The sequence below is a fragment of the Tamandua tetradactyla genome, chromosome 21 (genome assembly GCF_023851605.1).
Source record: "Tamandua tetradactyla isolate mTamTet1 chromosome 21, mTamTet1.pri, whole genome shotgun sequence".
NCBI lineage: Eukaryota > Metazoa > Chordata > Mammalia > Pilosa > Myrmecophagidae > Tamandua > Tamandua tetradactyla.
The window spans coordinates 18,044,134-18,249,916 of record NC_135347.1 but is presented as its reverse complement, the minus strand read 5'-3'; the positions used below and the strand labels follow the sequence as shown (position 1 = coordinate 18,249,916).

The 205,783-nt window shown below is 37.6% G+C and overlaps 1 long non-coding RNA gene and 1 pseudogene across 1 annotated transcript; both read left to right on the top strand.

Annotated features, from left to right (window-relative positions):
* Positions 1 to 12,492: 12,492 nt before the first annotated feature.
* LOC143665405 (uncharacterized) lies at positions 12,493 to 17,954 on the top strand. The gene is made up of 3 exons (XR_013166939.1): positions 12,493 to 12,571; positions 16,124 to 16,160; positions 17,786 to 17,954. It is a non-coding gene; the product is annotated as an uncharacterized LOC143665405 (long non-coding RNA).
* A 13,138-nt stretch (positions 17,955 to 31,092) lies between these two features.
* On the top strand, positions 31,093 to 140,310 carry LOC143665162 (actin-related protein 2/3 complex subunit 2 pseudogene; annotated as a pseudogene).
* The last annotated feature ends 65,473 nt before the right edge of the window (positions 140,311 to 205,783 follow it).

The following is a 205,783-nucleotide window of genomic DNA, read 5'->3' as shown; positions in this document are numbered from 1 at the left end:
TTGTGACCCAGCAAATGGTCTATCTTTGAGAGTGAGCACCTGAGAAAAAGGTATATCCTGCTGTTGTGGAGTGTAATATTCTGTAAATGTCTGTCCAGTCTAGTTTGTTTACTGTATTATTCAATTCCTATATTTCCTTATTGACCCTTCGTCTAGATGTTCTATACATCAATGGGAGCAGTCAGTTGAAGTCTCCAACTATTATGGTAGAGGTATCTACTTCTCCCTTCAGCATTTTCAGTGTTTGCCTCAGGTATTTTGGAGCACTCTGGCTCAGTGTGTGAATATTTATGATTGTTATGTCTTCTTGATGAATTGTTCCTTTCATTAATACATAGTGTCCTTCTTTGTCTCTTTGAATTGTTTTACATTTGAAGTCTAATTTGTCAGATATTAGTATAGCTACTTCTGCTCTTTTCTAGTTGTTATTTTCATGAAATATCTTTTCCCAACGTTTCACTTTCAACATATTTTAGTCCTTGGATCTAAAATGAGTCTCCTGTAGACAGCATATAGATAGGTCCTGTTTTTCAATCCATTCTTCCAGCCTGTATATTTTGATTGGGGGGTTTAATTGATTACCATTTCATGTTATTACTGTAAAACAAGCACTTTCTTCTACCATTTCACCTTTGGGATTTTGTATATCATAACTATTTTTTTTTCTCTTTTTACATTTACTGGTAGTTTTCATTTCTACACTTTTCTCCACACCTCTCTCTCCTGCCTTTTCCTATTTGCCTGTAGTAGTCCCTTTGGTATTTCTTGCAGAGCTGGTCTCCTGGTCATAAATTCTCTCAGTGATTGTCTGAAAATGTTTTAATCTCTCCCTCATTTTTGTAGGACAATTTTGCTGGATATACAATTCTTGGTTGGCAGTTTTTCTCTTTTAGAATCTTAAATATATCATACCACTGCCTTCTTCTCTCCATGTCTTCTGCTGAGAAATCCACACATAGTCTTATAGGGCTTCCTTTGTATGTGATGGATTGCTTTTCTCTTGCTGATTTCAAAATTCTCTTTTTCTCTTTTACATCTGACAGTCTGATTAGTAAGTGTCTTTGAGTATGTCTTTTTGGATCTATTCTGCTTGAGGTATGCTGCATTTCTTGGATTTGTAATTTTACATCTTTCACAAGAGATGGGAAATTTTCAGTGATAATTTCCTCCATGAGTCTTTCTCCTCCTTTTCCCTTCTCTTCTCCTTCTGGGACACCCAGAACATGTATATTCATGTGCTTCATGTTGTCATTCAATTCCCTGAGACCCTGTTTTAATTTTCCCTTCTTTTCCTTATATTTTCTTCTGTGTATTGGATTTCAGATGTCCTGGCCTCTAATTCATTAATCCTTTCTTCTGCTTCTACAGCTGTATCATTGTAGGTTTCCATTGGTTTTTTTTTTTCTTCTCTTCTACTGTACCTTTCATTCCCATAAGTTCTATGATTTGTTTTTTTTCAGACTTTTGATTTCTTCTTTTTTTTTTTGTCTAATGCTTTCTTTATATCCTCCCTCAACTCATTGATTTGATTTTTGATGAGATTTTCCATGTGCGTTCGAACATCCTGAATTAGTTGCTTCAACTCTTATATCTCATTTGAATTGTTGGTTTGTTCCTTTGACTGGGCCATATCTTCTATTTTACTAGTATGACTCATTATTTTTTGCTGGCATTTAGGTATTTGATTTACTTAATTAGTTTATTCTGGAGGTTGTTTTCCTTCTTTTACCTAGGATTTTCTTGCTGGATGGCTTTGTTCTCTATCTGTTCTTTGACATTCAGTGCAATTTATTCTAGACTTGTAGCATAGGTTCTGCTTAATGATAAGAATTAGAATTTTTTTTTGCCCTGCCTATATATATGGAGCATTTTGTTTTTTGTTTTTGTGGATGCTGTCCTCAGATATTATAGACCTCAGTCAGATTTTCTCAGATTGGACTGGCCTCCTCTCAGGAGTAATTTTCCCTAAAGGGGAGACCCAGCAGGTTGAAAGACTTTCCTATGAAGCCTCTAGACTCTGTGCTTTTTCTATCCTGCCCAGTACATTTTTCTTGTCTGCTGTGGCTTCTCACCTGAGGAAAGTGATGAGGTGTCTAACTCCAGCAGACTTTCCTTGCGGGGAGCTTAACTTCAGCAGACTCTTCCTGCTGGGGGTGAAGTTGAGACAGAGTTGAGATTGTAGATTGGCATTAATTCCTTCAATTTTCCAGTCCCTGGGGCCTGAATTCCTTGAGGGAGGGGTTCCACTTGAGTTGGGCCCCACCCTTTTCTGGAGGAAGGTATAGCCTTTAGGAAATTAATTCCTTTCTCCTGACTAGTTATTTTGTCTCTCAGACAAGCTTAATTTCACCCTTGCCTGGGGCAGTGCTGGAACCTGAGAAGTTTTGCAGTTCTATCTAAAGAGCTCTTAAGTAGTGGAAACAAAGAAAAAAAATCATTTTCAGAGTAGAACCCGGCTCCTCTGGTTTGTCAATCAAGAGTTTAAGTTAGTATATTGCTCTATGTGTCTCCAGGCTCTGTGTGCCCCTCTTTTCTTTTAGAGTCCAGCTCTTTTCAAGTATTTTGTGCTATCCAACTAAAAAAGACTCTGGTTTTTGTTTTGTTTTCCACCAGCCCTTCCCCCTCTCTATTGGGGCAAAACCTCCTAGAACCTTTAGCTCTTATTCCAGGTTTATTTGAGCTGTGGGCCTATTTTCAGTAGTCAGAATTTTAAAATTCTGCTATCAGGGCTTGGTTGAGCTAAGCCCTTCCTGCTAGTAAAGCATGTTTCCTCTCCTCTCTTGGAACAAGCCTTCTGTGCTCATTGTGGAGGGGTCCAACCTCTGTGGCTTGGGGGGGTCTTACAGTTCTGTGTTGGGTCTCAGCTGGTTCAGCTTGTCCAGACTGGTGTATGCTGAGTGTCTGGTCACTGATGTGGCCCCATCAGTTGTTCTGTACTGTTCCTAGCGATTTAGTGGCTGCTCTGGAGGATGAACTAAATTCCACACCTCACTAAGACACCATCTTGCCTCCAAACTCCTGGTGACCTTCTGCAAAACTTCCTTCCCTCAATCTGCTTCCACAGGCACCTGCTTATCTCCTTTTTGCTATCGTGGGTTATTTTTTAGAATTCTATGTAAGTGGAATCAGTCTTTTCTCCCTCCCATCTTTCACTTAACATGATTTTGAGATTCATCCATGCTGTTACAGATATCAATAGTTCTTTTCTTTTTTTTTGCTGACTAATATTTTCTTATATGGCTAAAACATAAAAGGCTTATTCATTTACATTTTGATGGACATAAAGTTTATAACTAGTTTGGGGCTATTAAAATAAAGATGTATCAACATTTGTGTACAAGTTTTTGTGTGAGCCTATGTTTTTATTTCCCTTGAATAAATACCTAAGATAAGAAGTGCCTGGTCAGAAAGTAGATAAATGTTTACATCTGACACCACTTAATTACCAGTAAATGAGAATTTCAGTTGCTCCATAGCCTCGCCAGAACTTAATATAGTCAGATTTTAAATTTTTACCCATTCTAATGGGTGTTTAATGGTATCTCATTGCAATTTTAATTTGCATTTAATTAATGACTAATGATGTTAAGTATCTTTTCATATGTCTATTGGCCATTCAAAGCCCCCCCTTTTTTAAGTGTCTGTTCAAATCTTTTGACACAGTTTTTAAACTAAGTTGTTTCCTTATTTTTAAATTGTTAATATTTTTTAGATATTTAGAAGCAAGTTCTATGCCTGATATGTGTATTGCAAACATTTTCTTCCAGCCGTTTCCTTTTCATCTTTTGAAGAGCAAGTCTTTTTTTTTAAATTTCAATTAAGTCTAATTTATCTTTTGTTTTCATTTATTTGGAGGTCCATGTAAGACACTCTTGCCACCCAAAGTTCACAAAGATTGTCGCCTAACAATTATACAGTTTTAGGTTTTACATTTAGGTCTGTGATAAATTTTAAGTTACTTTTTTGCATGTATCTAATAAAAAGCTGATTCACTATTTCTTATACAGATATCTAGTTATCTAGCAAAATTGGTTAAATAGACATTTGTCTCCCTCAAATTGCCTTGGCATTTTTGTCAAATATCAGTTGACATATATGTATAGATTTATTTCTGGATACTTTTTGTTGATCTATATGTCCATACTTTCACCAAACAAAACTATCTTCATTATTATAGCTTGATAATGAGTCTTTAAATGTTCTAGGTAAGTACTCCAATTTTCCTTTCCTTCATAAAACTGCTTTGGATATTCTGGTCCTCTACACTTTCATGTGAACCTAAGAATCAGTTTGTCAGTTTCTACAAAAATAAGTTACTGGAATTTTGACTTAGATTATGTTGAAGTAAATTATGTTTTACTTAGGTAAAAGTGCCAATCGAGTTTTCCGATTCATGAATATGATATGTCTTTCCATTTATTTAGGTCTTCTTTTATTTCTATCAATGATGTTTTTAGTTTTCACTGTAAAGTTCTATTGTCAAGTTATTCCTAGGAATTTTGTATTTTTTGGTGCTAATATAAATGGGATTTTCCAATTGTTTGTTGCTGTCATGTAAAAATACCATTGATTTTTTGTATATTAAATTCATACCTTAAAAGAAAAATTCTTATCCTGAGACCTAATGGCATTAATTTATTTGTTTTAATAACATTCTTTATTTTTCCTGAGATTTTCTATATAGATAGCCATGTTGTCTGCTGATAGGGATAGTTTCACATATTCCTTTGTAATCTTTATACATTTCATGTCTTTTACTTGCCCTCATTCTTTGGCTAGGACATCCAGAACTATGTTGTTAGAAATGGTGCAAGTGGGCATCCTTGCATCATATTTGATCTCGAGAGAAAACAATTCAGTCTTTCACAATTTAGGTAATATGTTAGCTGTAGTTTTTTTTCACAGATGTCCTTTATTCATTTGAGGAAGTTCTCTACTATAGTTTGCTGAGCATTTTTATATTTATTAATGGTTGTGGAATTTTGCCAGAAACCAAACATCCATTGATATGATCACACGGCTTTTTCCTTCATTCTGCTGATAAACCACCTAAAGAATACCTTGATTTTGTGTCTTCATTTGTGCACATACCTGTCTACCTTTAGATGGAGACTCTATCTTATTCATCTTTATCACTAAACTTGGCAAATAGTTCATTCAACTACAATACATGTTTGTTGAATGAACAAATAAATTAATAATGAATATAGACATTTCAAGCATGCATGGCCTTATATTTCTGTTTCATAGTGATAAAATATTCCTGTACAAGTAATGATGAATTGCATGACAAACATAAGTAGCATATTCAATACGCAAAGGTGAGGGCCTTTGCTATTTATATGACCCCATGAAGACTAAGAAATTAGAGAATACTTTTAATTATTCAGAACAGAATAAAAGGTCCAGGAAATGTGGAAGGGGTAATAATAATAATAATGCTAGCTGCTATAAAATATACTTCCCAAATCTTACTTAATAACACAACTTTATTTCTCATATAATGTTCTGTTGATATATATGTAGGGGAGTAAGGGGAAGGTGGTAGAGGACAAAAAAGGGAGCTTTGCTCTGTAGAGTAATTTGAGGATTCAACTAATATGAGGTGTATTATCTTCAACATGTGACTAAGTCAGAAAATATAGACAGCAGATGGGTTGGGAAGAGGTTGTGAAGGACGTCATTGATGATTTTTAAGATTACAGCCATAAGTGGTATGTTTAAATTTTGTCCATATTCCATTAGCCAGAACTCTGCATGTGACTCTGCATAGATGCAAGGGAGCCTGGGGATATTGTCTTAGGTGGGTAATTTTTTCCCCGGACAACTACAGGAAAGAAGAAAGGCATGAATCTTTGGTGGACAGTTCACTATATTTGCCTTGGAAGTGAAAAGAAAGTTACATTTATTTAGCACCCATTTAATGTCAGATACTCAGCTATGTATGCTGTGCTATCTTTGATCCATTACAATGCAGCATTTATCAAACTATGTCCAGCAGAGCTATGGTGTCCTGCACTATTATGATTGTATTAGTTAAGATTCTCTAGAGAAACAGAATCAACAGGAAGTATTCATAAATATAAAATTCATAAAAGTGTCTCACTTAACCATGGGAACATAGAGTCCAAAATCTGCAGGGCAGGCTGTGAAGATGACGATTCTGATGGAGGGTCTGGAAGAACACCACAGGAGAGGCTCACCAGCCAAAGCAGGAAGAGGACCATTCTCCTCTGAATCCTCCTTAAAAGGCTTTCAGTAATTAAATTAAGCATCACTCATTAAAGAAGACACTCCCCTTGGCTGATTACAAATGGAATCATCTGTGGATGCAGCCAATATGATCATGATTTAATTCTATGAAATGTCTTCATAGCACCAGACAGGCCAACACTTGCCCAACCAAACAGGTACCACCACCTGGCCAAGTTGACACATGAACCTGACCATGACAATGATCTTGAGAGAAAGGTCTTCATTGCTAAACAAGCTGAGGAAATTTGAGTTTAAACATATTTAAACAAGTTTATTTCATGCAGGTCTTCTCAGTAACTTTCACATGTTAATGTGCAATTTGACTCACTGAGAATGCTCAGAATGTGAAGCATTTGTAAGACCTATTTCTCTGCACTATAGGTATTGATTTGAGAAATATTAGGGAAATCATTACTCAATGACAGCATTTAAAATAAAAAGTATATTCTGTGGTTTGCAAGCATCAATTATTCCACTTATTTTTTACAAAGAAAATACAAAATGATACTATCCAGGAACTAAGTTACTTTCTGCAAAGTCTGGCTGAGTGTGTCTGGGAAAGGAGGAAATTGTTCCAGCTGAGGAGAGGCTTGTACTCCCAGGGATCCTATGTTGCCATCATCAGGGTGTAGGCAAGAAGTTAAGAATTAACAAGTGACTGTTGAATCATTATATAGAAATTTTTTTTCTTACTTTCTAGTATATTAGAATAGAAGGAAATACCTGAAATTACTGAACTGTAACTCAGCGGCCTCGATATTTGATAATGATTGTATAACTATATAACCTTTATCTTGTGATTGTAAAAACCTTGTGACTGGCCCCAACTGTACTCCTTTATCCTGTTTTTTCCAACGTTAGGGTCTTATGATCACAAAAGATAGCCCCAGTGTTTATTAATGAACGAACTTGAGTCAGTCCAGATCTAACCCACCCCAATTCCTAAACGACCTTACTAGATGAAGCTGGAGCTAACCAAAATTGGCCCACTTGATATGTGCAGTAGCTTCAACTTTAACCTATAAGTGACCTATATCTCATTATAAAACTAAAAATCACACCCATCATTATATTAAGGCTGCCATTTTCTTACATACATTCTGTGGCTAAGCATGTAATCAATCTGTACTTGCTTAATAATTAGATTATCTCTAACTTCATCTTGAACCATTGCACTCATTATCCTAAAACTTACCCACCTTCAATACTATAACTCTACCAGAGTTACCGCAATTTAGGAAGAAAGATTCTTAGGTTTACAGGCCATCTAATCTCCTGTTTCTTCATGATTGGAAATAACCTCTTCTCTTTTTTGAAAGCCTGGTGTCATAGGATGACTATTAAACACACTGGGCAGAGAACCCCATGTTTGATGGGTTTGATGGGTATCAAGGGTGGGAATTATAGAATATCTTGCCTGAGGGAACATCAATGATGTGTGTAAGCTTCAGATTAGAATATACATCTTGTCTTGTCTGGAAAGAAAGAAGAGGAAGTGTTCAAGGCAGGAATCCATTACTGGGACCCGTATTTTATTTATTCTTTTAGTACAGCTCTTTTGTACCATAAGGTGTCCCCTATGATTGTCTTCATTAATGAAAAGCATGGCTTTGTTAAGCATGGAGATGCTATGCTCAGGCATGACATATTTCTGTTTGAGTAACTAATGATTACTCTCTGATTTTGGAAGCTACTGCTGACAAAAATATATGCATGCAATGGTGACTCCAGGAGTCATATATGTATGAATGGCTTAGGGGGGACAAGTTAGTGGAAGGAAGAAGTAAGGAAACATGAAGATGTATTTGCATAACAGTTTTGATAATATTAGGGAAGACATCAATTATCCATAGCAATGAATGGATGTGGGTGAAAGGGAATGAGAGGGGCAACCCTAGGTCAGGAGCAAGGTCTAAAGCATTCCTAGGATTTCCTGAGCCCCATAGACCATGTGTGCAAATTACAGAGAGAAGGAAATGGTAGAGAGGGAAGACAGATGCAGAGCAAAAGCTAGATAAAAAAGATGAAAATATATCATTACATTTTCATCAAATTGTTGAGAAACAGGAAAATACCTTAAAGACCATGTTTTAGTTTGTAAGCTGCTGGAATGCAATACACCAGAAATAGAAGAGCTTTTTAAAAAGGAATTTAATAAATTGCAAGTTTACAGTTCTAAGCCTATGAAAATGTCCAAACTAAGGCATCCAGGGTACCTTAATTCAAGGAAGGCTGTGATGGGTTTGCATCACTTCTGTCATTTGGGAAGTCACGTGGTCGCATATTCTGGTCCCTTGCTCCAGGGCTCCATTGCTATCAGACTCTGTTCCTATGGGGTTCCTCACTTTTCTTTTCCAGAGCCAGCTTTCATCTTTTGCCTTCCCTTGACTCTTTCCAGGTTCTGGTTTGCTTAACATCTCATGGTGATGTCTGCTGGGCTCCAAGCATCTCCAAACATCTACGTCTCTGTTCTCCAAGTGTCAGCATCTGTGTCAGCTCTGCTCTGAAGTTTCTGTCAGCTCTGTCATTTCTAAGGTTTTTTCAATCTGTTTCCCCTTTTAAAGAAGCTAGTAAACCAATCAAGACCCACCTGGAATGAGTGGAGTCACATCATCTAATCAAAAGTTCACATCCCACACTTCGGTGGAGATAATCTAATAAAAATTTTCCAAACTACAGTGTTGAATCAGTATTAAAAGAAACAGCTGCTCCCACAAAATTGGGTCAGGATTAAAACGTGGCATTTTGGGGGGACATAATACATTCAAAGTGGCATAGACCACTTAACCCAACATTCCCCCAAAGATCCCCTGGGTTTCACAGATGTTCATTCAACTTCTGATCATTAGTTTCTAATTATAGGATGCTCGTGCAGTTCCCAAAGCAACTTATTTCATTTTCAAACAATTCTGCTTAGTTTCATTTATTGGTTCTAGTTTTGTCCCACCCTTATAGAGAAGTCTTCAATACGACTTTCTTAAATATTTGAAGATGGTCAACATGGACCCACAAGGCCTTTTCTAACTAATGTTGTTGAATCTGAAGATAGTACTTTCAGGAACCTACGATCTCTGGAGATTTGGGGATGTTAAGTTCCCTAGGAAAAAATGTATCAGAATAACGTGTAATGGATCAAGGTATATTGAGGCAACAGTGCTACTAGACTTACTGTCTAGTAATCTAAATAAGTAAGTATTTCTCTATTTTGCATTCTCAACCCTGGTGGACATCCTCATTGTGCTTCCTCCCAAGTTCTAACAGGCAGTATTCTCTGCTCAAGGCCCCCACAATCATTCCTTTTCTGTCACTGGCACATCTCCATGATTTTAGTAGGAAAATATTCTCAAGTCACATACACATCAGCTCCAATGTGCAAGAATTATAAGAGAGAGAATTATTGTTTAAAATCAAAGCTCACACTGGGTGAATCTCCCTTCTGAAGCTAGTTGTGCTATTCCTTTCAGTGGGAAAATAAATCACTTTATTGCTTCTTTGTCCCCAGACGTAAGTGAGGTGGGAGAAAAGCTGTAATAGATGCATCTTCAGAAATGCAAAATAAAGCCTAGAGTGGAGTTGGGATAAGAGCTGGAGAAAGTGAATTGTCATAAATAAGAAAATAGGAGATTAATAACTTACTTTTATTAATATTTGTTAATTTTATTATGGAGAGGGAGGGAACACATATCAAGAAAAGATATAGGAATGGAACGAAAAGCATGAAAAAGATGGGAAAGAAATTAGATATGTAGTTAAAGTAGTAATTTCTAAATGTCCTTTGATCCTACATGCTAATCAGTAAAATATTTTTGAGCATGGACTTCAAATATATATGCATTTCTTTAAATATTGTATAAATGTACTACTATTGATACAATATTGGTAAAGCTTAATTTCTTAATTTTTAGGTGGAAAATAATGTAATGAGAAGTCCTAATATTGTCTTCTTGAATACAGTGGATCACTATGGGTCTCCCAATGTGCACTTCTCCCACTTTTGGAGGCTGAATGGGCCCAGATAGCCAAAATATTTATGGTCGGAAATGTCTATGATAAGTTGTTTGCATCCTGGTATAGGAAATCTCTGTGTGTTCTCCAAAGCTTCAGTGAAATCTGTTCCACACATAAATATTTTGGATGAAGTGTCGGTGTGTGTGTGTTGTGTGGGCCTTTGTAGTATGCCCATGTGTATGTGGGTTTTATCATGTGTGGCCACCAAAGAAAGGGGTTGTGCTCTCTCTTTGCTGACGCAATGTAGAATAGGGACAATATGCATTGGACAGTGAGTGTCCATAAAAATCAAATTTCAAGCAGGAGCTTGAAGTAAGAAATCACTGGAAAGTACATAAGTCAGTCTTCCACAGACTCAAAATTCCTGGAAAGACTGAGAAGGCCAGGCATTCACTTTACGTGGAATGGCATTTGAATTAATCTCATTTGAATCCCAAAGAACAGGACGGCATAGATGATATCTGGGTGATGTCATGTATTTCAAAATTGTACATATCCAACCGATACCTTTTTTCCTGTATGTAAATATCAGAAAAATGTATCAAACATGTTGAGGAAAAAATTGATTTTGTTTTCTCACAATGTCAAATTTAACAAGTTATGTGGAAGTTTTCACTTTAACATCCATTGTCTGTGACAGGTGTGATTCCACATAGATTGAGACAGAGTGGAGGTTCAAATCTTTCTTTAAGGCGCAATCTGCTACTTCTCCAATAGAAAAGAAAAAAATCATTAGTTAACTAGGTGTTGCGTATACATTTTGGTGTGACAGATTTATCTTTGACAAACTCTTGATCCGAGTTTTTTAAGCCTGAGTTTTATATGAAAAGCCTGTGAGCTCCAGGCAGAGATATGCCACAGTTCACTGATAATCATTCTTTTAATAAATAGTCTATAGATCTTCTACCATGGACTGAGCCCATAGAGACCTCCATCCTTGCTCACATGATGCTTAGAATGTGGTTGTAGCTTCTCTGTCATTTTAAGAAGAATTCTGTCATTGACCTTCCTTAATGGCAAGAGACCATTCTTGAGATAAACCACGAGTTCACCATGAAATTACTAAGAAATAAATAGGCATATATTTATAAGATTTTAGGGCTATAATTGGCTTCCTATTAAAGACAAAAAGCTCAGAAGCCATAAAGGACAAGACTGATGGATCTAACACTTACAAATAAAATAAATTTATGTACAGGGGAAATATATAAGCAAAATTTAAAGGCAATAGCACACTTGGTATAAGATTTGCAATATATGTTACATATTGTGCTTTTTCTAGAAAGGGTTCATAAGTAATAAAATGAAGAGCATATAAATAGAAAAATGAACAAAGGACATAGTTAATCCATAAAATGACAACTACATATAACCAATGTGCATGAAAAGTTTTCAATTTTACTTGTAAAGAAACACAAACAGATTTTTACTGAATTGGCAAAGACAAAAATATGATAAAATCCAGTGATATCATGAAGGTTGGAAAAATAAGAACTCCCATAACCTGCTGGCAAATGTGGAAAATTTAATTAAACTTTCTGCAGGAACTTAAAATATTTTGTATTAATTTTGGTCCTGCAATTCCTCTTCTCAAGATTTATCTCAGGAAAATAATCTGAAGAAATATATACACAGATATCTGTTCATGAATGTTCATCCTAGCAGTTTTTAAAATTATAAGAAGCTTGAAACATTAAATGTACAATATACAAAAGTAATTAAATTTTGGTAAATTCAATTTTTGTATTAGTTTGTTAATGCTGCCAGAATGCAATATACCAGAAATGTGCTACTTTTTCAAACGGAATTTATTATGTTACAGGTTCAGAGTTCTAAGGCTATAAAAATGTCCAAACTAAGTCATCCATGGAAAGATACCTTGATTCAAGAAAGGCTGATGGGTCCAAAACACCTCTCTCAGCTGGGAAGGCACATGGCTGGCTTCTGCTGGTCCCTTGGCTTTTGGTTTCAAGCAGCTTCCCTGGGGATGTTTTCTTTCTGCATCTCCAAATGTCTGGTTCTCCTGTTGGCTCTGTCAACTCTGAACTGTCTCCGAAATCTTTCCCCTTTTAAAGGACTCCAGTAAACTAATCAAGACACACCTTAAATGGGTGGAGTCACAGCTCCATCTAATTAAAAGGTTGCACCTACAATTGAGTGGATTTTATCTCCATGGAAACAACCTAAACAAAGGTCTCTCACACTAAACAATAGGTCTAGCCCCACAAGATTGGATCAGGATTAAAGAAGTCATTAAAACAAGGATCTAGTTCTTCACTGTCGTGGGAAGTTGTTCAGGGCTTATTAAGTAGGTATAGAAGACTATTAAATAGTTTATAGCATGATCTCACTTCAGCTTAAACATTTAGTATGTTGTTTATTCATTCCTTTAGGTATTATGCTGCTATTTCTGATTAAGCCAAATCACTAAAGAGCTGCTTAACTGGGCCATGTTTTGAATCTCCTGCTCTGTTGAACTTGTTTGCTCTCTGACTCTGCTTGCAGATTTTTTTTTTGCTTGCAGATTTTTAAAATGGGGATAAAATAGTTCCAACTTTGTAGGGTTGTTGTAAGGATTAAATGAGAAAAGTTCTTGGAAAAATGCATAGAATGATACAAACACTATATAATTATAAGCTTATTATCATGCTAATATTATCACATAGCTAATTTTTTTTTAGATCTGAGTGTTATGAAGCTGCTTGTAGGGGAACAAAAATATTATTTTCTGATAGACAACAAAAAATTCACATCTAATTAAAAACTTAGAACTCATTCTATGGCCAAATTTCTATAATAATATGCACTTATACTAACCCATACCCTGACAGTCTTGCTTTCTTAGTCAAGTTGTTGATTTTTTAATTAGTATTGTTTTATTTAGAGACTGACAGGCTGTCTTAAATATCCTTTCTAGAATGAGGTAGACCATAGTTAAATAGTCACCAACCTAACTTTAAGATGATTTTGGAACAAGTTTACTAGATATATTGTAGATCTATCTATCTATCTATCTATCTATCTATCTATCTATCTATCTATCTATATGTAGATAGATAGATACATAGATGGTACCAGCAACTTAAAATTAAAGCCAAAAAAAAAAAAAGGCTATTTATCATGTAGCTTAAACTTAGGCAAATAATAAAAAAAAAGTTCCCAATTTCCCAGAAAAGGGTATGTTCTTAGTTAGCTAGATAACAACTGAGGGATTCTCTTCTTATAGGGACTATATGGACAGTGGGCAAGATGACATTGCTTTCCCCAGACTCTGCTTATAAGAATATTTGCCACACTGAAAAGGAAAATGGCTGGTTGTTGCAGAACCTGTAGATATTTTGGCCATCTTTCAGGATCTGAATATAAGAGAAAGAAAAGAGAAGACAGAACAGACAAAGGAGGGGAAATGAGAAAAATAGGAAGAGATTGGTTGAATGAAATGAACAAACAGAATTAATTTCTGTGGGTCATTCAACCATGACTTAGCTTTTTACATGTCATTTGTAATGTGGTTGACAATTGGTTAAAATGATGCAATAATGCCACATATTAAAACCACATTAGGAAGTGAAAATTCCTTTCCTGTGGCATTTCTTATTAGTTTGTGGTTCTTTGTTATTTCGAATATTCTGGCTCTTCAAAGTTGAACATTCCAAGTGCAAAGAATTCACATAGACCTCTGGAAGAGGGGGGATCACTTGTACTGATTAAACCTTATAACCAGACATGCCTAATGACAGATCACTCCATACCACTCAGTTAAGTGGGTGCTATGAAGTCAAATAAAATATGGGCTTTTCCTAACTAGATTACCTTTTTTTTCACCTTGGAGAAGTATTAGGTTTTACTAAGCTTCTTTGCTCCTTAGAACAGTGCTTTGAATACAGTGAATGCTATGGAAAATTGATGGGTAAATGCCTATAGTAAAAAATTTCTGAAGTCAAACAAAATGCAATCCAAAGCAATCATTTTAATAAATGAAAGGAGATTAATAAGTGGCTGTAATAAGCGTTTCCCTGAGAACTAAATATAAAAGTGTAATATAAAAAGTTCCATGTCTTAAGGCCATTTAAGACCTGGAAGTTGTCTTTAATTGAAGTTGCGTTTTAATGGCTTAAAACTGAGGCATTGATTTTTCTTATGTTGTGCCTCTATTTTGTTCTCTTTTTATCTTTTCACTCTGAATGAATAGATGAGGAAGCACAGATGGATCATTACTACATAATACTCAAAAATAAATAAAATGACGATGTCAGTGACCAAGAAGCAGATTGTCCTAGCTGTATTCTTGAGACTGCTGATTCCTCTAGGAAAGTACAAGATGATTTTGCTGACTCTGCTTTAAAAGAAAGCTCCACACAGCAGAATGTAGTGGAAACTTGGCCTTTATTTGGCAAATTAAAGCTGTATAGAATATCAATCTGAATTATTCTGAACCAAATCCTTTGACATCAATGTTTTCTGCATTTGTTTGAAACAGCCTTTTAATTTTGGCGTCACATTCACTGTATAGTCTATGATTTTTTAAAAAGCATTTAATTTGTCCAAACTATAAAGGAGGTAAATTTTCTTTTACACAACTTATATTTGAATTGAAAATTGATCTTTGTATCCCTGAAATTTAGCCACTTGTATTTGTATAAATAATTATTAAGGCATTAAAATGTACTTTGAGAGTATATTGTTCTGGTAAAATTTACCTAATTCTTCCAAGCCAATTAATTGGGCAGATATAATATACAGGGCAGATGTAATCTACATTTAAAAGTCAATAGAAAACATACAATATAGAGAGTAAATAAGCATTTATTAATATTCAAGCATAGCTAAGCAAATGTCTTAGTAGATATGTATATACTTTGATTATCCTCATTTTGTAGATAGAAAGACTGAGACAAAACTGGGTCTTTTGGAAAGCTTGAATTCTTAACCATTGTATTAGTTTCCTATTACTGCCAATACAAATTACTACAAATTAGTGGCTTAAAACAACACAAATTTATTCTCTTACAGTTTGGGAGGTTAGAAGTCCAGAAGAGTTTTCTCATTGGGCTAAAGGGTCAGCAGCTTTGCATTCCTTCTAGAGGTTCTAGGGGAGAATCTGTTTCCTTGTGTTTTACAGCTTGTAGAGGCTGCCTGCATTTCCTGGCTTGTGGCCCCTTCTCCCATCTTCAAAGCCATCAGGATAGTATCTTCAAATCTTTCTCTCTCTCTCTTTCTCTCACGCGCACGTGTGCACACACACACACACCTGCTTCCGTCTTTCCATTTTCACATCTCCTTTTCTGATTCTTCTGCTTCCTTCTTCCAAGGACCCTTGTGATTGCCTTCAGCCCACCTAGATAATCTAGTATAATCTTCCCATTTTAAACTCATGGACTTAATCACATCTGCAGACTTTCTTTTGCCGTGTAAGGTTACATATTCACAGGTTCTGAAGATTAGGTCACGGATATCTTTTAGGGGTAATTATTTTACCTAACACAAACACATATTAACTGATATCTCAAAGTCACTGAGTTAAGAAAGCAGAACCAAAAGTAATCTCAGGTCTTGTGTTCCTTCACACAGTTCTTATTTTGTACCATATCGTAAAACAGCATTTACAAAGACAGTCATGGCAAAGGGCAAATATTATGAAAGAAGTGCCTCTCGAAGCCTATAATGGTGTCTAGCTCAGTAAAACTTTGGCAAATGAGTGAATACCTGTCAACAGATGACTCACTTAACTTATTCAAACATTAGTAATATAATGACCACTTATTAATTGTCTAATATTTTGATAAGATCTGTAGTTCATATAAGGATTTATTTTATACAAAAATTTCTGTGCTCTAAAAAGCTTAAAATTTTGTTGCAGAGACCTCACATGAAACCATTTCACAACTTTCAAACAAGTAAGTAAGAGCTAAATTGTACTTGGGAATTTTTCATCCCTGCTTTAAAATTTAGTCATAGAAAGAAAATTTGAAGAATGGATCCTATCCTGCTAAGAAGAATGGTGGTGTTTGGGGAGTGACATAGTGTGCAGTAAAGAAGCAAGAAAATGCAATCGCAGTGTCCAAAAAATAAAAGGAAGAAAATGCATTGTGGCAAATCCACATAGAATGTGTGACCGGTTAGAGAAGAAAATTGAAATTCATCAATTCACCCATTCAACAAATGTTTATTTATTGTGAACCTAATATGTTCACTCTGCAAGTGCTAGAGATAAAAGGCTATAAAGCTCATAGCTTATAATTATACTGTGGCACTTTATTTTCTTGCTGTTCCATTTTTGCTTACAGCCCAAAATTATGATGGAGGAATACCACCCTGGTTATTATCCTTTAAATAAGTCAAAATTTTAGGATAATTCTTACATACGCTAGAATTTAGAGAAAGGAAGACTGAGCAGGAGCACAGACCTTACAGGTACCATGCTGTGCATACCAATCCTTGAATTTATGGAGTCCCTCACTTAAATATACACTTTCTGATACTAAATATAAAGTTGATAATCTTGTTGGAGCTCTTAGTCTCTGCAGCTAAACTAGGAAAGCAAGCAGGGCAGAACTGATGTGCTTCTGAGTCTCAGATGTTAAATGAGTCTGAAATTGTGCCAGTTTTATTCAAATGAAATGAGTCCACTAAATAAGATAATTGAAATGAGAGCTGGTAGCAGCCTACACAAGTCAGAATAGCCACCCAACTGCAAAGGACCTGATGAGAATGGGATTTATATCCGCTTTTGAAAAATTAGTTTTCTTAGTAAAAGGAATGTAATAGCATGAGGTAGATTTTAGACAACTCAATAGAGCCCATTTAGGGTGGAAGGGAAGTAGAAATTAGCTAAGAGGAGAACAAAAATGAGGAGAAAATACAGTACGGAGTAAAAACTGATAAGAAAAACTATGTCTGCAAATAGCAGAGAAATCATTTATTTTGGAGCTGTAACACATCACTATTATTTGAGACTTTATCCAGTTTTCTCCTTAATTTTAATGATCTAACTTGGATACTTTGACCTGAAGATTATAATTGGGCTGGTGATGTGAAGATGATATATTTTTTCTTTTGTCAGAGTTGGATTTGGGAAGACAGGTCAAACTTAATTTAATGAATATCATCAAAGAAAACTTCTGTTCATATAAGATCATATAGAAATGAGAAATTAAATCATTTCAGCCCCAAATTTTCTAGAAATTGAGTTTGAAATTTCTGGAAAGGAATTATGTAATACCATAACTTTGTCAATAGAGCACAGTTTATATTTTTTAACATTCCCTTGGAAATTTGGTATTATCATTATTAAATCACATGTGGAATTATCTCATTGAAGAAGAGCTTTTGCCTTAAGACAGTTGATTGCAGACAATTATTCCTTATTTTGAGGGTAGTGGGGTGGGGTGCATGGTCCAGGAATCGAACCTGGGTCTTCTGCATGGAAGGCTGTGGCATCCTACCACTAAACCACCCGTGTACCTTATCAGAATGCTATTCCTTTTAAACCTTTCTTTTTTGTTTTATTTTTCTGTTACAGCCTTGCTGCTTCTTCTGCCAATGTTCTAATGTGTTGCTGAATTTCATGTACAAATATTTGTGGGAAAGTCTGAGATTGGCTTTGTATTCCCAATAAAGATAAAACGCTTGTGCTTAGTATCAGATATTTCTGATTTTGAAGTTCCCAGAAGTCGTAGTCACTTACTTCTGGGTTCACAAGCTCTGAAAACAATAAGGGGTGATGTTAATTACTTGGGAAATTAGTTGTAACTAATACATTTCCAAGCCCTAGTCAATGGTCCACTTCCCTGGAGTAAAGATATACATAATGAAAACCAGTGAAAGAATTTTCTCATTTCCTTAGAAATTGCAGTAATGGAATTTTATTTTTACTTTAATATAATTTGAAAAGTAATAAGCATGCAGAAAGATTATTGGCATTTTTATTGCTTGTTTATTAGAGTTCAGGGTCAGTGATTCAAGCAATATTTGCTGTAAGTTAGCAGTTGTTAATCAGGGTTCATGTTAGCATAACTGGCAGGGCCAGCTTTGTGGATGTGCAGCTTGATGCCCCAAGAACACAGAATTCTGGACGCTCCATGATCGATGGGACTTCATTAAGATACAAAGTGAGTATGACTGTGTATGTGGGGATGCTGACAGCCTGGAAAGTCTACACTTTTTGTTCAAAACTTGCTTTGAATGCAGAAAGAAGGTAATAGTGTTCTAAGAAACAAGTGACCAAAGAATCCTATCATGTCTTTTCTTACCTGTATTCATCACCATTTACATTGATCTAACTTGGATACTTTGACCTGAAGATTATAATTGGACCTGAAGATTATAAAAGGAAGATTATAATTCCTTATGATGACACAGAAGGAAAGAGGGAGAGAAATGAGCCTCCTCATGTCTTCTGTTTTCAGTCATTCCTTATTCATGAGTAAGCACAAGGTAGAGAGTGCTGGTAGAATGTGTGCACATCAAAGAGTGAAATAAAAACAGTTGAGTAGATTTGGCACAGCATTTCCATTGTTCTGGTGAAAACAAAATACGTATGCATAGATGAGCCATGAAATACAAATTACACAATTTCAGTAATTTCACATATAAGTTAAATACCCTTAGGTTTGCATTTAAAACTAGCATTGCACAATATGAAGATGAACAATAAAATTCATGCTAATAATTTACACTTTTAATTTTTCTTTGTAATCCTTTAAATAGCAAGTAGGAAATTCCATGACAAATTGAAAGTGAGGGAAACCTTTAAATTTTCATACTATTAATAGTAATTTTTTTCCCTTCTTTTTAAACAAAGGGTTTTGTATTTTCATTTTGCTCTGGATCTTGCAAATTGCATCATCTCTTCTGATCACCAGTGGAGCTTGGATAAATCAGATTCCCAGATTTTAGATTTTAGAGGTATGGAATCACACTCTCTAAGCAGAGGGCCCAGGCAAATATGCTTATTAAAATTAAAACTTAAAACAAAGGATTCTGATGCTTATGTACCTCTGATTAAGAACTACTACTGTAAGCAATTAAGAGAAGGCATCATTGCTGTCTGGAGTGGTCAGGAAAGGCTTAATGAAGAAGATTTTGAATAGAACTTTGGAAAAACAAGATGTTAATTGAGAGTAAATTGAAATGAGATGGTATTAAGGCAAAGCACAATGAACAAAAAAACCTGAAGGATGCGTCAAATCCACACTATTTGGATGGGCAATTTATCTTGGGCAATGAAGTAGGCGAATGACTAAGCAGGTGACCCTCAAACTGTGAAGGACTTTAGAGTGCAGTCTATTCTTGAAAACATTGGAGATCACAGAACTTTTTGAAAAACTGATGCCTTATGGGGGAGACATAATTGAACTGAGAGATGGGAGGCAGGAAATATAGTGAGCATGTTACAGTAGAGCTCCAGGCAAGAGATGGCAAAGGCCTAGACTAGCAAAGTATTTTTTTAATTCAATTAAACAAATGCAAAAATTAATAAATTAATGGAATGAAAAATGTCAGCTAAGATGAACTTTACCATGCTACCTGAATGTTAGCTGAGCAAACTGACCATTTCAGGCACACATAGGAGGACAAAGGTTATTAAATATATCTCACATTTTTTGAAAATTAGAATTTTACATTTCAGATTTACTAAAAGCATATAAAAATCATTTCATAATGTTCTTCCCTAAAAATGCAAAAACACCTGCAAAGTATTTAACAGAGTTCCATGGACTATGGGCTCCCTAGATGATTCTTTTTTTTTTTTTATTAATTAACGGAAAAAAAAAGAAATTAACCCAACATTTAGAAATCATACCATTCTACATATGCAATCAGTAATTCTTAACATCATCACATAGATGCATGATCATCGTTTCTTAGTGCATTTGCGTCGGTTTAGAAGAACTAGCAACACAACCGAAAAAGATATAGAATGTTAATATAGAGAAAAAAAATAAAAGTAATAATAGTAAGAACAAAACAAAACAAAACAAAACAAAACAAAAACCTATAGCTCGGATGCAGCTTCATTCAGTGTTTTAACATGATTACTTTACAATTAGGTATTATTGTGCTGTCCATTTTTGAGTTTTTGTATCTAGTCCCGTTGCACAGTCTGTATCCCATCAGCTCCAGTTACCCATTATCTTACCCTGTTTCTAACTCCTGCTGAACTCTGTTACCAATGACATATTCCAAGTTTATTCTCGAATGTCGATTCACATCATTGGGACCATACAGTATTTGTCTTTTAGTTTTTGGCTAGACTCACTGAGCATAATGTTCTCTAGGTCCATCCATGTTATTACATGCTTCATAATTTTATCCTGTCTTAAAACTGCATAATATTCCATCGTATGTATATACCACAGTTTGTTTAGCCACTCGTCTGTTGATGGACATTTTGGCTGTTTCCATCTCTTTGCAATTGTAAATAATGCTGCTATAAACATTGGTGTGCAAATGTCCGTTTGAATTTTTGCCCTTAATTCCTTTGAGTAGATTCCCAGCAATGGTATTGCTGGATCGTATGGCAATTCTATATTCAGCTTTTTGAGGAACCGCCAAACTGCCTTCCACAGTGGTTGCACCATTTGACATTCCCACCAACAGTGGATAAGTGTGCCTCTTTCACCGCATCCTCTCCAGAACTTGTCATTTTCTGTTTTGTTGATAATGGCCATTCTGGTGGGTGTGAGATGATATCTCATTGTGGTTTTGATTTGCATTTCTCTAATGGCCAGGGACATTGAGCATCTCTTCATGTGCCTTTTGGCCATTTGTATTTCCTCCTCTGAGAGGTGTCTATTCAAGTCTTTTTCCCATTTTGTAATTGGGTTGTCTGTCTTTTTGTTGTTGAGTTGAACAATCTCTTTATAAATTCTGGATACTAGACCTTTATCTGATATGTCATTTCCAAATATTGTCTCCCATTCTGTAGGTTGTCTTTCTACTTTCTTGATGAAGTTGTTTGATGCACAAAAGTGTTTAATTTTGAGGAGTTCCCATTTATTTATTTCCTTCTTCAGTGCTCTTGCTTTAGGTTTAAGGTCCATAAAACTGCCTCCAATTGTAAGATTCATAAGATATCTCCCTACATTTTCCTCTAACTGTTTTATGGTCTTAGACCTAATGTTTAGATCTTTGATCCATTTTGAGTTAACTTTTGTGTAGGGTGTGAGATATGGGTCTTCTTTCATTCTTTTGCATATGGATATCCAGTTCTCTAGGCACCATTTATTGAAGAGACTGTTCTGTCCCAGGTGAGTTGGCTTGACTGCCTTATCAAAGATCAAATGTCCATAGATGAGAGGGTCTATATCTGAGCACTCTATTCGATTCCATTGGTCGATATATCTATCTTTATGCCAATACCATGCTGTTTTGACCACTGTGGCTTCATAATATGCCTTAAAGTCAGGCAGTGCAAGACCTCCAGCTTCGTTTTATTCCCTCAAGATGTTTTTAGCAATTCGGGGCACCCTGCCCTTCCAGATAAATTTGCTTATTGGTTTTTCTATTTCTGAAAAATAAGTTGTTGGGATTTTGATTGGTATTGCATTGAATCTGTAAATCAATTTAGGTAGGATTGACATCTTAACTATATTTAGTCTTCCAATCCATGAGCACGGTATGCCCTTCCATCTATTTAGGTCTTCTGTGATTTCTTTTAGCAGTTTTTTGTAGCTTTCTTTACATAGGTTTTTTGTCTCTTTAGTTAAATTTATTCCTAGGTATTTTATTCTTTTAGTTGCAATTGTAAATGGGATTCGTTTCTTGATTTTCCCCTCCACTTGTTCATTGCTAGTGTATAGAAATGCTACAGATTTTTGAATGTTGATCTTGTAACCTGCTACTTTGCTGTACTCATTTATTAGCTCTAGTAGTTTTGTTGTGGATTTTTCCGGGTTTTCGACATATAGTATCATATCGTCTGCAAACAGTGATAGTTTTACTTCCTCCTTTCCAATTTTGATGTCTTGTATTTCTTTTTCTTGTCTAATTGCTCTGGCTAGAACCTCCAACACAATGTTGAATAATAGTGGTGATAGTGGACATCCTTGTCTTGTTCCTGATCTTAGGGGGAAAGTTTTCAATTTTTTCCCATTGAGGATGATATTAGCTGTGGGTTTTCCATATATTCCCTCTATCATTTTAAGGAAGTTCCCTTGTATTCCTATCCTTTGAAGTGTTTTCAACAGGAAAGGATGTTGAATCTTGTCGAATGCCTTCTCTGCATCAATTGAGATGATCATGTGATTTTTCTGCTTTGATTTGTTGATATGGTGTATTACATTAATTGATTTTCTTATGTTGAACCATCCTTGCATACCTGGGATGAATCCTACTTGGTCATGATGTATAATTCTTTTAATGTGTTGTTGGATACTATTTGCTAGAATTTTATTGAGGATTTTTGCATCTATATTCATTAGAGAGATTGGCCTGTAGTTTTCTTTTTTTGTAATATCTTTGCCTGGTTTTGGTATGAGGGTGATGTTGGCTTCATAGAATGAATTAGGTAGTTTTCCCTCCGCTTCAATTTTTTTGAAGAGTTTGAGGAGAGTTGGTACTAATTCTTTCTGGAATGTTTGATAGAATTCACATGTGAAGCCGTCTGGTCCTGGACTTTTCTTTTTAGGAAGCTTTTGAATAACTAATTCAATTTCTTTACTTGTGATTGGTTTGTTGAGGTCATCTATGTCTTCTTGAGTCAAAGTTGGTTGTTCATGTCTTTCCAGGAACCCGTCCATTTCCTCTAAATTGTTGTATTTATTAGCGTAAAGTTGTTCATAGTATCCTGTTATTACCTCCTTTATTTCTGTGAGGTCAGTAGTTATGTCTCCTCTTCCATTTCTGATCTTGTTTGCATCCTCTCTCTTCTTCTTTTTGTCAATCTTGCTAAGGGCCCATCAATCTTATTGATTTTCTCATAGAACCAACTTCTGTCCTTATTGATTTTCTCTATTGTTTTCATGTTTTCAATTTCATTTATTTCTGCTCTAATCTTTGTTATTTCTTTCCTTTTGCTTGCTTTGGGATTAGTTTGTTGTTCTTTCTCCAGTTCTTCCAAGTGGACAGTTAATTCCTGCATTTTTGCCTTTTCTTCTTTTCTGATATAGGCATTTAGGGCAATAAATTTCCCTCTTAGCACTGCCTTTGCTGCATCCCATAAGTTTTGATATGTTGTGTTTTCATTTTCATTCGCCTCGAGGTATTTGTTAATTTCTCTTGCAATTTCTTCTTTGACCCACTCATTGTTTAGGAGTGTGTTGTTGAGCCTCCACGTATTTGTGAATTTTCTGGCACTCCGCCTATTATTGATTTCCAACTTCATTCCTTTATGATCTGAGAAAGTGTTGTGTATGATTCCAATCTTTTTAAATTTGTTAAGACTTGCTTTGTGACCCAGCATATGGTCTATCTTTGAGAATGATCCATGAGCACTTGAGAAAAAGGTGTATCCTGCTGTTGTGGGATGTAATGTCCTATAAATGTCTGTTAAGTCTAGCTCACTTATAGTAATATCAGATTCTCTATTTCTTTATTGATCCTCTGTCTAGATGTTCTGTCCATTGATGAGAGTGGTGAATTGAAGTCTCCAACTATTATGGTATATGAGTCGATTTCCCTTTTCAGTGTTTGCAGTGTATTCCTCATGTATTTTGGGGCATTCTGGTTCGGTGCGTAAATATTTATGATTGTTATGTCTTCTTGTTTAATTGTTCCTTTTATTAGTATATAGTGTCCTTCTTTGTCTCTTTTAACTGTTTTACATTTGAAGTCTAATTTGTTGGATATTAGTATAGCCACTCCTGCTCTTTTCTGGTTGTTATTTGCATGAAATATCTTTTCCCAACCTTTCACTTTCAACCTATGTTTATCTTTGGGTCTAAGATGTGTTTCCTGTAGACAGCATATAGAAGGATCCTGTTTTTTAATCCATTCTGCCAATCTATGTCTTTTGATTGGGGAATTCAGTCCATTAATATTTAGTGTTATTACTGTTTGGATAATATTTTCCTCTAACATTTTGCCTTTTGTATTATATATATCATATCTGATTTTCCTTCTTTCTACACTCTTCTCCATACCTCTCTCTTCTGTCTTTTTGTATCTGACTCTAGTGCTCCCTTTAGTATTTCTTGCAGAGCTGGTCTCTTGGTCACAAATTCTCTCAGTGACTTTTTGTCTGAAAATGTTTTAATTTCTCCCTCATTTTTGAAGGATAATTTTGCTGGATATAGGAGTCTTGGTTGGCAGTTTTTCTCTTTTAGTAATTTAAATATATCATCCCACTGTCTTCTAGCTTCCATGGTTTCTGCTGAGAAATCTACACATAGTCTTATTGGGTTTCCCTTGTATGTGACAGATTGTTTTTCTCTTGCTGCTTTCAAGATCCTCTCTTTCTCTTTGACCTCTGACATTCTAACTAGTAAGTGTCTTGGAGAATGCCTATTTGGGTCTAATCTCTTTGGGGTGTGCTGCACTTCTTGGATCTGTAATTTTAGGTCTTTCATAAGAGTTGGGAAATTTTCAGTGATAATTTCTTCCATTAGTTTTTCTCCTCCTTTTCCCTTCTCTTCTCCTTCTGGGACACCCACAACACATATATTTGTGTGGTTCATATTGTCCTTGAGTTCCCTGATCCCCTGCTCAAGTTTTTCCATTCTTTTCCCGATAGTTTCTGTTTCTTTTTGGAATTCAGATGTTCCATCCTCCAAATCACTAATTCTATCTTCTGTCTCTTTAAATCTATCATTGTAGGTATCCATTGTTTTTTCCATCTTTTCTACTTTATCCTTCACTTCCATAAGTTCTGTGATTTGTTTTTTCAGTTTTTCTATTTCTTCTTTATGTTCAGCCCATGTCTTCTTCATGTCCTCCCTCAATTTATTGATTTCATTTTTGAAGAGTTTTTCCATTTCTGTTCGTATATTCAGCATTAGTTGTCTCAGCTCTTGTATCTCATTTGAACTATTGGTTTGTTCCTTTGACTGGGCCATATTCTCAATCTTCTGAGCGTGGACCGTTATCTTCTGCTGCTGGTGTCTGGGCATTTAGTCAGATTTCCCTGGGTGTCGGACCCAACAAGGTTGTAAGATTTTTCTGTGAAATCCCTGGGTTCTGTTTTTCTTATCCTGCCCAGTAGGTGGCGTTCGTGGCACACGTTTGCCTCACGTGTTTGGAAGGGATCCCCCCGGTCACCGATCTCCGCAGCCTGGGGATTTCCGATCCAATTCTCTCCGTTGGTTCGGGGGGCTGCGCGTGGTGGGGGCGTCAGCCACCGCGGCTTGAGGGGGACCCTGTGGCTGGTCACCGGCCGCAGCGGGCCCGGGGAATTCGCCACCGGACGAGGAAGTCGCCCACGGGGGAGGGGCGTCGGTCACTGGCCGCCACGGCCTGGGGAATTCCCCACTGGACCAGGAAGCCGCCTGCGGGGGAGGGCCACTGCGGCTTGGGTAGCCCTCTGATCCGAGACTCCTAGCCGGACCAGGAAGCCGCCCACAAAAGAGGGGCGCCGGCCACCAAGGCTTGTGAAACTTGCCTCTCTGAGACTCTCAGCCGGCCCGGGAAGGAGGGAGGGAGTAGCTCCGACCGCTGCAGCTGCCGCTGCTTGGGAAATCGTGCGCCGCTCGGGGATCTCCCCGCAGCCGAGTCTCGCAGTCAGACTCGCCAGTCCAGACTGGGGTACGCTGTGTGTCCATTCCCTGCCGTAGCCCCGGGAGCTGTTCTGCACTGTTTCAGTTCACCTAGTAGTTGCTTTGGAGGAGGAACTAAGAGGCACGTACCTTACTAAGCTGCCATCTTGGCCCCGCCCCTAGATGATTCTTTGAGCAACAATGGGTCAGACTATGGCAATAGCGAAGTTGAAAGAACAGAAGCAAGAAACTATATGAGAGAAGAGTTACAGAATATGTTGCCTGGTTGGCTGGAAGTAACTAAGAATTGGAAAATTCAAAACCTGGGGGAATGGTTTCACCAAAGAAAAAATTGGGATGTCAGAAAATACAATAAATCTGGTTTTGGACAAGGTGAGTTTGATACAATGGTGGAGCAAGCCAGTGTAAATTAATAAGTGCCACTGATAGCAGCTGTAGGGCCAGAGTTCAGAGGAAGATGCTATCGCTTGGATAAGGTCTAGCAATAGGGATTTTATTTTATCTGGATAGGAACTGGTTAAAGTTATGAGAGTATGTGTTAACTTGACTAGGTTATAGTGTTCAGTTTTTTGGTCAAGCAAGCACTAGCCTGAATGCTGCTATGAGGACATTTCATAGGTGGATTGAAATCATTGCCAGTTGATAGCATCTATGACTGGTTGTATCTGCAAACAAGGGAGGTTGCCTTCAACAATGAGAGGAGTATCCCCACACAATCAGTTGGAGCAGTCAAAAAGAAGAATTTCTCTGTCTACTCCAACCAGTCAGCTTCTCCTAAGGAACTCATTGTCACCTCCCTCAGAGTTTCCAGCTTGAGTCTTGCCCTGCAGAATTTGGATTTGCCAACCTCCATGGTCATGTGAGCCAGTTCCTATAATAAATCTCTTAAGAATTGCATATAACCATTTTATATATCCATAAATTATAATTATATATAATTATTATACATAATCTCCAGTCATTTCTGTATTTCTGGAGAACCCTAATATACTGCCAAACGAGAAGCTTTAGATAGAAAAGAGGGACTTTACCAAAAGAAAATTAATTCAGAGATATAAATAAATATATTTACATCTTAAATATATTTGTTTATATAAATAAAAACAGAGTCAGAGAAAACAATTGATTGTTTCATCCAAAATGTACATTCACTAGAAAACAAAATTGCTATGTCTAAATTCTGTAACTTTTTTACAATCAGCTTATTTCCTGATCCTTTTATCTGTTTCTTTTTATGTGCTCATTTTGACAATATATTAACGGTTGAGACTCTCACCTTGTAGCAGTTGTTAAGTTTATCTTTTATTGCTCAGGGCATTTGTGTTGATGCAAGTAGGATAGACAAGGTTGCATTTTAAATGCCTATTAATATTTATGATTGTCACAGAACAGGAGTGTTCAGCCTAATTGATAGTCCTATTATTTAAAAAGCCCCCGGATGTATTATCTAATCAGTTATTTTTCCCAGTGGATATGTTCAGTGACATTTTGTGCTGTGTCCCTCACAGAGATTGGTGCTGAAATTGGAAAAGGGGCAGGGATGATCAAAAATCATATGTAGACAGAAAAGATAAAATATGCAGAAATAAACTCAATATATGAGTGGGCTCTTTTGAGTAAAAAAAGTAGACTTGAGCAAATAGAAAGATATTCCTTGTTCTTGATAAGATGAATAAAAATCATCAAGATGCCAGTTATCCATAGATTAATTTATTAATTTAATGCAAGCCCAATAAAACAAGTAATCTCTTTTTTCCTAGAACCAAGAAGTTGATTCCAAAGTTGCTATGGAATCCACAAGAAGAGGAATGAAGGAAGGAATATTCCATCAGAGATTTAGACAAAAGCCTCTAGAATTAAAACAGTGTGGTATCAGTACTGAAATAATCAGACCAGTGTAATAGAATAGAAAATCCAGGAATTGAATACATATGGCAATGCAGTATATCATGATGGTTCCCTCTCAAAATATTGGGGTAATAGATTTAATAAATGCCTCTGGAAAAATTGGATAGCCATTTGGAAAAAGATACCATATTCAGATCATATATAAGAATACGCTGCAAATAGATCAAAGACCTAAATGTTAAAAATAAAATGAAACCATAAAATGATAAAAAGAAAACATAATAAAATCTTGTATTTCAACAGTTCCATGACATTTATTCCAAATTGCCATCATTTAGTCACTGAATTTTAGTTGACTTTTCAGGATACAAACTGATATCCCAATTATGATTCAAACAAATAAAAGAAAATTAAGTCTAAAAAAGGAAAAGAAAAATAAGCAAATTCTTTTGTAACCTGAATGTAGGGAAATCTTCCTAACTATGACTCATATCCAGATGCATTAGAGGAAGCAATTGACACATTTGGACTTTATTAAACAATAAGACATTTTTGTTTGTCCATCAGAAAAACATCAGCAGTAAAATGGGCAAGTGCAAATTATGAGACAACACTTGCATCACATAGTACAGGCAAAGAACTGCTATTCCTAATATGTAAAGAATTCTTAAAAATGTAGGCAAAAAATAGACATAGAAAAGGGGCATATAATATGATAAGCTAGTACACAACAGGCATATACAAATAACTCTTAAACAGAAAAAATATTCAACTTGACTCATGATAAGATCAATGTAATTTATTTTGAGGTACCATTTTTCACCTAAGAAGTTGGCAAAAAATTTAGCAGCTTGACAACACAGAGGCTGCAGGTATTCTCAGTCATTGCTGATGAGGATGCAAAATTCTACAACTCATGTAGTGGGAGCAAAGACTACATTTATTCTTCAACCCAGCAATCTAATGTTTAGAATTTTATCCTAAAGATTTACCTACAAAACTACAGAAAAAAATTTGCATGAGATTATTCATCACACGTGTAGTAGCTAAGAATTGGAATCAATCTAATCATCCACACATGGAAATAGGTTGGATAGATTATGATTCAGCCACATATTGGTGTATTATGTAGTGATAAAAAAAACATTAAGGAAGACCTCTATTAACTGAAGTGGAGTGATTTTTGAGGTACATTGTTAATTGAGAAGAGTACAAAATATAATGTATGTACATATCTCCTAAAGAAACAGAGGAAAAATAATCAAACTAATGAAATCTATTATTATAGGAACTGAGTAGGAAGAAAATCAAAGGCATAGAAAATGGGACAGGATTTCACTAATTGTACCATTTTACATAGTTTTGAATTTTGAGCCATGTTAATGTTTTATATATTAAAACATGAGGTTAAATAATTAAGGATGGGAGGCATATGAAACTTTATACAAACAGAAGAAATGAACCAAACTACATAATAAATAAATTACATAATCACACACAAAATAATAAAAAGAATTCAAGAAACTTTTGGAAACAGCGATCTTACTGTATACCCTCATTGAATTACATTCTAAGGATAAAGATACAAAAAAATTGTAAAAATTTATGATATTTAGTAAGTAGATTTGTATTTGACAGTGGTGTTATTAGAAAATCTGAAACTTGTATATATATATATATATAGGATTAAGAAAATAAATGTATTAATATTTTGGGAGAGTAGGCATTTCATAGGTGAAAGGAGATGCAAACATGTAATAGGGAAAGGAGAGAAGAACAGTTGTGCTTTGGATTAGAATTAATTGTATCAGTACGAACTCATTATTTGAAAATAAATTATATATTTCCTTGCTCTGTTCATTCAAAGAGCTGAGAAGCAACGACATCCTAATAGCATGGAGCACATTCACTCAGATCATGGTTTCTAAATATCATGACTCATTCATGAAACCAAAGTCTTTCGAAAAAAGCCTTTATACCCAAGCTGAGAAGGGGCCGTACAATATGAGCATAGAACATATTTTTGCGTTGGAAATTAAGGTAGTACTCAAAACTAATGGGACTGTCACTGAACAAATTGGGGGCAGCTTGAGCATGAAAATGATTAATGATAAAAGTGAATTAATAACTTACTATTGAGTAATAATAATAATAAAGTACCCATTAGTCCGAAAAGGAAGGGAGATGGAGAAAAAGAAGGAAGGTAGGAAGGGAGGGAGGGATGAAAGGAAGGAGAAAAGAAGGAAAGAAAAGAGAGAGAGGAGAAAGGAGAGGAGAAATCTTTTACTTAAAATAGAAAACCAACTAAGAAATATAGAAGGGATAATAGTAAGAAAAACATTCATTTTGCAATTTCAGAGTAATAATTGATTCATGCAAGAATCATCAATGGATGCTAAAACCATTGGATGAAGTTTTATTGGGAAGACTATTTGTATTATTTAAAAGTTACAAGTGAAAATAAGATACCTTTCCAGTAGATAAACCTGGCAGACAGTACCTGAACCAAATTAGCAAAATTAATATTCCCATAATGGGAAAAACAGATATCATGATTAGTGCACTGAAAAGGAAACAAAGTCATCTATAGTACTCCTGGCATGAAACTTATATCCTGAAAACAACCATGAGGAAACAATCAGACAAGTCAAAATTAAGGAACAATCTGCAAAAACAACTGAACTGGATTCCTTAAAAAAATGCCAATATTTTATAAAGACAGCACCATATGTACACACACAAGACTGGGTAATTGTGCTAGAGAAAAAGGAGACTAAAGATACATGAAAACTAAATGTAATGTCTGCCCTTCATTGGACCCTGGACTTAAAAAAAAGCCAGAAAGGGCCTTATTGGGACAATTGAACTTAGAACATAAACTGTACATTTGATAATAGTATGATATACATATTAAATTTCATGACCATGATAATTGTACTGTGTTTATATAGGATTTGACCTTTTTTAGAAGAGATATATACGGTAGTATTTGGGGATAAAAGGATTGGTATTAAAAGGCCTACAATAGCTCTCAAATGCTTTAACCAAAATTGAGTGAATAAATAATGTGTTTATTTGAGAAAAGAAAATGTGACAAAATCTTAACGACTAATCAATCTAGGTGAAGGGTATATGAGTTTACTCTTTCCTCCTTTCAGTATGTGTGAAACTTTTCAAAATAAAAAGTTGGGGAAGTAAAAGAAGGAAAGAAGGAAGGAAGGCCTCTAAGTCAGGCCTTGCCACTTTGGATCAAAGAATGCACACACCCAACTATTCTTATGGATGAGTTCTGCTACTTCTGACTGCACAGCCTTGACAACTTATGACCATGGTGGGTGCTTTCCCCGAGTATCTCTACACAGGGAGGAAGCAGGAAATTTATGTGATTTCAAAAGTATGTGGAACTGTCCACCAGGAAGACTGGTGAGCATATGGCAAAGAAAGACTGTTTCCAGCTCTCTTCCATGAGGGCTAATGGATTTACACTTCTGTCTTCAAATTGTCACACCAAATCAGGAGCTTTAAGAAGGGGTACAGAAAAGAAGCAAGAGAGAAATAAGTTCTTATCAAGTGTTAATGGTGGGGGAGTGAATTATTCAGTAAATATGGTTATTACTACCAGCCTTAGGGATCAATCTGGTTGTAACTTAACCTTGGGGCTGTTGATCCAACATGGAAAGAATACTAAGCTTTAATTCAGGCCTTCTAGTCCCAAATGCTTCTGGCTCCAGTCTTAAAATTTGGCATTTTTTAAAAACCCAAAGACAGAGTTCTTCTCTCATGGTTTTTGACAAGTCCTTCTGACACCCTCTCACGGGGTGATCTGACTGGTAGACTGGCTCACAGGTCTGCTCTCAACTTATGTGAGTGGGATAGATGGGTCTGTTTTAGGTAACAGGCTGCTTGTGTGGGACTAACCCCAGAGATCATGCTTTCTGTGAGCCCTAAGACTTGGGCTTGCCTAGACCTCCAAGGAGAGCCAGCCTTGGTATGGCTTTTGGCTGGAGGAGAGGGAACAGACTGTGCTTGGGAATTTGTTACTTGGAAAAGTCTATTTAAAAATTGTGGGCTGGCAAATTTTGATGTCTTTTCAAGGTTGCATATAAGATAATTAAAACTAATTAATCTTTTTTAAAAACTCATGTTTCTGACTATTAAATTCAGCTTAAAATACCCCAAAATACAATTTTACACCTCTTCATTCTTCATTCAGGGTTAAACAACTGGAAAGTCAGACATTATTTATTCTAGGCCAATTTTAGTGCTGAATCTCTTCTAAGATGGAACAAATCGCTAACTTTATTACGTCCCATCATCAGGTTATTCAATTATTATAGAATAACAATCCTAACATTTCTTGCAGATGGCTCTTAAAAGTAACTAATAAACTTGAAGAGATCTTGCCTGGAAGTTACCTGGCATTATGTAAAAGCATATTGACTAAAACAATCAACGAATGTTTTCCTATTATAAAGGTTTAAACTTTATAGAAGTACATTCTGCTTTTCAAATAACCTTACTGATTTTTAATTAGGAAAATTGTCACTCTCAAGGTAGCAAGTTTTAACAAGAATTTTTAGAATAACTAAAGGAGAAGTGAAAGTTTTATTAAATGGAATTTAGATAATTGAGTAAAAGTTATTTGTATGCTTAGAAGTACTATGGACACATAAAGAACTTAAAAAAAGATTTCAGGGACCAGTGCAATGGTGGCTCAGTAGCAGAATTCTCACCTGCCATGCCAGAGACCCAGGCTTGATTCCTGGAGCCTGTCCATGCTAAAAAAAAAAAAGATTTTAGGGATAATTTGGAAACATGTCTGATTATGTATATATTATACATTTATAAAAATTTTCACGGAAACAAGTTCCATGAGTAAATGAATACCAGGTAGAGGAAAATGCAATATTTATTTGAAAAGTTCATCTTTTTAACAAAACAGCTCTCTCTCTCTTTTTTTTTAAAAATCATTTATTCAGTTACCTAAGGTATAAATGCTGCTTTCCATTTTGGGATGAGCATGGAGATGCCTTTTCCTCCTGCTTCACAAACTCTCAATAGTTCCATACTCTCATTTGCCTCGGGACATTTACACATGGCTTTCCTTTTGCCTGGAGAAGGAATCTTCCCTCACTTCTTTAAGTAACTCTTATTTATCTACAAGAAAATGACTAAAATTTTCCTTCTATGACATCCATGAGTGTGTTAACTTCTCCTATGTGCCATCATTTCAAGTCCTTCTCCCATTCGGAATATTTTCCATACTTACTATAACTGTTTACCTGCCTTCCCCCCTGTGTGTTATCTCTGCAAGGAGAAGCCACAGGCATATCCCATTTATGGTTGTATCTACAGCTGCCAGAAAAGGGCTGGCAATGTGATGCTTGAAACAAAATCAAAACTTTCTCCTCAATTATGTTGGTTAATCAGACAAAAATTGCTTAGTATTTCGTTTTGGCCTGGAATTGAGCCCTTCTCTTTTTTCACCCTTATCTGATTAGATCATTTCTATTTAGCCCACAGGTCTCAATTTTGATAATGTTCCCCTCTAAGAAGCCTTCTTTGAACTTCTGGTCCCTTCTTTCACCCATATTCAATTTATAGCAAGTCCTGTTTTTTTTTTCCCTATAAGATACCTATTGTATCTTTTCCTTTCTTTCTGTTCCCTGAGGGAAATCCAGACCAAACTCCTGCTATTATTGCCCACAAATGACTTCCCTCTCCTCAGGCTCCCTCCCTCATCTCCATCTTTTGTACCACTGCTGGGTTGAACTTTCTTAAATTCTACTTTCATTAATTTACTGTCAAAATGCTTTAATGCCACTTTATTGACTATGTAATGAAATCTGAACTCCTATGTCTATATGTTAAAGGCATTTTAAAACATGACACTTTCCTACTAGTCTCAACTTAAGTCATTCCACCTCCTAATTTATCTTCTACTTCATTTAGGCCAATCTCCTTATTCTAAATGTAAGTGACTGGAAAAGGCTATATATTCATTTGCAATTCTATGATTCTACTTTTAGTATGTGGTAGTTAGATTCAGGTGTCAACTTGGCTAGGTGAAGATGCCTACTTCTATTGCTGTGGACATGGGCCAATGGCATGTGAACCTCATCTTTTGTTGATTCACATCTGCAGTCAGCTAGGAGGCGTGCCTGCTACAATGAATGATGTTTGATTTAATTATCTGGTGCTTAAATGAGAGCGCTCAATGTAGCACAGTCCAAGCAGCTCAGCATACCTCATCTCAGTACTTGCAATTTAGCCCAGGCCTTTGGAGATGCAGAAAGGAATCACCCTAGGGAAAGATGTGGAACCCAGAGGCCTGGAGAGAAGGCCAGCAGAGATCGCCCTGTGCCTTCCCATGTAAGAAAGAACCTCAGTTGAAAGTTAGCTGCCTGTATTAGTTAGGGTTCTCTAGAGAAACAGAATCTACAGGGAACACTCACAAATATAAAATTTATAAAGGTGTCTCACGTGACCGCGGGAACGCAGAGTCCAAAATCCACAGAGTAGGCTGTGAAGCCTACAATTCCGATGGAGGGTCTGGACTAACTCCACAGGAGAGGCTCGCCGGCCGAAACAGGAAGACTGCCTTTCTTCTGAAGAACTGTATGTCAACTAAATAAATCCCCTTTTACTGAAAGCCAATCCATCTCTGGTGTTTTGCATTCCAGCATCTAGCAAACTAGAACATAGAAGAAGCCTAAAATGCCAGCTATGCCCATGGTTCTCTTCTATGGAGTTTTTATCACAGCTTCCCTTCCAAGGAGTATTTTTCATAAAAGTCGCTATGCCAATATGCATAAATTCTGCCACCTTGCTGATTGGGTTCAGGATTTGCGTATGCGTGTGTGGTGGATACAATGTGTGTGGTGGTGGCTGATGCAATAACAACCAACCTCTAGATTATAAGACCCTGTGAAGTAGCCTGAGGAGGAAGTATGCTAATATGAAACAATAATGATCTTGGAACCAAGAGGAAGAATCTCTTAGGGCAATCTGAATGTGGTACTAGCTAGCTAGATAAATTAAAAGACAGAGCTAGAGCTAGAACACAGAGAGAGAGAGCAAGAGAGCTTGAGAGAGAGAGTAAGCATTTGGGGTAGAAAGGAAGCAGCAGCAACAGATAACAACAGAGAAAAACAGGCAGTGAGCCATGTGTGCAGAGCCCCTGAGACAGCAGAAGTTGTGAGTAAGAGGAAGCAGAAAAACATACAAAATAGAATGAGATGGTTAGTAATAGAAAATGAGGAATTAATGAACCTTTGCTGCTGCAGTGCAATGAGATAACTAGGTAGCAAGTGCTGTACGGGACTGAGAATAACCTTTCAGTTCCTGAACCATAAGTCAGTCTCCACAAAATCAAGCTGTACAACTTGCCACTTGTTTCCACAATGCCCACATGGGGCCGGGGTCTGAATCTTCCTTCCCTCATGAACTATTATAATAATCCTCCATTATTTGAGGTTTCCTGAGTGAATCTCTTTTATTGTCACTATGAAAAGTTTTGAGGCAAATTCATTTTGCCTTTACAAAACAATGAATACAATTTCTCTTGGAGGGATACCATAACTTAGAAATAATTTTCAACATGTATCACCACAATATAGCCTCTGGCCATATAGTTTCTGTAACCCAAATTGTATAAACTATTCCATCACTGCAAAGAATGAATGAGCACATTGTTTTGCTAAAAATTGTTTCCCTTGTAAAAATTTCATACATATTGAGTGTTTTTATTGTACAAAATTGTTACTCCTGAATTGTTTTGGCACTATAATTATGCTTTAATGTTGACAGGGAAGATTGAATGTTAGCTGAAGTAATTATTTCAAGTACATTAAAACTACCACATACTTATTGAAAATTACTTGGCTTATCTGGTCAATACTCTAAATTAATTGAGGGGATTGATTCTTGGTGTTCATTGGGAAAAGAAAAACCCAGGAGACTTACATAAAATAATTTTAGAGCACAACCACATGATGTTGAGAAAAACACTACAGAAGTCGAGTGGAATGAACACTGGATCTGTCTCCCTTAATCTTTGCTTTCTTTTTGTCCCACAACTTCAAGCGTCTGTCATGTTATTTCCTTCTATCTCCAGTCTATATTCCAGAGTGCTTCACTTCAACTTCTTTTGCCATCAGCGCTTAATTCTGTGTCCCCCTGTTCTTTTACCCACCATTCTGCAAGATCCAGCCTCGGCTTCATCCTTCTGAATTCATTCCTTCAATTACTAGAGCATTGAGCACCACTGAAAAATATAAAACAACTGTGAAGCTATGTGCTACTGCTTATGTGTGCTCATCAGCCTTAGCTTAGTATTCATTTTTATGTTCTCTGTCAGCTGCCACTCCTACGCCCATAGCATAGAAGTCAAGTTTGGGTTGTTCTTGAATCCCATTACTTAGGTCCCACCTCTTTCAACAGAGGATTTTGCTATACCTTTCATATGCACACACTCAAAATAGACACTATTAGGTGTGCAGTCCCTCCCTTCTGTTCAACGTGTGCCTACATCTGAACCGTCTCTGGACTTCTATCAAGTCTCAGGGAATAGCAAGTATCTATGTACAATCTCATCAACTCCAGAACAGACTTTGCCCAGACAAAAGTGATATTGGAGTTTTCTAAAATCATACAAACATTCTCCTGTAGTTTATTCTTCTCTTGACATTAGCAATCCTCTATTCAGATATACTAGTTGTAAGTTGAAGCTCAGACCTGGTTGCAGTTTTTATCCGTTCCAAATTGTTGGGATTATCATGAAAGGTTTTATTTTCTATGCAATTGATGAGTGCCCTCATTGAGGCCAGGTCTTGGAGAAGCAATGGTCAGTTCACAAAGTGTCAATGTGATCTTAAAAATCATTAGAGACTAATGTTTCTTGATTAGGTGAAGTTGGACTTGGTATTCTTGGTTCCTGAGAATTTTCTGCCAGGAATTTTCCATTCTAATTTTGAATAAAGCAGGTTACTGAGGCTGAGATAGTTTCATTATTTATTTAGACCTAAGCATAGATCATGAAGTCTCATCTTTGAAAAGTAAAGTATTTTAAAATCACATCTGTGCAGTAATTTCTTCATTTAACATAGGTAGAAAAGGAAGAATGAAGAAAAATCACTTTGATATTGCTGTTAATCCAAAACAAGATCCAATTCTACATTATAATTAACGTATTATTGAGCAGCTTAGACATTAAAGATGACAGATTTAAATTCTATAAAGCAAATCCCTTAGCTTTCCCTCCCTCCTCTAATAAGTCTTACCCATGTCAAGCACTTGTGAATCTTAACATTCTCCAAGGCCTTATTCCTAGATTGTATAATTCAAAGATGGGTTTTTATGTAAATGAATGGTAGTTCTAATAAAGTAATAATAGTCATTCCATTGTCATTAGTTACTCTATGTACAGTAATGTGCTTAATTATCATATTTGTATAATATGGAGATGTTATCTTACCTAGAACTTTCTATGTGTCACAATTTCTTAAGAACTGAGTATGATTATTCGCATTTTTTAGATGAGAAAAAACTGAAGATGAGAGCAATTAAGTAGCTTGTAGTAGTCAATAATATGATTTTAATCCAGGCTTACCTTTTAATCACTACACTCATCTCATGGATAGAGGGTCACATGCAGCAAGTATGTCATTTGACCTTGAGAGTTAACATATGAACTAAGCGTTACCATCCCCATTTTGCAAATTAAGGTTCAGATGCTTGGAAGGCTATATTACTTGCCCAAAGTTACTTAACTAGTAAGTAGCAGTTTGACTTTCCCATTCCTAAGCCATGTAAAGACTTTTCTAACAAATGGACTCGAGGCATATGGAATATATGTTTAGAGGTACAAAGCAGTATCTATTTTGCTGGTAGAGTTGAAATAAATAATCTTAATAATGCCTAAAATATCTGTTCCAAAATTAGCAATTCTCACAGTTTATTTTACATTAAATTATATACCAAACTCCGACAGTTAGTGATAATAATTAAAAAATAGAACTGACCATTTATGTTCTAATGTGTCATCTCCATTTGGTTTTCTAAATACACCTACATGTTTTGTCATCCTTTATTTTAACCTCCAATTTTAGAATATTTCCACAGCCTTAAAACCAACTTCTGTAAAAAATGAACATTGTCCAAAGTATACTTTATAGATGATCATATTAAGTGATTTACAGATCTTACTTTTTCCAGTATTGATGTTTCTGAAAATAAAAGGTTGTTATGGTTACCAAAGAGAAACTGAGAAAGAAAGGGCGGGGGGAGGGAGGGAGAAACACTTAAAGTATTTCAGACTTTTTTATTGAGTGATAACATTAACAATTTTCCGGCTTATCATAACATTCTGTCAGGAAATAAAGGGCTATTGTACATAAGCATTGGAAGTGTTATTTCTTAGTTCTTTTGGACCCTGGTATAGTCCAGGATGGATGTGGAATCTGCCTTTGTTATCCTATTAAGTGAACTAAACTGGGCAAATATTAGAGAAAGAACTGAGGAGGAAACAGCCTTCAGTTCATTTTTCTTTGTTGCAGAATTGTTTGCTTAGGATTTTGCTAAAGGCTGGTAGTCATGTGCAAATCAAAAATCATAGGTTCAGTTATGCAAATAAAATATCCTTAGACTATGTGATATATTTACTAGGGAGCTGAACACCTGCAGATATTATCGGTAAAAGAAAAAAATTCAAAGGCATTAAGTCTTTAACTTATTTCTTTATGCAAATTTTCAAAGGTTTAGGCAAAACATAAGGAACAGGCAAGCGTCCACATAAGACTGATAATTCATCTTTGTATCAGGATATAATGTGAATACAATAAAGTGAAAATAATTATTTACTACTCCAAGAGCTTAATACTAAAGGTAGATAAGTAACATTTTTTTCTCTCCACTGTCTCCTATAATTTTTCTTTTGATTGATTTATGCCCCATCTTTTCAGAAATGGTAGCATTAAAGTATAGGTCTGAAAATGTATACTGCTGCCAATCATTAACTCATCCAATGGACAGATATTTATTGAGCAGCTACTAAGTGCCAAGCACAAAGTTGAGTACAGTAGAAGATTTTTGAGGGTACTTATGTTAAGCAAATTCCTCATTATTTCCTGGGAGATACTGGGGTTCAAAGAAATGACCAAAAGGAACTGGAAAAGACTGGGGGATAGGGATATATGTAAAGGATATTCCGTGAAAGGGCAGGTTATTTTAAAAGCAAGTGGGATAAGATGGTTTGGCTTGGGGTATTGGGAGGGAAGTAGGGAATATTGAGCTTGAAAGAGGTAATTGGGAGGCTTTTGAAGTCAGTGGAGGGGGGGTACGAAGCGTATTGAAAGGAACAAAAAAAAATGGGAAATGAAACCAGTGGGAGATAAAAAGAGGCCAGAGTAGTAAGGGAACTTGGGCAACAGGGGAGGAACTTGTACCTTTTCAGGAAACTTAGAGAAATAAATCCAACGATCCACTGACCTTTACCCTTGAGGCATTTTCCAACTACTGAACTGTGTAGGGCAAAAGCAGAGAAACTTGGTAGAAACCTGCTACTAACCAAAGAGTTCAGTTTCATAGGCTGAAGAGACAAAAATTTGACTACAGGATCCACCAAGGAGGATATGTTTGAATAAAATCCAAGCTTTCAGTTGATATTCCAGTAGATTTATGCTGTAAGAGTAAGAGAAAATTGGAAATTTACAAGTCTGAAACTCACCCCTGAGTTATCTTCATATCTGAAATAGTTTGAGGTGATCATACTTTATGTGAATTGCTCTTGAGAAGAAAGATGAATCTTTTCTAAAGGAAGATAAAACTATTTATAGCCTCTATAGTTGCCAAGAATTTTGGCTGTCATTCAAAAAAAATTACCAGGCATTTAAGCATTGAGTTATTGTGTAGAAAACTTTAAAGTATTATTATAAATATGGAGAGAAAGAGAGAGAAAATGGATGAAAAGATGGAATTTTAAACCAGACAAATTATATATAAAAAATAAAATTGAAAAATATAAATGCTGAATTAAGGAATTCAAACGCTGGAGACAGGAGAAGACTGGACAGAACAGAAGAGAGGATTAATGACATAGTAGATAGATCAGTAAAGAATATTGAGACTGAAACACAGAGAGGAAAAAAAAACAGCAAAAAATACAAATCTAACCACAGATACAAGGAGATCTATAAACCCCAGGCAGGATAAAGTCCAAGAAAATAATACACATCAGAGTAAAACTGCTGAAAAATTAAAGTAAAAAAAATGATTTTAAAATCAGCCAGAGGGAAAAAGACACATGTCTTCCAAAGGTACAGTAGTAAGATATACAACTGACTTGTCAAAGACAGTGATGAAAGCCAGAAGACTGTGGAATGATATCTTTAAAGTGCTGAAAGTAATAAATGTCAATGTAGAATTCTATAATCAGTGGAAATATTCATCAATAAGGTTATTTTTGGTAACTTTGCCAAAAACTTCCTTCAAAAGGAAGTTTAGAATGCAATTTGGAATGAAAATAGAGATTTCCTAAGAATTCATTGCCAACAGCCCTACATAGAAAGAAAGAAAAATGAAACCAATACCTTCACACAATAGGAAAATGATCCTAGATAGAAGCACAATAATGAAAAAAGGAATAAAGAGTTCCAGAAAAAGTAAATGAAAATGTAAATATAAATAAATATATATGTTTAAACTAATTATAATGTTCTGTGTAGTTTAAAATATATATAAATTGAAAATATGTAATAACAACAGCAAAAAAGGTGAAGGGTTGACAAGTGGATTTAAAGGGTTGTTTGGTTCTTTTATTGTCTGAGAAGTGTTAAAATTACTAAGTTACATTAAACTCTAATAAGTCTTCATGATTTCTAGGATTCAGTAAAGGGATAGAAAATGTACAATTAACAAGCTGAGAGGAAAAATGGTATGATTAAAATACTTGATTAGTCCAAAAGAACGCAAGAATGAAGAAAAAACATATAATGCAAAAAATAAAACAGGGGCGGGCCGCGGTGGCTCAGCGGGCAAAGTGCTTGCCTGCCATGCCGGAGGACCTCGGTTCGATTCCCGGCCCCAGCCCATGTAAAAAACAAACAAACAAACAAACAAAATACAATAAAACAAGAAAATGTTTAAAGATGTTTCCCTTTCTTCCTTCCTTCCTTCCTTCTCTCTGTCTTTCCTTCCCTTCCTCCCTCTCTCTTAAAAAAAAAAAATAAAAAAAAAAAAAAATAAAACACAGTAAAATGATCGATTTAAACTTACTATATTACAATTCCATGACATCTACGTGACTTAAATACTAATTGTCATAACATATAAAAAATTAAAAATCTGATATAACAAGCATAAAGTTTCAAAGTAAAAGGATGGAAAGTGATAAACCATGAAAAAATTAACTAAAAGAAAGCTCAAGCAGCTATATTAATAGAAAAACTGTAGATTTTTAAAGTAAGAAATAGTACTAAAAACAAAAGGTATACATTTTTCATGTAAAAGGTCAATTCAGCAGGAAGATAAATACCATCTAGGTTTGTTTATAACTAATCCATGATCATAAACTATAACAAACAAAATATTACCAGAAATAAAAGAAGAAATAGACAAATCCAAAATAATGGATTGGAAGGTATATAAAAAACTGATAGAACGAGCAAGCAGTCTACCTGGAGATATAGAAGACACAAACAGCATGTTAACAAAACTGATTGGTTTACATAAGCATATGAATAATACACAGTTTTCTCAGGTGCACATAGCATGTACTGACATTAACACAGACTGGGTCATATCAAATAACAACAAATCTCAGGGGAAAAAATGATGAAAAGCATAAAACATGTTATTTCTAATAGTTTGCAGATTCTTTGGATTCTCTACTAACAAAATTATAATGTCTGCAAATTAAATAGTTTTTTCTTTTTATTTCCTAATTCTTACATTATTTATTAACTTTCTTGCTTATCATACTGGCTAGAGCCTTCAGTACATAATTGAGTAGAAATTATAATAATAAATATCGCTTTCTCATTCCTGACAACCAAAGGAAAGCTTAAATTTTTACCATTAAGTTTGATGTGTGCTAAAGGCTTTTTGTAGATTTGCTCAACCAGATTAAGGAAGTTCATTTCTATTGTGATTTCGAATTTAATTTGCTGTTTTCTTCCTAATTTATCATTATTTTTTATTTATTTATGTTTGCTTTTGTCTTTTTTTCTTAATTTATTTTTACATCATTAATTTTCAACCATTCTTTTCAAAGATACTAGAATGAAAAAAATTCTACACTTAGATGAGATTACTCCAAGTTTACTTGTTCAACATCTGTGGAGAGAACATTTCTAATTAAAATATTAGGTCAAGTAATATGAAATAGGTATTTTTGGTAGGTCAAAGACAGTAGAATATCAGCAATTCCACACTTTCAATCAATTTTTATGGCATGCCTTGAAGAGTTTATTGAAGTTATCAACAATTTAGAATTTATCAATTGCTAAATGCTAGTTCGAAGAGGATTACAGACAATTCAGCAGAAAAAAAAATAATAAGATCATACATTAAAAAATGGATTCATCAGAAAATAGCAGTGATACTTATAATACTTATAATAGTATTATCAGTCAATTCCATATGATCCAATCTAATATTATGACTTACTGTGAGGACTCAATTGAAGGTGTCAACAATTTCAAGTTTATTAAATAAAAAATAAAAACAATTGTGAAGAAAGTGCCATACACTTTAATTAAAAATCCAAAATAACAACATTACACTTTAAATATGCATTCTTCCAGGGGGTGCAAGGGTAGCTCAGTGGTAGAATTCTTGCCTGCCATGCAGGAGACCTGGGTTCAACTCCAGGTCCATGCACTTCCCCTAAAACAAAGAAACAAAAAACAACAACAAACAAACAAAAATACAACAGATGGTGCTGCAACAACTTGACCTCGCCATACAGCATACAAAAATAAAAAGCATTCTTTCAAAGAATAGCAGTGATACAATGTTATAGATAGGCATGAATTAAAAAATGTAGCCCTTGGTTATGTACTAAGAATAATCATTATGCTAATAATATCTTTTAATGCTTATGTAATCAATGCAAAGAAATATTTCTGCTTTTAAGATTTTTCGTTCAATGTACATGACATGTTATTTTAATTTGTAGAAAAAGTTTCCAACAACATATTTCAAGTAGTATTATTTTAAATTATGTTTAGTGCCCCATTTCACTTTATAAGTGTCCTATATCAAAGGGTTGTTTATGGTCTCCATAGAATGGGAGAGTCAACAATAGATTTAAAGAACTGTAGTCAGATTAATTTATTAAAGAACTGTAGTCAGATTAATTTATTTTTTCACAGGGTGATACCTTCAACATGTATTTTATTGGTTTAAGCCCAATGAAAATGCAAATAAAGCTAAATTTTGATCCTTTTAGCAGATCTGACGTGTTTCATCTCTCAGTTTTATTTGGGGCCTCGATTTCTTTGGTTTGTAATGCCTGTGATCTGAAATATTACTATTTCAGTTGTTTTCATTTTCTGTCATTTTAAGTAAATAATAAAGGGAAAATGCAATAGAATGTTCAAGCAATTCCACAAATAATGTTATCAAAAGGTAGCTTTGTGGACAAAACCAATTGCAAGATGCACTTCCATAATATATATTAAAATATTTATTCGTTGTTCTCGCATGAGAATACTCAAAACTCTGGTCTAGGATCTAACAGGAAGCAGAATTTAAAACCGTACTGATTTTCCTTCTCATGTTAAATGAATGTGAGTAAAATAATTCTTTGGGAAAGTAAGATTACACATTACACTTTAAATATGATACCAGGCACAGGGCACTAAAGCCCTATCCTTCCTCTAAACTTGGGGAAATTTTATTTTAAATTGATTTTAAGGTGGAGGTGGAAATTTAGTGCTGAGTTGTTTGAGTAATTATGTATTTGCTGTGGGAAGGCTGAATGACATGGAAGAAAGATTGTTAAATAATTGTAAGACAAATCACGTGGAATTATCTTTCACACAGTTCTGAATCAGTAAAGATTGGTTGATTTGACTTGCCCAAAAATCAGCTTTCATCTTCTCATTTATGCAACTAATAGTAAAATCTTTTGCGAGTTCAATAAAAATTTTACTACCATTCAATATTTTTTGGATAGCTACTATTTGAAAGGAACCTGTTTTGCAAACTGCCGAAATGCAATATTCCAGAACTGGGATGGTTTTTATAAAGGGAAATTTAGTAAGTTACAAGTTTACAGTTCTAAGACTAAAAAATTGTCCAAACTAAGGCATCCAGGGAAAGATGCCTTAATTCAAAGAAGGTCGTTGGGTCGTCATATGGCTGGCATCTGCTGGTCCCTTGCTGCTGGGCTTCAGCCTCTGTTCCTGCAGGGGGTTCCTCCCTTTGCTTCTGCAAGGCTGGCTTTCATCTCTTGGCTTCCCTTGGCTCTCTCCAGGTTCTGGCTTGCTTAAAATCTCATGGCAACATCTGCTGGACTCCAAGCATCTCCAAACATCCATGTCTCTGTTCTCCACGTGTCAGCTCTGCTCTGACATTTCTGTTGATTCTGAGGCTTCTGTCGGCTCTGGCATTTCTGGCTCTCGCCAAAATGTTTCCTCTTTTAAAGGACTCCAGTAAGCTAGGTTGAGTCACATCTCCATCTAGTCAAAGATCACACCTACAAGTGGGCGTGTCACATCTTTGTGGAGATAATCTAATCAAGTTCCAACCAGTAGTGCTGGATCAGGATTAAAAGAAATAACTGATCCCACTAGACTGAATCAGGATTAAAACATGGCTTTTCTGGGGTACATAATACTTTCAAACCAGCATAGGACCTCACTGGGAGATTTGAGAAAAATTCTATGGAGTTCTGATCACAACAACAAAATATCACTTCTCTTGACAATCAGTGGTGCTATGGAAATAACTCTCTAAGGTTTTCTGAATGTAGTTATTTAGTTCATCCCAAATAGTTTCTTCTAAGCTGCTCTTTCTATTTTAAGATATAATTCTATTGGCTCATCATGGGTAAATTGGAGCCTCTGAAATGTATTTATGGCCATAAAGATAGATTATTTTTTATTCTACTATGTTTCATTTTATGGCAAATGACATTCATTTGTAAATTGGATAGCTGAGGTTAAGCCACAGTTTGCTGAAAAGTATCCAATTTATAAAACAATTTTAGGGAATTAGGATACCTTGATTCCTTGAATTTAAGAAGATATATTAGGGGGTGCAAGGGTAGTTCAGTGGTAGATTTCTCGCCTGCCATGCAGGAGACCTGGGTTCGATTCCCAGTCCATGCACTTCTCAAAAAACAAACAAACCAGCAAAACAAACAAACAAACAAAAAATTAAACAAATGGTGCTACAATAACAGGATACTCATATGGAAAAATAATGAAATGTGACCCTGCCATACAGCATACAAAAAAAACGAAAAAAGAAGATATGTTAGGATTGAGTTAATAATTTTTCTCAACTATTTGAGAACTATTGCTTTCTAGGAACACTAAATGAGACACATTCAAGCATATGTACAACATGTGCAGCATCATTTATTGATGGATTATTTGCAAAAAAAGAAACCTCTTTATAGTGGCAAGGATAAACTAATTTTTGTACAGTGTAATTTAGATGTTAAAATTAAAGAATTATAATCATGTGTAAATCTTAACAGCATAATGTTAAGTGAAAAAAGTAGGGGACTAAATAGAGTTTGATATCATTGAAACCTAAGTTACATAAAACCACACTATATATTATTTATAGATATATACACATATAACACAATTACTAATCTATGAATGGTAATGATAAACAACAATTTTAAGAATAACGATGACCCCTGGGAAGAGAGGGAATGAAAAGGGCTGGGGGAGGGCTAAAGCTGCATTTGTAAATTTTTTTAGAGAGAGAAACAAAACTGAGGCATATATGACTGATCATAGATAAATGCCGTATTATTTTAGTGTTTTCCACATACTTAAAATATTTCATATTTAAAAATAAAGAGTATAGAAAAATAATGTCTTCATTATTTTCTTTAAAAACTAAAAACATAATTTGCAGCTGAATGCTATTAGTTAAGAAGTAAAGACTTTTATCTTTGTTTGGTATAACTTGCCACAGATTGAAGAGGATTATTGAAGGAAGATAAAGCCGTTGATTGAAGCTTATGTCTAAGAACAAGAAAAAAATTCACATCTATAACAGCATTTTAGAAACAAATATGGGAATGCATTTGAGTAGATAAGTTCAAACTTGGCTTTGCTGCAGAAAGAACTGGGTTACTTTAAAATATATAAAGTCACATTCTTGGGTCCTAACTTCTCAGATTCTGGGTGAGTAGATCTGGAGCCAATGTTTTTGAAAAGTTCACTATATCATCGGGTTTGTGAACCAAAAGATTAGCCTTTAGACTCTGGGCAACTGCCCAGCAATACTTCAGAAGACACTGTGCACACGGCACACAAAATGATTCATGCCCCTTGGACTTGTGCAATGTGGCAGGGCTGAGAGACTCAAATGCTTCTGCTGTTATTTTATTTTTTATATTCCTGATTAGGAAATAGAATCATGGCATATAACAATTCATGAAAAACTGGAGAGTACGAAATGGAGTTCTCAATAGTTTTCTTTTTATTTATTTTTTCTTTATTAGAGAAGTTGTGGGTTTACAGAACAATCATGCATAAAATACAGGATTCTTCTATGCTACTCGACCACCCCCACCTTGCATTGGTGTGGAACATTTATTACAATTGATGATAGCACATTTTTATAATTATACCATTAGTTAAATCCATGGGTTAACTTAGAGCTCACTGTGGTCCATAGTTCCATGGATTTTTAAAATCTCTGTTCTATTACCATATATACAATGTAACAGTTCCCCTTTTCATCACATTCAGATATATATTTTAGTGCTGTTAATTGCATTCACAGTATTGTGCTACCATCACCACCATCCATTATCCAAACCTTGCCATCGTTCCAAATAGGAACGCTGTATATTTTAAGCCTTAACTTCCTATTCCCTATCCCCACCCCCATCTCCTGGTAACTTACATTCAAGATTCTGATTCTATGAGATTGCTTACTTTAATTGGTTCAAATCAATGAGACCATACAATATTTGTCCTCTTGCGTCTGGCTTATTTCACTCAAAATGATGTCTTCTAGGTTCATCCATGTTGCCACATGTATCAGAACTTCATTCTTGTTTATAGCTAAATTGCATGCATATACCAATTTTATTTATCACAGTTGATGGACACTTAGGTTGTTTCTATCTTGAAAGGTTTAATATCCAAAATATATAAAGAAATCTTTCAACTTAGCAAAAAAAGACAAATAACCCAGTTAAAAAAATGGGCAAAAGATATGAACAGGCCTCTCTCCAAGAGGACATATGAAGGTTCAGAAAGCACATGAAAAGAGGTCAACAACATTAGCCATCAGGGAAACGCAAATCAAAACCACAATGAGATACCATTTCACACCCACTAGAATGGCTGTTATGAAAAAAATAGGGAATAAGGAGTGCACGGGTAGTTCGGTGGTAGAATTCTTGCTTGCCATATGGAAAACATGGCTTTGATTCTTGGCCCACGTACTCAAAATAAACAAAGCACATTCAACAAATGGTGATGCGACAATGAGATATTCACGTAGAAAAAGAATGAAATGTGACCCCTACCGCACAGCATACAAAAATAAATAAAGAAAAGAAAAATAATAGAAAATAAGTGTTGAAGAGGATGCCGAGAAATAGGAACACACATTCACTGTTGCTGGCAATATAAAATGGTACAGCTACTGTGGAAGCAGGGACTGGTACAGATATTTGCACCCAAAGTTCATAGCAGCATTATTCAGAATTGCCCAATACATAGGTTTTAGTTCCATTTTGCCATATCCCTTCTTTTAAAAAAAATTAACTTCTTTCTTTGGCTTAAGTTAACTGTTTAAACCATGCGTGCATTAAAAAAAAATCCTTTCGAAATATGGTATAAAACAGATTTAACATAATCCTACTTAGAATTGCATCAAATAGTTAAGGACACATTTATACTTCTAAAGCGGAATACAAAGGTGCAAAAAAAAAACAAAGTACAAGTATTTAGAATAGTGAACATCAAAGAAATTGCTTGACAAGCTGAATGCCAAACGTTAATCTATTCAAATGTCTGTTATTATTTCTTTGCTGTGCCAAACAGGAAGCAAGTGAGGCAGAGATGTAACTTTAGTTGCATGTTTCCTCTCTCTCCCATTCTCTCCTCGTATAATTCATTCAGCATCACAGCTCTTCTGCTTAATATTGGAAGTTCCTGCTTTAGTTCCCTCTTGCCTTCACTATTTGTCTGGCTACGACTTAGGACTCAGAAGGGGTTGTTTATAAGAGAAGGATTGCTTAGATTATTTTATTGAAGAGGAGAAGCAATCCCATGTTGCAATAATATTATACAGGGTAAATTGCTTTCTAAGTAGCATCAACAATAAATCTCTTCTAATATGACACTTGAAAAATTATATATATATATATATATATATACACACATATATATTACAAATGTACTTTTATTATTGTTTGCCCACAGTTAATTTTCAAACTGATTAATCAAATTTCTTATTATCAAGTATTGCCTACACTACATATTCATATGGAAGTGCATATGTATGCAAATGCACTTCCATATGCAAATTCCAATTAAGATGAGCTAGTTTGTTTCAAACCAATCCTCCCATTAAGAACCACAAAATCCGGATAAAATGGAAGTAAACTCTGTGGAGGCATCAGAGAGATAGCTAGGCAGTGAAGACCTGAGAGTCCAAGGTCCTGGAGAGATGGAATTGTATAGTGATGAACCCAACGTTTGATATCACTTTGCCTCAGGATATTTATAAATTTTCAACAGGCAGCCAGGAGCCTAGGAAGCTAGGAAGAAAGTAGAAGAGACAGAGAGAAGTGTAGAGACCGAGGAGCTGAGTAGAACTTTGGATGGTGTCATAGGATTAGGAGACAAAAATTGAAGTTCAAGGCCTTCTACAAAAGAGGCCTTCGTTGACCATCCCAGGTCATTTGGGACCCTTGGAAGGCTAAATGCAAAGAGTAAGGCTGAGCAGAATTGTATGAGTCCTTCCAAATTCTGAAACACAGCTGCATTCCAGTTTCCTACCAATCTGTATTAAATTGATCTGCCCTTATTCTAACTGCTAAACAGTATCCAAAGTCAATACACTGTGGGTGAAGATAAAATCATTCAGAATCTCAAAATTTCTCTAAATTTTCACAGACAATATCTATCAAGTAATAAAACAATCGCCAGGATAACCAGGAGATGAGATCGAATTGTTAGAACCTAAGAGAAATAGTAGGTAAGAAAAACAGTCCTACAGGACATGCAAATATTGCAGGTATGAGATGTAATCTTTTGATTACCTATCAGTAGATACAAAACATAAATGACAAGAGATGGAGAATGTTAACAGAATACAGGAATTTATTAAAAAGAGAAACAAATAAAAATTCCAAAACTTAAACCCATATATGTTTAACTGTATATCTGTCTTATCTATCTACTCCTCACTCTCTGTTACCTAATTATTGACATTAACTTAAGTTCTGACTTCAATTAAAGCACTCATGTATAGTTATTCTCTATTTTTCTCTAATCTTCTTCTTCCTTAAGGAAGGAAAATGTCTAATGGTCAAAATAAATGCTATAAAGCATTCAGGAAAGGCACTACATGAATCATATATTTCTACATGTGAGTTTTGTTATTAGATTAAGGGATAGACAATTATTCATTAACTGAGATGGTTTTTAATTCCATTGTCAATGAATAATGCCTATTTGAGCTGAGATTTCCTTATAAAGTTAATATCTTATCTGTCTGTCAGTCATAAAATTTGGCTGTTTCAAAAACATTACTTAATTCTTATTGTTTTACACTTTCTAGTAGGAGCCCAGAATAATTAAATAATAATAAAATCATTATTCTAAAGAATCAGATGATAAGCAGGAGCCTAATCATCTAAGTTTCTTAGTAGATGTTTCCTAGTTACAGATGTAAATGCAAGTTCATTTTCAGAGTGGCATGTGTCTAATAAATATATGCATACAGATAAATATTTGCTTTCTAAATTTGGTTAACAGATTAATCAAACGACTTTTTTTTTTTCAGAAATTCTGAGGGGCCAGGGGATGGGAGTGGCAAATAGGGAAGAAGTTGAAAAATTATTTATTAAAGTCTAAACCCTGTAAAGCAAGTATTATTTCTTCCATTACACAGTGAGGTTCCGAGAAATTAAGTAATAGGATCATATAGTAAAGAGCTAACAAATGGCAACACAAGGATGCAAATACAGCTCTATTGGATTCCAAAGCCTGTGCTCTTTTGAGTACACTGTACTTTCTCTATATAGAAGCAGGTAGATCAGTGCACAGACATGCTAAAATTGGTGAGGAGATAATCCTGTTAGGGGTTTCATAAGATTTCTATAAGAAGTCTAACTACATTCCAAATTTGAGTGTAAGCAGAAAGCTCAGAAAAGCTGGATTTCGTATTTCAAAGGTCTACATAATTTTGTACATAATTTTGCATCTAATATTTAGAATGGTTTTGGTACACAATGTTCCACTTTCATGGCCTCAAATGCATAGTTGCATCAGATACACATTAGTTAAAGTAAACTAATTCAGTGAAGCATAACAAAAATAAAGCATAGGTCTATATGTAAAGTACTATAAACAGCTCAATAAATGCATTCATATATCATTTATTTTTATATGTGTAATGCTTAAGGTAATTCATAATGAGAGAAAAGATCTAAGAATCCTCACCAACAAATATCTATCTATCTTAGTCAGAACTGAGGACAGTGATGTATTAGAGTTGAGGTATGAATTGTACAGTTTTCACACAGAGACTAGTTTCCATTTGCATTGAAATACTTTAATATTCTGGTATAATGTAGTTGATTATTATACATGCTCATAGATGATAATGTTCATTGACACTCAATGGATATAAAATAAAGCCCATACACATAGCTTCTCTCTATTTTCAAAAGAGACCCAGCCAGCCACGCTCATACCTAAAAGGCAAGGTACTCATTTGTCCAGTGCCCTCTGAAGATTCAATACACTCTCAAGGGCAGAAGTATGTTTTTCAAAGGTTCCTTCAGAAAACAATTTAAATAGCTGTTCTATAAGCATCTTTTGTATTTTTAAGTAATTGGGCATAAAAGTCTCTTATTTCCTTTAATTATTTGTCTTGTAGGTAACAGGTAAAGAGAAAGCATGCATGTTGGGGGGAGAAGGGAAAGGGTGCTGTATTTGAGACCAAACAAGAGCTTGGAAAAAACATAGTTAGTATATGACATACATGTCTTTTTAAAAAGCCACACACAATCATTCCCTAAAACAATGCTCACCTGCTGCCCCTTGGATGACTTCAGCTTAATTTCACACTTAATAACCTTAAAGATTAGAGTGCTTAATTAAAACAGTTACTGCTGATTGCTTTGGAAATGAAAAATGGATACTGTATATGAAGCCATTAATATAATTTTGATGGATTGGTGTTATTATTCATAATAATCCAGACCCTTGGGCCCTCATCTGATTTCTTGACATGACAAAATATTTATATCTCAAGGAAGCAATTTGGTGCATTACAAAATATTAATATGTTCAACAAATATTTAACAAATGCCTACTATACATCAAGGACTGTGGTGGGTGGAGGGCCTACCATAATGAATAAGAAAAGTCCCTTCAAGAAGTTCATGGTCTGGTGGTTGATGCAGGCATAACGATGCTGCATTAACATAGCATCATAATAAATGTGTATATGGTACTATGGGAGCACAGCCTGTGGGTTAGAGAGCTGTTTAGAGGGGCAGAGAGCCCAGCTGAACCTAGTAGTTTTCCAGGCAGAGGAAGACAAGGTCATTCCAGGCAATGAAATAAAGAAAAGCAAAGTGAGAATGTAGAAAGGCATGAAAGAGCATGGTGCTTTTGGAGAAAAACACATAATTCTGTGTGGCTGGAACATTGGATACATGTTGTGGAGGGCAGATGAGGTTGCAAAGGAAGCCGTGCAGAGTTTATGAAAGACATTAAATGTAATGCTAAGGAGTTGAGACTTTTTCCTTTTGCTGTGGGAGGACAATGAAGGGTTTTGCTTTATTTTTTTTTATCCCTTATCCCTCCTATTATTTATCTATTTGTCCTTATTTTTTCACTCGTCTATCCATACCCCAGGTAAAATGAGGATCAGGCACAAGGGTTTTACAATCACATGGTCACATTGTAAGAACTATATAGTTATACAATCATCTTCAAGAAACAAGGCTACTGGAACACAGCTCTACAGTTTCAGGTACTTCCCTCCAGCCTCTCCAATACACCATAAACTTAAAAAGGGATATCTATATAATGCATAAGAATAACCAGGATAACCTTGTGACTCTGAAATCCCTCGGCCACTGAAATTTTATTTTGTCTCATTCAAAGAAGAGTTTTTAAGCAGTGTACTTACATAACCAGATTTGTATTTCTTAAATGGAAATCTGGCAGCTACATGGAGATGGAATTGGCAAGGGAAGCATCTGGAGATGGTGAAACCAGTGAAGAGGCTATTTCAAAAGACCAAATAAAAGATGATCTTAAACATGCTTCTTTAAGAGTTTGAAACCCACTGGCCCATAAAGACAGTATTCCTCGACTCTTCTGGTTTCTTTTCAATCTGTACCCACATAGATATAATTCCCTTTGGGTTTGACCTTTGGTGAAGTAGCGAGAACCTAGACCCTGGTTCCCTGATTAATTTGTCCGACATTATCCACATAGCACGTCATGGTGGGCACACAGAAGAAAATTGTTGAACAGTCCTTAGTTTATACCTGTTCAATGTACTTTTCCTTATTCACACAATTTTCTTTCTTGCAATCTGTTCCTAGTTTCTCTGATTCCTGGATTTGAAGCCAAATTTTTCTGCTCCTAGACCCTTTGTTTCAACAGCTTCCCTGAAACTCAGTTTGGCTTATGCAACCTCACATCCTTATTGGCTCTTGGGTCTGGCTACTTCTTCATTTGTTATCCCATGACCGCATAAGAGAAACTTCCTACTCCAGATTAGGCCTCAGAGAACACCACCCACCAAGCTGACTGACTACCTGGGGCCTCATGACTCAGGGAAGAGCAATTTTGATGTACCTAAAGACACTAAAATTATATAGAAAGGAAATAAAATCAAGAGATATTTAGATAGTAGACTAGACCAATTGAACGTTGAATAGAGAAAGGGATAATGTAAAGATTAATTGATTCAATCAACAAATATTTAATAGGCCATCTACCAAGGACCTTTAGATATTATTCTAGGTGTCAGGTGATATAAGAATAAATAAAACAAATGTAGATCCTTACTTCATTGAGCTTACCTTCTAGTGGGAAAAAATCATTCCAATTTTCTTAGTTGGACATCTTGATCGGTTAACTTCTTAAATATTATGTATGCCTTAGCCTTGATTCCTTAGGAAACAGAGGTTGGAGAAATACTTAAGATTAATGATTTATTTGGGAGTATAAAGCCAGGATAGAAAGAATGATGGAAAGGGAAGTGAGATAGGGAAGAATGAGAAGCAAATGCAAGGTGATGCATTGGCTCCTCCTACAAGATGTCTCCAGACATGTTGTATGGAAAAAACATTCCTTGGAACAGTCCATCAAAAGGTGGAAGGGAGTGAAAATTTGTCCAACTTCCTCCTATTTTCTGCACTCCATTTGTCAAAGTACATCACATAGGGACTAAACTCCCCCTTACTTCTGGGTTACATCATTTAACTTCTTCAGCAGCCACCGTGAAGACATAATCTGTGCCCTATGGTATGATGCTTCATCCAAATCAAGAAGTAGCAGGAGTGGCAAGAGATATCAGGATGCATCTGAAACTCGGGCAGCAAAACATAACCTACAATAGAGAGGTAGTTGGAATAAAGGTTATTAAATTGAGTTAAAGCAAATTTCCCAGAGTCCAGAAGAGAGATGAATCTGAGAGAATCTTGGAGAAATATAAAAGAGGTGCATCAGATGAAACAGCGAACTTAGAGTAGTAAGTTCAGTCCTGGCACTGTGGGACCCTGACCAAAAAGGGGAAAAGAAGTATAACTAGTAAAGTATCAGTGGCTGAGAGAATTTAAATAGAGTTGAGAGGCTACTCTGGAACTCTTATGCAAGCTTCTGTTAGACGTTGCTGCCTATCATAACTTGCCAAATCTCAACCCAAACCATTCCAGCCAATTCTAAAGAACACATAAGGCAATATATGAGATTCTACAAAGTTTCCATGCCCAAGGATAACTTTGCAGAAACCTACAACCTCCAGATAGGTCCCTGGACCAGATAAGTCCTGAAACCTAGAGGGCCCAGCCTCTCCAGAATATTAGCTAGTTCCATCCTTCTACCTCATTATTATTGACAGCCCATTCCAGCATGAAAAGTTAGAATAGCCATAGCCCAATTACCCCTAAAGAGTGGGATAGAAAGATCTAAAGTGACAGTGCAGTTATACAGTAGGGTTTAACAAATGAATATGATTGTTGAATAATTAAATTGATATTTCTTTTAGTCTCCAGTATCTTAAAGCAGCTAGAAGTAAAAACCTAAAATTGAGGAATTGTAATGCATACCAAACTCTGAAATCAGTTCTCCAACTAATTGTTATGCTGTTTTATTGCTTTTTAGCCTTGTGCCGATCTAAATCTGTGGTGGACCCCATTTCTGGGGTCCCGTTAATCCTCATCCAATATTGCTGGGTGGGAGCATTTTGATTGTTTCCATGAAGATGTGACCCACCCAATTGTGGGTGGTAACTTTTGATTAGATGATTTCCATGGAGGTGTGTCTCCACCCACTGAAGGTGGAGTTACTTACTGGAATCCTTTAAAAGAGGAAACATTTTGGAGAGAGTCCTTTTTGGCAGAGACACGAGAAAGCCAGCAGACGCCACCATGTTCGTCATGTGCCCTTCCAGCTAAGAGAGAAACATTGAACATCGTCGGCCTTCTTGAACCAAGGTATCTTTCCTCGGGTGTCTTAAATTGGACATTTCTATAGACTTGTTTTAATTGGGACATTTTCTTGGCCTTAGAACTGTAAGCTAGCAACTTATTAAATTCCCCTTTTTAAAAGTCACTCTGTTTCTAGTATATTGCATTCAGGCAGCTAGCAAACTAGAACAAGTATATATGTTATTTTCCACAAAAAAAGAAAAGAAAGTTTATTGTGATGTTTGTATAAAAACAGCCTTGGAAGATAGATATAGTGTCCTCCTCTAGAGCAAAGGGCAGGCATCTCACTACATATTATGAAAAAAATTGGTTTCCTAAGCTCAGCATTCTTCTCCTTTGTATGAGGGAAGCATTCGGGGAATGAGTGTAATAAAATGATGGCACTCTGGCTACTGCGGTTAGCATGAGTAATAAAGTTCTTTGTTTCTGGCCTAGGAGCATTATATCTTCTGCTGGCATCCATGAAACATAGTAGGTTAACATGTTTTCTTACAAATTATGTTAAATCTCAGACCCATCACTTTTCTTGACATCTTTGGTATTGAGAATGGATGCTAATAAAGACATCAGTTTTTGAAAGAAGAAGTATGAGGGCCTCATGGACTCATTAATGAGATTTGAGGGGAGTCTGAAAATCGGTAGCAAACATGTTGACAAAATTGTATGTTCAAGTAGGCAATAAATCTTCCTCCATTCCATTCCTGTTTATGAGGAAGAACTGGAGAGGTGGTTGCAGAAAAAGTGCTGAGAAGTAGGTTCAAGCAGAGCTCAGCATATGGTGCCCTGGTTGATGCTGACTCTACCCGATAGGAGGTCTTCCTTGTCAATCTGGCAGTCAGCCTTAGTATCTCCCCGTTACAATAACTAGTACTTGAAACCTGGTTAGAAGATTCTGCCGTCTTTCAGATAACAGAGAAATGTGCCCCTACATTGAGTGTGGAAGGAGGAAACTTTTGATACTACAGGAGGAGACCAGGCAGATTGTTAGAATCTTGACTGATTCACCTGAGATGTGAGGCAGTGAGGCAGGTAAGGCTTGTTAAAAGAAGACTGGCAACAGCTCAGCGTCTTCTGCCATCTCTCATGCCAACCTTATGTCCATTCAGAATAAGGTCTTAAGGGTTTTTTTTTGCAGTGGATCCTGGCTGGTATAAAGGAGATTTGACTCCCTCAAGGAGATTTCCCTGAGACAAACTAACTCCCATAGGAAACCATAGATGAAAATAAAAACTATTCTAGTTTTTACTGCCCGTGATTGGGTTTACAATGCTTATGAAGATGACTCAAAGGAATCTAGACAGATTCTATGGTCAGCCCTGTCACCCTGGAAAAGTCTCTTAGCTGTTATGTTAAAACCAGGTGAAAATGTACAAAATTTTACTATGATAACAAAGCAGTAAATGTCCCCGATGAAGGTGGATTCCTTCAAAAAATTGTCACTAGTGAGTAAGTCATGCTCACCCTACAGTTCTAGCTGGAGTGCAATGTGGCTGTAACTGTTAACTCAAGGTGTACCCAAGGCTGAAAAAAAATGGTTCTAGCCTTGAAAATCTCATTATCTGAATAGAGTATTAGGCAAGTGTTCTAGTTTGCAAGCTGCCGGAATGTGATATACCAGAAACAGAATGGCCTTTATAAAGGGAACTTGTTAAGTTACAAGCTTGCACTTCTAAGGCCAAGAAAATATCCAAATTAAAGCAAGTCCATAAAAATGTCCAAATCAAGGCACCAACAAGAGGTTATCTTCAATCAAGAAAGACCAATGAAGTTCAGGGTTTCTCTCTCAACTGGAAAGGCACATGGCAAACATGGTGATGTCTTTAGCTTTCTCTCCAGGCTTCCTGCTTCAAGAAATTCCCCCAGGGTGTTTTCCTTCTTCATCTCCAAAGGTCTCTGGCTGTGTGGGCTCTTGTGGTTCTGTCCAAAATGCTTCTGCTTTAAAAGGATTCCAGTAAACTAATCAAAATCCACTTGAAATGGGTGATGTCACATCTCCCTCTAATCAAAGGTTAATACTCACAATTGGGTGTGTCACATCTCCATGGAGATAATCTAATTAAATTCCCAACCTACAATACTGAATGGGGATTAAAAGAAATGGCTGCCACCACAGGATGGGTCAAGAATAAAACATGACTTTTCTAGGGTACATAATCCTTTCAAAACAGCACAGCAAGTCAAAAATATTGGAAGTGCATTTGGTTGAGCCATAAATCACTGTCACAACACCCAAAACTGAAAGTGAATGCTAGGACTTATTTCCTAGCACAGAGCCATTCTCTCTCTCCACACCCCTGATCCCTCCCTCCCTCTCCAACCTAAGCTACTTTAAGAGAAAAGATGATTAGTGGTTTGGTAAAGTCTTTCCCCAGTGGGAACTGAAATCAATACACATCTTCCTGAGTATGCTGGGGAACTTCAGTGGAGGTGTAACTCAAACTTTTATGGCCGTACTGGATACAGATGCCTAATTCACCATCCTATCCAATCCCAAGACGGTGGGGCTCCCAGAATTCTACGAATAAGGATTGGGTAGAGTCTACAGTGGGAAAGGAAAGCTAAGGCGACTTTGCGGTAGGGCCCTTTGGATAGATTCAAACTACTGTTGTTGCTCCTTTCACATTTCAAACAGTAGAAGGAAATAATGTGCTATATGCTTATACTTCCTTAGCTCATAAGTGCCAGAAGGAATTCTCCCAGTTGGGAAGAGGAGCATGGAGAGAAGTAAACAGTGGAACACATAAATCCTAATCAACCATCTCTCTAACCCAATCGAGGTAAGACCCTAAAACCTTAACGACCTTTTAGAGCTTTGATCTCTGTGATTGATGACTTGCCTATTGGAGTCTCTGACAAAAGGAGGCTGCCTACACTTGGAAGCGCCCCTTATAGCCTTGGATTCATTGCTTCCCTGATATGGCTACCAGGTACACCCCTTCTGAAAAGTGGTTAAAGCTTGCTACTGGGCTCTTGTTGGCCCTCAACACCTGGCCAATGGACGCATTGTGACTTGTCAGCTTAATAATCCCATTTTAGGGTAGATCAACTGGGGCTTTGTGATTAATGAAGTGTGAGGGGCTTAAATGAACCCTACTTGTGAAATGGAAATAGTATGTTCAAGAACAAAGCTGGACTGGTCCAAGAAGTTTCTTGGCTTTACATGAAGAAACGTTAACTTTATCCCTTATTCTATTGCCTAAAACAATGCCACTAATTCAATGGAATCCAGGATCCATAGAGGTTCTCCTAAATGACTAGACCTATTCAATGGCATCAACTGGGATGCTGCAATAGTTCAACCTCAGTGCCATTAATGCAGGACTGATAGTGGTCATGTTTGCTATGTTCAATAAGCAGAACTGAAGGTTGTCCTCTTGACTTTAGCTAATATTCTCTTTGATGAACCTTGAGCTGTTGCCAGTGGCCTAGCTGTTTGGTTGGCCACTTGGAAAACTATAAACTGGAAGATTACAATCTGTCTTTGAGTATGTGAACAGTGAAAATAAATTACGTCTGCTCATCGAACCATGTAGAAACCCACAAAAAGGGTGCGGCCAACTAGAATTGAGGTACTGATTGAGCCTGCATCAACTAGGTTGCCACTATTTTTGTCTAGAGTCATGATTTTACCAGACATGGGAACACAACCACTATTATAGGATGGGAAAAAAAGTAAATGACACTTTTTTCTGGTATGAGGGTTACCATGCATACCAGATTTGTGACTCCTGCCAAAAGGTGACTCACTTTTCTTGCAATGAAGGAGACCACACTGTATGAGGCATGGCCTGTACCCCTGACTAATTTAGATCCCACTTGGAGGCCCCATTATAACAAACATTTACTTCTCCACAAATGTCTTTCATATGTAAAAACCATTCATTAACTTGCCTCCCTCCTTAAAACACAATGACTTATTCCTTAGAGGTGGTCATAAGAAATTTGAAAGTATTTAAAAAAAAAACCACCTATAGATCACACATCCCTCAGACAACTAAAAAGATATCTACAAAATGAGCCACCTTAAGTTACTCAGGGCAGAGTCTCAAAGTAATAACTGACATGTTACTTATGTGTGCCCTCAGGAGAGTTTTCTCTACAATTGGAATCTTTCAATTAGAAAACGCAGTACAAAATTTGTCCTGGACTTTAGCTGAAGTGATCAATGATACCACCTTAGACCTGGAAGACATTTAAGTCAGTTTCAATTTTAATTTAAATGGCTAAAGTTGTTATGCATGACAAAATTATCCTGGACCTCCTCCTTGCAGGCAAAGGTGGAGTCTGTTCAATTCCACTGTGCCTGGCTTAATATCTCAGATCAAACAATTTAAGGAGAAAACCACCTGACTTTCTACAGTAGACACTGATGGTTTATGAATTTGTACAGCTGATTGACTCTGAGACTTAGGGATCATGTTTAAGGTCAGTACTTCGGATTGGCCCATCCTTTTGCTTGAAATCCTGATGATAGTAGCTTTAATTAAGCACTGTATGAGGTTACTTGAATGGATTTGACCCCAGTCAAATGGGGTCACTGTGGATCACATAATCAGTGTAGCTGGTGGAGTGGCAGACTCATGGGAAAACTCACCAGAAGACAAGACAGTTTAAAATGAAGGGTAGATATTATTGGGAGATGATACCACATGGGTCTCTTTTTGTTTCTGCATGCCTTGCGAGCAGAGGTACTAACTATCTTTTCTCCAGACTATCTTTTCCAGAGTATTTGTAGATGTTTATATAGAAAATATCCCTGGAAGATATAGTGTCTCCCTCTGGAGCAAAAATAAGCAGGTTTACTGCCTATTATAAAAGATTAGCATTCCCTAAACTCAGGTCTGCTCTTCTACAATATTACCCACTGCATATACAGATGTCACCTGACCTTCTTTGTGTTGCCTTGTAAGAACTGGGGATTAGAAAAGCAGTACAAATACTGGTACTCTAGCTACTGCTATTGCCATGGTAATAAAAGACTTTGATCCTGACCTAGGAGTCTCACCTTGTCTGCCAGCATCTATGAAACTGTGGCAGGCTAACTTGTTAGATTACAAGTATGGTAAAATTTCAAACCCTTCATAGTTCTTGACAGCTGCCAATGGCAACCTGGCAGATTCATGGATAAATATTGTGGATTTCACTAGCTCTGTCATTGATCTTCATGATCCTTACAAAAGTAGCAATCATGCATTTTGTAGTTGACAAACTGAGATATGAAATTGTTATTTTCGAACTAACAATATTTTAAGTACCAGGAAAAATTGACATTGGGCCACAGACCACAGTAAGGAAATGGCAAATGCAACAATATCTGGAAACATAGCTAAAGTATTAAACTATTTTTATGACATTATAATACATTCCAGCTGTTGTAGCTAAACCTTTTTTCTCTTCATGTAATTTTCTTTTTATGCATATAATTCACATAATCAAGTTGAAAGTGGTGGAATATCACAAAACCCGATTAGATGTACTAGTTTTGCCAGTTGCTGACTGTGAGGTCTTTGACAGTTTACCTCCCACTCTTCTGGATCACAAGTTCTTTATTTTAAAATATGAGATGGAGGTAGGAAAAATAAATGGATTTTGCCAGATTATTTTAAGGTTTTTTTCCCAGTTCTTATTTTCAATGAATGGTAGAAAAATTTTATAGCCAAGCTGGGTAGTTATGGGTTTTTTTTTTCTTTTTCCTGTTTGCTTTAGAAGTTTCAGACACAGTAATAAAGACTTTCACAACTGTCTACTTGTCTTTGCATATGTGAGAAAGATCTGTTTTAATCCTCTTTGAATTAGGGTTTACATTCCAAGGAAGTACCTCTTGTGGAATGAAATGCCAAAGAGGAACATTCCTTGCACAGAAGGTCTTTTCATTTGCTGACTGTACCACAAACAGCCATCTTGCCTTTGGCCAGCCCACTACACACACATGAAAAGTAGTTGATTTCCTATTCAACACACAACAGGACTTTGCCAAGGTCAGGCTGCCCTTGCCAGGGTTGGCCACAAGAGGAACACATATTGGCTTTGACTGCCACAGGATTTTTCCTGGGCACAGGGCAGTGGCTATAGATAATGAGTTCATCAGGCTCATTTGTTTATCCATTCATTTTTTTATTCAATTAAAACATTTTCAACCTACTATAGCCACCATTGGGAGAACACATATTCTTAATAGGACCTTGTAAGCTTCCACGAGGATCTCACAATCACCAGAAAGAGGCAGATCTGCTAATAGATAATTGTGATACAATTTCAGATAAGATGAAATAATAGAGAGGGGGAAATGACCACTTGTCCTGTGGGAGTCTTACAGGGCTTCCCAGAGGAGAGAATGCTTCACCTCAGACATATGGAATGCACAAGTAACACAGTCTATAAGTATTACTTTATGGAAGCTATTACACAAGGAATGAGGATATTCAAGCAAAAGAGAGAGCACATAAAAAAGATGGGAGGTGAACCAAGATGGAAGATCAGATCTGTTTATATGCTGAGTGGAAGGAAACATTGAAGAGGGTGAAGACAGAGGAAAGGACATCATTGTTGCATCAAAGCCTTTGAAAAATTAGGTGATGATTTCTTTAAAAGAAGTTGAGTGACAAGGGTCATCTGAGACTGAAAACAGTCTCCCTCTTCCTCTTAGAAAACTGTAACAATGAGAAAATAGATACAGCTGAAAGTAAGTTTGCAAAAGTGTACAAAGCTAAGAATTTAGGCGTTCTAGCACCAGAAGTCAAAGAGGAAAAGTCAGCAATTCATATGCTTATTCATTCAGTCTTTACTTCACTCATTTATTTCAAAATATTTACTGAGCACAGGAATACACTGATGAAAAAGATATTGATTCTTCTTTCAAAGAGTTGACAATCCAGTTCAGATTAAAGAACACAAACCTCACTAGGGTTATAGGTATTTACTATACGTTTATAGAATGAATAAATGAATAAAACTAGGTAGACAAAGATTCTACACGAAAGAGAGAGATGACCTATAATTAGAAAAGAAGGAAAAGGGAATTTTTTCCATGTTTTTGTGAGCAGGATCAGAGAAGGCTTTGTAGGAAGGGCTATTGTGAGATGGGTCCTGGAGATCTGAAAATAGAGACTGATGGAGATTGATGAAGGTCATGCTATACAAAAGGAACACATGAGCAAAAACCTGGAAATGGGAAATGGTAGGATCTAGGATAGCGAACAGCAAATCCCCCCTGAGGAATAGGCAGCAAGATAAAATCTAGAAATCATAATATAAGTTTTTCTTTCCTTAAGTTTTCTTTTGACTCTCTATATCAACATAGTGACATTTATTGCCATGAGTTGGAGACAAATGTTTCAAAGATAAGCCAGCAAAAAGAAGTCAGTACAAATGTGTGATGAGGAAAAAGATAGTCTCTCAAATTGTCCAGAGCCCCAGAGGAGTGGAAAAGAGCATCCTAAATTCCCTTATGTTCCAGGAGGAGCTGGCAGAAGTTGTGAATGGGCCACTGGACCTAGTAATTTCTAGCAGCTGGAATAAGAAGGTCACTAAATAGTCTGCAAAGACCTGGTGTGCTAGGAGCAGAGAGAACACACACATTTTCTGGGAAAATGTCACTGAAAAAGAGCATCCTGAATTTTTATTTGTTAAATATTGCATCCCTATCCATGAATAAGAAACTTCCTTTTGCATGCCAGGACACCAAAGACTACTTTTTCTACCCTGCCCTCCATATTTGTATCATCTTTGGGAAAATGGGGAGGATTGAGAAGAAGAGAAACATAAATTTGAATTAATCTAAATCCAACCTGAGCCTAAGAAAAGTTCAGAAGGAATTAAGTTTAGCTTTATTGGCAAAGATTAAGTTTTCTGACATCAGTGGAAACTCAAGTTGGTTGCAGAAAAATATAATTCCATTTATCCTTAAGTTTATGACTGTGAAATTTAGATACCATTACAAGTATATAAAAAGTACTAACTTCGGCAAAAGATCTTGCTGTCTAAATATATTCCTTTATACAAGGAAACAGAGCTCCTTGGACAAATGACTGTCTCAATATCTGAGCAGGGAAGGTACAAGGTGAATGTGGGATATATTACTATGCAAAACCAAGAGATCTTTCCAGAACTGATGGGGTTCTGCCAGAACGTCACAGGAACCATATCTGAAGTGGTCCTCATTGTCCAAAGTTGTGAAAATCCAAGCATCAAAATGAATAATGATTAAAGCTGATTGAAAGATATTGTGTGAGTATGAAAAAATCCACAAGTTGATAATGATACTTAAAAAGAAGAAGCCAAGAAAATGTCATATGTCATCATTTATGGCTTCTATTAAGTCAACCCCTTCCTTTGAAAATTGGTTATTAAAAAGGAAGAGTTAAGAATTCACCTGACCTTTCCAATGGGAACAATATTCCTGGAAACCAAATAGCTCTAGTTAATAAGGAAATCTCCACTTTCAGAAGAATGATAATTGTATGTAAGGGATAACAAAATTAGAGATTCACTAACTTGCAAGAACTTATGAAATAATTGATTTAGGCAAGGATTATCAATTGCTGTTAAACCATTAGGCGAATTGCTCGTGAGAAACTTGACATTTGTATGGTGACAAAAGTAACAGCACCCAGATTACTTTCTGGTCACAAGGAGAAAAAAAACATAATTTTGCTATGGAGGAATCAGGGGGTTGATCCCTTAATTCAGCAGCCAAACTCTAAATCACTAATTGTATGTTACAAAACAATACTATTACCTACCATATGAAATAGACAACATCATCTACAATGTAATCTTGCTAGAAAAGTCTAATTTTAATCTAAGCAAACTTTAGAATATAATATCTAGATTACAGAAAATACAGGGCCTAAAGCAGCACTACCCAAAAGAAATATAATACATGCCACATATATCATTTTAAATTTTCTATTTACCATATTTGAAAAAAGCAAAATGAAACAATGATAATTGTTTATTTTAATGACTTAATTATTTTAGCAATTAATGCGTTTGGCTTAACCCAATATGTCCAAAAATTTTGACACATGATCAATATAAAATATTGAAGAGCTATTTTGCATTCTTTCTATTTGTACTATGTTTCCTAAATTTAGTATGGGTTTTATAATTATGGCACATCTCAATTCAAACTGGCTATGCTTCAAGCGCTCAGTAACTGGAAACTACCATGTGGGAGAGCACAGGGCTGGAGGAATAAGCTAAACACAAAGAGGAAGAAGCCCTCACTCAGATCCAAAAGTTGGGCTATTCTATAAGGCCATGGCCCTGTCTACAACATAACTATGATGAAATACAGGGACTGTTCTACATGAAAAAGTATTTTAAGTGTGTAGTAAACTGAGGTGCTAGTGATCTGGCATTGGAATTTATTTGGGAAAACCATCTCAAGAGCACATATTAGAGAAAAGAGGAAAATATTGGATATGATCTTAATTAAGTAATTAATGAGTTATTGTCAAATTTGATAAGTGGGATAATGTGAATTTGTCTACAGAAGATAATGTCCCATGTGTTTTAGATATGTTTGCTTAAGCATTTAGGGGTGGGATGTAGTGATATTTCTGGATTAAATTTATTGGCCGATTCCACATGAAAACATAACACTTATAGTACAATAAAGGAAATACACTCAGCCCTCATCCTCATTGCCTTAAACGGTGTTATCTCTATCGTAGCAAGAGACAATTTCGCTCCAGGATAAATTAGTTAAAAAATAATTAAATGAGAGGGAATCTCAGCTCTTGCTAGGTGGGACAGAAGATGTTTGATTTCCAGAGCACAGAGGGCAATCCCAGAGTCATAGGAGGTGATGTGAATGACTCAATGTGTGATTTCTTTTCTACTTGGCCCTCTTGATATCCAAAGACACTGTCATGGTCAGGTTCATGTGTCAACTTAGTCAAGTGGTGGTACCTGTTTGGTTGGGCAAGTGCTGGACTGTCTGTTGCAATGAGAACATTTCATAGAATTAGATCATGATCACGTCAGCTGCATCCACAGCTGATTCTATTTGTAATCCACCAAGAGGAGTGTCTTCTGCAATGAGTGATGCTCAGTCTAATCACTGGAAGCCTTTTAAGGAGGATTCAGAAGAGACAGGCTCTCTTCCTGCTTCGGCCAGCAAGCCTCTCCTGTGGAGTTCATCCAGACCCTCCATCAGAATCGTCAGCTTCACAGCCTGCCCTGTGGATTTTGAACCTTACGTTCCCGTGGTCATGTGAGACACTTTTATAAATTTTATATTTGCAAGTGTTCCCTGTTGATTCTGTTTCTCTAGAGACCCCCAACTAATACAGACACCAGGCTTCAGAATGTTGACTTTTTAAAGTCAGCTATAAAACTGATATTTTGGCTTTCTGTATTGTTTTCTTAAGAGTGCAGAAGTCGTGGCCAAGTTACAGTATGTTCTTAGCAAAATTCTCCCATGCAACTAAAATGACAAGATATTTTTCCTTCTCTTTCTGCCATTAAGTTGTAATGAAGTGTGGATGACCTTAGTGTCGTGGTAACTGCATTGCTATGGTAATGGTCATACACATTCCAACAGAAGAAAAATCACACTAGCCCACCACATATTATTTATAAAGGTTCTCTGTTAGAAGTAGGATGTAAATTTACTTTGTTAATATAAATTCTCAATAATGTTTGCATACCTACTATGTGTTTAGTTCAGTGTAACATAGAACAATACTTTCATACTATGTGCATGATATAATATACTTAATATTTTGCTAGGCATTTTTGCAAAGCTCTTTCACATTTATTATCCTATCTGAAACTCATGAAAAGCCATAGAGTTAGTGGATTAGGTATTAACTCCATTTTACAGAGTGGAAATGTGGCAAACACCATTCATCCCATCTGCATTGTTAACAAAATCCTGATTTTATTTGAGAGAGAAATAGACTTGCCTTTAGTCTAGGTATTTTTTTTTCCCAGTCTGCTGCTCATAGCACATGATGGAGTTCTGGACCTTGATTCATAAACGGTTGACCTTCTTGGATTTCTGGGAAGCCTTGTTTGCTTGTTCCTATTCAAGAAACTGGTACGGCTTTATCTGTCTTCCACTCTTTTTCCTGCCTTGGATGTGGATGTGATGTCTAGAGCTACCAAAGCCATTATATGACCAGGATGGATAGAATAAAAGCATCAGAGATATTGGTTCAGCAGTTTACCTCTGTACCTTATTATTGTTTGGGAATGTAAACTCTCATTTGTTTAAGATATTATAGTTGTCTTCTGTTACTTGCATTTCCAACTCTGACTAAGGCTGAATATTTAAGTGATGTTTGCAAAGTCACACGGCCTATAAGGGTCATTGATAAGACTAATTTAAGTCAATGACCCTATTCACTTTACAAAACCATCTCATCCATTCAGTGGTCAACATTTTATCCAGTGTTTGCAAACTGCTAATACGTGGAAATATAAAGATGAATAGAACATGATGCTTCTACTTAAACTCACAGGAGTTAGGCCAAAGAGATTACCGTGTAAATAAATACCGACAGTAGAGGTATTTAGAAGAAAAGCTGTATAGACTAAACAAAATATGTTTACAGGCTGAATCCAATTTGTGATCACTGATGTAGATGATAGTTGAGCAAGATCTCCAAAGATAAAGAAATTTGTCAAATAAAGAAGGAGGAGATTACATCTGTGCTTGAGTTTGAGTTTATGCTGAAAAGCAGAGTCTGAGACAAGGGTTTGCCTACATGTAGCTTTTGTGGGGAAATAATCCCAAAGAATAGGAGTGGGAGACTGAGAAGAGTGAAGTAATGACAGAGGGAGTGGACAATACAAGGGTGCATTATCAAGTTAGACTTAAATGAGAGTAATCAGGGTTCAGTGTTGCTGAAAACCTCTGAGGAACTGTATAAAATGCTCCTCAGAATTGTCCTACAAAACAGGAGTGCTTGTCCACCACCTCCTGTCCTCTGCTGGTCAAGAGTTGCCCCTGGCTTGTTAACTGCCTTGATTTCCAGGGTTACACTGTTCTAGCGTCAAGACAGTTCTCAACAATATCCTCACCTTTGTTTCAGAAAAGTCCCAGGGCAGAAAGCATAATACTGTTAGGTTACACCTGCAGGAAACTGGTTTTGCTAGCTGTAGCTGAAGTAGAATGTTGACCAAGGAGGTATGAGGCCAAGGACAAAAAGGTGTCTGATACACTTTAATATGTTTGTGATGGAATAAAATAATGTCTATAGATGAGACTAGAAAGGTGGGGGGGGGGCTTGATAAGAAACATCATGATGAGAACTGATGGGAGTTTCTTAAACCTGGGGTCTCCACCTTCTTAGGGCATACTCCTGAATTGTATGCAACAGTTTATGTAAGTGTGTATGAATTTTTTTTTAGAGGGAAGTCTTAGAGTTTCAGAGGGCTCAATGATCCATAATAAATTAAGAATTCTTGCTCTAGACAATACTCAGAGTAAAGGCAAGACAATATTGGGTCAGAGTTCACATTTCAACTTTTCAAAATCGTTAATGCTTTAAGCTTTTCGAAGCTTATAGACTGGAAGACCAATATCAAAGATGTTTTTACACACACGTCTCTCTGATTAGCACTCTGTGATTCAATCTTGAAATCCTTAGTGGTCTTCTCAATGGAAAACTCTGGTATAATCACATTGATGCTGTTAAACATCCTTGTCAAGTGCTAATCATTTGGGGGAGACATCCTATATGTGTCATCTTATTTCATCCTTGTAATTGTTTAGATTCTTGTAATAATTAATGATGGAGTTAATGCTAGTTTTTGCTTAACTGAACTTATAATTCTCTTCCATATTGGAATGTCTTAATATTTTCCCTTCTTAGGAAAAAAAAATCACCCCTCTGGCCCATGTCAATGTCTCAAATTTATCATTGAAATTGAAGCTCTAAAAGTTTGGTTTATGGAAGCATCACAGTCTTTTCTAGCCAAGAACTGTCGTAAGGGGTCCAAGAGTCCATAGGAGCATGAAAGAGTTACATATTAGGCTGTGATAAGGTTCTAATGTTAGCATAGAAGTCCAGTAAAGTTGGGAACAGCCAAGGTTGCCTTGAAAGTCCCTCAGTCAGGAATGCTGCTGAAAAAGTACAAGCATCTCCCAACTGGTACAGCACAGTCACCCATGTTGGAACCAGTCCTTTTCTTTTTCGGTTGCAAATTAGCTTGCATTGTAGGGACAATATTGCATCATCTGGACAACCAAAGATTTAAAACCGAAGAATCACTTAGAGCAGTAAGATGCTTACATTACGGAGAAGAGAAGCAGAAGAAAACAACTGAGTAACATCGTCCCTCTTATCCTCCTTCTGGGGCATTCACTAATTTAGAACAGCGAGAGTAAAATACACATTGTTTATATCGTCATATTGTTTTGCTGATCTACTTGAGTTTATTTAAACAAGCAAGAGTATTAATATCTAACACTTAGTAAGCAATCAAATTACTGCACATATTTTAACTAATTTGAGTCACAAAACCGATCTAAGAGGGAGGCAGTCATTATAATGCTCATTCCAAAATGTGAAAGCTGAGGCACAGAAAGATAAGGTAATTTGCTCATGGTCACATACCTAGTAAGTAAAGAGCCTTACTTAGAGAGACTGGCTCCAGAGTCTGGGGGTGGGGTGAAATGGGGTGAAGTTTGTGGGAAGGGAAGAAGGTTGTACGGACTTGAATTTTCTTTTTGCCATAAAAACATTGAAAAAATTGAGAACAACTACTTTTCTTGATTGAATAGATGAAGCAAATTAAACCTAGGAAAGCTGAGGTCCCTGGTGCAAGCACTTCTGGGACAATAAGGTATGGTAAGCTAAATAATATGCCCCTCAGAAAAGATAGCCACATCCTAATCACTGGAATTTGTGAATGTTTTGTATGACAAAAAGGACTTGCAGTTGTGATTAAGGATATTGAAATAGGGAGAGTATCCCAGATTATCCAGGAAAACCCTAAATATAACCACAGGGGTCCTCTTAAGAAGGAGAGAAGATCAAAGGAAGAAGTAGGAGTCTTGACCAAGGAAGCAAGAGGTTGGAATATGGGATCCAAGGAATGCAGTGAATCTCAAAGGCTAGAAAAAGAAGGTAATGACTCTTCTTTAGAGCATCCAGGAAGAACCAGCCTTACTTACACCCTAAATTTATCCCAGTGAAACTGATTTCAGACTTCTATCCTCCAGAACTGTAAGATAATACATTTGCATTATTTTTTCATTAAGTTTGTGGTCATTTGTTTCAGCAGCCACAGTAAATTAATACAGAAGGTCTCTTGCTATAGTTTTCTATTGGTTAAACCATTTACTTAAGTACCTCTCTTTGACCACAACAGATTTTGAGTTACATTAATTTGGAAAGGATAAAACTTTATTTATTTAAAAAATATTCTGCAGTTTACATTTCAGTTATTGATGTTTGCCTTTTTCCTGATTTTTCCCAATCAATGAGGTTTAAGTGTTCTTCTCTGTGGCTCTCTGGATTTGGAGTTCAGTGAGATTATATCACCATCTATATTTTGCCTGTTTTTTTTTTTTTTTTTACCTTGGATATAACATTTCTTTCATTAGCTTAGCCATGCTTAATACTTAATAACTATTAATATATAGCTCAAGAGAACTGGATTAGAAATTGTGGCAAAGTGTGTTATATACCCCAGGAAAAAAATATGTGGGTGTGAAGCCATTGCAAATAGGGCATTTTGAAGATGTTATTTTTAGTTAAAGTGTGGCCAGCTGAATCAGAATGAGTTTTAATCCTATTACTGGAGACCTTATAAGAGAAAGTGCCATAGGAGGAGCTAGGAAGCCAGAAGTCAATGGAACACAGAAGAGAAAGGAGAGGACCTTCCCATGTAATGGAAGAGCCAAGGAACCCAAGGATTTCCTGCCAGCCAGAGTGCTGCCAACCCCTGGAAGAAGCAAGACTTCTAACCTCTGAACAGCAAGCCAATAGATTCTATTGTTTAGCCAACCATTGTGTGGTATATGTCTTAGCAATCTAGGAAATGAAGACAGAAACCAAAATGAATCTATCTTTTTCATATTTATTATTCATTCATTAAAAAATTAAGCTTTATTAAGCTTCCACCAAATGCCATAAAGTCAAGGACTGAAGAGACAGACCAAAAGCTAATAATGATACCTGATTTCAGTGGCCCTCATCTCTGGGCCTCTTCTGTCTCTTGGTGTATGAGGTGTCTTAGTTTGCCAGGCTACTATGACAAATACCACACAATGAGTTGGTTAAAGCAATGGGAACTTATTGTTTCAAGGTTTCAGGTCTAGAATGCTTGCTACCTTCCAGCCTGGTTGTGTTCCAGTGCTGACTTGCCACAACTTTTGAGGTTCCTTGGCTTGAATCCCTGCCTCATGTCCCATGGTTGCCTTTCTTGCTTCTGTGATTGCTGGTTTCTCTTTATGAGGCTTCCAGTAACTTGAATTAAGACCCTTCCTCGTTAAGTGGGGCCACACCTTAACTAAAAATAATGGCTTCAAGAGATCCTATTTATAATGAGTTCGTACTTCCAGAAATGTAGGTTAGAATTCAGATTATGTTTTATTCTGGGGAAACATAACTCAGTCTACCAGATGAGGCTACTGGTATACATTTATTTTTTAATAAAAATATGACAAACATTTTTTGTTTTGCATTTTAAATATTTACACTTAACAAATTAATGCTGTTTACACAGACACAAGCACACACATACACAATGTGATTAATTATCCTATCCCTGCAATAATGGTGGGATTTTATAAACTGTACTACCTCTTAGTGCTTTACAAAGCAGCACAGTCTATTAACGGGCCCAAATTTAAAGTTCTGTGATGAATGTCATTTGGTTTCAGTTCTATCAGCAAGTCTCTGACCATGTATAGCTTTGTTTAGAGACAAGGTCAAACTTCTAAATTTATTGCTCTTTGTGAAAATGAGACCTGGATCAAATGTCTCTGCCTGATCCCAGATGTTTACTATCAGATTTTAATAAATTACACATTTAGTCACCAGTCACATAGTTAACTATATAAGGTATAATTCAAAGTTTCTACTGATGTCCATAAACTGATCAAAAACACTTGTTGTGTCAACTCTGAAGGGAAGCGGGTATATATCCCTTCCAGAACCTCCATTCCAAAATGTCCTGGAGGATTCTTGCTGATCTTCTAGCATTGTCAGAGATTTAAGACTAATCAGGTCCTAGAAAAAATTCTTGTTTCAGGAATGCCCTGACCCTGAGATGCAGCAAAGCTCAAGTTATTGGGCCCTGAGTTTCTGGTCCTGCCTAAAGTTTCCCCTAGAAAGAACACAACAAATATTCTAAGAAATACATGTCTGATTTGTGGCCATGCGAATCAATGCTAATACTGATGGCAAAGATCAAAATATGGTTAAAAATCAGAATCATTTTTGCGATTCTGAGTTTACCTAAAATTTAAAAATTAATGAGTTCTTTCTTTTATATTAATTATTGTTAAACACAGTTGGAATGCCACATTTGTACATTTCTAGTTATTTATTTTGATTAAGACTTTATTAAAAAAGAAAAACACAATAATGCTAAAGCCTTCAAACTAGTGCAGATTTCAAAGCTAGCCATTTCCACACTTGCAGGATGCCTTCAATACTCTCATTTGCCCAAATGGAGAGAAAAAATTTTTCTGCCCCAGCAGCACCTTGGATACACACCTGTCTGTTTAAAATCAGACATATGAAAGAGGAAGTGTTGATGAATTTGGTGCTGTCTAGACAAATATGCTACTGAGCAATGTTGGGCTGGTGGTTGCCATGGCAATGAGCAAATAAGCTCTTATGGCTCTCCTAAATAGTGGGTTGTAGATGCTTCTTTACAATAAGCAATTTTTCCTCCCTTGAAATAGGAATTGCCAAAAACAATCTGACTAGCTCTAAGACAAGGAATCATGTCAGCTCTTATTGTCATAATTCAATGATGTTTCAGGTTGTAAAATGAATGCTGCACTCTAATGTTTCTTGTCAAAGTAATTCATTTTCTTTGCTATTTGTCAGCATATTAACAAAGTTCCTCATTATGTAGAAGAGGGGCCTGAGCCTAAGAAACAACAGTAGGTGGGCAGGATATCCAAAGTGCTTTCATTTGCTTTGATCATTAATTATTTTCAGGTCTTACTCTCAGTCAGCTTATACTTTTGGGTCTCTTATTTTGGACCAGGTCCTGTGTTAATCTCTGGGTACACAAATGTGGATAAGGTGCTAGATTTTTTCTCACGGAGCTGATAGTCTAGTGGATGACACAGCGAAGCTAACCACTACAAAGCAGTGTTGGCTAAGTGGTACACATGACATGTAGGGTGCTTCTGGAACATAAATATACGACGCAGAACTCAGTACTGAGGGAAATGGAATACCCAGCAGACATGGTATCCAAAGAAAGAGAAGGAGTAATCCAAGCAAAATGGGGGAAACCTACCGAGGAAAGGAAATGTAAGAGTCAACACTTCAGGTATAAGTGATAAATACTGCATTGCAGTCAATGTGAGACATTGAGTGAGGGAAGAATGTAAGGTATGACAGGATGTGTGAGGGGAGTATAAAGAGGTGAGTCTTGAAAGGTGGATGGGCTCCTAATCACAAGAGCCTTTATGTGATGGAACCTTAATGTAGAGATGTGGACTTTATCCCGAGGGTAATGAGGAGCCATTGAAGGCTTTATAGCAGAGCAGTGACACTTTAGAAAGTACTTCTAATTATAGTGAGGACAGTGGATTAGAAGAGATCAAGATTGGAGACAAGAAGAGTTAAGAAGACTTTTATAGTAGTCAACAGCTTGTCAAATTCAAGGTTCTTTTCTGAATTATTTTTATCCTTTCCATCTGCCATGGTCAGCTTCATGTGTCAACTTGGCCAAGTGGTGGTACCTGTTCGTCTGGTTGGGCAAGTACTGGCTTGTTTGTGGCAATGAGGACATTTCATAGAATTAGATCATGATCACATCAGGTGCATCCACAGCTGATTCCATTTGTAATCAGCTAAGGGGAGTGTCTTCTGCAATGAGTGATGCTTCATCTAATCACTGGAAGCTTTGTAAGGAGAATTCAGAAGAGACAGGCTCTCTTTCTGCTTCGGCGGGCAAGCCTCCTATGTGGAGTTCATCCGGACCCTCCATCAGAATCGTTGGCTTTACAGCCTGCCCTGTAGATATTGGACTCTGCTTCCCATGGTCATGTGAGACACTTTTATAAATTTTATATTTGCGAGTGTTCCCTGTTGATTCTGTTTCTCTAAAGAACCCTAACTAATACATCTTGGTACCAGGAGTGGTTCTTAAGAAGCAGAATCTTAAAAATGGGTTTTTATGAATGGTTTTCTACTCTGACTGGACTCAAAGGCACTAAGGACTCTGATTCTCATAATCAGAATGACACTTCCAATCCATGGATGAGTTGGCAAAAGAGATAGTGAAAATACCACCATTCGTTTCTCCTAATGCTTCGCTTGTATGAAGCCAGGCTCTGGGGGATAATGTTTTTGACACCTTCACAGAGTTTTGTGGAAATAAAAGGTATAGAGATGTTGACTGGTTGTTGTTAGATACACTGGCTACATTAAGGAGTGAAAGGGTTGGACTTAAGGCTTCAAACGAGAAGCTCAAGTGCCATCTGAGAGATGTAGATGTTTCTATGGGTATCCTGAAGGAAAATCTTATTTCCTGTAGCTGTAGACTTGAGATCTCTGAAAATCAGACTCAGAATATTATTGTTAGAGTAGGCACTTTACAGCGTAAACTGAAATCTCAATGTTGCATGGTGTGTGCCGTTAAAGTGAGGGCATTGATCGGAAAGGAGTGGGACCCTGAAAAATGGGATGGTGACATATGGATTGATAATGATGTCGGGGGTGAGGTTGAAACCCTAGGTCATGCTGAGTCTTCTCTAGATAACCCTATAATAGTTTGCCCTGAGGACATAGCCACCCCACCTCCAGCCTGCCTTGAGGAGTTGGCCACCCAACCTCCTCCTGAAGGGATTAGCCCTAGAGTGATTAATTCTGTTTCACCAGATGAAACTGCAAATGAAGGCCCTGAAGCAAATGACTTGGAGGATATTTCTAATTCTTTTCATGACCCACCCCCACCACCCCTCATTTCTTCCAGACCTATAATTAGACTAAAGTCCCAACAGGCCCCTAAAGGTGAGGTACAAAGTATCACACATAAGGAGGCACATTATACTCCAAAAGAACTATGTGAGTTTTCCAATTTATATAGACATAAATCAGGGAAATATGTGTGGCAATGGATTTTAAGGGTGTGGGAGAATGGTGGGAGGAATGTAAGGCTGGATCAGGCTGAATTTATTGATATAGGACCACTAAGCAGAGATTCTGCATTCAATGTTATAGCTCGAGGGGTTAGAAAAGGTATTAACCATTTGTTTGGATGGTTGGTTGAAACATGGGTCAAAAGGTGGCCAACATTACTTGAGGTTGAAATGCCAGAACTGCCCTGGTATAATGTAGATGAGGGGATCCAGAGGCTTAGAGAGATTGGAATGTTAGAGTGGATTTATCATGCAAAGCCTGCTCTTATACCCCAGGAATATCTGGAGGATGCACCTGGATGCACCTTTTATCAGAACAGTGAAAAATAAATTTATGAGACTAGCACACTTGACCTAGAACTCTTTTGTCTATACAGCTCAAACAGGAATTTAGTAGACTGCCCTTCTGTCGTATTTCTAGGTGCCCCATGATTTACTAGCCAATGCCACAAATCTCTGTGAGTTATATAATTTTGATGCCTGCTTTGAGTTTGCTTCCTATTATAATAGCCACGTCTACCCTATCTATAGATAACAAAAAATATCTATATAAACAAAAGAGTTCTAGATCAAGTGCACAGAATCCTAACCTGAATTACAAAAACACAGAGTCATGGCCCTTTTCCACTTGGAAGGTCAAGTGGAAGCCAGTAGAACTGCCCCTACCAAGCAAAATAGTACATCTATAATAGATCCTGTCATCCCCATTGTGTTTAAGGATTCCTAGTGCCATCATCCCTGAAGAGCTCTGTAGTTACACTTCTCTGTAGGTCAGATATTACTGTAGAAACTGCTGTCACTGAGCTGGAATCCTACTAAATTTAATAGGCTTGAGCTGTACAAACAAAAGAGTTCTAGATCAAGTGCACAGAAGTCTAACTTGAATTACAAAAACACAGAGTCATGGCCCTTTTCCACTTGAAAGGTCAAGTGGAAGCCACTAGAACTGCCCCTACCAAGCAAAATAGTACATCAAAAGCAATACCAGAGTCCTGGAGGGATTACAGAGATTACTGCCACTCTTAAGGACTTGAAGGATGCAGGGATGGTGATTCCCACCACATCCCCATTCAATGCTCCTATTTGGCCTGTGCAGAAAACAGACATCTCTCAGAGGATGACAGTGGATTATCATAAACTCAACCAGGTGGTAGCTCCAATTGCAGCTGCTGTTCCAGATGTGGTATCATTGCTTGAGCAAATTAATACATCCCCTGGTACCTGGTATGCAGCTATTGATCTGGCAAATGCTTTTTTCTCAATAGTTATTAGTAAGGACCACCAGAAACAATTTGCTTTCAGCTGGCAAGGTCAGCAATATACTTTCACCATTCTACCTCAGGGTCATGTCAACTCTCCAGCCCTATGTCATAATCTTATCCACAGGGACCTTGATCATTTCTCCCTCCCACAAGACATCACACTGGTCCATTATATTGATGATATCATGTTGATTAGACCTTGTGAGTAATAAGTACCAACTACTCTAGACTTGCTGATAAGGCATTTGCATGTCAGAGGATGGGAGATAAATCCAACAAAATTACAAGGGCCTTCCACCACAGTGAAATTTCTAGGTGTCCAGTGGTGTGGGGCATGTCAAGGTATCCCTTCTAAGGTGAAGGATAAGTTGCTGCATCTGGCCCCTCCTACACCCAAGAAAGAGGCACAATGACTAGTTGGTCTCTTTGGATTTTGGCAACAACATATTTCTCATTAGGGTGTCCTACTCTGACCTATTATTGAGTGACCAGAAAAGCTGCTAATTTCAAGTGGGTTCCTGAACAAGAGGAGGATCTGCAACAGGTCCAGGCAACTGTATAAGCTGCTCTGTAACTTGGGATGTATGATCCAGCAGTTCCAATGGTGCTGGAAGTGTCAGTGGCAAATAGAGATGCTGTCTGGAGCCTTTGGAAGGCCCCTATAGGAGAATCACAATGCAGACCCTTAGGATTTTGGAGCAAAGACTTACCATCTGCTTCAGATAACTACTCTCCTTTTGAGAAACAGCTTTTGGCCTGCTACTGGGGCTTAGTAGAGACTGAATGCTTAACCATGGGCCACCAAGTTATCATGAGACCTGGGTTGCCTATCATGAGTTGGGTGTTGTCTGACCCACCAAACTATATAGCTGGGCATGCACAGCAGCACTCTATTATAAAATGGTATATACGAAATAGGACCAGAGCAGTTCCTGAAGGCACAAGCAAGTTACATGAAGAAGTGGCCCAAATGCCTTGGTCTCCACTCCTGCCACATTACCTTCTCTTTCCCAGACCAGAGCTATGGCTTCTTGGGGAGTTCCTTACAGTGAATTGACTGAGGAAAAGAAAACTCAGGCCTGGCTTACAGATGGTTCAGCAAGATATGCAGGTACCACCCGAAAGTGGACAGCTACAACCCCTTTCTGGGGTGTCCTTGAAGGACAGTGGTGAAGGGAAACCGTCCCATTGGGCAGAACGTTGAGCAGTGTACCTCATTGTTTCTTTTTCTTGGAAGGAAAACTGGCCAGAGGTGCATTTGTGTACTGACTCATTTGCTGCTGCTAATGGTTTGGCTGGATGGTGAGGGACTTGGAAAGACCATAATTGGAAAATTGGTGACGAAGAGGTCTGGGGAAGAAGTATATGAATAGACCTTTCTGAGTGGGCTAAAAACGAAAATATTTGTGTCCCATGTGAATGCGCACCAGAGGGTGACTTCAGCAGAGAAATGTTTTAATGATCAAGTGGATAAGTTGACCCATTCTGTGGATAGCTGTCATCCTCTTTCCCCACCAACTCCTGTCATTGCCCAATGGGCTCATGAACAATGTAGTCATGGTGGTAGGGATGGAGGTTATGCATGGGCTCAGTAAGATGGATTTCCAGTTACCAAGGCTGACTTGGCTACGGCCACTGCTGAGTGCCCACTCTGCCAGCAGCAGAGACCCACACTCAGCCCCCGAAATGACACCATTCCCCGAGGTGACCATGGTGGCAGGTTGATTACATTGTACCACTTCCTTCATGGAAGGGGCAGCGATTTGTTCTAACTGGAATAGACACATACTCTGGATATGGGTTTGCTTTTCCTGCATGCAATGCTTCTGCCAAAGCTATCATTCACAGGCTTACAGAATGTGTTATCCATTGTCATGGTATTACACATAGCATTGCTTCTGATCAAGGAACACACTTCACAGCAAATGAAGTGCAGGAATGGGCACATGTTCATGGAGTTCTCTGGTCTTACCATGTTCTCCATCATCCAGAAGCAGCTGGATTGATAGAATGATGGAATGGCCTTTTGAAAACTCAATCATGATGCCAACTAGGTGGCAATACCTTGAAGGGCTGGGGTAATGTTCTCCAGGAAGCTGTATATGCTCTGAATCAGCGTCTGCTGTATGGTGCTGTTTCTCCCATAGCTAGGATCCGTGGGTCCAGGAACCAAGGGGTAGAAATGGGAGTGGCACCACTCACTGTCACCCCTAGTGATCCACCAGGAAAATTTTTACTTCCTGTCCCTGCAACCCTGAGCTCTGCTGGTCTACAGGTTTTAGTTCCAAAAGGAGGAGTGCTTCCACCAGGAGAAACAACAATGATTCCATCGAACTGGAATCTAAGACTACCACCTGGTCACTTTGGTTACTCATGCCCTTGGATCAACTAGCCAAGAAGAGGATTATATTATTGTCTGGGGTGATTGACCCTGACTATCAGGGGGAAATAAGACTGCAACTATACAATGGAGATAAAGAAGAGTTTTCTTGGAATATAGGAGATCCCCTAGGGCGTCTTTTAGTACTACCATGCCCTGTGATTAAAATCAATGGAAAACTGCAACAACCCAATCCAGATAGGACTACCAATGGCTCTGAAATGTCAAGAATGAAGGTATGGGTCACTCCACCAGGCAAAGAACCACAGCCGGCTGAAGTGCTTGCTGAGGGTAAAGGGAACATGGAATGGGTAGTGGAAGAAGACAGTGATAAATATGAACTACGACCACGTGATCAGTTACAGAAACGAGGACTGTGAAGCTGTTTTGTTTCTGTTATACTATTTAAGTTGTAAGAAATCAAGTTTAAGAATGAATACAACCCAAGGACTTGCACCCTATTCTGGAGAGAGTTACTGTGTTTCCAGTTATATGCAGGACAGTTGAGTGTTGTTAGGTGAAAGAAAAAAATGTTTTCTTTTTTTTAAAAAAAAGTGTTTTAATGTTTTTTTATTTAGAAATTAGGTATGGTTTAAGGTGCTATATATAGCTGCCAAGTTGACAAGGGGTGGACTATCATGGTCAGTTCCATGTGTCAACTTGGCCAAGTGGTAGTACCTGTTTGTCTGGTTGGGCAAGTGCTGGCCTGTCTGTTGCAATGAGGACATTTCATAGAATTAGATCATGATCACACCAGCTGCACCCACAGCTGATTCCATTTGTAATCCACCAAGAGGAGTGTCTTCTGCAATGAGTGATGCTCAGTCTAATCACTGGAAGCCTTTTAAGGAGGATTCAGAAGAGACAGGCTCTCTTCCTGCTTCGGCCAGCAAGCCTCTCCTGTGGAGTTCATCCAAACCCTCCATCGGAATTGTCGGCTTCACAGCCTGCCCTGCAGATTTTGGACTCTGCGTTCCCACGGTTACGTGAGACACTATTATAAATTTTATATTTGCGGGTGTTCTCTGTTGATTCTGTTTCTCTAGCGAACCCTAACTAATACACCATCTTTAACAAAGAATGTTAGTGGTTCCCCAATAATTTTTCTTCCCTATCACACAATAAGATGTTCAAATTTAGTTGGGCACATGGCTGCCAAGCGGAAGATTTACATTTCCTAAAGACTCCCTTTCAGCTAGATATGGGCGTGGGACTAAGTTCTGGCTATAAATTGAAGTGATGGACCAGCTTCTAAGACAGGTCCTCCCAATCCCATTTTCTTCCTTCCTGCAGGTCAGATTGCAGACAAGAGTGGAAGAACTAACTTGGATCTTGTGTTGGAAGCCCAATGTTAAGGCGTCAGAGCAACAAGTCTGAAAGAATCTGGGATTCTATTGATGGTAAAATTCCCATACCAGTCCTAACTATCTAACATTATCATTTTGGATTTCTTAGTTAAAGAAGCTGAGCCAGTATGCTAACTAATATACTAGCTTATGCCATTTTTTAAATAAGCCCTCTTCTTTACAGCAAGTTTTCTCTCCCTCCCTCCCTCCTTCTCTCTCTCTCCCCACCCCCTTCTCTATCTCTCTCTTTTTCTCTTTCTCAGTCTGTGTTTGTGTTCTCCTACTTCTCTGACTACTCTTACATTGTGGTTCCTTGTGTTCTTACTGTCTTTCCATCTCCTATTTTTGGGCATGATTCAAGGCTGTGTTCTACACTTCCTCTTTTGGTGGACTAATCATTTTTATTCAGTGCAGAAGGCTTCCAATTTTATATTTTAGTCTGGTCTTTGGCTACACTCATATTTTCAAGTGCCTACAGCCTCTTTCCATTTCTGTCTCCGGCTATCATTTCCAAATCAACATGCTCCACACTGAATTTATCATCTTCTTTCCCTCACCCACATAATTCCCTTTCCCAGCCCTGTCTTTTCTTTGCAAGGCAGTATCATTTTTTCCCTACCGTTTCAGTTCCAAAATCTTCTTGTTACTTCTAAGTGCTCCCCTTGTCCCTTGGTCTCTTAAGACTAACGTGTCCCTTAGCCTTGTTGCTTTTGTTTGTCTCAAATAACCTTTATATCTGCCCTTGCTGCCACTATTCATTTCAGCCTTTTTAGGTGGGCCCTCTACTTCCAATCTTTCCCTATAACTACCATGTCTGAAAATTTCCAGATCATCAATCAGACCCCTGCTCAACAACTGATAGAGAGTGTCTAGGTTTTATAACATTAGTCCAAATCTGTTCTCTAAGTGAAAATGTGATGTAATGGAAATGACAGGGGCTTTAGAGTCTGACAGAGCAGAGTTTGCATTACTAATCTATTGATTACTAGGTGGGTGACCTTGAGCAAATTACCCCTCAGAGCCTAAATAGTCATATATATGAAATGGAGATGAGAAGAATCCATATCTGGCAGGTTGCATGAGACTTCAGTGAGATAATTAACCCTTATTGTAGTACCTGGCACATGGAAGTTATCACTAAATGCCACTACAGTCAAGTGCTACTCTAATCTTCATGTTTAAGTTTCACTGTTTTCTGTCTCTGTCAGCCTGTGCTCAGTCCCATCTCTGTATCTCTGCCCATATTATTCCATCCATAGAATATGTGTTTTCCTTCCTTTTTTTCATTCAGCAAATATTTATCAAGAGCCTTCTATGTGGAGGGCATTGTTCCAGGCACGCACTTAAATCCTGTCCATCCTTTATAATTGGTCAAACTCCATGAAACTTTTTGAAGATACTCTAGTTACCCCCACAGAGTGTTCTCTCTTATTTGCTATTACCCTAAATCTAGAGCACCCAGTTGTTTTCGAGTTGTATGCTGGTCACTTTCTCATCTGCTCTATAAGCCATTTGAGAGCAAGAGAATTTGTTAATTATACTCCTTCCTGTTCCAGCTTGGTGTTTTTTCTCTGAATTGAGAAATGTTGCGCTTAATAAATTAATTTAAACTCCAATATCCACCTCTTATAAAGGAAATCTCTTTGATACTCCAACTCTGGCTTAGGAAAAGTTCAGTTCCAAGCAAACAAAAATTAGCAGGTAAGGTAATTGGCTATACAACGAGCCATCATTCTCGACTTCCATAAATATTGTCAGAGACTTTAGAACTATCATTTTAGTCTTCCTCCCCAGACTGAACATTTTTAATGAACACTTGCTATCTTGCAAGATTTGAATGCCTCTTCTAAGAAATTCTTTTTCCAGAAAAACCATGTAATCTGCTAATGAACCTTCAATCAAGAAACAGGAACTCTAGTGACTACCTTGGGGGATTCAGTTTTCAACAGAAAGACTTGTCTCCAAGTGGTAGAAGGTGAAGGAGGGAGAGAAGAGAGGAAGTGTGGTGGTGTAATTTTTCCACCTTCAAATGTGGAGTTTATTTTCCCATATCTCTTGGCGCCAGAGCAGAAGGGCAGGACTTTGGACTTTATCATAATGTTCTGCTACTGCCCTACAGCTCCTAACATAATGAGGCTTTCTTCACTGCAACATTCGAGCCAGGAGCACAGTCTCAAACACCAGCAGAGCCTCAAAGCTTAGGGACATGCAGCATCTTAGACCTTCTCAGATTTACACTTACTTGGTTTGACATCCTTTCCCTCGAGACTTTGAATATACTTCAATTCAAATGAAGTTTATTAAGCTCCTACTATGAGTAAAGCACCAGATGTCCCAGAGCCTGTTTCCATCCTTTCGCTCACTCTGTGGCCTTGAGAAAGCCATTTCCATTTTGGGGAGAGGGCAATGCTACATTACTTTATTGGTAAATAGGGGTTCTTCCTTGGAGTGTTTGCTCTGTGAATCAATGCAATGCCATTGTTACTGAAGTGTGCAAGAAGGAGAAACCAGACACTAAGAACACGGGCTGTGGAATCAGATTGCCAGGGTTTAAATCCCGGTTCCTCCACCTTGCTTACTGTGTAAACTTTAGCAAACACTACACCTCTCTGTGCCTAGATCCCTTGTTGTAAGGTAGAATTATGAAGAGTACCTTTCCCTTGTTGTAAAGTGGAATTATGAAGAGTACCTTCCACAGAGGTTTGTTGTGAGTGTTGGAAGTATATATAAAGAACTGAATATAAAGAGGCATGAGGGAACTTCTCAGGGGGATGGAATCATTCTACATCTTGATTGTGTTGGCAGTTATGCTACTACTATATCTGTTAGTTACAACTCATAGAACTATACACTTAAGGATGAATTTACCTTGATAAAATTTATTTTTTAAAAAGGGTCTTAAGCAGAAATAAGCACACAGCAAATTACTTATATTATTACTATTCCTCCCTATGGACACAACCACCAAGGATTTTTTTCTTAAAAACACATAAAGGGTATTAGACCAGGACTGGATCTCAGGGGGAGAAGAACATAAGAAAGGAATACAAAGGGTTGACCTACCCAACACAGACTTCTTCAGTACAGATTTTTTCTAAGGTTAGTACAACCTCATAAATGTCTCCTTCTCTGAACATCTTTGAGTTCTGACCTGCATTTGGAAGCCACTCTTTTCTCCAGAGCTGCTCTTGTTCACCGTGCTTGAGGCACAGTTGCTCTTTCTCATTTCATGATTGTCTGCTGTTTCACCAAGGAACTGAAGACATGGAACAGCCAATTAAATATCATCACATTTTCAGTGCCCTTGGGAAAGCCATGCAGGAAACAGACTGTGTTTATATCTCACACCTCTGGGGAGGCTGCACAAGCTGAAAGCAATGTAGGATTTTTTTCCTTCTCTTTATCCTTAGAGAAGAATTAAAAACAAAAATCCAAGCAAGACACAGCCACCCCAAACAAACAAAAAAGTGTAGTTTCAAATATAGAAACACTCTCCTTCATGATGAATATGCATGTGGGAGAATTGTCATAAAGTCTGTGAAAAATTCTAGCCAAGAGCTGTTTAATTTGGAGACTCGGAAGTACTTCATGCTGAGAGCTGTCAGATCACAAACACCCCGTCCACCAAACACCTGACTAGCCTCATCTTGGCTCTGTCAGCCAGCACCTTGTTGAAGGGCCACCTGCCCACAGAGCTCAGGCTGAAGAAACAGCAGGGTGAAGTGTGAGCACCCCCTGGGAGTCAGGAGGCTTGTATCTCAGGCTTATTGTGATACAGACTCTATGGGACAGTGGACATACCACATAATGTCCCTGGGCTTCAGTTTCTTCATTACTGAGACTTGTAGGTCAGACTGGAAATCTCTCGGGTCCCTTCCAGCTCTACCTTCCTGTGATTCTAAATTCATATTGGGTGTTTTTATAGAGCTGAAATCCTACCTTGAAATATTGTTAGCCAATTAGTTCATTTATGCATCTACCCATCTTCCCATTTTATTTATTTTTTTAATTGCATAAGTAAAACATTAATACATTGTTTAGATTTAGAAAAAGCAAGCCCTAGAGAGACCCTCTGACTACCACCCCTGTTACATTCCTTTCTGCCCTTTTCCAGAAATAGCCACTGTTATTATTCCACATGGATCTTTCCAGGTTTTTTCACACCCATAAAGATCCTGAGAAAATACCTATTATTCAGGCATTGTTTTAACATAAATTTATCACAAACATATCATATAATTCATTCCATTCTGCAACTTGCTTTCTGACTCAACAATGGGTTTTAATGGTCTCTCTACATCAGTGTGCGATACCCTTAATTCTTTCTTAATAGTGTGTATCATTTAATAATATGAACAAACTGTTATTTCTTCACCCATACCTTTATTTATGGCTATTTAGGTTGCTGTATTTCTTCACCAATCCAAACAATACTGCAACCAATGCTTCAAGAAGAACAAGTGGGAGCATTTCTCTAAGGCAAACACTAAGTAGAATTGCTGAATTAGTGTTTATTTTAATAGGTATTATGAAATCGTTCCAAGAAGTGTTTATGTCAATTTACACACCTAGAGGGAGTACATTTTCAGAGGGTCATGTGGCATAATGTTAAAAGTATAGGATCTGGAGAGAGGCTGCATGTATTCAACTCTGTGCTGCCACTTACTTGTTTCGAAACCTTGGTCAAGATATTTTTCCCATACATCAGTTTTCTCAATGTAAAATGGGAATGAAAAGATGTGTACTTGTTATGTTGTTCTGAGGATTACTTGTACAAACCCCGGCACATGGTATTGACTCAACCTTAGCGTTAATCATGATTTTTTACTGCTTTGGTTTGCAGAACTTTAAGCAAAGCTTAATTTAACTGAACGGGTCTGCAGTCCCTCTTCCAAATCACTCCACATGTCAGGATTTTTCCAGACCCAGAGGTTAAATTCCTGCTGTGCTCCTTTAACTCACACTTCTGTTTCTTTCTCTGAAGTGAGGCCAGCGGGGCCCTGACTGACAGGCGGCCAGTGCTTGTTTGCACAACAATCTCTGCTAATGTAAATAGCTGAATGCAAACTGCAACATCTAAGAACCTTCAGGGGATTTGAGGACATTCTTGGAGAAGGTTGACTTTATTAATATTTAAGATTCAAAATACTTCTGACATAAGCCACCTTAATGATACATGCAGGGCCATCCCTAGGGGCTACAGGACAAGGACAAATCGCACAGGGCCATCCTCCCCAAAAATGCTTTTATACAAGTGAACTTGGGTTAAAATGAACACCTAAGACAGTCTGGAGGAGGAAAGAAAGATGAATGAAAACTATGTGCAGCTATAAAGATGTTTATACAAAGAGGAGTTCCTATTTTGATTTCTTTGCTCTGGTTTCATTGGATAGGACATGAGAGTGAACACACTAGAGGTGGTACCAGCCTTGAATAATTTGTCAACACTGGCTAAAGAGGGCTCTCTCTATCTTTTCCCTCTCCCTCTTGCTAGGTGTACCCTAGTCCACCTGCCACCGAAGGAGGGGGAAGCAAGGTGGAGGATCTAGAATGGTTCCCCTTAGGTTGGTGTCTGCCCACATTGACCACCAACCCCAAAGTTACAACTAACATAAGGTGCTACTAAATCCAGCTGTGACGCCCCTGCTCTCAAGGGGACAGTAAAATGATGAACAGAGGTTTTCCCCGTGCTTTTGTTTGTTTGTCTGTTTTTTAGCAAATCTTCACAGAAAAGGGAACTGATGCCTAAAGAGGTCAAGGAACTTGCTTGAGGTCACACCAGTAATGTCAGAGCCACAACAGGGCCCAAGTGTCTTGTACAGCCCAATGCCCTTTCCACGTATAACACTCACTCAAACACATGACACGTTTGTTAGGCAAATGAGCTCAGTTCTTTATATTGAAGCTACTAAGATGCAACTTCATTCTCAGCCAGTCGCCCTGGGACTTTGACCTTCCTGTATAAAGGTCTATGCTTGGAGCAGTATGGTGGGTGAATGGTGAATATTGGTAGCTTCACCAACCTTGATCTGAACTCCAGAGCCATGGTCTTAAACTCTCTTCACACTGCCTTTTCTAGGAGTAGTGTGGTCTAATCCTAGCCCAACTACTTGACCACCTGACAATACCTATTGTTATGTCAAATAGTCATCATGCTGTTGCATCCGGCATCCAAGTTTACCCATTTGATGATATCAAAACTTGATAAAAATCAGATGGACTCAAAAACTTTCTTCAGAGTCCTTGAAAGAACTTCTAGACTTAAGTCTGTATTCTCTTTTCAGCTTCCCTTTGACAGAGAGAGACGCTATGGTGTATTGATTATTTCCACCTTCAATATATATTTGTTGTCTACGATGTGCTAGACTTTTTTTTGTACATTTGATACCAACTTTATCATTTTTTTATTTTAAATTGCTTTTGTTTCTGCATGTTTCAGTCTGTCTCTTTGTAATTTTACCTCAGATTTTTATGTTTATAAAAGCATGCTAGTTAAATATTACAGCACAATGACAAAACCCAGCTGTAATAGGAAATTTCTGCAGAATTCAAAGTGCATGTGCTCGTTCTACAAATAAAGCTGGTTAACACATTTCCTTGGGAATCAGGATAGGGAATGCCGACAGTCAGGGTGGAATCTTTGGGTGAAAAAGATCTAGTGTTTGTCACCTTCACATTTTGAGACATGGAGGTCACCGAATCCAGAAATGTATCTGAGCAAGAACTAAGCCAGATGCAGGCGCCATGGACAGCAGTGTGTTTGCGGTGCTGTGTGGTATTGTGTGACACTGTGTGTGCGGGCTTTATTGCAGAACAGTTGTGTTCGTTACAGATAAGCAGGCAGACTCCAAAGACCAGACTGATAGTCCTCCGGTCCACAGTGATGATTCTCACTTCTAAACCATCACCCTTAAAATTAGCACCACACAACTTAGCACTTAATGAACAATTGAGCCTGCTCATAACTGCTTCTTAAATCACACAATAACAACCTCATATGTTTTGGCCTTGCCAACCCACTAAACCCGAAGCCTCTTGAGTATGTGCATTATACATTATTCTTTTTTTAATCCTGGTAAAACAGTTTAATTTTTTCTTTTTTTTTTGGAGAAGTTGTGGGTTTATAGAACAATCATGCATAACATACAGAATTCCTCTATACTGCCCCACCACTAAAACCTTGCATGGTTATGGAACATTTGTTAAAATTGATGATAGCACTTTTTTTTACAACTGTACTATTAATTGAAGTCCCTGGTTTAACTTAGGGCTGTTTTAGTATTGTAGTTCCATGAAATTTTTTTTTAATTTTTAATTCTGTTACCATAGATACAATCTAACATTTCCCCTTTTAATCATATTCAGATATATATTTCAGTGCTGTTAATTGCACTCAAAATATTGTGCTAGCATCACCGTCATCCATTACCCAAACATTTCCATCATTCCAAACAGGAACCGTGTATATTTTAAGCCTTAACTTCTCATTCCCTATCCCTACCCCATCCCCCTGTAACCTACATTCTAGATTCTGACTTTATGAGTTTCCTTACTCTAATTGTTTCAAATCAGTGAGATCATACAATATTTGTTCTTTTGTGTCTGGCTTATTTCACGCAACATGATGTTTTCAAGTTTTATCCATATTGTGTCACATGTGTCATGACTTCATTCCTTTTTATAGCTGAATAATATTCTATTGTATATATATATATCACATTTCATTTATCCACTCATCAGTTCATGGACACTTGGGCTGTTTCCATCTTTTGGCAATTGTGAACATGGGTGTGCAAATAGCTGTTCGAGTCCCTGCTTTAAATTCTTTTGCATAAATGCCTAGCAGTGAGGTTGCCAGGTCATATAGTAGTTCTATACTTACCTTTCTGAGTATATGCATTATGTGTTATTCTTGCCTTAGCCTCAGTTTGTATTAGAATGCTGGACGTACAGCGGGTGATCAATGAAAATATCTGACTGATTGCCAAATTGCCTTCCTTGGGGCAGAGAGACTTCCCTGAATTGAGCTGCTCCACCACACTCTGGTATATAAGTTTCATGAATAAATGGATTTTTGTTTGTCTTGTTCATCATTGTATCCTCATTTTCTAGAAAAGTAAGGGGAACATAGTATGAACTGAACAGATGTTTGTTGAACAAAAAAAATAAATGAATGTCTGCCATGTCCATCGTTCTCCTCTGGATGGCAGCAGAGAGGAAAGGAGCAGATACCCACCTTCCTGTAGTACAGGAAAGCAACAGGAAGTGGCAGAAATCCAAGCTGCAGTCTCTTCCAATACCAAGCCTGGAATCAATTGTGAAGGAGATGAAAAAGACCCAATCACTTCAGGCTACAGTACATAAAAATGAGAACGTGACTTAGGGCAATGGCTCTCATGAAGTTCTGGGACCAGCAGCATCAGCATTGCTGGGAAAGTTTGAGAAATGTAAATTTAGGGGCATTATACCAGACCTATTGAATCAGAAACTCTGGAGATGGTGCCAGTCCTCCAGGTGATTCTAACACACCCACAAATTTGAGAATCACTGACCTGGAGCTCTATGGCCCTTGTTTTGCATTCTCCTCTTGTAATGAGGTTTCTTTCTATTTTATTCCTTTTTACCCTCTCTATCCATGTGGCCTGGTTTCTTCACAAGGTTTCTCCTATCAAGTCTAAAGCATCCTGTTGACTCTAGTCTTATTCTCTATGTCCTAAATATCTGTGTTCAGTTTTTGTTTTAGAGCACCAGGCAGAATTGAATAGCAATAGTCATGGAGTAGCTCTAGACAAAATGCTTAAGTGATGATTTATAAGATTTTGTTGCTAATAGGAGCTTTGGCAACCACAAAATTGGCTCATTCATTTTATGTATGAAGAACATGAGTTTTTAGAGGGGCTAAATAATTTACCCGAGATCAAAGACAGTCAAACTAGAACTTCATCTGCTTACTCCTAGACAAGCTACCCTGACCATTACTGAAAAATGTCCCTCATAACTTGACATCACACTTAAGATGTATCTATCCAGAGCATTCACCGTTAAGAGTAAATGGCTCATTTATATGTCACGCTGATTCTCACAAAAACCATCCCTGTTTCCCCACTAAGGAAGCTGAAGCAAGTTGAAGGGCTACATACAGATGACCAGCCAAAGGACTGGTCATGAAAAATGAGCTACCAAGTCAGGAAAAGATTAAGTTCTATTTCCTACTCTATGGCTCTAGAAATAGACCTTGCTGCTCATGTGCCTCTGATATAATTTATTATGTGTCGGCTCGTATAATATGAATTCTACAGCCTCAAAAAGGTGTCCAAACAGATCATTCACAAATACTTTGATTTACATGCACAATACTTTGGACAGCACGCTCTTTATCTCTCACTTACCAAAAAGCCACTGTCTGAGGAGAATCATTCTAAGCAAAGATTTTTGTCTTTGGCTGCTAGAAGCAGAAAAAAGGGTATCCACAGTACTAGAAAGACACTAGTCTTAACCTAGCCAAAGAAAATGTCAGGCATAACCTACATGTTGCAGCAAAATACTCATCCATTAAAAGGGAAATGATAAAAAGTTGAAGCAAGAGAAAGTGCTTTCAGGATGAAAATTTTTTTGCCAAGGAAAAAGGCAATATTTGAGATATGTCAGAGATGAGAGTCTTCCAGGGCTGATGCATCCCATAGCATCTCTTGCTGTTTAGTGTAAATTAGGAAACCAAAGCTCATTAGAGACCATGGAGGTTTCAGATGGAAGGGTAGTTCTTAGAAGACAGTGCTAATGGGCTCACAAATCTGCTGGGGATCTGGAGGCTGGCAGCCTTGTCCCTTGCTAGCTCACCCCTCTCTTACCCTAAGGCACCTGTGGGTATTTATTTTTCCAAGGACTGCAAGAGGAGGTCAATCCAGGCCATGCTGAAAACAGAATGGTTCCAGGAATCTTGCTGAGAAGTCCAAAAATATCTACCATCTCACAGGCAACTTTATCTGCCCAGTTTTTTTTAAATCAGGTCATCTCCTACTACTAACAGTGTCATGGTAATGTTCCTTAGGACAGTGAGCATAAACCAAAACGAATTCAGGATCAATGCACAGGTCACATTGTACATTTTTAGTAGCATTTTTACTTCTCATCAACTTGGCTTTATAGGCACACCCAAAAATCTTTCACATTTTAGAGGGCAGGCAAATACTCTGGAGCCTTACTTCTGACTCCTATTACATGCAAGTTGCATAATCATGTTGTAAATGAAAAATGATGTTGTAATGAAATCCTGCTAGGACTTCCAGGAATAAAATTTCTTGGATAGGATCCAAGATGAAATCACCATATATTGAATTTAGGACTTATAGCAACTGTTTCAAGGCAGCAATGTGAATGTGTGTGTCTCGCAGGAGTAGGAACATCCCTTCGTGTTTTCTATCTCCAAAAATGGTGCCACCATCTTCTTCACACTACACTGAAGACCCCGGTGTGCCCTTTTAATTGCCTCCTTCCATCACTCGCATCCAACATTTCAACAAGTCCCACCATGAATTTCTCTGAAATACTTCTTTAATTTATACCTTCCTCCACATTCTGTTTGCACTTTTTATCCTGGTTCTTATCAGTTAGTGCTTAGATTACTGCAGAACTTTCCTAGCTGGCCTCCCAAAGTTCAGTCTCTCCCTCCTTCAATCTGTCCTAAACTCAGCTTCCTGGCTACTAAAGCTTCTTTCCTTTCCTGACAAAAAGGAAAGTCCCTTTGCCTATTTTCCAAGGCAATACTTAACAAGATTCAAACTCCATATTCTAAACTGTATTTATTATTCATCATCTAATATAATAGACACCATTTTAAAAAAGAAAAAGCGAAAGCTAGCCGTGTTAGGAAGGAAGAAAAGAAAAAAGTCTTTTAGAAACACTTGGAAAATTTTTGTAACATGACTTATACAATAATTTTATGGCTCATTCTTCATAAAAATTTTAGCAATTTATGCTCTGAGAACATAAGCCTGTGTCCCCTTCTGCTCTAAATCCCTAGAAATGTCAGGGAAAAAACTTGAATCCTGAAAAGAAAACAAAATTAAAAATGATGAGTAGCTCCTGAAAGAAAACAGATGGGAAAGGAATAATGAAGAAAACCATAGCCTGGAATGCATTTAGAAGGGGATTGCTCTGAAAGTTGAAGGTGCCAAAGTGCCCTGAGCTTATAGGCTTCAGGTGCCAGGATCAGGAAGTGTTCCAGGAGCAATTGCCATGGTGGCAGATTTGAGCTATTATTCTGGAGCAACCAGAAGTGTCTTGACCCCATCCCTAAATTCAATCTGGGCCAGGAAGTTACCAGTCGAGGTCTTTGCCTCCAGACTGATGCATGAAATGTGTGCATCAGAATGCACAGTGGTGAATCTGGTGACTACTAACACACAAACACATGCCAGGGGGCTCCCACAAGAAGAAGTTCATCCTACATACCTAGAAGACTCAATTCAAGCATTGTCTTCTCAACGAAGACTTTCTTGATTCCTCCAGGACTAATTAGGCTCCATTCTTCTCTGAGCTCATTTGAACTTTTTAAATAACTCCATCACTCAATGATCATGTTGCAATATATTTGATAACAGAATGAGCCATAACAAATATAACTGTTTCATTGTATGATTAGGTTTCAGGCTTATGAAAACACAGCAGCTGCTCTATTGCTACAGAAAAACAACTTGAAATATTTTTTATTAGATTTTCTCAAACTTCAGCCTTGCAAAACACTTTGCTTTAGATTAGGAACATGGCCAGTAACATTAGCTCGCATATAGTAGGTGTGGAATAAATGTTGATTAAAGATGTTACTAATGATGCCATGCAGTAAAACTCTAAATATCCCACAAAAACAAACTTTTATTAACAATGGACAGCATAGCCAAGAATATTAGTATACTCCTGACACATGTAATATGTAGGACATTAGGCTATTCAAATATCAAGTAAAGAATTGAAATGAATGAAATGCTGCCAATGGTACATCCATACATTAGGATTTTCTTATTTACCTTTATAGCAGAACGATTATATATTTTTATAATCCCAAACATATATGGAAACTGCTTGCTTTTAAGAAATTATGAGTATAATTTTGAAAGCATACTAATTTTTATCAATACAAATGCACTGTTTGATCATCATAGTAAATCAATCACAATTTCTTATATAAAGCCTTCTTTGGGAGTGGGCTCAAGTGGACATCGTAATTTTAGAAAAATCTTTTTTGGGGTCCAAGAATTGAACACTTTGAAAATAGTGACAATGGAGTATGATTCCAGCAATTATCCATGCAAAAAGCATGTAAATTTTTCCAGCAGATAGGGTGATAGGTGATGGTGCATCCAGGTGCAGAAACAGATTGAAATATTTCTAAGGACATAGGTCAGATAGCAGGGAAGTCAGCTAAGTGTGAGAATCTACTTTATTCTGTAGTAAAAGGAAGCAGTAGCTCTTTACGGGCTATGAAGGAGAATACAAGAAGCTTTCAGAGTAGCTCCAGTCTTACCAAGGCAAGAATCCAGGGTATGGGTTTCTGTTACTCAAGGCTACAATATTGGGAGGATGATGGTGGTTGCAATTTTGAGAATGGAATTTTAAACAACAGGCCAGGAAAAAGTAAACTTTATTCATTTGTTCACCAACTTTTATTAAGTAGCCCCTGTGGGCCAAACCTTGTACCATGTGCTGGGTGGGAATAACATAACAGTGAACATGACAGACAAGTCTATGCAACATAGAGCTTATACTCTTATAAAGAAGTCATACATATATATATATACATCTATGCATTGTGTAATTATTTCTTTATAATTGTGATAAATATAACAAAAAAAGAACCCAGTGGGAGCACGCCACTCAAAAACTGGAAGCAACCAGTATAGCTCATATGCAATGAAGAGGTGACAGAAGAGGAGGTTGGCTCAGGTGAGCAGGAGTCTAAATTATTTAGGGCATTCTAACAGCGATGACCATCAAAAACATTTAATCAGTGGATAACTTGATCTGATGTGCAATTTTAAAAGATCACTTCAACTTCTGGGAGGAAATAGATTTAAGACAGGCAAATTTGGACACGGAAACCAATTAGAATGCTGTGGTCAAATCCAAGTGGAAGAGATGGGTCAAGGTACAGAATCACAGAAGTAGAGAGAGATAAAAGTGAGTGATATAAGAAAGAGTAAGTTAAAATCAAAAGGTCAGGGTAATGGACTGGATGTTGTTTCTCACTAGGTGGTAGTGCCATCCACTAAGGCCGATTACTGGAAGAAAAAAATTTGAGTTCATTTTTGCATGTTTTGGGTTTGGGAGGCCAATAAAACATCCAAGTGAAGAGGTTGAAGTGTATAGTTGGATACATAGGTTTGAAAGTCAGAAAAGAAGTCTGTGCTGGAAACATAAGTTTGGAATTATTTCTTTATAGATGATTGAAAATTTGGATATAGACGAGTTTGACTAGAGATAATATAAGTGAGAAAAAAAGGTCTAAGCCTAGGCCTGAAGGAATTCGTAACATATAAAGTTTGAAGGGAGGGAGGGAAAACAAGTCTGGGAAATTGTGGTCAGAGAAACCAGAGAAAAAACTGTGAAAGTATAGTGCTAGTGAATCAAAGGGAAGTTAGTATTTCAAGAAGCAATAGTAATTAATGACAAATGGTGATGGGCGGTTGTAGAAGATAAAGACCATATTCCAATGATCTGTTATTTTTTTCCAATTGGCTCACCCATTTGGCCCAAATTTGGCACGTCATTGATTCTATTACATCCTGTTGGTCAAGCAGTCACAGAGCTCACTCAGATTTGAGGTAATGGGACATAGACCCCCACTCCATGAAAGAGGAACGTCAAAGAATTCATGGCATCTTTTACTTACTCAGACCTCAACAGCTAATATATACAAGCCTATTCATTGTAGCATGTCTTAGAAGCCTGAAAGATTGGAAACAACCTAAATTATTGTTGTTGTCTATTGCAGACCTGTTTAAGTAAATCAATTTAAATTTATAAGATGAAGTACTATGTACCATAAAAGGAGGTTGGGGGTACTTTTAATGAAATGTTATGGAAATATTACCATGATATATTGTTGAGTTAAAAAAAAAACATAGAGCAGAACTCTATATATAGTAGGTTGCCATTTATACAAAAGAGAGAAAATGAAATTGATTTGTACTTTCTTGCATATGCATAAACACCTCTGGAACATGCTTTCTCAATGGGATGATATCCCTAAGGGGGCAAAATGTGTTCTTGATGGGGAGATCTTAGTCTTTTTATGTACAAATCACAGATACACTTATAGTATACATAAATTATATCTGTGGTATTAAATTTTCATGGGGGGAATAATTGGGAAAGAGAGTCTTAAAAGGCTCCTTAGGAGGGGTGTGCAGGTGGTTCAGTGGTAGAATGCTTGCATTCCGTGCTGGAGACTGGGGTTTGATTCCTGAACCACGCAATCCGCCCCCCCCCCCCAAAAAAAAGTTTCCTTAGGGGAATAAAAGGAAAAAATAAAGTTGAGGAATACTGCTCTGGAAGAATATGAAGAAATGAGTCTAAATGTGATTGCCTGAAAGAATGGAAGTGGGCTACTGGGGGGAAGGAAAGGATGAAAATAAGTTATGTTCTATGGGTTCTCTTTCATATTTTTTTATCTTAGAACTATGGGAATATAATATCTATCAAAATTTAAATTAGAAATAAACTTTAAAAGAAAACTGTCCATTTGATTTAATGATACAGTATTACTGAGTGAGAGATCTTTGAGCATATATCACAGTATATAGAAATTTAAAAAAAAATCACTTTTAGACAAGCCCCCTCAGCCATTGCTGCGAAATGTCCTCCTTATCACCCTTAAGATCTGTATTTCCAGAGCATCCATCACCAGTAAGATGTACCATTTCTATATCGTATTGATTCTCACAAAAACCTCCATATTCATTCCCATTTCAATACCAAGAATCTGAGCAAGGATCTAATAATTTTACTCAGGAATCTTCACTATTCAAAGGGACAGTTGGCAAAATGACATGTGATGCAAATTTTTTAAGCTGATTATGATATAAATTCAGGGGAAACTGCTTGAAAAGGAAGATTGATGTCTACTTCATTCTAAAAGGATAGAGAGCATATTCCTCTCCCAGGGGGGTGATGGGCCGTTGATGTTCTCTTAATGCGTAAGTGTCCCCTCCTTCACACCCTGGGCCAGGAGAAGCAACTGTAAGATCTAGAGAGATAGCTGCAATGTGACCAATAAAAGTCTTTAGCAACATCTGGATGGGCAAAATTTTTCTTATATGACATGAGCCTGTGGCATAATTCACATCACAGAAGAATGAGTCCAACGTAAACGCTTGGCAATCTTCCTGTAGTTGGGCACGCTCATACGGAAACTAGCTGAATAATCATGTTTTGCTGTAATCTGTGCCACTTAACATTGAAAATCCACAGTAGGGTTTGTAGCTTTTCAAAGCAGAAACCATCAGGGGTTGAGCAACATTAGACTTGACCCTTGTATGTAGATGGCAGCATGTCACTCTGGGAGTTGGACCATGTCCTCATGAGAGAATTAGCCTAGCCCAGTGTGGCAAGCAGTGATCAATGGCTTAGCAACACTGGTGCCATGACCAATACAGAAGAGCCTGAAAAGACAAGGAAATCTGGAAACAATTAATAGTTATGGCTTAACTGATTACTGGCCTTGCAAAATAGTGGTTATTGTCATTAGTGTTCATCTCTTCCAAAGGAACGTAATTGATATTGATGAAGCTGGATTTTATTTGCATAGAAATTCGACTGAGAACGTTGTAAGGTAACACATGGGTATGAAGCCACTGAAAATAACTTTAAAGTTCACTTGGACCATCTATCATTTCCCAGAATTGCTCCCAGTTGTCATCATAATGCAGTGCTGGTCAAAACAGCATGTTGGAAAAGAATTTGAAAACATGCGGCATAGAGCTTCAACCATAAGTTCTGTTCAACAACGCATAAAAATTAATGCTGAAAAACACCATGGGGACACACCCTGACAATTTTGGATGCACTCCATTGCCTTGAAATATAGAGCTCTCTTGTGGGATGTCTACAGACACTCAGCTAGGAGAGCTTAGGAGATGATGGTGGTTTATACTTTTTCACCTATAAAGATGAAACAGGAAATATTTATACATCAGCATGAAAATTTTAGCCTATTATGGAGATTAAGAACCATACAAGAGAGTATGCAACAGTGGCTCAGTGGCGGAATTCTCGCCTGCCATTCCGGAGACCCGGGTTCGATTCCTGGAGCATAGCTGTGCCAAAAAAAAAAAATAAAAAAGAATCATGCAAGTGTGAGGGAATGTGTGGAAAGCTGTCAAGGCACCTGGAGTGTAACTCTAGCCCTGCCACTAACTCTGTGACTTGGGTATGTGAGTTCATCTCCATGAACTCAACAACCTTATCTAGAAAGTGGGGTAATCATCAGATCCAGGAAATTTTAAAAGTTAATTTGCCAAGCCTTTAACAAATGACCTCTATATTATATCAAATAGTTTAAAGAAGATAAAGTAATGAAAAATTGGTCAATGCATTTTATGTTGCTAATGTAACAGTGGATTCTGTCAAATGCTTTTTCTGTGTCAACTGAGATGATCATGTGGTTTCAGATTTTTATTATATTGATATGGCATATTACAAAAAAAAAAAGAATCATACTAGAAGAACTTGAAAAATAGAGCCAGCTATTCAGAAAACAACACAAAACAAAACAGGCCATCCTTATCTGAGACAACATGCCCCCTCCAATATGTAGATCTTGGTAATTTTGGTAATTACCAATATTGGTAATTTACCAATATGTACCATGGCTCGATGACAGTGATCTTTCTTTTTTTATTGAAATAAAATTCACATAACAGATAATTCACTATTTCAACCATTTCAAAGTGACTGAATTTGTTTCAAAGTCAGTGACTTTCAGTACATTCACAATATTGGACAACCATCATTACTACTTAATTCCAGAAATTCCTCATCACCCCTAAAAGAAACTCCATACTCATTAAGCAGTCACTGCACTGACATTGGTCTCTTAAAGTTTGGGAAAGAAGTCTATGAAGTTGCTCCCTGTCTTCTCATTGAGATTAAAAAAAAGATTAGTCCTATTTTACAATCTTCTGGAGACACTAACACAAAGAGAGTTTAACATAGGGAACTGAGTTTTTGTATCATTGCACTGTGGAATGGACACTTCCATGGAAACATTCTGTCAGTAATCTCACAGAAGACCTCAGTTTCCAGTGTAACTCCAGATATGTTCTACCACCGGCTGGAAGAAGTTATAAATTTCATGTTCTCAGACATCTTTGTCACAAAACAAAAAATAAAATAAAACAAGCAGATTTTATGTTGAAATCCATTTAGGAAATCTTAAGTTAAAATGCTAACATATTCCATTGCTGAGCAAAAAAATAAAGTAGCAGTAGGAAATTTTTATGTTTTCTGTTTGTTTGCTTTAATTATCATTATAAAAGAGAAGTTACAACCTAGGAATTTTCAAGACAAGTGGAACAAAACCATGGATAGATTTTATTTTTAAAAGAAATTGAGCCTATTATTTACTACCAGTAAATTTCAAACAAAACATAGATTTTTAGTGTCACTTAAAAATTAAGGGGTACCTGACAACCCTGGGCCCTTGTAGCCATTGGCAACAACTGCGCAGAGATCGGAAATAAAGGTTCTGTTTAGAAGGATCATACATACCTAACCCTACTACTTACCTTATCCAACCCATTTCACTCATGTGTTAGCTGCCTAGACCCTACGGGCATTTGAATTTGCTTCTCCTATTGTAGAAAAGAAGGGCGCAGAGAGATTGCAGAGACACAGCTTTTTAACCACACTTGAAGTATAAAGCCATCTGACTAGCAAGCAAACTTGAAGTGTTATCCAGTTCTTTACCACAAACTTGAATTTTCAAATTTAGCATGAATAATGGGTAATAATTCCTAACAATATAAGGATCTAGTTTTTTGAGTAGAAAGCACAAGGTTTTTCGGTGGTGGAACAATGCCTAAAACTGATGATTCTGAAAGGTACACAGAACTTTCTACATAAGTAGCAGATGGAAATTATATATTGAGTTTCATCATAGTTGCATACAAGCTCACTTAGAATATAGTGAGAAACATATGGGAGCCACAAAGTGGGAATAATTTGAGCATTAGCAAATAGTTTACAAAAATGAGTCTATATACATGCGTGCCAGTTTGAAAATATTATATAACCCAGAAAAGCCATGCTTTACTCCTAATCCAATCTTGGGGGAGCAGCCATTTCTTTTAATCCTGATTCAATACTGTAGGTTGGAAATTTTTTATTAGATCATCTTCACAGAGATGTGGCACACCTGATTGTGGGTGTGACCTTTTGATTAGAAGGAGATGTGACTCCATCCATTCCAGGTGGGTCTTGCTTAGTTTCCTGGAGTCCTTTAAAAGAGGAAATATTTTGGAGAGAGCTCAGGGCAGAAAGAGCAGAACCAACAGAAACAATGGAGCTGACAAAGAGAGAGAGAGAGAGAGAGCTGACACAGATGCTGACACTTGGAGAATACAGACATGGATGTGTGGAGATGCTTGGAGCCCAGCAGATGTTACCATGAGATGTTAAGCAAGACAGAAACTGGAGAGAGCCAAGGGAAGCCAAGAGATGACAGCCAGCCCTGGAGAAGCAAAGGGAGGAACTCCCACAGGAACAGAGGCTGACAGCAATGGATGGAGGCCAGGAGCAAGGGACTAGCAGATGCCAGCCACATGGCCTCCCAGCTGACACATCAGCCTTCCTTGAATTAAGGTAACTTTCCCTGGATGGCTTAGTTTGGACATTTTCATAGGCTTAGAACTGTAAACTTGTAATTTATTAAATCCCCCCTTTTAATAACTTATAACTTAATAAATTCCCCTTTGTCCCAGTTCAGGTATATTATATTCTGGCAGCTTTTACAAACTAAAATAGCATGTATATGTCTCTCTCCTATACTTATATTGAGATGTGGAATCTCAATATGTATACTAATTAAGGAGACATAATTTACCAACATACTACTAATGAAATATAGAGTCTTACCCAAAATTACACATCTGTTCTAATTAGAACAATAACTAGAATTTCATTAAATTGCATTTGTTACACGTTGCTTGAAACTGTTCTAGTTATTTAAAATACACACATTTTAATTTCTCCTCTTAAATAAATTACAAAAAAGAAAGATTTTTTCCAAAATTATTTGATCTACATTTTATCTTCCCTCAAAACTTGAGTGTATTTGCTCTTGAATAGATAATTGTTAATCAAATTTTAAAGAAATATTCCAAATCTTATCAGCAGTTGCATGTTATGTTGTGGTACTTGGTTTTTAGACATATTATTCTTGGTATTAAATGTAATACAGGTGATCCAGTAAAATGTTATGGCAAAAGAAGTCCAGAATTTAAACTCAGACAGACCTGGGTCAAAATACTCATGTGAAGAGGAAGAATAAATTGAATCACAAGGTTCTTCTTAGGAGGAACAATGTATTTGTTTGGAAGGAATATACTTTGATTAGCTCTATGAATTAAAGAGTGAGATGCCAACAGCATACTCAAAAAAGAGTGAGGAGAAGAATTTGTTTCTTTTCTGGGGGTGGGGGTAGAGGGTGAAAAAGAGGAGGAATTATTGGAAAGTTGACTAAAAGTAAGAAATTCTTTGTGTAAACGAATTTCTTGATGGAAAAGTGAGTTTCTGCAGATGAAAAAACAGTACACATGTTACAATGTCTGTAATTTACTTTAAACTCCTTCAGCATAGCACGGTGATATTGTCTATATGCCAGCGTTTAAACTTCAAACTCTAGAGGCAGTCTATTGACCTGGCCAATATCAAACCCTGTAGAGGTGGTCAACTAGCCTATAGCCAAGTCTTTCTATGTCTCCATCAATATCTGAAACTTTTTAGCATGACACTGATAATTAGCATATCAAAACTGGACTTCCTTCGGTGAGATTAATGGCTTAATTGGCATGATGAATTTTTTAAAATTGCCTCGTTGGTAAAGTTAAAAGGTCTTCAAGATAGGTAGATAGATTGAAATACTGCTTGAACAAGGTTTATGATTCTGGAGTGCTTGATTTCTAAGAAGTCCTGTTTCAAACCACTGGTTAAAAAAGAATGGTGGTAGACTTCCAGTAATAGGTAGAATAGGATAGGCTGAGTTTACGCCTGCTCCAAGGAACAGCTAGAGAAGTGACAGAAAATTGACCAGGACAGCAACCTGAGTGGCTCTTCTACACTATACAGATTGAAAAACCTGAGGAATTGAGATGCCTCCATGTCCTCCACACGATGCCCTGTCCCTGCACTTTGAGGCCTGCCCAAATGGCACCCTGACCCCAGGGCCCCTGTGCTGTTGTCCCACAACCCTGTACACCACACTCCATGCTCGTGGTCACCAGTGTAGTGACCCCACCTCATGCCTAGCCCTGCTCCACAACCCATCACAGCGATGCTGTGTCCCACCCCCTGCCCCCGTCTTGACCCACGCCTGTCCTGCAAATAAAAAACCTTAGGCTACTGAGAGAAATCAACTATCAAAGTAACCCTAGCAAGATAATTACATGTCTTGAAGGCAACAGAAAATGATAAAGCATATGAAGAGGCAGACAGATATAGTCCAGTCTAATGGCCAAATTAAAACACTGGATGAGACACAGACTTTGGAACAACTAATCAAAGATGTTCCAAATATAACTCTAGTAAATAAAATCAATGGGTTGACTAATGGCATAAAGGAGATCAAGAAAACACTAGAAGAGCATAAAGAATTATTTTAAAGAATAAATAGAAAAATAGATAACACAGAGATGAAAGATACTGCAGACAAAATAAAAAATACACTAAAGACACACAACAGCAGATTTGAAGAAGCGAAAGAATAAGTGAACTAGAGGACAAGACAATTGATTTCAAATCATCTAAGAAAAAATGGCAAAAAGTTGGAAAATTTTGAATTGGATCTCAGGGAAATGATGCACAATGCAAAGCATGCAAATATAAGATTCATCAGTGTCCCAGAAGGAGAACAGAAGAGGAAAGGACTAGGAAGATTAGTTGAGGAGCTTTCAACCCTTATAAAAGATGGAAATATACAAATCAAAGAAGCCAAATGAACCCCAAGTAGATTAAATACAAATAGGTCTGCTACAAGACACATATATCAAATGTTGAAGAGAAGAAGAAAATCCTGAAATGGCAAGAGAAAAGCAATCTATTATATACAAGGGAAACCCATAAGACCGAGTTTGAACTACTCAACAGGCACCAGAAAGGCAAGAAGGCAGTGGCATGATGTATTTACGATCCTGAAAGAGAAAGATTTTCAGCAATGAATTAATGAATTCTGACAGATTCTCCTTCAAAAGGGAAGGAGAGATTAAAATTTTCACAGACAAACAAATACTGAGAGAATCTGTCAACGAGAGACCAGCCCTACAAGAAATACTAAAGGGAGTTCTGTCATCTGAAAAAAAAGGACATAGAGGTTTGGAGGAGGGCACAGAACTGAAGAGTACCAGTAAGGATGAGTTAAAGGATAAAAAGAGAAAGAGGGAAAAGAATATATAGATATGACAAATAAGATCTGAAGGATAAGATGGTAGATTCAAGAAATGCGTTTACAGTAACAATTTTGAATGTTAATGGACTAAACTCATTAATTGAAAGATACAGATATGCAGAGTGGATTAAGAAATAGGATCCATCTATAAGCCGCTTACAAGAGACTCATTTTAGACCCGAGATTACAAATAGATTGAAAGTGAAAGGAGGGAAAAAGATGTTCCATGCAAGCTGTAACCAAATGAAAGCAGAAGTAGCTATACTAATATAAGTCAAAAATAGATTTTAAATGTAAAGTTGTCATAAGAGACAAAGAAGAATACTACATATTAATAAAAGGGACAATTCTCCGAAAAGAAATAATGATCATAAATGTTTATGCTCTGAATCAAAGAGCTCTAATGTACATGATGCAAACATTGGCAAAACTGAAGGGAGCAACAAACGTTTCAACAATAATAGTGGGAGACTTCAAAACACCACTCTCCTCTATAGATAGAACAACGAGACAGATGGGAAATAAGGAAATAGAGAACTTAAACAATTTAATAAGTGAATTAGACCTAACAGACATATATAGCTCGTTATACCCCAAAACACAAAGATATACATCCTTCTCTAGTGCTCATGGAAAGTTACCCAAGAGAGATCATATGCTGGGCCACAAAACAGGTCTTTAATTGAAATTATTCAAAGCACTTCCTCTGGTCACAATGGGATAAAGCTGGAAATCAACAACCACTAAGAACCAGAACTTTCACAAATATATGGAGATTAAATAATGCACTCATAAACAAGGGGGTCAAAGAAGAAATTGGTAACTATCTGGAGATGAATGAAAATGAGAATATGACCTACCAGAACTTATGGGATGGGACAAGGACAGTGCTGAGAGGGAAATTTATTGTCCTAACTGCCTATATTAAAAAGGAGAAAGAGCAAAAATCAAGGATTAACTGCTCACCTGGAGGAGCTTGGGAAAAAACAGCTAACTAACCCCAAAGCAAATAGAAGAAAAATAACAAAGATTAAAGAAGAATTGCCCTCTGTCACCACTATTATTCAACATTGTACTAGAAGTTTTAGCTAGAGCATTCAGGCAGGAAAAAGAAATAAAAGGCATCCAAAAAGAGAGAAGAAAGTAAAACTTTCATTGTTTGCAGATGACATGATACTATACTTGGAAATCCTGAGAAATCTATGACAAACTTCTTGAGCTAATAAGCAAATTCAGCAAAGTGGTGGGATATAAGAATAATGTGCGAAAATCAGTAATGTTTCTATATGAGGCAGTGACCTAACTGAGGAGACAATTAAGGAAAAAAATTCCATTCCAAATAGCAACTAAAATAATCAAATATTTAGGAATAAACTTAACTAGGGATGTAAAGGCCCTGTACACAGAAAACTACATAACATTGGTAAAAGGAAAAAGAAAATCTAAATAGGTGAAAAGACATTCGCTGCTCATGGATAGGAAGGTTAAATGTAGTTAAGATGTCAATTATACCCAAAATGCTCTACAGATTCAATGCAATACCAACAGAATTCCAACACCTACTTTGAAGACTTTGGAAAAGCTAGCTATCACGTTCATCTGGAAGGGAAAGAGATATCAAATAGCTCAAAATATCCTAAAAAGAAGGAAGAAATGGGAGGATTAACACTTTTTGATTTTAAAGCTTACTATAAAGCCACAGTGGTCAAAACAGCTTGGTACTGGCACAAAAATGGAAGTATTGACCAATGGATTGAATCGAAAGTGCAGAAACAGACCATCAAATCTATGATCAACTGATTTTCGAAAAGGGTCCTAAGTCCACTGAACTGGGACAAAATAGTCTTTTCAATAAATAGGCCTGGGAGAACTGTATATCAATAGCCAAAAGAATGAAAGAGGACACTTAGGTTTTACAAAATTAACTCAAAGTGGATCAAAGACCTGAATATAAGGATCAGCAGCATAAAACTCTTAGAAGAAAATATAGGGAAACATCCCTAAGACTTAGTAATAGGAGGTAACTTCCTAAACCCTATATGCAGAACACAAGCAATGAAAGAAAAAAATAGATAAATGGGATCTCCTCAAAATCAAACGCTTTTGTGCCTCAAAAAACTTTGCCAAAAAGGGGAAGAGGCAACCAAATCAATGGGAGAAAATGTTTGGAAATCACATATTGAATAAAGATTTGATATCCTGTATACATCAAGAAATCATACAACTCAATGACAAAAGATAAACAATCCAATTATAAAAGGGGCTAAAGATATGAATAGACATTTTTCTAAAGAGCAAATACAGATGGCTAAAAAGCACATGAAGAGATGTTCATTTCCAATAGCTATAAGGCAATGCAGATCAAGACTACAATGAGATACCACCTCACATCTATAGCTGCTATAAAACAAACAAGAAACTATAAATGTTGTAAAGGATATGGAGAAATTGGGACACTTATGCACTGCTGATGGGAATGTATAATGGTATAGCTGCTATGGAAGACAGTTTGGTGGTTCCTTATAAAACTAAATATTGAGTTGTCCTTTGACCTGGCAATGCCACTACTTAGTCAGACAGACATTTCCACACTAATGTTCATAGCAGCATTATCCAAGTGCCCATCAACAGTTGAGTTGATAAACAAAATGTGGTATATACATATGATGGAATATTATACAGCAATAAGACAAAATGACGTCTTGAAGCATATGACATGATGGATGAACCCTGAGGACATAATGCTGAGTAAAATAAGCTGGACACAAAAGGATACTGTATGATTTTGCTTTTATGACCTTGGCAAAGGTAAACTCAGAGACTTATAATACAGAATATAGGGGGTCTAGAGATACACGGAAGCTGGTGGTGGGTAAATGGTTAGCTGATGAGGTTGAACTTAAATGTAAGAGAATGAATAGAGGTGAAGGCATTTCAGTAGTAAGTCTGTAAGTACTACTGCCATACTGAAGGTGAACATGAGTGAAAGGGATTGTATAGAGCCATGTGTCCCACTGATTAATACTACAAATATAAACAGGTTCTTACATGAACCACTTCAAAGATATGAATCTTGTACAAAGAGTTTATAATTTTGAGGTATATGGGGAAAAGTACAATCACAGGCTATAGACTATGTTTTACAGGAAGACATCAATAGTACCTCAGCAATACCAGGGGTAAACAATGGGGGAGGGGAGGGTCAAGAGTTGTGGGGAGGTTTGGATTTTCTATTTGGTGAGGGTGTATTCATTAGTTATTTTTCTCTTGGAGAACAATGCAAATTGTCTAAAATTGAGAGAGTTGATGATTATACCATGTGCTGGTTTGACTCTATTATGTACCCTTCCAAAAAAACATGTTTTAATACTGACCCAATCTTGTGGGAGCAACCATTACTTTTAATCCTAATTCAACATTGTAAAGCAGAACATTTTGATTAGATTATCTCCACGAAGATGTGGCATGCCCAAGTGTGGATGTAACCTTTTGATTAGATGGAGATGTGACTCCACCCATTCCAGGTGGGCCTTGATTAGTTTATTAGAGTCTTTAAAAGGGGAAAGATTTTGGAGAAATATCAGAAATGACAGAGACGACAGAAATTTCAGAGTAGAGCTGACAGACAGAAAACAGAGACACAGATGCTTGGAGCCCAGCAGATGTAACCATGAGATGTTCAGGAAGCCAGAAACTGGAGAGAACTAAGGGAAGCTTAGAGATGAAAGCCAGCTGCAGAGAAACAAAGTAAGGAACCCACACACAGTCAGAGATTGAAAGCAATGGAGCCCAGGAACAAGGAGCCAGCAGATGCCAGCCGCATGACTTCCAGCTGACAGAGCTGTTCCAGACCCATTGGCCTTCCTTGAATTAAGGTACTTTCCCTGGATGCCTTAGTTTGTATATTTTCTGAGCTTAGAACTGTAAACTAGTAACTTATTAAATTCCTTTTCTAAAAACCATTCCATTTCTTATATATTGCAATCTGGCAGCTTACAAACCAAAACATACCACTAAGCAAGAATAATGTGAGACATAGACTATTAACTTTGGACATTATACATGATGCCCAGTGGATAGAGGTGGCTGAAAGATGTGCTGCCTGAAAAGTAGAATGGCAAACTGTGGTGCGTATGTATGATTGAATACTGTGCTGCTACATAAAGGAACAAAGTCATGAAGCATGCAATGTTGTGACTGAACCTGTGGGACATTATGTGATGCAAATTAAGTCAGAAACAAAAGAGCAAACATTGTATGGTCTCATTTGGAAGACATAAGAAAATTGGGACCTAGATTGTAAGCTTTTGTAGCAGTCAAATTTAGTCTGGAGGTGTAATTGTTATTTCTAGATTTTCAGAGGCTGTGCTATATATGTATAATTTGCTATTTCCCTGGAACTTTGGGTACCCATGAATCACCTGAGGCTCAGAATAGAGTTTTGCAGTTTTAAGGGTCAGAACTGCCACATGCAACAATGGTCAGAGAAATTGAGAAGAGATCAGGCTTCAATTGGAGTTGGGAGCAAAGTCAATTAGGTTGGGACTAAAGTGGGTCAGAGTGCAGAGGGAAGGAGGACACTGTCTGCATTTTAGAACTTCAGCTACTCTCTGAGACCAAAGGAAGAGAGGTTTATTTTGCCCAAGATCTAAATTTTCTGTAGTACATAATCTAACTCAACCAGTCTGGACAGATCATTTAAACAACCCAAACACAGGGAGCCCAGAATGGAATGAGGGCTTGTAATTCTGCATAGCTTAAAGTAATGCCCTACATCCCAGAGCACATTGAGCTGATCATTAAAAAATATTGACAAAATCCCTTGAGGGAGGGGAGAAAAAATATGGAACTATTAAACTTTACCATTGGAGAACCCCCTAATCTTGTCTCAAATATTAGGGACTCCCAAGTCAATAGGCCAAGCCCTTAATCTTGAGGCTTGCTCTTGTGAAACTTAATTATGTAGTGGAAAAGCTAAGCCTACCTGTAGTTATGACTTAGAGTTACTTCCAGAGGACCTCTTTTGTTGCTCAAATGTGGCCTCTCTCATTCTAAGCCCAACACTACATGTAAAATCATTGCCCTCCCCACTATGTGAGCCATGACATCCAGGGGTGAAAGTCCCCCTGGCTACATGGGTTATGACTTCCAGAGATGAGCCTGGCCCTAAAACTGGGATCAACAATGCCTTCCTGACCAAAAAGGGAAGAAAAATTGTAACAGATAAGGTATCAGTGGTTGAGAGAGTTTAAATAGAGTTGAGAGGCTACTTTGGAGGCTACTCTTATGCATGTAAGAGTAGGTAGATACTACTATTTATAGTAATAGATAAATAGTAGATATTACTATTTATCATGGTTTGCCAAACCCCAATCAAAACTATTCCTGCCAACCCTAAAGAAAACCTAGGGCTTTATCTGAGATTCTACAAAGGTCCATGTACTATGGTTACTTTCCAGAAATCTACACGCTCCAAATGGGATTCTAGGCCAGATACATCCTGAAACCCAGAGAGGCCTGTCAACCAGTTCCATCCCCCTATCCCATGCTATTGACAGCCCTTTCCAACATGAAAAAAGTTAGAATCAGCATAGCCAAAATAGCCCTAAGGGTGGGAGAAAGATCAAAGGAGAAGGTGGAGCTATAACAGAGAAGACAGGATTTAACAAATAAATATGATTGCTGAATCACTATATTTGTTTTACTCCCAGTGTTTTGGAGTAGCTAGTAGTAAAGCCCTAAAATTGTGGAACTACATAACCCATACCAAACTGTAAAATCTGTTCCATAACTAATTGTTATGGTGTGCTTTGAAATTTATCGCTCTTTTTGCATGTGTGTTATTTTTCACAATAAAAAATAAATAAAAAGAATGGCGTTTATCTGTGCCAAGTCTAAAGGTAACAGAACCCTGTGTCTGGGAAGCGGTCAGCTCTGCTTGCATAACTTTTTGCACAAGGTGTGGCTGGAACATCAGGAAAGACAAAATACAGAAGCCCACTAAGTTTACAAGTGTGAACTGTGTCAATTTTGCAAGTTAATAAATTCTTGTTTAATAAACTTTATATTTGTGGCACAATTAGATGTGTGAGATTTGCTTTTAATGATATCCTGAGAGCAAGTTTTGGGAGGAGTAATTAACCCTCATCCTTCTCAAATCTTTTTCTGTGTTACATTGGCTACCAAGAGGATCTGAGTTGTACATGACCAAATTTCTAGGAAGGACGTTGGATTTTCACAGGCTGGGAAACTAGCAGGATTCAAGCTATTTTTACTTGGGTTCCCAGAAGTAAGGCATTCCCAGCCCATATCTAGGTCATACCATTTATTTTAGCACAATTTGACATTGTGCTATTAACCTTTCTCAGCCTTCGTTTCATCATCTACCATAAGTACTGTTGTGAAAATTAAATAGAATATGCAGGTAGCATATTTATTATAATGCCTGTCACATTTTAAGCACTCATTAAAAGTTGCTGATTTTTTAAAAATCTTAAATGATGTTTGACAGAGCAGAATAACTGAGGGGAAAATGAGAATGATTGTCAGAAGGGACAATGAGAAGGAGGATGTACAAGTTTCTATTGCTGCAGCAACAAGAAAACAAATTACCAAGAACTTAGTGGAGTAAATACCACATATTTATTCTTATACAGGACAATATGTAGGACAGTGCTCTTATACAGTTCTTGCTGGGCTAAAATCAAGATACTGGCAGGAAATGTTCTTCTCTTAGGGGTAATTCGTTTCCTGCTCCTTCAAGTTGTGAGCAGAATTCGATTCCTTGTGGTTATAGCACCAAGGCCCTGACTCTTTGTTGGCTGGAAACTGAGGGCTGTTACCTCCTTTAGAGGCCACCTGCATTCCTGGGCTTGGGTACCCTCTTCTTCCATCTTCAAAGGCAGCAATTGGGGGTCAACTCCTTCTCAGGTCTCATCTCTCTGCCTTCCTCTTGCATTGCTGATCATTCATGGGATTAAATTGGGTCCACTTAGATAATCCAGGATAATCCTCCCATTTCAAAATCCTTAACCATAAGCATATCTACAAAATCCCTTTTTGTCATATAAGGTAATGAAGGACATCTTCGGGGAACCATTATTTTGCCTACTCCAAGGGATGAGGGAGAAAGTGCAGATGGAACCCTTATCTGTCAATCAGACGTTGACTAACTTGGTTTGTGGAGAGAAAAATTGGATGGGCGTGGAGAGGGAGATGGGAGATGTCTAGATCAGGAACAAAAGATGTGCAATCTGACTGAAAGATAAGATTCCATCTCAGGTGAAGACAGATAAATAGCAGCTCAAAGATGACGCTGCACTGTTTGGGTTGGGAATTTTTGTCCTGAGTGATGATACAATTTCCCCTCCTCAGAGACTAGTGAATGAGACATTGATGAGAATTGGAGGGATAAGGAAAATTACCCACTTTTTCCAGTGTCAGGTCTCTGCAGGGTGTTTGAGATGCCATAAAATCCCCAAATACGGCAAATTCATTTTCAGGTATATGTTAACATGTAAGTCATATTTTTCTAAACTCTCCATATATTGTTAACTCTACCTATGCAATATATGGTAAGATTGGGAATTAAATTTGGAAGAAACTGAAAAAGAATAATTTCAGAATTCCAAAGTGGAAAAATTTTTAAATATTGACACATACGGGCTTTGATTTTTAAATGACTTTTCTCTATCCAATTATTTGTTCCCAAGAAGCAGCATTTTCCCATTAAAGTTCTTTCTTATTTTGTAGAGTTCATAATATGCCAAGTGAGTTTGGCTCTGTCTAGGGAAAAAGTTTTGTAGCCTATTACACTTTTTCTGAACTAGCTTGTTTAGGGCTGGTAACATGGAATATCTCATTCTTTGACTATAAATCAGAGATACGAGTGGCATAAACCTCTGGAGAAAGCTTTCTGAGGATTTAGAGCAAGTATAGGTGGAGAAAGGAGAAGGATTTTCCCTCCAAAAGCATCAGTTCCATGAGTGATTAGTAAAGGATGGCTGCTGGGTGACCCTATGACCCATTCTTAGCTGGTCTAAATGTGGTCTTGCTTCTGGATATCTGTCTCAGAGTCTCAAAGAACCTGCTCTCCTCTACACTCCCCACTAGTAAAGCAAATTAAACAAATAAGTCAGGTGGACTTGGCACACTAGATCCAGAACAATAATGTCTTTCTACTAAGTTAACTCAAGTGTCTAAATTGAAGAGTTGTACTTTGACTCCAAACTCAGTTAAATATTTATTACTGCTGGTAAAGATAAAAAAATTAATCTTTACTAGTCACCCACCTCTTGATTAAGAGAATGCTTATCAGAACATTCTCAAAGAGAAGATTTTCATGAGCATCAAAGACATAGAGAAAGAATAGAGGTGAGCTGTGCACTTCAGAAAAGTAAGATTGGGAACCAAATATAAGTGGAACCCAATTTTGCCAAGGAATAAGTTTTTCCTCATTTAGTGACTTTTTCGCTATAAAAAAATCTTAGAAATTTCTCATTCTAATATTCTCTTTAACTACTCAATGCTAAAATAATATTTTTCCTAAATGAATTTTTCAAAAATAAGTCTTATGAGATGAAGAGAAAATGAGAATAGAAAAAATGCTTTCCTCCAGATCTAGAGCTGTCACCTAAAAAAAAAATGTTCATTACATTTTTGCTAACAGAATCAATTTTCAGACACGAATTAGAAAAAAAAAATGGGTAACATGGAAAAGTTGCTGTGGTTTCCACCACTCAGACTATCACAGAACAATTTACATAATGGTCCTTGGACTACAAGATCTGCCAGCTAAAATGCCTTATCTCAGAAGTTTACTTCTTTCCAGTCTTTTTCCCCCCATATATCTCCTCCATTATAGATGAAACCATATTATAATCCATAAACAGCATTCAGAAACAAGCAAGCTAACCTAGTCCAACATTTCTAGAACATTCAACTTAACTCTCATTTACACTTTTTACTGATAGAGAGAATTTCTAGTTGATAGAGGGAACTCCTGCTTCTCCAATGTGTGGAAACTATTTGAATTTATTGGCCATTAGAGATGACGGAGTTGAGGGGAAAGAACGAAGCCTGGGTGTCAGTCTATCAACTCTTTTCCCCCTTGAGCATAAATCACAAAACACTTCAGGAAGAGCAGTCTCTGGTCTCCAGTGAAGAGCAGTTCCCCCAGACAGCTCTAAGAGAGAGATTTGGAGTTCTTGGGCTATGAGAATCAAACATCTCCATTTCACAAAACAAAACAAAACAAAACAAAAAACACAATTCATCAACAGGAGGAGAAACTATTCACCATCATTCCTTAATTTAAAATATACCTCTAGCTACAAAGCCTGTGATCTTGACAAGAGCTGTAAAAGGGAGGCACAAATAGAGACTCTTCATTTTTATATTTCTATTTATAACATTAATAAAATTTTATTGATTATTTATCATAAAATACTTAATACTTGCCAGGCACTATTCATAGTGTTTTACAAACATTAACTCATTTAATTCTCACACGGAGCCTTGAGGAAAGGATTATTAAGTCCATTTGCATATGAAGAATCGAAGGACAGAAAAGTTAAATGACCTATCCAAAGTGACACGGCTGGTAAGTAATAGAAGCAGTACCTAAAATCAGGCAGTCTTCTCTCTTAACCACTATACGAAGTTGGCTCCCATTCTCTCATAATAAAATACCATAGTTGTACAGTTCCACATTACAATACTAAAGGAATAATCTTTTCTCAAAACCTGCTTTTACCCATATATTCCTATTTCTGGTTACTGGTACAATCCATCTAACCAGCCATTTAAGGCACATGCCATCTTCTTAAGTCCATAAATCTAGTCTGTCACGAACACCCATCAATTCTACTTTCTACCTATTTCCCAGTCTGCCTCCCTTTTCCATTGCTTCTACTGTGGTCTTATAGTCTCTCCCTGGTCTCTGCAATAACCTCCTCTGTAGGTGCCCTGCCACTTCGTTCACATGCTTCCCCATCCTTTCTCCAATCATTCTAAAACATAACTTAATTGTGCTATTCCTGCTCACAAAAACCACCTCATGATTTCCATCCTTTTTACAAGTGATTCTCAAAGGGTTTCTCTGTGAAACACCTACATCAGGAATGTTCTAAGGAAATTTTAAAAACAAATACATTTTGCCCCCACTGCATCCCTATTGATTCAGAATTTCTGGGGATGGGGTCCACGAATCTGAATGCTGGTAAACTTCTCAGAAGATTTTATATACATTAAAGTTTGAATCTTAGATCTACTGAATCAATTCCAATTTCCAATGCAATGAAGAAAGGTCTTCCATGGTTTGGTCCTTGCCTATTCTCCTGTCTCACCTTATAGTCAGTCTTGCCTCTCACTCTGCCCTCCAGCAATATTCAATTGCACCATGTACCATGCCGTATCACTCATATTGACTTTACTCATGTAGCTGTCTGCCTTGAGAGCTCCTGTCCATATTCTGAAGCGCATCTCCTGTATTGCCCATCCCATGAGGACTTGCTCGAATATGCCATCCTAAGCAAATTAATCATTTCCTTTTTCCTCCCTTCTTTTCTCAACTTGTTTATGCCCCGTAATACCTCCCAGATGGCACGGTGGCTATTTGCTTACTTATCTACTTCTCCTTATGTACTGAGAAGTCCTTGAGGGCAAAACCTATCTTTATTCAGATTTTATCTGGACCTCTCCACAGGGCCTGGAATTTAGAGATACTGGGAAAGTATTTGCTGAATGAACAGCTTCATGAAATTTCATGAAACAGATGACTGCACATCAGGAGCGAGCAGCGGGAGCAGGCGTCTCTAGAGAACATCGTATCAAGAAATGGGGCATCATCACAGACCATACTCAGGTCTTCCTTTTCCTGCCAAAAGTCAAAAAGGCCTATAAAATGTTTCCCACTTCTTCATTTCAGAGTCAGTAGGGGGGAAACTGCATGGCAAAGCCTTCTTTATTACAGTTTCTCCACTGTACAGTGAAAGTTTAGACGGAAATTGAAATCATATTTGAAACATAAGTCAGTGTTGAAAGCTTGCAAGAAAGGAACAAATTGTGAGCAACTGAAGGCAGGGGCACTGGGAGTTGTATTAGTTAGGCTGCTTTCATAACCACATAGGAGAAAGCAACGTGAACTAGCTGAATTACAAGAAGATCTTATTTGTAAGGAGACCAGAGTAACTAATAAGACTCAGTTTTAAGACTGCGGCTGGAGATAAGGGACAACTTGAACCAGGGACTTGAGTGCACTGTTGGGGCTCTCTCTGTCCCTCAGCTTCACTTCATTCATCACTCTTGCTACACAACACAGAAAGCATGGCTACTATAACCCTCGTTGGAGACTCTAAAAATACCCTATGTCCACCACTAAGAATATTTCACGGACACTGGAAGCAAGAAGGACAGCTTAGGTTGTGGGTGGTTCAAATAGGAAATACAGAACAAGGACAAAAAAACAAGGGGACCTGGGCCAGGACTAGGCCAGAGACAGTGTCAAAACCTCCCCTGATGGGACTTTACCAACACCACCGTGAAGAACTAACTGTTAAACCCAAGCTTCTATGCATATTATTTATAATTGGCTGCTACATCTGCTAAAGTTAAATATTAACATGCTAAATAAGAGTTTGTTTCATAGAATGGTTTTACTCTTTAACTGATTGTGCTGGTTTGAAACTATTATATCCCCCAGAAAAGCCATGTCCCTCTCATCCTAATCCAATCTTGTACGGGCAGACCTACTGCTTGGGTGGGCCTTTTGATTAGATGGAGCTGTGACCCTGCCCATTCAAGATGGGTCTTACTTAGTTTACTGGAGTCCTTAGAAGACCTCACAGAGAGAGAAAGAGCCCAGAGGTGATATGGAGAGCAGACACAGACATCTGGAGACACAGAAGGAAAGACCCTCAAGCAGAAGTCAGAAGGACCCACAGGAGCCGAGAGGACCACTTTGAAACCAATCCAGGAGGGCCAGCAAATGTCGCCATATGCTGCTCATGTGCAGAGGAACGCGGATGTTTTCTTTCTTCCGACAAGGTATCTTCTCGTTGGTGCCTTAATTTGGACATTTTCAGAGCCTTAGAATTGTAATTTGTAACTTAATAAATCCCCTTTATAAAAGTCAACCCATTTCTGGTATATTGCATCTGGCGGTTTTAGCAAACTGAAACATTAATCTTTTTGTCCTCTTTTTAAAGTCCTAGGTAAAGAAACTTTTAAGAAAAGAGTGAATGGGGACAGTGAAAACAGTAGGAGGTATACAGCCAGATAGGCCTGGTCTGACACTTGAGCAATGCTTCTGTCATGCATGGGCTCTGTGGCCATGTGGAAGGTTCTAGCATCTCTGAGACTCAGACACTGCATGTGTTTTTCTCGATCCATGGCACCCTGTTCATTTCTTCCTTTTCATTTAGCCTAGGTTGTAATTATTATTTCAGCAAATATTCATTGAGCTTCCACTCTGGTCCACACTACTCTAGGAACCTGGTATATTGCAGGGAAGAAAATAAAGAAACTCCCCTCATGGAATTTGCATTCTAGGTGAGAAAATAATTAACAAAACAAGGTAACTAGGTAAAAAAAAAAAAATGTTAAAAAGTGGTTACTGTTAAAGATAAATTCAAAGCCTAAAATAGTAGCATTATTTGGAAATATTTTTTATATACTTACGGTTTGTCCCTCTTCTTAGAGTGAAGGCACCTTGACGGCAGGTATTAAGTGTGTTCCCACTTATATCACATACCCAAGACCTAGTTCAATGTGGGAAATGTTAAATGAATATTTGCTAGAGTTGTGAAATGTAAAGAGAATATACGTACGTGGCTATTTTCACTGCATTAGAAAGTGCTCCAAATTAACTTTCAATTTCTCAAGAAGAGGAATCTAAGCACATTGGATGAAAATTTGCAGCACAGAATCTGGAGTCAGGTTGCCTAGATATGAATCTCATCTCCACCATTTAAGGAGCTGTGTTACTCTAGGCAAGTTTTTTGACCACTCTCTGCTTTTGTCTCCTCATCTGCAAAATGGGCACCTACCTCATCAGTTTATGAGGATTAAACTTGTACCCAGCACAAAGCTCCAGATAAGATTTTGTTATATAAAATATCAAACTGGGTAGACCAGGAATGAATGCCTTTTAAGCCTTCAGGTACATTATTTTATTTTCTCTTCAGAACAACTTTCTAATGGTGCAAGGAGAGTTGTATTACTCTTATACTCAGTACACAAGATAGGACTGAGGGTAACGAATATGGACAGAATCATGACTCTAAATTGAGTGCTCCAACCCCCAAACCACAATACCCCTAGAAGTTGTCACTTCTCCTAGTAGTAATGCGAAACCTGCTGAGGCCCAATTCAGGTAAGTCAAAGTGGGACTGCGATGGGAACTCTACCTGCACAAAGTATAGCAACATGTACTTTGAATAACGCAATAGGTCTGAAAAATAGAAAGGGAGAAGTTAAAGTAACTTGAGTTACAGCTGAATGCTCTGGCATTTGGGTTTGTTTGGTTACTTTTCACTGATATTCTTTGAATCCAGCTGAAGACATCTCTGACAGATTTTACCCAGAAAACTCTCATTTTAAAAGTGCTGACATGACCACAGGCTTTGCTCTTGAGAATAGGCAGACTTGATAGCAACAGTTTCACCTTTTTATAAAGTCCTGCTCCAGCTGTTTGAAAGTACAAATTGGATTTAGCTCTCTCACAGCCACCTAGTTGACTGGCCCTGAAAACACAATTCTGATTACTTTACAGCAGTATTCCCAGTGGTATCTTGTTAGAGCAATCACAAAGCCATCTGAATTAGAGGGAAAACCTCTCTCAAGTGAACTGCTACATGGCACGTTGTACTATTGAAGAAAAGCAGTAAACAAGGAGTGGGATCCCAATGGCTATAGGGTGGGGACCAGGGTGTCAACAAAGGCAATAGGCTTTTGAATCCAGAAATGCTGTCATGCTTTTGGGTTGGAAGTCAGTCTGTTGCCATTTAAATTATGAAACAATCCATGACTGTCAACATCTGCCTTTGTGATACGCAGTCTTTCACATAATTCTATGATCCACTTCCTAGGTAATAGGTTTCAGTGAAAAGTTTATGATCAACTGCACATATCTTACCACAGATAGCAATGTGTTTTCTACTTTCTCTTTCCCACTCTTCATCCCTGTACCATACCCCAACTAATTATAGTTCACTGAAAAGGAGAAGAATTGAGCTGCATTTCAAATGTAGTAATAGGAACACACATTTGCCTTCAGTCTTTCTGAAGACCTCACTGAAATAAAAATATAGGAGTACAAAATGAACAAACATATGACAGCAAAGAGAACAAGAGTCAGTTGGTTATCAGCAATTGATGGATTTCAACAAATATATGAAAGGTAAAAAATGAAGGATGTGTATGTCCTATGTTTTGGTTTGTTAAATGCTGCCAGGATACAATATATACCAAAAATGGAACGGCTCCTATACAAGGAATTTATTAAGTTGCAAGCTTACAGTTCTAAGGCCATATAAATTGTCCAAACTAAGGTATCCTGAGAAAGATACCTTGACTCAAGAAAGGGCCAATGATGTTTGGGATTTCTCTGTCAGCTGGGAAGGCACATGGCAACGTTTGCCAGCTTTCTCTCCCAGAAACGCCCCAGGGGCATTTTCTTTCTGCTTCTCCAAAGGTCTCTGGTAGTATGGGCTCTGAAGCTTTTTCCAAAATGGTTCCCTCTTAAAGGACTCCAGTAAGCAACCCACCTTGAATGAGTGGAGACACATCTCCATGGAAACCACCTAATCAAAAGGTCCCATCCACAGTTGGGTGGGTCACATCTCCAGATCTGGAGACCAACTGCCATAAGGCAGCTGTTCAAAATGCTGGTTTGTGTTTCCATAAACCTGATGAAAATGGGTTTCTTAGGATCTGAGGATTAGCAGATTTTTTTATCAACAAAAACCAAGCTCTTCAGCAATATGAACCTTCTACTATTTGAAAGGAAAGTACTGATTAATTGAACCAAACACTAAACTGAGAAAATCTAGAACTCTGGTGGGAAAACAATTTTATTGATTCACCATATTTGCCAATGAAATACCAGCACTAAGTCCCATGATATTACACAGGAAGTTCAATCAGAAGGGTTTGCTTTGCTGTTTTAGAGTGGTATCCAAATCTTCTTATCTAGATGAAGATACCAACCAAATGCCAGAAAACATAACTAAGAGTAAAAAGCCCAGCAGCTATAAATAATTTCTCTTCAGTCATCAGGAGGGTTTTTTGCTTTAATTTCAATTACCACACAAAAGTTCAAAACTACATGGGAAATAAAACACAAACAGCAAGTTGAGCAATACTCAAAACAATTGGGAGACTCTATGCTGTAAGTTGAATAAATGAAATAACTAAGGGCTTTTAAGAAAAGAAAGAGTACAGTTGTTTCATTCATCAAAGACAAAATGTGTAAATCCTTAGAGCTCCTTCTCTTTCTAGTTATCACAGCATATTCTCTCAGGGTCTCCTTCTCTTTCTAGTTATCACAGTCCATTCTCTCAGGGTGGCATTCATAAATCATTCAAAAATGTATCTAATGAAATTATATTCCATATTTCCAAAGCAAAGACTATTTATACTTAAAGAACTATACATTCAATTAAGAACATAAAAATAGAAAGCTCAAGCCAAAAAAGATGTGTGCAAATACGTCAATCTTAGAAGTTAATCTAAAAAAAAATAAATAAACTTAAAAAAAAGCTAATCTACGTTGTTATGAGTTCCATTTATGCTGGGTACCCTGAGCACTCACAATTCACTTTAGAATCATTTATAACTCTTATGCATATAAAGGGATGAGGGCAGGATTTTTACTTTAACCTATGAATTGCTTCAGTTTTTGTAAAAAATAGCAATAATAATAATAACAGTAATAGTAGTAGTATGTAATAAATTTTCAAAATTAAAACTCTCAGTTTATCTCAGTTCAAGTATTCAGTATTGAAGAGGATCCATTCAAATGGCTACTTTTTGATGAACAATTTTATCATTTCAAGGGGAAAAATGGACACTTCTGTGGTTAAAGCTCAGAATGAATTCATTCTACTCAAGTTTTCTGTCCATAAGCTTTGGGGACATTTTTCTTTTTCTTTTTTTTTAGTTTGAGGTTCTACTGGAATAAAATGAAATGTGGTAGAATGTGGGGATGCAGTTGCAATTTTTCCCTGAAATTTGATCGTTTAGAGTCAAACCAAATGGAAAAACATTGGGTTTCCAGGAGCACAGTCACTTTTGTGTTGAAACATGAGTCTCCAATTCCAAAGGCAAATTAACCTATTGGTTTAAAGCTACTCTGACATTGGCCCAGCTCTTTACTTACTATCCAGGCTTCCAGCTTTTATCTTCAGGCAATGAGACCTCAACTGTTTATGCAAGAGCAGACAGACCTATAAGTATGGGTCATAAATGACCAGCGATGGGATGATCTCAAGACTATTATGGGAGGTCATTCACATGAAGTGAAGAGTCATCACAACATTTATAGGCTGAGCATAGTATATTGAAATCAGATCTTCTTTAACAAAAATATTGTAAATTGTTTAACCACTGGAAAAGTCGTAACTCAAGTTAAGCATAGGATTCGTAGACAGTCTGTGTGAACAACTCTGAGAATGCCATCTGAGTGGAAGCTTCCAAGGCCCTGACTACCACGACTGTTTTGTACAGGATGGGGGTGGGGAGGCTGACCGTGTACCATGGCTAGGAAGGTTAAATAAGATAAATTCTGCAACGGGCTTCGTGCGAAGCATGCTCTGCTGGTAGGAACTTCCTTGCCCTTTGGGGAGTGAGGTAAGGATGATGAAACAGGGTTCCTTGCAGGGGGACTGTGGGGCTCCAAAGCCAGCCTTTGGACTGCTGTATAAATCAGGTCCAAGTAGCAAATTGTGCATTCTACACTGTTCCTGACTTCCTGTAACCCATGTCTGCAAGTACAAATCAGAGAACAAGAAGCAACTGTTTCAGTGAGGTGGGAGGCAAGATTCCTGCCTCCCAGGCTGTGTCCCTCTCCAGGCTGCTGCATCTTTACCTGGGCTGGCCTGGACTGACCACCACAGGCTTCTATCCTCCAGCACCCATCACCCAGAGTGCGCTCAGAGATACCTTGTCTTTTGAAACTGCTTTACTGATTAATTCCATCTTACTATGGCTAAATCACAGACACAGATTATAAAATTCAAAATGTATATTTCTCCTTTTCATGCTTAATGGATTAACTCTAACTTCATTCTCCACTTTTAATAAATTATCTTTTTTCTAACCTAAATTTTTCATTTGCACCAAACATTTTCTTTCCTGATGTCAAAACCAAGCATGATTATTACAGAAACGCAGACAATGACATAAAACTGCATGAAGAAAAATTTATAAATTATCCATTTTCCCGCTAATCAGAGATCTGTTAACATTTGATTGCTTGATTACTTTTGTTGTTTCCTGAATTTAATGCTTAATTAACAATTTTAAATTCTTTCTTATTAATATTGATAATGTTCAAGTCTATGGGTTTTCCTCAAAGTCCAACTTTAATCACATTCTATTATAAGATTGGGGGAGAGCAAGCAGAACATGAATTAAGAGTGGTAGCATGTGGCCAGATCCCATAGTACCTGTAGTCCATTGTAAAAACTTTGGCTTTTATTCTCAGTGAAATAGAGAACCACTGGAGAGTTTTGAACAGAGTAATGGCATAATGTGATTTAAAGGGTCATTCTGGCCACTGTGTTGAGAATAGCTATAAGGAGGTAATTGTAGAAGCAGGAAAATCTGGTTGGAGGTTACCGTGGTAATTCAGGCAAGAGTAAAACGTGGCTTGGAACAGGATAGTAACTGCAGAGGTGGTAAAAATTAAAGGAAGCTGACTGTAGTTTAGAGGTAGAGCCAACAAGATTTGCTGATGGACTAACTTAGGGATGCAAGAGGAAGAGAAAAATCAAAAAGTCTAAAGACTTTTGGCCTGAGTAATTGCCATCAAATGTGACAGAGAAGCCTGAAGGCAGAACAGGTTTGGAGGAAATACATTTTAGTCATCTTTCTATTGAAATGTCTAATAGACCTCCCTGTCAGCAGCAGTGACTGCATTACTTGGGAGTTCAGGAAAGAAATTTAGGCTGGAGAAATTTAGGGACCATCAGTATGCCAATGGAATTTACAGCCAGGTGACTGGATGAGGGAGAGTCTATACAAAAGTGGAGAGAATGCAAGAGGTGTGGGAGTAGAGGAGAACTAGCAAAGGAGACTAAGACTAATAAAAAGAAAAAAAATCAGGACAGTATAATATCCTAGAACCAAGAGGGGGGAAAAAGTGTATAAGTGATGAATGAGTGATCAATTCTGGCAAGTATGTCAATTTGTATATCAAAGACTGGCACATTACTGGGGAAAATATTAGTCACTAAGTCTAAGAAAATATACGATCCAATTATTCTCTGACATGATATATATAGCTAGAGTGTGAATAAAAGAAATAATTATTTGAACCACTGACAAAACACAGGTTTTTAAAATGCTAAATTATTGTTAATTAGTTAATAATAGTTACTCTTATGAGCACCCCCCACATGGTCTCCTACCACACCAGCTGCTTTCTTAGTCCTAGATGTCTATCATCCAATGATTAAAGGGGTAATGTCTGGCAAAGACCAGCACCTCCAGGATGCTACTCTAAAACCACTGCCAGTGTCAGTTTTTATCAGCATTGAAGCACCACTGGTTGTCAAATATTCTGAACATCACCCATGTTTCTGGTGTTCTAAGTATCACCCAGGTACTTGTGTCCTAAACATCACCCATACGCTCAAACTCATGAATATTTCCAGTGCATAGTATTATATCTGCACATCATAGTTGCTCAGAAGTTTTTCTAAGAATGGATGTTTACTTAATTTGCATTTCTTACCTATACATTTTCGTAGAAGTTTATTTATTTGCCAGGTCAACTCTACAAAATTGTATTTAACAGCAAAATTATATTTGGCCCATTAATTCTGCATTGGTATTATCCATATTTGACAATGCTATTCAGCAAGACAAACATTGTTGGAACACCTACTATGTGACAAAAATTATTACGTGTGCTCGAGGGACCCTGGAGCGAGCTGGAAATGTGTTTGGACTTCTCTCCAAGAGTACAGCTTCCACAAACAATTCACAAATAGGAGAGACAAGGAGATGCCAAAGAGATTAAATGACTTATAAGCATGCTACAGGCTCATTCTGACTTCTTTTAGGCTTTGGTCATAGAAACTGAAAGTTATTTTCATGACCAGCTAAAGACATCAAAATAGGCACACCCATATGACAGGTTGCATAAGCTTGAAGAGACCTCTAGTTAGCTGTGTAGGATCCAAAACTGAGATTAACTCATACTCATTGCCTACCTACTATGCGTCAAGCACTGTGTGGTGCCACATGCACACAGTGTTTCATTTAGTGCCTCATAAGTAAGTACTAGTCTTAGTCCTATTTTACAGATGGAATAACTAGGTTAAAGAGAGACTAAATAACTTACCCAAAGGCACACAGTAGGTCAGTGGCAAGGTCAACACTCAATCTCTTGTCTATCTTCTTGCAGCATTCAGGTTGTAAGCACTGCATCATCTACTTCATAAAGATACAAATCTAGTATATTTAGCTTCTCCTGTGTTGTGAGTTCTGTGCTAGCATATCCAATTTTTAAACTAGAGTTCTTGCACTTTCTTTGGTCACTTTAATTTTGCCTTCTTACTGTGAATTGGTAGAAGTTGCTATGGAACACTGTCCAAACTTTTTTTTCCACTCTTTGCTTATCATGCTCTTCTCTCTGATTCCATCATACAGCCTGGAAGAACTCCTGCATGTAACTAAACCCACTCTGGGAAGATTGGCTAAGGTCTACCTATCACATTTTGAATAAACATGGATTTGTTTCCTGAACCTCCTCACTTCATCCCCCACAGCACCTTGCTCCTTCCCCTGCTGTCTTGGTGCCTTTGACATCTGGCCTGTTGCCTGTCTATTGTGTCTGTAAGTGACCCTGGTGTTACAGCTTCACTCAAACTATTCTCTCTATATCTCTGAAAATGATATCTACCTCAACTTTCCTGAAAGATTTAGTTTTGTCTCTCTTCTCTGGCTCTGGTCTTTCATGGACAAACTTCAGACTAATAATCCTCCCAGACCAGCCAGCAACTATTCTTCTTATGTCTTTCTTCTGTAGGCAGTTTACCATCTGGCAGTTTCCTAGCTCTTAAGATTATCTAGTTTTCTACTAACAGAATGACCTTGAATAAAAGGAACTCAGAATAAGAAAAAATTTATGGGAGAAAAGGAAGTTTGAAAAGATTGAAATCAGGTATCTTCTCAGATTAACAGGTGGATGCAGCCATGATTTTGGACCCCGGCCAGTGAGAAAAATGAGAACATTTAATGGCCAAAAGAGATAGAACACAAGAAGGCAAAAGAAGGACATAATGGAGAACTGAGTAGAGGATGAGAGATAGGTGTTGAAAGCAAGCTTTCCTACTTCAAAAATCTTTTGAGGCACAATCAGAATTTGAAGGGAGAATGAAAAATTTCCCAGTTCCCTCTTTTTTTTCCCAATCTTTGACTCAGATTATGGGATACCACAAGAGACTTCAGGGGTAGAAGATTACTCCCTGAAATAATATCAGTTTTTAGAAGTTACTAATGATGGATAAAGGCATCTTAAGTCCAAGTCAAGCCACAGCTGCACTCAAAATCTATAAGCATGCAAAGTTTGAATTAGAAAGTAAAGGGAATGCAACCATCCTCAGGCACCAAAAAGTAAAATTAATTTGTAGGCATTGGTACTTTTAGATTTGAGTTGATTGATAGATAAATATTTGAAATAGAAATAGTAGTCAGGTGCAAATATTGGCATTAGATTAAGGGATGCATTTCCATTTCAGATACATGGATCATCATAAAGAGCAACCTAAGCACAATGTCTGGAAGTACTGCAAAGGGGAGTTCTTGGTCTCTCTCTCTCTGCTTACAAAACTTTTTTTTTGCCTAGGCAGGCACTGGGAATCAAACCCAGGTCTCTGGCATGGCAGGCTAGAATTCTGCCAAGCTGAGCCACCGCAGCCAACCCAAAATATATTTTTTTAAGTAAACATTTTGAAAATGAGTGATTAGAGAAGTTTGCAAAACATTAACATGCAACTTTCTCTCATATGAATTTAGGAATGTGTTCACAGGATTGTGGGGATTAGTAAATTTAAATTCTGTGGAACAAGTCTCAAGCTGGAAATTCTGATAATGATGATGTTTAATTCCCCAGCAGAAGCTGGTTGGCTAAAGCAGAGGCAAACATTCTTCTTCTGACTTCTGGAATTCTCAGTTCTGTTTTTTAAGACCCCCAACTGATTGAATAGGGAGACTCCCCTCATTGCTCAGGCCCAACTTTGTTGGCTGTAGATGCAATCAGCCATAGATGCAATCAGCTGACTATAGATGTAAATCCATCTATTAAATACCTTCACAGTAACAATCAAGCTGATGCTTGCTTGACCAAACAACTGGGCATCATAACCAAGTTGATATATGAAATTAACTATCACAATGATAAAAGAAATCAAAGGTCTAAGTAAATGGACCAATCATCCATACTTAGAGATAAGAGAATTTATATTTTTACGATGTCAACTTTTCCTACCTGACCAATAGATTCAATGCAATCCTGATCAAACTCCCAGAAAGTTGTTTTGTGGATATCAACAAACTGATTCTCAAGTTTATCTGGAAAAGTAAAAGACTCAGAATAGCCAAGACAATGACTGAAGAAGAATAAAGTCAGAGGACTTATACTCCCTGACTTCAAGATGTACTATAAAGCTTCAGAGTTTGAGACAGTATGGTACTGGCAAAAGAACAGACAAAAAGATCACTGGAACAGAACAGAGAGCCCCAAAATAGACCCACACAAATACAGTCAACTGATCTTTGACAAAGGAGCAAAGGTAATTCAATAGAGAAATGATAGTTTTATCAAAAACTGGTTCAGAAACAACTGAATATCCACATAAAAAAATGAATCTAAGCACAGACCTTCCTCTTACAAAATTTAACTTGAAAATGGAACATAGAACTAAATGTAAAGTGCAAAACTATACAACTTCTAGAAGATGACATGGGGAAAATCTTGGAAGCCCTGGGTTTGGTGATGACTTATTAGACACAACACCAAAGTATAATCCAGAAAAGAAAAAAAATGATGTTTGACTTCATTAAAATTGAAAACTTCTGTTCTGAGAAACATAATGAAAAGATAAGGAGGAGAGAAGACACAGACTGGAAGTAAATATTTTGAAAGCACATATCTAATAAAGGACTTGTATGCAAAGAACTTTTAAAACTCATCAATAAGAAAACAAAAAACCTAGTTACAAAAGGGTCAAAGAATCTGAAAAGATGTGTCACCAAAGAAGATGCACAGTTGGCAGATAAACAAAAAATGCTCAACATCATCTATCATTAGGGAATTGTAGATTAAACCAAAATGAAATATTACTACACAACTATTAGACCGGCTAAGAATCAAAACACTGAGAATACCAAATGGTGCAAGCTACATACCATATAGCTTCAATTGTCTGACATTTTGGAAAAGGCAAAACTGTAGAAAGTAGAAGATTACTGGTTGCCACGGTTTTGGAGGAGGGAGGGGAAATAATGAATAGGTGGAGCACAAGGCATTTTTAGGACAATGAAACTATTCTGAATGATACTATAATGGTGGATTTATGACATGATACATTTGTCAAAACCCATAGAACTACACAAAATAAAGAATGAACCCTAATGTAAACTATGAACTTCAGTTAATAATAATGTATCAATATCAGTTCATCAGTTGTAGTAAATATACTACAGTAATGCAAAATGTTAATAATAGGAGAAACTGTGTGCACAAGGAAAGGTATATGGAAATTCTGTATTTTCTATGCAATTTTTCCATACACATAAAATTACTCTACAAAAGTTTATTAGTTGAAAAAACTTTTCTAAGAAATATATAATTCCACACTCTCTAAATAAGTATATTTGCATGGCTTTCCTTTAGGGTATTGTTTTTGTTTCCTGGCTGCCAAAACAAATATTATAGAATGTTTTGGAGGTTAGGTGGAGTCTGAAATCAAGGTGTAAGCCAGGTGATGCTTTCTCCCTGAAGACAGGACTTCTGGGACTGACTCAGTTGGGCCACACCTGAACTGAAGTAACATATTGAAAAGATCTCATTTACAATGGGTTCACTCTCACCAGAATGTCGAACAAGACTGAGAACTTGTCCAAACTAGCATATGCAATCCAATACACCACAGATATAACATATGTGTATGTTTTGCATCTAATGTTGAAGCTAACTAGTGCTGACACGGTAGACTGGGAACACTTCTCCCAATCCCTCCACAACAAAAGGAAAAGTATCATTTAGCAAATGATGCTGATATTTTAGATTGAACATTTATTTCTGTCTTTTATTAGTAGTTCAACTTCTTAAGGGGACCTAGAATGTATTTAGTTCCAAATTAATCCGTGTAAAATATTCCATTTAATTGGGATAGATGAATATTTATAAAGTGTTCTGCTATTAAAAGCAAAATGCATAAGCCAATACAAAGAGACAAACTTTGAGATATTGAAGAATTTTGCCAAAACATTTTGAAGGGAAGAGCCGGTGGGTTTAGGGGTCACTGTGTCATCTATCATCTACCACTGCAGTTAACATTAGGTTCCTGGAACCAACATCAGTCAACCACCTCTGCAGAGGTCTGGGCTTACAGAAAGAGCCTTTCCTCATTACGCGCTTAGGAGCTTGCACTGATCACAGTTCCCCAAATTGCTGTCAAATTGATTTTAAATAGAAAATTTCCTTTTTATCTCTAACATGTACATGACTGGCAATGCATTCTCTATGAAATTAGAAATATGCACCATGACCTTTACATGTCGCTTTTAGGAGAAACAAAATCATTAGGGAATTAATTCTGTCTACCGGAACCCCTATGCTATTCAATTTGTCCAGGCAATTCCTATATGACAAACAACGTTTTCCACTCCCAATCTTTCACCTGTCTCCTATTCGACGGGAAACTGAATCCTTCAGAATCGAAGCTAAATAAATAAATGAACGGATAGATTACAGGTGATATAGATAATAGATAAATGATACAAGATAGAGCATGAATAAATAGGTAGATTGATAGATGCTATTAATTACAAAATACCTAACCAAACTCCTTTGGACTAAGTGAGCTTAGCCTTTCTCCCAAAAGAAGCAGATTAATCCTTCATTTTCTGCTTTTTCCTCTCGCTTCTATTCCCGTGAATTTGTCTTCAGGCAACTGTCCAGGGATTATAAAAACTCCAGGAAATGACTAAAACAAAGTAAAGCTGGGAAATGACAAACTGTTGGGAGATAAGCTTTGGATGAGCAATGCTGAAATCATCACGATTAACCTTGCAGATCTCACATAGAGAGGCCAAAGCAACAAGGCTTAGCACCTTCAAATTCCTGCCTTATGGAGAGCTCCTATTTAGTGAGAATAGCAGGGATGGAACAGAGGGCTGTTAAATATATGACAACCAATTTAATACTAGCCTTTTCAGATTACGCAACTCAGGACTTCTCTTTAAGTGTCCCATAAGAACAAATTCCACTCCATCTGTTACTAACACCAAATGAGAAGAAACATAATTTCCCCCCCCCCAAATGACTTAGTGATTCCCTTTTAGGTGGTAAATGTGGTCTAATCTCTAACCTTTCTCTTCCATCAATACTGTGTATTGTTAAGAGTATATTTGTTGATATTAAATTTTCTGAAATGTTTTTATAATTTTTGACTAGAATGAGTTTTATACCAAAAAGTACTTAAGGGGTATCCCAAACTTGATCTTCTATCTAAAATGTAAGCTGTTTTTAACTTCTATAAAAGAAGTGATATTATACTGATGGCATGGTGATTGGGAGACCATTAGGAAAGAAGTAAAGGGCACACAGCTAACCATGTGCTCACTGCCAACCCAGTAATCATTTTCCTCTCTCCCTCGTGATGGCAGCTGTGATTTGTTTCAGTGTATCCTCAGGACCAGTGGATGAAAAACTTGATATGAGTAAGACACTCATGGCAACCTCACTCCACTTGCCTGTGATGGTTTAGGCATGAGTGCGGGATGCAGTTCTAATCAGGAAGTCAAGACAAGAAGCCCACGAAGGGCTTCTGAGAAAAGTTTCCCTACTTGAAATCTGTGTCACAAGGAAAACACATTCCATTTCTCCTGCTGGATGTTGTTGTGACTAAACGTGATAGTTGGTACTTTATATAGTCATTTTGCAACTTTTGGGGAGCTAGACTGAGCACAAAGCCAAGGCATGAGCACGACAAAGAAGAAAATGGAAAAAACTTGGATCCTTGAGGATAATGATATGTTGAATTAAGTAATTTAGGGACTGCGCTATGTTGACCTTTCCTCTCATGTCCTTAGTACTTAAACCTTCTGTGGTAGTTTTAAAATATGTCCACAAATTCTTTGATACTCCTCCCTATAAGAAGTGAAGCCTAATTCCCCTTTCTTGAGTGTCAGCTGGATTTGGTGGACATCCAACAAAAAGCATGAAGCAAAAGTGATAATATTCAACCTCAGAGACTACATTTTAAAAAGCACTGCAGGTTCCTCTTCACTCATCCTAGGATCACTCCATCTGGGTGAAGCCAGCCGTTATCATGATGACACCCAAGAAACTTAAAGCCACGTGGTGAGAAATTGAGGTCTCCTGCCAACAGATAGGTAGATGAGCCATTTTGGAAACAGGTCTAGCTTCAGTCAAGTTTTAAGATGACATTCTGACTGCAACTTAATAAGAGACCGTCAACAACACAGCTCAGCCACTCCTATATACCTGGTCCACGGAAATTGTGAAATAATAAATATTTGTTGCTTTAATCCCCTAGGTTTTGGGGAAATTTGTTATGCAGCAGTAGATAACTAATACATTTTCTTATACTGGATTTTCTGACCTTTTCAAACAAAGGGATACTTATATTGATAGAATATTCTTAAAAATGTCATCCTAATGATCCTCTATGGATCTTCTGGTTCATTTCCTCCGGTCTTCGAGTGCTTGTGTGATGCTATTTGAGACATTAGATGTCTCTCTGAAAAAGCCTTCCAAAAAGGAGATAACAGTTGTTTCAGAGCTGGCTTTACTTTTGCAACCATCTGGTGAGAGGCTGAAATCCCTCTGGTTATGATTAAACCAATTACATCCCATTTTATCCTCAGAATAGAGCAGCGTTTCCCAAACTTAAGAGAGTCCCCTAAAGGGCATTTACAGATACTCCACCAAAAAGAAAAGAAAAAAAGATGGGGTATGTGAGAACACTGTCTTTTTTAGCATGATTTTTTTCTTATAAAGCTACCACTTTTTTAATTTAAAGAATTAAATAATTTTTTTTTTAAAATGACTATAAATTGGAGACTATTGCCTAAAAGAAGAAACGTTGAGGTGGGAGCAGGTAGGTATACATACAAAATATACATATAGCATATTAAATACTTTGGAAAAGTCCTTCAGCAAGAAACATGTTTAATTTTTTTTTTAACCCAGAATCTCTCAAACTTAGTGTGACTCTAGACTGTCCTCCTTTGTTATGGATTGAATTGTATCAATCCCAAATAAATATGTTGAGGTCCCAATCCCCAGTCTTGTAAATGTGATCCCATTTGGAAATAGAATAGGATCTCTGGAGATGTTGTTAGTTAAGATGAGGCTAAGCTTGATTAGGGTGGGCCCTTAATCCAATATGACTTGTGTTCTTATAAGGAGAGGAAACTGTGGCACAGTGAGAAAGAGAGACAGAGAGAGAGCATGTACCTTGTAGCAGAGGCAGTGACTGAGTTATGCAGCTACAAATTCTGGTGGGATTGCCATTTACCCACCAGAAGCCAGGAGGGAGGTATGAAATAGAATCTCCTAAGAGCATGCATGACCTTATTGATCTCAGAATTCTATTCTCCAGAACTGTGACACGATAAATCTCTGCTGTTTAAACCAGTTAAATGTTGGTACTTTGTCATAGCAACGCTGGAAAACTAAGACACCCTAGAAACCCTTTCCATCATCTGTGAACATTTCTTGGGCATGTTCTGCAGAACTCAGGGAAGCACAAGTGTGGTTGAGAAACAACTGATCACAGCACATTGAATGAAATGTATGAGTATGAATGATCAAAATAACCCAATACTACACTCAGAATAACACAGCCAGTCTACTGAGATACAGTCGCATCCTTATCTGAGTAATTCAAAGTGCCTAAATTTAGGCACATCAGAAATGGGACAAATCAAGATTTACCCACGTGCAACAGGTTGCTGATATGATCTGTGCACATTTATTTTTAAAAAATTAGCAATTTTCTCTACAATATACACACTTTCCATTAATTTATTCTTTCTCAGCAGACAATAACATTTTTCCCTTCTCCCACACTTTTAAAATTGTTTTAATATTTGAGAATTTGACCTCTCAAATATTTGGTATAGGGAAAACTTTTTCTAAAGCTTCCTGAAATATTGATCTAAGGTATATAAGTCCCTGAATTTATGTGCCCATGCCAGGTAAAAGGTCAAATAATTTACCTATGATGCAGCCGGTATTGCCAAGAAAGTCAGAACCCTCCTGACTGGCAGAGCCCTGGTAACAGTATCCCTGGATCCTATCCTGTTAAGCCCAAATGTCAAGCGAAAGAACCCCCACACTCCTAGAACGAGTAGGAAGATCACTCACAGCAGTCGGTTAGGATTTGACCTAACAAGACAGGTTCCCATAAGTTAAAAGGCTCTGCCCCAAGTCTGGGCCAAGTCTGACAAGTCCAAAATAAAACGATTCATTCAGCAAGAGGGATTTCATGAGGTAATAATTGCCTTTGACTTCTGAATATTATAATTTCGAAGGCATTTCTTTTCTTTTTTTTTTTTTTTTTGCCTCTTAAAATCAAACCACCCAACTTTTAAGATTTCAGCAGAAATGGGATCCATGGAAACAAATACGTATAAGTGGATATATGAAGAACCCTAATTTCCCTCTCCATCCCCATGGTTCTCTGTCTTTAATTCCTGCTGTTTCCATCATGCCCATCACTCAGGAAGGGAAATTATTGCTTTTTTAACTGGTTCAACTAAGGACATGAACACTTTTTCTTAGTTAGTACAAATGAAACTGTAATTTTAAGAAAGTATTTGGTATCTAGTAAGGAAGCCCCCAAAGAAAATAAATGAAGCAATTATGGAATAATTCTTGAATGGTCACATTTCAAGAGGACAGGATTCTGACACCATGGTAACTATACCTTGGCCCTAATGCTGGTACATCTGGTTGGAGTTCTTCTTGGTTTCTTTAGTCTTAACCCATTGCATTTAATCTTTTGTTTTATCTGAAAAACAGAGAAAGATAGTATTACTATCTGGGCCAAAGACAGAACAACCAAATTCTTTCTTACTCACACCTATTGCCCGCCACCCATCAAAGCTCCAGTATCTCTCAGACATGAGAGATTCCTTGTCCTGAGGTTTCCTAATTTCCCATGTCAGTTTGATCAGGAAGTCTACGAAAGAGTATTTGTTAGTTCCAGAACTCCTAAGAGCTTAAGGGTAACTGCCCAAATTTTTGTTTTCGTTTTTGTTTCGCTTTGCTTGACGACGTTATGTGGTAGAATTTACTCATAAAAAGAACTTTCAGTTACTAACCCAGAAGCTAAGCAGGATTCAGATGGTCTTGTAAACCAGAGAGGGTCTACTGAGTAGAGCCATAGAAGACCCCAAATAAACTAGGCTATCTTAGCTAGTTTTCTCTCTAGAGCCAGATGTGAGCTGCTCAGAGACATGTATTAGGTTTTCAAGAAGAAATTATGGCTGCATTTCCATGTTGGGAACCAGCCCCTATAACCTGAGGCCTTAAGCAGAGAGTTGCTCAGTACCTGTTTTACAAGGCCCAACAAAGGCTTATCCCAGGTAGGAAGCTCTAAACAGCACAAGAGAGAATAGGACTTCTCTGGAAGGACAGAAAACCTCCTGAGAGAATAAGCAGCAACCTTCTGCTCCCCCAACATGAGGGAGGCAGTACTTCAGCCAGCATCTAGTTTTACCTACACAACTGTGGAGGTCCTGGAGAAAGTATTTCCCATACAACCAGATGCTACTTTGCCTGTGGGAGTTGGTGTCCTGCAGAAACACATTCTAGATGGGGATCCACATCTTGGTAGGATTGGATGGGTAGGAGAGGTATGGAATGCCACCTAGAAAAGAAAGAGTTCTTTTATAGGTTGTTGGTTTTGCTCGTAGTTTTAGTAATTATTTCTATAAAAGAGAAACGTAAATGCATAATATTACCAATAACCACCCCAATATTTCCTACCTTCCTTTTCCCTATATTGCACTCAAAGCATTCAAGCTGAGCTCATGACCATATGGGAGGGAGGTGAAAGGGGAAAAGAAATTAGAGGGGGAGCTGGACAAAACCTCTTCCAGCGTATCCCTGTGCACTTAAGGAAGGTATCTTTTTACTGAGTTTAGACAAATAGGAACTTTGACAACCTCCTAGAGATCTAAATACCCCATCATGGCTTAGAACTATCAGAGAACAACAAAGGACTTGAGGACTAGAAGTGTGAGAACAAGGCAATCCCAGTATTGACCTATGTAGACCAAAGACTGAGAACTAAAGGGAAGGAGGAACATCTCAGTAGACACCAGCAGGATACCACCAAGGACAAATGCAACCCAATTTTTCTACATTTCACAAGTTACTACACAGGTGCCTTGAAACTTAGCTGTTCCTCCAAGGGGAGGAGGAGGGGGAGGGGAGACAGCGTTATTAAGATTTTGCTATCTCAGTGGATAAAATCAAAATCAAGACTAAGTGGCAGCTTTTTGTAATATTTTACTAAAGGCACACAGAAAACAAATTGGAATACAACCAAGAAAATTACAACTCTACTAGCCACAGCAATTTTCTGAGTCAGCGGTTCAAACTCATGGGGTTCCAAATAAGTTCTATCCCTGACTAACCACAGTAGAGTGTCCATGAGCCAGGAATGAACTTATTCCCACAAATGGGAATGTTCTTGATGCTGTGCCTTTGGAAAGTAAGCCTCAAAAGAAGAATTCCTCCTTCTATGGCTCATTTCCTGTCTCAGGATCAATTACTTTACACAATAATTGACAATAGGAAAGCTCCCTCCCTTCAGAGAAACAGCGTCCTTCAATCTCACAGGAGTGTGGCTTTACCTAATAGCCATAAGATAAACAGAGCAGAGCTGAAAAGTTCAACTTCAGTACATTCTGAGGTTTTCACATCTTGAAGGCACCAAAAATAGGCAGAGGACCTTACTGAAAAAGCTTAGCAGATGAAATGTGAGCTCCAAGAGGCCAGGGGTCATATTTGTCTTTCCCCTTGAGAGAACTCCCTCAATTAGAAGTGAGTTCTGCACATAGTAAGAGTTCAATAATGATTCACTAAATGGATGAATCAAAGTTGAATTGCTCAAGCCCTTTCTAATGCTCTTTATGATCTGTTTCCTAGCATAAGGTAAAGATCATAACTACTCTCCTTTTCATATACAAATTACCTCTAAGAAACTCTCAACATTTACCTCTCTTCTCTTCCCCCAAATCATACCTTACCCAAGGGAGGTTTGGTTTACATCAGAGCTATCTAACTGCACACAGAGGAAAGAAACATAAAAATTGCCTTCCCAATAAAGTAACAAAGTTTTAAGAGATAGCCCTGGTTAAGGCATAGAGCAACCATACACGTTATAAACTGAACCCTTGGTTAAGTAAAGGATCCATCTATTGGGTCATTTTCCCCAAATAAAGGAATAATCTGCCTTTAGGACTCCAATTCTATCTATTTATGTTTAAATGTACTTTTCCTACATTCTCAGCTTCACATTCTTATGCCTGGTCTACCCATCCTCTTATCTCTCCAGGTTACACTTCATCTGATTTGGTAGTAGCCTCTCACCCATTCAACCTTATTGGATCACTGAGCCCAAAAAACTATGGCTCTGCTTCAGCTACATCATCTGTGTTGTTTAATGATGACCTCGGACTTTTAACCTGTTTTTGACTTCTTAGTCCTTCCTTTTTGAGTTTCTCCTTGTGCTGATCTCTGCATCTATTTTGGTTGCCCAGTCTTGCTCTTGTAATCTAGCCTGTGTTTATCTGTCTCTATGCATTTTGAACTTCTTTCTGGCTCCCAGTTTTCCCTCAGGGTTACCCCTGGCCCTGGATTCAGCCAGACCTTCTTGTTTGACCACTGACCCTGGTTTTGTTACTGGACAAAGGCCATGGATTCTTTTGCCTGATGTAATAACCAATTCCTAAGACACCAGGGTTTCAAAGAGAGAAAGAGCTTTTTACTAGGCACATAGTAGGAGAGCAGATAGCCTAGTGACCCAAAATCTTTCTCCCTGAACTGCAGTAATTCTGATAGTTTTAATAGAGAAAAGATGGGCAGGGTTTAAGACTAAACACAGTGGCCCCAGATGCTGTAATTAGAGGTGGTCTAAAATGGAGCATGTGTAGATTGGTTACATGCTTAGTCACAAAGTAAGAAAATGGCGGAGTATTATAATGAGGTATACGTGACTTGTGGGTTAAAGTCTAAGCTACCACACATGTCATGTGGGCCTACTTTGGCTAGATTCAGTCTGGGTTATCAAGGTAATTTTGGACTTGGGGTGGGGGTTAGTTCTGGACTGACCCAAGACCCTTCATTAATAAACATAGGGGCTGTCTTCAGTGATCACAAGACTCTGAAGTTGAAAAACTGGATAAATGGCTATAAATGAAGGTAGTCACAAGGTTTTTACAATCTCCAGGGCAGAAGACAAAAGTTATTTATCAGAGATTGAGGCAGCTGGATTACAATTTAGAGATTTCAAGTATTTCCCTCTGTCTACTCCAATATACCAGAAAGCAAAAAGGAATACCTATATAATGATCCAGTAATAAAAATCATCTCTTAAATCATGATTTCTGGGTGATGGTTTTAGCCTCTGAGTTCTCAAAGCAACATACTCTCCTTGACTATTCTCACCAGGGCCTTGACTTCTGCCTCCCACTCCACTCCACTAGCCTCTCCACTCCCATATCCTTTGTCTGTTATGTTTTCTTTCCCCAGTTCTCCTATTGCTCTACAATAAAATAATACAAAGACCATTCTTGAAATGCTATTTCCCCTTTTACACCTACTGATTATCAAGGAAGGCACGCTTCAAATATAAGCCCACCATCCCTCCCCACTATCCTACCAGATAGTTGCACTCAGCTCTCTGCTATCAAAGGCCACAGTAGGCATGAGGTTTTATTGACAAAGGTGTTAAAGTATTCATATTTCTGACCCCCCCCCCCCCCCCCATGTTCCAGGCCCATAGAAAAAGAACTCAGTAGGCTCCTATATCCCTTCCCTTATATCAGATGGGTCACGGAATTGCTGAACACAAATGAATGAACATTTTGTCAAGCAAAACTAATCAAATCTACACTGTGATAGGTATTGTCACTAAACTATGTCCTATTTTAATTTTATAACATAATAGATTATGCACCTTTTAGCTTAACTTTAAAACTGATGTTTGCATCCATACAAATGAAATTTGAATTTAAACAACTTTTTGCATGTGCGTGTGGGCTCTGTAGGCAGATGACCTAGTATGAATTTCAAATCTGTTACTTACTACACATATGACATCTAGAGTAAGTCATCTCACTTATGCCTCAGTTTTCTCACCTATAAGTTGAGGATGATAACATTTCCAATCTCAAAGTCCTATTGTGAGTTTTAAATGACTTCATATATGTAATATTCTTGAAACAGAACTTAAGGCATGATGATCCTTCAATGAATACTAGCTACTATTATTATGGTTCCAAATTGATTACTGAGTTTACTGCAGTTAATAGTTGTTAGATTTCCTATTAACTCAAATAATACTCTCAGAACTTTTTCATAAATTAACAAAGATGATGAAGTCTCTATAACGAATATGGAAAAGATTTTTTTTACTGATTAAGAAAAAGAGTGTTACCCTGCTGCCATGCCTTGAAATAGCTGGAAATATACCCTGAATTAGTCCATCAACAAAGTGGCTCTGAACTTACTTATAGTTTTACAACCTATCTGGGAAACAGTCTCAGTAACTAGACACAACTTTCTCTCTTGTTACTTGGTATTCCCTCCTTTTCTACCCCTCTCCTGACAATCTACTTTTATTCCTGGCAAAGAATCTTCCAATCTTCACACCCTCCAACACAGAATTCCCCCTCCCCAGAAACAAACCAAATTTCTTGCCAAGATAGGTTACTTTTCATAGCAAATATGATAATTTAGGTGAGCTTAAGAGGCAGAGATTCTGGCTCTGTCCCCTCTGTAGTGGGTAGAATAAAAAAAAGTATAAGAGCTATCATTTTCTACAGAGATGTGAACATTTTTACCAAAGTACCATATTCCTCTTAAAGATATATTTTAGAACAATCAATATTTTTTCCCAGATGATCTATCCAAATCTAAATTATTTTGTTCAAAGAAGAATTCTGATTCTTAGTCACTTTTCAAATACAATATGGTATATTTTCAAACCAAAATTCTTCCAAAGGAATTTTATTCATCACATAAGTTGAAAATTAATTAAACGGTTCAAGCCTTTTGTGATAAAGATATTTAATATTTTTTATCTGAAAGAAGACTGTGATATATTAAAACAAAATTTTGTTTGGAGAAAGAGATAAAAGATCAAATAAAAGAAAGACCACTCTTGACATACTATTTCCCCCCTTTTCCAATGACAGATAATCAAGGCATGGCTCAAGTGTCCCCTCATGAATTTTAGGAAGATGGTGGGGAAGAGAGCTTCTTCAACCATAACATCTATTCTTCAAATGCAGTTCTTCAACCATGACATCTATTAAACAGGCAGGAACTATCTGGAGTGACTATTTGGAAACTCCAGTGGCCAGAAGAATACTGTACACCATCCAGGGATAGTGGGAGGAAGAGGCTGATAAATTATGGTGAAGAACAGTAAATTGCTCTTCCTGTTGATGGCTGGCAGCACCCATCCCCCACTCTTGTGGCAGGTCATAATAGGGTCCAGTCCCTGGCTAGTTCACTGGGGACAGAAAGGGACATAAAAATCCACTTTTCCAAGAATAGGGTAGGCACGACCAATCATTGATCATACTTAATTGATTATTTCAACCTGCCCCAGTCAATGGCAGCAGTAGCCATTGTTTCAACCCACACTGGACAAAGCCCTAAGCAGGGAAGACTTAGAGTTGCTATAGTTTCTCAGGGTTGAGGGAGGGGAACAGTTAGCTGAAGAGCTACACTTGTTGAGCAGGCCAAGAAAGCTGCCCTTTGGGTTGCTATAGAAGAAGCTCCTGATGCCATTCTTAATCCTCTCTACAGGACAATTTGGAGCCAATCTGCACCCACTTTGTGGGTCTGGCCCTGTTTCAGCTGGGAAAGACAGACTTGAAAAGTCTCCTCCTGTAGGCCCTTCCTCCTAGAATTTGCCTTCCAGGCAAAAGCAGCTTAGACAATGAAAGGAATATAAGAAATTATAGAAGTGGAAAATCTGGGGTAAAGGCTTTTGAGTTTCAAAAACCCAGAGAAGGCTGTGTATCTCTTGGGAAACACTGGAGAGAAACAAACAGAAGAGCTCCATAAAAAACAACAAGCAAAAACCCAGGACAAGACATAGGCCCCCAAAGACAAGGAAAACCCTGCACATTGCATTTGCCTTGGGCAGACATTCCTGATAAGATAGCTAAAACTGAAGACAATCTCTGTCTTATCACCATCTGGTTACAAAATCAAGAAATAGACATCTCAGGGGAAAAAATCCCAGAATTAATATTATAAAATGTTAAAATGTACAGTATGCAACAAGAGTATAAGACAAAGAAACAAGAAATGAATGCCCATCCAAAGGAAGAGAATAAAAACACAATATGCCAGTTTGAATCTGTCGTATACCCAGAAAAGCCAAGTTCTTTAATCCTCATTCAATATTGCTGGGTGGGAGCTCTTTTATTGTTTCCATGGAGATGTGACCCACCCAACTGTGGGTGGTGACTTTTGATTAGATGGTTTCCATGGAGATGCATCTCTACCCATTCAAGGTCGGTTTGCTTACTGGAACCCTTTAAGAGGGAACTAATTTGAAAAGAGCCCACCAAGCTGAGACAGCCCACACAGTCAGAGATCTTTGGAGATGCGGAAGGAGAACACCCCCCAGGAAAGCCTTATGAAAGGCTGAGAGAGGTGTCCAGAACCCAAAGACATCAGCAGATGCCAGCCATGTGACTTTCCAACTGACAGAGTTGTTCCAGACAGCATCGGTCTTTCTTGAGTGAAGGTAACTTCTTGTTGGTGCCTTAGAACTATAAACTTGCAACTTAATAAATTCCCTTTTTAAAAGTCATCCCATTCCTGGTATATTGCATTCCAGCAACTTACAAACTAATGCAGATTTTGGTACTGGAAAAGTAGTGTGCTGCTGCACTTTACAAATACTAAACATGTTGGAATGGCTTTTTTAATGGATAAGGGGAAGATTCTGAAGAGTTGTGAGGAGCTTGACAGAGAAGGCCTAAAATGCTTGGAAGAGACTTTTCATAGAAATGAAGACTCTAAAGATACCTCTGATAAGGCCTTAGACAGAAGTGATGCATGCATTATTGCAAGCTGGAAAGAAGGCAATCCTTGTTTTAAAATGGAAGATAATGTGGCCAAATTGAGTACTGCTGTTGGATGGAAGTTAGAATTTAAAGGTGATGACCCAGGATACTTAGCTGAGAAAATTTCCAAACTAAATGTTGAAAAGGCAGCCTGGCTTCTCCTTGAAGTTTATAATAAAATGTGACAGGAAAGAGATAAGCTGAGAATGGAATACTTGGATAGAAAGAAACCAGAAATTGATGGTCTGGAAAATTCTGAGCTTCTAGAAAGTGAAACCCCAGAGAATGGTTAAATGTCTCATATGAGGATTTAACCAAACATAGAAGCAATAGACATTCCAGAACAAGCAAGGATTTAAGATGAAGTTATCTAGAAAGGATAGGCATAATCCCAGCATATTGCCCAGAAAACCAATAAGAGTGCTGTCAGATCTGTGTAAATGGAATCACTGCCATTCTGTGCAAAAAAGGGACAGAGAAAGGACAAATTGGAGGAAAAATGACTTCAGAGGCAGAACCATGGATGCTAAGGTCTGAAGCCTAGAAACCTTGGACCAGGAGAGTGGACCCACCCAAGCACTTGGAGAGGATGAGTCTGCCCTGAAGGCAGAAGGTGGGCCTTATACCTTCTTGCTCAGGAAGAGTTGTACTGTTTCAGGTTTTGGAAAAGGTGGAACATATTCCTTGGGGATTGAGGAGAACCTGGCTGCCACTCCATTGTTCAGGAGGGCTTCAGCATGTGCTCTGGAAATGGAAATGGCAGAGAGCCCAGGTGCTGCCTCGAAGCTTGGAGAGGGTGGAGCCAAGAAAAAGGTGGTCTTCCCAATGTCCCCTAAGATTGCAACCACACCAGTGTTTGGGGAGAGCAAAGCCACTGTGTAGGCACTTGGAAAGGGTGGGACTGCTGCTTTCTAAGGCCCTAAGGATAAATGACCTTCAGACTTGTGGAGTTTTCTCTGCACATTTACAGAACTGTTTGGGTCTGGTGACCTCTGTCTTCCTTCTAATTTCTTCTTATGGAAATGGGAATATGTATCCTATGACTCTCCCTCCTTCGTACATTGGCAGCAGATAACTTGTTCTGAGTTTTGCAGGTCCAGAACCAGAAGAGAATTTTGCCTTAGGACAAAATTTTGCCTGTAGCTGACTTTGATGAAATTTTGTACTGTTCCTGACTTTGTATTGTATTTGTATTTTTACTGAAATTGTTTAAGGCTTTGTGATATTGTGATGGAATGAATGTAATTTGCATTTGTAAAACACAGGTCTTTTTGGGGTCCAAAACATGGAATGTGCCAGCTTTAATACAGAAAAGCCAAGTTCTTTAATCCTCAGTCGGTATTGCTGGGTGGGATCTTTTTATTGTTTCCATGGAGCTGTGACCCACCCAATTGTGGGTGGTGACATTTACTCAGATGGTGTGTATGGAGATGTATCTCCACCCATTCAAGATGGGGTTGCTTACTGGAGCCCTTTAAGAGGAAAACATTTTGAAAAGAGCCCACAGAGCTGAGAGAGCTCATGCAGTTAGAGATCTCTGGAGATGAAGAAGGAGAACACCCCCAGGGAAGTCTTATGAAATGAGGTGAGAAAGCTAGCAGGTTTTGGTGTGTGCCTTCCCAGCTAAGAGAGGTGTTCAGAACCCAAAGACCCCAGCAGATGCCAACCATGTGACTTCTCAACTGACAGCTATTCTGGACAGCATCAGCCTTTCTAGAGTGAAGGTAACCTCTTGTTGGTGCCTTAATTTGGATATTTTCATGGCCTTAGAAGTGTAAACTTGCAACTTAATAAATTCCCTTTTTAAAAGTCGTTCCATTTCTGGTGTAATGCATTCTGGCAGCTTACAAATTAAAACACACAGAAAACACCAATGAAGAAGATGAGAATGTGGACATAACAAATAAAACCTTTAAAAAACAATCTTAAGAGTTTTCAAGGAGACAAACAAAAATAGAAAGAAATACCTAAAAGATGTCAGTAAAACAATGTGTAAGCAATACGAGAATCTTAGTAAAATGTAGAAATAGCAGAAAGAAATCAAACAGAACTATTGGAGCTGAAGACCACATTAAACTAAAATGAAAATTCCCAGGAGGGTTTCGACAGCAGATTGGAACTGGCAGAAAAATCAGTAAATTTGAAGTCAAGATGCTTGAAATGAGTCAGGCTGAAAAAATAATGTTAAAACGTGAAAATAGCCTAAACACCTCTGGGACACCATCAAGTGTGCCAATATATATGAGTTGGGCTGATTTGAATCTGCTTTTTACTCCAGAAAAGACAGCGTTCTCTTAACCCATTCTTGTGTGGGCAGACCTATTGTGGGCAGGACCTTTTGCTTAGCTTGTTTCCATGGGGATGTGCACCAGCCCATTCAAGGTCAGTCTTAATCCTTTACTAGAGTCCTTTGTGAAAAAAAGATGGTAAAAACCCAGAGATCTTAGCGAGAAATACCCCAGGAGAAACAGCAAAGGAGCTGATAGAGAAATACCCAGAAACAATTGGAGAGAGCTGTTGAAACCAGAACCCAGAAGAAAAGGACCAGTAGGCATTCCCATGAGACAGAGGAACTCCAAATGCCAGCAGTCTTTCCTCAGAGAAGATATCTTCCTCTTGATGTCTTAATTGGGACACTTTCATGGCCTTAGAACTGAAAAATTGTAATCTAATAAATCCCCATGAAAAGCACAACCCATTTCTGGTATATTTGTATTCTGACAGCCTTAGCAAACCAAAACAGGAGTCCCTAGAAGAAAAAAGAGAAAGGGGCAGAGGGACACTCAAAAACCGCATCATCGAGGAGACGCTTGCGCTCAAGTTCGAGAACGCCGCCGCCGGAAACAAACCAGAAGCAGTAGAAGTAACATTTGCAGATTTTGATGGGGTCCTCTATCATATTTCAAATCCTAATGGAGACAAAACAAAAGTGATGGTCAGTATTTCTTTGAAATTCTATAAGGAACTTCAGGCACATGGTGCTGACGAGTTATTAAAGAGGGTGTACGGGAGTTTCTTGGTAAATCCGGAATCAGGATACAATGTCTCTTTGCTATATGACCTTGAAAATCTCCCTGCATCCAAGGATTCAATTGTGCATCAGGCTGGCATGTTGAAACGAAATTGTTTTGCCTCTATCTTTGAGAAATACTTCCAGTTCCAAGAAGAGGGCAAGGAAGGAGAGAACAGGGCAGTTATCCATTATAGGGATGATGAGACCATGTATGTTGAGTCCAAAAAGGACAGAGTCACGGTAGTCTTCAGCACAGTGTTTAAAGATGACGGCGATGTGGTCATTGGAAAGGTATTTATGCAGGAGTTCAAAGAAGGACGCAGAGCCAGCCCCACAGCCCACCAGGTCCTGTTCAGCCACAGGGAACCACCTCTGGAGCTGAAAGACACAGATGTCGCTGTGGGTGACAACATTGGCTATATTACTTTTGTGCTGTTCCCTCGCCATACCAATGCCAGTGCCCCAGACAACACCATCAACACTGATTCACACGTTTCGAGACTACCTGCACTATCACATCAAGTGCTCTAAGGCCTATATTCACACACGTATGCGGGCAAAAACATCTGACTTCCTTAAGGTGCTGAACCGTGCACGTCCAGATGCTGAGAAAAAAGAAATGAAAACAATCACGGGGAAGACGTTTTATCCCGCTAATGTTGGGCACAGAAGAAGGAAGTAGCTGGCAGCTGAAGGCTGGAACACTTGCTACTGGATAATCGTAGCTTTTAATGTTGCACCTCTTCAGGTTCTTAAGGAATTCTCCGTTTTGCAAAACATAATGACAGAAAACTTCCCCAATTTGGCAAAAGAAATGAATTTGCACATCCAAGAAACCCAAGGAACACCAAACAGGATGACCATGAAGAAAAATAAACTCCATCATATATTGATTGTACTATTGAATGCAAAGGACAAGGAGAGACTTCTAAAAGCATCAAGAGAAAAGCAACATGTTATGTACAAGAGAGTCCCAATTAGATAGAGTTCTGATTTTTCATCAGAAACCATGGAGGCAAAAAAGCAGTGAACTGAGATACTGAACGTGATGGAAGGAAACAACTGCCAATCAAGAGTTTTATATCTGGTAAGACTTTTTTTCAAAAATGAGGGAGAGAGTAAGACATCCCCAGATAAACAAAAGCTGAGGGAGTTATCACCATTTAACCTGCCCTACAAGCAATGCTAAAGGTAGTTCTTCAGACTGAAAGGAAAGGAAAATAGACAGTGGCTAAAAGCAGCCACTGCTTTCTAGAGAAAGACTGAGGTAAAGGTAAAAATTTGGGTAATTATCAATCGCAGCGGTATCGTACTGTATTGTTTCATATGTAACTCCACTTTTATTTCCTACAGGAGCTAAAGTGCAAAAATCCAAAGGTGATGACAAATCTATGGTTTGGGATATAGAATGTTCCAAGATAAAAATAGTAACAAGTACTGAAGAAAAAAACCTTGGAGGGACAGAGGAGTAAAGGAAAAGTATATGTGTATGATTGTCACGGTCAGATTCATGTGTCAACTTGGTCAGATGGTGGTACTTGTTTGTCTGGTTGGGCAAGTGCTGCCCTGACTGTTGCAATGAGGACATTTCATAGAATTAAATCATGATCATGTCAGCTGCATCCAGAGCTGATTCCATTTGTAATCAGCCAAGGGGAGTGCTTTCTGCAATGGGTGATATTGATCCAATCACTGGAAGCCTTTTAGGGAGGATTCAGAAGAGACAGGCTCTCTTCCTGCTTCGGCTGGTGAGCCTCTCCTATGGCATTCATCCAGACCCTCCATTGGAATTGTCAGCTTCACACCCTGCCTTATGGATTTTGGACTCTACGTTCCCATGGTTATGTGAGACACTTTTATAAATTTTATATTTATGGATATTTCCTGTTGATTCTGTTTCTCTAGAGAACCCTAACTAATACAATGATATTGAAGTTAAGCTGGCATCAAACTAAATAGGATTATTAAATATTTTGGATGTTAACTTTCAAACCCATGTAAAGGAAAATAGATGAAAAATATACCCAGATAGTAAAAGAGAAGATATTCAATATGGTACAACAGCAAGAATCAAATAAATACAAAAGGGCACATTAATGGACAATTTGAGGGTCTAAAAAGGTATAAGACATGCAAGAAGTAAGTAGCAAAGTGGCAGAAGAAACTCCTAAATTACAAGTACAGAATTTAATTGCAAATGGAATAAACATTCCAGTAAACATTCCAGTCAAAGGGAGAAGATTGGCAGAATGAATAAAGAAGCATGACCCAAATACATGCTGTCTGAAAGAGACTCATCTAATATTCAAAGACGTAAAATAGAAATATAATATAAAAGATGTAAAGGCTTTTGATTAGAATATCTCCACAGTGATATGATTCACCCAATTGTGGTGTGTGACCTTTGATTAGGTGGAGATGTGACCCCACCCACTCCAGGTATGCCTTGATTAGTTTACTGGAATCCTTTAAAAGAAGAAACATTTTGGAGAAACCTCAGAAATTACAGAAATGACAGAAGCCTCAGAGCTGACAGAGAGAGCAGATGATGATGCTTGGAGAACAGTTGCTTCAGAAAACAGAGACACAGGTATTTGGAGATGCTTGCAGCCAGAAGATGTTGCTATGAGATGTTAAGCAAGCCAGAACCTAGAGAGAGCTAAGGGAAGCCTAGAGATTAAAGCCAGCTGCAGAGAAACAAGTAAGGAACCCCCACACAGACAGAGACTGAAAGTAATGGAGCCCAGGGGCAAGGGACCAGCAGATGCCAGACACATGACTTTCCAGATGACAGATGTGTTCCAGATCAATTGGCCTTTCTTGAGTGAAGGTACCTTCTTGTTGGTGCCTTAATTTGGACATTTTCATAGGCCTAGAACAGTAAACTTGTAACTTATTAAATTTCCCTTTTTAAAAGCCATTCCAGTACTGGTGTATCACATTCCAGCAGCTTGTAAGCTAACACAGTGGAATAACCCCAAAGCTTAAAGAACTAGAAAAAGAAGAGTAAAGTTGACCTAAAGCAAGGGGAAGGAAGAAAATAATAAATATTAGAGCATATATAACTGAAATAGAAAGCAAGAAAATAATAGAGAATCAACAAAGCCAAAATTTAGGTTTTTTAATAAGTTCAATAAAATTGACAATCCTTTAGTTAGATTGAAAAAGAAAAAAAGAGAGAGAGGATAAAAATAACAAAAAATCAGAAATAAAAAGTGGGACACTACTACTGACCCCACTTAAATAAGAATTATCAGAGGATACCATGAACAACTATATGCCAATAAATTAAGAAATCTAGATGAAAATGAACAAATTATTAGAACACACACACTACTGACATTGACTCAAGAAGAAGTAGAAGACTTCAACAAACCAAATGCTAGTAAAGAGACAAAATCAGTAGTCAAAAACTTCCCAATAAAAAGAAGCTATGGACTGTAAACCTTCACAAGGGAATTCAACCAAGCATTTCAAGAAGAGTTAACTTCAATTTTGTTCAAAATATTCCAAAAAAGTGAAGAGGAGGGAACACTCCTAATTCATTCTCAATGAAAACATCACCCTCATACCAAAGAGAGATAAAGATACCACAAGAAAATAAAACTACAGACAAATATCTCTTGTGACTATTAATGCCAAAGGCCTCAACAAAATACTAACTAACTGAATCCAACAGCATATTAAAAGAATTACACACCACAAGCAAATGCAATTTCTTCCAGGTATGCAAGAGTGGTTAAACATAAGAAAATCAACTAAAGTAATACACCACATTAACACAATGAAGGGGCAAAAAACATGATAATCTCAATTAGTGCAGAAAAGGCATTTGACAATATCCAACACCCTTCCTGATAAAACACTTAGAACACTAGGAATAGAAGGAAACTTCCTCAACATGATAAAAGGCATATATGAAAAGCACGCAGCCAACATCCTACTTAAGGGTGAACGCCTTAAAGCTTTCCTCTAAGATCAGGAATTGGACAAGAATGCCCATTGGCACCATTGTTATTTATTTCATTTTGCTAATACTGCCAGAATGCAATAGGCCAGAAATGAGTTTTTTTTACAAAGGCAATTTATTAGGTTACAAATTCACAGTTCTAAGGCCATGAAAATGTCCAACTGAAAACATTAACAAGAAGATGCCTTGACTCAAAAAATGGCTGATCACAGCCAGAGTTTCTCTGTCACATGGAAAGGCAAATGGCAGTTTGCTGTCCGTCTCTCCCAGCTTCTGGTTTCAAATAGCTCTCTCAGCATCTCCAAACATCTATCATTGGGTTTCATCTCCTGCTGCCTGTATTGGCTCTGAGCTCTCTCCATGTTTTTTCCCTTTTTATTCTCTTCCTAGAGGACTCCAGTAAAAGGATTAAGACCAACCTTGAATGGGCTGGGTCACATCTACATAGAAATAATCTAATCAAGAGGACCCACAATTGGGTGGGTCATATCTCCATGGAAACAACTTAATCAAAAGATCCCACCCACAGTAAGTCTGCATGCACATGATTGGATTAAAAGAGGGTGGCTTTTCTTGGATACATAACAATTTAAAAACAGCACATTACTCAAGATTGTACTAAAAGTTCTTATCAGAGCAATTGGGCAGCAAGATGAAATAAAAGCCTTCCAAATCAGAAAAGAAGTAAAACTCTTATTGCAGATGACATGATCCTATATATAGAAAGTCCTGAAAAATCCATAACAAAGCTCCTAGAAGTTTTGTCATGTCACCAACATGGCAGGGTACAAGATCAACAACCCAAAAAACAGTGCTGTTTATATACACAAGCAGTGAAAATTTAGAACAAGAATTCAAGAAAAAAATCCATTCACAATAGCAAATAAAAGAATCAAATATATAGGAATAAACTTAACCAGTGTTGCAAAGGATTTGTATGCAGAAAAGTAAAAAATACTCACAAAAGAAATCAAAGACAACCTAATAAATGGAAGGACATCCCATGCTCATGGATTAGAAGACTATATTGTTGGGATGGCAATCCTACTATCTAAAGCAATTAATAGATTCAGTGCAATTCCAATAAAAATTCCAACAACCTTCTTTGCAGAAATGGAAAAATCAATCATCAAATTAAATGGAAGGGCTCTGAATAGAATTGAGATTTCAGAAGTAAACTGATTTTTTTTTTTTTTGCATGGGCAGGCACCAGGAAGTGAACCCAGGTCTCTCCAGCATGGCAGGTGAGAATTCTGCCTGCTAAACCACTGTTGCACCACCCTAGCCAATGATTTTTGACAAGTGGACAAAGACCACTTAATTGGAAAAGAATAGTGTCTTCAACAAATGGTGCTGGGAAATCTGGATCTCCATTTGAAAAAAAAAAAATGAGGACCCCTAACTCATACTGATAATATTCAAACATTGGGGAAACTTCTCTGCTTGATGCATTCAAATGACCAATTTGAGACACCAAGTTTTGAAGAAAGAGCTTGTTACTAACCATGAAGCAAGAGGTCATATAGCCTATAGGCCTAAAAATGTGTCTCCCTGAACTGCAATTACTCTGATAGTTTTATAGTATCAAAAAATTGGCTAATTTTAAGATAATAAGTACAATGGCTTAATGTGATACAGTTAGAGATGATCTAATTATTGAGCATATGCAGATTGATCACATGCTTAGTCACAGAATGTATGTAAGAAAATGGTGGCCTTAATAAGAAGACAGGAGTGATTTTTGGTATTATATGAGGTATGGATCACGTTAAATTTCAAGCTACTGCACATGTCAGATAGGGCAATTTTGGTTAAATCTAGAATCATTTAGTAAGATAATTTAGAAATTGGGGTGGGTTAGTTCTGGTATGACTCAAGTTCTTTCATTAAGAAATGTTAGAGACTGTATTTTGTGATTATAAGACTCTAAAGTTGAAAAACAGTAAAGAGGGGGTACAAGTGGCACAAGTCACAGGTTTTACAGTCACAAGATAAAGGTTACATAATTATAAAATCACTATCAAATATCAAGGCAGCTGCGTTACAGTTCAGTAATAACAGGTACTTCCTTCTAACTATTTTAATATACTAGAATGTAAAAACATTTATATAATGATTTAGTAATCATAATTATTTGCTGATTCTTAATTTCTTGGTTACAATTCCTCCATTTGTTTTTGTTCATTCCTCAATCTTGAGGGATATCTAGGAGATGACCTAATTTTTTCATGCTGAAAAGGGACATCAGCAGTATGGGGTAGAGGAATGAAGCTGGTTGTCATTCTTGGAGAGACTAATACCTCTGCATTTCAGGGCTTAAATGGCATAGGAACAATCCAGAGGTCTTAAATATATGAAAAATAAACTTAATAAGTAAAATTTGTATAGAGTCTTAGATAGAGCTCAGGATATATCTTTAGGTTTTTCAAGAACACTGTTGCTTGGGTCTTGGCATACTGTAGCAGTTTGAAAGATTTGGCTGAAACCTACAGAAGCATAAACTCCAGAACAACCTCTCAACTCTGTTTGAAATCTCTTAGCCTCTGAAACCTTATTTTGCTTTATTTATTTATTTTTTTGCACTCCCTCGCCCCCCCCCTACTTTGGCCAAGAAAGCATTGTCAGTTCCATGCTTCCAGGGCAAGGCTCATCCCTGCAACTTATGTCTCAGGTTGCTAGGAAAGTCATGCCTCGCGTAGGGGGGAAGGTAGTGAATTTATTTGCAGTTTGCCTTAGTAAGAGTCCACATCTGGTTAACAGAGGAGGTTTTCGGGACCTAATGTCTCTTAGACATTAGTCGTAAGTAGACTTAGACTTGCCATTACAGAAATAAGTTTCATAAGGTTAAGCCTCAAGATTGAGTGCTTCATTTCTTAAATTAAGATCCCTTATTGCTTGAGAGAATAGCAGGCATTCCCCCAGGAGGGGGAGTTTAATCATTTCACACTCTCTTTCTTCAGTTCCTCAGGGGACTTCTTTTCATTTTCTGCCCAAAACACTCTGAAATGCAGCAGGGCATTACATCAACCTGTACAGAATATCAAGATTTCATGCCCTATTCTAGTTTACATGCCAAATTAAGCTGAATTAGGTTGCTTAAATAAACAGACCAGACAGATTAAATCAGAAAGTGTACTACAGAAAATTTAAATTTTGGACAAAATAAATCTCTATTCCTTTGGTCTCATGCAGAATTAAAGTCTTAACACACAGATAATATCATTTTTTACCCTGTAAAGATTCCTAACCAGATAATCCTTGTTCATATCCCTAATTGAAGTCTGATCACTTTTTCACCTTCTTTAATAGTTGCTTTTAGAGTAATGTGGCTTCTTTAGCACTTCCAGAGCTGGAGAACTCTGAGTCTGAGCTTCAGGTGCCACAAAGATACCCAGAGCTCCAGGGAGCTACCAACTTATACACAAAGAGCAAAGCATCTCAGAATTTAGAAATAATAGTTAAAGATCAGGAATAAATGTGACTGCTGTAAGGGCTTACAATCTAGGCCCTAATTTTTTATAAGCATTTTCTAAATGAAGCCATTTTCAGAATTAAAAATATTTGAAAACTGATATATTGGGGTCATCAATCACAAACCATAGCAGTAGTTTTGTCCTGTCTCCCATTCACACATTTACCAGGTGTGCTGGTTTGTAAGGAAGTATGCCCCCTAAGAAAAGCCATGTTTTAATATAAATCCCATTTCATAAAGGTAGAATAATCCCTATCCAATACTGTATATTTGAAACTGTAATGAGATCATCTCCCTGGTTGATGTGATTTAGTCAAGAATGGTTGTTAAACTGGATTAGGGGATGACATATCTCCACCCATTTGAGTGGGTCTAGATTGGTTTACTGGAGTCCTATAAAAAAGAAAACACTTTGGAGAAAGAGATTCAGAGAGAGCAGAGAATGCTGCAGCACCATAAAGCAGAGAGTCCACCAGCCAGCCACCTTTGGAGATGAAGAAGGAAAACACCTCCTGGGGAGCTTCAAGAAACTGGAAGCCAGGAGAGAAAGCTAGCACATGACACCGTATTTGCCATGTGCCCTTCCAGCTGAGAGAGAAGCCCTGACTGTGTTCACCATGTGCCTTCTCACTTGAGAGAGAAACCCTGAAATACACCGGCCTTCTTGAACCAAGGTATCTTTTCCTGGATGCCTTTGATTGGACATTTCTATAGACTTGTTTTAATTGGGACATTTTCTTGGCCTTAGAACTGTAAACTAGCAACTCATTAAATTCCCATTTTTAAAAGCCATTCCATTTCTGGTATATTGCATTCTGGCAGCTAGCAAACTAGAACACCAGGGTTATGTTAATTAACAGTAGAACATAATTTAAATATTTGTCCTGCTTCTCTTTTATGGTCCCTTTTTGTTGATGATGAAGTTATGACTAGCAGATTCCCATATGTATATTTAAAGAAGCATTAGAGTGAAGTAGTGTACCTGATGAGGGCATTTGGTAGTTTCCATAGTCTGTAACATTCTTCTAAGAATAAGTAAAATCATGACTATCATACTGTTATCTAATATCATGCAGATCAGTATAAGGATATAATATGGGCAGAGAGCACATTGTCAGGTCTTTAGGAATTTCATACAATCTCTAAATATATGAATAACATATCATCTATACAGATTTAACCAACAGAAATTTAGAAAATTGCTTTTAATTATAACATTTTCCAAATACTTCTTATGTAATACATTAAACTATTTTAGCACCTCACTTTTATAAGGTGAAAGAACAAATCCTTTGCAGCAGTTTGAATCCTCTAGGGTCCAATTTTGGGAGGCCAAATGTTGTTAGGTTTGAGCATTATTTTAGAAAGGAAGATGGGCTATTGGGAAAGAATATTTGACTCATTATTTAACCAAAGTAACAAAAAGTAACATAGGAGTTAATATGATTGTAAGTGTTTTAGTTTGCTATAGCTGCCAGAATGCATTGCACCAGAGATGGATTGGTTTTTAATAAGGGGATTTATTTAGTTAGAAATGTATATTCTTCAGAGGAAAGGCAGTTGGTTTCCTCTGGCTTTTTCTGTCATATGGGAAAGCACATGGTGGATGTCTGCTTGACTTCCTGCTTGACTTCTGGGTTCAAACAGTTTTTCCTGGAATGATTCCTTTCTGCATCTTCAGATGTCTGGGATCTGAGAGGAATGCTGAGCTAAGGTATGCTGAGCTGCTGAGCACTCTTCAGACCTCTCTCTTTTATACCTCTAGCTAATTAAATCAAACATCACTCATTGTGGAAGGCACTCCCCTTAGCCAACTGCTGATGTAATCAGCCATAATGGATTTCACATGCTGATAATTTAAGTTCACAGTAGCAGAAAAATGGGGCATCATTACCTGGCCAAGTTGACACCTAAACATAACTATCACAGTAAGGAAAAGATTTTAGTTCCTTTAAAAGACATCTGTCTTCAAAAATAAAGGATGATAAGGTCAACATAAACATCAACAAGAATATTATTCTGATATGAAATAGAATTTTTATCTTCTAGACAGTATACTTAGATAGTTAAGAAACTTTATATAATTTTTCATGAAGAGCAGAGCAAAAATCTGCATTATTTTAACAGAGAGAAAATCAAATTCCAGTTTTATATGGATATGTACTTTGACAAAAAAGCCTAAAAATATTATATACAAGCCTATCAAATTTTTTGATCAGCATTGACTATAACAAACAGAATTCAGTTTTACAAGCCTTCTACAACATTCCATATTCAATCATATCTTGTCTTACATATTAAAACTAGACGTTTTAATTAAGGACAAAGCCATACTCCCTTAGACAAGCTTATCACATTTTATTCAGCATTGGCTATGATAAACAAAATTACTTTCACAACTTCCACAACTTTCCATATTTACTCAGGCTTTGTCTTACGCAATTTTGGAGTATTAAACTACACTTTTTCCCTTATCAAAGCATATCCTGTAAACTTTACATGCTCACATACTTTAAGATACTAAAAAGATCATTGATACTGTCTTTAAATACCCTACAAAACATAATTATTTTTAAAATAAAGTTTGTTAGAATAACAATTACATTAAACCACACACATTTTTCACTCTCTTAAAGATCTAAGAGTTATAATGCTTAATTTAGGGGGAGATAAGCCAAGTAAAATACAATTGTGTTTGTTTGGTTCAAAAGTCATAATAAAAACAAAAATAGAGATAGATTTTGTTTCTGCATTTTTTTACAGCTGTACTTGCCCTATCCCCACATTGGAGGTTTAAAAAGATATTTCTGTTTTCATAATATCTTACAATTATGAAAAGCCTCAAAACCATACTATCAAGTGCTGGAAAATATACCACAATTGTTTAATTTTTTCCAAGCATAAATCCAGTAAAAACTTTTCTATATCTCTCAGGGGCACTTTTATTTACTTACTGGAGCTTTTAAATTTGGTAGTTGAATTTTATTCAATTACTTTCATCCTAAGTTTTGCTAATGATTTATCTTCTCTGGCTATTTTTCAAAGGTATTTTTAGGGAAGAAAAAGTTGTAACTGGGGAATTACAGGATGAACTATGCAAAATATGGTCTAATCCCTAACATACTTTCTATCCCTGTGCTGATTTGAAACTCTTATGCATCCCAGAAAAGCCATATTCTTTTAATCCAATCTTTCAGGGGCAGATCTACAGGGACCTCTTGATTATATTATTTCCATGTAGATATGGTCTAACCCATTCAAGGTGAGTCTTAAATTAGTTTACTGGAGTCCTTAAAAAAGCTCATGGAGAGAGAGAGAGTCAAAGCTAATATAGAGAGCAGACAGACACAGTTGTTTCGTGAGAGAGTTGTTTGAAAACAGAAGCTGGGAAAGGACAGCAGACATTGCTTTATGCCTTCCCAAGTGACAGAGAAACCCCAGATGTGATCAGCATTTCTTGAGAGAAGGTATCCTTTTTGGTGCCTTAATTTGGACATTTTCACAACCTTAGAATTTTAACTTGTAACTTCATAAATCCCCTTTATAAAAGCCAATCCATTTCTGGTGTATTGCATTCTGGCAGCTTTAGCAAACAGAAACAGTCCCTATAGCTTCTAATCTCTAGGCCCAGTAGAAAGAATATTTAAGCCAAACCTAGCTCTCCCTCATCTTTTCTACACCCAGCCCTTCTCCTATAGCTCCCCTCACATCTTTCATATTCAGCCAAAGTTTGAGAGGCCATTGGGTTAGGGACAGGGCGACAAAAAGAATGAGGCCAGGTCTGTTGAATTGGTTTTAAAATTTTTAAATGAGGGTGGTAGGATTTAAGACCTATAAGGTGGCCTTAGTGTTGATGAGCATTCCTATGCCCTTCTTTTAATTGTTTCTAATTATTAGATCTATTTTAACTACTACTGTCATTCTGACAATTGGAAAAGTTTTTGCCATTTCCCCAGGCACGTCTTGGGGAAATTCCTGGTGGCAATTTCTTTCCAATGCCCAGGTCTGTTTATAGTAATTACAAGCATTAAGACCTTGAACCCTGGTACCTAGATGATAAGATTTCAATAGACATTTCTCAAAAAAAGATCTACAAATGGCCAGGAAGTCCATGAAAAGATGCTCGACATCATTAGCCTACAGGGAAATACAAATCAAAACCACAATGAGATACCATTCCACATCCATTAGAATGGTGGCTATTTTTTTTTAATGGAAAATATCCAGTGTTGAAAGGATGTGCAAAAATAGGAACACCCATCTATTGATGGTGGCAATGTTAAATGGTGCAGCCACCATACAATAAAGTTTGGTGGTTCCTCAGAAAGTTAAATGTAGAATTACTTTATGGCCTGGAACTCCCACTATCAGGTATATATGCAATAGAATTGAAAGCAGGAACTCAAACAAGTGTTTGCACACTGATGTTCATAGTGGCATTATTCACAATTGCTAAAAGATGGAAGCAATTCAACTGTCAATCCACACATGAGTGGATAAATAAAATGTGGTATAGACATACAATGGGATGTTATTCAGCATGGGACAACATGCATGAACCTGGAAGATAAAATGTTAAATGAAATAAGCTAGACACAAAAGGATACATATTGTGTGATCTCACTGATTTGAAATAATTATAATAATCAAACTCAGAGTCAGAATCTGGAATATAAGTTACCAGGGTGCAGGGTGTGGATTGGGAAAGGGAAGCTAAGGTTTAAAATGTACAGGGTTTTTATTTGGAAGAAGGATAATGTTTTGGTAATGGATGGTGGTAATGGTAGAACAACACTGTAAATATAATTAACAGCACTGAAATAGACATCTGAATTATGATTAAAGAGAAAATGTTATATTGTATATATGATAAAACAATTTTTTAAACCCATGGAACTACACTGCACAAACTGAACTTTAAGTTAAAACAATACAATTATAAAAATGTGCTATCATCAATTATAAGAAATATTCCACACCAATTCAAGGTATTAACAATAGGCTGTTATATGGGAATCCTGTATTTTATGCACAATTTTTCTGTAAATCCACAACTAGCCAATAAACTACACAGCTAGCCAGAAAAAAATAAAAACAAAGAAAATAAAGAAAAAGTTAAAGACTAATTTTTAAAAGTCACCCCATCAGATGGTTGACCCCTCTTCTCTATCACAAGCTGTAGTTGACATGAGGTTATGTTGACAAGGATATTAAAGTACTTATTTACCTGTCTCCCATATTCAAATCCACAGAAAAAGGCCTTCCTTTACATCTGACAGAAATCTTGGAGCAGAGAGCTAAAACTGATGTGGAGCTTCCAACCACCATACAACTGCTCCGTTCCACAGGGAGTGGGGAACAGTCAAATTTACAGGGATAGACCCAGCTCTTTGAGAGCTTCCAAGTCCACTCTCACTTCTGACACCTACTGCAAGTTCAGAGGATCTCAAGACCACCCTAAAGTTCAGTAATTCTCTACAGGCCACTATATTCATGGTTGCAGTGTATTACAGTGACAGGATACAGACTAAAATTAGTCAAGAGTAGGGGTGCAAAGGGCAGGGTTCAGAAGAGTCACAAGCATGAGCTTCCAGTAGTCTTCTCTCAGTGGACATAGACAGCATCTATTTCTCATAGCAATAACGTGGGACAGCATACATGGAGAACTCACCAACTAGGGAAGCTCAAGCCTTGGGGTTCAGACATTTTACTGGGGTTTAATAATATATAGTTCACTGCCACAGCCTACTTGGCTGACCTTAATGTCCATCTCCTCTAAGGATCAAGCTGATACCACATATCCCAAAGGCCTCCACCATAAACTGCATCATCAGCATAGACTATTCTATGTGTAGCCTAATGTCCCCATCATAGTAATTTTTATCTGGAGTTGTCCAAGGCTCCAAGGTAAACAAAGACACTCTTATCAGGCAGGATATTCTTAGAGGTGACCTCCAAGGAGCCAGTGGCAAAAATCAAACCACTCTTTGTTCAGAGTTAATCCTTACTACATACCAAGCCAGAGGTTTCTGCCCATTTTCTGTAGATGTGGCAACCACAGCTATTCATTCCCTCCACAAATCCAAGAAACGTGATTTGGAGAGGAGGGAAAGATACCTAACTCATTCTCATCATGCCAGGCTGTCAGTCAAAAAGAAAGTCAGCCTCACTCAGGGGTCTCACTGCATGGAGGGTATAGCAAGAGCCTAACACAGCCTGTCACCAGGAACAGCAGTCCTAGGACGCCAAGCCACCCCACAGTTTGCAGGTATCAGGGCTGCCAACAAAAGTATGACTCATATAAGTACTGGTTGGAAAAACATTTACTTCCATAGTGAAGCTAAAGAGGAAGTTCAGCTTCACTAGTAGGCATTGGTCCTGATCTGCAAGACAGCCTATGCACACTTTTTGTGTCATAGTGGAAGGACCCCATTCCCTGACAGGAACAGATATATCACTGAGGGTGAGGGGGGTGCCATAAAATGGACATCCTTTGGCCAGACTGTCTCCAGTGGATCTTTACATATGCTTGGGGCAAAAGGGAAAGGAATGCACCAGTAGCCTACCATCTTCTAGGTGACATGTTTTATCCCAAGGCTCTCCTGAGAAGAGCATCAACCCAAATTTATCATCTCATCCCAGGAGCCAAGCTAACACAGTCACAAGCACAGCATTATTTGTGGGTCATAGGGTGAGCTGTACTCAGCTCTGTCCCCTTTGAGGAAACCATTGTTTCTTCACCTATATGTTGATTACTATTAAACTCCTGCCTCCAGTCCAAACTTCTGTCGTGCTCCAGAACAGTGCACTTACTGATGAACATAGGAAATTTTAACTTGGACATCCCATGACACCACAAAAGCAACAGAGGCAAATATGAATTAATCTTCACACTCGAACTCACTCTTGTCCCTGCATTCCTACCTGAGAAAATAGCACCTTTACCCAAAAATGGCATGTGATAGATCCTACAGATACAAAAGTAAACAGCACAGGTATGGGTTCTGCCTCCTGGACTTTAATATCTAAATGGAGGATACTGTAGAGGAGACAAGTGAATAGGCCATACTTAATTTCCTACTTTGTGAATTATTTTCTCAGTTTTTTTGCATTGACTTTTTATAAAATGGATTAACTCTTCCATATTTTGCTACAAATATTTTCCTTATTCAGTAACTTATGCATTTTGCATTTATTGTTTTTATGTGATCAAATCGAATGAGATTTTATTAAATGTAGTTTTCTATCACTTCCAAGCTTACAAATTTATCCTCCAACCAGAGATCTGATATTAAATCTACATTCCTATTTCTCTATGTTTATAGTTTATTCTATTCCACCTGGAATTTATTTTGATGAGGCAAAATTTTATTTATGAAGATTTCCAAAAATCTTGATAGGGTGATGTATTCCTTGACATCATTGTCTTTCAAGACAGAAAACTTGAGACCACCAAGTTTTCTGTCTTGAAATTTGAATCCCCCTGGGTTATCAATACAATTTTTAGGTCTCTTTCTACTTTTTGGATTTTGACACCTCTCTCCTATTCCCTCATTCTCTTTCTTCTTCCTCATTCTAATTGCATTTATTTCTCAAAGTGAAAATCTTGGATACCTGTTGCTTTTATCTTGATTGCTTCCCTTGACTCAACTCTGGTCCACAACCAGAGTCGGATGAATTCCAAATTGATATTTCATCCATGATGTTTCTGAGTTTCAAACTTGTTTCTCAAGCCCCTATTCAAATTTAGCAAGAACAGAATCAACATACAAGTTCCTGCAGCCTTTACCTCATGATTACTCTAGTGATAGCAACTCATCATTTTCTCAGTTGCATCACTTTCCCGGTCATATACTTAAAACTTTAGAATCATCTTAAACTCTCCTTAGTTGTCATCTTCCATCAATGCACTGCTTAAGACTATTTTTATTTGTACCTACATCTGTCTCTATTTTGGCAAATTAACATTCTAATGCAAGAGTTCTTCTTAGAGGTTTGAACAACATCCTATTCTTCGTGCACTCTCTTCTTTCTTCAACATGCAATATACATTTTTACCAGAGAATCATCCTAACATAGAAATTTTATGTTGTTATTTCTAAAAGTATAGAGGATAAAGTCCTGTATTAGTTTGTTATTGCTTCCCGAAAGCAATACACCATAAATGGAATGGCTTATAAAAAGGGAATTTAATAAGTTACAAGTTTACAGTCCTAGTGCCAACAAAATGTCCAAACTAAGACACCAACAAGAGGTTACCTTCACTCAAGAAATACTGATGCTGTCAGGAACACCTCTGTTAGCTGGGAAGGCATGTGGCTAGCCTCTGTTGGTTCCTTGCTCCTGCCCTCTGCTGCTTTCAGCCTCTGTTCCTGTGGGGGTTCCTCACTTGGCATCTGTGGGCCTTCATTTAGCTCCTCTGGGACAGAATCCTGGGTTCTGGCTTGCTTAGCATCTCATGGGAAAGCACATGATGACATCTGCTGGACCCTGCATCTCCAAACATCTGAGTCTTATTTTTGGCTCTGTCAGCTCTGAAGAAACTGTTCACCAAGTGTCTGCATAGGCTTTGAAGTTTCTTCCAGATGTTTCACCTTTTAAAGGACTCCAGTAAACTAAGCAAACCTACCTTGAATGGGCAAAGTCACAGCTCCATCTGATCAAAAGGTCACACCTGCAATTGGGTGTGTCACATCTCCGTGGAGATAATATAACCTGAAGTTTCCACCCTTCAGTATTGAATCAAGATTAAAAGAAATGGCTGCTCCACAAGACTGGATCAGGAGTAAAACATGGCTTTTCTGGAGTTCACACTAGTTTCAAATCGGCACAAGTCCAATACCATTATCCTAGTTTTCTAGGCTCTGTATGATTTAATCCTATGGGCTGTAGTTTTATTAAAAGCTTTTAAAGAAAGAGTAAAAGGAAGAGAAGAAAGTAGAAAAAGAAAGGGAAGGAAAATGAAAAGCGAAAGAAGAAAAAGGAATGGAAGAAGAGAGAAAAGTACAGAAAAAAAAGAATGTTTATTTTTCTCTTGTCTGAAGTGATAGAAACCAAGCTCAAAATAAAGTAAGCACAAAAATGAAATTTTTGACACATGTAATTGGGAATGTAAGGGCTGAATCTGGTTTCAGGTTAGTTGGTTCCAAGATCTTATGTGATTTCATTGGGACATTATCTATTTCACAGCCCTGTTTGCCTCAGGATTGGCTTCATTTTCAGTTGGGCGTTCTGTAAAAACATAAGAGAGTTGAACCTTAGTTTACAAGCCCATTTTTCCAGATGGCATCAGCAAATTTCTAGCATTAACTCTGATTGGTTCACCTTGGATCATGTGCCAACCCTGAGCCAATCACTGTGCCCGAGGATAAGAGGCAAGTTCATTACGAAGAGCCAGGATGTACCCCCAGCCCTGGAGCTAAGAAGTAGTCTGAGCACCGTCTGATCCGTGCGGAGTGAAAGTAGGGAGAGGAGTCTCTCCGAAGAGATACGATACGACAAAACACAGATTTGTAACAAAATTTGAAAAAGCGAGTGAGCTAGATAATAGTCTGCCCATCTGGAGTTGCCCATTTTACAAATCATCCGTTCGTGAGATCTTGTCGAATTATTCAGTTTCCTTTGTGCTTTGGTTTCTTTCTCGAAAAACTGAACAGATAAGTGATGCCACGATCTGCTCCAGAAAAAACAAAATCCTCAAATAAACCTTGAGAATATATACCAGCTGTTTAGAGTAAAGTTTGGGACCCTTCATTGAAGTTCTTCACAATGTTGTAATACATGTATGTGGCTTTTGATTTTAAACACCTTTCAGGTTAAATCTTTGATCTGAATAACACCACTATGAAATATATGCAGCGTTTCATTTCCCACATAATGCATTTGTTTCTTAGGCCATAGAAAATAGTCCCCTGAAAAATCCTTCTCAGCTGCCATGAGAAATTGGTCATTTCATCTCCTGCTACTCTTAGTCTCTCCAGTAAATTCACTTATAAAGCTGGCATAAGAAGTGCCTCACCACGGCTCTGTCAGGGCCCATATTTACAGTGATTAACACCTGTGTAGAGGAAACTGTTTTTATTCCTCGTTACCCTCCTCCCTACTAGAAATAAATAAATTGCCCTTGACTCTAACCCCACAACAACAACAAAATTTTCTTTGCTTCTCCTTCCAGTCATGCAACATCTTCTAGAGGTTTGTAGGCAACCAATTAGAAAACAAAAACCAGAAACCAATCGACCAAGTAAACAAGTAAAAACTCATTTAACTAAGAAAGATAATAAACTTGAGTCCAAAAAGGACAAGTGAAATCAAAATGAGATTACTAGCCTCATTGTTACTACAAATTTTTTTTTTCTACAGTATAATTTATTAATGAACTATCACTCTCCTAGGGCAGTGGTTATTTTTGAGATTCATGAGCATGGTTCAAGAGTAACTTTCACATTTTAAAAGGTATAAATTGAAATAAATAATCTATAACTATGAAAGTTCCTATTTTTTATACCCCCTACACAATTTCACAGTTTTCGGCACAACATAGTAGCTACTTAAAAATGCTTTCTTAAATTGAATTAAAACACTGTTTTTTGAAATCATGAATACCAATCTTGCTAGAGAAAAACCCTTTTAACTCGATTTCACTATTTCAGATTTTGTGCTCTTTCAATTAAAAACTAAGCAAAATTGTCTACCTTTATACTACTAATAAAAGTGTGATATGGTAAATAGTGGGTAATATTGAGCCACGTAATATAGGGATATTTATTGACTTTGAAAAAATGAATTTTTGGCTTACCATTTCAGATCCATTGTTATGTAATAATAGATATAATTTGTTGGAGGAATTATGTCAATTAGTTTACACTATCTCATTGAACCTCTAAACAAAGCTATGAGTTAATTGCTTTAATCTATTAATTACAAAAGAGAAACCTAAGTTTCAGAGAGAACTCACAGGTAGGATCAATGTTGGAAACTCGCTTCAAACATTACAATCCTAATCAATACCCTCTACTCTTCTTTCACTTCAGAGGTGATCACGTTTCAGAAAGGTACATTAATGTGGTCATTATCAATTTATTTTTATATATACCTTAAAGTAAGACATTTTAGTAAGCAATATTTGGGTAGCATGTTTCTAGTTATGATGTGCATCAGAAAGTAATTGAACACATTTCTTTCTTGACATTTTACAAATCAGTCTTTTTCTTTTGATTTTCTGAGACTTTCCTAGATATCTCTACTGCATTTATTATCTTATTCACATGCTATATTCCACACATGCACCTTTGTTCACATTATTTATATTTTTAATACAATGTTTGCTACTTTCTCAGTTTTCAAGAGCCATATTAAATTCTTTGAATAGCTAAGTTAGATTTGTTGGAAAATATATTTGTTAGCCCTAACTTTTAACTAATGAAGATACATTGCTGTTGAGAGAAATCTTCCCCATGAATCCAGAAATATTTAATACCCCACAAAGCCTTCATTCTAGTAATTTCATCTTTTTCCTTACTACTATTTCCCTGGTGGAAAGATCAGGTCAATGTGTTCCACATTTTTTGGACAACTTTGTATTTTGAGTCAAAATGTATGGCAATGAACAGCTGTGGAGAAAATAGAATGCAGCGTCCTGGACAAATTGCTGGCCACTTCCCACTGAAACGAAGAACAAGTTCACTATTTACAACCACCATCAAGTCTTTGTTTTAACTCAGCCCTGCCCTTATAGATTGCATATGGGGAAGAGGACCCTTGTAGAATTTGCCTCAATGTCGATAATCAGAAGGCTAGAAACCATCCTGGATATTTCAGTTCCATCAAGCTTGAAAATCATTTCTAACATATGCTCAGTAGAGACAAAAACATTCAGTTGTTCCCGGACAGCTGTGCCTAAGGGCCATGCAAAAATGAACAGTGGCCCAAGACATGCTTTCATGGAAAAAATTCCTACACCCTCAAACAAATCCAACCCTTCCCTCTCCTGCCTTGTCAGTCTGTCACCTCTCCCAAGCATGGAACAGCTCACTGTAAGAGGACGATATGTTCCCAGCTGTGGCTGACTCATATCATGAATATGAATCCAAATCAGCATCTTTCCAGTGTGGGAAAAATCTGAACTTAATCAATTCCCTATGTAGCTGGCATGTCCATTTTCTCTCATCCTCTCTGGAGCACAAGAAATCACCTAACTTGGAGACTTGGTAATCTAAATACATCCTGCTAAGATTTGAAATAAAACACAAAGTTTGGTGATGGATTTTCTTACTAGTATGTGCACAGAGAAAGCACAGAGAACAAACATGAAACCATGGGCTCTGAGCAACAAAACTGAGGTGATACATGATAAAGCATCTAAAAGCAAATAAAAGAAAAAATAAATGAAACAAAATCCTGAAAACCCTTTCTCCCCTCAATCAGAAATGTCCCAAAGCAACCAATTCTTATCATAAATAAGAATGGTGCTGGCAGACCAAGGCTAATGAAATCATATTCATTGCCTAGAACAAATGTTCTCAGATTAATATGCTATAAAGTAGGCCCCGTGGATGGGCTATGTGGGCCACACCACCGAATGATACAGAAAGATTCAAGGTGGTTGCATCTGTGTGTCAGCAATGGGTCAAAACCTGCAGGCAAAGGCAAAGATAATTCAAAATTTCAAGTCCTGGACATTTTTAAAATCATAAAATACTTGAGACATGCAAAAGTATCTATAAATAGCCATATTTGTTTGGTATGCTGTATGTTACAGAGTAATATTAGAAATAGTAGCACCATGTTCTATATCCATCCCAAGGTCAGGCTAATGCACACAATTGCCATTGTCACCTCCCCAATTTGCTCTACCCTAGAGCTCCCCTCCCCAAACCCTACATTTCTTTGCCTTTTGTGACATCTCCTACTCTAGGCACACTGTCTCCAAGTAACTGTTTATCTAGAGTGTGTATATCTAGTTCTTTTGTAGCTATGCATTTGCTGTCTACTGCATACACTTCCTACTCCTTGCCTACCCAGACAAATTGTTTGACTAATGGTAGTCAGGAGGCATTTGTTGAATGGAGAGAAGAGAAGAAAGAAATCCTACCATTTTCAACATGAGACATCTGGTCTTTCCCTTGTTTCACCTAAGGATAGGCTCTACCACCAACACACAGGGTCAGCCAGCTCAGTAGGAGTGAGAATATAGTGAAAGAAGGAAGCATTCATTCTCTCATTCATTCATGGCTATTTGCAGGGTGATACTCTCTGTCTAGGTACTTTGGAGACTCTCTGGTTTGATAAGGAAGAAAATCTGCTTTTTATCTTCCCATGGTCTGTGATATGGTTCTGGGACAGCAAATATTTATTAAAAGAGTCTATATTATTTATTATATCATTTATTAATTGGCTATAGTGAGAGGAATTCTTTTCCTTGTGGATATGTCTTTAAATTAGGTAGGTAAACAAGGCATTGAGGCAGCGGGGGATAGACAATAAGAGAAAAAGTAAGGAAAGGATGTCGTATGTGTAAGTTATTGAAACAAATCCAAGGCACTGAAATCTCATTAAAGTAAAAGTGAATTTAAAGGGGGGTAGTGGTGAAAGAAAAGTGGGGGAAGTAGTTCGGGGGAAGGAGTTATGCAAATCATAATGAAAAGAGAGAAGACCAGCAAGAGAGGAAGTTGAAAGATGGCTCTCTAGTAAAAGACAGAATAATAAATAATGGCTAACCTAATACTAGACCCAGTGAAATGCAGATTGGGCTATCATATTTCCACACATTCTGATACTTGAAAGACTTGAGGCTGAGATTTCTCATACCTGATTCAGGGTAGCATAGGCTCAAAGCCTTGTTGAGCACAAACTGCCCGCAGGGACAATGCCTAGTAGATTCTGAGCTGCTGGTTGGTCATTGCTACAGACATGCCAGAACCAATGCATACCTTGGGGCTGATTCTCCATTTCCTTTCAAACAAATCAAGCAGAATGATTTTCTGTTATTTTCTCCTGCTTTACTGGCAAACTGCTCCAGTATTATTTTCTGTCAGACTACTGTCTTCCAAAAATTTCTGGCTTTTAAGCTTTATCTGACCATGGGCTTTCATTCTCCAGGCATCCTGTGTTCAAAAATGTTTATTGAGAACCAGCTCTGTGTATACTGAGGGTCAATTCTGTGTGTTTGTACCGGGCACACAAAAATTTTAAAAAGATATGGTCCCTGCCCTCAAAGAGCTCTTACACAGATTACATTCAGAGTGAAAAGAGTGAAAGAACATGAATGAAATGTCAAGGGAGGGTGGAGCAGGAAACAACTCTGCCTGGGCAATCAGGGAAGATTTCTTGGAAGGTGATATTTGAGTTATCATTGGTTTTAGTGATTTGTTTTTTGTTTCCTGACTTCCCCAAATTGCTAAACAGTAGTATTTTTTTAACTACAAACATATGCATTTTTGTGTACATTTAGATCATTTGCTCTAAGTACTTCATTTATTCAATCTGTACTTTAAAGTGTTCATTGCTAGATTTCAACCCATAAAACTAGAAAAATAACAACAGCGAAATCAAAGAAAAGAAAAGAAAAGAAATAAGGTAACATTTGTAATGTTAACAGAAATTGAACAGAAATAGAAATGATGAACCAAAATCTGGTTCTTTGAAAAAGGTAATAAAATTAGACAAAACTTTTATAAGACTGTTGAGAGAAATAGAAAGAGTGAAAGAAGAAGCAGGAAGAGAAGGAGAATAGGAGAAGGGGTAAGAGGAGGAGAAGGAGGGAAAGGAAGAAGAAAAAGACGGTGTTTCAGTTTGCTAAAGCTGCTGAAATGCAATATATCAGAAATAGACTGGCTTTTAACAATGGGGATTTATTAACTTACAATTTACAGTTCTTAGGCTGTAAAAAATGTCCAAATGAAGGCATCAACAGGATAATACCTGTACTCTGAAGTTTGGCTTCTGGCATCCAGGACATCTCTGTCATAAAGGAAGGCATATGGCAGTGTCTGCTGGTCCTTCTCTCCCAGGTTTCATTGCCTTCTGCTTCTGGCTTCAGTGGCCTCCACTCTCAGCCCCTGTGGGTTTTCCCTTACTTTCTGGGAGCTTTTTCTCTCTTTTAGCTTCTCTTCATTTCATCTCTGTTTCTATATGTGTTTTATCCTCTCATAAAGGACTCCAGTGAAAGGATAAAGACCCACCTTAACCAAGTAGGCCATATCTCAATTGAAATAACCTAACCAAAAGGTCACATGGATTAAAAGAGCATGGCTGGGAGCTGTGAGGGTAGTTCAGTGATAGAATTCTCACCTGCCATGTGGGGGACCTGAGTTCGATTCCAGGCCCATGCACTTCCCCTCCAAAAACAACAAACAAGCAAGCAAGCAAACAAAAAGCCAAGCAAACAAAAATTCAACAAATGGTGCTGCAATAACATGGTTCTCACATGGAAAGAATGAAATGTGACCCTGGCCATACAGCATGCAAAAAAATAAAAGAGCATGGTCAAGGACTTTGGGGAAGATATGGAATAGTATAGGTCTAGTTCACCCCTGTTCCAAGGAGCAGCTAGAAAAAGTGACAGAAAAATAACCAGGACAATGATTCCAGGGTGCAAATGACGTGAAAGGGTCTTCTACACCACAAAGTCCTGGGTGAAAAAGCTGAAGAGTTGAAGACATAGAGAACTGGAGAACATCCAGCTAGTGCAAAGAGCTTAACATGCTGCTTTCCAAACAGCCTGGTGCATGGACAGGGAGGCAGTTAGTAGAAAGTAAAGCAAGCCACTTTCCTTGAATGTGCTGCATCCTTGCTCCCTACGCCACTGCCCCTCTTGCCCCCTACAATCCCCGCACCCAAGCTCCACCCTCCCCACCTCATGACCCGCTCCGGCCCTGCATCCCACACACACAAGCCCCACATCCCTGTGCCCCAAAACCCCCAGGGCACAGGGGGTTTGCCCCTTCACCATCCAGGACCTGTACATCTTTGCCCCAAAACCCCCATGCCCCAGGCACATGCACACCGACATCATGGTTATGCCCAAAAGTTACTTCTAGAGGACCTCTTTTGTGGCTCAGATGTGGCTTCTCTCTCTCTCTCTCTCTAAACCCAATTCTGCAAGTAAAATCATTATCTTCCCCCCTAGGTGGGACATGATATCCAGGGGTGAAAATCTCCTTGACAATATGGGATGTGATGAGCCTGGCACCATGGAATTTACAATCCTTTCCTGACCAAAAGGAGGAAACAAATTGTAACATATAAGGTATCAGTGGTTGAGAGAGTTCAAATAGTCAAAAGGCTACTCTGGAGGCTACTCTTGCTTCCAGTGCAATATATGTATTTATCATGATATATATATATATATATATATATTGCTATTTATCATGATTTGCCAATTCCCTATCAAAACTGTTCCTAAAGAACACCTAGGGCTTTATCTGAGATTCAACAAGGGTTCCATGGACTATGATTACTTTTCAGAAGCCTACAACCTCCAGATGGGTTCACAGGCCAGATAAGTCCTGAAACACAGCCTCTCCAGAGCATCAACTAGTTCTATCCCTCTATCCCATATTATCGACAGCCCTTTCCAACATGAAAATGTTAGAATGGCCATAGTCCAAATACCCCTAAAGAGTGGGAGAAAGATCAAAGGAGAATGTGGAGTCATAATAGAGTAGATAGGATTTAACAAATGAGTATGATGGCTGAATCTTTATATTGATATATCTTTTAGTCTCCAGTGTCTTGGAGCAGCCAGAAGGAAAAAACCTAATATTGTATAACTGTAACCCATACCAAACCATGAAGTCAGTTCTATAACTAATTGTTGTGGTGTGCTTTGAAATTTATTGCTTTTTTGTTGTATATATGCTATTTTTCACAATAAAAAAAATTAAAAATGAAAAAAAGTCTGCAATATCAGCGCCTGCTTGAGTTTCCCTGGCCTCTGGCCTGCCCTATAGATTTCAGACATGTCAGTCCCCACAATTGTACGTCAATTCCATACAAAAATATCTTTAAATATATATATATATATATATATATATTTAAAGACCATGGCCTTTTCTGGGGTACATAACAGCTTCAAACCATCACAAAGGGGGAGAAGGAGGTAAAAGAAGAAGCGGAAGAGGGGGAGAAGGAGGGGAGGAAAGGACAAAAATTAAACATATCAAGTATGGAAAGGGGGAACATCAGATGCAATTGCGCTTTTACAAAATAATATAAGAATACTTTGGCAGTTGAATGCCACCAGATCTTAAAATTTGAAAAAATAGAAAATTTCTAGGAAATGTTGAAATACCAATGATGACCCACAAGGAATTTAAAAAATCTCAATATATCAATAAATATTGAAGAAATTGACCCATTTAGTTTTAAAAATTATCCTTTTCCCCAAAGCTAGATCAGATGGTTTTACCAAACTTTAAAGGCACAGATAATCCATCTTAAATAAATTCTTTCACATATTGGAACAAAGAAAAACTATCTAATGCATCTTATGATGATAGTATAAATCTTTATACCAAACCAAGACAAAGAGAGTTTAAGAAAAAAAATATGTCAATCATCTTTATGACTATGAATGCAAAAATTTGAAATAAAATATTAGCTAAGCAAATCTATTTATCTAAGCCAATATCTATATCTAAAGCTACAGCTATATGTGCACAAAGCATATGACAGTAGGCTTGCAAGCACAATCTATCATTGGAAAACCTACTAACGTAAGCATATTAGGGAAAAAGAGATTTAAAAAGTCACAAGAAAAACATAAAGAGAAGATAAATATATTTGATTGCATCCAAATTTAAAATCATATCTCAATGGATTAAAAAAGGATTAAAATATAACTAATGCAAACTATGGACTAAGTTAACAGTAATAGCAGAATATTTTTTCATCAGTTGTGACAAAGGTACTTTTTGAAAGCTAAGCAGTAATAATAGAGGGGTATATGGGGTATAGCATTTTTTTTTCAGAGCAATGAGCGTGTTCTCTGATTGCAGTGGTGAATGCAGAACTCTATGGTTATACCAAGGGCCTTCGATTCTACACTTTGAATGAATTGTATGGTGTGTGAATAAAACTGTTAAAAAAAAAAAGGACCTGATAAAAACGCAAAGCCAATTCATTATTAGAAGAAAAATAAAAAGCCTAGCAAAATTGTAATGGAGAACTTCCTTAAGTATAACTTTCACAAACTGACAGCAAGCTTCATATGCAATAATAAACTTTAGAAGCATTTCTGTGAAAGCAAAAATAAGAGATATTTTTCATTATATAGTCAAATTTGTACTAACAATTCTATCCAAAGCAATAAGAAAAACAAATGAGATAAAAAGTTGAAAAAGAAAAACAAAATTGTCATCATTCATAGATGATAGAATTTTTCTCATAGAAATATTCAAGGGAAGCAAAATGTAATGATTTAAAACTATGAAGATAATTCATCAAAGTTGAAAGATTTAAAATTGATATTTAAACATCAATATTCCTTGTTATTACAAACTTAATTGGTTAACTATAAACCAATTTGAAGTTGTGACAGAAAAATAAAATCTCCATAAGCAAAATCTCAATATACATACAGTTAAATTTAACCTAAAATATCCAAGCAATTTTTTAAGCAAATCCATTTAATATGTAAAGGAAATTAAGTAATTAGAAAAACAAACCATATTCATGAATAAGATTCAAAATAAGATAATGTTTTAAAAATGTTATCTCCCTAAATAATTCATAAATTAAATGCAATCTCACTGAAAAAATCTCTATAAGAATTTTCAGAGAACTTGACAAGTTGATTATAAAGTTCACTGTGGAAAGCTGTAGAAATATCAAGATTTTTTTTAACGGGGTGTTAGAGAAATTTGTGCTACCGCCTACCAAGACATTTAAAACAATTAAAACTATGTTATTTTTACTTGTACATATAAATAAAGTAATGGAACAGAATAGATAGTTGCATGGTTTATCACAAATTACTGGGGAAGGACACTGTTAAATGAATTTTTGGTATATTTCACGTCCCAGATCAAGTAAAATTATGATCCTATTTCTAACAAGGAAAAAGATAAGATATGTCAAGAAACTAAATGTGGAACTTAACTCTGCAAACCTATTAAAAAATAGCATTAATTAGGGTAGGAAAGATTTTCTTATGCAAAAAAAAAGGCACAAGAAAAGACATGTATTTTACTACATAAAATATAAAATGGCAAAACATCAAAAGATACTCTAACTTATTCTATAATTTCTTTTAGGTAAATTGTTAAAGTAGGTAAAACTAGACCATGTGATTGAAATGAAAATAGTGTCGGCCTTTAAGGAAGGGGTGGTTGGGTGGTAATCTGGGAGGGACACAAATACAGACCCCTGGGATGCTGATGACACTCTGTCTTCTGACCTGGGTGATGATTGCACTTTCTGAAAACTCATCAAACTGTTCATATATGTGCGCACTTTTCTTTATATATTTGACTAAATTTAAAATGAAATAATCTAAGCATAATTAAAGTGCAAACAACAGAGTATTGGAGAATATTGGAGTTAAATATAAAGAAAGCTTAGCATTTAGAATATATACATATATTTTGTAAAATCTTACAGAATCAAATTAAAATGTCACTTTTTGTCTATAGTATTGAGAAGAGTTTTTTTAAAACCTCAAATTTCTAATGATAGCAAATAATTATAAAACAGGTAGAAAAATAAACCTGTATGAACATTCTAAGGAACAATTTGTCATCTATTAAATTTGAAAATTTGTATACTTACAACTCAGCGATTCCAGTTTTTTTTTTTTTTTTTCGCATGGGCAGGCACTGGGAAACAAACCCAGGTCTCTGGCATGGCAGGAGAACTCTGCCTGCTGAACCACTGTGGCCCACCCAAAATTCCACTTTTAAGTATACACTATAAGACAATATCTTTTCAGACTGTATGTTGTGACTCATGGGTTTTTAAAAAATCAATTTCATGTATTAAACCCAGTTTTTTTTTCATGAAATAAAATAATACATTTTTGGAATAGAAAAATACTGCAGTAATTTTGTAAAACTTTTGATTTAGTTGTGCAGGTGTGTGCATGTTGGATTGGTTTTTATTATATAAAATATGTTTCTAACTGGGTGTGACATTTTTAAAAAAACATTGAGAAACAATACCATGGAGAAAGCCTCGTTGATATGTTCAAGGAAATGCATACAGTGGTGTTTATCTCAGTATTGTTTTTAATAACCAAAACAACCACCACCACCAAAAACGCACCAATTAATTGAAGCATCCTGTGTGCCCTCAATAAAAGTTGGATATATTCATAGAAAACTGTACAGAAATTAAAAGGAATAATCTAGACATATATATGAGATCTTAAAAAATTATACTGACTGATAAAAAAAGCAAGATGCATAATAATTCATAAAGTATGATTCCAATTATGTAAATTAAAAAGTATACAGAACTCCAATATTTATTTTTATTGAATCATATATGTATGTAATTTTAAAAATGTATGTATATATATATATACTCATTAAACTCAGGGTAGTGTTATCTATGAGAATGGGGTCAGAGATATAAGACTAGGTGTGGTGAATAGAAAGGATTTGAGGCTTTTAGCTAAATCTCTTATGTTTAGTATTTTAAGAATACAGAGAAAAATATGGTAAAATATGTAATAATCTTTGTATTTCTGGGTACTGGGAATGTGTGCTGGTTTGAAATGATGTATGTACCCTAGAAAAATCATGTTTAATCCTAATCCCTTTTTGTAAAGGCAGCTATTTCTTCTAATCCCTATTCAGTATTGTATGTTTGAAACTGTAATTAAATCATCTCCCTGGAGATGTGATTTAATTAAGAGTGGTTGTTAAACTGGATTAGGTAGAGGCATATCTCCACCCATTTGGGTGGGTCTGGATTCGTTTCTGAAGTCCTATAAAAGGACATTTTCAAGAATGAGAGATTCAGAGAGAGTAGAGCAGGATGACATAGCCACGAGAAGCAGAGTCTGCCAACCACCAACCTTTGGAGATGAAGAAGGAAAATGTCTCCCAGGGAGCTTCATGAAACAGGAAACCAGGAGAAGAAGTTGGCAGATGACGCCGTGTTCACCATGTGCCCTTCTCGATGAGAGAGGAACCCTTACTGTGTTTGCCATGTGCCTTTCCAGATGAAAGAGAAACTCTGTGTTTGCCATGTGCCTTCTCACTTGAGAGAGAAACCCTGAACTTCATCAGCCTTCTTGAACCAAGGTATCCTTCCCTGGATGCCTTAGATTGGACATTTCTATAAACTTGTTTTAATTGGGACATTTTCTTGGCCTTGGAACTGTAAATTAGCAACTGATTAAATCCCTCCCTTTAAAAGCCATTCCTTTTCTGGTACATTGCATTTCGGCAGCTAGCAAACTAGAACAGAATGTATTCTTTAAATTATTTTTTTCACTTTTGTATATTTTTCTTCAAATAAAAAAAAGCTTAAAAGCAAAGCATAAACAACAAAAAAGAACACTCTGAGTTATAGTATATGTTGCCCTTGACAAAAGCTGTATAATAAATTCCATGTAAATGCCACATGAATACATGAAACAGAAAACAGCCTGAATGCAAGCCACTGGCATGGTGTTAATATAAGCAATTCAAAAGGGATCAAAATGAAAGAAGACAATTTAGTGGAAAATAAATGAGAAAAAAGAACTGATAAAAAAATGAATATATGTAGTCACTAGTTTTGCAAATTTTCAGTTGCCAATGCCTACTTTTTAACCTTTACCAATAATTATGTGTCAAGCTAAGGCAAAAATACTAGTTGTGTATTTGTGAACTGAAGGCAAAAGATACAATTGATTATAGATCTGAGGGTCTATTTCTGAACTTTCAAATCAATTCCATTGATCAATATGTCTATCTTTATGGCAGCACCATACTGTTTTGACCACTATAGCTTTATAACATGCTTTAAAGTCAGAAAACATGAAACTTTCAACTTCATTCTTCTTTTTAAAGATGATTTTGACTATTTGAAACCCCTTATCCTTCCAAATAAATCTGAGAATTGGCTTTTCTATTTCTGTAAACTGTTGGAATTTTGATTGGTATTGCATTGAATCTGTACATCAATTTGCATAGAATTGACATTTTAATGATATTTAGCCTTCCAATCCATGAATAAAGAATGTCCTTCCATTTATTTAGGTCTTTGATTTCTTTTAGCAATGTTTTATAGGTTTCTGAATATAGGGCTTTGTTTTGGTTAAGTTTATTCCTAGATATTTGATTCCTTTAGTTTCCACTGTAAATGGAATTTCTTCTTTATTTCCTCCTTGTATAGTTCATTACTAGTGTGTAGAAACACTGCAGATTTTTGCACATTGATCTTGTTGATCCTGCCACCTTGCTGAATTCACTTAACTCTAGTAGCTTTGTAGTTGGCTTTTTTTTTTTTTGGACTTTCTAAATATAGGTTCACGTCATCTGCAAATAATGAAAGTATTAATTATTCTTTTCCAGTTTGGATGCTTTTCATTCATTTTGGCCCAGTTGTTTTGTCTAGAACTTCTAGCACATGTTGAATAACAGTGACGAGTGTGGGCATCCTTGTCTTGTTCCCAACAAAAGAGGGAAAGTTATGTCTTTCATTGCTGAGTTTGAGGTTAACTTTTTTTTTCGTATATGACCTCTATCATATTGAGGAAGTTTCCTTCAGTTTCTACCTTTCAAAATGTTTTTATCTAGAGAGATTCTGGATTTGATCAAATGCCCTTTCTGCATCAAGATGATCATGTGGTTTTTCCTTTTTGGTTTGTTAATGTGGTATATTACATTAATTGATTTTCTTGGGTTGAACCATCCTTGCATACCTGGAATAAAACTCACTTGATGGTCTATAATTATTTTAATGTGCTGTTAGATTCTATTTGCCGTGTTTTGTTGAGAACATTTGCATCTATATTCATTAAAGAGAATCATCTGTAAATTTTCTTTTCTTGTAGTATATTTATCTGGCTTTACTATAAGGGTGATGTTGGCCTCAGAGAATGAGTTAAGCAAGTGTTCTCTCCTAACTTCTTTTTGGAAGAGTGTGGTCAGGATTGGTATTAATTTTTAATTAATTTTTAATTCCAATTGGTATTGGAATGTTTGAAAGAATTCACCTGTGAAGATATCTAGTCCTGGGTATGTTTTCTTTTTTGGGATGTTTTTGATGACTGGGGAAATCTCTTTATTTTTGATTGTTTGCTGAGTTCCATTTCTTCTTGAGCCATTCTAGGTTGTTTGTGGCTTTCTAGGAAAATTGTTCATTTCCATCTATATTGCCTAATTTGTTGGCATACCATTGTTCATAGTTTTATCTTATGAGCTTTTTTATTTCTATGGGGTCAGTAGTAATGACCCCCTTTTCATTTCTGATTTTCTTTATTTACATGTCACTTTTTGTCTTTCTCATTCTAGGGTTTGTCAATCTTATTGATTTTCTTGAAGAAACAGTTTTGGTTTTATTGTTACTTTCCTTTTTTTTTTTTTTTTTCTTTTGTTACTCCATTTCATTTATTTCCACTCTAATGTTTGTTATTTCTTTCCTTCTTCTTGCTTTGGGATTAGTTCATTTGACTTTCTCTAGCTTCTCCAGGTGTTCTGTTAGGTCTTTGATTTTAGCTCTTTCTTTTAAATGCAGGTATTTATGGCTGTAAATTTCCCTATCATCAATGCCTTTGCTGCATCCCATAAGTTTTCATATGTTGTGCCTTAATTTTCATTTGTCTCAAGATATTTTCTGATTTTTCCTGCAATTTCTCCTTTAAACCACTGATTGTTGGAGTGTTGTTTAACTTCCATATATTTGTGAATTTTCCAGTATTCCAGCTATTGTTGATTTCCAGCTTATTCCACTAAAATCAGAGAAAGTGCTTTGTATAATTTCAATATTTTAAAGTTTATTAAGACCTGTTTTTGGTCCCCAGCATGTGGTTTATCCTGGTGAATGTTAAATGAGCACTTGAGAAGGATGTATATCTTGCGATTTGGGGGTGCAATGCAATATATATACATATATATGTTAGTTTTATATCATTTATTGTATTATTTAGGTTCTGTTTCTTTATTGATCTTCTGTTTCAATGTCCTGTCTATTCAAGAGAATGATGTGTTGAAATCTTCCACTATTATTGGAGAGACACCTATTACTTCCTTCAGTTTTGCCAGTGTTTCCCTTTTACATATGGAGTCAACCTGATTAGGTGTGCACATGATTATGATTGTTTAATTGCATCTTTTATTAAAATATGATGTCCTTCTTTGTCTCATAACATTTTTGTATTTAAGGACTATTTTGTCTGATATTAGTTTAGCTACCTCAGACTTTTGTTGTTGTTGTTGGTTACTGCTTATATGGAATATCTTTTTGTACACATTCACTTTGAACTTATTTGTATCTTTGGGTCTAAAATGAGTCTCTCATAAATAGCAAATAGATGGATTGTATTTTTTTTACCCATTCTGCCAACTGTATTTTTGATAGGGGAATTTAGTCATTAGCATTCAATATTATTGCTGTAAAGGTAGCATTCGCTCAACCATTTTGTCGTTTGGCCTTTAATAGTCAGATCTATTTTTTTCTCTTGTTTTATTCTTTTAATTATCCTTACTGATAGTTTTATTTCTATATTCTCTTCAAAACCTCTCTCCCTTATCTTTTCTTTTCAGCCTGCAGAACTCCCTGTAGTAGTTCTTGTAGAACAGATCTCTTGTTTATGAACTCTCACTTTCTGTATATCTATGAATTCTTTTATGTATTTTTTACTGTGAAGTATAGAATATATACAAAAAAGTAATAAATTTCCAAGTACATTTTAACAAGTAGTTATAGAACAGATTTTAAAATTTGGTATGGGCTACAGTTCCTCGATTTTTTTGTTTGTTCTTCTAGCTGCTCCAAAATGCTGGAGACTAACAGAACTATCAATGTAATGATTCAGCAGTCATATTCATGTGTTAAATCCTTTCTTCTCTGTTATACTCCTTCTTTTTAACTAACATATATACATAAAAGCAATAAATTTCAAAGTACATTGCAATAATTAACTGTAAAGCTGATGTCAAATTTTGTATGGGTAACAATTCCACAATTTTAGGTTTCTATTTCTAGCTTCTCCAAGGTACTGGAGGTTAAAAGAAATATCAGAATAATGGTTCAGCACTCATACTCATTTGTTAAACCCAACCTTCTCTGTACAACTCCACCATCACCTTTGATCTTTCTCCCCCTTTTTAGGGATATTTGGGCAATGTCCATTAGAACTTTCTCATGTTGGAAGGGGCTATCAACTATAAGATAGGGGGATGGAACTAGTTGATATTCTGGAAGGGCTGGCCCCTCTGCATTTCAGGGCTTATCTGATCCAAGGATCCAACTGGAGGTTTCTGGAAAGTTAACCTAGTGCATGGAACTTTTGTTGAACCTTATCTAATGCCCTAAACATTCTTTCGGGTTGACAGGAATTGTTTTGATTGGGGTTTGGGAAGTTAAGATAGGTAAAAATGTTCAACTGAAAAAGCATGTGTAAGAGTGACCTCCAGTGTAGTCTCTCAGCTCTATTTGAACTCTCTCAGCCTCTGATACCTTATTTGTTACACTTCTTTTCCCCCTTTAGGTCAGGATGGCATTGTTGATCCCACAGTGCCAGGGCCAGGCTCATCCCTGGAGGCCATCTCCCATGCTGCCAAGTAGATTTTCATTCCTGGATGTCATGTCCCACATAGGGGGAGGACAATGGTTTCACTTGCAGAGTTGGGCTTAGAGAGAGAAAGGCCACATCTGAGCAATAAAAAAGGTTCTCCAGAGGTTACTCTTAGTCATGTCTACAGGTAGGCTAAGTTTCTCCACTACATACATAAGCTTCACAAGAGCAAGCCTCAAGATCAAGGGCTTGCCCTGTTGATTTGGGTGTCCCTAATGTTTGGCACAGTATCTGGGATTTTCCCAGTGGTAAAGTTTTAATTTCCATATTTTTTTCCCATCCCTCAAGGGACATTGCCAATACTTTTTCATTATTTGCTTAATAAACTTTGGGATATATCCAGGCATTACATAAAGCTATACAGGATTAAAGGGTCTCATTCTTATTCTGTGCTCCCTGTGTTTGGGTTGTTTAAATGATCTATCCAGATAGGTTGAGTTAGAGTATGTGCTACAGAAAATTTAGATTCTGGACATAATAAAACTTTCTTCCTTTGGTCTCAAAGAGTAGGCAAAGTTCTAAAATACACGCACTGTCTTCCTGTATTCTGAATTACCTTATTCTGACCCAATTGGCTTCATTTTTATCTCTAAATACCAGGATATATATATATATATAAGACAGCCCCTCAAAATCTAGAAATAACAATTACCACTCCACTCTGGGCTAAATGTGAATGATATAAGAGCTTGCAATCTAGACCCCAGTTTTTCTCCTAAGTTTTTTCTAAATGAGATTATACAATATTTGCTCTTCTGTTTCTGATTTATTTTGTCTCACCAAATGTTCCAGTTTCATTCACATCTTTGCATACCTCACAACTTTGTTCCTTTTTGTAGCAGCACTGTGTTTAATTATGTATTTACAACATCTTTCAGCAACCTACTTCTCAATCAGGAAATCTTTCAGCCACCTCTTATCTACTGGGTCACATATATAATGTCCAAGGTCAACAGTCCATCAACACTCTCAATTTCATTGATTTCTGAGAGAGAGATAGCCAGTAAACACACCCTCACCAAATAGAAAATCCCAACCTCCCCCTAACTTTTGTTCCTCACCCCATTATATACCTTTGGTGTTGCTGTGTTGGTATTTTCCTGTTAAACATAGCCCATACCATACAATATCATTTCCCCCTTATACTCCGAAATTATACACTCTGTACAAGATTCATTCTTTTGCAGTACTTCATGCAAGTACTTATTTGTATTTGTAGTGTTGATTGGTGGGACACGAGTCTGTACAACCCCTTTCAAGCATTTTCACCTTCTATATGGTAATAATAATTATAGACCCACTAGTGAACTACCTTCTCTTCTGTCTATTCCTTACAATTGAGTTTTCTTCTGTCTATTCCTTACAATTGAGTTCATCCTCATTGGCAAACTGCTCACCCATCTCAAGTTGCTGTGTACCTCTAGGTCTCCTATATTCTGTATTATAAGCCTCTGATTTTACTTTTACCATGGTTATAAAAGTGCAATCATGCAATATCTCCTTTTATGTATGGTTTTATTTCACTCAGCATTATGTTCTCAAGGCTCATCCATCTTGTCATATGGTTCAGGATGTCACTTCAATTTACTGCTGCATAATATTACATCATATGTGTGTACCACATTTTGTTAATCCACTCGTCTATTGATGGGCACTTGGATTGTTCCATTTTTTGATAATTGTGAATAGTGGCACTAGAACATTGGTGTTCAAATTTCGGTATCACTGTTTCTAGCTCTTCTGGGTATATATCAAGTAGTGGTATTGCTGGGCCATAGGGCAACTTGATATTTCGTTTTTTAAGGAACCACCAGACTGTCTTCCATAGTGACTGTACCATTATATATTCCCACCAGCAGTGCATAAGTGTCACAATTTCCACATCTTCTCCAACATTTGTAGCTTCCTGGTTTTTTTTTAATAGCAGCCATTCTCATAGGTGTGAGGTGGTAACTCATTGTAGTCTTTTTTTACTTTTATAAATCACAAACATACAAACATGCTTGACATGGTTACAATCAATGGCTCACAATATCATCACATAGTTGTGTATTCATCACCATGATCATTTTTTTTAACATTTGCATCTCTCCAGCAAAACAAAGAAAAAAGAAAAAACTCATACATGCCATACCCCTTATGCTTCCCTCTCATTGACCACTAGTATTTCAATCTACTCGATTTATTTTAACCTTTGTTCCCCCTATTATCTGTTTATTTCTTATCCATATTTTTTCTCATCTGTCCATACCATACATAAAGAGAGCATCAGACACAAGGTTTTCACAATAACACAGTCACATTGAGTCATCTTCAAGGAGCATGGTTACTGGAACAAAGTTCTACAGTTTCAGGTACTTACCTCTAGCCACTCTAATATACCATAAACTAAGAAGAAGATATCTATATAATGCATAAGATTAATCCCTAAGATAACCTCTCAACTCAGTTTGAAATCTCTCGGCCATTCACTTTATTTTGTCTCATTTCTCACTTCCCCCTTTCAGTTGAGAAGGTTTTCTCAATCCCTTGATGCTGAGTTCCAAGCTCATTCTAGAATTTATGTCCCACATTGCCAGGGAGACATACATTCTTGGGATTCATGTTTCATGTACAGGGGAGGAAGGCAGTGAGTTTGCTTGCTGTGTCAGTTGAGAGAGAGAGAGAGAGAGAGGCCACATCTGAGCAACAAAAGAAGTTCTCTGGGGGTGACTCTTAGGCCTAATTTCAAGTAGACTTAGCCTATCCTTGCATGGATAAGTTTCATAGGGGCAAACCCCAAGACTGAAGGCTTGGCCTTTTGATTTGGTTGTCCTCACTCCTTGAGAGAATATCAGGGATTCTCCAAATGGAGAAGTTGAATTTTTGCCCCGTTCTTCCTATTCCACCAAGGGGCCTTTGCAAATACTTCTTTACTCTCTGTTAAAATCCCTCTGGGATTTATCAGGACATCACACTAGCCTGGAAAAGCCAACAAAACCTCATGACCTATTCAATGTTCTTACAGTGTTCAATTAAACTGTCCATAGAAGTTAAATTAGGAAATGCACTAGCCAAAATATAAATTTTTGCACCAAATAAACATTTCTTACTTTAGTCTCACACAGAAGTTGTTTAAAATATGAATGACCATCTCTTTTCAATACCCTGAAATATTGATGTTCCTTTGCTCTTCCTCATGCAAAAACATTTTTGAATTCGTACATTTAGTCACTATCATTGCATACTTTAGGCATTCCTAGATTATACCATCCCAGTCTGTATTATCTATTTTCTTTCTGGTTTCATATGTTCCCCCAGCCCTCCTTCCTCTATCATTTTCATATTCAGCTTCATTCAGTGTACTTACATTATTGTGCTACAACCAAGTAATATTGTGCTATCCATTTCTGAATTTTTACAATCAGTCCTGTTGCACAGTCTGTATCCCTTCAGCTCCAATTACCCAATCTCTTATTTCTATCTCCTGATAATGTATGTTCTTAACTTAAATTCTCCAACATGAATGTTGGTTCATATCAGTGACACCCTATAAATATTCATCCTTTTGTTTCAGGCTAACTTCACCCAGCATAATGTCCTCAAGGTCTATCTATGTTGTAACATGCTTCATAACTTTATTCTGTCTTAGAGCTGCATAAAATCCCATTGTATGTATATACCACAGCTTGTTTAGCCACTCAACTGTTGATGGATATTTGGGCTGTTTCCATCTCTTGGCAATTGTAAATAATGCTACTATAAACATTGGTGTGCAAATGTCCTCGCCCTCTTGTCCTCTGAATAGATACCTAGCAATGGGATTCTTGGCAATTCTATACTTAGCTTCCTGAGGAACCGCCAAACTGCCTTCCACAGCAATTATACCATTTTACATTCCCACGAACAGTGGATAACTGTGCCTCTTTCTCCACATTGTTTCCAGCCCTTGTTGTTTTCTGTTTTTGTTTTTTTTTTTTTATAATGGCCATTCTAGTGAGTGTCAGTTGATACCTCATTGTGGTTTTGATGTGCATCTCCCTAATGGCCAGGGAAGTTGAGCATCTTTTCATGTACCTTTTAGCCATTTGTATTTTCTCTTCTGAGAAGTGTTTGTTCACTTCTTTTGCCCATTTTTTAATTCTGTTGTTTGTCTTTTTGTTGTTGAGGTGAAAAGTCTCTTTATATATTCTGGATACTAAACCCTTATTTGATATATGGTTTCCAAATATTGTCTCCCATTGCATAGGCTGCCTTTTTACTTTCTTGACAAAGTTCTTTTATGCACAAAAGTGTTTAATTTTGAGAAGTTCCCATTTATCTATTTCTTTCTTCAATGCTCATGCTTTGTGTGTAAGATCTAGGAGACTGCCTCCTATTGCAAGTTTTATGAAATATTTCCCTACATTTTCTTCTGAAAGTTTTATATTCTTAGTTCTAATGTTTAGGTCTGTGATCCATTTTGAGTTAATTTTTGTATAAGGTGTGAGATATGGATCCTGTTTCATTCTTTTGCATATGGATATCCAGTTCTCCAAGCACCATTTATTGAACAGACTGCTGTGTCCCAGGTGAGTTGGCATATTGCCTCATCAAAGATCAATTGTCCATAGATGAGAGGATCTATATCTGAACACTCTATTCAATTCCATTGGTCAATATATCTATCTTTATGCCAGTGCCATGCTGTTTTGGCCACTGTAGCTTCATAATACACCTTAAAGTCAGGTAATGTGAGACCTCCAACTTCATTTATCTTTCTCAAGTTATTTTTAGCTATTCAGAGCACCCTGCCCTTCCAAATAAATTTGGCTATTGGTTTTTCTATTTCTGCAAAGTAAATTTTGGGGATTTGAATTGGTATTGCATTGTATCTATAAATCAACTTAAGTAGTAACTATATTTAGTCTCCCAATCCATGAACATGGTATGCCCTTCTAATTATTTAGTCCCATTGTGGTCTTGAACTGTATTTCCTTTATAGCTAATGAAAATAACATCTTTTCATGTGCTTCTAAGCCATCTGGATTTGCTCTTGAGAAAAATGTCTATTCATATCTTTATCCCACTTAATAATTGCGTTGCTTGTTCTTTCGTTGTTGAGTTGTATGATTTCTTTATGTATACATGATATTAAACCTTCATCTGATGAGTGATTTTCAAATATTTTCTCCCATTGAGTTGGCTGCCTCTTCACTTTTTTGAGAGTCTTTTGAGAGAAAAAAAAGTACTTGATTTTGATGGGTTCCCATTTATTTTTCCTTTTGTTGCTTGTGCTTTGGGTGTAGTTTAGGAAGCTACCACATATTACTAGATCTTGAAGATGTTTTCCTACATTTCTTTCTAGGAGTTTTATGGTGCTGGTTCTTATATTTGGATGTTTTGATCCAATTTGAGTTAATTTTTGTATAGGGTGTGAGGTAAGGGTCCGCTTTCATTCTTCTGACGACTGATATCCAGTACTCCCATGCACATTTGTTGAACAGACTATTTTGTCCCAGTTCAGTAGATTTTAAGGTCTTGTTGAAGATCAGTTTACCATAAATTTGGTGGTCTATTTCTGCATTCTTGATTCACTTACATTCGTAAATACCTCTATCTTTGTGCCAGTACCATGCTGTTTTGACCACTGTAGCTTTATAATAATTTTTAAAATTGGAGAGTGCTAATCCTCCCACTTCATTCTCCTTTTTTAAGGATATCTTTAGCTATTCGGGGTCTCTTTACCTTCCAGATGAATTTGCTAAATAGCTTTCTAAGTCTGCAAAGTAGGTTGATGGAATTTTGGTTGGTACCGCATTGAATCTGCAGAAAAATTTGGGTAGAATTGACATCTTAACTACATTTAACCTTTCTATCCATGAGCAAGGAATGTCTTTCCACCTATTTAGATCTTCTTTGACTGCTTTTAACATTGTTCTGAGTTTTCTGTGTACAAGCCCTTTACATCCCTAGTTAAGTTCATTCCTAGATACTTGATTCACTTAGTTGTTATTTTGAATGGATTTTTCTCCTTAATTGACTCCTTGCTTAGGTCATTGTTGTGTATAGAAACATTGCAGATTTTGCACATTAATTTTGTAATCTGCCACCTTGCTGAATTTATTAATTCAAATAACTTTGTTGTAGATTTCTCAGGATTTTCCAGGTATCGTATCATATCATCTGCAAATAAGGACAGTTTTACTTCTTCTTTTCCAATTTGGATGATTTTGGATATTTCTTTTTCCCATCTGATTGCTCTCACTAGGACTTCTAGTACAAAACTGAATAACAGTGGTGACAAAGGGCATCCTTGTCTTGTTCCCATTCTTAGGGGGAAAGCTTTCAGCCTCTTACCATTGAGTACAGTGCTATGGGATTTTCATATATCCCTTTCATCATGTTGAGGAAGTTACCTTTGTTTACTACCTTTTCAAGTGTTTTTTATTAGAAAAGGATGTTGAATTTTGTCGAATGTTTTTTTAGCATCAATCGAGACAATCATATGATTTTTCTCTTACAATTTGTTAATGTGCTGATTACATTAACTGATTTTCTTGTGTTAAACCATCTTGGCATTCTTGTTATAAGCCTTACTTGGTTGTGGTGTATATTTCTTTTAGTGTACTGTTGGATTCTATTTACTGACATTTTCTTCAGAATTTTTGCATCTATGCTCATTAGGGAAATTGGCCTATAGTTTTCCTTTCTTGTAGCATCTTTACCTGGTTTGGGTATTAATTAATAAAATGAGTTAGGCAGTTTTCTTTTATCCTTAGTTTTTTGGAAAAGTTTGAGCAGGATTGGTGTTAGTTCTTTTTGGTATGTTTGATAAAATTCCCTTGTGAAGCCATCTGGCCCCAGGCTTTTCTTTGTAGGAAGATTTTTGAAGCCTTAATCTCTTTACTTATGATTGGTTTGTTGAGATCTTCTATTTCTTCTTGAGTCAGTGTAGCTTCTTTGTGTGTTCCCAGGAATTTGTCCATTTCATGTAAGCTGCCTAGTTTGTTGGCATATATTTCATAGTTTCCTCTTATGAATTTCTTTACTTTTTCAGGATTTGTGGTGATTACCCCTCACTCATTTCCGATTTTGTTTATTTGCATCCTCTCTCTCTTTTTCTTTGTCAGCATTGCTAGTGACCCATCGATTTTATTGATCTTCTTGAAAAACCAACCTTGGTTTTATTGATTCTTTCTATTGTTCTTTTGTTCTCTCATTCATTTAACTCTGCTTTAATCTTTGTTATTTATCTTATTCTATTTCCTTTGGGGTTAGTTTGCTGTTCTTTCTCAAGTTCCTCCAGGTGAGCAGTTAAGTCCTTGATTTTTGCTCTTTCTTTTTTTTTAATATAGGCATTTTGGGGGAATAAATTTCCCTCTCAACACAGCTGTTGCTGCATCCTATAAGTTCTGATATATTGTATTCTTGTTTTCATTTGTTTCCAGATAGCTACTGATTTCTCTAGCAATTTCTTCTTTGACCAGCACGTTGTTTAAGAATGTGTTACTTACTCTCCACATATTTGTGAAAGTTCTCACTATTTGATGGTCATCGAGATCTAGCTTCATTCCATTGTGATCAAAGAAAATGCTTTGAATAATTTCAATGTTTTTAAATTTATAATGACCTGTTTTGTGCCCCAGCATATGATCTATCCCAGAGAATGTTTCATGGGCAATAGAGAAGAATGTATATCCTGGTGTTTTGTGGTGTAATTACCTATATATGTCTGTTTGGTCTAGTTCGTTTATCGAGTTGTTTAAGTTCTCTATTTCTTTGTTGATTTTCTGTCTGGCCATTCTATCTATAGAGGACAGTGCTATATTGAAGTCTCCTACTATTGCTATTGAAACATCTATTGTTCCCTTCAGTTTTGCCAATGTCTGTCTCATGTACTTTGGACCTCCACGATTGGGAGCATAAACATTTATCATTGCTATTTCTTCTCAGTGATTGTATCTTTTATTAGTATATAGTGTCCTTTTTTGTCTCTTATAATGCCTTTACATCTAAAGTCTATTTTGTCCAATATTAGTATAGCTACTCCTGTTTTCTTTTGGTTACAACTAGCATGGAAGATCTTTTTCCATTCTTTCACTTTTAATCTATTTTTATCCTAGTGTCTAAGTTAAGTCTGTTGTAAGCAGTATATAGCTGGATTGTATTACTTAATCCATTCTGCCAATCTTCATCTTTTAATTGGTAAGTTTAGCCCATTAACATTCAAAGTTCTTACTAAAAAGGCATCTCTTTAATCCACCATCTTATATTTTGGATTTTTTAAATCAGATCTATATCATCTTTTCTCTTTTTAAATTTTTATCCTTTAAGTTACCCTCACTGATATTCTTCAATTCTGTGTCCTCCTCCCAACCCTCCTCTCCTGTCTTTTTTTTTTCAACTGAGAGAACTCACTTTTTATTTCTTGTAGGGATGATCGCCTGTTGACAAATTCTTTCAGGATTTGTCTGTGAAAATTGTAATCCCTTCCTCAGTTTTGAAGGACAGTTTGTCTGGGTACAGAACCCATGGCTGGAAGTCTTTTCGTTCAGGATCTTATATGTATTATTCCACTGCCCTTTCACCTCCGTATTAGTTATGGTTCTCTAGAGAAACAGAATCAATAGGGAATGCTCACAAATATAAAATCTATAAAAGTGTCTCACATGACCAAGGGAATACAGATCCAAAATCCACAGGGCATGCTGTGAAGCCGACAACTCTGATGGAGGGTCTGGACAAACTCCACAGGAGAGGCTCACTAGCTGAAGCAGGAAAACAGCCTGTCTCTTCTGAATCTCCCTTAAAAGGCTTCCAGTGATTAGATTAAGCATCACTCATTGCAGAAGACACTTCCCTTTGGTTGATTATAATTGGAATCAACTGTGGATGCAGCAGACGTGATCATGATCTAATTCTATGAAATGTCATCATTGCAACAGACAGGCCAGCACTTGCCCAACCAGACAAACAGGTGCCACAACTTGGCCAAGTTGACACACGAACCTGACCATGACAGTCCACCCCTTGTCAACTTGGCAGCTATATATATCACCTTAAACCATACCAAATTTCCAAATAAAATCAATAAAACATGCATTTTTTTTTTTTTACCTAACAATACTCAACTGTCCTGCATATAACTGGAAACACATTAAATCTTTCCAGAATAGGGCGCAAATCCTTGGGCAACATTCATTCTTAAATTTGATATCTTACAACTTAAGTAGTATAACATGAACAAAACAGCATTACAGTCCTTGTTTCTGTAAATGATCACGTGGTTTAAGTTCACAATTATCACTACCTTCTTCTACTACCCATTCCATGTTCCCTTTACCCTCAGCAAGCACTTCAGCTGGCCGTGGTTCTTTGCCTGGTGGGGTGACCCGAATCTTCATTCATGAAGTTTCAGCATCATTGGTAGTCCTGCCTGCATTGGGTTGTTGCAGTTTTCCATTGATTTTAATCACAGGACATGGTAGTACTAAAAGACACCCTAGGGGATCTCCTATATTCCAGGAAAACTCTTATTTACCTCCATTATGTAGTTGCAGTCCTACTTCTTCCTGATAGTCAGGGCCAATCACCCCAGACAATATGTAATCCCCTTCTTTGCTGTTGATCCAGTGACATATGTAGCCCAAAGTGACCAGGTGGCAGTCTTAACTACCAGTTCAGTGGAATCATTGTTGTTTCTTCTGGAGGAAGCACTCCCCGTTTTGGAACTAAAACCTGTAGACCAGCAGGGCTCAGGGTCACGGAGATAGGAAGCAAATATTTTCCAATTGGATCACTAGGGGTAATAGTGAGTGGTACCAATCCCATTTCCACCCCTTGCTTCCTGGACCCATGGATCCTGGCTATGGGAGAAACAGCACCATACAGTGGATGCTGATTCAGAGCATATACAGCTTCCTGGAGAACATTACCCCAGACTTTCAAGGTATTGCCACCTAGTTGGCACTGTAATTGAGTTTTCAAAAGGCCATTCCACGGTTCTATCAATCCAGCTGCTTCTGGATGATGGGGAAATGGCAAGAACAGAGAATTCCATGAGCATGTGCCCATTCCCGCACTTCATTTGCTGTGAAGTGTGTTCCTTGATCAGAAGCAATGCTATGTGGAATACCATGATGATAGATAAGGCATTCTGTAAACCCACAGATGGTATTTTTGGCAAAAGCATTGCATGCAGGGAAAGCAAACCCATATCCAGAGTATGTGTCTATTCTGGTTAAAACAAATCACTGCCCCTTCCATGAAGGGAGTGGTTCAATGAAATCAACCTGCCGCCATGCAGCTGGCTTGTCACCTCGGGGAATCATGCCATATTGGGGGCTAAGTGTGGGTCTCTGCTGCTGGCAGATTGCGCACTCAGCAGCGGCTGTAGCCAAGTCAGCCTTGGTGAGTGGAAGTCCATGTTGCTGAGCCCATGCATAACCTCCATCCCTACCACCATAACCTCTTTGTTCATGAGCCCATTGGGCAATGACAGGAGTTGGTGGAGAAAGAGGCTGACTGGTATTTACAGAATGGGTCATCTTATCCACTAGATTATTATAAATTTCCCCTGCTGAAGTCACCCTCTGCTGTGCATTCACATGGGACACAAATATCTTCATGTTTTTAACCCTCTCAGAAAGGTCTATCCACATACTTTTTCCCAAGAACTCTTTGTCACCAATTTTCCAATTATGGTCTTTCCAAGTCCCTGGCCATCTAGCCAAACCATTAGCAACAGCCCATGAGTCAGTATACAAATGCACCTCTGGCCAGTTTTCCTTCCAGGCAAAATGTCCTTCAAGGACACCCCAGAAAGGGGTTGTAATGCTGTAGCTGTCCACTTTCAGGTGGTACCTGCATATCATGCTGAACCATCTGTAAATCAGGCCTGAGTTTGCTTTTCCTCAGTCAATTCACTGTAAGGAACTCCCCAAGAGGCCATAGCTCTGGTCTGGGAAAGAGAAGGTATTGTGGCAGGAGTGGAGGCCATGGGCATTTGGACCACTTCTTCATGAACTTACTTGTGCTTTCAGGACCTGTTCTGGCTCTATTTTGTATATACCATTTCCATTTTACAATAGAGCGCTGCTGCATATGCCCAACTTTATGGCTTGGTGGGTCAGACAACACCCAGCTCATGATAGGCAACTCAGGTCTCATGATAACTTGGTGGCCCATGGTTAAGCATTCAGCCTCTACTAAGGCCCAGTAGCAGGACAAAAGCTGTTTCTCAAAAGGAGAGTAGTTATCTGCAGCAGATGGTAAGGCTTTCCTCCAAAATCCTAAGGGTCTGCACTGTGATTCTCCTATAGGGACCTGCCAAAGGCACCAGACAGCATCTCTACTTGCCACTGACACTTCCAGCACCATTGAATCTACTGGATCATACGGCCCAAGTGGCAGAGTAGCTTGTGCAGCAGCTTGGAACTATCGCAGAGCCTCCTCTTGTTCAGGTCCCCACTCAAAACTAGCAGCTTTTCTGGTCACTCGATAAATGGGCCAGACTAGCACACCCAAATGAGGAATATGTTGTCACCAAAATCCAAAGAGACCAACTAGGCATTGTGTCTCTTTTTTAGTCATAGGAGGGGCTGATGCAGCAACTTATCCTTCAGCTTAGAAGGGATACCTTGACATGCCCCACACCACTGGACACCTAGAAATTTCACTGAGGTGGAAGGCCCTTGTATTTTTGTTGGATTTTTCTCCCATCCTCTGACACACAAATGCTTTATCAGTAAATCTAGAGTAGTTGCTACTTCTTGCTCCCTAGGTCCAATCAACATGATATCAACAATATAATGGAACAGTGTGATGTCTTGTGGGAGGGAGAAATGATCAAGGTCTCTGCGGATGAGAAATGACATAGGGCTGGAGAGTTGATATACCCCTGAGGTAGGACAGTGAAAGTATATTGCTAACCTTGCCAGCTGAAAGCAAACTGTTTCTGGTGGTCTTTACTAATAGCTATTGAGAAAAAAGCATTTGCCAGATCAAAAGCTGCATACCAGGTACCAGGGGATGTATTGATTTGCTCAAGTAATGATACCACATCTGGAATAGCAGCTGCAATTGGAGTTACCACCTGGTTGAGCTTATGATAATCCACTGTCATCCTCCAAGACCCATCTGTTTTTTGCACAGGCCAAATAGGAGAGTTGGATGGGGATGTGGAGGGAATCACCACCCCTGCATCCTTCAAGTCCTTAAGAGTGGCAATAATCTCTGCAATCCCTCCAGGAATACAGAATTGCTTCTGATTTACTATTTTTCTCAGTAGGAGCACTTCTAACGGCTTCCACTTGGAAGCCCTCACTGCACGAGCTAGAGAGCTAACGTGGGAATTCTGTCAGTTGCTCAGTATGTCTATACCAATTATACATTCTGGAACTGGGGAAATACCTGCAGGATGGGTCCAGGGGCCCTCTGAACCCACTGTGAGACAGACCTGAGCTAAAACTCCATTGATCACCTGGCCTCCATAAGTCCCCACTCTGACTGGTGGACCAGAGAGATGTTTTGGGTCCCATGGAATTAATGTCACTTCTGAACCAGTGTTCTAATAATCCCCCAAATATCTAATCATTTCCTTTTCCCCAATGTACACTTACCCTGGTAAAAGGCCATCGGTCTCCTTGGGGAAGACTTGGAGAAAGATTAACAGTATAAATTTGTGGTAGTGTAATAGGGTTCTCCCCCAAAGGGACCTGGGCTCCCTTTCATTCAAGGGGTCTGTAAACTGTTTCAAGTCTGGAAATTGATTAAGGGGCTGTGACTCTGTGTTTTTGTAACTCAGATTAGACTTCTGTTCGCTTGACCTAGAACTCTTTTGTTTATACAGCTCGAAACAAGAATTTAGCAGACTGCCTTTCTATTGTATTTCTAGGTACCCCATGATTTACTAGCCAATGCCAAAAATCTCTGCATGTCATATAATTTTGACACCTGCTTTGAGTTTGCTGTCTACTATAATAGCCACCTCTACCCTGTCTTTGGCAACTAAGTGCTGCCACCTGGCTTCTGCCATCTCGGGATCCTGTGGTTCCCCTCATCTACATTATACCAGGGCAGTTCTGGCATTTCAACTTCAGGTAATGTTGGCCACCTTTTGATCCATGTTTCAACCAACCATCCAAACAAACTGTTAATACCTTTTCTAACCGCTCGAGCTATAACATTGAATGTAGAATCCCTGCTTAGTGGGCCCATATCAATAAGTTCAGTCTGATCCAGCCTTATATTCCTCTCACCGTTATCCCACACCCTTAAAATCCATTGCCACACATTTCCCCCGATTTCTGTCTATATAAATTGGAAAACTCACACAGTACTTTTGGAGTATAACTCACCTCCTCATATGTAACACTTTGTACCTCACCTTTAAGGCCCTATTGGGACTTTAGTCTAGTTATAGGTCTGGAAGAAATGAGGGGTGGTGGGGGTTGGTCATGAAAATAATTAGAAATATCATCCAAGCCATTTGCTTCAGGGCCTTCATTTGCAGTTTCATCTGGTGAAATAGGAGTAATCACTTTAGGGCTAATCCCTTCACAAAGAGGTGGGTGGCCAACTCCTCAAGGCAGGCTGGCGGTGAGGTGGTTATGTCCTCAGGGCAAACTATTGCAGGGTTATCTAGAGAAGACTCAGCATGACCTAGGGTTTCAACCTCACCCCCAACATCATTATCAATCCATATGTTACCATCCTATTTTTCAGGGTCCCACTCCTTTCCAATCAATGCCCTCACTTTAACAGCAGACACCATGCAAGATTGAGATTTCAGTTTATGTTGTAAAGTTGCTACTCTAACAATAAGATTCTGAGTCTGATTTTCAGAGATCTCAAGTCTATGGCTACAGGAAATAAGATTTTCCTTCAGGATACTCATAGAAACGTCTACATCTGTCAGACGGTGCTTAAGCTTCTCGTTTGAAGCCTTAAGTCCATCCCTTTCACTCCTTAATGTAGCCAGTGTATCTAACAACAACCAACCAACATCTCTATACCTCTTATTTCTACAAAACTCTGTAAAGGTGTAAAAAACTTTATCCCCCAGAGCCTGGCTTCATACAAGCGAAGCATTAGGAGAATCGAATGGTGATATTTTGACTATCTCTTTTGCCAACTCACTCCATGGATTGGGAGTGTCATTCTGATTACAGGTCAGAGTAGAAAACCATTCATAAAAAAACATTTTTAAGATTCTGTTTCTTAGGAACCACTCCTGGTACCAAGATGTATTAGTTAAGGTTCTCTATAAAAACAAAATCAACAGGAAACACTCTCAAATATAAAATCTATAAAAGTGTCTCATGTGACCATGGAAATGCAGTTCCAAAATCTGCAGGGCATGCTGTGAAGCTGACAACTCCGATGGAGGGTCTGGATGAACTCCACAGGAGAGGTTCACCGGTCAAAGCAGGAAAAGAGCCTGTCTCTACTGAATCTTCCTTAAAAAGCTTCCCAAATCTGCAGGGCACGCTGTGAAGCTGACAACTCCGATGGAGGGTCTGGATGAACTCCACAGGAGAGGTTCACCAGTCAAAGCAGGAAAAGAGCCTGTCTCTACTGAATCTTCCTTAAAAAGCTTCCCATGATTAGATTAAGCACCACTCATTGCAGAAGACACTCCCCTTTGGTTGATTACAAATGGAATCAGCTGTGGATGCAGCAGATGTGATCATGATCTAATTCTACAAAATGTCATCATTGTAACAGACAAGCCAGCACTTGCCTAACCGGACAAACAGCTACCACAACTTGGCCAAGTTGACACATGAACCTGACCATGACAACCTCCATAGCACCAGTTGAGTAGTCTGAATTCAGTTTCCCTTGTATGTAGTAGAATGTTTTTCTCTTGCTGCTTTCAGGATTTTCTGTTTCTTTTAAACATTTGACAGATTAATTTGTATGTGTCTTGACATAAGCCTATTTAGATTTATTCTATTTGGAGTTTGAAGGGCTTCTTTGATTTGCATACTTATGTCTTTTATAAAGGTTGGGAAGTTTTCCCCCATTATATCCTCTACTAATCTTCCTGGTCCTTTTCTCTTCTTCTCCTGGGACACTGATGATTCTTATATTTGTGTGCTTTGTTTTGTCAATCATTTCCCTGAGATTCAATTCAAATTTTTCTATCCTTCTTGTCATTTGCTCTTTTATGCATTCAAAACCAGTTGCTCTGTCCTCTAGTTCACTTATTCTTTCTTCTGCCTCTTCATATTTTCTGTTGTGTGTCCCTAGTATATTTTTTATTCGGTCCACAGCATCTTTAATCTCTGTGATATCTACTATTTTTCTAGTTATTCTTTCAAATTCCTCTTTATGCTCTTCTAGTGTCTTTTTGTCCACGTTTATATCATTAACCATCCACTGATTTTATTTAATAAAGTTATATGAACATCTTTGATTAATTGTTCTAAAGTCTGTGTCTCTTGCAGTGTTTTCATTTGGCCATTAGACTGGACTTTATCTGTCTATATCTTCACATGGTAAGTGACCTTCTGTTGTCTTCATAGCATGCAAATATCTTGATAGGCTTACTTGGATGTTGATTTACTTCAGTAGTCTAAAGCTTTGTATTTTCCAGATGGGTATGGAGAAGGATGTGGGGTGTGGCAAGGGGCACAACGTTGCAATGATGGGTTGTTGTTCAGGTGTATGCACAGGTTAGTGGCTCTACACTGGTGCCTATGGGTGTGGGGTGCAGGTCAGGGGGTTGGGGAAGTGTGGTGTGGGGACCGTGGGGGTGAAGTACAGCTCAGGCAGGCCTTGGTCTGCAGGAGCAGGGTGCAGTGTGGGCGACATAGAGGTAGGGCAAAGAAAGCGGCAGATGGGGAGGTTGAGCAGCTATGCTGGAGCTGGTAGGTGGGTAGAATGCAGGAGGGAGCATGAAGCACAGGGCCCCTGGGTGTCAGGGTATGGGGTACAGGGCACAGAGGTTGGGCCACAGGAAGGTTGGGACACAGATGTCCTTGAACAGGAGGAGGGGTCCAGGGGGACTGGGATGCAGATGCATGAGTGTTTAGGGGTGGCACACATGTCATGAAGATTGTGGGATTTGTGTCAGGGGTGAGTGATGATGAGTGGGTGGGATCTTGGCACAGGTCCGTTGGTGCAGGGGTGCAGTGGGGTAGGAGGGGTGCCTACCTGTGTAGGGCAGATACTATGTGGCACAGATCTGCCTGAGAGCCATGCCAGGTGTGGGAGAAAGGCACTTGTGCCATGGGGTGGAGCAAGAGTGTACACATGTATGAAATGGCTGGATGTGTATGTGTGCATGGGTCAAGCAGCCCATGCATGGTACGTGGGTGTCTAGCAGGGAGGATGTAGCTGTGCCAGTGCTTGGATCTTGTGGGCAGGGCCCTGGTGTGCGTAGGTATGGGGGGCAAGACACGTGTGCAGAGCTCAGGGGCAGCCAAGTGGGATTGTGCCTGTGTGGGCTGGGGGTTTGTGGCCAGGATGCGCACATCAGCTCCTGCCCAGAGCTGAGGGGGGCGTGGTATGATTGGGCATGTATGCATGCATGTGTCTAGAGGGTCTGACGCTATTGTGCATGGGTGCAGAGCTGGGGGTGGGGTGGGGTTGAGTGACTGTATGGTCTTGGTGTAGGTGTGGGCCAGGTATGAAGGTGAGTACCTGCAGCCGAGATGCACAGGCGACTGCCCTTAAGGAGCAGGGAGGGGGAAGTGGGGTCGCTGGGCTGGCCATGGGCATGCGGTTCTGTGCACTTGCACGGGAAAGGTGGGTCAGGTTGGGACTGGCTTGTGTGCATGCCGGTGAGGGTGTGAGGTGGTGATGCGTAGGGAGAGGGATCAGGGCATGAGTGGGTGATGGGCTTCAAGTGCATAAGGTATGCAGAGAGTCATGGGTCATGCGGATGGGGGGTGGCATGTGAGGATAGTGCATTCAAGGAATGCAGCTTATCTCATTTCCTTGTCCCCATATCCCTGTCCGTGCACTCCTGACAGCTCAGGGCCTCCCTCTGGAAATGGATACGCTAGGCTGTTTGCACTAGCTGGTCAGTCTCCAGTTCTCTACATCTCAATCTACCACTTTTTCAACCAGGACCTCCCTATGTGTGTAGAAGACCCTCCCAGATCACCTACACCCTGGAATTGCTCTCCTGGTCTTTTTTCTGTCTGTTCTCTAACTGTTCTTTGGAGCAGGGATAAACTTGACCTATCCTATTCCATTATCTTCCCAGATATCTATCTGTGAATATTTTAAACTCTTCATCATTTTTGAAGGACAGCCTTGTCAGATAAAGAATTCTTGCCTGGCAATTTTTCTCTTTCAATATCTTAAATATATCTTACCACTGCTCTGCCTCCTCCATGGTTTCTGATAAGAAATCAGCACTGTGCTGGTTTGAAACTTTTATATAATTTGGAAAAGCCACATACTTATAATCCAATCTTATGGGGGCAGACCCATTGTCCAGTGGGACCTTTTGACTGGGTTGTTTCCATGGAGATGTTACCCAGTACATTCAAGGTAGGTCTTAATCAGCTTACTGGAATCCTTTAAGAGGGAAACATTTTGGAGAAAGTTCAGACACAGACATTTGGAGATGCAGAAGAGAAATGCCCCAGGAGACACTAGAAGAGCTGTTTGAAACCAGAAACCAGGAAAGAAGGACAGTGTACCTCACCATATGCCTTCCCATGTGACAGAGGAACCTGGTTGTCAGCTGCCTTTCCTCTGAGAAGGTATCCTCTTGTTGGTGCCTTAATTTGGAAATTTTCATGGCCTTAGAACTGTAACTTTTAACTTAATAGATCCCCTTTATAAAGCCAACCCATTTGGGGTACATTGCATTTCAGCTGCTTTAGCAAACCAAAACGAGTACAAAGTCTTACTTGGTTTCCTTTGTGTTCTAGTTCACAAGCTGCCAAAATGCGATATAACAGAAACAGAATGGCTTTTAAAAAGGAGAATTTAATAAGTTACAAGTTCACAGTTCTAAGGCCATGAAAATGTTCCAATTAAAGCAAGTCTATAAAAATGTCCACACTAAGGCACCATCAAGCAGTTACCTTCACTCAAGAAAGGCCAGTGAAGTTCAGGGTTTCTCTCTCAACTGAAAAGGCACACAGTGAACATGGTGAATCTGGTAGCTTCCTCTCCAGGCTTCTTGTTTCATGAAACTCTGCTGGGGACGTTTTCCTTCTTCAGCTCCAAAGGTCTCTGGCTGTGTGGGCTCTGATAGTTCTCATGACTATTTTGTCATTCTGAAAGGGGTTCTCTCCAAAATGCTTCTACTTTTAAAGGATTCCAGCAAACTAATCAAGACCCACATGAAATGGGTGGAGTCATCTCCCTCTACTCAAAAGTTAATACCCACAACTGGGCGAGTCACATCTCCATGGAGATAATCTAATCAAGTTCCCAACATACAGTGTCAGCATAGGGTTTAAAAGAAAAGGCTACTCCCACAAAATTGGATTCAAATTAAGGCATGGCTTTTCTAGCGTCCATAAATCCTTTCAAACCAGCACACCTTGTATATGGTGAATCACTTTTGCTGATTTCAGAATTCTCTCTTTATCTTTGGCATTTGATGATCTGGTTAGTGTGTGTCTTGGGATGGGTTTGTTTGGATTTATTCTATTTCGAGTATATTGGGATTCTTGAATTTGCACATTTATGTCCTTCAGAACGGTTGGGAAACTTTCAACAATTATTTCCTCAAGTATGTTTTCTGGCTCTTTTCCCTTATCTTTTCCTTCTGGGATACCCATAATGCATATGTTTGTGTACTTCATGTCAATCATTTTCCTGAGACCTTGCTGAAATTTTTCTGTTCTTTTCTCCAGCTGTTCTTTTGTCTGTTTGAATTCAGATGCTCTGCTTTCTAGTTCACTGACCCTTTCTTCTGCCTCTTCAAATCTTCTGTTGTATATCTCTGTTGTATTTTCAGTTTCATCTATTATGTCTTTCTTTTCTTTCCATAAGATCTGCTACTTTTCTTTGTATGTTTTCAAATTCTTCTCTAGCTCACCCAGTTTCTTCTTAATATCCTTTATTTCTTTAGCCATCTCCTTGAATTGATTTAGGATATTTGTTTGAATAACTTTGATTAATTGTTCCAAATTCTGTATCTCCTCTGACTTTAATTTGTTCCTTTGACTGGACCATATCTTCCCACATTTTAGTATACCTTGTGCTTTTTTGCTGATATCTGGGTATCTGGTTATATTGATGGGTTTGTTCTGAAGGCCAATTTCTCTGTTGTTGATTGGGTTTGTACTAAGGCTCTTCTTTAACAGCTGGTTCATAAGTATTTTCCCACCAAAAAAGGATCAGATACCCATGCTGGGGGTGAAGACCAGATCCAAAGGGCCCTGGGAGAGTGTTAGGAATGACTCCAAAGAGCTTTTTTTCTCTTCCATATCACTAGGCTGCATTCTCTGGCCTGTCCAGCATATGGCACCCTTCAGCTACTTATTCCCCTGAGCCAAAGGCAGGCTGTTATTGCTCTTTGCCAGTTCCACCTATGACACAGTTGAAATAATGACACCCAGTGGTGCCTTACCAGGATGGGCTGAAATGCAAGAGCCTATATTCTAACTTTGTCAGCCAATATATGGCTCAGTACTGGTGTGCTCCTTTCTGTAATTGGGGTGGAGAACTCCCGAGATTACCCCAGTCCACAGCTGCCCCCAGGCAAGAATTGGGGCACCTTCAACTGCTTCTCTTGCAGGTGGAGGATGGGCACCAGGAATCATGGATGGAATTATGCAGTCTCTGGCCAAGGTTTTTCAGTCCCTTCATTCCACACTTCCTTGAATGTTGAACTGAACTCCCTTGGTCTCCAGATCCCCAAAACAGTTGATCTGGACAGTTTCTGCTTGCTACTCACTGCTTCAGGGAAAGAAGTAGGTTCTGCTACTCCCTCTATATTCTTTCATTTTGGTAGCTATGCTCTAAGTAGGACCTTCTGATGAGGTTACTTCAGCTAAAGTTTGGCCCAGGATGGGTTTTAATCTTAATATTGGAGTCCTTTATGAGTGGGAATGAACTTCAGACAGAAAGAGAGAAAGTCACTGAAAGCAAGGGTTCTCTGGAAGAGAAGGGAGAGACTACCACGTGCATTGCCAAGGACCAAGTTTCACCCACAGCCAGCCCCAGAGTGCCAGTTTTTTTGGAAGAAAGCATCACGTTGATGATTCTTTGATTTGAATTTACTCCTAGCCTCAAAAACACGAACTAGTAAATTCCCACTGCTTAAGAGAACCCACTGCATGGAATTGGCTGGATCAGCCACGAGCACTAAAACACACAGTGATTAAAATGTAAGAAAAATCAGTCAGTAATGTATTGATCAATGCTACCCAAGAGGACAAGTATTTTGTACATGAGGGTTGGAGGAAGACATAAAGTCACATTAATAAAAATAGTGACCTTTGAAAGAGTTTATAATTTTAAAAATTAAAATAATAAAAGGTTAAATAGCCCAAGCTCATCAAGAAAAGGTCCAGCTTGTTACTATGATGACTTGGATAGAACTACCCTGCATGCCGCACTAAGGTTCCATATCTAATCAGTATCCTCGATTGCTGTGGTGGGTCAGAAATGACAATTATGTTCTCTTTGACTGGGAAAGGAACTCTGTAATCCTAACAAGCAAGCAAACAAATGACTAAATGAATAAATATGTCAAAGTTTATAGTATAGGTAACTTGGTATAAATTTTATTTACACAGGTGTTCATAGCAAATGTGCTGCCTTGTGTATATTTTGTTTCTTAGGACATTTGAAATACTTGAACTGACTAAATTTATAAAGTTGGGTTATCAGATTTATCAGAGGTACCTACTGCTTAGAAATATTTTCTCGTTAGATATGTAAACCACCTTAAGTGCTAAAAGTGCCTGGATGAGAGAATAAGATAAATTGTTTTTAATTGTCACTTAAAATGTCTATGAGAATTTAATTCGTTAAATGTTATGGATTAAATCATATCCTCTAAAAAGCCATTTCCAAGACTTAACACCTGTCCTGTAGATGTGAACCCATTCGTAAATAGGATCTTTGAAGATGTTTTTAGTTAAGGTGAGCCCAAACTGAATCAGAGTGGGTGTTAATCCAGTATGACTAGAGTCTCTCCCTATAAACAGAGGATATTTGGACAGAGTAGGAAAACTCAAGGAGACAAATGGCCATGTGACAGAGGGGGATACTGAATTATGCTCTGCCAGCAGGTTGCCACTAGAACACTACAGACTTCAGAAAAAGCACCATCCTGCCAACATCTTGATCTTGGACTTCTAGACTCTAAGATTGAGAGACAAGAAATAAATTTCTGTTGTTTAAGTCAATTTGTGTGTGATATTTGTTATAGATGCTCTGGCAAACTAAGACATTAGTCTTGTAAAGAATTTCAATTATAGGAGAATTTAGAATTAGATAAATGAGAATTAAAATAAAGTAAATTAAAATAAAATCATATTTTAACAAAAATATTGCAAGGCAAATATAAAAATATTATAAATTTGTATAAAATAAGCAAATATAAATAAAATATTATTATTTTAAAGGCACAAGGAATTCTTTAATTTTCCACTTTAACAAATTGAATTCTGATTAAAATCTGAGTTACTGAACATTACTTTCTGTGTACCAATGTCCCCCTAAGGCATTAACACTAAAACATGAAGTAATGGTAATGGTAGAGTCAGTGCTCACACAACGGAGGGCTCAATTCTGCTTGAGATAGAGAGTTGTTAGGGAAGGTGTCACAAAGGAAGTAATATCAAAGCTGAACATTGAAGCATGAGTAGGATTCTTTATGGCCAAGAGGACATTCACAGCAGAGTCAGAAGCATAGAAACAGGAAGAGAGGCATAAGCCCTCAAAACATGTTTGAAGAACTACAAGTAGCCCAGTTTATAAGTTCATAAGTGAGGGGAAAGACAACAATGTCACTGATAAGTAGGCAGGGCACAGTCCATGAAGAGTCTTGATGCTCTGAAAAGGAATTTGCAGTCACCTCTTCAGGGAAATGACATGATCACATTTGTTCTAGAAACCCCACTCTGGTGGCACTGCATGATGGATTGAAAAAGAAGGTATAAAGAGGAGTTGGAAAATTATGGAAATATCCAAAGCAATGATGAAGGCTGGAATTAGACCAGAGTCTGTGGGGATAGGGATCATAGCACAAATTTTATTTAGGAGGTATCGATCAGGAAAGTATAGAAAAAGAATGATTTAAAAAAAAAGGAAACAAATATGATTCAGATTTTTAACATGGGCTACTGTTTAGGATAGTAGTGTCACTGACAGTATAAAGATTGCAGAAAAGGCAAAGTTTGGTGAAACATAATGAATTCTACCTTGGATATATTGAACTTAAGTCTCTAAAAGATCTACATGTGGACATGTCCAATAAGCATTTGGAAGTGCACTATGGGTCTACGTTTCATAAGAGCTAAGGTAGAGATACAAATTTGAGATTCATCAGTTTATACACAGAAAGCATTTCAAGCCATTAGAATAAATTAGAGTTTTTTAAGAAAGTACTAATAGTGAGAAAATGAGAAGATAAAACCCTGGAAGCATAGGTCCTTAAGGAGGATACAAAGCACAAAAATTTACAAAAGAATATGAGGAGTCAGAGGTCTGAGGAGAACCCAGGATAAACTGGTATCAGGGGCGGGCCGCGGTGGCTCAGCGAGCAAGAGTGCTTGCCTGCCATGCCGGAGGACCCCGGTTCGATTCCCGGCCCCAGCCCATGTAAAAAAAACAAACAAACAAACAAAATATAATAAAAATAAGAAAATGTTTAAAGATGTTTCCCTTTCTTCCTCCCTTCCTTCCTTCCATCCTTCCTTCCTTCTCTGTCTTTCTTTCCTTCCCTTCCTCCCTTTCTTAAAAAAAAAAAAAAAAACTGGTATCAGAAGCCAAGAGAGAGTAAATTATCAGTAGGATGAGTGGTGGTGTCACATTTCACAAAGAGGTCAACAATATTAAACCTGAAAGTCACCATTGGATTAGACATTCAGGAATTTATTTGCAAGAGAAAAGTTTATAGGGTGGCATGGGCAGGCTGAGCAATGAATGGGATGTGAGAAATCAGAAACAGTGCCTGCATTTGGCAATGAAGCATGACAGATACTATGCTTCTCTGGGCATGCATATTTTGGGGATATATGAGAACCTGGCTGACAGAGTCAGAAAGAAAGCTGAATCTCTCTCTAAAATAGTGATAGAACATTCCTTTTCTATTGCAGGTTATTGACCAGGAGGAAAGAATCAAATGGTCACTTAGAGAATGTTAGCGGTGAGAAAAAAATTGTTTTCGTTTTCAAACCTGAAAACATAGCTAATTTTTAGAGTAAACATAGGGAACATAAAATGCCATGTGAAACAATATGTAACTATAAACTAATAAGACTGATTTGGGAAAAAATATGCAAAAATACAAGCAATGAAATGAGAGCTGTCTTTCAAATTAATCATGTTAAAATGTGTTTACATATTTCCCCCTTTTTTTTTTGGCATGGGCAGGCTCCGGAAATTGAACCCAGGTCTCTGGCATGGCAGGCGAGAATTCTGCCACTGAGACAACATTGCACCACCCTACACATTCACTTTTCTGCTTTCACTCTGCCAACTGCAGTACAGTGTTTCTATGGTTTTCTATTTCCATGATTATTTTGACAATTTAATATTAAATCAAGTATTGATGAAGAAAAGAATTGTGGGAGCAGTAGAATAATGAGTTACAAAGACAAGATTGGAAAACAATATAGTCCAATTCTATGCAGTAGCATTTACAAAGAGCCACCAATCTGGGCAAATATTTAGACCATCTGTTTCCACACAGTTAGGTCCTAGGGTGATCTGAAGAAAAGCAAAGGTGAAGAGTTATGACAAGTTATAGTACTGTGTATGAGGAAGACCATTAGAACACAGTTTTCTGGTTTACAAAGAATGCTCACAGACATTATTTCATTTAAACCTAACTTGGGAAGACATTATATTCCCTGTCCTACAGATAATGAAACTTGAGACTCAAAAAGATTAAACAAACAAACATTACTCAGTTTTTCCTTTAAAGCTTTTAAGCACACCTAGAAAGCTGAAGCTCAGACAGACTAAATACCCAGAAGTTAAACCCAAGTCCTCTGAGAGCTCAGAACCCCATCATGAGACCACAATTCTGGCCTGTAGACAGGCGCACTCCAAGACATAATATTCACTGGACCAAGTCAAGAAACAAAAAGGTCAAGTTTTTTCATAAAACTAAATTTATTAAATTAATTTAATATTTTAAATCCTAATACTGCCCCTCCAAACTTTTTAGTATTGGGGGGGAGCTCATTCTATTACAAATTATGGTGGCTTTTAATGATGGCTGTATTTTTAATATGTGTACCGAGCAAAATCAAATACTAGTGAACCTCTTTAGATTCCCCTACTCTTTTCTGAAATTTCATTGATCTTTGATACAAATTTGAAAATCACCATTCTTGTACATTCCTCAGCTCTTCCAAGAAGATCTAAACAATGCACTGAACTTATTATTACTAATAAGCTAATCACTCACTTATCCTTCAACACATTCAACAGATTAATGCTTAGTATTTTTGTATCCCAGCTGCAATCGTAAACACCACAAAATGGGTTGGGAATTTATTGGCTCACAGTTTTGAGGTTAGGAGAAGTTCAATATTGAGGCATCAGCAAAGTTCTATGTACTTCCTGAAGGTTGTGGCATTCTGGGGCTGCTGTTGGAGAGCCTCAGTTCCTTGGCTTTTCTATCACATGGCAATGCACTGGCAACGCCTTCTCATTTCTCTTCTGGGTTCCACTGACTTCCAGCTTCTTGGTCCTCATGACTTTCACTCTCTGCATCTGAATTTCCTTCTGCTTATAAAGGACTCTAATTATCTGGATTAAAGGCCAATCTGGTTCAGTTGGCAACACCTTAAATAAAAATAACATCTCCAAGAGATTCTATTTACAATAGCTTCATAACCACAGGAATGAACTAAAAGTATGTTTTGTTTTTTTTTCTGAGCTACATAATTCAACCTACAACACTTGGAGAATTGAGGTCTATAGGTCAGTTAGCTTAATTTATTTCCACAATAAGGCCTTTTTAAAATGGTACTGTTGTTCACAAGGCACTGGCAAGATAAGAAGATAAATTAGTATAAATCTGTCATTACTGCGAAAATTCAGGAGATGGATCAAAAGCATCATCTTTATGTGAATATGATGACACAGGAGTACAGTACTAAGTGATCTGAATAAGCATGAATATAGAGTATCAAAAGACAATAAAGGTCTAGAACCCACTTGAATTAGTTCACTGGGGTGGTTGTGAGAAATAGGAACGGAACAAGCTTAGTATTCTAAGATGGAATTTTTACTTACTTCTGACTCATCCTCACTGTATCTAAATTTAAGTTTATAGTTTGGAAATAGATTTCTATATATTGTTTTAAAGTTAAAATGTCCTGCAACTTTATATTTAACAATGTCAAGCAGTTAGGGGTCTGTAAAGCAATAGAAAATGAAAAGCTGACCTTTCAGCTGTGTGAAGAATATAAAGTGATTCTAAAAATCAATTTATAAGTCTAAACAATCTCCAGCATTATCAAGTACTTTTTTTTAAATGTTTTGAGTTAAGATGTTTGCGATATAGCACTGGTTTGGTCAAAGTTCTGGCTTGATCACATTTTAGATTTCTACCCTTTGACAAGTTGCTTTCCAATTTTAACACCAAAACTAGAAATCATTTCTATCATCTTTCCTACTTTGCAGGTGAAAAAGCTGAGGCACAGAGAGGAGACATCTCTCTTCTAAGGCCCCCCAGGTCTCAGTCTAGTGCTCTACTAGCTATACCACTTTGCTTCTCATAGATTATCTATAAGCAGGACAAAAATTGAACTCAAGATAACTAGCACAAGGAAAGTGTACCTTACCCATTCAGTCACTAGGGCTACATGTTTGAAAACTGTAAGTTTGAAAAGAAAAACAAATTAATAATCAACAATTAGTTGCTGTATTCTTGTCCATAGGAAACCAACAATTGCTATGCTCCATTGATCTGTGGTCCAGTTAGAAGAGCTTTTTAAATCTGACTCTAGACTAAAGTATCAATTGACAGCACAGTAATTCTCCCTGAGTTAAATCAAAATGGTTAAAACAGTTTCTGAAAATATTCTAGTTTATCTAGTAGCTCATCAGCTTTTGTGTTCTGTTCATTCAACTTTAAAGGTTTTTCTGAAAATATTCTAGTTTATCTAGTAGCTCATTAGTTATTGTTTTCTATTCATTTAACTTAATTTTAAAGGTTTTCACATGGTATTTTGGGATTATGAACTCCATGATATTTCTACAGTGAAAAATTGTTTTTTACTCAAAATTTATGATTTTCAAATAGTACTACAGTTCTAACACTGGTTGCAAATCTTACACTTCAGAAAGTATTGAACACTATTAATGTCCCAATCTCTCATGGTTTTGTATAGACTAGAAGTTCCAAATTTGTATATTGGTAAGGGCTAAGCAGTAATATGAACAATTTGTGACAATTTGGAGTGATGAGGACTTGGGGAACAGGAGAGTGCACACTCTGAGGCAAAACAAAAAACTAACAAACAAACAAAAAACGTCATTCAAGAAGTACTTATGGCCATTCTTTATCTACAAGTTTCTGAGAAATACTTCTGTTCTAGTTTGCTAGCTGCTGGAATGCAACACACCAAAGACGGATTGGCTTTTAATAAAAGGGGACTTATTTCATTAGTTCTTCAGAGGAAAGGCAGCTAACTTTCAAATGAGGTTCTTTCTTACGTGGGAAGGCACAGGGTGATCTCTGCTGGCCTTCTCTCCAGGCCTTTGGGTTCCAACAACTTTCCTTGGGGTGATTTTTCTACATCTCCAAAGGCCTGGGCTGAGCTGTGGGTACTGAGATGAGGTATGCTGAGCTGCTTGGGCTGTGCTACATTGAACTCTCTCATTTAAAAAAAAAAATTCAAGGAATTGTCTACAATTTAAAATTGAGAGATTTCACATAAGAATCAGGATCAGCCAATTAAGTCAAATATCCTTCATTGCAGCAGGCACACCTCCTAGCCAACTGCAGATATAATCAGCAGCAGATGAGGTTCACGTACCATTGGTTCATGTAAACAGCAACAGAACTAGGTGCTTTCACCTGGCCAAGTTGACAATTAAATATAACTACCACAACCTCCTAAATAATTGAAATCTGTACCATGACCTATATCCCCACAGGCACTGATCTATGGCCTTCATCATTCCTTCGGGATTATTGCCAGGATCTTCTAACTTTTCCCTCTTCTTCCTTTTCCTTTCCCCTTCAAACTCTGTCTCTGGGTGACAAGCTTGATGACTTGGTCGCATATCTCTCAGCCTTCCTTGTATTCTCATAAAGAAATTCAGGAAGCTCTGTTATCTCCTGATATGTCCCTAAGAAAATACACTCTCCAAAGGAGAAGTCTTGTAGTTTTCACTGGGGAATTCTTATTGTGCTCCTTTTTAACTGGGCCTTCTTTCCCCACCATTCTCTTCCTCAAAGATGACCAATGCAATTTCCACGCAAGTGAGTTACTTGCTTCCAGTGTTGCCTCCCAGTAGTCCATACTGGGTACTGGTGACTAATATTATTAAAGCAACATGTTCTTGATATCAGTGTATTTTGCTTTAAAATTCTAAGCTTTCTCATTTCTCTCAAACCAAGCTCTAAGGCAGGGGTTGAAAATTTGAAAACCCACAAGCAAATAAAAAGGAGATAACGGAGCCCATTAAGACATAGTAAGGAGTGTGAAACATGGCACTGGGGAGAATGCATGGCCCATCCACAGGGCTGCCTTCCTCAGCTCCAGATGTGACACAGGAATGTGGGCCAGAACTTTCCTTTTTCAAGAGAAGAGAGCCGATAGATCCTGATCCTTATGTGAAATCTCTCAATTTTAAATTGTTGACAATTCCTTGAAAATTTTTTTTTAAATGTGCAAACTGAACCAAAGTTGTCTGCAAGTCAGACTTGGCCCCTGGACTGTAGGTTTGCTATGTCTGATCTAACCTGAGCTGAGGCTGGTCATCACAGATATTTATAATTGAATCTCCACATTTCTAGACAACTTCATTTCCCACTCTGTGTATGCTAATCTCATCATTCAGCAAACACAATGTGCTTATTTCTATCTTTGCACCTTTCTCATGTTCTTTCTTCCTCTTTGAAATACCTTCTTCAGTTCACACTTACCCAAATATTACCCACATCCAACTTCTCCATGACTTTCCACTAAGAGGCTACCTTATATTCTTATGAGACTGATAGACATAATCCTTGTTTCCCCTTGACAAAAACAGACCATGTTGCATTATTTTCTTGTATTCTGTAAAACACCTACTTTGCAAGTAGAAGGCACTCAAATACTTTTGGGGTAGATTAGAATGAAATGGCATTTAATAGAGCATATGGAATGGCCAAATGTTCTGGTCAAAGTAGACCAACTGATATCTTAATTACATGTGTTGGGGAAATATAATCAAAAACAAAATATTTAACTCAGAAAACCTCTCCACAAAGCTAGAAGAGAAAGAAAACAGTTTTGTTATTGAATAAGCGTTAAACCAGAGTTCAATGTGCATCATGCACTCCACTAAAAAGACTGCAGACAAAAATAATAGCCAAGCAGATCCAACCCACTACATACATGTTCTCAAGATAAATGATAACAAGTAAGAGAACTTGACAGCACCATTTGTCACACATAGTTCATCCTAACTTCACCAGATAATTGGGGTGGCCATCTGTGTTAGCTAATTGCCTTTATCCAAAAGAAAAGTAAATCACTTGTATCTTTATGACAGGAGGTAGTGCTGCAAATTGGAGGCAAGTGCCCGCAGAAATTAGGCTCCAACCCTCCCAGAGAAACCAGGGGAGAGAAGCAATATCTTTCTTGGTGATTATATTAAAAAAAAATAAATAATTCCCAGGTCTTTGAGACAGACATCCTGAGTTGTAAAGCTGGCAAGAGTCTTTCAGCTTTTAAAAGGACATACATACCTCTCAAAGGGGCAGAGAAAGCATTTACAGTCACAAGTTTTCTAAAATAAATGCGCAAAGGAAAAGTGAGAGTAGGGTAGGAGTAGTGTTCTTTTTTGTATCAGAGAAAATTATTTCTTTTTTGATTTGTATTTACCCTTACACATGCAGTATTCAAGAGAGGATCCTGTCTCCATCTAAATATACCATGAATCTCTCAGAGAGAGAATAATAGCATCTCATAAGCATCAGTTATAAGCCTTAGACCAAAGTATCATTCCACCAAGAAATTGCAGAACAAGAAATTTAAAATGGGCTATCAAGTTCAGAGTTTCAGGGCATGAAGAGGGCAATTTGGGAAATGAAGGCAGACAAACAAGACTGATCTTTTCCCCAGACATGAATTGCAGTGCTTTCTAACAGGCCATACCATTTTCATAGTTGTATTTACTATAGAAGATTCTATGGCACCCTGTGGTGGCATCAAGTCATGTCTAGACTTCTTATTATGTAAAATAGTAAATGTTCTTGTTTAAGCCATCTTATATGAGTAAATGTGGGAGGTAGACAGCTTATAAGCTTGAAAAGGAAAAGAAAAAAACAGTATATCTGGAAAAAACAAAATCTAGATTAAGAAAAAACTCAGTTGGCTCAACATCTCCTTTTATAGACATAGAAACCAATCCCCTGTTGATGTGGTCAAAGCAAGACAAGTGCTGTGAAGGCAACCCTAGCTTTCATCTTTGTCTACTCCATATCCAGTTCTTTTTCTACTATTCAACATCATCTGTATTGGTAAGGGCTTTAAAAAAAACTATTAAAATTATATTTATAAATGTAGAAGCATAAATTAAGCAGATGTGCATTAAAATATATAAAGAAGTCAAGCACTCATGCAACCCATTGTCCAAGTAAAGAACCTGAACACTTACTTCCCTTAGAAGCCCTCACATGGCCTTTCTTATTGCAACCCCTTCCTCCCTCAGGAAACTGCTTTCTTACTTATATAACTGTTCTCTTACTTTATAGTTTAACTACTCATGCCCCCAATCAATGTTTTTTAGTTTTGTTTAATTGAATCACATCATTTGTAAACTTCTATGTCTGACTTCTCTCATTCAACATACACATGTGAAAGTCAACCAAGTTAATGTGTAGAGTTGTAGTTTTTTATTGTTGTATAATAGTCCACAACATGAATATACCATATTTTATTGAATTAAATTAAAGCTGACTGTTCCCAGCTTTGTGCTGTTACAAAAAATGCTGTTATGTACATTCTAGAACATGTCTGATGGCTTACATGAGCAAGAATGTCTTTAGGATATATATACACACCTCTATGGAGTGTAATTTCCATGGTGTAGAGTAGTATATACATAGTATGCTTAGAATACTCTTGGCAGGGAAAAACATGTTACTCATATAAGATGGCTTAAACTAGACTTCCGGAGAAGATGGTGGCTTAGTAAGACACACGGGTCTTAGTTCCTCCTCCAGAAAAGCAACTAAAGAAACAGAAACAATACGAAACAGCTCCCGGAGTCACGACAGAGACCAAAAAGACAGCGTACCCCATTCTGGAACAGCTGAACGGGCAGGGAGAATCTGCTGCGGTGAGATACCCGAGGGGCGCGCGTTTTCCCGGCCGGGCGGCTGGCAACTGGGGTCCCCTCCACGCACGTAGCTCCCCGGTCTGACTGGGAACGTTGGATAGCGGGGCCCTCCCGTCACGCTTGGCGTTTCGGGCCAGCTGGGCAATTAGGACCGGCACTCTCCCAAGCCGCGGCGGCCAGCGACCCCCGCCTCCACGCGCGGTTTCCTGGCCGACTGCCGTGCAGACAGACGAGCGCCATGAGCGCCACCTACTGGGCAGGAAAAGAAAAACAGAGCCCAGAGATTTCACAGAAAAAGCTTTCAACCAGCTGGGTCCCACACCCAGGGAAATCTGATCAAATGCCCAGACACCAGCAGAAAATAATGGATGACACTCGGAAAATTGAAGATATGGCCCAGTCAAAGGAACAAACCAATAGTTCAAATGAGATACAGGAGCTGAGACTCCTAATGCTGAATATACGAACAGAAATGGAAAAACTCTTCAAAAACCAAATCAATAAATTGAGGGAGGACATGAAGAAGACATGGGCTGAACAAAAAGAAGAAATAGAAAATCTGAAAAAACAAATCACAGAACTTATGGGAGTGAAGGACAAAGAAGAAAAAATGGAAAAAACAATGGATACCTACAATGGTAGATCTAAAGAGACAGAAGCTACAATTAGTGAACTGGAGGATGGAACATCTGAATTCCAAAAAGAAACAGAAACTATAGGGAAAAGAATGGAAAAACTTGAGCAGGGGATCAGGGAACTCAAGGACAATATGAACCACACAAATATACGTGTTGTGGGTGTCCCAGAAGGAGAAGAGAAGGGAAAAGGAAGAGAAAAACTAATGGAAGAAATTATCACTGAAAATTTCCCAACTCTTATGAAAGACCTAAATTTGCAGATCCAAGAAGTGCAGCGCACCCCAAAGAGAATAGACCCAAATAGGCGTTCTCCAAGACACTTACTAGTTAGAATGTCAGAGGTCAAAGAGAAAGAGAGGATCTTGAAAGCAGCAAGAGAAAAACAATCTGTCACATACAAGGGAAACCCAATAAGACTATGTGTAGATTTCTCAGCAGAAACCATGGAAGCTAGAAGACAGTGGGATGATATATTTAAATTACTAAAAGAGAAAAACTGCCAACCAAGACTCCTATATCCAGCAAAATTGTCCTTCAAAAATGAAGGAGAAATTAAAACATTTATAGACAAAAAGTCACTGAGAGAATTTGTGACCAAGAGACCAGCTCTGCAAGAAATACTAAAGGGAGCACTAGAGTCAGATACGAAAAGACAGAAGAGAGAGGTATGGAGTAAAGTGTAGAAAGAAGGAAAATCAGATATGATATATATAATACAAAAGCCAAAATGGTAGAGGAAAATATTATCCAAACAGTAATAATACTAAAAGTTAATGGACTGAATTTCCCAATCAAAAGACATAGAATGGCAGAATGGATTACGACCCAGCAATACCACTGCTAGGTATCTACTCAAGGGACTTAAGGGCAAAGACACAGACGGACATTTGCACACCAGTGTTTATAGCAGCATTATCTACAATTGCAAAGAGATGGAAACAGCCAAAATGTTCATCAACAGACGAGTGGCTAAACAAACTGTGGCGTATACCTATGATGGAATATTATGCAGCTTTAAGACAGACTAAACTTATGAAGCATGTAATAACATGGATGGACCTAGAGAACATTATGCTGAGTGAGTCTAGCCCAAAACTAAAGGACAAATACTGTAAGGTCCCACTGATGTGAACCGACATTCGAGAATCAGCTTGGAATATATCATTGGTAACAGAGACCAGCAGGAGTTAGAAACAGGGTAAGATAATGGGTAATTGGAGCTGAAGGGATACAGACTGTGCAACAGGACTAGATACAAAAACTCAAAAATGGACAGCACAATAATACCTAAGTGTAATGTAACTAGGTTGGAACACTGAATGAAGCTGCACCTGAAATATGGTTTTTTGTTTGTTTGTTTGTGTGTTTGTATCTTTTGTTTTTGTTTTTTTTCTTTTTCCTTTTTATATATATATATATATTATTAGTATTATTATTTTAATTCTCTTCTCTATATTAACATTCTATATCTTTTTCTGCTGTTTTGCTAGTTCTTTTCCTAAATCGATGCAAATGTACTAAGAAATGATGATCATACATCTATGTGATGATACTAAGAATTACTGAGTGCATTTGTAGAATGGAATGATTTCTAAATGTTGTGTTAATTTCTTTTCTTTTTTTTGATTAATAAAAAATTAAAAAAAAAAAAAGATGGCTTAAACAAGAACCTTTACTATTTTATACAATAAGAAGTCTAGACATGACTTATTACAT